At 48.8% G+C, this 288,358-nt stretch overlaps 1 protein-coding gene, 1 long non-coding RNA gene and 1 pseudogene across 3 annotated transcripts; all 3 read right to left on the reverse strand.

Annotated features, from left to right (window-relative positions):
* Nucleotides 1-25,808: 25,808 nt before the first annotated feature.
* On the reverse strand, nt 25,809-199,706 carry LOC146839211 (uncharacterized). The gene is made up of 4 exons (XM_085603233.1): nt 199,424-199,706; nt 179,866-179,937; nt 177,054-179,011; nt 25,809-28,548 (listed from the first exon to the last, which is right to left on the reverse strand). The coding sequence occupies exons 3-4, from the start codon at nt 177,889-177,891 to the stop codon at nt 27,164-27,166; spliced, it is 2,223 nt and encodes a 740-aa protein (XP_085459359.1). The 5' UTR covers nt 177,892-179,011; nt 179,866-179,937; nt 199,424-199,706; the 3' UTR covers nt 25,809-27,163.
* Nucleotides 29,596-56,089, reverse strand: LOC146839212 (uncharacterized). 2 transcript variants are annotated; one of them, XR_014960809.1, is made up of 4 exons: nt 55,920-56,089; nt 43,263-43,303; nt 34,519-34,639; nt 29,596-29,809 (listed from the first exon to the last, which is right to left on the reverse strand). It is a non-coding gene; the product is annotated as an uncharacterized LOC146839212 (long non-coding RNA). The 2 variants fall into 2 exon arrangements; XR_014960808.1 differs by lacking the exon at nt 29,596-29,809 and adding an exon at nt 32,066-33,146.
* Nucleotides 199,707-273,061: 73,355 nt separating the features above from the next.
* Nucleotides 273,062-275,394, reverse strand: LOC146839213 (uncharacterized; annotated as a pseudogene).
* Nucleotides 275,395-288,358: the final 12,964 nt, after the last annotated feature.

Below are 288,358 nucleotides of genomic sequence, written 5' to 3' on the forward strand. Positions count from 1 at the left end.
CCAACGCCTTCCCGCTGGAGGTCTCTCCTCCTGAGTCGGGAACCCCAAACTCTGGGCCTCATTTATGGGGTTTTGGGTCGGGCAGCACCACAAGGAATCTTGCTGCACTGCTCTACGTCAGAACAAAAGGGCAGGAGTGCGCTGTATCTATGTGATACAGCGCATTCCAGTCCTTTTCCCCAGCGCAGGCGCACAATGAGCTGCCTTGCGCCAATACAGGCACCCTTTCGCCATGGTGCAATGCAAGGGGGCCTGCGTTGCGGGGTGATTGATTTTGTGCAGGAAGGGAGACCTTCCTGCACACAGTCAATCACAGGAGGCAATTTCCTTTTTCTATGTGTTATTTGAGGATGTCTTCCCATTCATTCCTATGGGCCTCTAGGCCCATAGGAATGAATGGGGATGTATTCCTTCATTGCGAATCACAATTTGCAATTCACAATTAAGGAATATGTAGGATTCGCAAAATTATTTGCAAATCCTACATACATAGTGTTTTGCGATTCTCAAATATCAATTCGCAAACAATCGCAATTTGGGAATCGCAAAATCAGAGTTTGATACATATGGCCCTTTAACTGCACTTTATGTCAGCATAGTGGGAATAAAGATTGCGGGTTAGTAGATACTGATGATCAACCTCTGACCCACTTGAAACGCACCCCACGGGGCAATGCGTTAAACTCCATTGTTGTAGTAAATGAGTTATGCATGATCAATACCTTGGTTAGCATTCTGGTGGTGCAATATCCCACATTTCGGGGGGCGGGAGAGTAAGTACAATTGGTTTTATGTTTATTTCTGGTAGGTATTCGCATCTCGTTGATAATTTTGCAGTGGAACCAGACCCTGCCAGTGACCATAACCCCCTCACTGCTTCTTTACATATTGTGGCACGGAAGGGCAAGGCCTCTGACTGCCAACTAAAATATAATCACCATCAAGGGATAAGGCTACAATGGAATGCGATAAATCACACGGATTTTGAGGAGACTATTATTAAGGCGAATTTAACCCAAGTGATGACTTGCTTACCCCATACATCCCAGCCAGATGCCATAATACAAAGTTTTGAAAGTATCTGTGATGATGTGGCCAAAAATGTGCTTACACCAGTGAGAAGTTCTAACCCTCCCGAAACAAGATGATTTAACGCCGAGTGTTCTGCGGCACAAAATAAATTGAAGAAACCATTACATACAGTCCGCCGTGATAGGGATATGATTAAAGTAGCTAGGCAGACCTATAAAAGGGTAATTAAGCAAAGATAGGATGAACTGAGAAGACAGGCCTGGGATGATCTTGAAAGAGCAAGTGCTTTGAAGGATTCGAGGAGTTTCTGGGAGGTGATAAATCACCCACTTTTCACCAATGAAATAAGGTGTATGGATACAAACATAAGCGGGGAGTTTGGGAGACTCATTACTCCAACATATTCAATCCAAAGGGCTTTTTACCACATGAATTCAAGGGTGAAATAAGCATCAATTTACAAACCGCACAACAGCTCAGCGTCTCACTCTCTTTAAGCAAAGTTGAGGAGGCATTGGGAAAGAGCATTCCCCTAAAAGCTCCACGGCCAGACGGGGTACCCCTGGATCGATTTAAAAGCAGTCCTCAAATATGGGCCCCCCTGTCATTTAGGGCCATATGTATCAATCCTTTTTCCCGTTTGCAAACGGACAGATTCTCAGAATCGGCCAGTTTGCAAATTGGAAAAAGCCTTTTGGGATGTATTATCCCAAAAGGCCAGCACAAAATCGAGAATTGCAAAATGTGCGATTCTCTATTTTGGGAATGCAATTAAGGAATTCCAAATTGCGATTCCTAAAATGCAATTCTGGAAGCACCAGAAATTTGTTATTTGGCCTTAACGAATTGCAAATTACCACCAACTTCAAGTTGGTGGTAATTTACGATTTAAAAGTGCCATATGTCGAACATGCCGTAGGGCATGTATGTGCACAAAATGTGCTCACATGCATATTTCAGGGGTGCAACAGGGTGTCCTTTTGGCACCCTTGCAACCTTGAAATTGCATTCTCAATTTGCGATTCTCTAATTGGTAATCGCAAATTGAGAATGTCTTCCCATTCATTCCTATGGGTCTCCTAGCCCATAGGAATGAATGGGAAGGTATTCCTTAATTGCGAATCTCAATTTGTGATTCGCAAATAAGGAATATGCAGGATTCTCAAAACTTTTAGCAAATCCTACATACATTGCATTTTGTGATTTGTTAATTGCGATTTGCTAAAAATTGCAATTTGAGAATCGCAAAACTCTTTTTCGATACATATGGCCAAAAATGTTTTTAAAGGAGCAATAGTGGGCCGTATTCCATCATCATGGAAAAGAGCAGTGGTGGCTTCAATTTTTAAAAAGGGCAATAGAAATGATCCTACACGCTACAGGCCGATTTCTTTAATAGATGCCACATGCAAGCTGATGGGGAGGGTAATCCTTGCACGCCTGGAGTCATGGGCTAATATTTCTTGCCTCATAGTGAATACCCAATATGGCTTCAGGAAGGGAATGGGAACGACCGAGCAGTGCCTCAACTTGTCTGTGACCATGGGCATGCACATGGAGGCCAGGGGGGCCCCAATCCACTTGGCCTTCATGGATTTGTTCAGCGCCTTCGACACGATCTGCCGGGGGAAGTTGTGGTCACTAATGGATACTATAGGTTTTGAAGAACCACGTGTCACCCTGTTGCATAGATTACATGCATCTACTACTGTAGCTATTTAGTATGGCCCAGAAGGAGAAAAGACTAAGCCCATTGCTTCGACTGAGGGAGTACGTCAGGGTTGTATATTGGCTCCTTTTTTATTTTTAATATACACTAATGGTTTAGAACACTTTCTGTTACAACAACACCTGGATTTTCCAAGAATAGGAGGTAAACAGGTTCCATTATTGCCCTATGCAGATGATACAGTCCCGATGACCCTTACAGCCAATAGTCTCCAAAAATGTTTGAGTGCCTTCACTGAGTATGTGATGGCACTCGGACCTAAAGGTACATTTTAATAAATCTTTCATTATGGTATGTGGCCCAAACACAACTAAAACACGAAAATACATAGTAAAGGACATAGCTATTGACAAAGTGGCAAAGTTTACTTATTTGGGGAATGTTTTTAATAACAAATGAAACTGGGACCAATTGATAACGACCAGGGAACAACAAAATAGAAGAACTATAGAGGGGTTATTTCGTTTTGCTAGTAAACTTGGTCATAAGCCGATAGCGGAACTGACAACATTGTATAAATCTAAATGCCTGTCAGTAGCCACCTATGGGGCAGGAGTAGCCACCTATGGGGCAGGAGTATGGGGAGATCATAAAAGTTCCCAGATTCAAATACTAGAGAATTCATTTTTAAAAAGACTTTTACTCATTCCCAGTTGTTCCTCAACATCATCTTGTCCTTCTGAGGTGGCTTAGGCTCTGGAATAGATTGAATACATTTTGCCCATTTGCTTTTATGGGGAAACATTTGGACCTCAGAGGACTTACTATTTTCAAGAGGTATTTTAAGAGACTGTATGAATCTTGATAATGCAATGTCGGTTCCTTGGTTACGCTATGTTAAAGAAACTTTTTATAAAATAGGTCTAGAAGATTTTCATGATAATCCGGAGACTATTCAATCCAACATGAAAATGGTTATAAAAAATGCATATTGCACTGTTTTAAGCATGTCTAACCAGGCCAGTGAAACATCGGATTGTGTACTTTTAAATCAGCAGCAATTTTATTTGTCTTTTACCATGCAGGTTCATTCGCTTTTTCTAATCACTAGATTCCGTTTAAGAACATTGCACTGTCTTGTGGCTTTCCTGAAACAGGCGGGGTGGTGTGAGCGGCTTCCCCCCTGTCCATGCAATAATGTAGCCCAACAGAGCACAAAGCACTTTATGCTATTTTGCACACTTTATAAAGACCCAAGGGCTGGTTAGACATACCGCATTGAGGAAAGGAAGAGGAAGAGGAAAGGCGTGGTCACAGAGCAGCAGAGCGGCAGAGCGGCAGAGGGGAGCGGAACGGAGCAGAGCGGCAGCGGCACCATTCGGCTTCACTCGCTTCTCCACCATCGCAGCATCACCGCGCCATCGCTACCACTGCCTCCCGTGGTCTAGCATCTTGGCACCGAGAAAAGTAAGGCGGTGGTTGCAGATGGGGAGTGGGAGAGAATGAGAGCGTGAAAATTACTGCTGGCACTGGTGTTGGCGTTCCTGAGTTCCCGAGCTCCTGAGGCAAGCGTGGCCGCCTTAGTTGGCAGCCGCAGCGAGTGTGTGCCCTCGGTAGAGTGCGGATGGGCCCAAATATATCGGGTGCAGCCCGCGACTCTACCTTGTGTGCCCCGCTTGATCGCCATCTACCGGCCGCCCTGTGCCCACTCTCAGATACGACGAGAGCGGTTCTAACGCAGCGGAGCAGGAGCCTGAGGCAGAGTCAAAGCCAGGTGGAAACAGGCCGCTCTGGGGGGGCGAATCAGGTCTCCTCTCACGCCCATCAACACTACTCACTACTCGGGTGCCTAGAAGGAGCTGAACAAGGTGCCTAGAGGGGGGTGAACACCACAGAGAACTGCAGAGAACCGCAGAGAACTTATTTTTTTAAAAATCTATTCAGGAAGACCAGGAAAACCAGCTAAACATCATTCCAATCAATTAATCAAATCAAATCAAGGGATGATCAATACCAAGTAACTAACCACTCGAGTAGGCAAGCAAGTGAGTAATTTCGAACAAACCGCTTCGGGGGGCATAACTACAACTGCAACCTCTTGAGAGCGCTATGAGGTCAGGGAAAGTCAGGAAAGCGACTAACAACGTCCTAGCAAGAAGGCGCAGCAATAGCAAGCCCAAGGCACCAAACGAAACAAATAACTTGTTGGTACAGGAGCTATCTCCATCAGAAAACCTGATCTATGAAGAGGCAGACTCAGATATCCTGAGCAGACCGGCAACTAAGGGTTATCAACCAAAAATGTATACAATCTTCTCATTCTTGAAAGATCCTGACTCGTTCCTAAGCACTTCAATTAGCAATCTCAAGGGACTCCCTTCCCCCATGGAACCCGAGGGGAGTGCTCAAAACACTGCCCCTGGAGGCGAAAAAAGTGATAACACTGAAAATATAACACAAGACATAATGAGACATGCGAGAGGCATAAGGGCTGGACGAGGGCAAGATCAAGGAAGCGGGATCGAGGGCAAGGCTGAGGGCGAACTAAGAACATACTGTAAATAAACTAGGGCAACTTCAACTGAATAAAGAGCTCAACAAATACTAAATGATACAAAAATAAGAAGTTGTGACACTAAATTATAGAAAAATACAACATTATTTATTTATTATTTATGATAGTAAATTTAAGAGAGGTCTAAGCATTAGACATCTATATGAAAAAGTGACTTGAGCAATGTATTTAACTTCAGTCATTCGTCGTGCGTTCGTGCTTATAAATAGATTGTTTGCACTTTTGTTCTTTAGATAAAAGTACAACTCATTGGTAGAAAATGTCCATTAACATATCATTTATCGGGTGGTTTCCAAAGTTATCCCTCAACGCGCGTTTCGGCAGCCCACACTGCCTTCCTCAGGAGTTCCACCTCCAAAATGGTATGTTCTGCAAAGACAATTATATATGACTACCTTATCTTAACAATAAACACCACTAGTGTCACTATACAAATCAATAAATAAGAATATATTTTGTCACAACAATATTACAATTCACATCTATTTCCAATATGTCGGAGCCAAAGAAAGTGTACAGTATTAAAGTACAATACTAAATAAGGTGAATAAGGAACAATTTGCTAGAAAAAATACAAGATAAGATGAATAAGAGACAATTACTACCTAAAAAAGAAGGGATGAAAAGGGGATAGATATAGAAAGATAGATTTAGAGGAAGTAAAGAGATCTAAGACGGGGTGTTCGTAATATTATCACTCTAATTATGCTCTGTTGAGATGTTAATTAGCATAACAGCAGTAAAAATAACCTACCACTGAGCGAGTAATGCTGGATTCTACAGATGGTTATTCTTAGTCAGTATAAGTGCATGTAACTGAGAATTGCAGGTCCTGCAAATGAAAACAATATATATTTGTTCTTTGGTGTACTGCGTGTTGATATTTAATGAAATCTATAGGTCATCTTTGCGTTTATTATCCTAGGGTGAGACATCTTGTTACCTACTAGATTATAGCTTACCTAAAGTGGCTTACCAATTTGATAGTCCGAATGGGTCTAGGACATGAAATAAAATAACCCACGTAGGAATCCAGAACTGTCTTAATCCACTGTTGGATAATACCGAAAATATAACAAAGAAAAGAGACCAACCATGAGAAAGCTCAACCTGGGAATGGCTCACAGTATGTCTACTAGATAGGTATATCTGAGAGTATGTTCTACCTTATAGGAGTGTGACAAGCCTGGACTGAAATGAACCAAGCGTCCTCAATGTAGCATTCTCATGGAATACACTGAAGAGAGAAAAACAGGGGAATAATGTGCACAAACGAGTTAATGTTCCTAAAGGAACAGTCTCATCCCAAGAAAAGAACCAATATGTTTAGAGAGCAGAGCAGTTACCTTAATTATAGTAATGACGATTCTATGGATGAGCCACACTGTAGCCTCTGCGTATATAAAAGGAAAGACAAACTCTCAAACATGTGCAATGACGATCCCACATTGCACCAAACGAATATAATATCATCTTTTAAAAGTCTCGGGATGATTATTGTACGTTAACATCAACATGAGAGCTGCTTATTGAACCATAGAATGAGACGCTTTTATCATAATGAGAGCCCCCAAGTATCTATAATAGTGCATCTAAAGGGATGGCCAAAGCCGACACAGAATTCACAACATAGGATCTCCAGAATATTAATTGTTTATCATAAGGTTTAACACACAGAACAAGTCATGTAGTCAGTATGTAGCCATAAAGGCCCCAGACATGATGATCTATGTAGGCCGGTAAAGGGTATGGCCATCGAGAGATGCGCGCAGTTATAATTACTAAGAAGCTGCACTGATGGCGGCTGCTTCAGGCCAGAGTGCTATTCACAAAAATGGGTACGAGAGGAGCCGATGTCTTCAAGAGACGCCCCACTGCCGGTGAGGAGCCGTTGTCTTTAAGAGACGCCCCACTGCCGGTGAGGAGCCGATGTCTTTAAGAGACGCCCCACTGCCGGTGAGGAGCCGATGTCTTCAAGAGATGCCCCACTGCCGGTGAGGAGCCGATGTCTTTAAGAGATGCCCCACTGCCGGTGAGGAGCCGTTGTCTTTAAGAGACGCCCCACTGCCGGTGAGGAGCCGATGTCTTCAAGAGATGCCCCACTGCCGGTGAGGAGCCGAGGTCTTTAAGAGACGCCCCACTGCCGGTGAGGAGCCGTTGTCTTTAAGAGACGCCCCACTGCCGGTGAGGAGCCGATGTCTTCAAGAGACGCCCCACTGCCGGTGAGGAGCCGATGTCTTTAAGAGACGCCCCACTGCCGGTGAAGAGCCGATGTCTTCAAGAGACGCCCCACTACCGGTGAGGAGCCGATGTCTTCAAGAGACGCCCCACTGCCGGTGAGGAGCCGATGTCTTCAAGAGACGCTCCACTGCCGGTGAGGAGCCGATGTCTTTAAGAGACGCCCCACTGCCGGTGAGAATCCGATGTCTTCAAGAGACGCCCCACTGCCGGTGAGGAGCAAATGTCTTCAAGAGATGGTTGATGTCTTCAAGAGACGCCCCACTGCCAGTGAGGAGCCGATGTCTTCAAGAGACGCCCCACTGCCGGTGAGGAGTCAATGTCTTCAAGAGACGCCCCACTGCCGGTGAGGAGCGATGTCTTCAAGAGATGCCCCACTGCCGGTGAGGAGCAGATGTCTTCAAGAGACGCCCCACTGCCGGTGAGGAGCCGATGTCTTCAAGAGACGCCCCACTGCCGGTGAGGAGCCGATGTCTTCAAGAGACTCCCCACTGCCGGTGAGGAGCCGATGTCTTCAAGAGACGCCCCACTGCCGGTGAGCTCGTAGCAGAGAGCAGGCAGCTCAGAGTCTATTACCGGATGAATAGCGATGGCCTTTAAACCAGAAACTGAAGGATCACATGAATGTCACGGGACTGGGGCCGATACTGACATTAGCAAACGTAGCCTTGGACCTAATCTCTAATCGGAGGCCACCTTTCACTGCCCAAAAAAAGTAGTAGTTACTGAACCACCGTAGCAAACCCCAAACGCCGTAATACCCATGGGATAAATAGCTTAAGGCTTTTATATGTGATGTAACATATATAAAAGAAACCTAACTAATCTCAATAAAAAATGAAAACTGACATCCTATATGGAGACTAACTATGGTAATGAGTTGAAATGTTTGACAGCGCGGCCATCACGAATTATAATGCAAGATAAATCAAGTTTTACCGATTGTTAACCCCATGACTGCTACACCTGTGCATCCAATAGACATGATGGAAAGGAGTACTTATAGGGAGCGATACGAATACTAATATTTCTGATGAAAAGATGAAACAAGGGCTATGTGAGCTCATTGTAAAGGTAGTGGCTTCATGAGTGAAGGAAAACTAATATGATCATAGTGGTTACGTGGGCGTATGCTTTAAAAAATGATTAATTGTTTCTTTCTATAATTAAAGTGATTACAGTGACCCGGGTAAAGCACATCAAGGTAAGGTCATGATCAGGAGGCCATCACTAGACAGGCATTAACCTTGGACGATTACATTTATAGTGTGATGGTTAGATAGAGGCCAAAAAGAGACGCATGACTTATATGAGGCAAGAGCTAACAGATGACGAACAAAGCAACTGGACAAATATGGATGGTCTGAGTTAGTTGTTATAGCGAATAGCCTGGTCCCACGGAATTTCAGAGTTTAGCCCACTAACGTGTGTCAAGAGTAAAAATCCAATAGACCTCTCTGCGTTTAATTTCTGATTCAGAATCGTGTTCATTATTGCGCTCAATTTTCTCCAAAATTCACCAGCGAATCTCATTTTCTTTATGGTGCAAATCCTTGTAATGCTCAACTAGAGGTGCCATAAGTTTATTTGTTTTGATAGCTGACCGGTGTTCAGTTTGTCGCTTAGAAAACTGACGTGCAGTTTCCCCCACATACCCCTTGTTACAGGGACAAAGTAACAAATACACTACACTGTCTGTCTTGTGGGCATACATGGGGCGAGGGAGTACAGCAGCAGGTTCAGCATTCGCATTAAGTATATGCCACTGAGCATTAATGGTTTGCCTGATTTTTTCATTGAATGTGGAGTGTCGAGTGACACAAACCAGTTTCGGTGGTTCCTTTTTGGTAATGTTTTGTAGAAAATGGTCACGATCATAAAAACGGGCTTTCTTATATGCTTCTCCTATAAGTCTTCTGGGATAGCCTCGATTTAAGAACTTTTGTTTCATGACTAATGCTCGTAGATCAAAATCTTTAACATTACTACAATTACGCCGACGGCGTAAGAACTGTCCCATGGGGATACTCCCTCTCTGACACTTTGGATGATAACTTGAAAAGTGAAATAATGTGTTTCTTGCTGTCGGTTTTGTGTAGAGATCTACTTCCAGAGTAGAATCTACATCTTTTAATTCAATATCTAGGAATTCTATTCTGCGGTCACCAACGTTCGCTGTGAAATGTAGATTGGTGTCGCACAGATTAATTATTCAAGGAATTCCTTCAGTTTCTCAGGGTCATCTTTCCAAATGAACAGAATGTTATCGATATAGCGTGACCGCTGATATATCGACTCATAAACGGGGGCAACCTCATTATATATATAGAGATGTTCAAAATACGGCATGTAAATATTGGCTACGGTGGGGCACATGATGCCCCCATTCTGACTCCCTTGATCTGTTTAAATGAATCTCCATTAAATTCAAAGGTATATTCATCAAGGACTATGGTTAAAAGATCAACGGTGAAGGGCACATCACAGTCAAAGGAGTTGGTCAGAATGAACCGCTCTACAGCTGTGAGCGCCTCCAATTGGGGGATGTTGCGATAAAGGGATTCGATATCAGGAGATACCAATGTATCTCTTTGGCAAACTGAGAACACACACACCCAAGGAAAGCTCCATCCAAGCTGAAATGACTGTCACTGGCATCGGCCGCTGCAGGGAAAATTATAACGTTAATAATAGCACCACTAACGATAAGGGCTACCCGCTTTAGCAATCCTGCAAACTTAGCAGCCATCTATTACAGAAAAAGGGGTTAAGCATAACAATCAAGAGCTCACCAACAAAAGAAAATCAGATTCATCCAGAAATTCTGAGCCACAAACCCTAAGACAGCCATCAACCAAGGACCCTCACGCTTTGGATCGAATAGGAGCAAACCTAGGATCCAACATTAGCAAACTAGTGACAGTCATCACCACAGACCAGGCCCCAGTCCAGACGACTCAATTAGACCACGTTCCAGAGGGAGATGGGAGAGAGCCAGGAAAAACGGTGAAAAGAGAGGAGACAGAAGAAACAGAAGCGATAGAAGAGATAGAAGAAAAAGAGATAGAGCATGACCAAACAGACACTTCTAAACAAGACAATACCCCTCAGCTTACAACGGAGGAGTGGGAGAGGCTAGCAGCATCATACTCCCCAGTCATCCCGCAGGAGGACGACAGCAAACGAGAACCCGATATAATCCCAGTCACAGAAGAGCTTCCAAAGGGACCGGAAATACTATGGTCATCCTTGCAAAACACGTTACAGCGATCAATAAAGGCCATGCAGTACCACTCGGACAAAAGGGATATGCAACTATCCATCCTAAACTTTCTACCCATACATGTAGCCAATATCGACAATAAGCTGGCAGACATGAATGGCATGATCAAGAGGGTGCAAGCAGAAAGAAAAATAACGCAGCCGAGCTGTGCATGCTACACAATTGTGGACAAACTCACAACAATCCCATCATTACTGGGGGGTATCCTGTCTGATTAAAAAAAGACAACTGACAACGCAAAGGACGAAGCAAACTCAGGCATTGCGAATGTGACAACATTTCGGCCAGTCAAGAGAACAGCTTGGGAGCTTAAATCTGCTGAGCTCTGCACATAAGTTCACTCCAACAACCAGGAGGTATCGGGCAGCAAAAAAAAGAGACACGGAATTTACCCAATATATCAAATCCCAAGAATGGGCATATGGCCCCAACCCCCAAAGAGGGTGAGCCAAACAGCCCAAACACATTGGAGGAAATTAAAGCTGAAACTTACGCCGCAGTTACAGGGAAAGCCCCAAAGCTGCCTGCAGAAACACAACAAAAGGAATGGTCTGAGCAATCGAACACACAGCCCAGCCATACGCAGGGGCAACAGGGGAAGGTTTCAGAAATCATCATTCATCAAAGTCCGCATGGCCCAAGCATGGGGAAAGAAAGCCCGGAAAAATCCAGGGAACAAAATAAAGGAGGGCGGAAACAAAAAAGGAAGGGGAGAAAAAAGACTAGCAATATAAAAGCATTCTTTGAAGTGGTAAACTCAATCCCAGAAGAAGAAGATGAAGCAGAAATAGATAGGTCAACTGCGGCCAGAACAACATCACCGGCCAAGGAGACTGCACAAACTGCATAAATTCAGAATTTCAACTATACAGTTAAAGGCACAAATTGCAAGCGCCAAACAGAAGCCATTCACCGAAAAAACAAGCCCACCAACTGGACAAAGAGGGCAGACAGTACTGATCCCTCAAAAACCCAAATGCTGGGAACATCGCAAGTTGGCAGCAAGGGAGCCCCCCTGACACAGGACCCAGCGCCAGTAGAAGACATGGAGGTAACAGATGCGCGGGCAGAAGAGCCACTACTCGGAAAGAGAGACGACTGGACACAGGTCAAACCAGTCACAGAAGAACTTAAACAACGGGACCACAGCCAGGAGGGTGCCGAAAGCGGCATAATCTTACTCATCCCAGAGTACAAGTCAAGAGGCAGAGGGGATATCCTCAACCGAGGCAACATTTTACACTTACTATCTACCATCAGCAACCTGACGGATATAAGTACAAATGACCTGGAATCTGTGGAGCTTGCACACTATTACTACCTGTCAGATCAAGAGGTCACTAAAACAACATGGGTCACGCAGGAAACAGCAGAGAGAATCATAAAGATGGAAACGCGCTTCCAAGCATGGGGGATACGCCTAAAAATACAGGAAGAAACGGGGTATCCAGAACCACTATGTCAGGCTCAGAAAGAGAGAGATGATTGCAGCTTCCCAAACAAACAAAAACCAGTGAAAACGGAAAGTGTCCTAAAGGGGGCCCAAAGTTCATCAATCACAAAGATGGACACCAACTCATGGAGCCCAAGGCAAGCTCAAGGATCACCTGGACAAAAGGACCATTAATACAAGGGCCTTGAAGACATGACAAAATAAGCAACGAAATACTGACACAAAACATCAACTAAAAATATGTTCTTGGAACGTAAATGGCCTATGGAACAAAGCCGATGAAACTTCGCTACTACTTTACCTCCAAAAATTCGATATAATTGCCCTTCAAGAGATCTGGTCAGATCAACCATCTCAAATACAGGGCTTTAAAGGCTATCATCGACCAGCAATAAGAAAGGCCAAATATGGCCATTTAAAAGGAGGCCAAACAATATACACTTCAATAAAGCGAATCAATGAAATAAAGAACAAAGACGCTAAACAGTCAGGTAACAATAATATAAAAACAATAGAGCTGGATCTAGGGGGAAAAGAACAAAACCAAAAGCTAATACTGCTAAATGTATACTCACACCCTCGTGAGAAAACAGCTGGGATGAAACTACTGACTGCAGAAGTGACACAAACACTGTCAGGGGAGGTGACACCTAACCGCATTGTAACAGGGGACTTCAGAATGTATTTTGGAGGGCCCCAGACAAGGGACCCACTTCGGGAAGAGCAGTTTCGGGCATGGGCCATACCACAACAGGAGGCAAGCACATGGGGTAAACAAAACATGTTTTGTCCAGCCACAAATAGAGAATGTTATTCACGTGGGGAAATGGGTCCTTTCGGTAATGTACGCTGAAGCAAAAGTGAAAGAGTTTCTGTTATCCATGAAAATGGCAATGAGGAGCCGTGCGTACAAATGGTATGTTGTACATTAGAGACTGTCCTAAGGATGTTTGCATGATTAGTTCTCAAGATGTAGTTTCAATTGAGCGTGCTCAAGTTACAAATGTTGGTTTATTTTCTGATTCGGGTGCAACCACTTCTCATTGGATGTGGCAACATCTCCTCTGCGTCAATCCGAAGCAGGTCAATTGGTTTCTGGTGTTTCCTTGAATGGTGTTGATGTAGAACCATATTTTGCACCTATGAGTGAAGTTACCATCGATGGTAGAACCTTACAAGTCATGGCAGACTGAGGTTCTCCATACACCATCATTTCAGATTTATTTTCAAGGAAAATTGGCATAATAAAGTTTTGGAACCCTCTGACATTAAAGTTTATGGGTTTGGTGGTAAAGAAATCGCTTTAAGCGGTTATTTCGTGTCTGAGAATAAATTCAGAAATAAAGTTATTTTTGGCAAAGTATTTGTTGCTATTGATGGTTTACGAGTCTTAGGTTGGAGACATCAAGGAAAGTTCAACATTGTTCTCCGTCCTAATTCTAAAGTACAAGTTTGTTTTGCTGAGGATTCTGATTTTGTCCAAAGTGTTTTGGAGAAAGATAACAGATGAGAGTGTACTCAGGATAAACATAAAAAAATTTCCGTAAGGAACTAGGTCCGGTTAAAGCTTTTTCACACCACATTCAACTTTTTAAAATGCTGTTACCGTGAAACATAAATTGAGGCAGGTTTCTCTGTCCGTTCATGCGGAGTTAGCTCAAATGCTCAAAAATATGTGTGCTGAAGGTATTATCGAATCGGTGGACTCATCAGAGTGGGTTTCTCCCATTGTTTTAGTTAAAAAAAAAAATGGGGAACTTCGTCTCTGCTCCGATTTGACGTCTGTTAACAAGCAAATTCTAGTTGATTGTCATCCCCGCCTGGAATTCAGGATTTGAAATCCAAATTGGATGGGGCGAATGTCTTTTCCACCATAGACCTTAAATCGGCTTATCATCAGGTCACATTATCTCCCCAATCAAAACATTTAGTCACATTTATCACACCTGACGGAGCATTTAGATATGTCAGGATGCCTTTGGATTAGCTTCTGCCGCTTCGGTATTTCAAAAACTGATGTTCTGACTTTTTGGGAGTATCGATGGGGTTGTCGCTTTCCAAGACGACATTCTCATTTTTTCCACAACCAATGATCAGCATGCTTCTCTACTGAGTAGAGTGTTAACCATTTTGGAGGACAAAGGTATGACTGTGCTTAGGACATACAATTTCCAGCAATGGGTTTGTTCCTAAAGAAGATCTGCTTAATTCTATCCGAGATATGCATATTCCTAAATGTAAAGACCAACTCAAATCCTTTTTTAGGTTTATGTGAGTATTATGGAAGATTTGTGCAAAATGTTGCTGACATTGTTTTACCTTTAAGGTTATTGTTAAAAAGGTGTCATTTGTGAGTGGCTGGAAGTTCATGACACTGCGTTCTGTTCTTTAAAAAAAGCTATAATTGAGGCTAAACCCTTATTTGCCTTTTCACAAGAGGCAACCAATGTGGTCATTGTGGGTGCCAGTTCAACTGGACTTGGTGCAGTGTTTAGTCAAATCAAAGATGGTGTTTTCTTATGTTATAGAACTGATCGTATGGAGATTTCCCAGGCAGTTGCTTTGTATATGCAGACCTGCTACAGACAGCAGCGAACGAAGTGGGTTCAAACCGTAAACCTACTGTTTTGATGGTTTTGCCATTTTCTGTTTGTCTCTGGGGGCTGTGCTTGTCCTTTGATATATCTGCCCTCATGAAATGGAGCGTGGCTCGACTCCGGCATCAAAGGCACTAGGGCACAATGGACGACCTGGTGTCAGGGCTGGACAATACTATCCTTTAAGTTACTTCCATTAAGGTAGCAGAAGGAAGAAAACGCAGAATTTTCCTTGGAATCGGCTTGCCGATTTACCCCATTGAAGACTGTACGCAAGAGGTTTTAGGCTCCGTTAATGTTCCCTCCCAAGATGGCGGCCGCCTGTAGTTCTCCCTTCTTAGTGCTGAGTTCTAGTTGTTAAAGAGTTTCTGGAGTGTTTAGGATATCGCAAATTTCAACCGTCATCCATGAGGAGAAGGCAGCGTTTCTGTGCTGCCCGCTCGCCGTGACAGAAATTTCGTCAGGGGAATAGCGTCTTGTTGCGCTTCCCACCTGACATTTCCTGCAGGTTACAAGGAGCATTCCAGAGCAGCTTTGAATTCTCTTTCCTGGGAGACTTTCTAAGAGAAAAGGTTGGTCTCCAGTCGGCGCTTCATCTTGGCAGTTCATGAGGGCTTACTATTTGAAGGACGAGACGAGTAAGTCCTGCATTCAATTACTCGTTGACACCGTGCTCCTGGCTAAATCTCCCTGTCAGCGCTACGTCATTTTCTGGACTTTTGCAAGGCGCAGTCAGGCTTCGCAGACAGAAGAGAGAGGCTGACAATAAACCTTTGCCATCAAGTACCACACCTGCAGGAATGCTCAGTGGGTTGTGCGCTGCTAGATTTCACATGGACGTCTGTGGAAGTGTGTCCCTCCAGAAAGCTGAGGCCATCACTAGCATTCCCTGTGACTGGGAGAATATTGATTCCATCCCAACCTTCTTCATAAAGATCAACTTCCCTGAATCTTTTACGCTCGTTGCCCGTTCTGCAGCTCTTTGAGACGGGACCTTTTCTCTCACAAGTTTTGCACATGGCCTTCCAGCCTAGACAGTCTTTAAAGTTGGCCATATGGCCAGGGTTGCCACACCTGAAACACTTCCCCTGAAAATTCTTGGTGTTAAAGGGCTTTGAAGTGGTGTCCGATTTGGGTTCAACTAATCTATCCACCATCACCTTGACATCAATGTTCTCCTTTTTAACACCTGAACCTGAACTGTCTTTGCATATAATATCAACACACGCTTTTGAATGCTCGTGACTTTTGGCTATGGTCAGCACTTCTTGAAGCGATGGCGTGTCTTTTTGCCACAGGGGGTCTCTCGTTTTGTCGAGGGCGCATCCCAACATGAACTGATCTCTTAAGCGCTCCTCTAAACTGCAGCAAAATTGCACGTGGAAGCCAATTTGTGCAAGGTAGTTATGTACTGTTCGACCGACTCATCCTGCCTTTACATTCTTCTCCCAAAGTGATATCGTTCAAGCACAGTACTCACTTTGGGGAGGTAGTGCAAGTCCAACTTTTTGATGCAGATCTCATATTCATTAAGAGTCGGGGGTCATACGGGCGTTAAAATCAATGAATATCTCAGCGGCATGGGATTTGTTTCAGGAGGAAATTGTTAAATCCTGGGAAGAAGTGGAGAACTCAGAGTCCCCCGGCAGCCTGCTACAAAGGTTCAAATTTTACAGAGTGCGGAGAGCACTGCGTGATACCTTAGGAGATGACCTACTAGAGCCCCCTGCAGTGCCGGAACTCACTTACATAATAAGGGCCAAGTCGCCCCTTAAAATGGTCACTAACATTTATAAATTGGGTATGTCGCATAGAACCAACCAGTACACTAAATCTAGACTAGCCTGGCAACGTGATTTGCAGTGAACATAGATGATGTCATGTGGACCTACTGTTGCACTAACACCGACGTGTCTCCTTACACGGTAGACACAGGCTGATCCACTTTAAGTATATCAATAGAGTGTGCTACACACCAGAGCGATTACATAGGTATGGGTTGTTAGAGACATCGGCCTGTGACAGATGCAGAGCACAACCTGCAGACTTTATTCATTTGGCGCGGCAGTGTCCGGGGGTGTATACATATTGGCAATCTATTTTTCAGGAGCTGGGGAAAATTGTGGACATGGAATTGGCCCCGGACCCGATATACCAATGTAACGCCCTGAACGTCTCAGGATCGTTTAACAGACACGACAATGAGGACGCAACCACTTGTGAAGGGTTAGTTATTTTAATGAAGGCAAATATAATACAAAGAAGAAACAAAAGTTATAGTCACTGGAATCCTCCAGGCTAAGTACGTTACCAGCCCACAGCACGGATGGTCCTAACCGTCCTCTGCATATACGCCGATCCCGGCGTATGCCAACAGAGGGCAGAAATGAAATGGCCGACAATGCCAATCGGTAGGCTGTGAGGGGCACGAAGAGTGTTGGGGAGAATCGAGGAGTCAGGGAAACACCCAGCCGGGGTCTCTACCTGAAGGGAGCAGCCGCTCAACCTCTTCCTCAGACTGCACCGGGACGCGGAGTCACCTCCTGGTGATGCGTCACCGATACCCCAATCACAAGCAAGAAGACTGAACCGAGAGCAGCCGCTCGATCGATCCTGTGGACTTCCGAGTCTGTAACGCGGCAAACACCTCCTGGTGTGCGTTACAGCTGGCAGTCCCTGTGTCTCTGGTCGGGCTGGGAGTTACGACTCCAACCAGCAAAAGCGCCACTGCGCTTGGACTCAGCCGAGTCAAAAAGCGAAGCTCAAAGGTTGACCGGTAGAGCTTCCGGGTCCTTCACAGGTGACGATGGGGCAAGACACAGCCCAGGGAGTAACGACTCGACCTACCTCCGTTCTTGCCTTACTGGAGCACCACTCCAGAACACTGCTCTTCACGAAGCAGGTACGTCGGTGTAAACACAATATCCGACAGCGTTGTACCTCCCGGTTCCTCCCTTTATAGGGCGTGTTTTCCTTGAGTTATGTAACAGCTCTCCTGTTTACATAAGGGCGTGTTTCCCTTGAGTTATGTAACAGCTCTCCTGTTTACATAAGGGCGTGTTTTCCTTGAGTTATGTAACAGCTCTCCTGTTTACATAAGGGCGTGTTTCCCTTGAGTTATGTAACAGCTCTCCTGTTTACACAACCTCTCAACCGCTAAGCATCCTGGGAGATGTAGTCCGTTTTCGCTGGTTACCGTTTTCCTCCCCTCGCATGACAGGAATTCTTGACAGTACATCCTCCCTCTCAGCGGCTCCCCACGGGTCCAGCGCTGGCAGGAAAACGCCGATGGAACAAGGAGACCAAGCGCGGAGCATGAACCCCTTCAGCCGGTTCCCATGAATGCTCCTCCGGGCCATAGCCTTTCCACGCAACCAGGTACCACAGCTTCCCCCTGCGCCATTTGGACGCCCGTATGCCCGACACTTCATACTCCACCTCCGACTCCACGCATACCGGCCTAGGTGTCCCAGAAGGCTTGGAGGGTGCTGGTTTGAGCAATGATACATGAAAGACAGGGTGTATCCGCAATGACTGGGGCAAGCACACCTTCACGTTCACGGGACCCATACACTTGGTAATTCGATAGGGGCCCATGTACTTGGGATGGAACACACTGTTCTTTCGAAACCTCATGTTTCTAGTGGATATCCAGACGTAGTCTCCAGTGCGGTACAGTGGCCCGGGCCTTCTCCTCCTGTCTGCCGCAGCCTTGTATCTTCTCTTGGCCTCTATTAGGACAGCCCTTGAGCGCATCAACGTGTCTTTTATGTGTGCCACCCTGTCCGCTGTGGCGGGAATCCTGTCCTCTCTGAACGGATGTAGAAATGGCAAGAACCTGGGATGTTGGCCATAGTTGCTATAGAACGGAGATGACTGTGTGGAGCTGTGAGTGGCGTTGTTATAGGCTATCTCTGCAACCCATAGCAAGTCGACCCATTCTTCCCTGCCCTGGTCCACAAAACATCGCAGATACTGTTTGAGCGTTTGGTTCAGGCGCTCGGTTTGGCCGTCCGTTTGAGGGTGGTAGCTGGTGGACAGGGCGGTCTTAACATGCAGCGCAGTGCACCAAGTCTTCCAGAATTGCGCAGTAAACTGCGACCCCCGGTCCGACACGATCACCCCCGGTAATCCATGCAGTCGTACCACATTCTTTAGGAGTAGTGACGCCAATTCCCCGGCCGTAGGGACTCTCTTGCAGGGGATGAAGTGCCCCATTTTCGTCAAGTAAGCCACCACCACCAGTATTGCCGTCATCCCCTGGTCTACCGGTAGGCCCACCACAAAGTCCAGTGATATGCTATCCCATGGTCTATCCGGGGTCGGAAGTGGATGTAAGAGCCCTTGGGTTCGGCCATGGTCGGCCTTCATGGTAGCACACGTAGGACACTCCTGTCCCCACCTCCTGACATCCACTTTCATGGTTGGCCACCAGAAATGCCGTCCCATGCTAGCCACCGTTTTTTCAAAGCCCAAATGACCTGCGCATGGAGAGTCATGGCACCAGATGAATGCTTGTTTCCTTAGCCTAGGCGTGGGTATCAATAGGCACCTGCCCTTCAGGGGTATCCCGTCCTTCAGCTGCCATTCTCTGTGACTGAGGAGCCACCTCCGCCATGCGAATGACCTGATCCCTCTCTTTATTCCCCTCAGGAAAGTATCCGGTTGGATAACCCCCAATACCATCCTCGGGGAAATGATGGAACGCTCGGTCGCAGGCAATGGTTCCTTAACTGCAGATTGACGGGACAGGGCGTCCGCCTTCCGGTTTTCCGTCCCCGGCCGATATGTGATGCGGAAGTTGAACCCCGCAAAGAAGATCATCCACCGCAGCTGCCTGGGAGAAAGGTGTCTTGTGGCCGTCATGAACTGGAGGTTCCGATGGTCCGTGTACACCGATACCACATGTCTTGCCCCCATCAACCAATGCCTCCATTCGGTGAAGGCGTCCTTGATTGCGAGAAGCTCCTTCTCCGCAATATGGTAGTTGCGTTCGGCGTCGTTGAGTTTGCGGGACATGTACGCAACGGGATGAAGCACCCCTGTGTCGTGGTTGCGTTGGGACAAGATAGCCCCCAGCGCCACATCCGATGCGTCCGCTTCCACCACGTAGGGGAGATCCGGATCAGGGTGAGCCAACACCGGCGCCTTACCAAAGGCGCTTTTCAGGGCCTCAAAGGCTTGGTTCGCTTCAGGGGACCAGACAAACTCCTTGGACTTCCTCAGTAGCTGTGTGATTGGGGCCACCAATCCCGAAAATCCATCTATAAACCGCCTGTAAAAGTTGGCGAAGCCAATGAAACTTTGGACGTCCTTCACGCCTTGGGACACCGGCCATTCTTTCACCGCCTTGATCTTTCGTTCTGCCATCTCCTGTCCCTCTGGACTCAGCATCACTCCGAGGAATTCCACGGATGTGACGTGGAAGTCACACTTGCTGAGTTTACAAAACAGCATGTTTTCCCTCAGCTTTTGGAGCACAGCTTTGACGTGGTGTACGTGCTCCTCCACACTGGACGAATAGATGAGGATGTCGTCGATATATACGACCACGTAGATATCCAACTCCTCTCTGAATACCTCATTCAAAAAGTACTGAAAGGCTGCCGGGGCGTTGCACAGACCGAACGGCATGACGAGGTACTCAAAAAGGCCGAACCTGGTCTTAAAGGCGGTCTTCCACTCGTCTCCGTCCCTCATGCGCACCAGATGGTATGCCCCTTTCAAATCCAACTTGGTGTAGATACGAGCTTTCTTGACCTGTTCCAGAAGTACACTGATGAGAGGCAAGGGGTACCGATTTTTTATGGTTATCGCATTCAATGCCCTAAAGTCCACACAGGCTCTCAGCTCCCCATTAGCCTTCGGGATGAAGAAGAGTGGCGAGGCGGCCGGAGACTTGGACGGGCGGATGAATCCTAGCTTGAGGAGTTTATCCAGGTACCCCCGGAGATGCACGTTTTCAGGCTCCGTCAGGGCATACAGCCTGCCGCTGGGAACGCTGGCCCCTGGCACCAGGTCGATCTGGCAGTCAAACTGTCTATGTGGTGGTAGCACTTACGCCTTCACCTCATCAAATACATCCTCAAAACTGTGATAAGCCTGGGGGAGAGCCACATCTTTTTCTGCCGCTGTAGCCACCGTCTGACTCCCGCTCTCATCTGCGTCAAGGGATTCCGTTCTTATTCCACAATGCAGGATGCAATACGGTGACGTCATTTCGATGCGATGTGTTGGCCAATCCACAGAGGGGTTGTGTTTCTGTAGCCACGGCAATCCCAATATGACGCCATATTGGGGCGCTCGGATGATGTTAAAATCGATTTGTTCCAAATGGTTCCTCCCATATCTCATCGGAAGGACCCCCGTGTGCTGCCCGATGGGCCCCGTCACCAATCGCCTTCCGTCTACAGCATAGACGTCTTCGGGTACAGCTTTGGGAAGAAGCACTAGCCCTAGCCTGCATGCCTCGTTGTGGTCCATAAACATGCCAGTGGCCCCTGAATCCACCATGGCCACAACGGGTATCCACTGGTCATGCACTCCGACGTGCACCGTGATAAACAGGTGTCGTTGTCCCTTAGTGACCGAGTTGGAAAGTGAAGGGATGGATGAGTGACTCCGAGATGCCCCTTCTCTGGTCTTGGAGTCCTCTAGTTTTCCGCCGGTATGTCCACCACGGCTGTTACCGACCGGTTGGCCCGATAACGTGACGTCTTCGGTTTGGCAGGGCATTCACGTACGTAGTGGCCTTTTTTGCCACAATATAGGCACAATCCTTGTTTACGGCGTGACTCTTTCTCCGTGGCTGTGAGGCTCGCTCGTATTGCGCCGATGTCCATGGGTTCTCCCTTGGATGCGGTGGAAGTTTCAGGACTTCCCACCGTCACATAGGATGGAAGGGATTTTCCTTTTCTCCCATGATCCCCCTTTCTTTCACTTAGCCTATGTTCCAGCCGTAATACCAGGTTGATAAGGCCCTCACATGTCTTGGGTTGAGGGTCAATATGAGCCACGGCGTCCTTGAGCTCATCGCACAGCCCTTGATGGAAGAGCGCCGTCTGTTTAGCAACAGGCCACTTGGTTTCCGCAACCAGCCTTCGGAACGCGTTGAGATACTGCACCAGGTCGTTGGATCCCTGTCTCAACTCAAGCATTTCACGGTCCGCCGTGTACGAGTCAGCCCTTCTGTCGAATACCTTCAGGAATTCCTCGCGAAAAGCACCCCAATCACATAAGAGGGGGTCGTCCCTGCTCACCAGAGGTACGGCCCATTGTGCCGCGTTTCCAGCCAAATAGGATATAAGGAAAGCCACACGAGCCTGACTCGTGGGGAACGCCTTTGGTTTGCACGATAAATGTAGCGCCACTTGTGTGAGGAATACCTGCACTGTGTTAGGATCCCCACTGTACCTCTCTGGTGTTGCCAAGGGGATGGCTACCGGCATTTCCACTACTACCGCAGGGGTCTGGTTCGTGAGGGAGGTGCTGGGCGTGAGCGGGTCCAATTGGATAGCATCCAGTCTGGCTTTTACATCGGCTGTTTCTTGCCTAGAGGCAGCCACTTCAACTTGCATGGCCGCTAAAGCAGCCAGCACATCATCAAGTGTTGCCATGTCTGTTATCGACCGGGAGACAGTTAGTGTTATTAAGGTCGGATATTTTGTAACGCCCTGAACGTCTCAGGATCGTTTAACAGACACGACAATGAGGACGCAACCACTTGTGAAGGGTTAGTTATTTTAATGAAGGCAAATATAATACAAAGAAGAAACAAAAGTTATAGTCACTGGAATCCTCCAGGCTAAGTACGTTACCAGCCCACAGCACGGATGGTCCTAACCGTCCTCTGCATATACGCCGATCCCGGCGTATGCCAACAGAGGGCAGAAATGAAATGGCCGACAATGCCAATCGGTAGGCTGTGAGGGGCACGAAGAGTGTTGGGGAGAATCGAGGAGTCAGGGAAACACCCAGCCGGGGTCTCTACCTGAAGGGAGCAGCCGCTCAACCTCTTCCTCAGACTGCACCGGGACGCGGAGTCACCTCCTGGTGATGCGTCACCGATACCCCAATCACAAGCAAGAAGACTGAACCGAGAGCAGCCGCTCGATCGATCCTGTGGACTTCCGAGTCTGTAACGCGGCAAACACCTCCTGGTGTGCGTTACAGCTGGCAGTCCCTGTGTCTCTGGTCGGGCTGGGAGTTACGACTCCAACCAGCAAAAGCGCCACTGCGCTTGGACTCAGCCGAGTCAAAAAGCGAAGCTCAATGGTTGACCGGTAGAGCTTCCGGGTCCTTCACAGGTGACGATGGGGCAAGACACGGCCCAGGGAGTAACGACTCGACCTACCTCCGTTCTTGCCTTACTGGAGCACCACTCCGGAACACTGCTCTTCACGAAGCAGGTACGTCGGTGTAAACACAATATCCGACAGCGTTGTACCTCCCGGTTCCTCCCTTTATAGGGCGTGTTTCCCTTGAGTTATGTAACAGCTCTCCTGTTTACATAAGGGCGTGTTTTCCTTGAGTTATGTAACAGCTCTCCTGTTTACATAAGGGCGTGTTTCCCTTGAGTTATGTAACAGCTCTCCTGTTTACATAAGGGCGTGTTTTCCTTGAGTTATGTAACAGCTCTCCTGTTTACATAAGGGCGTGTTTCCCTTGAGTTATGTAACAGCTCTCCTGTTTACACAACCTCTCAACCGCTAAGCATCCTGGGAGATGTAGTCCGTTTTCGCTGGTTACCGTTTTCCTCCCCTCGCATGACAGGAATTCTTGACAACCAAACCGTTGGCCAAGTCGGTGCGCAGGTTAGTGGATATGGGTCTTTTAATAGCGAAGCAGCGGGTTGCAATGTGCTGGTTGAAGGGTCCCTTGCCCACAATAACGCAGTGGTCAGAGAACATGCTGTACTGTAGCACGCAAACGGAAAATTTCAGCGAATTGCTCCCTCCCACGAGTAGACCTAAGAATTTCTGGGGACTCTACACAACGTATTTGCTTTCCAAAACCTCAGACACGGGAACCGCGACACACGCACACCCAGAAGGCGCAGCGCAAGCGGACACTAGTTAATCACCCCTAGGCAATGTTCATCAGAGGGTGACCTATAGAAGGGTAGTGCTGCGACAGATATGGGTAGTTTCTTCTATTTTATCTAACATCAATGGAAGACAGGGAATGTGGAACTAGCGAAAACTACTAGGTTTAACAAACGCCGTTCTTATAATATTTTCTGATACATAAGCAACATTCTAATGCTTTTTTAAGTACAATAGGACAATGCGGGAAGACGTAGGCTACATGGGTTTTGTTATTGTTTATGTAGTTTTTCTTTGAATTCTTTATGCATTTCTGATGGTTATTTTATTCCTTGGTCGCTGATCGCTGCCTGCCCCTTGGGTTGTTGGCTTACTAGCTGTGTAACATATGTAAGGAAAAACGCTGCCGACCCCAGGGTTGTAGGCACAAAGCGGTGTGTAGGAGTACAGTATGCAACAAAATTCTTAACAAAAATAATAATAATAAAAAAAAAAAGAGTGGCAGAGTCACTATCAGAGAGCTCAGGAAGGGGTTCAAAGAATTCTTGTCCTCAGAGCCCAAACAATGCATTAACCATGAGGCTTTCCTCTCTGCGCGTAAGGAAGTGCCACAGACACGAGCATAATGTGTGAAAACCTTCTTCCACTTCAGCCACGAGAGAGGAGGAACTCATGGACATGTCAAAAAGAAGGGAGGGCCAGTGACATTTTGCATGATGTATGTACTATGTTTTGATCTACTTACTAGTTAAGGGTGAACTTCAGTGATCTGCTTACAGTGCGCAATATCCACAAACCTTATAAGCTGTGCGCATCAGCGAAACTGCGTGAAACTTCGGCAATTATAACTTAGCCAAATGTGCACAATCTCAGAAACTTTATTTGCTGTGCGCATCAGCGGAACCATCAGCCCGATTACTGATGGCGCATATTTATACAGGGAGGAGTCACTTTAGTCTGGTGCTCAATTACATGTGTAGACGTGAGTCTGGTGGTGCCTGATAACTGAAAGGCACACATTTGTTTAGATACAATTTCAAATATGTCTGATTTATTATTCCTATTGCAGCGCCTTCTACCTTGAGAAGGCCCATCCTAGACCAGTGTGTGGACAAAACACATGCCGACAAATCGAGGACAAAGGAATTGAGACATGGTCTAGGGACACTAACAACAAATCCTACATCAAACCTCACGTTTAACTGATGGAGAGTAAAGAGCGATATAAAGCGATATACTGAGAAAAAGTAACCTGGAGAATTGCTGCAAATTAAAGTAAATCAAAAAAATAATAAAGACCTACATATACACAGCTGTGTGACCTGGAAGATGATTATTTCTCAATATAGCCCTTGTTTGTGATTACCTTACAGTGCTCACATTATCATCCGCGCTAGAAGAGATGGGAGCTCACAGAAGCTCATTTACATACAAAGGGGGGTGACAGCCTGTTCACAACGCACAGCACAACTTGTTTACGTAAAGTGCAGAACAGAACAGAGTAAAGTCTTGTGTCTCTTTTTTTCATTTTCTTTAATATATCCTGCACCTCGCTTTCTTCTTCTCTTTCTCTCATTTCAATTCATCGTAAATTACTCAAATTCACGATTGCTTTATCAGCACGGCACAAGTCGGGGGTCGACACAGTTTGATGGGGTCCACCCACTATTACCTAGCTCCTTAGCCTGCGACTGGGAATTGTTGCTTGGTTTCTTGCATCTGCAAACACAGGCCTCAGAGTGTTTGTAACTATCCGTCCCACCAGCAGCGTCCCCTTTATTTATTTGTGTGAGCGGCGCAAGAGCGGAACAGAGAACTTGACAAAATGAGCCCTTCTATTGCTTAATACACTGTAAATGTGAAACACTTTGGGGCTTAGGGGCTGGATCTAGAACAACGTCAGGAAACAAACGCAAATTAAAAGCACAGTTTATTTATTCGCTGAAAAGTGTTTAAAAATGTAATTTCCAAGTTCCACATATCTGTTTAAAAATATTTGCACTTTCAGTCATTTCAGAGTTTAGTTACAAACTGATAGTGGGAAAAACACATGATGTATACAAACTGATACCAAAAACTATTTTGTTTCTTGTTTTTTCTTTTTAAAACAGGCCGTCGACCTTTCATGTGAAAATTATTATAAGGGTCTGACATCACTTCTTGTGACATCACTACATATGACATCATTGTGATTCGCATATGATAATGGGCTCCTTCTCTATTTTCCTTACTTGTGCTCTGTTTATTCCATGACATGGGTCTATAGGTATTAAAAATAAATATAGAAATTCACAGGTGTTCAGCCCATTTCTCTGGTGATGTCACACATTGACATGTATTCGGCTGCTTCTTCTATTTTTAGGTGAATACAAATCACCTGCTGTTCCCCCTCCTTCCATTTCTCTCTTTTTCTCCCCCTTTCTTTCTCTCTCTCGCTCTGTTTATCTCTCCCCCTCTCTATCTCCCACACACTCCTGTTAGCTTTAGCTTCATGAATGTCACTGCCACTTCTGGCATTCATACAACAAATCCTTCAGAACATTTGAGGACAAGGGACAATCAAGTGTGGAAGACGAGTTGCTGGGAGTGCGACTGATTGTCCTGGCACATATCAGCTTTTGATGTGGGATTTCGCTATTTCACCACATTCTTCAAACAGAGTCTGCTGCTTACAATGACTCAATTCTGGTAAAAAGTAGAGTTTGGCAAGGCACAAAATGAATTGGGAGAGCCAAGTCGGAGAGGAGCCACAGGTCACACTTTGTTATAAGGCCCGAGGCACGAGCTGATCCATCAACCGATAAGAGTATGTAAAAGATGCAGCAAATGTTGCTTAAAAATAAGGTATATGCTCTTTTATATCTAAAAATAGGTTATTTCTTGAACACCTGTGCTTCGCTTTAGTTCATTACATAGACTGCAGTGGCATTTGTCAATAGTAATACATACATTTTACCAATGAAGTTTCCCATCTCCAGAGCTCTGACAACATGTCCACCCTGGGTGTGTTGGGTTTATAGGTTTTATCACTAATCCGACAAGTTAGCTGAAAGTACTGTTGTTAGTCCCAGTATTTTTCAGTGTTGCTTTTACAGGTAATGTGATCAGATGCAATTGAATGTTTTTCTTTGTATCTCTTCTTCACCAAATAAAAATCAAGAATGTTTATTTTCTTTTAGTCCACATTGTGCTCGTCTCCCACTGTGTATCTGGGTACATCATGTCACTTTGCAATGTGTACGGAAGTGAACAATCACTGGAAACAAACACTTTTATAATCCTGCAAATACTGTTATCTGTTTTTCTTGTTTTCTGCCAGTCCGGTCTTCTATCATCTGATATTTCAATATCCCACATAATTTGAATTTTATATTTTTCCGTAATTCATTCCTCTCACAATAACTGTGTGTTCGCTGATGTCTTTGCAGGTTTTCTAATCGACTAAAGCTCTTCACACATTCAGTGCATATAAATGGCTTTTCCCCCGTGTGTGTTCGCTGATGACTTTGAAGGTGTGATAACTGACTAAAACACTTTGCACATTCACTGCACTTGAATGGTTTTTCCCCTGTGTGTGTTCGCTGGTGTCTTTGTAGCTCCGATAATTGACTAAAGCTCTTCCCACATTCATTGCACTTGAATGTTTTTTCTCCTGTGTGAGTTCGCTGATGATATCTTAATGCTGAAGAGCCGCAAAAACTACTGTCACATTCACTACAATGATAGGGTTTTTCCCCCGTGTGTATTCGCTGATGACTTTGTATGTCTGATAACTGACTAAAGCTCTTCACACATTCACTGCACTTGAATGGCTTTTCCCCTGTGTGTGTTCGCTGATGTCTTTGAAGGCTTGATAACTCACTAAAGCACTTGGCACATTCACTGCACTTGAATGGTTTTTCCCCCGTGTGTGTTCGCTGATGACTTTGAAGGTGTGACAACTGACTAAAGCACTTTGCACATTCACTGCACTTGAATGGTTTATCTCCTGTGTGTGTTCGCTGATGTCTTTGTAGGTTTGATAATCGACTAAAGCTCTTCCCACATTCATTGCACTTGAATGGTTTTTCTCCTGTGTGAGTTCGCTGATGATACCTTAATGCTGAAGAGCCGTAAAAACTACTGTCACATTCACAACAATGATAAGGTTTTTCCCCCGTGTGTGTTCGCTGATGACCTTTTAGGTCTGCTAACCGACTAAAGCTCTTCACACATTCACTGCAGTTGAATGGCTTTTCCCCTGGGTGTGTTTGATTATGTCTTTGAAGGCTTGATAACTGACTAAAGCAATTTGCACATTCAGTGCACTTGAATGGTTTTTCCCCTGTGTGTGTTTGATTATGTTTTTGAAGGTGTGATAACTGACTAAAGCACTTTGCACATTCACTGCACTTGAATGGCTTTTCCCCTGTGTGTATTCGCTGATGTGTTTGGAGGTTTGTTAAGTGACTAAAGCGCATAACACATTCATTGCACTTGAATGTTTTTTCTCCTGTGTGTGTTCGCTGATGTGTTTGGAGGTTTGATAACTGACTAAAGCTCTTCCCACATTCACTGCACTTGAATGGCTTTTCCCCTGTGTGTGTTCGCTCGTGTCTTTGTAGTTCTGATAACCTACTGAAGCTCTTGACACATTCACTGCACTTGAATGGTTTTTGTCCTGTGTACGTGTGCTGAGGAAGCTTGAGTAGTGATGTCAAACTAAAGCTCTTGCTGCATGTGTATGATTCTTCTTTCTTGGTTAGTGTCTGTGGTTCGGGTATATATTTGTCTACATCCCATGACTGTATTTCTTGATGGGCCAACATGGCTGATAAAGCACTTGTGTTTTTCTCACACACTTTATATGTGTGGAGTATTTTGCGTGTTTCATTTCTGTTTTGACAATAAAATGCAATAGCCACCAAATATTTGCCACACTCCTAATACGTAGAAGGTGTCTTTGTAGGCGATTGTGCCTTTAGATTGGATTATGGTTATGCACGCTTGCGGGTAAAGATGTATCTTCCTTCTGGCCGGTGCAAATTGGGACAGTCTGTTGTATTGTAGATAGAAGAACTTCTCTTTCCTTTACCGGTCAGTTGTCTGGCTCCGCTCTGTTGTGCTTTTCTCTGGTTATTGTGGTTTCGCCAGAAAGAGTTTACAATTCACCTACAGCACGGAATGATGGCTTTTCGTCATTTTAGAAAACAGAGCACTGCGGTAATGACATCATACCGATCCCATGATCAAAGCTGGTGTTGGACACTTGTTTATACAGGAGGCGGTTTGTTATTGTTGTTGCCTTAATTTTCCTAAGGTCATTTCTTCGTCTTGTGGCGTGGAGGTGCACAGCTCAGCCTTTTACAAACACTGAACTGCCCTCGATGCTTCATCTGGGATCTATCAGTTTGTGTGCAGGTTCCTCTGTCGCCGACTGCGCTGATGTTTTCCTGAATACTGTAGCTCATTATTTCTGCTATTATTGAAGATTTACAGCATTCGCTTCATTATTGATGGTCATTTCATACATTCAAGGCTTGTTTTCTGTTGGATGTAAAGATATTTAAAATTACAAAAATTGAAACATAATGGAATGAGAATTCACAATGTTTAACTGGTTGTAAAATGCAAAAAGAACTATTGATGGACACAATGCAGAACAATGTCATACATTCACCCCAGTACAGAGATCTGGGCCTAAATCCATCATTTTTTTGCTCACCATGCCATTCCAGTTTGGACCCAGCCATATGCAAATCAGTCTTGACCCTGTGCCCAATGGGAACAGTCCCGCCCGAACTGCCAGACCAGGTCCTCCCTGGACTGAAAACAAGCCTCCTAGGACCGGTTTCGGGGTGTCACCCCTCTTCAGCCAGAATAGCTTGATTCCAGTGGCACAGTGAGCCCAGGACTCACGTCTGAGCATACCTGGCGCACTTAGGGCAAGAAAGCAAAAGACAGACAATTGATGGACGGAAAGCAGAACAAATCAAAACATTCACCCCCAGTCAAGAGATCTGGGTTAAAACCATCATTCTTTTGCTCACCATGCCACCCCAGTTTAGACTTGGCCATATGCAATCAGTCTTGACCCTGTGCTTCTTGGGGACAGTCCAAGATATATGTACAAATGATATGGAGGGATAGATCATATTTAATATTGCACAAGAGTTTATTAATTACCTTGGCAAAAAACCTATTTCTTCTGGCAAATTTAGATAATTATTTAATGCAGGCACAAATATCCATCGGTGAGCATCCAAACGGATGGTGCACAACAATACACACATTCATTACACAAATACAAAACAATTTTTTCTTTTACAATACAAAACATATATACATACTCATGTGTGAAATAACTCAATCCAAAATCCTTTCCCCTAAAGGTATATTTCATAAAAATGTGCACTTCTCATTGCCTAGTGCTACATCAGAAGGTAGTCCTATAGGCAAAACGAAGATATTAGTACTCCATCTTAATTTGTAATGCCAACACAACTCATGTATTTATTCCACAACAAGGTGGACTCCTCCTTTGTCAATGTGTCGACGCGTTCGCGTTTCAGCCTCCACTTTCTTTATGGCTTACTCAGGACGGGGATATAATCTACAACAATAATAAAACTACAATGAACTCCTAAAACCTATATTTTTATTTTTATGCGCTGTGTTCTGTCCCTTATTTGCCCAGACAGTGTTGCGAAAGGAGGAGAATCCGCACGGATGTGTAAATGTGCTGGAGGCTCTAGTTATAGCCTCCAAGCTATTTATGCAAAAGTAACTAAACAGAAAAATGAAAATTAAACATCACTACTACTGGTCATGGCGCGCTCTCACTAATGACATGGTGCAAGGCGCTAAAACACCCAGCTAGTGAATGTAGAGAAGACGCAGGGTACTGAACACCTCATGCACACCAACACCACTGCAGTGATATAAAGGCCAAAGATACCCAAGATTATCAAGTCCAAGCCAAGGTCAAGGCTGGAATACCTGTGGGGTCATCTAAATCAACCTGGTCTCACATTTTACATAGCCGGGCGACTTATACTCCGGCCCCACTCATCGATATCGGGCTCCTACGGGGGGTAGGAGGGAAAGAGCTTAAAAACAACCCGTGTCTATCGTGTAGAAAACTACAGCAGATCTACTAGAACTAGGAACCGAACCTCAACACTTGCGTCTTCTCGGGAGCCCTGGGGTTCTTCGACTCCTTCAAGTACTCTCCGGTTGCTATAACAACGAGAAGAAACAGAAAACCTGTCATCTAAATCTCAAATAATTCTATAAGTGTGTAAACCCTACTCAGTATCTCCTACTAAGGGAATCAAGTGATCAGGACTTACGCTTCTTCCTGGTCCTCTTCACCGACACCGTGCTCCGTCACCGTACGTCATTACAATGAACTGGCGTTACTGGTTCCTAACGGGCCTTCACTAAATACGTCCAGCCTGAACTGCCGTGTATCAGTCCAAACAACCCCTTATGGTGAATAGGTTAAAGACAACCTTTATTGAAAGCTATCCTAGTAGTACCTATGGAGAGCAGCCTTCAGGCTAGGTCTTGAAGGAATGTAAAGCAGCTTGTTTTACCAGTCTATAATCTCTTGAATGACCAAATGAAAGGACAACCACACCAGGTATATATTTAAAATATATTTATTTAAGATAAAACACACCCCTCTAGTCTCTTTATGAGACTGGAGTTCGAAGTACTTAGTTTACAAGTTAGCAATCATCAGTAATAGCACAAATACACGTTTGGGCCCTAGGGGCGTACCAAACCATATACCAAAAAAGTGGTATAAGAACCACGACTGGAATAGACACTAGACGGTTCCACGTCACCCACGATAGCCACGGGCCTCAGCTTTGCTGTGGACTCAGGGTAGCCTCAGGGAAGTCTGGAAATCCACCTCTGGTGATGCGAAGACTTCGGTGTCCGGAGGAAGATTCAGAGTTGCAGACCGGACAGTTGCTTCTTTGGTGCCTGCAAAGCAGGGGAGTCACTCCTTGACCCCAAGGGAGATTTCTTCAGTCTTCTAGTTGAAGTAGAACGTCGAAGGTCCAGGATATATGTTGCAGAGTTTCGTCCAGGGTAATCTAAAGTCACAAGGACTGGGTTCCCATACTTATACAAAGTTTGAGGGTTGGACATACTCTAGGGACCCACCTATCGGAGGGTTTGGAAAGAGGGGTGGTTACACCCATTTCTTTTGTCCAGTTTCACACCAGAGCAGGGGCAGGTAGCCCCTGCAACCGGTTTGAACTGGACTATGCACAGGGACACCAAGTGTGCCCCCAGTGCAGGACTTCAAAGCACCAGAGAGTGCTCCCGCCCAGCCCCAATACACATCTGCCTGTCTGGGGAGGTGGTTACACCTCCCTGGGACAGGAAACCTATTGTTTGGCCTCTCCTGCCGGAGTTTCGGTCAGCAGCAGGAGGCCAGACCCGTGTCTGTGGCAGTGGCATCCATTGTGTGATGCCAGGGCTGTAGAAAGTCTTTACCGGGTAGACCAGTGTGAACATGTCTCTCCCTCTAGAAGGGTGGAATGCTACCCCCACTGCCAGAACTGGCAGGGGGGAAGTATTCCAGAGTGTTTGAAACTAAACACGACATGTTTTCGTGCAACCAGTCCAAAGTTAGCATTTACCGCGAGGTTATAATGCACTTAAGAGTATATGGTCAGGCTGCACCACAAACAGCATCGGAGGAGGTATCCGAACGCTGTAGAGGGGCTCTGCTCATGCAGGGGCACCCTCTCACACAAAAACCAAGCACTCGGCCTTCAGGATTGTTAAGTACCCATGTGAAGTAGATCCTAATCTCCTACAGCAGTGCCTTGATACAGATAGAGAGGGTAAAATCCAGGTTCTGCTTTAGGGCAGGAACATATTGTTCTGGTCCCCCACCTGGTGGCCACAGGAGTTGGGGTGCTCCCTACCCCGATTACCAGAATCAAAAATCTTGGTGTATACTTTGACAACAAGCTCTTTTGATGGACACGTACATTTCGTCACTTCCTCCTGTTTTTTCGTACTCCAAATCCCCAGGAAAATCTTTACCTTTATCCCATCTGACTCACAGAAATCTCTGATCTCTGCATTTATTCTTGCTAAAATAGATTATTATAGTGGATTTATTCACCAACATTCAGAAGAGATTCTAAAATAAAGTTCAGGTCGTCTAAAATGCAGCCACTCTGCTGGTTATGGCAATACCCAAACGCCAATCAGTTTCTCAAGTTCTTCCTTTACTTCACTGGCTTCCTATAAAAAAAAAGGATTGAGTTTAAATCTTCATGCATTGCATTCAAGGCACTGCATAACTCCAGTCCAGAATACCTTTGTCAACGATTCCAGTGGTACGTCACTAAAAGATCAATGCCCATATTTTATACATCCAATCTCATTATACTAAAGTTCAAAGGTCCATGGGGAGGCAGAAGCTTTGTAGCCTGCACAGCTAAGCTGTGGAATTCTAGACCACCTGATCTCAAGAAAAACGTCAGACCTGCTCTTTTTCATAAATCATTAAAAACCTGCCTTTCCAACCAGAAGCACTTCTTGACTGAATCTTCCAGTTCATTCTATCTTTTGGCTTGTTTTCCTTCTTCTTCATCTGAGTATCCAGCACCTAGACACCTTTGGGTAGTAGAGCGCTCTACAAATCTAAACTTCATTTCATCTTCCTTCCAGGCAGGACTTCTGTCAGCTGTGCCTTGTGCAGATCTTCCTTCCAGACAGGACGTTTGTCAGCTGCACCTTGTGCAGATCTTCCTTCCAGACAAGGGTTTCTTTCCTCAATGATCAGTTCAAAGGTCGGGAGAGGTAGAACTGGTCTAGGTCATCTTCTTTATTGCAGCTAAACTGGTCAAGCCAAGAACTGGAGCTCTGAGATGAAGGAGAGTCTGGATTTTTTGAGCTCCGTAGAACATTAAGACAGTTCTACCACATCCAGCACACACTACAAGACTCCCAGTATCTGAACATCCCCTGACAAATGCCAACTAGAGAATAAACATCCTGCCTGCACCAGCAGAGTGCAGAAAGCTTTTAAAGAACCTCGAGGTACATGGACTTTCTTTATCTGCCGTAACTGAAGATGTTAATCCTTGGTCACATCAATCCCCTTTGGACAAGGTCCTCCATTTTGCTATCAGAATGTAACTCATCCTGCGCAGACACAAACCCTCAAGTCCGTATTGCATGAAGCTGGGTGGTTCTCACCCAAAAGAGAGCCCTCCACAAATTGCTGACATTTTCCTACACCCCCTGGACAGCCGTGGCAACACACAGACCAACTACACCCCCTCAGGGATCACCAGTCCACCTGCCAGCATCAAGACTCAGATCTATCAACCTTCTATGTTACCGTCTTTGGAACGGCCCGTCTCTGAGATTCATGGAAGCTCCACACTCAGTGAGCTGAGAGTTGCCTTGTAAAACCATCTCATGAGGGTGGAAGAAAAGAACAATAAGTGATACGCACTGCACAGACGTGTAAACAAATCAACCAATATCATTCAATGTACCATTGTCCTACTGCTGTTGTTTCGACATGGATGTTTTGCCGTCTATCACAGCAGCTTCTTCGTTTAAAATCTTACTCAGCAGTTTGTTTTCCATCATACCTACTTACCTATGCACTGTTTCTGACCCTACGACATCTCTGGCAGACATGCTGTGCGGTCTGTGGCTACATAAATAGGAAGTAGATTGCTACTGCAGGGAGAGTGCAGTGTCCTTGCAGTCAGATGCACCTGATTGGGATAAAAGGTACCATGTTTGTTAGAAAAGCTGGAACTATTAGAACAATAATATACCAAAAGCAGCGCATACAATGCAATAACACAGACTGGGTACTAGAAAAACATGACGCAAAAAATGCAATAACACAGGGCAGGTGTTGGGAGAATCTGAAGAAACAATGCAATAACACAGGCCAGGCGTTGGTACAATCTGACGCAAACAATGCAATAACACAGACCGGGTACTAGAAAAACATGAAGCAAAAAATGCAATAACACAGGCCAGGCATTGGAAGAATCTGAGGCAAACAATGCAATAACACAGGCCGGGCACTAGAAGAATCTGATGTAAACAATGCAATAACACAGACCAGGCACAAGGAGAATATGATGCAAACAATGCAACAACACAAGCCAGACACTAGAAGGATCTAATGCAAACAATGCAATAACACAGGCCAGGCACTAGGTGAATCTGATGCAAACAATGCAATAACACAGGCCAGGCACTAGGTGAATCTGATGCAAACAATGCAATAACACAGGCCAGGTGCTAGGTGAATCTGATGCAAACAATGCAATAACACAGGCCGGGACCTAGGAGAAACTGACACAAACAATGCAATAACACAGACCAGGCACAAGGAGAATCTGAGGCAAACAATGCAATAACACAGGCCAGGCACCGGAAGAATCTGAGGCAAACAATGCAATAACACAGGCCAGGCACAAGGAGAATCTGAGGCAAACAATGCAATAACACAGGCCAGGTACTAGGTGAATCTGATGCAAACAATGCAATAACACAGGTCGGGCACTAGAAGAATCTTATGCAAGCAATGCAATGCAACAATGCAATACACTGGGGAGAGGAGTTGGCCTAATGGCTAGCGCGGTCGATCTAAAATCTGGGGAACCAGGTTCGAGTCTCGGCAAGGACGCGCAACATACTGTGATCCTGGGCAAATCACTTAATCTCCCCATGCCTAACAAAAATTAATGTGTCCTCATGTAACGCAACTGGTGCTTGTGTAAAGCGCTCTGATACCCGATACCTTCGGGTCAAGTTTGCGCTATACAAAACTCTGTTAAAAAACAAAAATGCAAAAACATAGGCCAGACACTCGGAGAAACTGACACAAACAATGCAATAAAACGGGCCAGGCCCTCAGATAATCTGATGCAAACAATGCAATAACACAGGCCAGGCACTAGGAGAATCTGATGCAAACAATGCAATAACACGGGCCAGGCACCAGGAGAATCTGATGCAAACAATGCAATAACACAGTCCAGGCACAAGGAGAATCTTATGCAAACAATGCAACAACACGGGCCAGGCACTAGGAGAATCTGATGCAAACAATGCAACAACACGGGCCAGGCACTAGGAGAATCTTATGCAAACAATGCAGTAACACAGGCCAAGCACTAGTATTGATGCAAACAATGCAATAACACGGGCCAGGCACTAGGATTGATGCAAACAATGCAATTACACAGGCCAGGCACTAGGATTGATGCAAACAATGCAATAACACAGGCCAGGCACTAGGATTGATGCAAACAATGCAATTACACAGGCCAGGCACTAGGATTGTTGCAAACAATGCAATAACACGGGCCAGGCACCAATGGGATTGCACGCAGTGGAGTTACTAACAGAAAGTGTTCGGTGTCCACCAGTAGGAAAAGTTCTATTCTGTCTGTACGTTCTCTTGACAGGTGAGCATGTAATAGCTGGCGGGATCCAGGGTACTGTGTGGACAAGAGGGTGGAAGGGCAAAGACTAGTTTCATATGGACTGAAGCATGGGCAAAATGAGCAATATTTCTAGGAAGTATTACCATATAGTAAATCATGCAGAGTCAGTTTGGGTTTTTTGAGCCAGGTATGGGATATCACGTACCAAGTGGTGTCAGAGAGATTATAATCTTCCCTACAAGGGTCATCTGCTTTACAAAGAATTTCAGTACGAGGAGTGACTCTATAAAGCAGCGGCGGGGCATGCAGTGAGAGGAGAGGATGCAGATTGTCACTAACGTTATGGAACAGCACACAACTTTAGAGGCTACGTAGATACAAGGGAGACACCTGAAATGGGCTCTGCACCTCACATGAATCCAGTACACGAAAGCGCCTTTACACACAGACCAAACATCCTTGGTGAGTCCGAGGGGAGAAGGAGGGGCTCAGAGCACAAACATAGAAGGAAGAGCTCGTAGGTGTTCAGGGACACGTTACTGGAAACTGAATACTCTAGTTAGTAGTGTCATGGACTGGTTGTGGGGGCGGTAGTCCCCTACAACAAGCAGCTTTTGCTCCACGGCTAAAAGAAAAGGTCTCAACCTTCTTACATGAAAATATTGGTGGGAAGGCACTTATAAATATGCTTAATACATCTAGCAAATGATGTTAAAAAAAACAACTTTAGAGGCTACTGTTACATTTGCATCATCTCACTGTGTTATCATCCTCTCCCTTTAATGTTCATGCATTTTATAATGCACATTCCAATTCCTTTTAAAACCTTTGTTGGCTGCTAGGCACTCAGGTCAGTTGCCGACCGGCTGCACTTTGTTGCTGTGCTGCATCCTGCTGAATAAACGACATTAAACCTTCATTTATTACAATTTGGCGAAGAGCTGAGAGGAACGCCCACCAACATATCTAGCAGCACAGGAGTGAGTGTTCCTGAACCCCGGAGTACCGTTTGGATCCCTTCACCAATTTCATATGCAATTTAAGTCTGCTGTAAACTACACAAAACCTTCGCCGAAAACCAGAAGTTCAAAGGATCAACCCTTGTGGATCTGTGATTTTTCCACATTTTTATCCGTTTCGGTGGATTGGAGCTAAGAGTACTCAAACTTTAAACGTGTCAAACCAGCTAAAACTGCAGAAAACCTCAGCTGAGAACCAGTGGTCAAAGTGATTAAACTCCTTGGAATTGTGAGCTTTCCACCGTTTCTTTACTTTCCTTGTTTTGGAGCCAGGACCGCTCAAACACTAACGCGCCTACAGTGGACATATTTAAAGATACAACACTCACCAGTTCTCTTTTGCAAAGCAGGTGAGCGCGACCAGTCACACAGAGAAGTCTGACGCAGATTCCAGACTTCTCCTTCACGCTCCCTGGATAAAGTATCTAAGGAGGCATGTCATCACGCTACGCATGACGTAACGTGCTGCGTGGCGGCCATTTTGCTCCTCTCCCTGTTTCCATAGCAACTCGGTCACAGAAAGTTTTCCCGACGCGTCTGTTGCTGGAACAAACTCTGAATTCAAGTAAGTTTTTGTTTATAGACGCGCACTTGCTCAGCGCTGATGGCAATGACTGGAACAATTTAGTTTTAGAGTTTTAGGGTTATCTACTGTTTCGAGACATTGCGCAACGGTATACATCCTTACTTTTCAGCACACTTTGCACTTGACTGACATTCCTTTGCCATAATTGTTCCATTTCGCTCTACTTCTTCATTTTTGAGTATATAATCATTTCTATGGGTTAGCCATCCTGTGTGCACCCTTTCCTCACACCAACACCATGCAATTTGATCCCCCTGACAAATTCTTACAAAACAAAGGGGATCCCCCATCCCTTGGAGACGTTGGAAAGAAGGTTTTCTTAATTATATGACAGCCATTGATGGGGAGCGCATGGGTGCGGAAAGAAAAAAAAGCATTTTATGACATTGCTTGGGTTCCGAGGGTCAAGTTGTTTTTAGAGCTTTAGAGAAATGGATGCTCACTGTTAAGAACACTAGTAACAACAAACTGGAATCAAGTGAACAGCAATCACCCTGCACAAAGTCCTTGTTTGTGCGGCAGAAGAAAATGGACGATGAAATTCAACCAGGGAAACCAGTAAACCCAGAGAGGGAATAAGCATTCAGGGTCTGAAAATACCAGAGAAAAGTGGGTCGCAAACATGTTGGTTTTGTTGTAACTCAAGTTGCTTTACTGCCCGACACAAAGAGCCGATGTTTCAAGATAAGTATCACTGATAGTGACTCCCCCGTAGGCGAGGGCACATTGCCCGGTTTCTACAAGTCTTCCACGATGAAACTATTGCCCTGTGCAGTGGCCCTGTGAGTTGCCTGTCTGATAAGAGGGAAGAGGAGAGAGCCTGGTCTGGCAGAAGTCTGTCTACCCTTTGAGGAGAACCAGCAGAAGAGCCCGTTGTGAGGAACGGCCCAGAAGGAACAGAGGAATGTGGCAGTGCCGAGAAGTCCTGTGAAGTGTCCAGGGTCCCCCAGTCTCCTGACTGAGTACGTCTGTGTAGAGGGTGTGTCTCACTTGCCTGTGTCAACTGCTAAATAAAAAAGCTGATTCGGAGACCGCAGAGGGGAAGATGCCGACAAACACTGCTGACTCTACCGTCATAGATAACACCAGCACCTCAGACCCAAGAAGGAGATCCTCCCACCGCGACTACTCGACCTTCCGCCATTACTACTAGGGCAGACATCTCAACGTGTCTTCATGCAGACACTGTCACACCAGCGAGCTGCCCATGGAGAGGCAATCAAAGGGACAGCGATGGGTTGTCCCTTTGCCTCAGAGCTGGCCGTGTTATTCATGGCCAAAATTGAGGAGAAGTTGATCTATGATAATAATCCATTTGCGCATCGTATCCGAAATTGGTTTCGGTTTATTGATGACATTTTTTGCATTTGGGATGGACAAGATGATATCTTAAATTTATTTATTGAATGGTTGAATGCCAGATGAGTAGATATACAATTCTGTGTGTCCCGTAGCCAGTCATCTATCACATTTTTGGATGTAGCCGTCTTTGGACACAATGGATGATTATGAACTACATTGTTTACCAAATCAACAGTTAGGAACAATGCCCTGCATTATACTAGTCATCACCCACGCAGTTTACGTGACAATTTGCCTTAGGGCCAATTTCTCCAGATAAGACGGAATTGCTCAGGTAAAAGTGAATATTTCATGAATACAGAAATTCTTGTGCACAAATTAAAGGAACGCGGCTACCCAAACAAATTGCTGAAAAATACGATGAAATGTGCATGGTGGACTCCGAGAGAGACCCTTCTGGAAAAAAGAACAGCAAATGACAAGTTAGAACGCAGGGTATGCGTCTCCACATTTTGTTCAAAGACTAACCACTTCAAAAAAAATATCAGACAAAACTGGCATTTGATTAACCCCTTGGGAGCTTTGGACGGACCCCGGTCTTCCGACGTCACAGTGGGCGTGTGCGGAGGACGGCCGGGGGCCGTCCTAACCTCACCCACTCATTAATTCGCCCACAGAGCGGGGGAATGTGCGCAGCGAGCGCAAGAGGTTAAAAAAATGGACAAATCATTTGAGCAGCCATTGTTTGCATTGAAAAAAGAACGTACTATTGGAAGACAGCTAGTTCGTACTGTGGTACCTTCAGGGCCCACAAGAAGCAATCTACGCACGCTTTGGAATTTATCTCCATTGGAGAGACATTTCAAATGTGGCACATGTGTCTGTTGCCCCCAAACAATAGAAGGAACATTGTTTCAGCACAACAACATTGAATGGCTACATAAGAATTTCTCAAACTGTAAAACAAAAACTTCCGTATATGTGAATCAATGTCCTCGTGAAAAACTCTACCAACCAGGAGATTCGGCAAAGGATCATCCAACATAAATCACGCATAAGGCGTAAAGTTCTGTCTGCTTCATTAGTCAACCATCGGAGAGATGATCACCATACAGAAGCGGATTTACTCTTGACAGTTGTGACAACCATTAAAATCGACCCCCGGGCAGGTGACATTGATCAAAAACTGAACCAGAAAGAGGCCTATCTTATATTACATTTTGACATTGTGTCGAATGGACTCAATTAAATGTCAGAATTAAATAATTTGCCTATGCTATAATTATCCTATCTAATTCATGTTCTCCAACTTCTTCATGATGTGTCTTCCCTGCACATGATATTCCATCATTTTCTAAACTGTGCCTCCTGTGTTTGGAGCTGAAACTTTGAGATTCTCTCAGTAAATGCACTTGGGGATTGAGAGACCACATATCCCAGAATTCATTGGTGCACCACAAAGGATGAGGCTGGCTGTATAGATAGGCGGAGTCCATATTCAGACTTTCGGCCGCTCACATCCTTCGAGCAGCGAGTGCACCACAACGAAATGCTGTGCAGAGCTACGAAGAACACAATTAAAGTAAGTGTTGTTCTGTTCCACAAGGAGAACTATTGCGAGTGCGGCAGCCCTAATACTCATTCTACCTGCCTATGTGTTTAGTTTCAATAGTGTGGTACACAACTGAAAGTATTTGAGCCTTTTTTCAAAAAAATCATTTGTCTGTGTCAGAGAAGTCTTACTTGAAGTTTCCAAGAAGACTCACAGGAGCAGAATGGCGAACTTTTCCCAATGCCTCCTCGAGCTTCCCTCCACACACCAAATGAAACTCTAGTTGCGTGAAAGAACTCCCGGGGGGGAAAGGGGATGGGACAGAGAAGAGACAGCTGGGCCTTAATCTGGTGTCTTCTACAGCTACCTCTTCTGGTGTTCTCTGGCGCTGTTTTCACACTGTTAAATATATAACAAGTCTAATTTAGTCAACTACTCTATTAATTCAAAATAATCACAAACATTCACACTCTCTTCCTAGAGACCCCTACCTACCCTTCAGGAGACCAAGCGATTGCCTCTCTTCTGTAAGAATATTGTTGCCTTGTGTTGTCTATTTAGTTGAATATTTAAGTGATAGTGTATCCTGCAAATTAACATAAACAATTATACTGTGTGAAAGATTGCCTTATTATTTATTTTAGGAACTTCTTTAAATTACTAGTATTAACTTTTTTTTGTCTTTGTTTATCTCTTTTAAGAGGGTAAAGAATAGTACAGGCTTCAAAAGGTACAGGTAAGTATTTGACTCTATGTTCTTTGTATTCGAACACTAAATCTGGATACAAACTACTAAGTATCATAGAACTGTCATGTCTTTAATTTTTAATGTCTAATTTCTTCTATTCTTTCCTTAAGGTACTTGCGTGACTGGATTAAGCAGGAGACTCGAAGTGACGAGCTAACGGTGATCGGTAAGTTGACTTGTAACAGTTTTCTTCAAGACTTCCCTTCAGGACACCGACGCGTAGATTAACTCTGAACTACCGACGGAATAAACGGGTCTTGTACACCTTGCTACTCTCAAAACTACCGCGAACGTAGATAAGAATCTTCCGATTCCCTCAACGGACTTGGTGAAGTGCACAGCACTCAGAGCCAGCGCGAGCCTCAGCTGTGCTCTCGAGTCACGCGCAAATCACCGGAAAGCTGCAGCGCTGACCTAGCACTGCACAGCTATCTTGAGATGCTGCCTTCTAACCAGGGTAGACCAACTACCGTATATTTGGATACAGGGAGAGATTGTAGCCCCCACATATAGGTTCTCTTGAGGGTTTGATTTCCTGACAGTCTGTCGCTGGTTGGGTCTTCTTAGTAGTTGGTTTATATCTTTCCACACTGTCAGGACTCACGGTAGGTTTCCTCCATACTTAACTCTGGCCACCATTTCCCCCTCACAAAACCATCAAAAAGCATTTGATCCCTATAGTTGGAGAGCAAGTTGACATCGTAGAAATTCCAACATGGCTGCCAACATTCCAACACTGCTGCAGTATTTCGCAGTGTAGAAGTCAATTCATTTAGGTTAATCACACTCTGGTGAAGCACTCTCCAAGATTCCACTGTGCACTTCACCAAAGAACCTCAAGGAAGAGCAACGAATTTACATGGGCGTTGTGGAAGTCAGTCAGGGTAGTTTGCGTGCACACCGGGTTTAGATTCGACGGTGGGTAATATTCCTAGAGTCAAGGTCAGTGAACTGTTTGATTCTTATCACGTAAAAAAGAAATATTTTGTGGAAAGCTAATACCATAGTTTCAAAATATAACCGAAAGGTTAGAGGTGAATTAAAAGTATTAAAAAATGCTTCTTCAATTCCCTTCTAAACCGTCGGTGTATTCTCAGAGGCTTTCGTTAGGCAATTCTGTCAGAACTAATTAGTTTCTCCTGAACACGGGCGTGACCTTTCAACACGCCCCGTTAATCAGTGGGAAATACAAGTATCTCTTTTCAGCTGTGTTCAGTCAGCTGAAGTAAATATCTATAACACAGGGCATCTCTTTAAACAAGCCCTGTTTCCTCTCGACTAAATAAAAAAAATACTTCTTAAACCAAAATCTTTCAGCCAGAGTCAGAGTTATTCGAGTGTGACGATTAGTGCACCATAAATCAAGGCTCCTATCAATGACATGAAGAGCTAACAGAAACTAACACAAGAACGAAATCCCTTAAACAAATAACTTTCTACCAGAGTCTGAGATGCTCGTGTGTAATAATTATCGCTCCATAAATCAAGACGTTTTTCAAGCACACGAAGATCTTAAGGGAAAATTAGATAAAAACCAGATAACTGCAATTTATACTACAAAGCTAAAAGCCTTTATTAAGTCTGTGGTGCAAGAAAGAAAGGCAGAGACAAGAATTCCCAGAACCCCATTTAATACAGCCAGTTCAGTTCAACACACTGTAAGTACATTAATAGAAATTAAAGTCACACCATTACAGAATCAAATAAATAAAACTTAGACTTACCTGTATCATTTCAAGTGAAGTAGGATAAGCGCAGGTCGTCTCTGAAAAAGAAGAAAGAAGATCACTGAACTGCACTTCTCTTCATAAATTTAGAAGAAAGCAAAAGAGAAATAAGAAGAGAAGAAGGCTCCCAATCATATCCTGGTAAGGCAAGCAACCTTAAATGTTAAAGAACGTAAGTCATTATTAGATAAATGGAAGAGTAAAGTTACATTACACATGTGTTTTAGCACTACAAGAACACTAAGAAGAAGAATAGAAGATTGGCAGAACACGCAGAGTGTTGGGAGCTGTCTCTTCTCTGTCCCATTCCCCTTTCCCCCCTTGATACTAACCTGCAATGGTTTATTAAAATAATAAGCAGGGAGGTTCTGAGAGGGGCATTGGAAACAACGTCGTTCTGCTCCCGTGCCATTAGAACCATAGTTGCTAGCCTTGACACACACTTTCTCCATTTTAGGCGGGAGCGCGCGAATTGGTTAAAATAAGTGGCAAAACCCGATGCCCTTCCCGACTTGGGTTTCAATGCTTTTTAAGTTGCTTATGTCACGGTATGCACACCGCTCTGTCTACCTGAAGCTTGCACGGACATGTTATAGTCCTTGTTTAATTCATCCATTTGTTTGTAGATTGTTCTACTGGTGATCGCGTGACAGAAGTGGGTTGTTTGACCCTATTGCCTGTGAGTATATACTCGTAGAGGTCTGGTTTTGACAGTGGCTGTTATAGTTAGCACTTGTGTAGGTGGTGTTAGAGGCATCTCAGTGATAAATAATCTATCTTTTTCATTTCAGGATTCATGTCAACGTCAGCATAGTGGTGCTAATAAACTCAAATCAAATGAAGTAAAGGTGTTTTATGATGATAAGCTAAGAGAACCCAAATTCTATTTAAGCTGTTTGATATTGATGTATGAATTTTGTGTAATTTTCTGTGTTTTCTTATAGAGTGAATATCAGTTCTTTGTCCTGAGAAGAACCCTTGAAAAGATGATGTAGTGGATTCAAATGCGTTGACCATCATTTTGAGCACCTACTTTGTTTTCAAAATAATGTTTTTCATCTGAGGGAGTAATCAATCAAACAATCAATCAATCAAACATTTGCAGAGCGCACTACATACCCGTGAGGAGCTGGGAGGGGGGGGGGCGCTACTGATCAAACAGTCAGGTCTTGAGTAGCCTCCTGAAGGTCAGCAGGTCTTGGGTCTGTCGTAGGCTCAGTGGGAGGGTGTTCCGGGTCTTGGCGGTGGGGTGGGAGAAGGACCCGCCGGTGGCTGTTCTTCAGATGCGCTGGACGGTGGCGAGTGTGAGGTCGGCGGAGCGGAGCTGGCGGTTGGGGATGTAGAAGGAAAGTCGTCTGTTGAGGTAGGCTGGGCCGGTCTTGTGGAGTGCCTTGTGTGCGTGGATGAGGAGCTTGAAGGATATCCTCTTGTTGACGGGCAGTCAGTGCAGGTTTCTCAGGTGGGGGGTGATGTGGCCGTGGCATGGTACGTCGAGGATCAGTCGTGCCGAGGCGTTTTGGATGCGTTGCAGTCATTTGATGAGCTTGGTCGGGGCGCCCGCGAAGAGGGCGTTTCCGTAGTCGAGTCTGCTGCTGACGAGGGCCTGGGTGACTGTTATTCTTGTATCTGTCGGGATCCACCTGTAGATCTTGCGGAGCATGCAGAGGGTGTTGAAGCAGGAGGAAGGTACAGGGTTGCCTTGCTTGGTCATGGAGAGCGTTGAGTCGAGGATGATTCCCAGGTTGTGTGCGTGGTCGGTGGGTGTCGGGGCTCCCCCAGTGCCGTCGGCCACCAGGAGTCGTCCAAGGCTGAAGGGTTGGAGCCGAGGATGAGGACCTCCGTTTTGTCCCCACCTCCTCTGCACCCCTGGACAGGCCTCACCTCTTTTCATCCCCCTCTAGACAGGCCTCAACTCCTCTGCACCCCTGGACAGGCCTCACCTCCTCTGCACCCCTGGACAGGCCTCACCTCCTCTGCAACCCTGAACAGGCCTCACTGCACCCCTCTAGAAAGGCCTCACCTTCTCTGCACCCCTGGACTGCCCTCACCTCCTCTGCACCCTCTGGACAGGCCTCACCTCCTCTGCACCACTCTGGACAGGCCTCACCTCCTCTGCACCCCTGGACAGACCTCGCCTCCTCTACACCCCTGGACAGGCCTCACCTCCTCTCCACCTTCTAGACAGGCCTCACCCCCTCTGCACCCCCTGGACAGGACAGCCCTCACCTACCATGCACCCCCTGGACAGGCCTCATCTCCTCTGCACCCCTGGACAGGCCTCACCTCCTCTGCACCCCTGGACAGGCCTCAACTCCTGTGCACCTCTGGACAAGCCTCACCTCCTCTGCCCCCCTGGACAGACCTCTCACTTCCTATGCACCCCTCTGGACAGGCCTCACCACCTCTGCACCCCTGGTCAGGCCTCACCTCCTCTGCACCCTCTGGGCAGGTCTCACCTCCTCTGCACCCCCTGGACAGGACAGGCCTCACCTCCCATGCACCCCTGAACACGCCTCGCCTCCTCTGCACCCCCTGGACAGGCCTCACCTCCTCTGCACCCCATGGCAGGCCTCAGCTCCTCTGCTCCCGGAACAGGCCTCACCACCTATGCACCCCTAGACAGGCCTCACCTCTTCTACACCCCCCTGGACAGGCCTCACCTCCTCTGCACCCCTGGACAGGCCTCACCTCTTCTGCATCCCCCTCTGGACAGGCCTCACCTCCTCTGCACCCCTGGACAGGCCTCAACTCCTCTGCACCCCTGGACAGGCCTCACCTCCTCTGCACCTCTGTACAAGCCTCACCTCCTCTGCAACCCTGGACAGGCCTCACCTCCTCTGCACCCCTCTGGACAGGCCTCACCTCCTCTGAACCCCTGGACAGGCCTCACCTCCTCTGAACCCTCTGGACAGGCCTCACCTCCTCTGCACCCCTCTGGACAGGCCTCACCTCCTCTGCACCCCTGGACAAGCCTCGCCTCCTCTACACCCCTGGACAGGCCTCATCTCCTCTGCACCTTCTGGGCAGGCCTCAACTCCTCTGCACCCCCTGGACAGGACAGGCCTCACCTCCCATGCACACCTGAACAGGCCTCACCTCCTCTGCACCCCTTGGACAGGCCTCACCTCCTCTGCACCCCTGAACAGGCCTCTCCTCCTCTGCACCCCTGGACAGGCCTCTCCTCCTCTGCACCCCTGGACAGGCCTCTCCTCCTCTGTACCCCTGGACAGGCCTCTCGGTGCTTCTCACAGGAGCTCTCGGTGAAGGATTCTCATTAAGGACAGAGGAGCCCAGAGTTCATTCCACACCATACAGCGCCTCTGACCCCGCCCTGAGCCTCAGGGCGCTATGCACAGGCCTCGAAGAGAGACATTGCTCCCCTGGACAGGCCTCACCTCCTCTGCGACCCCTGGATAGGACACGCCTCACCTCCTCTGCACCCCTGGACAGGCCTCACCTCCTCTGCACCCACTGTACAGGCCTCACATCTGCATCCCCTGAACAGGCCTCACCTGTGCACCCCCATGAACAGGCCTCACCTCCTCTGTACCCCTGGACAGCTCCATCTCCTCTGCACCCTCCTGGGCAGGCCTCATCTCCTCTGCACCACTGGACAGGCCTCGCCTCATCTGCACCACTGGACAGGCCTCACCTCCTCTGCACCCCCTGGAGAGGCCTCACTTCCTCTCCACCCTCTGGACAGGCTTCAGCTCCTCTGCTCCCAGGACATACCTCACCTCCTATGCGTCCCTGGACAGGCCTCACCTCTTCTACACCCCCTGGACAGGCCTCACCTCCTCTGCACCCCTGGATAGGCCTCAGCTCTTCTGCATCCCCCTCTAGACAGGCCTCACCTCCTCTACACCCCTGAACGGGCCTCACCTCCTATGCACCTCTGGACAAGCCTCACCTCCTCTGCAACCCTGGACAGGCCTCACCTCCTCTGCACCCCTCTGGACACGCCTCAAATCCTCTGTACCCCTGGACAGGCCTCACTTCCTCTGAACCCTTTGGACAGGCCTCACCTCCTCTGCACCCCTCTGGACAGGCCTCACCTCCTCTGCACCCCTGGACAGGCCTCGCCTCCTCCACACCCCTGGACAGGCCTCACCTCCTCTGCACCCTCTGGACAGGCCTCACCTCCTCTGCACCCCCTGGACAAGACAGGCCTCACCTCCCATGCCCCCCCTGGACAGTCCTCATCTCCTCTGCACCCCTGGACAGGCCTCACCTCCTCTGCACCCCCTAGACAGGCCTCACCTCCTCTGCACCCCCTGGGCAGGCCTCACCTCCTCTGCATCCCCCTCTGGACAGGCCTCACCTCCTCTGCACCCCTGGACAGGCCTCAACTCCTCTGCACCCCTGGACAGGCCTCACCTCCTCTGCACCTCTGTACAAGCCTCACCTCCTCTGCAACCCTGGACAGGCCTCACCTCCTCTGCACCCCTCTGGACAGGCCTCACCTCCTCTGAACCCCTGGACAGGCCTCACCTCCTCTGAACCCTCTGGACAGGCCTCACATCCTCTGCACCAATCTGGACAGGCCTCACCTCCTCTGCACCCCTGGACAGGCCTCGCCTCCTCTACACCCCTGGACAGACCTCATCTCCTCTGCACCCTCTGGACAGGCCTCAACTCCTCTGCACCCCCTGGACAGGACAGGCCTCACCTCCCATGCACACCTGAACAGGCCTCACCTCCTCTGCACCCCCTGGACAGGCCTCACCTCCTCTGCACCCCTGGACAGGCCTCTCCTTCTCTGCACCCCTGGATAGGCCTCTCCTCCTCTGTACCCCTGGACAGGCCTCTCGGTGCTTCTCACAGGAGCTCTCGGTGAAGGATTCTCATTAAGGACAGAGGAGCCCAGAGTTCATTCCACACCATACAGCGCCTCTGACCCCGCCCTGAGCCTCAGGGCGCTATGCACAGGCCCCGAAGAGAGACATTGCTCCCTTGGACAGGCCTCACCTCCTCTGCACCCCCTGGATAGGACACGCCTCACCTCCTCTGCACCCCTGGACAGGCCTCACCTCCTCTGTACCCACTGTACAGGCCTCACATCTGCATCACCTGAACAGGCCTCACCTCTGCACCCCCATGAACAGGCCTCACCTCCTCTGTACCCCTGGACAGCTCCACCTCCTCTGCACCCTCCTGGGCAGGCCTCATCTCCTCTGCACCACTGGACAGGCCTCGCCTCCTCTGCACCACTGGACAGGCCTCACCCCCTCTGCACCCCCTGGAGAGGCCTCACTTCCTCTCCACCCTCTGGACAGGCTTCAGCTCCTCTGCTCCCAGGACATGCCTCACCTCCTATGCGTCCCTGGACAGGTCTCACCTCTTCTACACCCCCTGGACAGGCCTCACCTCCTCTGCACCCCTGAACAGGCCTCACCTCCTATGCACCTCTGGACAAGCCTCACCTCCTCTGCAACCCTGGACAGGCCTCACCTCCTCTGCACCTCTCTGGACAGACCTCAAATCCTCTGTACCCCTGGACAGACCTCAGGCCTCACCTCCTCTGCACCCCTCTGGACAGGCCTCACCTCCTCTGCACCCCTGGACAGGCCTCGCCTCCTCCACACCCCTTGACAGGCCTCACCTCCTCTGCACCCTCTGGACAGGCCTCATCTCCTCTGCACCCCTGGACAGGCCTCACCTCCTCTGCACCACTGGACAGACCCACCTCCTCTGCACCCCCTGGACAGGCTTCACCTCCTTTGCAACCCCCCCCCCCCCGAAAAGAACATGCTTCACCTCCTTTGCACCCCTGAACAGGCCTCAAATGTGCACCCCCTAGACAGGCCTCACTTCCTCTGCACCCCCTGGGCAGGCCTCACCTCCTCTGCATCCCCCTCTGGACAGGCCTCACCTCCTCTGCACCCCTGGACAGGCCTCAACTCCTCTGCACCCCTGGACAGGCCTCACCTCCTCTGCACCTCTGTACAAGCCTCACCTCCTCTGCAACCCTGGACAGGCCTCACCTCCTCTGCACCCCTCTGGACAGGCCTCACCTCCTCTGAACCCCTGGACAGGCCTCACCTCCTCTGAACCCTCTGGACAGGCCTCACATCCTCTGCACCAATCTGGACAGGCCTCACCTCCTGTGCATCCCCCTAGACAGGCCTCACCTCCTCTGCACCCCCTGGGCAGGCCTCACCTCCTGTGCATCCCCCTGGACAGGCCTCACCTCCTCTGCATTCCCCTGGACAGGCTTACCTCCACTGTACCCCCTGAACAGGCCTCACCTCCTCTTCTCCCCCAGGACAGGCCTCATCTCCTCTTCTGATTACGGGAACGCCTTATATTTAGGCGCTCCTGCAGCGGTGACCAAAAGGCTCCAAGTCACCCAAAACTGTGCCGCCCGGCTATTGTTTAATATTCCCCGTTGGCAATCAGCCAAGAAAGCCCTTAAGGAGCTTCACTGGCTTCCAATGACTGCCAGAGCTCAGTTTAAGGCTATGTGCATTGTGCACAAATCTTTTCATCGAGCAGGCCCTGCCATCTTGTTCCCCTTTGTAGTGCCTTACGTCCCTCCCAGAGCCCTCCGCTCCGGCTCACTGCACTTAGTAACTTCAACAAAGGTTATCAAAGCTCGTTGGGGCGGTCGCTCCTTCTCACACTCTGCTGCCAAACTATGGAATTCCCTTCCTTTGAGTATTAGACAGATCAACAATAGGCTGGCATTCAGGAAAGTTCTAAAAACTCATTTGTTTGCAAAAGCGTGTTAATGTACCTTGGAGCTCATCATAGTAATCTGCAGAAGCGCGACGAGGCCTCCGGGTAGTTACGCGCCATATAAATATAAATTTTCATTTCATTTCACCGCCTGGACAGGCCTCACCTTCTCTGACCCTCTGGACAGGCCACACCTCCTCTACCCCCTGGACAGACCTCATCTTCTCTGCACCCCCTAGACAGGCCTCACCTCGTCTGCACCCCACTCTTCCTGGGCAAGCATCACATCGTCTGCACCCCCTCTGGACATGCCTCACCTCCTCTGCACCTCCCTGGACAGGCCCTATCTCCTCTGCACCCCCTGGACAGGACTCACCTCCTTTGCACCCCCTGAACAGGCCTCACCTCTGAACCCCCTGGTCAGACCTCTCCTACTTTGCACCCCGCCCGAAAAGGACAGGCCTCACTTCCTACGCACCCCCAGAACAAACCTCACCTCTGCACTCCCTGGACTGGCCTCACCTCCTCTGCACCCCTGGACAGGTCCACCTCCTCTGCACCCCATGGCAGGCCTCAGCTCCTCTGCTCCCGGAACAGGCCTCACCACCTATGCACCCCTAGACAGGCCTCACCTCTTCTACACCCCCCTGGACAGGCCTCACCTCCTCTGCACCCCTGGACAGGCCTCACCTCTTCTGCATCCCCCTCTGGACAGGCCTCACCTCCTCTGCACCCCTGGACAGGCCTCAACTCCTCTGCACCCCTGGACAGGCCTCACCTCCTCTGCACCTCTGTACAAGCCTCACCTCCTCTGCAACCCTGGACAGGCCTCACCTTCTCTGCACCCCTCTGGACAGGCCTCACCTCCTCTGAACCCCTGGACAGGCCTCACCTCCTCTGAACCCTCTGGACAGGCCTCACCTCCTCTGCACCCCTCTGGACAGGCCTCACCTCCTCTGCACCCCTGGACAAGCCTCGCCTCCTCTACACCCCTGGACAGGCCTCATCTCCTCTGCACCTTCTGGGCAGGCCTCAACTCCTCTGCACCCCCTGGACAGGACAGGCCTCACGTCCCATGCACACCTGAACAGGCCTCACCTCCTCTGCACCCCTTGGACAGGCCTCACCTCCTCTGCACCCCTGAACAGGCCTCTCCTCCTCTGCACCCCTGGACAGGCCTCTCCTCCTCTGCACCCCTGGACAGGCCTCTCCTCCTCTGTACCCCTGGACAGGCCTCTCGGTGCTTCTCACAGGAGCTCTTGGTGAAGGATTCTCATTAAGGACAGAGGAGCCCAGAGTTCATTCCACACCATACAGCGCCTCTGACCCCGCCCTGAGCCTCAGGGCGCTATGCACAGGCCTCGAAGAGAGACATTGCTCCCCTGGACAGGCCTCACCTCCTCTGCACCCCCTGGATAGGACACGCCTCACCTCCTCTGCGCCCCTGGACAGGCCTCACCTCCTCTGTACCCACTGTACAGGCCTCACATCTGCATCCCCTGAACAGGCCTCACCTCTGCACCCCCAGGAACAGGCCTCACCTCCTCTGTACCCCTGGACAGCTCCATCTCCTCTGCACCCTCCTGGGCAGGCCTCATCTCCTCTGCACCACTGGACAGGCCTCGCCTCATCTGCACCACTGGACAGGCCTCACCTCCTCTGCACCCCCTGGAGAGGCCTCACTTCCTCTGCAACCCTGGACAGGCCTCACCTCCTCTGCACCCCTCTGGACAGGCCTCACCTCCTCTGAACCCCTGGACAGGCCTCACCTCCTCTGAACCCTCTGGACAGGCCTCACCTCCTCTGCACCCCTCTGGACAGGCCTCACCTCCTCTGCACCCCTGGACAAGCCTCGCCTCCTCCACACCCCTGGACAGGCCTCATCTCCTCTGCACCTTCTGGGCAGGCCTCAACTCCTCTGCACCCCCTGGACAGGACAGGCCTCACGTCCCATGCACACCTGAACAGGCCTCACCTCCTCTGCACCCCTTGGACAGGCCTCACCTCCTCTGCACCCCTGAACAGGCCTCTCCTCCTCTGCACCCCTGGACAGGCCTCTCCTCCTCTGCACCCCTGGACAGGCCTCTCCTCCTCTGTACCCCTGGACAGGCCTCTCGGTGCTTCTCACAGGAGCTCTTGGTGAAGGATTCTCATTAAGGACAGAGGAGCCCAGAGTTCATTCCACACCATACAGCGCCTCTGACCCCGCCCTGAGCCTCAGGGCGCTATGCACAGGCCTCGAAGAGAGACATTGCTCCCCTGGACAGGCCTCACCTCCTCTGCACCCCCTGGATAGGACACGCCTCACCTCCTCTGCGCCCCTGGACAGGCCTCACCTCCTCTGTACCCACTGTACAGGCCTCACATCTGCATCCCCTGAACAGGCCTCACCTCTGCACCCCCATGAACAGGCCTCACCTCCTCTGTACCCCTGGACAGCTCCATCTCCTCTGCACCCTCCTGGGCAGGCCTCATCTCCTCTGCACCACTGGACAGGCCTCGCCTCATCTGCACTACTGGACAGGCCTCACCTCCTCTGCACCCCCTGGAGAGGCCTCACCTCCTCTGCACCCCTGAACAGGCCTCACCTCCTATGCACCTCTGGACAAGCCTCACCTCCTCTGCAACCCTGGACAGGCCTCACCTCCTCTGCACCTCTCTGGACAGGCCTCAAATCCCCTGTACCCCTGGACAGGCCTCGCCTCCTCCACACCCCTGGACAGGCCTCACCTCCTCTGCACCCTCTGGACAGGCCTCACCTCCTCTGCACCCCCTGGACAGGACAGGCCTCACCTCCCATGCCCCCCCTGGACAGTCCTCATCTCCTCTGCACCCCTGGACAGGCCTCACCTCCTCTGCACCACTGGACAGGCCCACCTCCTCTGCACCCCCTGGACAGGCTTCACCTCCTTTGCAGCCCCCCCCCCCCGAAAAGAACATGCTTCACCTCCTTTGCACCCCTGAACAGGCCTCAAATGTGCACCCCCTAGACAGGCCTCACCTCCTCTGCACCCCCTGGGCAGGCCTCACCTCCTCTGCATCCCCCTCTGGACAGGCCTCACCTCCTCTGCACCCCTGGACAGGCCTCAACTCCTCTGCACCCCTGGACAGGCCTCACCTCCTCTGCACCTCTGTACAAGCCTCACCTCCTCTGCAACCCTGGACAGGCCTCACCTCCTCTGCACCCCTCTGGACAGGCCTCACCTCCTCTGAACCCCTGGACAGGCCTCACCTCCTCTGAACCCTCTGGACAGGCCTCACATCCTCTGCACCAATCTGGACAGGCCTCACCTCCTCTGCACCCCTGGACAGGCCTCGCCTCCTCTACACCCCTGGACAGACCTCATCTCCTCTGCACCCTCTGAACAGGCCTCAACTCCTCTGCACCCCCTGGACAGGACAGGCCTCACCTCCCATGCACACCTGAACAGGCCTCACCTCCTGGACAGGCCTCACCTCCTCTGCACCCCTGGACAGGCCTCTCCTCCTCTGCACCCCTGGACAGGCCTCTCCTCCTCTGTACCCCTGGACAGGCCTCTCGGTGCTTCTCACAGGAGCTCTGGGTGAAGGATTCTCATTAAGGACAGAGGAGCCCAGAGTTCATTCCACACCATACAGCGCCTCTGACCCCGCCCTGAGCCTCAGGGCGCTATGCACAGGCCTCGAAGAGAGACATTGCTCCCCTGGACAGGCCTCACCTCCTCTGCACCCCCTGGATAGGACACGCCTCACCTCCTCTGCACCCCTGGACAGGCCTCACCTCCTCTGTACCCACTGTACAGGCCTCACCTCTGCATCCCCTGAACAGGCCTCACCTCTGCACCCCCATGAACAGGCCTCACCTCCTCTGTACCCCTGGACAGCTCCACCTCCTCTGCACCCTCCTGGGCAGGCCTCATCTCCTCTGCACCACTGGACAGGCCTCGCCTCCTCTGCACCACTGGACAGGCCTCACCCCCTCTGCACCCCCTGGAGAGGCCTCACTTCCTTTCCACCCTCTGGACAGGCTTCAGCTCCTCTGCTCCCAGGACATGCCTCACCTCCTATGCGTCCCTGGACAGGTCTAACCTCTTCTCCACCCCCTGGACAGGCCTCACCTCCTCTGCACCCCTGGATAGGCCTCACCTCCTATGCACCTCTGGACAAGCCTCACCTCCTCTGCAACCCTGGACAGGCCTCACCTCCTCTGCACCTCTCTGGACAGGCCTCAAATCCTCTGTACCCCTGGACAGACCTCAGGCCTCACCTCCTCTGCACCCCTCTGGAGAGGCCTAACCTCCTCTGCACCCCTGGACAGGCCTCGCCTCCTCCACACCCCTTGACAGGCCTCACCTCCTCTGCACCCTCTGGACAGGCCTCATCTCCTCTGCACCCCTGGACAGGCCTCACCTCCTCTGCACCACTGGACAGACCCACCTCCTCTGCACCCCCTGGACAGGCTTCACCTCCTTTGCAACCCCCCCCCCCCGAAAATAACATGCTTCACCTCCTTTGCACCCCTGAACAGGCCTCAAATGTGCACCCCCTAGACAGGCCTCACCTCCTCTGCACCCCCTGGTCAGGCCTCACCTCCTGTGCATCCCCCTAGACAGGCCTCACCTCCTCTGCATTCCCCGGACAGGCTTACCTCCACTGTACCCCCTAGACAGTCCTCAACTCCTCTTCTGATTATGGGAACGCCTTATATTTAGGCGCTCCTGCAGCGGTGACCAAAAGGCTCCAAGTCACCCAAAACTGTGCCGCCCGGCTATTGTTTAATATTCCTCGTTGGCAATCAGCTAAGAAAGCCCTTAAGGAGCTTCACTGGCTTCCAATGACTGCCAGAGCTCAGTTTAAGGCTATGTGCATTGTGCACAAATCTTTTCATCGAGCAGGCCCTGCCATCTTGTTCCCCTTTGTAGTGCCTTACGTCCCTCCCAGAGCCCTCCGCTCCGGCTCACTGCACTTAGTAACTTCAACAAAGGTTATCAAAGCTCGTTGGGGCGGTCGCTCCTTCTCACACTCTGCTGCCAAACTATGGAATTCCCTTCCTTTGAGTATTAGACAGATCATCAATAGGCTGGCATTCAGGAAAGTTCTAAAAACTCATTTGTTTGCAAAAGCGTGTTAATGTACCTTGGAGCTCATCATAGTAATCTGCAGAAGCGCGACGAGGCCTCCGGGTAGTTACGCGCCATATAAATATAATTTTTCATTTCATTTCACCGCCTGGACAGGCCTCACCTTCTCTGACCCTCTGGACAGGCCACACCTCCTCTACCCCCTGGACAGACCTCATCTTCTCTGCACCCCCTAGACAGGCCTCACCTCGTCTGTACCCCACTCTTCCTGGGCAAGCATCACATCGTCTGCACCCCCTCTGGACATGCCTCACCTCCTCTGCACCTCCCTGGACAGGCCCTATCTCCTCTGCACCCCCTGGACAGGACTCACCTCCTCTGCACCCCCTTGGACAGGCCTCACCTCCTTTGCACCCCCTGAACAGGCCTCACCTCTGAACCCCCTGGTCAGACCTCTCCTACTTTGCACCCCGCCCGAAAAGGACAGGCCTCACTTCCTACGCACCCCCAGAACAAACCTCACCTCTGCACTCCCTGGACTGGCCTCACCTCCTCTGCACCCCTGGACAGGTCCACCTTCTCTGCACCCCTCTAGACAGACCTTATCTCCTCTGCCCCCAGGACAGGCCTCACCTCCTATGCACCCCTGGACAGGCCTCACCTCTTATACACCCCCCTGGACAGGCTTCACCTCCTCTTCACCCCTGGACAGGCCTCACCTCTTCTGCGTCCCCCTCTGGACAGGCCTCACCTCCTCTGCACCCCTGGACAGGCCTCAACTTCTCTGCACCTCTGGACAAGCCTCACTTCCTCTGCACACCTGGACAGGCCTCTCCTCCTCTGCACCCACTGTACAGGCCTCACCGCTGCACCCCCTGAAAAGGCCTCACGTCTGCACCCCCTGGACAGGCCTCACCTCCTCGGCACCCCTGGACAGCTCCATCTCCTCTGCACCCCTGGACAGGCCTCAACTCCTCTGCACCACTGGACAGGCCTCACCTCCTCTGCACCTCTGGACAGGCCTCAACTCCTGAGCCCAGAGTTCATTCCACCCCATACAGCGCCTCTGACTCCGCCCTGAGCCTCGGGGCGCTATGCACAGGCCCCGAAGAGAGACACTGCTCCCCTGGACCTGCCCAGAGGCGCCGGGGGGCAGGACTGTGGCTCCCGGTGTAACTTAAATGAACCAGTTAAAGTACACTGTCGTCCGTCCCTCCTTACCCAGAACCTCACTATAGACTGTGGCTCGGACCGAGGCGCTTTAATACCACACACCAGACACGAGGCGCTACACACGAGGCACGTGTTCATCCCTCAGAATAACGGAAAAGAGCGAAATGTCCTGATCCATTTCGCATCTTTCAGCCCCGGTACCTGGTTCCGGTGATGCTGCTGCCCCCCGCCCCCCCCCCCTCAATTATCCGTCGCCAAAAAGTGACCTTTAACCCGGAAGTGTCCTCTCTGGGAGGGGGCAGATCTCATGGGGTATTTAACTTGTGGTGATGATCGTGTCTTGTGCCGCTGACACTGCACCCCACTGTACCCCACTACTGATGTCTGTCCCTCTAGGGGTGTTATACTGTGTGTATCTCTTCTTGTGCACAACTTGTGATAATAAATGTTTCATACGAGGCGCCTCGACTCCCCCCGGCCTCGTTCACGCTTTATAAACATCCTAAAATAAATACAGAATAAACCCCTCCCTGGGGGGACTGCTGCTGCCTGTCCCTGGGGACCCCTGTAGTAGGTTATGAGGGGCCCCCCTGCTTCTACTTGTGGGGGGGGGGGGGCTGCTTCCCCTTGTGGGAGGGGCCTCTCTGCTTCTCCTTGTTGGAGGGGCCCCTGCTTCTACTTGGGGGGGGGGGGGTGCTTCCCCTTGTGGGAGGGGCCTCTCTGCTTCTCCTTGTTGGAGGGGCCCCTGCTTCTGCTTGTGGGGTTGGGGGGAGAAGTTAGATGAATGGATGGAAAGAGAGGAAGAGGAAGGGGGAGGCTGGGACATCTTAAGGATTTTGGGGGCCCTGGACCAAACATTTTGGGGCCCCTGCTCAGACCAGTACTTAATTCCTGATCCAATCAGACTGCTCCAGACTCTAAAGTGTGTCCAATGACTCAGCAGCAGCTCACTGACGTCACTGCGCACAATCCCTGCCACCCACCTGTAATACAAATATATGAAAACAAACTGTGTTTAAAAACTAATCAAGGTCATCAGGGCAGGGCTGTGTGGAGAACAGAGCCAGGTCTATCAGGGGCCCCTGAAATGCTGGGGCCCGGGGCCAGAGCCCACTTTGCCAAGGCCTTAAAACGACTCTGAGAGGAGCGGGAAGGGAGAAACAGATGGAGGAGGTGGAGAGAAAGCGATCAGAGAGGGAGGAAAGAAGTGGAGATGTATTGATGGTTGGATGCATAGATGGGTGGGTGGGTGGATGTGTGGGTGGATGGATGTGTGGGTGTATGGATGTGTGGGTGGGTGGATGGAAGGATGGATGCATAGATGGGTGGGTGGATGTGTGGGTGGGTGGATGGTGGATGGGTTGGTGGATGCATGGATAGGTGGGTGATGTATGGATGGATGGATAGACGCATGGATAGGTGGGTGTATGGATTGGTGGGTGGATGGATGAATGGGTGGGTGGATGGATGGGTAGATGGATAGGTGGGTGGGTGGATGTGTGGGAGGGTGGATGGATGGATGGATGGATGGGTGGGTAGATGAATGGATAGATGGGTGGATTGATGGGTGGGTGGATGGATAGGTGGGTGGATGGAAGTGTGGGTCAGTGGATGGATGGGTGGATGGATGGATGTGTGGGTGGATGGATGGGTAGATGGATGGTTAGATGGATGTGTGGATAGATTGATGAGTAGATGGATGGGTGGATCGATGGGTAGATAGATGGATGGGTGAATGGATAGATGGATGGGTGGATGTAAAGATGGATGGGTGGGTGGGTGGATAGATAGATAGATAGATAGATCGATAGATAGATAGGTAGATAGATAGATAGATAGATAGATAGATAGATAGATAGATAGATAGATAGATAGATGGATGGATAGATAGATAGATAGATAGATAGATAGATAGATAGATAGATAGATAGATAGATAGATAGATAGATAGATAGATAGATAGATAGATAGATAGATAGATAGATAGATAGATAGATAGATAGATAGATAGATAGATAGATAGATAGATAGATAGATAGATAGATAGATGGGTGAATGGGTGAATGGATGGATGGAAAGAGAGAGAGAGGGATTGCACAAGAAGCTAAAGAGAGCATTTTTACCAAGGTCGCTGCTGGTTCCCAGTCCCGCCTGGGTAGCAAGGATCACGCGGAGGCAGGAGCCGCTGGCACCACAGAGTCCTATATCACTACCACTGGAGTGGGGGTGTCACTTCTTCTTGTCCTAAAAATCTCCCTCCTTTCTGTTCACCCCAAATCAGCAGAAGTAATGTCCAGGGGCCCGGGGAGGGTCAACTCTCTGTTACTGCAGGGTCCTGCTGCCCTGCGCTGTACACTACTACATCTGGTGCTTAATTTGTAAAAGAATGATAGCCGGGCCCAAAGTTGTGCTCAGAAGCCCACAGCCGGCGCTTTTGAATGACGGTTGCTGAAAACAAAGGCTGTGCCGTCTTGATTCCACCTCGTGGCTCATTAATCCACCACCAGCCACTCCCAGCTCCTTTATCTCACTCTTGATTCCACCTCGTGGCTCTTTAATCCACCACCAGACACTCCCGGCTCCTTTATCTCACTCTTGATTCCACCTCATGGCTCTTTAATCCACCCCCAGACACTCCCAGCTTCTTCAATCAATCAATCAATCATGCATTTGTAAAGCACACTACTCACCCGTGAGGGTCTCAAGGCGCTGGTGGAGTGGGGGTTGCTGCTACTGCTCGAACAGCCAGGTCTTGAGAAGTCTCCTGAAGGTCAGCAGGTCCTGGGTCTGCCGCAGGTGGGTGGGGAGGGTGTTCCATGTCTTGGTGGCAAGGTAGGAGAATGATCTGCCACCGGCGGTCGCTCTTCGGATGCGGGGGACAGTGACGAGGGAGAGGTCAGCGGAGCAATGATGGCGGTTCGGGCTGTAGAAGGTGAGTCGTTCGTTGAAGTATGCTGGTCCGGTGTTGTGGAGTGCTTTGTGAGCGTGGGTGAGGAGCTTGAAGGTGATCCACTTGTTGACGGAGAGCCAGTGCAGGTCTCTCAGGTGGGATGTGATGTGGCTGTGGCGGGGGATGTCGAGGATGAGGCGTGTATGCGTTGTAGTAGTTTCTGGAGTTTGGCGTGGTTCCTGCGTAGAGGGCGTTGCTGTAGTCGTGCCTGCTGGTGACGAGGGCCTGGGTGACTGTCCTTCTGGTTCCGATGGGGATCCATCTGTAGATCTTGCAGAGCATGCAGAGGGTATTGAAGCAGGAGGAGGATACAGCGCTGACTTGCTGGGTCATTGACAGCGATGAGTCCAGGATGGACCCCAGATTGCGTGCGTCGTCGATGGGAGTCAGTGCAGCTCCCAGTGTGGCCAGCCGGATCTCTGACATATTATCGAAAGACACATTATCGAACTACACAAATATCGCAACAAAAATATCGACATCAAAATTATCGACATTGTATACTTAATTAAAAAACTACACTAATATCGACACTACAATATCGTAATACAATTATATCGATCACACAAAAATCGCACACATCAATATCGCAATACTAAATATCGACATTGACTCGATATTTATGTCCCTCGATATTAAAAAGTCGATATATAGACTGCTCACCTGGCCAGCCATCAGGAGTCGTCCCAGGCAGAGGGGGTGCAGCCAAGGATGAGGACCTCCGTCTTGTCCAAGTTCACTTTCAGGTGACTGTTCTTCATCCATCCGGCAACGGCCTTCCTTCCTTCGTGGAGGTTGGTTTTGGTGGTGGTCGGGGCCTTGGTGAGGGAGAGGATCAGCTGGGTGTCGTCGGCATATGAGATGATGTTAAGGTCATGTGATCGCTCTATGTGGGCAAGCGGTGCCATGTAGACGTTGAAGAGTGTCGGGCTGAGGGATGATACTTGGGGTACGCCGCAGATGATCTTGGTGGCTTTAGATTGGAAAGGAGGGAGACAGACACTCTGGGTTCTGCGGTGAAGGAGGATGTCCTGTCCAGGGCTTTGTCGCGGATCCCTGCGTTGTGGAGGTGTGTGCATAGGGTGTGGTGGCAGACGGTGTCGAAGGCGGCTGAAAGGTCCAGGAGGATTAGGGAAGCAGTTTCTCCGTTGTCCAGCAGGGTCCGGATGTCATCGGTGGCGGCGATGAGGGCAGTTTGGGTGCGGTGGTTGCTGCGGAATCCGGATTGGGATGGGTCCAGGATGTTGTTCTCCTCGAGGAAGACGGTCAGTTGCCTGTTGACAATCTTCTCGATTACTTTTGCCAGGAACGGGAGTAGGGAGATGGGCTGGAAGTTCTTGAGGTCCTTAGGGTCCACCTTAGGATTCTTGAGTAGGGCGTTGATCTCGGCGTGCTTCCAGCTCTTCAGGAAGGTGGTGGTCTCGAAGGAGTTGTTGATGATCTTGCGGAGATGGGGTGTGATGGTGGAGCTTGATTTTTGAAGATGTGGTGCAGGCAGGGGTCTGATGGTGAGCCGGAGTGGATGGTGTTCATGATTTTGATGGTGTTGATGGAGCTTAGATTTCTCCTATAAAATGTATGCATTATTATATGACAAAAGGTTGCAGACATGAGTTCTAAAATGGCACGCAGATTGTGGCGCAAGCAAGATGAAAACATAGGCCTGATCAGAATGCTTCAGTTTGGAGGTGCTTTCATGTGAAAACATGCTCAATTAGTTGAACAGCCATGTTTATATGTGATTAATCCATATGTAATCTCACTATAGAATGGACATTAATTTAGAAAATGTATTTGTACTTTTAAAATGGCATCATGTATTTTTGCAAGAGTAGAAATGTGCTGAATTGTGTTTCACAGTGTAGAAAACCACGTGATTTCAGTTTGCTTTAGTGGACTCAGCTTTCTGCAGTTTTTGCCCTTGAACATTAGAATGGAATGTGCTCCTCTTCCCGCCCTCTGGTTTCCGCTCGACCTTCACTATGTTGCATATTTTTGTAGCCTGTTTAAACGTGGAGAGAAGAGCACACTTTTTTTTCATAAATCACAAGACTGAAATTTGAACAGGAACAAGCCTGATTAATGACGTATCCAGTCAGCCCATGGGGAGATGATGTGTCTTGAAGTTCTGACTGGACCAGCTATGAGGACTGAGCACGTGAACTATTGCTTGAAATGTGGCTTACAAGTGGGAGGAGTGCCTCTTTTTTCATTTTTTCTGAGGGCCAGGCCCAGTTTCTGTGCTGGACACAGAGACAGGGAGGGGCTGCATCTGTGGGGGCTATGGTGCAGCTTGAGACAGAGACACGGACTAGCACAGCGAGGCAGAGGCAGAGGCAGAGAGAGAAAGAGCTGAAAGATCAGAACAGATTTAGATTTTAGCTGCTAAACTGCATTTATTTCTCTTTTCGGGAGATTTTTGCCATTATTAATTATTGATTACCCTTGTAAGACCTACTCTTTTTCTTAGAAACTCTTTAAGAGTTTTGACTGACAATTTGCGCCACATTTCTCTTCCTATATGTGATGCTTATATGCAGACTGTAATATGTTCTGTATTAATGCTATTTTTCCTATTTTTCAATTCTGTAACATGATTGATATTTGACTAATGAATAAAGAGTCAGAGAACCTTAACTTTTGACTTAAAATAAAACCCTTTAAAATAACTCATCAACCTCATTATTGCCTCTAATATTGTTTGCATTTAATTTTCATATTTATGTAAAGTCTCCTGTATGGTGAAACACGGTCATCAAAAGGTCCATCATTTTCACCCTTTACAGCGGTAAACCATAGGTAATGAGGTTTAGAATAGGGAAATTACCAGGTAATTACCACTAGATCAGTGTCATCGTCATTGACGTGGGTCCAGGAGAGCAAGGGGTTGGTGTGGCTGAGGGGCGGTGAGTCTGAGGTGTCGGTGGCTGTCGGGAGCCTGATTGTTGGAGCTGTCGTGGATGTCTGCGATCTTGCGGTGGAAGAAGGTGCCAAGGGAGTCGCAGAGGTCTTGCGATGGCAGGATGTTGTTGGAATTGGGGCCAAGGTTGGAGAGTTCCTTCATGATGTTGAACAGCTCTTTGCTGTTGTGTGCGTTGTTGTCAATGCGTTCCTTGAAGGAAGTCCTATTGGTGGTTTGGATGAGTTGGTGGTGTCTGCGGATGACGCTCTTGTGGGCTACATTGCTGTACGGTGTCTGTTCTTGATGCCACTTCTTCTCGAGCCTTCGGCAGGTCTGCTTGGATGCCTGGAGGTTGGCGGTAAACCAGATGGCTTTTCTGTCGGTGCATCTGTTTGAGGGTTTCTTGATCGGGGCGAGAGTGTTGGCACAGTCGTCGATCCATTGCCTGAGGTTGCGTGCGGCAGTGTCGGTGTCGGCGGTGTCAGTTGGTGGGTTTCGGGCGAGGGTGGTGATTAGGTGCTCTTCGGTGACTTTGCTCCAGCTGCGGTGGGGGGTCTGTTGTGTGTGGTGGTGCATGGTGGGTTTCTCAAAGGTGAAGTGGATGCAGCGGTGGTCGGTCCAGTGGAGTTTGGTGGTGTGGCTGAAGGTGACGTGGTTGCTGGTGGAGAAGATGAGGTCGAGCGTGTGTCCGGCGGAGTTGTGACAAGTTGTTTTAGTCCGAGGTTGGCAAGGTTGTCAAGCAGGGTGGTAGAGTTGCTGTCGTTGTCGTTCTCAAGGTGGAAGTTCAGGTTTCCAAGGAGGATGTAGTCCGTGGATGCAATGGCGTGCTTGCTGACGAAGTCGGCGATGGAGTCACTGCACTGTGGCCAGGGTCCAGTGGTCTGTAGACGAGGGTTCCTCTGAGGGTGGTGTTGTGGAGCTGGTCAATGTGGAGCTGGAAGTGCAGGTGTTCGGCGGCGCTGAGAGTGTCATCGGTGCTGGTCGAGATTCTGAGGGTATTCCTGTGAACAATGGTGATTCCTCCTCCTGCTCCGTTGGTACGGTCCCTGCGGGTGATCTTGTAGCCGTCCGGGATGGCTATGACGATGTCGGGTCCCGAGGAGGGGTTCATCCAGGTATCCATCAGGAAGGCGACGTCCGTGGAAGATGAGTCGAGTAGGTCCCAGAGTTTGATGGCGTGCTTGCGGGCGGAGCAGGTGTTGAGTAGTATGCATCTGAGGTGGTTGCGTCCTACCCCGGTGGGCGAGGTGGCAGCTTGGAGGCTGGTGAAGCTGCAGCTCCGGCAGGAGAAGGGTCCTTGGGTGCGCTTCGGGGTGGCCAGGTAGCATGTGTATGATCGGCCGGCATTGAATGCGTGGAGGGTGCTGGCATCGTAGTGGCAACGGGCATCTTAGCATTCGCGGGGACCAGGGGTCTGGTGCTGGGCGCAGTACATGTAGTGACGGGCGCAGACGGGCTTGCATTTGGCGCGTCTGCAGCCACCATAAGAAGGGGAGGTGGTAGGGAGGAGCAGCTGGGAGGCGGGAGCGGGAGCGGGATGAATGGGTGAGCGGGGGGGTAGGGGAGAGGAACGGGCGGAAGCACAGAATACAAAGAAAAGGAATACAACAGTGGGCACAAAATAATACAACAGCAGAATAGAAAAAAGTAATACAACAGCAGACAAATAAAAGGCAAAAAGGAACAGAGCGAGCACACAGATACTTACGGCTCATCACTGGGCCACCAGGGATGAGGGGCAGGGGGGAGCCTGCGGGTAGAGGAGGGCCTCGAACTCGCAGCAGCAGCGAGATCAGGGAGCAGGGACACAGGCACAGACCGGTGGAGCTGTGCAGTGTGGGGAGCGACTTGCCTGGATCAGGGTCAAGCGTCGCTCCTTTATCTCACTCTTGATTCATTGCTCTTTAATCCAGCACCAGCCACTCCCGGCTCCTTTAACACACTCTTGATTCCACCTCATGGCTCTTTAAGCCACCCCCAGACACTCCAGGCTCCTTTATCTCACTCTTGATTCCACCTCGTGGCTCATTAATCTACCACCAGCCACTCCCGGTTCCTTTATCTCACTCTTGGTTCCACCTCATGGCTCTTTAAACCTCCCCCAGTCACACCTCATGGCTCTTTAACCCACACCCAGCCACTCTCGGCTCCTTTATATCACTCTTGATACCACCTCATGGCTCTTTAATCCACACCCAGACACTCCCGGCAACATTATCTCACTCTTGATTCCACCTCGTGGCTCTTTAATCCACCCCCAGATACTCCTGGCTCTTTTATCTCACTCTTGATTCCACCTCATGGCTCTTTAATCCACCCCCAGACACTCCCAGCTTCTTCAATCAATCAATCAATCAATCATGCATTTGTAAAGCACACTACTCACCCGTGAGGGTCTCACCCCCAGACACTGTCGGCTCCTTTAACTCACTCCTGTAGGTCCCTGCTTTCTACCTTTGTCACTTTTTTCATATTTCTCTTCCTCTTTATACCCCCTTGTGTGTTTTTTACTCCCTTGTTATGGGTCAAAGTCTGATGAGGAAAAATAAGTGCCGCCCCCCAAAAGGAGAGTGCTCATGGGCCCCACCTGCGACCACCAGCTCAAATTAAGCTTTAATCAACATCTTACCCATTGGTTGATAAATGAAAAAATTTAGGGCTATCGGGCGGGATGAGGAAAGAAGAAAATCAGACAGGAAAGAGAAGAATCAAAGGAAGGAAAACACAAAAAACAGATTGCTGAGGAAGAGAATACGCGCGAGTCACTCCATGACCACATATCGTCCACCCGTCACTGTGGACTTCTGATACAGCGAATGTCTGCGTCTTAGCTGTTGCTTCTTGCTCAAACACTATGGTGATCTCATGATCCTACGGGTGGGGGTGTAATCTGGTCTGGATCATGGTGGTCTCATGATCCTACGGGAGAGGTAATCCGGTCTGGCTCATGGTGGTCTCATGATCCTGCAGGTGGTCTGGCTCACGGTGATCTCATGATCCTACGGGTGGTCTGGCTCACGGTGTTCTCATGATCTTACGGGTGGAGGGGTAATCTGGTCTCGCTCATGGTGGTCTCATGTTCCTACGGGAGGGAGGTAATCTGGTCTGGCTCATGGTGGTCTGATGATCCACGGGTGGTCTGGCTCATGGTGGTCTCATGATCCTACTGGTGGTCTGGCTCTTTCTTCCAAACATCTTGTTTCGATGTAGATGTGGCCAAAGAATGTGATCTCTTTTTTTTCTAGTTCACGCTTGACTGGATTCAGTCAATCCAACGCCTTCCCGCTGGAGGTCTCTCCTCCTCAGTCAGGAAGCCCAAACTCTGGGCCTCATGTATGAGGTTTTGGGTCGGGCAGCACCACAAGGAATCTTGCTGCACTGCTCTACGTCAGAACAAAAGGGCAGGAATGCGCTGTATCTATGTGATACAGCGCATTCCAGTCCTTTTCCCCAGCCAGGTGCACAATGGGCTGCCGTGCGCCAATACAGGCACCCTCTCGCCATGGTGCAATGCAAGGGGGCCTGCGTTGCGGGGTGATTGATTTTGTTCAGGAAGAGAGACCTTCCTGCACACAGTCAATCACAAGAGGCGATTTCCTATTTCTATGTGTGCTGCAGAATGCAGCACTAATAGAAAAAGGAAAACACGAGGAGAAATAAGCAAAGTTCTCCTCGTTGTGCCTCCCTAACGCCACCCCTGGGGTGGCGTTATATTCTGACGTATTCCCAAGTTTACAATCTCCCGTAAATCTGAGAATGCGTCAGGTTTCATGAGTGTTGTGTGGGAACACCCACAGTAACACCCATGAAACGCCCGTTTCATGCAGTGCTCTGCGTGAAAGGAGCTCATATTTATAAGGCCATGAAAAGCCATGTAAAGTGGCTTTACGTGGCCTTATAAATAAGCAGTGGCACATTGCGCCACTGGAACATCAAAAAAGTGAAGTTCTGGCGGCGCAAAAGTGCCAGTCTCTGGGTTCTACTTGCACCAGCATGGGACCTGGCTAGGTGCCAGCCATCTGTTCTGCTCTCAGCCTGAGTTGGCTTCATCTTGCCAACCACGAGCGGCGTCTCCTCTTGGATTCTGGTGCAGAACATGTTAGCCCTGTGGGACCCCCATCAGGTTGACCGATTTGCAACTTGTGAAAACGCCCATTGTCCACAATTGTGAGCCCTCCAGTTTACACTATGGGAAATGCTGGGCGACACATTTCGGTTGAGGTAGAGTTTTCCGCTTCACTACACCTTTCTTGCCATATCCTTAATTCCTCCAGTTCTCAGGAATATTCCACATGAGTGATCTGAAGCCATTCTTACCACCCATGACTGGCTAGAAGGGTGTGGTACGTGGACCATCTGCTCCTCTCCTTGTGCCGCCCGCTCCATCTGCCTCTCAGGAGGGAGCTTCTTTCACAATTAGAAAGTCTGGAGATCGAGAGGGGCAGGAAATGCACCTTGGTCTGCGGAGCCTCCACCTTCATGCCTGGAGATTGGGAGGGGCGGGACCCGCACCTCCCCCTGCAGAGCCTCCACCTTCAAGTCTATAGATCGAGAGGGATGAAACCGGCACTCGCCCTGCAGAGCCTCCACCTTCATGTCTGGCGATTGAGAGGGACGGGACCCGCGCCTCACTCTGCAGAGCCTCCACCTGGATGTCTATAGATCTAGAGGGACGGGCCCGCTCTCGCCCTGCACAGCCTCCACCTTCAAGTCTATAGATCGAGAGGGATGAAACCCGCACTCGCCCTTCAGAGCCTCCACCTTCCTGTCTGGAGATTGAGAGAAGCAGGACCCACACCTCACCCTGCAGAGCCTCCACCTTCATAACTAGAGATAGTGGGGGCGAGACCCGCGCCTCACCCTGCAGAGCCTCCACATTAATTTCTAGAGATTGAGAGGGGCATCGGAGCTCCTTCTAGCTGCCAATGGAGGTGGTCGATGTCATTTTATCAGCTTTTTGCCCCTCCACCTAGTCAGTCTCTTCTGGAAGATAAAACTCATACATGGTCTGGCATGTTGATCATACCGTGGACTCTTCGACGGCACTCCTTTCAGAAGGTTTCCATTGTGCTCTGTCGCTGGTCCTGCAGAGTTGTGCAGTAGACGAAGGATACATAGCTGCCCTGTCCAGCATGCCTCATGCAATCTCCAATCACAGTCAGATGTTTGAAGGGACTGGCACATATCTTTGCACCTATTCCCTTTCTTATGCGTCAATGGACTTGTTTTCACATTTCTGAGCCCTTCCACAATTACCAGCTATGGTTACTGATATTGTACACTGTTTTTTGTTGCTATTATTTTGATGATATACAACAAACAACAATGCTTCGCTGTAGACTTATTATGAACTAAGACAGTTTACAGACCATAGAATGAAATGGAGTGTCTATAGCGCCTGGAAGTCACTCGAGGAGTCGAGTCATACGTCTTCACTTTGTCTCGATGCACCCTCACTTCTTTATTCACATGCGCACCTGTTCACTTCTTGAGCACTTTATATCATGATTATAGCGGATTTAATTTGCTAAATTCTGTGAATAGATTGAATCAAGTGTGATTGTTCGATCGTTGCTTTTCAACTGTATTTTCCAAATTGTCGAAGTCAAATCAGCAAATGCTAAAACTGTACATTTCTGGTTAATGGACGACCCGGAGAACCTTATGGACTGGACACGCATCGAGAGGTATGGTCGCACATTTCTACTTGCGCCTGCACTTTATTAAATGCTCGCTGAGGTGTTGGCCATCTATTGGCCCATATCTGAGGGTTTAATTTCCATCGGGCTGGCAGCAAAACTGTAATTATTTGGTCAATCCTCGTTTATTTAACACACTAGGTAACGTCTGCGCCGCAGGCTTGTGTCTTCTTTTATTTCTCTTGTGTATAAGACAGCTTCAGGCTTCCTAGCAGGTTTACTTGCTCTGAGTAGGCAACAAGCAGAGGAGACGCCGGTATCTGCACCTAGGTACGTGCTTGTTAGCTGGTACGCTTTGAAAGATCTAATGATCGCTCCATCTAATTGATTGGTTTTAATAGTGATGTACGTCATCCGTTTGCACTTGCACTTTACGTCAGATCATGGATTATGCGCAAAGTGCAGTATTTATATGAACTGTGCTTAAGTTGTTTTAAGCGAACAAAAATTGTGATTGTTTTATTATGTGCTGTAAATATCAATTTTTTAGGCGTTATGGCATAAACCGCTGACAATAACCCTTTGCCATCAAGTACCACACCTGCAGGAATGCTCAGTGGGTTGTGCGCTGCTAGATTTCACATGGACGTCTGTGGAAGTGTTTCCCCCAGAAAGCAGAGTAGATCATACGGTGGGGGTCAAGAAAGGTTTATTTAAGTATCACAGCTACAGAGACCCCATCCATCATCAAGCTAAGACCGACTGACAAATGTCTCTATTCCAGCCCACCGCCTAGCAAGCACCCCCACATTCCAGAATATCATGACACAGGACGTCACACCTTCTCCCCCTTACACATTCTAAATTTGAAGAAAATAAAAGGAAACTTAACTATGAACATGTTAGAGAATGCAGTTCCGATCTTTGAAGAACTCAACAGAGCGATTTTATAGGGGAGGAGAAAACTGGGGTGCATGGCAAAATGGGAAAGCGCTCACTTTAAGAAACACAATCGTGCAAACATCGGGGAATAGATTTCAAGCGTAGAGCCCAGAGCCCCTTTCTAGTGCAACAGGCTCTTCCACCTCAGAGCCCGAATCCGGCCCACCAGCTGCGGTGCTAGTATCAAAACTAGCACTAGCCTGGCACTTCGCCACTCGACTTAGATTCCAAATTCTATGATCACTGGACTTTATTGTATTTTTGAAAACCTTGATAACCTTAAACGGAAGACTGAATTTGGATCTGCCTCCGCCTTTCCTGAGAGACTTAATCTTGACCCAGCCTCCCACGTCGACCACCGTTCTCTTCACAGCCCTCCTTTTATCATACAAGATTTTTCTTTTTTTCATCACCTCTTTCTCTCTTTCCAGTCCTCAATACTGCCCTCTGTTACACCTGGTCGCCTTGGCGTGTGTCTCCCTTCCATTTTTCGCTGTTTTCTCTTCTGTTTTTGATATGTTTTTCTGGTTAGATGCTTCGGGCACTGTGCCACTGCTATTCGGTGCCACAGTGCAAGTGCTCCCTATGTTAAATTGGTGTAATGGATTCGCGACTCCATGATTGGCTTATTTGATTCACTTATCAGACCCTAGTACACTGCATTGCGTGTGCCCAGGGCCTGTAAGTCAAATGCTGCTGGTGGGCTTGCATCACTGATTGTGCCACCCGTAGAAGCAGCTTGTAAAGTGTGTCTCAGGCCTGCCATTGAAGAGCCTGTGTGCAGTCTAGTACTGCTATGTCGACTTGGTAAGTGCACCACAGACCAGTCCCTAAACCTTCCATTTTCTACATGTTAGCCACCCCAAGGTAAACCCTAGGGCAGGGTGCATTGTATGTGAAAGGTAGGACATGCCCTGATGTGTGTAGCATGTCCTGGTAGTGAATTACAGCCAATTTAGTTTTTCACTATTGGAAGGCTATCTGTCCCCATAGGCCAGAAGGGGCAGTTTGGTTATAACAATTTATAATCCTAACTATCCCAGAGAACATGGTAGAAAAACAAATTTAATATGCCTGAACTCAGAATGATAAGATACATCTTTTAGTGAAGTTGGTTTTAACATTGTGTTTGAAACTACCACTTTTAGAAAGTAGGTATTTTCTTGCCTAACCATCCAAGCCTGCCTCTGCTAGGTTATGTAATCCATGTCTGGTTTGTGAGTGACAGGGGCTGAGGGGGCTCCAGGAGACAGGGTCTGTCAGCACAAGACTGAATAGACCTATCTGCGCTGGGAGTGGTAGGAGGAGTTGCACCTGGGCCTGAATAGGGCTGTGCCTGCTTTCCACAATGCTGGCTCCACCTTCTGTGGTGTGTCTGAAGACCCTGGCCCACACTGACAAAGAAAGACGTTTTGTACTGGCAGGATGCACCCAGAACTGGTTTGGACTACTAGGTACAGACACTCTCTGCCTTCAGAGACAAAGGATTTGTATGTATAAAAAGGGGAACCCAGAACTTTATATCTTCTTCTTCTCAATCTTTATTTCGACCAATAGTCATAAAAGTACAAACAATTTCACACATTCCCGGCTCCTTTATCTCACTCTTGATTCCACCTCATGGCTCTTTAATCCACCCCAGACACTCTCGGCTCCTTTATCTCACTCTTGATTCCACCTCTTGGCTCTTTAATCCAACCCCAGACACTCTCAGCTCCTTTATCTCAATCTTTATTCCACCTCATGGCTCTTTAATCCACCACCAGAGACTCCTGGCTCCTTTATTTCACTCTTGATTCCACCTTGTGGCTCCTTAATCCACCCTCAGCCACTCCCGGCCCCTTTATTCCACTCTTGATTCCACCTCATGGCTCTTTAATCCACCCCCAGCCACTCCCGGTCCCTTTATCCCACTCTTGATTCCACCTTCTGGCTCTTTAATCCACCCCAGACACTCTTGGCTCCTTTATCTCACTCTTGATTCCACTTTGTGGATATTTAATCCACCCACAGACACTCCTGGCTCCTTTATCTCACTCTTGATTCCACCTCGTGGTTTTTTAATCCAGCACCAGACACTCCTGGCTCCATTATCTCACTCTTGATTCCACCTCATGGCTCTTTAATCCACCCACAGACACTCTCGGCTCCTTTATTTTACTCTTGATTCCACCTCGTGGCTCTTTAATCCACCCCCACACACTCTCGGCTTCTTTATCTCACTCTTGATTCCACCTCGTGGCTCTTTAATCCAGCAACAGACACTCTTGGCTCCTTTATGTCACTCTTGATTCCACCTCGTAGCTCTTTAATCCACCCCACACACTCCCAGCTCCTTAATCTCACTCTTGATTCCAATTTGTGACTCCTTAATCCACTCCCAGACACTCCTGCCTTCTTTGTTTTACTCTTGATTCCGCCTAGTGGCTCTTTAATCCACCACCAGACAGTCTTGGCTCCTTTATCTCACTCTTGATTCCACCTCATGGCTCTTTAATCCACCCCAGACACTCTTGGCTCCTTTATCTCACTCTTGATTCCACCTCATGAGTCTTTAATCCACCCCCAGACACTCCTAGCTTCTTTATATCACTCTTGATTGCACCTCATGGCTCTTTAATCCACCCGTGACACTCCTGGCTCCTTTATCTCACTCTTGATTCCACCTCATGACCCTTTAATCCACCCCCAGACAATCCCAGCTCCTTTATCTCACTCTTGATTCCACCTCATAGCTCTTTTATCCACCCAAGACACTCTCAGCTCCTTTATCTCAATCTTTATTCCACCTCATGGCTCTTTAATCCACCACCAGAGACTCCTGGCTCCTTTATTTCACTCTTGATTCCACCTTGTGGCTCCTTAATCCACCCTCAGCCACTCCCGGCCCCTTTATTCCACTCTTGATTCCACCTCATGGCTCTTTAATCCACCCCCAGCCACTCCCGGTCCCTTTATCCCACTCTTGATTCCACCTTGTGGCTCTTTAATCCACCCCAGACACTCTTGGCTCCTTTATCTCACTCTTGATTCCACTTTGTGGATATTTAATCCACCCACAGACACTCCTGGCTCCTTTATCTCACTCTTGATTCCACATAATTGCTCTTTAATCTACCCACAGACACTCTCGACTCCTTTATCTCACTCTTGATTCCACCTCGTGGTTTTTTAATCCAGCACCAGACACTCCTGGCTCCTTTATATCACTCTTGGTTCAATCTCATGACTCTTTAATCCCCCCCGTCACACCTCATGGCTCTTTAATCCACCCCCAGCCACTCTCGGCTACTTTATCTCACTCTTGATTCCACCTCATGGCTCTTTAATCCACCCCTAGACACTCCAAGCATCTTTATCTCACTCTTGATTCCACCTTGTGGCTCTTTAAACCACCACCAGCCACTCCCAGCTCCTTTATCTCACTCTTGATTCCACCTCGTGGCTCTTTAATCCACCCCCAGCCACTACTGGCTCCTTTATCTCACTCTTGATTCCACCTCGTGGCTCTTTAATCCACCCCCTGCCACTCCTGGCCCATTTATCCCACTCTTGATTCCACCTCGTGGCTCTTTAATCCACCCCAGATACTCTTGGCTCCTTTATCTCACTCTTGATTCCACCTCGTGGCTATTTAATCCACCCACAGACACTCCTGGCTCCTCTATCTCACTCTTGATTCCACCTCATGGCTCTTTAATCCACCCACAGACACTCTCGGCTCCTTTATTTTACTCTTGATTCCACCTCGTGGCTCTTTAATCCACCCCACACACTCTCGGCTTCTTTATCTCATTCTTGATTCCACCTCGTGGCTCTTTAATCCAGCAACAGACACTCTTGGCTCCTTTATGTCACTCTTGATTCCACCTCGTAGCTCTTTAATCCACCCCACACACTCCCAGCTCCTTAATCTCACTCTTGATTCCAACTTGTGGCTCCTTAATCCACTCCCAGACACTCCTGCCTTCTTTGTTTTACTCTTGATTCCGCCTCGTGGCTCTTTAATCCACCACCAGACAGTCTTGGCTCCTTTATCTCACTCTTGATTCCACCTCATGGCTCTTTAATCCACCCCAGACACTCTTGGCTCCTTTATCTCACTCTTGATTCCACCTCATGAGTCTTTAATCCACCCCCAGACACTCCTAGCTTCTTTATATCACTCTTGATTGCACCTCATGGCTCTTTAATCCACCCGTGACACTCCTGGCTCCTTTATCTCACTCTTGATTCCACCTCATGACCCTTTAATCCACCCCCAGACAATCCCAGCTCCTTTATCTCACTCTTGATTCCACCTCATAGCTCTTTTATCCACCCAAGACACTCTCAGCTCCTTTATCTCAATCTTTATTCCACCTCATGGCTCTTTAATCCACCACCAGAGACTCCTGGCTCCTTTATTTCACTCTTGATTCCACCTTGTGGCTCCTTAATCCACCCTCAGCCACTCCCAGCCCCTTTATTCCACTCTTGATTCCACCTCATGGCTCTTTAATCCACCCCCAGCCACTCCCGGTCCCTTTATCCCACTCTTGATTCCACCTTTTGGCTCTTTAATCCACCCCAGACACTCTTGGCTCCTTTATCTCACTCTTGATTCCACTTTGTGGATATTTAATCCACCCACAGACACTCCTGGCTCCTTTATCTCACTCTTGATTCCACATAATTGCTCTTTAATCTACCCACAGACACTCTCGGCTCCTTTATCTCACTCTTGATTCCACCTCGTGGTTTTTTAATCCAGCACCAGACACTCCTGGCTTCTTTATCTCACTCTTGATTCCACCTCGTTGCTCTTTAGTCCACCACCAGCCACTCCTGGCTCCTTTATATCACTCTTGTTTCCATCTCATGGCTCTTTAATCCCCCCCCCAGTCACACCTCATGGCTCTTTAATCCCTCCCCAGTCACACCTCATGGCTCTTTAATCCACCCTCAGCCACTCTCGGCTCCTTTATCTCACTCTTGATTCCACCTCATGGCTCTTTAATCCACCCCTAGACACTCCCGGCTCCTTTATCTCACTCTTGATTCCACCTTGTGGCTCTTTAAACCACCACCAGCCACTCCCGGCTACTTTATCTCACTCTTGATTCCACCTTGTGGCTCTTCAATCCAACCCCAGCCACTACCGGCGCTTTTATCTCACCCTTGATTCCATCTCGTGGCTCTTTATTCCACCCCCAGACACTCTCGGCTCCTTTATCTCACTCTTGATTCCACATTGTGGCTCTTTAATCCACCCCAGACACTCTCGGCTTCAGTCTCTCACTCTTGATTCCACCTCATGGCTCTTTAATACAGCACCAGACACTCTCGGCTCCTTTATGTCACTCTTGATTCCACCTCGTAGCTCTTTAATCCACCCCAGACACTCCCAGCTCCTTTATCCCACTCTTGATTCCACATTGTGGCTCCTTAATCCACCCCCAGCCACTCGCGGCCCCTTTATCCCACTCTTGATTCCACCTTGTGCCTCTTTAATCCACCCCAGGCACTCCTGGCTCCTTTATCTCACTCTTGATTCCACCTCATGGCTCTTTAATCCACCCACAGACACTCTCGGCTCCTTTATCTCACTCTTGATTCCACCTCGTGGGTCTTTAATCCACCCCAGACACTCTCGGGTCCTTTATCTCACTCTGGAATCCACATTGTGGCTCTTTAATCCAGCACCAGACACTCCCTGCTCCTTTATGTCACTCTTGATTCTACCTCGTAGCTCTTTATTCCACCCCAGACACTCTCAGCTCCTTTATCTCACTCTTGATTCCACCTCGTGGCTCTTTAATCCAGCACCAGACACTCCCGGCTTCTTTATCTCACTCTTGATTCCACCTCGTGGCTCTTTAATCCACCCCAGCCACTCCTGGCTCCTTTATCTCACTCTTGATTCCACCTCATGGCTCTTTAATCCACCCCAGGCACTCCCAGCTCCTTTATCTCACTCTTGATTCCACCTCATGGCTCTTTAATCCACCCCCAGACACTCTCAGCTCCTTTATCTCAATCGTTAATCCACCCCCAGACACTATTGGGTCCTTTATCTCACTCTGGAATCCACATTGTGGCTCTTTAATCCAGCACCAGACACTCCCTGCTCCTTTATGTCACTCTCGATTCTACCTCATAGCTCTTTATTCCACCCCAGACACTCTCAGCTCCTTTATCTCACTCTTGATTCCACCTCGTGGCTCTTTAATCCAGCACCAGACACTCCCGGCTTCTTTATCTCACTCTTGATTCCACCTCATGGCTCTTTAATCCACCCCAGGCACTCCCAGCTCCTTTATCTCACTCTTGATTCCACCTCATGGCTCTTTAATCCACCCCCAGACATTCTCAGCTCCTTTATCTCACTCTTGATTCCACCTCATGGCTCTTTAATCCACCCCCAGACACTCTCAGCTCCTTTATCTCAATCGTTATTCCACCTCATGGCTCTTTAATCCACCACCAGACACTCCCGGTTTCTTTATCTCACTCTTGATTCCATCTCATGGCTCTTTAATCCACCCCCAGACACTCCCGGCTCCTTTATCCCACTCTTGATTCCACCTCATGGCTCTTTAATCCACCACCAGACCCTCCCGGCTCCTTTATCTCACTCTTGATTCCATCTCATTGCTCTCTAATCCACCCCAGCCACTCATGGCTCCTTTATCTCACTCTTGATTCCACCTCATGGCTCTTTAATCCACCCCAGGCACTCCCAGCTCCTTTATCTCACTCTTGATTCCACTTCAAGGCTCTTTAATCCACCCCCAGACATTCTCAGCTCCTTTATCTCACTCTTGATTCCACCTCATGACTCTTTAATCCACCACCAGACACTCCCGGCTCCTTTATCTCACTCTTGATTCCATCTCATGGCTCTTTAATCCACCCCCAGACACTCCCGGCTCCTATATCCGACTCTTGATTCCACCTCATGGCTCTTTAATCCACCACCAGACACTCCCGGCTCCTTTATCTCACTCTTGATTCCATCTCATTGCTCTTTAATCCACCCCCAGACACTCTCTGCTCCTTTATCTCACTCTTGATTTCACCTCGTGGCTCCTTAATCCACCCCCAGACACTCATGGTTTCTTTGTCTTACTCTTGATTCCACATTGTGGCACTTAAATCCACCCCAGACACTCTTGGCCCCTTTATCTCACTCTTGATTCCACCTCGTGGCTCTTTAATCCAGCACCAGACACTCCCGGCTCCTTTATGTCACACTTAATTTCACCTCGTAGCTCTTTAATTCACCCCAGACACTCTCAGCTGCTTTATCTCACTCTTAATTCCACCTCCTGGCTCTTTAATCCAGCACCAGACACTCCTGGCTTCTTTATCTCACTCTTGATTCCACCTCGTGGCTCTTTAATCCACCCCAGCCACTCTGGGCTCCTTTATCTCACTCTTGATTTCACCTCATGGCTCTTTAATCCACCCCAGACACTCCCGGCCTCTTTATCTCACTCTTGATTCCACCTCATGACTCTTTAATCCACCACCAGACATCCCAGCTCCTTTATCTCACTCTTGATTCCACCTCATGGCTCTTTAATCCACCCCCAGAAACTCTCAGCTCCTTTATCTCAATCTTTATTCCACCTCATGGCTCTTTAATCCACCCCCAGCCACTCCCGGCTCCTTTATCCCACTCTTGATTCCACCTCGTGGCTCTTTAATCCACCCCAGACACTCCCGGCCCCTTTATCTCACTCTTGATTCCACCTCATGACCCTTTAATCCACCCCCAGACAATCCCAGCTCCTTTATCTCACTCTTGATTCCACCTCATAGCTCTTTTATCCACCCAAGACACTCTCAGCTCCTTTATCTCAATCTTTATTCCACCTCATGGCTCTTTAATCCACCACCAGAGACTCCTGGCTCCTTTATTTCACTCTTGATTCCACCTTGTGGCTCCTTAATCCACCCTCAGCCACTCCCAGCCCCTTTATTCCACTCTTGATTCCACCTCATGGCTCTTTAATCCACCCCCAGCCACTCCCGGTCCCTTTATCCCACTCTTGATTCCACCTTTTGGCTCTTTAATCCACCCCAGACACTCTTGGCTCCTTTATCTCACTCTTGATTCCACTTTGTGGATATTTAATCCACCCACAGACACTCCTGGCTCCTTTATCTCACTCTTGATTCCACATAATTGCTCTTTAATCTACCCACAGACACTCTCGGCTCCTTTATCTCACTCTTGATTCCACCTCGTGGTTTTTTAATCCAGCACCAGACACTCCTGGCTTCTTTATCTCACTCTTGATTCCACCTCGTTGCTCTTTAGTCCACCACCAGCCACTCCTGGCTCCTTTATATCACTCTTGTTTCCATCTCATGGCTCTTTAATCCCCCCCCCAGTCACACCTCATGGCTCTTTAATCCCTCCCCAGTCACACCTCATGGCTCTTTAATCCACCCTCAGCCACTCTCGGCTCCTTTATCTCACTCTTGATTCCCCCTCATGGCTCTTTAATCCACCCCTAGACACTCCCGGCTCCTTTATCTCACTCTTGATTCCACCTTGTGGCTCTTTAAACCACCACCAGCCACTCCCGGCTACTTTATCTCACTCTTGATTCCACCTTGTGGCTCTTCAATCCAACCCCAGCCACTACCGGCGCTTTTATCTCACCCTTGATTCCATCTCGTGGCTCTTTATTCCACCCCCTGCCACTCCTGGCCCCTTAATCCCACTCTTGATTCCACCTTGTGGCTCTTTAATGCACCCCTGACACTCTCAGCTCCTTTATCTCACTCTTGATTCCACCTCATGGCTCTTTAATCCACCCACAGACACTCCTGGCTCCTCTATCTCACTCTTGATTCCACCTTATGGCTCTTTAATCCACCCACATACACTCTTGGCTCCTTTACCTTACTCTTGATTCCACCTCGTGGCTCTTTAATCCACCCCCAGACACTCTCGGCTCCTTTCTCTCACTCTTGATTCCACATTGTGGCTCTTTAATCCACCCCAGACACTCTCGGCTTCAGTCTCTCACTCTTGATTCCACCTCATGGCTCTTTAATACAGCACCAGACACTCTCGGCTCCTTTATGTCACTCTTGATTCCACCTGGTAGCTCTTTAATCCACCCCAGACACTCCCAGCTCCTTTATCCCACTCTTGATTCCACATTGTGGCTCCTTAATCCACCCCCAGCCACTCGCGGCCCCTTTATCCCACTCTTGATTCCACCTTGTGCCTCTTTAATCCACCCCAGGCACTCCTGGCTCCTTTATCTCACTCTTGATTCCACCTCGTGGGTCTTTAATCCACCCCAGACACTCTCGGGTCCTTTATCTCACTCTGGAATCCACATTGTGGCTCTTTAATCCAGCACCAGACACTCCCTGCTCCTTTATGTCACTCTTGATTCTACCTCGTAGCTCTTTATTCCACCCCAGACACTCTCAGCTCCTTTATCTCACTCTTGATTCCACCTCGTGGCTCTTTAATCCAGCACCAGACACTCCCGGCTTCTTTATCTCACTCTTGATTCCACCTCGTGGCTCTTTAATCCACCCCAGCCACTCCTGGCTCCTTTATCTCACTCTTGATTCCACCTCATGGCTCTTTAATCCACCCCAGGCACTCCCAGCTCCTTTATCTCACTCTTGATTCCACCTCATGGCTCTTTAATCCACCCCCAGACACTCTCAGCTCCTTTATCTCAATCGTTAATCCACCCCCAGACACTATTGGGTCCTTTATCTCACTCTGGAATCCACATTGTGGCTCTTTAATCCAGCACCAGACACTCCCTGCTCCTTTATGTCACTCTCGATTCTACCTCATAGCTCTTTATTCCACCCCAGACACTCTCAGCTCCTTTATCTCACTCTTGATTCCACCTCGTGGCTCTTTAATCCAGCACCAGACACTCCCGGCTTCTTTATCTCACTCTTGATTCCACCTCATGGCTCTTTAATCCACCCCAGGCACTCCCAGCTCCTTTATCTCACTCTTGATTCCACCTCATGGCTCTTTAATCCACCCCCAGACATTCTCAGCTCCTTTATCTCACTCTTGATTCCACCTCATGGCTCTTTAATCCACCCCCAGACACTCTCAGCTCCTTTATCTCAATCGTTATTCCACCTCATGGCTCTTTAATCCACCACCAGACACTCCCGGTTTCTTTATCTCACTCTTGATTCCATCTCATGGCTCTTTAATCCACCCCCAGACACTCCCGGCTCCTTTATCCCACTCTTGATTCCACCTCATGGCTCTTTAATCCACCACCAGACCCTCCCGGCTCCTTTATCTCACTCTTGATTCCATCTCATTGCTCTCTAATCCACCCCAGCCACTCATGGCTCCTTTATCTCACTCTTGATTCCACCTCATGGCTCTTTAATCCACCCCAGGCACTCCCAGCTCCTTTATCTCACTCTTGATTCCACTTCAAGGCTCTTTAATCCACCCCCAGACATTCTCAGCTCCTTTATCTCACTCTTGATTCCACCTCATGACTCTTTAATCCACCACCAGACACTCCCGGCTCCTTTATCTCACTCTTGATTCCATCTCATGGCTCTTTAATCCACCCCCAGACACTCCCGGCTCCTATATCCGACTCTTGATTCCACCTCATGGCTCTTTAATCCACCACCAGACACTCCCGGCTCCTTTATCTCACTCTTGATTCCATCTCATTGCTCTTTAATCCACCCCCAGACACTCTCTGCTCCTTTATCTCACTCTTGATTCCACCTCGTGGCTCCTTAATCCACCCCCAGACACTCATGGTTTCTTTGTCTTACTCTTGATTCCACATTGTGGCACTTAAATCCACCCCAGACACTCTTGGCCCCTTTATCTCACTCTTGATTCCACCTCGTGGCTCTTTAATCCAGCACCAGACACTCCCGGCTCCTTTATGTCACACTTAATTTCACCTCGTAGCTCTTTAATTCACCCCAGACACTCTCAGCTGCTTTATCTCACTCTTAATTCCACCTCCTGGCTCTTTAATCCAGCACCAGACACTCCTGGCTTCTTTATCTCACTCTTGATTCCACCTCGTGGCTCTTTAATCCACCCCAGCCACTCTGGGCTCCTTTATCTCACTCTTGATTTCACCTCATGGCTCTTTAATCCACCCCAGACACTCCCGGCCTCTTTATCTCACTCTTGATTCCACCTCATGACTCTTTAATCCACCACCAGACATCCCAGCTCCTTTATCTCACTCTTGATTCCACCTCATGGCTCTTTAATCCACCCCCAGAAACTCTCAGCTCCTTTATCTCAATCTTTATTCCACCTCATGGCTCTTTAATCCACCCCCAGCCACTCCCGGCTCCTTTATCCCACTCTTGATTCCACCTCGTGGCTCTTTAATCCACCCCAGACACTCCCGGCCCCTTTATCTCACTCTTGATTCCACCTCATGACTCTTTAATCCACCCCCAGACATCCCAGCTCCTTTATCTCACTCTTGAATCCACCTCATGGCTCTTTAATCCACCCCCAGAAACTCTCAGCTCCTTTATCTCAATCTTTATTCCACCTCATGGCTCTTTAATCCACCCCCAGACACTCCCGGCTCCTTTATCCCACTCTTGATTCCACCTCGTGGCTCCTCAATCCAGCCCCAGACACTCCTGACTTCTTTGTCTTACTCTTGATTCCACCTCGTGGCTCTTTAATACACCATCAGACACTCATGACTCCTTTATCTCACTCTTGATTATACCTCATGGCTCTTTAATCCACACCCAGACACTCCTGGCTCCTTTATCTCACTCTTGATTCCAACTCGTGGCTCCTTAATCCACCCCCAGACACTCCTGGCTTCTTTGTTTTACTCTTGATTCCAACTCGTGGCTCTTTAATCCACCACCAGGTACTCTTGGCTCCTTTATCTCACTCTTGATTTCACCTCATGGCTCTTTAATCCACCCCCAGACACTCCTATCTCCTTTATCACACTCTTGATTGCACCTCATGGCTCTTTAATCCACCCCCAGACAGTCCTAGCTCCTTTATCACACTCTTGATTGCACCGCATGGCTCTTTAATCCACCCCCAGATACTCCCAGATCCTTTATCTCACTCTTGATTCCACCTCATGGCTCTTTAATCCACCCCCAGACAATCCAGGCTTCTTTATCTCACTCTTGATTCCAACTCGTGGCTCCTTTAATCCACCCCCAGCCACTCCTGGCTCCTTTATCTCACTCTTGATTACACCTCACGTGTCTTTAATCCACGCCAGACACTCCTGGCTCCTTTATCTCACTCTTGTTTCCACCTCATGACTCTTTAATCCACCCCCAGACACTCCCAGCTCCTTTATCTCACTCTTGATTCCACCTCATGGCTCTTTAATCCACCCCAGACACTCTTGGCTCCTTTATCTCACTCTTGATTCCACCTCATGAGTCTTTAATCCACCCCCAGACACTCCTAGCTCCTTTATCACACTCTTGATTGCACCTCATGGCTCTTTAATCCACCCCCAGACAGTCCTAGCTCCTTTATCACACTCTTGATTGCACCGCATGGCTCTTTAATCCACCCCCAGATGCTCCCAGATCCTTTATCTCACTCTTGATTCCACCTCATGGCTCTTTAATCCACCCCCAGACAATCCAGGCTTCTTTATCTCACTCTTGATTCCAACTCGTGGCACTTTAATCCACCCCCAGCCACTCCTGGCTGGTATACAACCTTTACAACGCAACTTTTACAACGCACTACACTTACAACGCATTTTTTACAACGCAACATCCACTACAACGCATTCCATTACATCGCAGGACACTACAACGCATTTTTAAAAACTACCTTTACAACGCATTCCATTACAACGCATACTACCTTTACAACGCATACCATTACAATGTATATTATTACATTAAAACCCCTACACTATCCAACACTTACCCTACTGTTGCACCCCCTGGAGTTAGAATAGTAATTTTTACCCCTATACTATCCAACACTTACCCTACTGTTGCACCCCCTGGAGTTAGAATAGTAATTTTTACCCCTATACTATCCAACACTTACCCTACTGTTGCACCCCCTGGAGTTAGAATAGTAATTTTTACCCCTATACTACCCAACACTTACCCTACTGTTGCACCCCCTGGAGTTAGAATAGTAATTTTTACCCCTACACTATCCAACACTTACCCTACTGTTGCACCCCCTGGAGTTAGAATAGTAATTTTTACCCCTATACTATCCAACACTTGCCCTACTGTTGCACCCCCTGGAGTTACAATAGTAATTTTTACCCCTATACTATCCAACACTTACCCTACTGTTGCACCCCCTGGAGTGAGAATAGTAATTTTTACCCCTATACTATCCAACACTTACCCTACTGTTGCACCCCCTGGAGTAGGAATAGTAATTTTTACCCCTATAGTATCCAATACTTACCTTAAATGCAATGTAATATTATGCGTTGTAATGGTATGCGTTGTAAAGGTAGTATGCGTTGTAATGGAATGCGTTGTAAAGGTAGTTTTTAAAAATGCGTTGTAGTGTCCTGCGATGTAATGGAATGCGTTGTAGTGGATGTTGCGTTGTAAAAAATGCGTTGTAAGTGCATGCGTTGTAAAAGTGTGCGTTGTAACGACGTACATCCCTCCTGGCTCCTTTATCTCACTCTTGATTCCACCTCACGGCTCTTTAATCCACGCTGGACACTCCTGGCTCCTTTATCTCACTCTTGTTTCCACCCCATGACTCTTTAATCCACCCCCAGACACTCCCAGCTCCTTTATCTCACTCTTGATTCCACCTCATGGCTCTTTAACCCACCCCAGACACTCTTGGCTCCTTTATCTCACTCTTGAATCCACCTCATGGCTCTTTAATCCACCCCCAGAAACTCTCAGCTCCTTTATCTCAATCTTTATTCCACCTCATGGCTCTTTAATCCACCCCCAGACACTCCCGGCTCCTTTATCCCACTCTTGATTCCACCTCGTGGCTCCTCAATCCAGCCCCAGACACTCCTGACTTCTTTGTCTTACTCTTGATTCCACCTTGTGGCTCTTTAATACACCATCAGACACTCATGACTCCTTTATCTCACTCTTGATTATACCTCATGGCTCTTTAATCCACACCCAGACACTCCTGGCTCCTTTATCTCACTCTTGATTCCAATTCGTGGCTCCTTAATCCACCCCCAGACACTCCTGGCTTCTTTGTTTTACTCTTGATTCCAACTCGTGGCTCTTTAATCCACCACCAGACACTCTTGGCTCCTTTATCTCACTCTTGATTTCACCTCATGGCTCTTTAATCCACCCCCAGACACTCCTATCTCCTTTATCACACTCTTGATTGCACCTCATGGCTCTTTAATCCACCCCCAGACAGTCCTAGCTCCTTTATCACACTCTTGATTGCACCGCATGGCTCTTTAATCCACCCCCAGATACTCCCAGATCCTTTATCTCACTCTTGATTCCACCTCATGGCTCTTTAATCCACCCCCAGACAATCCAGGCTTCTTTATCTCACTCTTGATTCCAACTCGTGGCTCCTTTAATCCACCCCCAGCCACTCCTGGCTCCTTTATCTCACTCTTGATTACACCTCACGTGTCTTTAATCCACGCCAGACACTCCTGGCTCCTTTATCTCACTCTTGTTTCCACCTCATGACTCTTTAATCCACCCCCAGACACTCCCAGCTCCTTTATCTCACTCTTGATTCCACCTCATGGCTCTTTAATCCACCCCAGACACTCTTGGCTCCTTTATCTCACTCTTGATTCCACCTCATGAGTCTTTAATCCACCCCCAGACACTCCTTGCTCTTTTATCACACTCTTGATTGCACCTCATGGCTCTTTAATCCACCCCCAGACAGTCCTAGCTCCTTTATCACACTCTTGATTGCACCGCATGGCTCTTTAATCCACCCCCAGATGCTCCCAGATCCTTTATCTCACTCTTGATTCCACCTCATGGCTCTTTAATCCACCCCCAGACAATCCAGGCTTCTTTATCTCACTCTTGATTCCAACTCGTGGCACTTTAATCCACCCCCAGCCACTCCTGGCTGGTATACAACCTTTACAACGCAACTTTTACAACGCACTACACTTACAACGCATTTTTTACAACGCAACATCCACTACAACGCATTCCATTACATCGCAGGACACTACAACGCATTTTTAAAAACTACCTTTACAACGCATTCCATTACAACGCATACTACCTTTACAACGCATACCATTACAACGTATATTATTACATTAAAACCCCTACACTATCCAACACTTACCCTACTGTTGCACCCCCTGGAGTTAGAATAGTAATTTTTACCCCTATACTATCCAACACTTACCCTACTGTTGCACCCCCTGGAGTTAGAATAGTAATTTTTACCCCTATACTATCCAACACTTACCCTACTGTTGCACCCCCTGGAGTTAGAATAGTAATTTTTACCCCTATACTATCCAACACTTACCCTACTGTTGCACCCCCTGGAGTTAGAATAGTAATTTTTACCCCTACACTATCCAACACTTACCCTACTGTTGCACCCCCTGGAGTTAGAATAGTAATTTTTACCCCTATACTATCCAACACTTGCCCTACTGTTGCACCCCCTGGAGTTACAATAGTAATTTTTACCCCTATACTATCCAACACTTACCCTACTGTTGCACCCCTTGGAGTGAGAATAGTAATTTTTACCCCTATAGTATCCAACACTTACCCTACTGTTGCACCCCCTGGAGTAGGAATAGTAATTTTTACCCCTATAGTATCCAATACTTACCTTAAATGCAATGTAATATTATGCGTTGTAATGGTATGCGTTGTAAAGGTAGTATGCGTTGTAATGGAATGCGTTGTAAAGGTAGTTTTTAAAAATGCGTTGTAGTGTCCTGCGATGTAATGGAATGCGTTGTAGTGGATGTTGCGTTGTAAAAAATGCGTTGTAAGTGCATGCGTTGTAAAAGTGTGCGTTGTAACGACGTACATCCCTCCTGGCTCCTTTATCTCACTCTTGATTCCACCTCACGGCTCTTTAATCCACGCTAGACACTCCTGGCTCCTTTATCTCACTCTTGTTTCCACCTCATGACTCTTTAATCCACCCCCAGACACTCCCAGCTCCTTTATCTCACTCTTGATTCCACCTCATGGCTCTTTAACCCACCCCAGACACTCTTGGCTCCTTTATCTCACTCTTGATTCCACCTCATGAGTCTTTAATCCACCCCCAGACACTCCTGGCTGTAGGAGAGTAGGATCTGCACTTATGTTGCCCCCACTTTTTTTCTGATGTATACACTGGTTTCTGGCTATAGTCTGGCGGGGTCCCTGCTAATCAGGGCCCCAGTCTCACTGATCTCTCTAAACAACTTGGTGTGCATATTAGATGCACTAGTGATTGGATACTGTGGTACCTTATGAGCCCCTAGTATATGGTACCTTAGGTACCTAGGGCATTCGTACTTCACAGGCCTACCAGGGGCTGCAGCATGTCTTATGCCACCCCTGGGAAGTATTCACAATCTGACACCACAGGCCTGATACTGCAGCCTGTGTGAGGTAGTGTTAGCACTCCTCACTGAGGTATAGGTTCCTATATCTCACCATACACACACATATAAACCTATCAGCCACCCCTATAGTAGGCCCTATCAATCCTGAGGGCAGGGTGCTTGGTTTACTATGTGAGGGGGTGCTTCTGCATGAGCAGGACCCCTCTGCAGCTGGCAGAGTCTATTCTCTGCTGCTGTTTGTGGATGCGGTTAAACCATATACTCTTAAGTGCATTATAACCTCGCTGTAAATGCTAACTTTGGGATGACTGCATCAAAACATGCCGTGTTTGGTGTCAAGCAACTTGGAATCATACCCCCACACCAGTAACTGGTGTGGGAGTATGATCCCACCCTTCTAGAGGGGACGACATGTACCCACTGTACTAAACAGTAGAAATCTAAAAGAGCCCTGGCATCACAAAATGGATGCCACCAGTAGAGACACTGGGCTGCCCTCCTGCTGCTGACCGAAACTCGCGGTGGAGGAAGCCTAACAAAAGGTATCCTGTCACAGGGAGGTGTTACCACCTCCCAGACAGGATTTAGTGTATTGGAGCTGGGTGGGTGCACTCCTAGAGTGCTTTGAAGTCCTGCACTGGGGGAGCAGTAGGCTCCTCTGTGCATATGCCAGCTCAAACCGGTTCAGGGGCTACCTGCCCCTGCTCTGGCGCGAAACTGGACAAAGGGAAGTGGGTGTAACCACCCACTACCCTGACCCTCCTAGAGGAGTGGTCATAGAGCTAGTCCCTCCCATATCTTTACTATAAGATTCCAAACATTGCCAATGCAATTCAGATAACCCTCGACGACGCTCTACAAAGAAGAATCCTGGCCCTTCGATGTTCCACTACCTTTGGAAGACAGAAGTATCTCCCTTGGAGTCAAGGAGTGACTCCCCTGTTTGGCAGGCACTAGTAACTTGAATCAACGGTTGCAAACTTTCCCGCTCCAGCCAGAGTTCGAAGTCCCTGCTGCCCCAGAAGTAGATTTCCTGACTTCTCGACCGCCCCTGTGAGTCCCCAGCGAAGCTGTGGCAAGTGGACCCCACGAGTGACGAGGAACAGCAATACCCGGGGACCATGCACTATTGTCGAGTGCAAACCCTAAACGACCATCTACGAAGTTGTGCATTGGACCATTTGTGGCCCACTTCTTCAGCAGGTTGTATACCAAAAATCAGCTGCCTACCTCACCCCAAGTGGCCGTGGGCTCCTGTGAGGTTTTTCCTGTGAAGGCGTCTTCGCGGTTGCTTGCCCGTTGGCTAGTGACCCCCACGAAGACTTTCTAATCGACTTCAAGGGCTCTCCTGGTTGCTCCCGGCCTGCCCTCACTCACCCTTGCTGGGTGAGTCCATCAGACCTTGCTGGTCTACATCATTGTCCATCTTCTGTCTACACGAGACTTGCAGTTGCCAAGGCTTGTTGGCGCCAATCCGGTTGCCGACACCTCCATCAGCTGCAGACGTTATGGGACACTCCGAACCCAGCTGCTGGTCATCGTCGATGTCTCCTGGACCTCGTGAGTGAAGAGACAATACTCCATCAGCGACCTGAAATGACACGACATCGGTGGTCATCCATCTTGCGGGCCACCGGTCACTGGCAAGTGACCTTGAACACTGTCCCCTCAATTTTCAGGTCCTCCTCATCTTCAATCCAGCTTCGGATTTCAGCGAGCGCCTCTCCAGTCGTCACAAGCAGCAAGTCTTCAGTGATCTCCATTGAAAACAGCATCTCGACCCGACACCAAAAGACACCTATGCACCCGGCTTTCCTGGGTGAGGTAATTCGTGCACTCCAGTGCCCAAGTGTATGTTGGCCCTCGAAATACTTACCTTGTAAGTGGCTTGCTTGTTGACTTCTTTGAAGTGCCCTAAAACTTTAAAATACAAACCGCGACTTGCTCCATTGAAACAAATAGGAAACCCGCGGCTGTGTTTAGACACTGCACGCGTCTCCCGTGGGCTAGTTACTTACCTGCTAACACTGCAGTAGTAAAGCCCCAGCGATTCCCAAGGCCCTAGGCTTTGTCATTTTGCAAGTCGTTGTTGTTAACCCATTCTTTTAGTACATGGTCTGGTACGCCCCTAGGGCTCCAGCCATATTTGTGCTTAATTTATTGAGAACTGTTGACATTTGAATGTGTACTTGTCTTCTAATCTCATAAAGAGATTAGTAGAGTGTGTCTAGAAATAAATACATATATATTTCATATATATAGCTGTGTGGTGTCCTTTCATTTAGTAATTCAAGAGATTATAAGGTAAAACAAGCTGCTTTACATTCCTCAGAGACTTAGCCTGAAGGCTGCTCTCCACAGCTACCACTAGGATAGCTTTCTTTAAAAGGTTGTCTTAAACCTATCTACCATAAGATTCTAATTGGACTGGTGCAAGGTGGCCACTATAACTAGTGACCAGCATATGCCAAGCCATCTTCTCACATTGGTGGGCAGCGTGTGGGATTCCAGCTTGCCATTGTTTTACCAGAAAATCTCTATTTGAATTACTAACTGAAAACCACTTAAGGTACTCAAGGTACATATAAAGTCAAGCTAGTATCAATAAGTTCTACTGAACTCAGAGCTGTTTGTGAAGGGCTAAGCACACCCTTGCTACAGCTCAAGCTAGGTTCAGTAGGCCTCAACTAGTGTAGGTAGAACAACACTGCACAACACTAGTATGTCCTACCAGGGTGGAGCCAGTGGGTCCATCCCATCTCAGTACAAAGACATAGCCTACACTGAACTGCAGGCATTATGCTTTGAAAGGAAGCTGAGGGTAGGCAGGAGTCCCTCATCACAACACCTGATAGATCTGTTAGTAGCAGATGATCTCAAACTAGCTCTAGGAGCTAGTGGGTCTGCATCAGGGGGTGGGTCAATCATAGTCTCTGGGTCTGATGATGAAAATCAGGATGACCAGGAGTCTGTGGTTGAAGGGGCAGACCCAGAAGGGTCTGAAAAGAACAGAGGAATTCTCCTTAAGAGAGCTGAAAGAGTGGAAGATAGGCCAAGGTCCCTCTCAAGGGACTCTGACTATTCATATCACTCTGGAAGAGAATCTGTTCAGCAGAGGAACTCTAACTATCCCAGAGAGACCTCCTCTGACAGAAGGTTCAAGATGCTCCAGTATGAGGAAGCTAGGCTTGCCCTCAGGACCAAGCAATTGGCCTTAGATAGAGAAGCCTTTGAGCTCCAGAGAGCTTCTAGAAAAGAGGGGTTAGAGACCCCAGGTGGCAGCAACAGTGTCCCTAGAGGCAGAGATTACATTCCAGACCATAGGAACCTGTCCAAGGTTGTTCCTCCCTACCAGAGTGGGGATGATATCCACAAATGGATAACTGCTATGGAGAGGGCCTGTAGAGTTCAGCAGGTTCCCCAGAAACAGTGGGCAGCAATCTTGTGGCTCTCCTTTTCAGATAAAGGTAGAGACAAGCTCCTCACTGTTAGAGAAGAGGATGCTAATGATTATGGAGCCCTGAAGAGTGCTTTGATAGATGGGTTTGGCTTAACCACTGAACAGTACAGGTTGAAGTTCAGAGACACCCAGAAAGTACAGACTCAGTATTGGACTGACTGTCACGGCTGCAAGCCTGACCGCTGCCACCTTCAGGCCCTCGGGTACGAAGCCGCCCTTTGGGACCGGGCAGCAGTAACGTTCCGCGAGATGCGTATCAAATGGGGGTCCACTGATGGTGCAAATCAACTACAGCTCCCAGCGGCCTTTGGTTACGGCGACACGCGCGCACAGGAAGTGACGCGGCGCGAGGTCCGTAATGCTTTGAAAACCGAAGCTGAGGAAGAGAAGCTCGCAGATTATCCTGGAGCTTAACTCGGCGCGTGAAGAATCCATTGTGGTGTTTCCCCGGTGCGGTAAGGGTGTCAGTGACACCGCCAAGAGTCCTTTTGTTCAAACACGCTATTGAATTCTTCAACCTGATAAACTTGCGAACCAACTGCCAATTTGTGAGACTTTAAGGGAACTAATTACCCTGCTTAGTATTGTGCGTGGGACGCACGGAAACAAGTGTCTTTACAGGTGGTATGAGAGCAATACCACGCTGTGGATATAATTTCACGACCATGTTCTACCATGCCATATGCTAACAATCAACGCTAACTGTTATACAGATGCCATATCTATGTACAGGTGATAAATGTGTGTGTGTTTGTTTCGTCTTATAGCTGGGTGTTTATAGAGTGGCTGCTAGGCTGCAGCATAAGACCTTCTTTCCCACTGACGCCTACAAGCACACCCTTTATGGTTGGTACATGTGTTACGTCCACAATGGGGGGGGGATATTTGCAAATGCAGAGTGAGCTGGGGGTTTATGTATTGTTTATTTATCAACAGTCCTGCCACATGAGTTGCGTGTACCGAATTGCGGCAACCCTGCGTTAACAGCAACCAGCTGGCCTTGAAAAGGTAGACCAGTTGTTTAAGGTAGAAAGATTGGTGGGGCTAGTGGTTAATGTGTATGGCATAGTGTTAACAAACCGTGTGCTTCTTTTGCAGATCTCCCTCCCCGCTGTTCCCTTCCTTTCCTCCCCCCGATTGACCCCCTTAAGCTTCCGTGCCTTTACGGCAACTCGGAATTAAGGTTGTCAATAGGGGGGCCCCTGTTGCGCAACAAACTGATCCTGAGAGGCCTCCGCGGGACCTGACACTGACTTTATTGATTGTGCAACCAAGGCTCTGGAGGGTTGGCTGGTTGGTAGTAGAGTAACTGATTTTAAGGGAATGTATAATCTTATAATGAGAGAACAGATCCTTAATAATTGCCAAAACCAGTTGTTGCATCAGTACCTGGTGGACTCTGATCTGACCTCTCCCCAAGAATTGGGAAAGAAGGCAGACAAATGGGTCAGAACCAGGATGAGGTAGAAAACCCAGAACCAAGGTGGTGATACTAAGAAGCAAGATCCTAAAGGCTCAGATAAAGGTGGGGATAAGTCAAAAGACCAGAAGTCTTCACAAAGGCCCCAAAAATCTGCATCTGGTGGGGAGTCACAATCTGCAAAGGGAAAAGGCCAAAAGAAGCGCTGGTGCAAATTCTGTAAACAGAAAGGGCACTGGACTTCTGACTGTAACAAGTCCAAAGACCAAACCACCACCACTCCAGCCCCTAAGGCAGCTGTTCCCCCTAGTGCAGTCATTGGTGGAGGTAGTACTCATAATAAGGGTGTAGTAGGGTTGACCCTGGGTTCTGGTGTGGACTCTGGTCTAGTCAGTACCAACACAGGCAATGCTAGTTTGTGAGGGAGACCTTGATATGTCCTTCCTAGTGAGCCCCAGTAACCTGGGCAAATACAAACAGCAGCCTATCATAAATGGCAGACAGGCTTTGGCATTCAGGGACACAGGTGCTAGTGTCACCATAGTGACAGAGGACCTAGTGGACCCTGCACAGATCATCCTGGGTGAAATGTACCAGGTAACCAATGCAAGCAATGTCAGGACCAACCATAGCCTGGCAGTTGTGAATTTCTCCTGGGGAGGGGTAACTGGCCTCAAAAAGGTAGTAGTCAGTGCAGACCTCCCTGTCGAATGTTTGTTGGGCAATGATCTGGAGACTTCAGCCTGGTCTGAAGTAGAATTATGGACTCATGCTGAGATGTTGGGCATACCTGCAGAGGTATTTGCTGTGACCAGGTCACAAGCCAGAATGCATAAAGCTGAACCAGCTCTGGATCCTGAAACTATGGACCAGGTGCTACCCAAGAGGAAGAGCAGTAGGGTTAAGGCTTCCCCTCTGTCTCAGATTTCAGATTCCCCTCCTGAGGGAGGAGAAGCCGAACCTGAAGAAGGAACTGCCCCAGACGAACTTGAACCTAGTCAGGTTGAGTTCTTGGGGGCAGGGGGACCTTCCAGGGAAGATCTGAGCAAAGAGCAACAGTGCTGCCCCACTCTTGAACCCCTCAGACAGCAGGCTGCTGCTGAGGCTGCAGGGAATGCTAGTGGGTCCCATAAAGTTTAGTGGGATAAGGGGCTCCTATATTCTGAGGCTAGAGATCCTACCCCTGGAGCCACCAGGAGGTTGGTAATACCTCAGAAGTTTAGGGGGTTCCTCTTGACCCTAGCGCATGACATCCCTTTGGCAGGACACTTAGGCCAAAACAAGACCTGGGACAGGCTTGTACCACATTTTTATGGGCCACACATGTCTGAGGACACCAAGGAGTTTTGTCACTCCTGTGTCACTTGCCAAACCAGTTGGAAGTCAGGTGGCACAACAAAGGCCCCCTTGATACCACTACCTGTGGTGGGGGTTCCCTTTGAAAGGGTAGGGATTGACATTGTTGGTCCCCTTGACCCACCAACTGCATCTGGGCACAGATTTATACTGGTGGTAGTGGATCATGCCACCAGGTATCCAGAAGCAATACCACTAAGGACTACCACAGCTCCTGTGGTAGCAAGAGCCCACATTGGAGTCTTCTCCAGGGTGGGTTTTCCAAAGGAGGTCATCTCTGACAGAGGTTCTAACTTTATGTCAGGAAATCTAACTGCAATGTGGAAGGAGTGTGGTGTAAACTACAAATTCACTACTCCCTATCACCCACAATGCAATGGGTTATTTGAGAGATTCAACAAAACCCTAAAGGGAATGATTACAGGCCTCCCAGAAAAGCTTAGGCGAAAATGGGACCTTTTACTTCCCTGCGTTCTGTTCGCATACAGGGAGGTTCCTCAGAAGGGGGTTGGCTACAGCCCATTTGAACTTCTGTTTGGGCACCCTGTTAGAGGACCCTTATGTCTAGTGAAGAAAGAATGGGAGTTACCTCTCAGACCTCCCTAACAGGATGTAATGGACTATGTACTTGGTCTCCCCTCCAGGATGGCAGAATATATGAAGAAGGCCACTGTAGGAAGGTGGAATCTGACTATATGGTTGCCCCCACTTTTTTCTGGTATTTGCATGGTTTTTGACTAGTCTGGCTGGGATCCTGCTATCCAGGACCCCAGCCTATCTTCTTACTCCCTTAAATGATTGGTGGGCATACTAGATGCACTAGTGATTGGATACTGTGGTACCCTATGAGCCCCTAGTATATGGTACCTTAGGTACCTAGGGCATTGGTACTTCACAGGCCTACCAGGGGCTGCAGCATGTCTTATGCCACCCCTGGGAAGCATTCACAATCTGACACCACAGGCCTGCTACTGCAGCCTGTGTGAGGTAGTGTTAGCACTCCTCACTGAGGTATAGGTTCCTATATCTCACCATACACACACATATAAACCTATCAGCCACCCCTATAGTAGGCCCTATCAATCCTGAGGGCAGGGTGCTTGGTTTACTATGTGAAGAGGTGCTTCTGCATGAGCAGGACCCCTCTGCAGCTGGCAGAGTCTATTCTCTGCTGCTGTTTGTGGATGCGGTTAAACCATATACTCTTAAGTGCATTATAACCTCGCTGTAAATGCTAACTTTGGGATGACTGCATCAAAACATGTTGTGTTTGGTGTCAAACAACTTGGAATCATACCCCCACACCAGTAACTGGTGTGGGAGTATGATCCCACCCTTCTAGAGGGGACGACATGTACCCTCTGTACTAAACGGTAGAAATCTAAAAGAGCCCTGGCATCACAAAATGGATGCCACCAGCACAGACACTGGGCTTCCCTCCTGCTGCTGACCGAAACTCGCAGTGGAGGAAGCCCAACAAAAGGTATCCTGTCACAGGGAGGTGTTACCACCTCCCAGACAGGATTTAGTGTATTGGAGCTGGGTGGGTGCACTCCTAGAGTGCTTTGAAGTCCTGCACTGGGGGAGCAGTAGGCTCCTCTGTGCATATGCCAGCTCAAACCGGTTCAGGGGCTACCTGCCCCTGCTCTGGCGTAAAACTGGACAAAGGGAAGTGGGTGTAACCACCCACTACCCTGACCCTCCTAGAAGAGTGGTCATAGAGTTAGTCCCTCCCATATCTTTACTATAAGATACCAAGCATTGCCAATGCAATTCAGATAACCTTGGACGACGCTCTACAAAGAAGAATCCTGGCCCTTCGATGTTCCACTACCTTTGGAAGACAGAAGAATCTCCCTTGGAGTCAAGGAGTGACTCCCCTGCTTGGCAGGCACCAGTAACTTTTATCAACGGTTGCAATCTTTCCCGCTCCAGCCGGAGTTCGAAGTCCCTGCTGCCCCGGAAGTAGATTTCCTGACTTCTCGACGGCCCCTGTCAGTCCCCAGCGAAGCTGTGGCAAGTGGACCCCACGAGTGATGAGGAACAGCAATACCCGAAGACCTTGCACTATTGTCAAGTGCAAACCCTAAACGACCATCTACGAAGTTGTGCATTGGACCATTTGTGGCCCAAGTCCTCAGCAGGATTTGTACCAAAAATCAGCTGCCTACCTCACCCTGAGTGGCCGTGGGCTCCTGTGAGGTTTTTCCTGTGAAGGCGTCTTCACGGTTGCTTGCCCGTTGGCTAGTGACCCCCACGAAGACTTTCTAATCAACTTCAAGGGCTCTCCTGGTCTCCAGGCCTGCCCTCACTTACCCTCGCTGGGTGAGTCCATCAGACCTTGCTGGTCTACATCATCGTCCATCTTCAGTCTACACAAGACTTGCTGTTGCCAAGGCCTGTTGGCGCCAATCCGGTTGCTGACACCTCCATCAGCTGCAGACGTTGTGGGACAATCAGAATCCAGCTGCTGGTCATCGTCGATCTCTCCTGGACCTCGTGAGCAAAGAGACAAAACTCAATCAGCGACCTGAAACGACACGACATCGGTGGTCATCCATCTTGCGGGCCACTGGTCACTGGCAAGTGACCTTGAACACTGTCCCCTCAATTTTCAGGTCCTCCTCATCTTCAATCCAGCTTCGGATTCCAGCGGGCACCTCTCCAGTCGTCACAAGCAGCAAGTCTTCAGTGATCTCCATTGAAAACAGCATCTCGAGCCGACACCAAAAGACACCTATGCACCCGGCTTCCCTGGGTGAGGTAACTCGTGCACTCCGGTGCCCAAGTGTGTGTTGGCCCTTGAAATACTTACCTTGTAAGTGGCTTGCTTGTTGACTTCTTTGAAGTGCCCTAAAACTTTAAATAACAAACCGCGACTTGCTCCATTGAAACCAATAGGAACCCCGCGGCTGTGTTTAGACACTGCACGCGTCTCCCGTGGGCTAGTTACTTACCTGCTAACACTGCAGTAGTATAGCCCCAGCGATTCCCAAGGCCCTAGGCTTTGTCATTTTGCAAGTCGTTTTTGCCAACCCATTTTTTTAGTATATGGTCTGGTACGCCCCTAGGGCTCCAGCCAACTGTTGACATTTGAATGTGTACTTGTCTTCTAATCTCATAAAGAGATTAGTAGATTGTGGCTAGAAATAAATACATATATATTTGATATATATACCTGTGTGGTGTCCTTTCATTGGTAATTCAAGAGATTATAAAGTAAAACAAGCTGCTTTACATTCCTCAGAGACTTAGCCTGGAGGCTGCTCTCCACAGCTACCACTAGGATAGCTTTCTTTAAAAGGTTGTCTTAAACCTATCTACCATAAGAGTCGAATTGGACAGGTGCAATGTGGCCACTATAACTAGTGACCAGCATATGCCAGGCCAACTTCTCACACTGGCTTCTTTGTCTTACTCTTGATTCTAACTCGTGGCTCTTTAATCCACCACCAGACACTCTTGGCTCCTTTATCTCACTCTTGATTCCACCTCATGACTCTTTAATCCACCCCAGACACTCTTGGCTCCTTTATCTCACTCTTGATTCCACCTCATGAGTCTTTAATCCACCCCCAGACACTCCTAGCTCCTTTATCTCACTCTTGATTCCACCTCAAGGCTCTTTAATCCACCCCCAGAAACTCTCAGCTCCTTTATCTCACTCTTGATTATACCTCATGGCTCTTTAATCTACCCCCAGACACTCACGGCTTCTTTATCTCGCTCTTGATTCCAACTCGTGGCTCTTTAATCCACCCCCAGCCACTCCTGGCTCCTTTATCTCACTCTTGATTCCACCTCATGGCTCTTTAATCCACCCTAGACACTCCTGGCTCCTTTACCTCACTCTTGATTCCACCACATGACTCTTTAATCCACCCCCAGACACTCCCGGCTTCTTTATCTCACTCTTGATTCCAACTCGTGGCTCTTTAATCCACCCCCAGACACTCCCTGCTCCTTTATCTCACTCTTGATTCCACATTGTGGCTCTTTAATCCACCCCAGACACTCTCGGCTTCAGTCTCTCACTCTTGATTCCACCTCGTGGCTCTTTAATCCAGCACCAGACACTCTTGGCTCCTTTATCCCACTCTTGATTCCACCTTGTGGCTCCTTAATCCACCCTCAGCCACTCCCGACCCCTTTATCCCACTCTTGATTCCACCTTGTGCCTCTTTAATCCACCCCCAGGCACTCCTGGCCACTTTATCCCACTCTTGATTCCACCTTGTGGCTCTTTAATCCACCCCCAGACACTCTCCGCTCCTTTATCTCACTCTTGATTCCACTTTGTGGCTATTTAATCCACCCACAGACATTCGTGGCTCCTTTATCTCACTCTTGATTCCACATAATGGCTCTTTAATCCACCCACAGACACTCTCGGCTCCTTTATTTCACTCTTGATTCCACCTCGTGGCTTTTTATTCCAGCACCAGACACTCCCGGCTTCTCTATCCTACTCTTGATTCCACCTCATGGCTCTTTAATCCACCACCAGCCACTCCTGGCTCCTTTATATCACTCTTGGTTCCATTACATGGCTCTTTAACCCCCCCACCCCCATTCACACCTCATGGCTCCTTAATCCCCCCCCCCCAGTCACACCACATGGCTCTTTAATCCACCCCGAGCCACTCTCTGCTCCTTTATCTCACTCTTGATTCCACCTTATGGCCCTTTAATCGACCCCAAGACACTCCCGGCTCCTTTATCTCATTCTTGATTCCACCTTGTGGCTCTTTAAACCACCACCACCCACTCCCAGCTCCTTTATCTGACTCTTGATTTGACCTTGTGGCTCTTTAATCCACCCCAGCCACTACCGGCTCCTTTATCTCACTCTTGATTCCACCTTGTGTCTCTTTAATCCACCCCTGCCACTCCTGGCCCCTTTATCCAACTCTTGATTCCAACTCGTGGCTCTTTAAGCCACCCCAGACACTCTCAGCTCCTTTATCTCATTTTTGATTCCACCTCGTGGCTATTTAATCCACCCACAGACACTCCTGGCTCCTTTATCTCACTCTTGATTCCACCTCATGGCTCTTTAATCCAACCCTAGACACTCCCGGCTCCTTTATCTCACTCTTGATTCCACCTTGTGGCTCTTTAAACCACCACCAGCCACTCCCGGCTCCTTTATCTCACTCTTGATTCCACCTCGCGGCTCTTTAATCCACCCCCAGCCACTACCAGCTCCTCTATCTCACTCTCGATTCCACCTAGGGGCTCCTTAATCTACCCCCAGACACTCATGGCTCCTTTATCTCACTCTTGATTATACCTCATGGCTCTTTAATCCACCCCCAGACACTCCTGGCTCCTTTATCTCACTCTTGATTCCACCTCGTGGCTCCTTAATCTACCCCCAGACACTCCTGGCTTCTTTGTTTTACTCTTGATTCCAACTCGTGGCTCTTTAATTCACCACCAGACACTCTTGGCTCCTTTATCTCACTCTTGATTCCACCTCATGGCTCTTTAATCCACCCCAGACACTCTTGGCTCCTTTATCTCACTCTTGATTCCACCTCATGAGTCTTTAATCCACCCCCAGACACTCCCAGCTCCTTTATCACACTCTTGATTGCACCTCATGGCTCTTTAATCCACCCCCAGATACTCCCAGATCCTTTATCTCACTCTTGATTCCACCTCATGGCTCTTTAATCCACCCCAGACACTCCCGGCTTCTTTATCTCACTCTTGATTCCAACTCGTGGCTCTTTAATCCACCCCCAGCCACTCCTGGCTCCTTTATCTTACTCTTGATTCCACCTCACGGCTCTTTAATCCACTCCAGACACTCCTGGCTCCTTTATCTCACTCTTGATTCCACCTCATGACTCTTTAATCCACCCCTAGACACTCCCAGCTCCTTTATCTCACTCGTGATTCCACATTGTGGCTCTTTAATCCACCCCAGACACTCTCGGCTTCAGTCTCTCACTCTTGATTCCACCTCGTGGCTCTTTAATCCAGCACCAGACACTCTTGGCTCCTTTATGTCACTCTTGATTCCTCCTCGTAGCTCTTTAATCCACCCCAGACACTCCCAGCTCCTTTATCCCTAACTTGATTCCATCCTTGTGGCTCCTTAATCCACCCTCAGCCACACCCGGCCCCTTTATCCCACTCTTGATTCCACCTTGTGCCTCTTTAATCCACCCCCAGGCACTCCCGGCCCCTTTATTCCACTCTTGATTCCACCTTGTGGCTCTTTAATCCACCCCCAGACACTCTCCGCTCCTTTATCTCACTCTTGATTCCACTTTGTGGCTATTTAATCCACCCACAGACATTCTTGGCTCCTTTATCTCACTCTTGATTTCACATAATGGCACTTTAATCCACCCACAGACACTCTTGGCTCCTTTATCTCACTCTTGATTCCACCTCGTGGCTTTTTAAATTCACCCCCAGACACTCTTGGCTCCATTATCTCACTCTTGATTCCACCTCGTGGTTTTTTATTCCAGCACCAGACACTCCCGGCTTCTTTATCTCACTCTTGATTCCACCTCGTGGCTCTTTAATCCACCACCAGCCACTCCTGGCTCCTTTATATCACTCTTGGTTCCATTACATGGCTCTTTAATCCCCCCCATTCACACCTCATGGCTCCTTAATTCTCCCCAGTCACACCTCATGACTCTTTAATCCACCGAGCCACTCTCGGCTCCTTTATCTCACTCTTGATTCCACCTTGTTGCTCTTTAAACCACCACCACCCACTCCCAGCTCCTTTACCTCACTCTTGATTCGGCCTTGTGGCTCTTTAATCCACCCCAGCCACTACCGGCTCCTTTATCTCACTCTTCATTCCACCTTGTGTCTCTTTAATCCACCCCCTGACACTCCTGGCCCCTTTATCCAACTCTTGATTCCACCTCGTGGCTCTTTAAGCCACCCCAGACACTCTCAGCTCCTTTATCTCACTCTTGATTCCACCTCGTGGCTATTTAATCCACCCACAGACACTCCTGGCTCCTTTATCTCACTCTTGATTCCACCTCATGGCTCTTTAATCCACCCACAGACACTCTTGGCTCCTTTATCTCACTCTTGATTCCACCTCGTGGCTCTTTAATCCACCCCCAGACACTCCCGGCTTCTTTATCTCACTCTTGATTCCACCTTGTGGCTCTTTAGTCCACTACTAGCCACTCCTGGCTCCTTTATATCACTCTTGGTTCCATCTCAGGGCTCTTTAATTCCCCCCCCCAGTCACACCTCATGGCACTTTCATCCCTCCCCAGTCACACCTCATGGCTCTTTAATCCACCCCTAGACACTCCCGGTTCCTTTATCTCACTCTTGATTCCACCTTGTGGCTCTTTAAACCACCACCAGCCACTCCCGGCTCCTTTATCTCACTCTTGATTCCACCTCGTGCCTCTTTAATCCAACCCCAACCACTTCCGGCTCCTTTATCTCACTCTTGATTCCACCTCGTGGCTCTTTAATCCACCCCCTGCCACTCCTTACCCCTTTATCCCACTCTTGGTTCCACCTCGTGGCTCTTTAATCCACCCCAGACACTCTCAGCTCCTTTATCTCACTCTTGATTCCACCTCGTGGCTATTTAATCCACCCACAGACACTCCTGGCTCCTCTATCTCACTCTTGATTCCACCTCATGGCTCTTTAATCCACCCACAGACACTCTCGGCTCCTTTATTTTACTCTTGATTCCACCTCGTGGCTCTTTAATCCACCCCCAGACACTCTTGGCTCCTTTATCTCACTCTTGAGTCCACATTGTGGCTCTTTAATCCACGCCAGACACTCTCGGCTTCTTTTTCTCACTCTTGATTCCACCTCGTGCCTCTTTAATCCACCCCAGGCACTCCCGGCCCCTTTATCCCACTCTTGATTCCACCTTGTGCTCTTTAATCCACCCCCAGACTCTCTCGGCTCCTTTATCTCACTCTTGATTCCACCTTGTGTCTATTTAATCCATCCGCAGACATTCTTGGCTCCATTATCTCACTCTTGATTCCACATAATGGCTCTTTAATCCACCCACAAACACTCTCGGCTCCTTTATCTCACTCTTGATTCCACCTCGTGGCTTTTTAATCCACCCCTAGACACTCTCGGCTCCTTTATCTCACTCTTAATTCCACCTCGTGGTTTTTCAATCCAGCACCAGACACTCCCGGCTTCTTTATCTCACTCTTGATTCCACCTCGTGGCTCTTTAATCCCCCTCATTCACACCTCATGGCTCTTTAATCCCCACCCCAGTCACACCTCATGGCTCTTTAATCCACCCCCAGCCACTCTCGGCTCCTTTAACTCACTATTGATTCCACCTTGTGGCTCTTTAATCCACCCTAGCCACTACCGGCTCCTTTATCTTACTCTTGATTCCACCTTGTGTCTCTCTAATCCACCCCCTGCCACTCCTGGGCCCTTTATCCATCTCTTGATTCCACCTCATGGCTCTTTAATCCACCCCAGACACTCTCGGCTCCTTTACTTCACTCTTGATTCCACCTTGTGGCTATTTAATCCACTCACAGACACTCCTGGCTCCTTTATCTCACTCATGATTCCAACTCATGGCTCTTTAATCCACCCCCAGACACTCTTGGCTCCTTTATCTCACTCTTCAATCCACATTGTGGCTCTTTAATCCACCCCAGACACTCTTGGCTCCTTTATCTCACTCTGGAATCCACCTCGTGGCTTTATAATCCAGCACCAGACACTCACTGCTCCTTTATGTCACTCTTGATTCCACCTCGTAGCTCTTAAATCCACCCCAGACACTCTCAGCTCCTTTATCTCACTCTTGATTCCACCTCGTGGCTCTTTAATCCAGCACCAGACACTTCCGGCTTCTTTATCTCACTCTTGATTCCACCTTGTGGCTCTTCAATCCACCCTAGCCACTCCTGGCTCCTTTATCTCACTCTTGATTCCACCTCATGGCTCTTTAATCCACCCCAGGCACTCGCAGCTTCTTTATCTCACTCTTGATTCCACTTCATGGCTCTTTAATCCACCCCCAGACACTCTCAGCCCCTTTATTTTACTCTTGATTCCAGCTCGTGGCCCTTTAATCCGCCCCCAGACACCACCGACTCTTTGATCTCACTCTTGATTCCACCTCGTGGCTCTTTAATCCACCCCCAGACACTCTCGGCTCCTTTATCTTACTCTTGATTCCACCTCGTGGCTCTTTAATCCACCCCAGGCACTCCCAGCTCCTTTATCTCACTCTTGATTCCACTTCATGGCTCTTTAATCCACCCCAGACATTCCCAGCTTCTTTATCTCACTCTTGATTCCACCTCATGGCTCTTTAATCCACCCCAGACACTCTCAGCTGCTTTATCTCAATCTTTATTCCACCTAATGGCTCTTTAATCCACCACCACACACTCCCGGCTCCTTTATCTCACTCTTGATTCCATCTCATGGCTCTTTAATCCACCCCCAGACACTCCTGGCTCCTTTATCTCACTTTTTTTTTCTTTTCTTTTTTTAAACACTCTGTTAATTTAACGTAGAGAAACAGTGGTCATGGTAGACAGATTACAGTTGCATCCTTTCGTCACACATAGCAGTACATAACTTTCGTTTTAACGGGTACATTTACAATACCTGCATCGCAGTTTACACAGTACAATGGTCCTCTGGGGGCTAAATAATTGGTGGTTCACACAATCCCCCCCGGTATACATTCCATTTAGTCCAAATTGCTAACCATTTTTGAGGACAGCCCCGTGCAATATATACAGTTTTCTCGCGAATCATACACCAGTCCATATCTTCCTTCCATTTCTTCAGCGTGGGTGGTGCAGCGGCCCCCCATAACTGCACTATATTGCGCTTGGCAATCATCTGCCCGAGTGTGACCCATAACCTCCCTCTCACATTTAAATCCGTGGGCTCCCAAATGTTCAGAAGGCATCTCTTGGCCTCATAACTTTCAGGGTATTCCGCCAATAGACCTGAACTACTGGGCACTCCCAGAGAATATGTAGGAACTCGCCCTGCATTCCACATCCCCTCCTGCATAGCCCATCCACACTGCTCCTCATGTGAATTAGTTGGGTCCCTGAGATGTAGACTCTATGTAGAATCTTTAACTGTACTAGTTTTAGTTTTGCCGATATAGCCACTTCCTTGGGTGAGGAAAGTGCCTCCTGCCATTCTTCATCGTCTATTTCCAAACCATCCCTTACCCATTTCTCCCTAAGTGCCGTGAGGGGATCAGGAGTGTGGTGGATGAGTTTTTTACACGTGAGGGATATACATTTGTCTGGTATATGCCCGTCTAGCAGCCTGTCCTCGAGCGGTGATGTCTTAGGTAGCTCCGTGCCTGGCGGGATGTAGGCCTGCAAAGCATGCTGAATCTGCGCATAGCGAAATTGCTCTGATGCTGCCATGTCATATGTCTGTTGAAGCGCAGAAAACAATCACTCCATCCCGCCCCCACAGGTCCCTAATATGCGAAATACCAATGAGGTCCCATTTGTCAAACCCTTTGGTTCGCCCCAGAGTCCCCAGCCGTTCCGTATCCCAGAGGGGGGTGGCCAATGTGAGTTTACCGGCCCATCCCAGCGCTTTGTTGGCCACGTGCCATATCTGGACTGCGTGGTTCGTGGGGCCTGTGAGTCTGTACCTAGTAGGTCGGGAATAAAGTGATCTCGTGAAATCACCGCCAGGCAGCAACCATCTGTCCATTCCGTATGCAGGGTCATCCCCACTTCCGTACTGACATTGGTTAATCGCAGCCAGTTGCGCTGCCCAATAGTACTTCCTGATGTCCGGTAGGGCTATACCCCCATCATACCACCCCAACGTGAGCTTTCCTAGCGCTATACAAGGTCTTCCATCCCACAATAAGTCTCTCTGCTGGGACTCGACCTCCTTAAAGAAGGCTTGCGGTACAATGTCTGGGTGATTTTGGAGGGCATATAAGAATCTAGGCAATGCCATCATTTTGAACAGCGCCGCTCTCCCAAGCAGGGACAAGGGCAACTTCTTCCAGACATCGACATCCCTTCGGAGCCTCTGCAATGGAGGCGCCAGGTTTCGTTCATATCGCTTCCTGACATCGGTGGTTATAAATATACCTAGATAGCGAAAACCGTCATCTGCTACCTGGATCGTGCAGTCTCTTGGAAGAGAGGGAGCGGTGCCATGGAGCATGTAGATCGTTGACTTACTCCAGTTAATCCAAAAACCTGAGTTTCGTCCGAAACTGGCAAAAATATCTAGTACCACTCGTAAGGAACGCGCCGGGGAGGAGAGATAAAGCAGGATGTCGTCTGCGTACAGCGAGATCCTGTCCTCCCAGCCCTCAGTCCAACGGAGTCCGCGGAGGGCTACTTCGCTGTGTATCCAGGCCGCGAGCGGTTCAAGGGAAAGAGCAAATAACAATGGCGACAGAGGACAGCCCTGTCTGGTTCCTCTACCTAGTGTGAACGCCTCAGACATCTTATTGTTGACCGACACTTGTGCTAGCGGTTCGGCGTATAAGAGGCGCACCCATCCTATAAACCTGGGCCCAAAACCCAGCTTTTTGAGAACTGCAAAGAGGTATGCCCATTCCAGGGTGTCGAACGCCATGGTCGTGTCCAGCGAGACCACCATGGCGTCCTCCTGGATTCCGGGGCAACGCCCCAGAACTCCATGAAGGCGCCTCAGGTTGAGGGCCGTGTTGCGATGGGGCATGAAGCCCGATTTGTCAGGGTGCACGAGTTTAGTTATGATAGGCCGGAGTCTGTTGGCCAATACTTTGGCCAGTATTTTGGGTTCCGCATTAAGAAGCGATATTGGCCTATACGATGTACATTCAGCCCTCGGTTTCCCTAGCTTGGGAATTGCCACAATCGTGGCTATGCGCTGATCCCTCGGTAATGTACCTCTCTTCTTACTATCGTAGTACATGGCCTTCAGGTATGGCACTATCTTATCTGGCTTTAGCTTGTATAGTTCAATAGGGAGGCCATTGGGCCCTAGCGCCTTGCCCACCTTAAGATCACCTATTGCTGTGATTAGTTCCTCTGACGTGAGTTCTTCCTCCATCTGCTCTCGATCTCGGTCAGTGAGGGTAGGTAGCTTGATATCTGCTAAGAATGCGGTCGAGTCGTCCTCCGTGAGGTCAGAGTGTTTCTGGTACACCTTCTCAAAGTGTAAAGCGAGTTCCCGCACTATGTCATGAGGCTCGGTGAGGACTATCCCCGAAGCACTTCTGAGTTCAGGTACCACTTTTTGCTCCCTTTCTTTCTTATCCAGCCAAGCTATAAATTTGCCCGCTTTATCACCCTGGTCGTATATACGTCCATCCCTGTCACGCGCAAGGGTTTTAGCCACATCCGTAGCAATGGCTTTATATTCTGCTGCTCTGAGTTGCAATTGATGGGAGATATCATCGTCGGGGTCCTGCCCAAATCTCTCCTCCAGCCGCGCACTTTCACGCTCAACATGGGTCAGCTGCTTTTCTTTATCCTTACGTCTACCTGCCACAACTGAGATAGCCTGCCCCCTAAGAACTGTTATGAATGCCTCCCACAGAGTGGACGGTGAGTCCACCGTGCCATCATTGTCAACAAAGTATTGGTCAATTACTTTCACAAGTAGTGCTCTGGTCCCTGGACCTTTTAGGTACCAGGGATTTATGGGCGCTAAGCCCCCTACTCTCTTGTCCCCTATCGTCAGATGAACCCATATTGGCGAGTGGTTAGAGATACCTCTAGGAAGGTGTCTAATTTCCGTCGTGGTCATGTCCGGTTGCACCGGGGAGAGGACGTAGTCGATTCTATATAGGGTACGGTGCGCTCCAGACAGGAAGGTATATCGTCTACCAGTGGGATATCGTTTCCTCCAGAGGTCGAAAAGGCCAAAGGCGTCAAGGAATTGGGGAAGCCACCTTTATCTCACTCTTGATTCCACCTCGTGGCTCCTTAATCCAACCCCAGACACTCATGGCTTCTTTGTCTTACTCTTGCTTCCAACTTGTGGCTCTTTAATCCACCACCAGACACTCTTGACTCCTTTATCTCACTCTTGATTCCACCTCATGGCTCTTTAATCCACCCCAGACACTCTTGGCTCCTTTATCTCACTCTTGATTCCACCTCATGAGTCTTTAATCCACCCTCAGACACTCCTAGATACTTTATCTCACTCTTGATTGCACCTCATGGCTCTTTAATCCACCCCCAGACACTCCCGGCTTCTTTATCTCACTCTTGATTCCACCTCGTGGCTCTTTAATCCACCCCCAGCCACTCCTGGCTCCTTTATCTCACTCTTGATTCCACCTCCACCTCATGGCTCTTTAATCCACCACTAGACACTCCCGGCTCCTTTATCTAACTCTTGATTCCACCTTGTGGCTCTTTAAACCACCACCAGCCACTCCCGGCTCCTGTATCTCACTCTTGATTCCACCTCGTGTCTCTTTAATCCTCCCCCTGCCACTCCTGGCACCTTTATCCCACTCTTGATTCCACCTCGTGGCTATTTAATCCACCCACAGACACTCCCAGCTCCTTTATCTCACTCTTGATTCCACTGTGGTACTGTAAATTTCGGAACCATGTTGGAGGCATGGTCCCACCATGTTGATTTTGGTATCAGTGAACCGCAAATGACTAATGCGGTATGTATGGGTGTTTTTGTCACGTTTCACCGATGAATTCACCGTGTATGCGATACTACATATCGAACCCTCGGGTTCCATTTTAGAACGGTAGCCATTTTGTGGTTGCCCTCACATAGGCTACGCACTAAGGCTATGCCTAGGCCTAAAGGACACGTACACCTTCTGTGACTTCTTTGTGACCTGTGCAAACTGACTCCACTGCCCGAGGTCAGTCCCGTCCGGCCGGTTCCTTTTACAGCGGCCAAATGGGATTAGCATCAGGGCTTGACACACCATAAAGTCGTTCTTCCCACACGAACCCTGACTAATCTCTTTCACACCTGACTCTGTTTCCTACTTTATGGCTTGCTTTACCAGGAGGTGCCCGTTTTATTGGGGTCCGCTGATATCTGTTGAGGGTTCTGAGCCTCGCTGGGTAAATAATTGTGGGCTGACCGAGCTGAAATGTGGGATTGTCATCATGACTTTGCTGTTTCTTTGAAGCGAAAATATGTGAATGACCACTTGTAAAATGGGGGCGGTGTTGCCCAGAGCGTAATATTCTGTATATAAGAAAAGACTGGTTTTTGGTTGGGAGCAGTCTCCTGAGAACATACATCGTGTTGTACTTCTCGGATACCTGTGATTGGTCTGAAGCCAATAAATACGATCTTTGACTTCACCTAGAAGACTCTGTGTTTCTGTGGTCTGAGACAGGAAGAACTCGAAGTCTTCGGGTGTGTTCCCTGGCACCGCTGGGTTGGTTCTGAAAAACCCAGTACTTCAGTTGGCGCCCAACGTCGGGCGATTTCAGCGGTACCGGTCCAAGCCAGAGGTTCGTGAGGAGCTTCGTGTGAAAATTCTGGAGGAAGGCCGCCACTTCATCGACCCCTGCATGTCGACGTGGTCCGAAAGTTTTTACTGCGAGGTTCTCCGCATCCCGACGGCTACAAAGGACTGCTGCCCTGACTATCGCTCTGTTTTGGACCCTTGATGATTTGGTAGAGCGAAACGATTAAACGAGTCTTCTGGTGACGTCATCGATACCTCAGTTAAGTATAAGTGGAGCGTCTCCCAGTTCTTAGTTTGGTTCTTGGTTTGGTATCCCTTCGGGATCGCTTTGATTTGGAACTTGCAAGTGCCAAAGCCGAAGGACTCGTGTATTCACGAGACTATCGTATTCGATAATCCTTTGAAGTTTGAAACTAGACTAGTGAGCGACGATGCCTGGTTCTAGCATATTTGGAAATTTGTTTTGTTTGGGTTGTAATAGGTACTCCCGATTAGAGGATTCGTGTCCGGTTCCTCCAATTGGAACTCCAACGTATGAGCTTTATGTGAAACATGGCGTGGGCCCCATTGCGTATAATGAAGTATGGATCCGATACACCAGGAAGGATGGTGTTTTAAAATGGCCCCAAAATGTTAGTTTCGACACAGAAATCTTAGCTAACTTGGAAGTTAAATATTTAAAAAGAAAGCCCGGCCGGCGATGTTTGATTCTTTCCGCCTATGGCGAAAGGAAGCCAAACAGAAAGAAATCAAATTAGCAAAGAAAAATAAAAGAGAGAAAGGTATGTCGATAATGCAAGCAGCCTTGCAGTTTAAAGATAATGAAGAAGAACAAATGAATGAGCAGTTGCGCAGGCAACGTGAATTAGTGATTGATAAATGTTACCCAGTTTTGCCGCCTCTTCAGCAAGATGCGTCAAAAGAAAAGGAGAAAGATCCCCTAATGTCACATTTGCTGAGTTCGCCACCCCCGTATGTGCAGAGTGCTACCGCACCTCCGCAACCCTTAAATGTACAGCCTCCAGGCAATTTGCCGCAAGCTTTCCCGCAGCCGCCAGCTCCTCCTCAGCCGGCTCCTATGCCTACGGCGCAGCCCCCTCAAGGGCCGCCGGCTTTGCTGCCTATCTCTTCTGCGCTTCCTGCGACTTTACCTAGTACATCAGCTGCCTCCCTCAGCGCTCTTCCTGATACGACCCCTGTACCTGTATCTGCACCCGTTTTTCTTCCCTCTGTCTTTCCCCCTGTTCTTGCCTCAACTTCTCCTTCTACACAACAACGAATAGCTAGTGCGGTCACTAGTTTTATGTCGCCTCTCTTCGGGTCATCTAGTACGACCCCTGGTTCCCAACGTAAGCAGTTGCATAGCCAGCTGCCTGATTCTGGAGAGAAAGAAGTCTTAGACCACATGGCACGTAGATGGATTGTTTTTCTTTCAAGATATGATGTGGAGTCTGTTGTAAATGTTTTTCATCAATGGGAAGCATCAAAACAGAGATACGTTTTTGAGAAAATGTGTGAATTCCTCTGTGAGGAATTGGAAGATCATGGTCTAGATTCAAGCCCGCAGGAATTGTGTCATGTGCGGTTTGAATTTGGAAAAGGCACGATTGTGGGCGCTGATGTTGATAGAGCAGTCACGACATTGTTGTCCTTCAGGAATGGGGATTGTCATCAGTCGTTGTTCGAACAGGAGTTCCCTGTAGGGAAAAAGGTAAAAGCGCGCCAATATCCGATGCGTGAGGTTCCCACAGTTTTGAGACCTGGTGATTTAAATGCTAACCCACCTGTTCAGCCATATTTTCAGCGTGTTTGGGTACACGTTCCTTGGAAGCGATCAGAGGTTTTAGCCCTTAAGCAGACATTGCCTGACCCCCGTAAAAATCCTGCAGGATATTATAAGGAGTTATCACAGACTGCAGAATCGTGTCATGAACCTAGCTGACATAGATATGTTGTTCGCGAATGTTGTTCCGCAGCCTTTGTGGGGATTGATTCGTAATGCAGATCATGTTGCAGAACTAGGTGGCACATGGGCTAATATCATTGCTACAGACACCGCACAAGTTGGTGGTGCAAAACCTGAGCCCTTAGTAGCAGAACTCCCTGGTAGAATTATTACCTACATGAAGACTTTAATGCCGGCGATGCGTGTGAATTGGGATAAATTATTGGCATGCAAACAAAAGAAAGACGAAACAGTGTCTGATTTCTTCACCAGGTTTGAAGAAACATTTATCGACCACAGTGGTCAAGACATGAGTACGGAAGTTGGTCAACGGTTATTTGTTGATAAATTTGTGCATAATTTGCTTCCCGAGTTGTGTAAGAAATTTAAAGATTCAGAGAGTTCTTGGGCTGTTTCCTCATCAGCACAAATACTGGCTACTGCACAGTATTACGAAAATAGAGATAAAGATGAGAAGGATAGAGCAGACAAGAAAAGAAAAGAATTAAAGACGAAGGTTCTTTTACAGCAGGCTTACCCGCCACGTGGAGATCAGAATAACTATAAGCAAGGTCAGAGTAACTATCAACAACCCCAACAGTTTCAGAGTAACTCGCAAAGGTTCGGGTATTCCCAACCGCGTGTACCCGTGGGTCCCAATCAGTGTTGGTATTGCAAACAAGTAGGTCACTTTAAGTATAGTTGTCCTATATTGTTGCAGCGCACGAATAATGCTTATGGCGCGAGAGGTAGAGGTGGTCAGCAAACTCCTAGAGGTAGAGGGCGTGGGAATGTTCCCCAGAACGCGCGTCCTCTTCTGCCTCAAAATACGATGAACAGTTTTGATCAGCCAGCCAATGTAACTGGTGGTACAGCTCAGTACTATAATAACGACTATTATGCAGAAGATGGAAATGCGGAAGGTAATGATTACTAGGACAGCCGTAGACAAAGAGAGGGAGTTGTTTCAGTGCCAGTGGATCAGAGTGGACCGTATGTTAAGGTGACTACAGCGGGTGTGTCAGAGCCTTTTCTGTTGGATACTGGTGCAGCAAAGAGTTCAATTATGCACTCAAAACTCCTGGCGCCCCTTTGTCTGGCAAAATGAATGTTTCAGTAGGTTTTTCTGGCGCCCCGGTTAGGAACCCGATCTCTAGCCCTATGCCCCTTTCTGTTGGACCTTGTGAGCTGAAAGCACCCCTTATCCTAACGACAGGATGTGGTGAAAACCTGTTAGGATTGGATTTGTTAAAGAGATTACATGCAACATTATATTGTTCCCCCTCCGGAGTACAACTTACACTGGGTAGGGAAGTTATTTCTCCCATGTATTTGTCGAAGAATAAACTGCCAGCTGAATTGTCGTCTCTTCCGGATGTCCTTTGGGCTACTGGTCCTAACGATGTGGGTCTCTTGGAAATACCGCCATATGTGGTCACTTTGAAAGCCAATGTTAAATTGCCACGCATTCCCCAGTACAAGGTCTCTAATGAAGGTGAAAAAGCATTGTTAGCAATCATTTATGATTTGATTGAAAAGGATGTAATCGAAGAGACAAGAGGCAACATTTGCAATAGTCCTGTTTTGCCTGTTTTAAAACGTACTGACCCCTCTCAGCCACCTGTTTACAGATTTGTGATCGATCTTAGAGAGGTCAATAAGATAGTTGTGCCACAGTTTCCAGTTGTCCCTGATATAACTGCCTTGTTAACTATGATCCCAGCTTCCGCTGCTTGGTTCTCAGTGATTGATTTAAAGAATGCTTTCTTTAGCATTCCGATTGCAGATGAAAGCAGGGATATTTTTGGTTTTAGTTTAGGAGTTTGCAGCTTCCGCTTTAAACGCGCACCACAGGGCTACTGTGAAAGTCCATCAATATACAGTCAGGCTTTAAAAGCGCAGCTTGATGCAATTGTCTTACCTAGTGGTGCTATCCTTATTCAGTATGTTGACGATTTACTAATCTCCGCGGATACTGAGGAGATTTGTAGAGAAGCTACACTGTCATTGTTGCGTCATTTGTCTGCCTTTCATCACAAAGTGTCTCTCTCAAAACTGCAATATTGTCGACAAGAAGTGACCTATTTAGGTCATCTCTTATCGAAGGAGGGAAGGAAACTGACCCCAGAAAGAATTCAGGCCATTGCACAATTGAGCGTGCCAAGAACACAGAGAGAAGTACGTGCTTTCTTGGGTATTACTTCATACTTTAGGCAGTGGATCCCGAGTTTTTCTTTGCTGGCAAAACCTTTGATAGCGTTAACATGCAAAGATACACCGAATCCCGTCCCGTGGTCTGAAGAGTGCCAGAAACGTTTTTCGGAATTACGTAAGGCACTATGTTCGGCTCCTGTGTTGGGTACCCCCGACTACAGTAAACCTTTTACATTGTATGTTCACGAGAAAGAAGGTTCCGCGTTGTCAGTGCTGACACAGTCTTTTGGAGACAGGCAGCGTCCGTGCGCGTATTTTTCGTCGACTTTGGATCCAGTAGCTAAGGCATTACCAAGTTGCTTGAGAGCCACAGCGGCAGCAGCTGTGTCTATTCGACATTCTGCTGGGTTAGTAATGAATAACACGTTGATTGTAATGGTTCCACATGCAGTGGACACATTGTTAAACAGGACCAAGACACAGCACTTAACTAATGCTCGATTGTCAGGATACGAGTTGACACTGCTAGCGAGTCATGTGCACATAAAGAGGTGCAATACGTTGAATCCAGCTACATTATTACCGATTACAACAGACACAGATGAGATTGAACAGCATGATTGTCTGTTCAGAACAGAAGAAGAAACAAAAGGGAGAGTGGATCTTAAAGATATTCCCCTGGTTGAGTGTGATGGTACCTTATGGGTGGATGGCTCGTGCTTCAAGCTTCCGAATGGTGATACGACTGCTGCATATGCTGTCACGACTTTGCACACGATTGTTGAAACTGCACGAATACCACATAATTCGGCTCAAGCAGCAGAATTAATTGCACTTACAAGAGCATGCGTGTTGTCGAAAGGAATGAAAGTGAACATATATACTGACAGCCAGTATGCTTTCGGCATGGCCCACAGTTTTGGGCGCTTGTGGAAAGAACGTGGGTTCCTGACTTCGCATGGAACTAAGATTCAGAATGGTCAGTTGGTGAATGATCTCCTTGAGTCATTGACCTTACCGTTACAAGTCGCGATTGTAAAATGCAGTGCACACAAGAAGGTTATTGATGATGTTGGTCGTGGTAATGCATTTGCTGATGAAATCGTGAAAGAAACAGCAAAAGATGTGACGAATTTAATGTATGTTGCAGGCCCTGCAAGATGGGTTGGTGATGTTGGAATGTGTGAAGACACGATAGAGAGTGTAAAGTCCCTTCAAGCTGAAGCCACAGAGAAAGAATTGAGCATGTGGAAAGAAAGTAAGGGTAAATTGCATGAAAATGGTTGTTGGATTGATTTGTCAGAGCACCGGCGATGGTTGTTACCTGATGCATATGTGCTTCCAGTGGTTACGATGGCACATGGAATGGCACATATCAGTGTGAAAGGGATTTGTAGGTTGTTGGCTCCAGTATGGCAGAATGCTGGAATTCCCAAGTGTGCAGAGAATGTGGTCAAAAATTGCATGGTATGTTTGAAATACAATCCTGGTAGGGGAACCCCAACTCCAGCTGGTCATTTTGGGCCTCCAACGTATCCGTTCGAGGTTTTGCAGCTAGATTTCATCCACATGGAAAGATGCAACAATTTGAAATATGTACTTGTTGTTGTTTGCGCTTTTTCAAGGTGGATAGAAGCATATCCCCTAAAAGACAATACTGCCTTACTCACAGCTAAAGCCCTTGTCAAAGAATTCTTCCCTAGGTTTGGAATGCAGAGAATGGTCTGGAGTGATAATGGGAGTGAATTTGTGGGACGAGTGATGAAGAATGTATGCGAGGGACTAGGTGTTAAGCAGAAGTTCCACGCTGCAAATCACCCCCAATCAGCTGGACTAGTAGAGTGCTATAATGGCACATTGAAGCTCAAATTAGCCAAGATCCAAGCGAGTTCTGGTCTTAAATGGCCTGACGCTCTGCCCTTAGCACTCCTATCAACAAGAATGACTGTGCATTCACGAGTGGGACTTCGTCCGTATGAGATTGTGTTTGGCCGTCCGGCCAATATATGGGGTGTGCCAAGGCCGACAAAATTCAGTGAGATCGCACATCCAGTACTACCTGATTATCTGTATGAATTGACGGCTAAATTGCGTGTCTTACACCAACAGGTCCACGATACTCTGCCTCAGGCCTCTGAAGCTCCAGGACATCCTATCAATCCTGGATCGTGGGTGCTGATAAAAAATTTCAAAAGGAAAAAAATGATGAGCCCCGTTGGACCAGCCCCCATCTCGTCCTTCTCTCGACAAGATCAGCTGTTCGAGTGAAAGGGAAAAAGAACTGGATTCACGGCATACATTGTAAGAGAGTTCCTTTGCCTCTGCCGTATGACCGGTGGGTCCAGGAGGGTATCGCTGATTCTCAGACTGACACCGTGCCCCGTTTCGTGCCATTTAGTGATGCACGTGTAAAAGGAGCAATTTCAGAACAAGAGAACGACGACATTCTGCAAGAAGCCTTGCCGCCATCAAATCGATTGGACACCACAGAGCCTGAACTCTTGTTTCAAGACCAGACAGTACCTACAAGAAGCCGCTACAATTTAAGGCCGAGAACTATGGACAAATAAAAATTCCTTTTTGATATTTTTCTTAGAAGTGCAGCTCTCTCTTCCGTCTGAGAAACGTTCTTATTTTTGCTTTTTCGAATCACCATCCGGGTTCAGCTGTAGGGTCGCGGTGCCAAGACTTTGGGGTACAAGCCGGAGACGTTAGGTCAACGGTTTTGGTTGGTCTAGGGCGTTCCCTGGGCTGACAAGTGTACTCCTTAGCAGAAGACACTCATCCGCCGCGAACAGCACGATTAGAGGATGGAGTTTTTCGAGATGGAGAGACCAGTTGAGGAAATACATTTTAAGAGCAGACTATGTAAAATAATGAATAGCAAACGTTTTGTAATATTATGCCTGTTTGTACTATTTAGTATGGTGATGTTCTCTGTAGGTTATGTATCATTGTCTTACCAAGTGTCATTTGCACCCACTATACAGCCCATACCTCCTCCTACTGTTTCCTCACACTCTTTCCACACCCTGCCTGAACACGAACAAGCTAGACGTTCTGAGTTCGTAAACAATTCGTTTATTCAACTTCTGCACCAGCACCAACTAGTTATGAATACGACAAATTGCTGGGTGTGTGGTTTGATGCCACATACCATTAATAAGGGTATCCCATATCTAGTGCTGCCGTTTAGCTATAATGGGTCATCATCGGCATTCCAGACTATGTTTCTTTTTGCGCTTGAAACCTACTCCCCGTGACCACCGCGTTCCACTAGACCTAGCACGAACAATAAGGCCTTGATGAAAGGAGTTGCTGATATGAGCAGAGATATCGATGCATATTCATCTATTCCCAAGGATGAGTTGCGAGCTTATGTAGGTTGAAACGCGACGGGGTATAGCATTAGTCTGGGCGAGAAACAGCGTAAAAGCTCATCCCCAATTTGGGTCGTACCCCACATAGGTCGGTTCTGTTTACAAGGCAATGGTCAGAATCCAAGAGCTCAACTAGGGAAGAGTGACTGTACTGAAACGTACACTTTTCCATCACAGTTTTCCCCTGCGTTTTTGGCTGCCAAGGGTACATACTTTGTTTGTAATGACCGAGCATATACATGGTTGCCCCCTGACTTCTCGGGCACATGTTATGTTGCAAATTTGCTACCGCCGACATTCACTGCTGCCTCTGATTATCACAAGACCAGAGTTGTGAGAGGCGTTGCTAGTCAGGAGGATACTGCCGGTCAGGAAGCGGGAGACTTCTTGGGTTTCCTGCCGTTTTGGGGACCAATGGTCAATAGTAGGAACCTGAGACAACTGACTCATGTAGTTGAATCCACTGTTAATGTAACGGCCGGTGCCCTTGGTAATTTGACAGCTGAGCTCCAAGCGGATCGCCTCATGACGTTGCAGAACCGTATGGTTCTAGATGTGATACTTGCAGACCGTGGTGGGGTATGTAAGGTCATCCAATCAAGTTGCTGTATTTTCATACCAAATAACGCTCCGACAGTCTATCAAGCCATCTCCAAACTGCATAAGATTTCCGAATCCATTCACGTGGATAAAGGAGATTGGTCGATGATGGGGTGGTTCTGGGGACTGATATCAGCTTGGGGATGGAAGATTCTAATAGCCACTGGGATGATCTTAGCCATTCTTTTCCTGTTCTGTCTATGTGTACAGTGTGCTCCTGTAATGTGTAGCCTCTGTGTTACATCATGTGTAAGGAAACCTGTATCAAGGGACGAGCTGAGCAATAGGATGATGCTACAGCAACATCTCCATGGCCTTATGAATATAGACCTGGACTCAGATTAGTATGAGTATAGTTATTGCCTATGTAAGGGCAAAAGGAGGGTCTGTGGTACTGTAAATTTCGGAACCATGTTGGAGGCATGGTCCCACCATGTCGATTTTGGTATCAGTGAACCGCAAATGACTAATGCGGTATGTATGGGTGTTTTTGTCACGTTTCACCGATGAATTCACCGTGTATGCCTCGGTTCCATTTTAGAACGGTAGCCATTTTGTGGTTGCCCTCACATAGGCTACGCACTAAGGCCATGCCTAGGCCTAAAGGACACGTACACCTTCTGTGACTTCTTTGTGACCTGTGCAAACTGACTCCACTGCCCGAGGTCAGTCCTGTCCGGCCGGTTCCTTTTACAGCGGCCAAATGGGATTAGCATCAGGGCTTGACACACCATAAAGTCGTTCTTCCCACACGAACCCTGACTAATCTCTTTCACACCTGACTCTGTTTCCTACTTTATGGCTTGCTTTACGAGGAGGAGGTGCCCGTTTTATTGGGGTCTGCTGATATCTGATGAGGGTTCTGAGCCTCGCTGGGTAAATAATTGTGGGCTGACTGAGCTGAAATGTGGGATTGTCATCCTGACTTTGCTGTTTCTTTGAAGCGAAAATATGTGAATGACCACTTGTAAAATGGGGGCGGTGTTGCCCAGAGTGTAATATTCTGTATATAAGAAAAGACTGGTTTTTGGTTGGGAGCAGTCTCCTGGGAACATACATCGTGTTGTACTTCTCGGATACCTGTGATTGGTCTGCAGCCAATAAATACGATCTTTGACTTCACCTAGAAGACTCTGTGTTTCTGTGGTCTGAGACAGGAAGAACTCGAAGTCTTCGGGTGTGTTCCCTGGTACCGCTGGGTTGGTTCTGAAAAACACAGTACTTCACCACCTCATGGCTCTTTAATCCACCCCCAGAAACTCTCAGCTCCTTTATCTCAATCTTTATTCCACCTCATGGCTCTTTAATACACCATCAGACACTCATGGCTCTTTTATCTCACTCTTGATTATACCTCGTGGCTCCTTAATCCACCACCAGACACTCTTGGCTCCTTTATCTCACTCTTGATTTCACCTCATGGCTCTTTAATCCACCCCAGACACTCTTGGCTCCTTTATCTCACTCTTGATTACACCTCATGAGTCTTTAATCCATGCCCAGACACTCCTAGCTCCTTTATCACACTCTTGATTGCACCTCATGGCTCTTTAATCCACCCCCAGATACTCCCAGATCCTTTATCTCACTCTTGATTCCACCTCATGGCTCTTTAATCCACCCCCAGACACTCCAGGCTTGTTTATCTCACTCTTGATTCCAACTCGTGGCTCTTTAATCCACCCCCAGCCACTCCTGGCTCCTTTATCTCACTCTTGATTCCACCTCACGGCTCTTTAATCCACCCCAGACACTCCTGGCTCCTTTATCTCACTCTTGTTTCCACCTCATGACTCTTTAATCCACCCCCAGACACTCCCAGCTCCTTTATCTCACTCTTGATTCCACCTCATGGATCTTTAATCCACCCAGGACACTCTTGGCTCCTTTATCTCACTCTTGATTCCACCTCATGAGTCTTTAATCCACCCCCAGACACTCCTAGCTCCTTTATCTCACTCTTGATTGCACCTCATGGCTCTTTAATCCACCCCCAGACACTCCTGGCTTCTCTGTCTTACTCTTGATTCCAACTTGTGGCTCTTTAATCCACCATGAGACACTCTTGGCTCCTTTATCTCACTCTTGATTGCACCTCATGGCTCTTTAATCCACCCCAGACACTCTTGGCTCCTTTATCTCACTCTTGATTCCACCTCATGAGTCTTTAATCCACCCCTAGACACTCCCAGCTCCTTTATCACACTCTTGATTGCACCTCAGGGCTCTTTAATCCACCCCAGACACTCCCAGCTCCTTTATCTCACTCTTGATTCCACATTGTGGCTCTGTAATCCACCCCAGACACTCTCAGCTTCAGTCTCTCACTCTTGATTCCACCTCGTGGCTCTTTAATTTAGCACCAGACACTCCCAGCTCCTTTATGTCACTCTTGATTCCACCTCGTAGCTCTTTAATCCACCCCAGACACTCCCAGCTCCTTTATCCCACTCTTGATTCCACCTTGTGGCTCCTTAATCCACCCCAGCCACTCCCGGCCCCTTTATCCCACTCTTGATTCCACCTTGTGCCTCTTTAATCCACCCCCAGGCACTCCCGGCCCCTTTATCTCACTCTAGATTCCACCTCGTGGCTCTTTAATCCAACCCCAGCCACTTCTGGCTCCTTTATCTCACTCTTGATTCCACCTCGTGGCTCTTTAATCCACCCCCTGCCACTCCTGGCCCCTTTATCCCACTCTTGGTTCCACCTCGTGGCTCTTTAATCCACCCCGGACACTCTCGGCTCCTTTATCTCACTCTTGATTCCATCTTGTGGCTATTTAATCCACCCACAGACACTCCTTGCTCCTCTATCTCATTCTTGATTCCACCTCATGGCTCTTTAATCCACCCACATACACTCTCGGCTCCTTTATCTTACTCTTGATTCCACCTCGTGGCTCTTTAATCCACCCCAGGCACTCCCAGCTCCTTTATCTCACTCTTGATTCCACTTCATGGCTCTTTAATCCACCCCCAGACATTCCCAGCTTCTTTATCTCACTCTTGATTCCACCTCATGGCTCTTTAATCCACCCCAGACACTCTCAGCTGCTTTATCTCAATCTTTATTCCACCTAATGGCTCTTTAATCCACCACCAGACACTCCCGGCTCCTTTATCTCATTCTTGATTCCATCTCATGGCTCTTTAATCCACCCCCAGACACTCCTGGCTCCTTTATCTCACACTTGATTCCACCTCGTGGCTCCTTAATCCAACCCCAGACACTCATGGCTTCTTTGTCTTACTCTTGCTTCCAACTTGTGGCTCTTTAATCCACCACCAGACACTCTTGACTCCTTTATCTCACTCTTGAATGCACCTCATGGCTCTTTAATCCACCCCCAAACACTCCCGGCTTCTTTATCTCACTCTTGATTCCACCTCGTGGCTCTTTAATCCATCCCCAGCCACTCCTGGCTCCTTTATCTCACTCTTGATTCCACCTCATGGCTCTTTAATCCACCACTAGACACTCCCGGCTCCTTTATCTAACTCTTGATTCCACCTTGTGGCTCTTTAAACCACTACCAGCCACTCCCGGCTCCTGTATCTCACTCTTGATTCTACCTCGTGGCTCTTTAATCCACCCCTAGCCACTACCGGCTCCTTTATCTCACTCTCGATTCCACCTCGTGTCTCTTTAATCCTCCCCCTGCCACTCCTGGCACCTTTATCTCACTCTTGATTCCACCTCGTGGCTATTTAATCCACCCACAGACACTCCCAGCTCCTTTATCTCACTCTTGATTCCACCTCATGGCTCTTTAATCCACCCCCAGAAACTCTCAGCTCCTTTATCTCAATCTTTATTCCACCTAATGGCTCTTTAATCCACCACCAGACACTCCCAGCTCCTTTATCCCACTCTTGATTCCATCTCATGGCTCTTTAATCCACCCCCAGACACTCCCGGCTCCTTTATCCCACTATTGATTCCACCTCGTGGCTCCTCAATCCACCCCCAGACACTCCTTACTTCTTTGTCTTACTCTTGATTCCACCTCGTGGCTCTTTAATACACCATCAGACACTCATGGCTCCTTTATCTCACTCTTGATTATACCTCATGGCTCTTTAATCCACCCCAGACACTCCTGGCTCCTTTATCTCACTCTTGATTCCACCTCTTCGCTCCTTAATCCACCCCCAGACACTCCTGGCTTCTTTGTTTTACTCTTGATTCCAACTCGTGGCTCGTTAATCCACCACCAGACACTCTTGGCTCCTTTATCTCACTCTTGATTTCACCTCACACCTCATGGCTCTGTAATCCACCCCAGATACTCTTGGCTCCTTTATCTCACTCTTGATTACACCTCATGAGTCTTTAATCCACGCCCAGACACTCCTAGCTCCTTTATAACACTCTTGATTGCACCTCATGGCTCTTTAATCCACCCCAGATACTCCCAGATCCTTTATCTCACTCTTGATTCCACCTCATGGCTCTTTAATCCACCCCCAGACACTCCAGGCTTCTTTATCTCACTCTTGATTCCAACTCGTGGCTCTTTAATCCACCCTCAGCCACTCCTGGCTCCTTTATCTCACTCTTGATTCCACCTCACGGCTCTTTAATCCACCCCAGACACTCCTGGCTCCTTTATCTCACTCTTGTTTCCACCTCATGACTCTTTAATCCACCCCCAGACACTCCTAGCTCCTTTATCTCACTCTTGATTGCACCTCATGGCTCTTTAATCCACCCCCAGACACTCCCGGCCTCTTTATCTCACTCTTGATTCCACCTCGTGGCTCTTTAATCCACCCCCAGCCACTCCTTGCTCCTTTATCTCACTCTTGATTCCACCTCATGGCTCTTTAATCTACCCCTAGTCACTCCCAGCTCCTTTATCTCACTCTTGATTACACCTTGTGGCTCTTTAAACCACCACCAGCCACTCCCGGCTCCTTTATCTTACTCTTTATTCCACCTCGTGGCTCTTTAATCCACCCCCAGCCACTACCATCTCCTTTATCTCACTCTTGATTCCACCTTGTGTCTCTTTAATCCACCCCCTGCCACTCCTGGCCCCTTTATCCCACTCTTGATTCCACCTTGTGGCTATTTAATCCACCCACAGACACTCCTGGCTCCTTTATCTCACTCTTAATTCCACCTCATGGCTCTTTAATCCACCCACAGACACTCTCGGCTCCTTTATCTCACTCTTGATTCCACCTCGTGGCTCTTTAATCCAGCCCCCCAAACACTCTTGGCTCCTTTATCTCACTCTTGATTCCACATTGTGGCTCTTTAATCCACCACAGACACTCTCAGCTCCTTTATATCACTCTTGATTCCAGTTTGTGGCTCTTTAATCCAGCACCAGACACTCCCGGCTTCTTTATCTCACTCTTGATTCCACCTCGTGGCTCTTTAATCCACCCCAGCCACTCCTGGCTCCTTTATCCCACTCTTGATTCCACCTTGTGGCTCCTCAATCCACCCACAGACACTCCTGACTTCTTTGTTTTACTCTTTATTCCACCTCGTGGCTCTTTAATACACCACCAGACACTCATGGCTCCTTTATCTCACTCTTGGTTATACCTCATGGCTCTTTAATCCAACCCCACACACTCCTGGCTCCTTTATCTCACTCTTGATTCCACCTCGTTGCTCCTTAATCCACCTCCAGACACTCCTGGCTTCTTTGTCTTACTCTTGATTCCAACTCGTGGCTCTTTAATCCACCATGAGACACTCTTGGCTCCTTTATCTCACTCTTGATTCCACCTCATGGCTCTTTAATCCACCCCAGACACTCTTGGCTCCTTTATCTCACTCTTGATTCCGCCTCATGCGTCTTTAATCCACCCCTAGACACTCCCAGCTCCTTTATCACACTCTTGATTGCACCTCATGGCTCTTTAATCCACCCCAGACACTCCCAGCTCCTTTATCTCACTCTTGATTCCACATTGTGGCTCTGTAATCCACCCCAGACACTCTCTGCTTCAGTCTCTCACTTTTGATTCCACCTCGTGGCTCTTTAATTCAGCACCAGACACTCTTGGCTCCTTTATGTCACTCTTGATTCCACCTCGTAGCTCTTTAATCAACCCCAGACACTCCCAGCTCCTTTATCCCACTCTTGATTCCACCTTGTGGCTCCTTAATCCGCCCCCAGCCACTCCCGGACCCTTTATCCCACTCTTGATTCCACCTTGTGCCTCTTTAATCCACCCCCAGGCACTCCCGGCCCCTTTATCTCACTCTTGATTCCACCTCGTGGCTCTTTAATCCAACCCCAGCCACTTCCGGCTCCTTTATCTCACTCTTGATTCCACCTCATGGCTCTTTAATCCACCCCCTGCCACTCCTGGCCCCTTTATCCCACTCTTGGTTCCACCTCGTGGCTCTTTAATCCACCCCAGACACTCTCGGCTCCTTTATCTCACTCTTGATTCCACCTTGTGGCTATTTAATCCACCCACAGACACTCCTGGCTCCTCTATCTCACTCTTGATTCCACCTCATGGCTCTTTAATCCACCCACAGACACTCTCGGCTCCTTTATCTTACTCTTGATTCCACCTCATGGCTCTTTAATCCACCCCCAGACACTCCTGTCTCCTTTATCTCACTCCTGATTCCACCTCGTGGCTCCTATATCTACCCCCAGACACTCCTGGCTTCTTTGTTTTACTCTTGATTCCAACTCGTGGCTCTTTAATCCACCACCAGACATTCTCGGCTCCTTTATGTCACTCTTGATTCCACCTCGTAGCTCTTGAATCCACCCCAGACACTCCCAGCTCCTTTATTCCACTCTTGATTCCACCTTGTGGCTCTTTAATCCACCCCCAGACACTCTCGACTCCTTTATCTCACTCTTGATTCCACTTTGTGGCTATTTAATCCACCCGCAGACATTCTTGGCTCCATTATCTCACTCTTGATTCCACATAATGGCTCTTTAATCCACCCACAAACACTCTCGGCTACTTTATCTCACTCTTGATTCCACCTCGTGGCTTTTTAATCCACCCCCAGATACTCTCAGCTCCTTTATCTCACTGCTAATTCCACCTCGTGGTTTTTTAATCCAGCACCAGACACTCCCGGCTTCTTTATCTCACTCTTGATTCCACCTTTTGGCTCTTTAATCCACCACCAGCCACTCCTGGCTCCTTTACATCACTCTTGGTTCCATCTCATGGCTCTTTAATCCCCCCTCATTCACACCTCATGGCTCTTTAATCTCCCTCCAGTCACACCTCATGGCTCTTTAATCCACCCCAGCCACTCTCGGCTCCTTTATCTCACTCTTGATTCCACCTTATGGCTCTTTAATCCTCCCCTAGACACTCCTGGCTCCTTTATATCACTCTTGATTCCACCTTGTGGCTCTTTAAATCACCACCAGCCACTCCCAACTCCTTTATCTCACTCTTGATTCCACCTCGTGGCTCTTTAATCCACCCCCAGCCACTACCAGCTCCTTTATCTTACTCTTGATTCCACCTCGTGTCTCTTTAATCCACCCCCTGCCACTCCTGGCCCCTTTATCCAACTCTTGATTCCACCTCATGGCTCTTTAATCCACCCCAGACACTCTTGGCTCCTTTACCTCACTCTTGATTCCACCTCGTGGCTATTTAATCCACCCACATACACTCCTGGCTCCTTTATCTCACTCTTGATTCCACCTCGTGGCTCTTTAATCCACCCCAGACACTCTCGGCTCCTTTATCTCACTCTTCAATCCACATTGTGGCTCTTTAATCCACCCCAGACCCTCTCGGCTCCTTTATCTCACTCTGGAATCCATCTTGTGGCTCTATAATCCAGCACCAGACACTCCCTGCTCCTTTATGTCACTCTTGATTCCACCTCGTACCTCCTAAATCCACCCCAGACACTCTCAGCTCCTTTATCTCACTCTTGATTCCACCTCATGGCTCTTTAATCCAGCACCAGACACTCCCGGCTCCTTTATCTCACTCTTGATTCCACCTCGTGGCTCTTTAATTCATCCCAGCCACTCCCGGCTCCTTTATCTCACTCTTAATTCCACCTCATGGGTCTTTAATCCACCCCAGACACTCCCGGCTCCTTTATCTCACTCTTGATTCCTCCTCATGACTCTTTAATACACCCCCAGACACTCTCAGCTCCTTTATCTCACTCCTGTAGGTCCCTGCTTTCTCCCTTTGTCAATTTTTTCATCTTTCCTTTCCTCTTTCTTCCCCCTTGTGTGTTTTTTACTCCCATGTTATGGGTCAAAGTCTGATCAGGAAAAATAAGTGCCGGCCCCCAAAAGGAGAGTGATGATGGGCCGCACCTGTGACCACCGGCTCAAATTAAGCTTTAATCAACATCTTACCACTTGGTTGATAAATGAAAGAATTTAGGGCCATCAGGTGGGGTGGGGGAAAGAAGAACAAGCATTGGCATAGCCAATAGGTCTCGCCTTTGGAACCTTATAAGTGTTTGGCCATGCAACAGTTGCATAACTAAATACTTATAAGGTCCCAAAAGCGAGACCTATTGGCTATGCCAGTGCTTGTTTCTACAGATAGTTTACTGCTGCCTGACAGACTTCCAAGGAGCCGTTTATCAGAGCGTGTTGGAGACGGAGGACGTGAGTTTGGTGCTTCGAGCCCGGGAGCAGTGCAGCTGTGGACGGAAACGGAAGATCTGTTGCTACAAAGTAAGAATTTATGTGCACTGTGACCTTTTATGCCAGCTTGCACTGTGGGGGTGCTGTGCGCTGTTGCAATTCTTTAGGCCCTCTTATCTATCAATGAAAAGATGCATTTAAAACAGAGGGAGTGGCGGGAAAAGTAGTTTTTTCACCTAAACACATTGCGCATTCCAAGGGATAAATTGCTTAAGGAAGAGGTTTGTGTGGCTGCAAAGTTTCTCCCTCGGGGGCTGCCTTCAAGGCGTTCTATTGTGTTTTGTCCAGTGGCTTAATTTGTGGTTGTGTTTTTTTCCAACGCCGGCCTTATTCTTTTAATAATAATTAACTGAAGTAAGCAGATATCTGGACCTGAGGCACGTCCGCCAATAAACTTTCTTGCTACTGGTAGAGCTAAATTGCAGAACAAAACAAGCATTGAAAGCGAGCGTCATCGCGATCGCTCTGAAAGCGAAAGTGATCGCGATGATGCACGAGTTTTCAAAGTGCTGCTGTAGGCTAGCGGTTCGCGCGTGCACGGTTGCGTGAACGCAAGCGCTAGGCCAGCCAGCAGCACTTTCAAAACTCACATTACAAAATGTCTCTCGGAGCCGGCGCATTCGCTGGGCTCAGCGAGACCTAAAAACAGACAGGAAGGAGAAGAATCAAAGGAAAGAAAACACAAAAAGAGAATGCAGAGGAAGAGAATACGCGCAAGTCACTCCTTGACCACATCTCCTCTACCTATCACTGTGGACTTCTGATCCAGCGAATGTCTGCGTCTTAGCTGTTGCTTCTTGCTCAAACGTTATGGTGGTCTCATGATCCTACGAGTGGGGTAATCGGGTATGGCTCATGGCGGTCTCATGGTCCTACGGGTGGTCTGGCTCTTTCTTCCGAACATCTTGTGTCGGTGTAGATGTGGCCAAAGAATGTGATCTCTTCTTTTTCTTGTTCACGCTTGACTGGATTCAGTCAATCCAACGCCTTCCCGCTGGCGGTCTCTCCTCCTCAGTCGGGAAGCCCAAACTCTGGGCCTCATTTATGAGGTTTTGGGTCGGGCAGCACCACAAGGAATCTTGCTGCACTGCTCTACATCAGAACAAAAGTGCAGGAACGCAATGTATCTATGTGATACAGCGCATTCCTGTCCTTTACCCAGCGCAGGCGCACAATGGGCTGCCATGCGCCAATACAGACACCCTTTCTCCATGGTGCAATGCAAGGGGGCCTGCGTTGCGGGGCTGATTGATTTTGTGCAAGAAGGGAGACCTTCCTGCACAAAGTCAATCACAGGAGGCGATTTCCTATTTCTATGTGTGCTGCAGAATGCAACACTAATAGAAAAAGGAAAGCACGAGGAGAAATAAAAATAAATCTCTTTGTTGTGCTTCCCTAACGCCACCCCTGGGGTGGCGTTAGATTCTGACGTATTCCTAGGTTTACAATCTCCCGTAAATCTGAGAATGCGTCAGGTTTCATGAGTGTTGCGGGGGAACACCCGCAGTAACACCCATGAAACGCCCGTTTCATGCAGTGCTCTGCGTGAAAGGGGCACATATTGATAAGGCCATGAAAAGCCACGTAAAGTGGCTTTACGTGGCCTTATAAATATGCAGTGGCACATTGCGCCACTGGAACATCAAAAAAGTTACGTTTCGGCGGCACAAAAGTGCCAGTCTCTGGGTTCTACTTACACCAGCATGGGACCTAGCTAGGTGCCAAACATCTGGCCAGCTAAAACTGTACATTTCTGGTTAATGGACCACTCGTGGAGAGCGGCGGCATCCACACAGTCATCGAGTTGGTATTTTTCAGAAATCAGTCTACAGCGAAGCGTTGTTGCTTGTTATCTGCTGTTGCCCCAGGTTCCTGGTCTAGCAGTTTGGGCATACCTTCCATCTCTTTATAGCATCACCTCGTTGAGGCGCATCAGTGAGTTACAGGCACCGAGCGTGCGGCCGCCCTTCACATGCGTCTTCCTGGAGGACTTCATCGCCTCTCCTTCCCAAGGTGGTGACCTCTTTCCATCTGAGGCGATCTGTCACCCTTCCCCCCTTCTACCCCAAAGGAGGCGAGATCTCATCAGTAAGAGCCCCAAAAGGAAGACTATTTTTTTATTGACCCTAGGTGTGGACTGTAGAGGCTGCAAGAAGGGCACCTCTGCCCAGAAGAGGACCTCATCTCATTGCATCATCTTGTGCATCACCAAGGAACTGACTGAGGGAATCTGCGCTCAGTCCCCCAGAGCAGAGTCCTCTGCTCAGCACTTGTCTGGGGTGTTCCTGTGGCTGAGATTTACTCTGCGGTGACATGGGCTTCCCTCCTCCACACCTTCGCGAGGCGTTACTGCATGGATTCAGAGGAGAGGAGGGATGGCCAGTTCAGATGTTCAGTATATCATTCTCTGTCCTTGCGATTCACCATACATAGGGCAGACCACACAAAAGGTGAAGACAAGGATACTCCAGCACATGAGCAGAGTCAGGTGCAAGGTACAAGGAGCGCCCCTCGTGGAGCACTTCACCACCCGCAATCACCCACCAGAGAGCATCAGATGGAGGGTAGTTGAGAAAATCTGCCCTCATCCCAGAGGGAGGTCACTTTCTGCGGCCCTAAATTTGAAAGTGTGTAAATGGATTCACTCTTTGAATTCAGTGGCTTCAGGCCTTAACGAGCATGAGGAGACTGCAAGAGAGATGGGACCATTGTAGCTCGCGGTACGCGGCCAACGCAAAAGGTACATTAATCACAGTCCTCAATAACTTCACTGCAGCAGGGAGAGCACGTAACATACATGGTGCGTAACCTTTTGTTAACCGCACACAGGCATCATGTTCACTTTCTACAAGAGGGTTTATAATTCGCCGCTGACAAACATCATGTGAGTGAATGCCAGACTTACTGTGTGTACCATAGATAGCCGTGCGATTAATGTTGCTAGAACTTCTTTTTGAGTCATTGATATAATCCTGTTGTCCGTACCATGCCAGGTCTTGTGACTAACAATTATTGTAACACACGTAGGAACATACAGGCTTGTATGTCGCATATGTATGAACTTCACGTGTATGCACTATTCCTCATGCTGAGCAATGTGAAAGAATCATACATGCTTGTGTGTTTTCATTATATAAACTGGTTATGTAGAATCAGCTGTAACTTTTACAACAACCTATGTGCGTTTTTCTGTAATACAACTTCGTGGTCGCACGCTGAACTAACGTTAGAATTATCCACACGCTTTGCAGCAACTATGGTTGCAATGTGCTTAAGTTGGTTACACCAAGGCGCTCTCGATGAAATTTGCCGTGTTCAGAGCCCAGGGAATAATGAAGCGCGCAGATTCCCTCTATCTCCCCTAATTGATTTGGTGGACTCGCCCCATCTCCTAGCAACTGGGGTTCCCGTTGAGTAATGTAGCATGCACGTTAAACACCACGTCTGTGCGCGCTCTCCATATATAAGAGTCATCCATCAACATGAAGACTCACTGACAAACCGCAGCGGCAAAACAGGACGGATGCCTGTCTGCCTCTCGCATTAAAACGTACTTCTCAAGATTTTCCTTGCCTGGGCCAACCCTGATTTTACCGCCAGGCTGCATTGGAAGTCTACATACCCAGTACTCTGTCTGGTTTACCGTGGGCTGTCATTTCCCTGCCCCCATTCAGTCCTGATGAAGACCCAAGGTGACTACCCAATGGAGCACATTGTGGTTTGAAACGTCGACGACCATGCAAGGCCCAGAGTGACCAAGGCTCTGCTTATCAAAAGAAACATTGTTAGCCAACTGAGTCATTGGTTTTATATAATTATCTGGCCTCCCCCCACTTGTACATAAACTTTTACCACTTTGTATATATTTCACACTTGTTGAGCACCAAGCACATATGTCACATGATCGCCATTTATGTGTAAATATTTCACCTTATATTGACAGCCTTGATCTACTACGTATGTAAATGTATTTGAATGAGTTCATTCGGATAAAATAACACAGTAGACAGAATTTTGAGTTACGTGTTTATTGGTTACAAAGTTTTTTCCTTTGTTCAGGCGGTTGAGATAGTGATATCATTAAGTGAAATCAGGACACACTTGTGACACCCTGTGCACTGATAAGTAACTGACTTTAACCCGACAGAACCATTCTTTGTTTATTTATGTATACCCAGGTTCTGAGGGTCACAGGGTCACTCCATTTTTGTTAAACCACAAGCACTCACAGGCACACACACATGAATACACAGATGTATACAAACAGGCACTGGAAGACACACACAGTCACTCAGAGGCACTCAAAAGCACAAACGGGCACACACACAGGTATTCATAGGAACACAGAGTCCCATAAAGGCACTCATAGGCACACACAATCCCTCATAGGCACACACAGCCACTCATAGGCATACACAGCCACTCATAGGCATACAGAGGTACGCATAGGCACGCACAGGCACTCCTGGGCATGCACAGGAACTCTTGGGCACATACAAGCACTCACAGGAACACAGAGACACTCAGGCACTTATGGGCACACACAGGCAGTCCTGCGTCTGCACAGGTATACACAGACAGGCACTCCTGGGCACGCACAGGCACTTATGGGCACACACAGACGCACAGATGCACACAGGCACTCACAGGCACACACATATGAATACACAGGCATACGCAGACACAAACAGACACTGATAGACACACACAGGCACTCATAGGAACATACAGCCACTCATATGCATACACAGGCACTCATGGGCACACACAGGCACTCATAGGCACAAACAAGCACTCATAGGCACAAACAAGCACTCATAGGCACAAACAAGCACTCACAGGCACACTCAGACACTCATAGGCACAAATAAGCACTCATAGGCACAAACAAGCACTCACAGGCACACTCAGATACTCATAGGCACAAATAAGCACTCATAGGCACAAACAAGCACTCATAGGCACATATAAGCACTCATAGGCACAAACAAGCACTCATAGGCACAAACAAGCACTCATTGCCACAAACAAGCACTTACGGGCACACACATATGAATACACAGTCTTACACAGATGCAAACAGGCACTGGTAGACACACACAGGCCCTCATGGGCACATACAGACACTCATAGGCACAAACAATCACTCATTGGCACAAACAAGCACTCATAGGCACAAACAAGCACTCATAGGCACAAACAAGCACTCCTAGGCACTGCTGTTCAAAGGCACGAGGGCAGAACAGACACGTCAATAAAAAGCCGGGAAACATATTCTTGGTAAAAAGAAATATGAAATGAAACCAGAAGAGTGTTGTATAATAGAATATAAAGAGCCGAAGATTAACAGCTTCCACATTGCACCATTCCTGAGTTACCTATAAGTATGCGGTGACAGTGTATTATGTGGATAAAGGAACTGAAATGCAAGAGAGTGCCTTTGGGAGTCAGTGGGAGGGGGCAGAGTGAGGAGGAGACGAGCTAAGAGGTGGGGGGACCCAGAAAAGCAGATGTTTCCATCATGACACACACACTGCAGCAAGAGGAAGATGAGCGCAGATGAAGAGCCGTAACCACCTAACAACGGAGCCAGATAATGAAATAAATATCACAGAAAACATTTCAGAAGTGAGACGTCACTCAGGCTCTCGGTGCACGCGTTAGATACATTGACAAGGGTGTGGGATGTGCCCTTTACGATTGTAATAAAGGAAGGATGCAGAGAACCTGCGGTGGCTGCCATGATCCAAGGAGGAGAGGCAGAGGACAAGGGAAAGAAGCGCCTGGATACCCTCACGGGTGACAAGAAGCGCTCTACGAATCTACAAATCTACCGATTGATTGAAAGAAGCTGCCGGGCCCAGCATCAGCCACCAGAGGACAAGGGAACGAAGCACCTGGAAACCCTCACGGGTGACAAGAAGCGCTCTATGAATCTACAAATCTAACGATTGATTGAAAGAAGCCTCCGGGTCCAGCATCAGCCACCAGTACTACAAAGGAACGAAGTGCGTGGATACCCTCACGGGTGACAAGAAGCGCTCTATGAAACTACAAATCTAACAATTGATTGAAAGAAGCTGCCAGGACCAGCATCAGCCACCAGAGGACAAGGCAACGAAGCGCCTAGATACCCTCACGGGTGACAAGAAGCGCTCTATGAATCTACAAATCTAACGATTGATTGAAAGAAGCTGCCAGGACCAGCATCAGCCACCAGAGGACACAGGAACAAAGCGCCTGGAGACCCTAACGGGTGACAAGAAGTGCTCTATGAATCTACAAATCTACAGATTGATTGAAAGAAGCTGCCGGGACCAGCATCAGCCTCCAGATGACAAGGGAACAAAGCGCCTGGATACCCTCACGGGTGACAAGAAGCGCTCTATGAATCTATAAATCTACCGATCGATGGATTGATTGAAAGAAGTCGCCAGGACCAGCATCAGCCACCAGAGGACAAGGGAACGAAGTGCCTGGATTAAGCCTGGGCGTAGTTTGCATAGCAGCACTACACGTAGCTACGCAAAGTACACTTTTATCTACGTTCAGCTATTTTGATCTATGCGTAGCTGATAACACAGCATCTTGCACACTGCAAGTTACAATAAATTTAGAATTTCTGTCTTTATATGCTATAACGCATATAGTCATTTCACAAAAGTGAATATAATACATTAGCAAGCAGTGAGAGAGGTGATGATTTTGGGATCCTCCCTAACCTAGGGAGAGAACCAAGCAGATGCCTTGAAAACAAAAAGCACATCTTCTTGAACGATTCGGCGGTGGTCCCATCCTCTGAGGACCACCCCAAGCACAGTTATTGGCAAAAATACAATCCCAACCAAAGGCCCTGCAAAGCATTATGGGACAAGATTAGCAGTGGGCAGTGAATATTATAGTATCCAATATCAAAATAATTCTACACAGAGCTGCAGTTCATCTAGTCGTTACTAGATGTCCCTCACGAGTCAAATGCAAAAGCATTGAAATTATTGTTACATCAAGCTGCAGTTCTACTCGTAGTGGAGGACCCATGAGGCACAGGGTCAAGACTGATTTGCATATGGCCAGGTCTAAACTGGGGTGGCATGGTGAGCAAAAGAACAATGGATTTAACCCAGATCTTTTGACTGGGGGTGAATGTTTGATTTGTTCCACATTCCATAAATCATTTGTGTGTCCTTTGCCTCCTCACGTACAGGCATAAAGGGCACCTTACGGATAAAGGGCACCTTGGTTGTGCACAGTGTGTCTAGTTTTACAACAGTCTTACAACACAATGGGACACTGCAAGGTGGTTGAAGAAAGAGAGCAAAGGCCGACCCTCTGTTGTTGGAGACTGGATCTGGCTCCCATGGCACCCAGAAGGACAAGTCCTGCCCACAGTGAATATTAGGAATCTACAAATGTTCACAAGCGAAAGGTTGTGAGAATCTGCATTTTCTATCCTGGAAATTTGGCGGGTATTAGAACACCAGCAGCACAAGGGAACCAGAGGAATTATTACTCAAGGATAAAATGCGACTTGAGAGACACAGTACATATGCACATAGTGACAATTCTCCAATGCACGAATATCTGCACCAGTAAAGGCATGCCTATGTACAGGTGCAGGAAAGCAAAAGACACAATTGATGGACGGAATACAGAAGAAATCAAAACATTCACCCCCAGTCAAGAGATCTGGGTTAAATCCATCATCCTTTTGCTAACCATGCCACCCCAGTTTAGACCTGGCCATATGCAAATCAGTCTTGACCCTGTGCCTCATGGGAACAGTCCAGCCTGAACTGCCAAGCCATGTCTTCCCTGAACCGGAAACAAGCGTCATGGGACCGGTTTCGGGTTCATAACCCTCATCAGCCAGGCTAGCTTGAATCCAGTGGCTTGATAATCTAGTAGTTGCATTGCCCTTGCGCACCATTACATGGCAAGGATGACACAACTATTTGATAAATCTGGCCGGGTGTGGATTTTCACAGCTTCTTTGTCCCACAGGTGCTTACATGTCTGCTATGTAGATGTTGGCGCAACGAGAAAAGGAACCGCAGGTGATGTCGTATGACATTCCCATTGGTACGTCTGGAGAACTATAGTAACTCTGCACCTGTACATAGGCATGCTTTTATGAGTGCAGATATTTGTGTATTGCACAGTTGGCACAGTGTACAAAGCTAGTGTTTCTCTCAAGACACATTTCATCCTTGAGTAATAATTCCTCTGGTTCCCTTGTGCTGTGGGTGTTCTAACCCCCCAAACTTCCAGGATAGAATGCGCAGATTCTCACAACCTTTCACTTTTGAACATTTGTAGATTCTTAGGGCCATATTATCAAGAACGGCGATAACATTATCGCCACTTTAGCGGCAGGAAACTGCAGCTAAAGCGGCGATAAGGGGCTGGAAAATATGCCCTAGAGAATTCCAATAGAAGCCCAGGTTTGATGTCCTTCACACCAATGTTATCGCCGTTCTTGATAATATGGCCCCTAATATTTATTGGGGGCAAGGCTGGTCCTTCCGGGTGCCACGGGTGACAAGAAGCGCTCTATAAATCTACAAATCTAATGATTGATTAAAAGAAGCCGTCGGGACCTGCATCGGCCAATAGAGAACAAGGGAACGAAGCGCCTGAATACCACCACAGGTGAAAAGAAGCGCTCTACAAATATACAAATCTACGGATTGATTGAAAGAAGCTGCGGGTACCAGCATAAGTCACCAGATCCCCAGAGGACAAGGGAACGAAGCGCCTGGATACCCCCACGGGTGACAAGAAGCGCTCTATAAATCTACTGATTGATTGACTGAAAGAAGCTGTTGCGACCAAACGTCCGCATGTGATTTCACATGACATTTCCAGTGGTACGTCTGGAGACCAGCGCCCAGCGCAGCTTTCCAGGAGTACCAGAGTGAAACTTTACAAGCACTACATTGTAACTCTGCACCTGTACATTAGAGAATCGTCACTGTGTGCAAAGGTGCTGTGTCTCTCAAGACACAATTCATCCTTGAGTAATAATTCTTCTGGTTCCCTTGTGCTGTGGGTGTTCTAACCCCTCCCAACTTCCAGGATAGAATGCGCAGATTCTCACAACCTTTCCATTTCCATTTCAAATTCTTTATTTCGACATTTGTCATAAAAGAAACATACAACTTAACATTTTAACAAATATTCGAATTTGATACAGATGTAATAAAATCGGTTATTATTAGAAGAAAAAATGTCAGTACCCATAAGACAACCAGAAATGAAAGTCACTGCTTTGCGCTTCGATATAAACTGCACTTTCAGTGGCCTACTCTTGACAATTGCAAAACTAATGGGGAAATATAGTTCAAGGCATTTTATCAAATGTCCTTCTTTTCCTCCACATAGCTATCAAAAAGGATGACATAGCAAAAACTATTACAGGATTTAAATCAGTTTTAAGAAATCGAAAAGATTGCATACATTGCGTAAACCCCAGGTTTTTGCAGAGGGGAACAATCCAATACCTTCTAGACTTTAAGTAGGCAGGGCAAAAAAACAGTATGTGCAATTCATTTTCAAGATCAAAATCACACGCTGGACAATTTTTTGGTAAACACGGGGACCATTTACACGTAAAAGCTCTAATAGGTAAAGTGCCATATCTCCACTGTAGATACAGTTTTCTTGCTACAAGTGGACAAATATCATTTAAGGCATACTCAAAGCAATAAAAATCTTTGATCATTGTAAAAGAGCGTGACAAAATACCAGCATGGCAATTCTGAATAGAAGCAGTTAGTCTAGATTCATAATACAGGTTGACCAAATGTTTACGTGAAATACTAGAACATGCTTTCGCTGGCTCTGACCACAACAGCGGGAGGCCAATTCTCCCCAATTCCTCTTTCACATACCTTAGCCATGGGTGATTCCCCGCTTTAGGAAGGCCTATAAATTCCAAGAGTTCTTCCCTATAATCCTGGAGTTCGGGGGTAGTCCAAATCCTCCGCCAGAATGTTAGGGGTTTAAGACCCAATTCCTCATTTATGGGTCTAAGGCCCATATCTAGTCTTATTGGAAGTAGCGGAGTGCTAGGGGGAAGGGCCAGAAGCTGCCTTAAAAATTTATTTTCTGTAAGCACAATCTCTGGCCGGCAGTTAAAGCCCCAGAGTTCACCTCCATAGATTACACCACCCCTTGCCTGAAGTTTGTATATTTCAAGAGAGGGGCCAATTGGTTTGACACAAAAATTATTAAAAAGTTTTAAAATGCCCCCCGATAATTGAGCTAACTTGAGTTGTGATCTGATTTGGTGGGGGACCCAAGACATAGTTTCATTTAAAGTAAGACCCAAGTACTCGAAGGTCTGAACCCTTTCTAAACTAACGGTCCCTATAGTTGGATTTGGGCGTGTTTTTGGTGGTGGGTTAAAAATCATGTATTTTGTTTTAAGCGTATTTATTTCTAACCCGCGGTCGAGGCTAAATGTCTCAAAACCGTCCATCAATCGTTGAATGCCCATCGGTGACTTCGAGAGTAGTAGGGTATCATCTGCGAACATAATCGCAGGAACCCGTGATCCGCCGAGCTTGGGGGCATCACTATTTGGAACCTCATTCAAGTGTGTGAATACTCCGTTAACATAGAGGCAAAAGAGGGTTGGTGCCAGGACACATCCCTGTCTGACTCCCCTATCAACGGGAAATCTGGATGATAAAACACCTTCTTTCCCGCACCTAACCTGTGCAAAATTCCCGCTATGGAGTCGAATTATCATATTCAGAAGGGAGACAGGTATGCCTAATTGTGATAGGACCAGCCAGAGTTTGGCCCGAGGAACCAGGTCCAAGGCCGCACGTAGATCCACAAAAACAGAGTACAGTGACCCACCCTCAACTTGTACAGTTTTCCAAAATAATAAGGTCAATCGAAAAATCTGGTCCGTAGTGGAAACATTCTTTCTGAACCCTGCCTGATAGGGACTTAGAATGGAACACTCTTCCATCCAGTCCCTAAGGCGATCCAAAATCAGTCCAGCAAAGATTTTTTGGGGGACATCGATAAGGCTGATAGGCCTGTAGTTGACTGGGAGGAGAGGTGAACCCTTCTTGAAGATAGGGACTATCTCAGCTCCCAGCCAAGTATTAGGTACCGCCATACCCCGCTGGATTGCAATAAATAAAGCCGTTAAGTACGGGGCCCAGACTTTAGGTTCGTGTTTAAATCGGTCACCTGGGAGTTTATCCAGACCAGGTGCCTTACCTGATGGAAGTTTGATTAAAGCAGCACGAACCTCTTATTCCAGAAACTCAATCTCAGGTACATCAGCAGTGGTATTGGACATTAGACCCACCTGTTCCCTATCGAGATTAGAGTGATCCCCCCCATAAAAGGTAGAGAAGTGTTCTTCCCACACATTTGCAGCGATATTGGGCAACATTTTCTAAACGTTTTTCTCTTATTAGTACCTTATTATTATTTAGCTTCACAGCCTTGAGAAGTTCTGTTTTAAGTTTCCTACATGTAATGTTATACCATGTGGGTCTGTTACCTCTCTCCTTCTCACTTTGGGCGCTATAGGATTAAAAACTTCAGCCAGAATTAAATTAAGTTCAAAATTTAGATCCCCAAATTTTTGATAGATTTCAGGGGTGGGATGCTGCAACGATAAAGCAGCTACTGCTTCCAGTACCGGGATTACCTGCGCATAAAGATCTGCCACTAACGCTAAATTTGTAACCAGTTTCTCCCACCTAACCCTGCGCCTATTACTGGTTAGAAGGAGCCTGGCATCTAGGGCTTCAATTAATTTGCATGAACCTTCGGGGTTTCCCGGGGGCAGTAGTTCCAGGATCAGCGGATTGTGATCGCTATCAACCCTGGATTCCACCTTGAAATCAACGACCTTATCCCATGTGGAGGTTCCAACAAATATATAATCCAATCGTGACTCATGCCCGATTTTGTTGAAAGTACATTTGGAGGGAATATCAGATTTTACACGACCATTACAGGCCCTAATTGAATGATTTAATGTTAGGGCCATAATCTGCACAGCCAGTGGCGCCCAAGTCCTAGGTGAAGGGCCCACTACTGGTGGAACTTTCCAGTATTCATCCTCCTCCAAGATTGCGCTATCAAACAAACCCATAAGCGGTTCAAAATGGCAATTGAAATCACCCCCTACCAGGAGGGTGATACCTTGGGGAATCGTATTTAATAATGCCGAAAGCTCTTCAATGGTTCCAGACTCAGCTGTAATATTAACAGGTCTTGAATAAACATTGACCAGGGCAAGCCTGGAATCATTCGGCCATTCTAATATCACGCATTGGAGATCCGCTGACAACGTGTTCACTACCCTTGCTCTGCATCCCATATGGGAGCGCACCCAAATAATTAAGCCCCCTGAGGGTCTACCTTTTCCACCCCCACCTAGCCGGGAGTGAGAATGAGGCAAAACCACTCCGATGATAATCCTCCCTTGCCCATGTTTCCTGAAAGAGGCATATATCATTCTTATCTATAAACTCCCCCCACTCTGGACATGCTATTTTGTTGGCTATCCCTGCTAAGTTCCACGACAAAATTGACATATGACCAGCGGTAGGTGTGGGTTCTGTAGTTATTACACCACAACCCTCGCTGGTCGTTGTAGTTGTGAGCAGGGAGAATTCCAGCAGGGCCCCACACCGAGCGTTCGGGAGGCCAGTACCCAAAGGGAGAACTGATTGGGCATTATCAGCTCCATCTGCTCCCCCCGTCCCGCCCCTATTCTTACACGTAGCTGAGCAACCTTGCAGGGTAGAGTTGTTTATAATGATAGTGTTACTCACCCTCGGATAGCTCCTCAATATGGGGCTACAGTGTAGTCAGTCCACCTCATCGAGGCAGCTGAAGCGGTTGAAATCGAAATATTGAGATGTGGAGTTAGGGAAATGCAGAATATTCCTATTCCTAGGGTTACTTCTGGACCAACCCTCTTCTAAACCCGTATCAGGTTAGCTAACAGGGGGTGGATAGAAATAAGCCAGAGGAAGGGTCTGAATTGAGGTCTCCTCCATGGAGGACAGCATCTTCAAGATGTGGGCAACTGTCCCTGGGTCCCTGAAGTTTACCAAAATACAGTCTCCGCTAATGTTTTTCTTAGTTGGACCCAGCCATGAGACCCTTCTGACCATCAGGATTTCACTAAAGATGTGTGGAGGGAGGGGTCTATGCTTGTTTAACCAACTCGCTACTTTATTTTTAAGTGAAGCGAATGATTCAGCTCCTGTGTTAGTGAGTTGAGGAACTCCTGTTAGGACCACTACCAGGGGAGCAGCTTCCGGGGGTAAATTTACTGTCAGTTTCTTCCTCAGTCCATTGCCCTCCGGATTGTCTTGCTCAATATGTACAAGAGACTTTTCCACCATTGGGCCAGGGCAACAATGAAGGGAGGGGTTGGTATTCCTTTGTAAAATATCCTGAGCTGGAGGTGGAGGGTTTACCACAGCTGGGAGCGTTGTTAAAATGGGCGGATTAACTGGATAAGAACCCCTTGGATATACCACCCTCTTCCCTTCAATGGTTTCTGCCAAAGACTCAATGGCTCTTTCAATATTTGACAGCCTAAGATCAATTTGGTCAAGTCTGGTAATTAAAGGGTCCAGCAAAGATTTCAAAATACTGCCCAGGTCTGAGGTCTTGCCTTCTTACCATCCCCTATCTGCTTCCCTCTCTTTCTTTTTGGAACAGCCCCCTCCCTATTACCTGTTAACTGGAGGAAATTAGCCTCAGACCCGCTAACTCGAGTAATGGGCACATTAGGATGTGGTGACGAACTATGATCGGTATTAGCCAGCATGGGATCTGATATAGATCCAGAGCAGCACCCATAATTGGGCGGGGTAGTCACTACCAAAGAGACACTGTTGGAAATAGGGTTGGGTAGTGGCAAACCCCTATCAGGTGTTCTAGCTTTAGCTATATTGCCCAGCGACGATCTTTTTGCATTCTCTATGCCCTGGGAAAGGCGGCGTTCAAGGATAGTGATCTCATTAGATAACAGTGAGTTTACTCTGATCAGAAAACTGTCCAAAGTACCTGTCATCGATGAAGTGGAGGTAAGTGCTTTGCTTCTTGTCTCTCTGCCCGCCATAATCCTATGTCTTCAGCAGTAGGTTCGCGGTTGAATAACAGAGTCAATAACACATAGGTCAATTTAACAAATAACCAAGAGGGGTGGCCCGGTCCGGTCTCACACGGTCTATAACGGGCTAAAACGGGCCCGCGCGCGTCCCGCGTTGCGTTGGTGTGGTAGTGTTATATCCGTCCAAACAGGGGGCGGAGCGTGAGGGAAGAGGCTGCAGCTGTGGTGGAGTGGGCTGCTGGTCCTCGCAGTCCTTCACAGTGTCAGAGCCCCAAGTACAACCAAAAGGCTTCCGCGAGCGGCGCCCGCGGAGCGGCGCCCGCGAAGCGGGGGCCGCGAGCCGTTTTCAAGTGTCCAAACGGGGGGCGGAGCATGAGGGAAGAGGCTGCAGCTGTGGTGGAGTGGGCTGCTGGTCCTCGCAGTCCTTCACAGTGTCAGAGCCCCAAGTACAACCAAAAGGCTTCCGCGAGCGGCACCTTCCAGGATAGAATGCGCAGCTTCTCATAACCTTTCACTTGTGAACATTTGTAGACTCATATTATTCACTGGGGCGAGGGCTGGTACTTCCGGGTGCCATGGGAGCCAGATCCATTCTTCCACAGCAGAGGGCTGGCCTTTGTTGTTCTCTTTCTTGCACCATCTTGTAGCGTCCCATCGTATAGTAAGATAACCCAAACTGTGCACCCCCAAGGTGGCAATATGCATATTGTGCGAGTTTATGCCTGTATGGGGTGAGGTCAGACTAGACACATTGTATGCCTCAATGGTGGCAATACCCATATTGTGTTTGTTACTCCTGTATGCCTCGATGGTGGCAAAATCCTTATTGTGCCCTTTACTCCTGTACGGGGTGAGGATCAGACTAGACACATTGTACGCCTGAGTGGTGGCAGTATCCTTTTTGTGCCCTGAGTTGGGCAGTGTTTAATAGTGTTTATTGTGGCCTTTTCTTCTTTACGGGAAGAGGATCAAACTGTGAGTCCACTGAAGAAGGTGATATCCCTATTGTGCCCTTATCTGTGCGGTGAGAACCAGACTAGATACATCGTTCATCCCACCGCCCGAGGTGACAATATCCTTATTGTGCCTTGAACACAAAGAGCATATCATCCTGAACGATTTGGTGGTGGTCCCATCCACCTAGGACCACCCCAAGCACAGTTATGGGCAGAAATACAATGGCAACCAAAGGCCCAGCAAAGCATTATGGGGCGAGATTCTCGAGTGCAGTGAATATTATAGTATTAGCTCTGGAGAGCCTGCCCCTTAAGGAATGTTTTGATATTGGATACTATAATATTCACTGCACTCTAGAATATCGTTCCTAACAATTCTCGCCCTCACAGATGAACCCACAGCCGCAAAGAGCAACTTCCACAACGGGGTGAAGGCAGTCGCCACCTGGATGAAGGACAGCTGCCTCAAGCTTAACTCAGACAAGACAGAAGTCCTAATCCTGGGCCCCTCTCCATCCACCTGGGATGAATCCTAGTGGCCCAAAGCTCTCGGAAACCCCCCACACCCACGGACCACGCACAAAACCTCAGCATCATCCTGGACTCCTCGCTTTCAATGAACCACTAAAGCTACGCTGTTTCTTCCTCCTGCTTCCACACGCTCCACCTCCTTCGTAAGATCTTTATGTGGATCCCCACCGAGTCCAGGAAAACGGTCACCCGTGCGCTTATCAGCAGCAGACTCGACTACGCCAACGCATTCTACGCCAGCATCACCCAGAAACTCCTCCGCCAGACTCATCCTGAACATCCCATGCTGCAACCACATTACCGGCCACCTGAGAGACCTTCACTGGCTACCTGTCAATAAAAGAATCACCTTCAAGCCTCTCACGCATGCCTACAAAGCCCTCCACCAGACCTGCGTACCTCAACCACCACTGCTCCTTCTCCGCTCCCACTAGACATCGAAGCTCTGCCCAACTGGCCCTGGCCACCATCCCACGAATCCGCAAGACCACGGCTGGAGGAAGACCCTTCTCCCCCTACCTTCCTGCGAAGACCCGGAGCTCTCTGCCTCTGCACCTCAGGCAATCACTATCGCTGCCTCAATTCAGGAATGATCTCAAGACCTGGAGCTCTCTGCCTCTGCACCTCAGGCAATCACCATCGACGCCTCAATTCAGGAAGGACCTCAAGACCTGGAGCTCTCTGCCTCTGCACCTCAGGCAATCACCATCGCTGCCTCAATTCAGGAAGGACCACAAGACCTGGAGCTCTCTGCCTCTGCACCTCAGGCAATCACCATCGACGCCTCAATTCAGGAAGGACCTCAAGACCTGGAGCTCTCTGCCTCTGCACCTCAGGCAATCACCATCGCTGCCTCAATTCAGGAAGGACCTCAAGACCTGGAGCTCTCTGCCTCAGCACCTCAGGCAATCACCATCGCTGCCTCAATTCAGGAAGGACCTCAAGACCTGGAGCTCTCTGCCTCTGCACCTCAGGCTATCACCATCGCTGCCTCAATTCAGGAAGGACCTCAAGACCTGGAGCTCTCTGCCTCTGCACCTCAGGCAATCACCGTTGCTGCCTCAATTCAGGAAGGAGCTCAAGACCTGGCACACCCTGCCTCTGCACCTCAGGCAATCACCGTCGCTGCCTCAATTCAGGAAGGAGCTCAAGACCTGGAGCTCTCTGCCTCTGCACCTCAGGCAATCACCATCGCTGCCTCAATTCAGGAAGGACCTCAAGACCTGGAGCTCTCTGCCTCTGCACCTCAGGCAATCACCGTTGCTGCCTCAATTCAGGAAGGAGCTCAAGACCTGGCACACCCTGCCTCTGCACCTCAGGCAATCACCGTCGCTGCCTCAATTCAGGAAGGACCTCAAGGCCTGAACTCCCTGCCTCTGCACCTCAGGCAATCACCATTGCTTCCTCAATTCAGGAAGGACCTCAAGACCTGGAGCTCTCTGCCTCTGCACCTCAGGCAATCACCATTGCTGCCTCAATTCAGGAAGGACCTCAAGACCTGGAGCTCTCTGCCTCTGCACCTCAGGCAATCACCATCGCTGCCTCAATTCAGGAAGGACCATAAGACCTGGAGCTCTCTGCCTCTGCACCTCAGGCAATCACCATCGCTGCCTCAATTCAGGAAGGACCTCAAGACCTGGAGCTCTCTGCCTCTGCACCTCAGGCTATCACCATCGCTGCCTCAATTCAGGAAAGACCTCAAGGCCTGGAGCTCCCTGCCTCTGCACCTCAGGCAATCACCATCGCTGCCTCAATTCAGGAAGGACCTCAAGACCTGGAGCTCTCTGCCTCTGCACCTCAGGCAATCACCGTCGCTGCCTCAATTCAGGAATGACCTCAAGACCTGGAGCTCTCTGCCTCTGCACCTCAGGCAATCACCATTGCTGCCGCAATTCAGGAAGGACCTCAAGACCTGGAGCTCTCTGCCTCTGCACCTCAGGCAGTCACCATCGCTGCCGCAATTCAGGAATGACCTAAAGACCTGGCTCTGCCACTGAACTGCAGACCACCCCCCCCACCTCCACACTCAGCACCTTGAGACCCTGACTTGTGAGTAGTCATGCTTTATAAGATTACTGATTGATTGATTGATTGATTGATATCATACTTGGGCACAGCTGTGATAGAGAATAGCTAAACACCAAGAGAAGGTACGCTGTTCGATCCATCTTAAGAAAGGAATATGCTACTTACCAGTATGCATCTGTTCTTGGCATGTAGAGCTGCAGAGTCACACACTTAGGATAGTAGATCGCCATCTGGTGTTGGGCTCGGATGCTTGCAGGTTGTTGTTGTCTTCGGAAGAAGTCTTTGGTCACGAGATAGGTGACTCCTCCCTTGGACGACAGTGCGCATGGGCATCAACTCCATCGTTAGATTGTTTTTCGCCATGATGGGAAATGATGGAGTTTGTAGAAAAGAGAGAAATGTCCATGTGTGATGTCTAAGTAAGACAATGCTAGAACAGATACAGGTCCTGGGGAGGTGGGTGGGCGTGTGTGACTCTGCAGCTCTACATGCCAAGAACAGATGCATACTGGTAAGTAGCATATTCCGTTCGGGGCATATGAGCTGCAGATCACACACTTAGGATAGACTATATAGCAGTATCTCCCCTAGCGGTGGTCACCTCTATCGGTTGCAGCAGTTTGAAATAAAGTTTTAAGGACAGCCTGACCCACAGAAGCTTGTTGCTTTGCTTGTACATCAACACAATAGTGTTTGGTAAAGGTGTGTGTTGTAGACCATGTGGCTGCCTTACAAATATCTTCTAAGGGAATGTTTCCAAAGAATGCCATGGAAGCCCCTAGTTTGCGTGTGGAATGCACTCTAGGGCGAACGGTTAGTGTGCGTTTAGCCTTGAAGTAGCATATTTGGATACATTTAACTATCCACCTAGCTATCTCAGATTTGGAAATGGGGTTGTCTTTACGTGGTGGAGAGAAAGCAACAAACAATTGTTTTGTTTTGCGGAATGATTTGGTTCTGTCAATGTAGTAAAGAAGGGCTCTTTTAACGTCTAAAGTATGAAGAGCTCTTTCAGCTACCGAGTCTGGATTTGGGAAGAATACTGGTAACTCTATTGATTGGTTAAGATGGAACGGAGATATGACTTTTGGAAGGAATTTCGGATTTGTTCTAAGAACCACTTTGTTACGGTGTAGTTGTAGGAATGGTTCTTGTATGGTTAAAGCCTGGATCTCACTTACCCTTCTGAGGGATGTGATTGCGATAAGGAAAGCCACTTTCCATGTGAGGAATTGTAGTTCATATTTATGCAGAGGCTCAAATGGGGGTCCCATGAGCCTTGTAAGAACAATGTTTAGATTCCACACTGGAGAGGGTGGCAATCTGGGAGGAATAATTCTTTTTAGTCCTTCCATGAAAGCTTTGATCGCTCGTACTCTAAAGTGTGACAAGTGTTGTCTATTTTGTAAGTAGGCTGCTAATGCCGCTAGGTGGAGACGTATGGATGAGTATGCCAAATTACATCTTTGCAAGTGCAGTAGGTAGCAAATGATGTCCTGGATGGATGCCTCCAGTGGGTTTATATGATTGTTAGTGCAGTAAATGGCAAATCTTTTCCATTTTGCAGCATAGCAGGCTCTAGTGGTAGGTCTTCTGGCCTCTCTTATAATATTCATGCAGTCTGGTGGTAGGTTGAGGTAACCGAACTCTAGGACTTCAGGAGCCAGATCGCCAGGTTCAGTTGACCTGGATCTGGGTGTCCGATTTCTCCATGGTTCTGGGTTAATAAGGACGGGGAGAGATGCAGTTTTTGGAGTGGAACTATCGAAAGTTCCAGTAGTGTTGGAAACCAGGGTTGGCGTGCCCATGTAGGAGCTACTAAGATCAGTTTGAGAGACTGTTGCCTGAGCTTGCGTACCACTAATGGAATGAGTGGGAGAGGCGGAAAAGCGTACGCAAATCTGCCTGACCAGTTCATCCATATCGCATTGCCCTTCGACTCCGGGTGGGGAAATCTGGTGGCGAAGGTTGGGCATTTTGCGTTTTCGTGTGTGGCGAACAGATCTATGTCTGGTTGGCCCCATTGTTTGAAAAAGGGTATGAAGACTTGGGGATGTAGTTCTCATTTGTGGATCTGTTGAGTCTGTTGACTTAACAGATCAGCAATCTGATTGTGAACCCCTGGAAGGTGTTCTGCAAGTAGGTATATTTTCTGGGGAATGGCCCATCGCCAAACGTTCTGTGCGAGCTGTGACAGCTGGAGAGAATGTGTGCCTCCTTGTTTCTTTATGTAATACATGGCTGTCATGTTGTCTGTCCGGATGAGGACAGTTTTGTTCTGGAGATGTGGTTGGAATGATTTTAGTGCTAGGAACACTGTTAGCAGTTCCAGGTAATTGATAAGGAGCATTTTCTTTTGAGTGGTCCATTTGCCCTGAGTGGTGTGGCCGAGGAGATGGGCTCCCCATCCTGTGAGCGATGCGTCCGTTGGCAGCACTATCTGTGGAAGAGGCTCTAGGAACGGCCGCCCTTTGGAGAGGTTTGTTATGTTCCACCATTTGAGAGAGCAATGTGTGCGGCTGTCCACCAACACCAGATCCGTAAGTTGTCCGTGAGCCTGGTAGGTTTGTTATGTTCCACCATTTGAGAGAGCAATGTGTGCAGCTGTCCACCAACACCAGATCCATAAGTTGTCCTTGAGCCTGGTTCCACTGACGTGCTAGACATTCTTGCAGGGGGCGCATTTGAAGTCTGGCATAAGGCACAATGAAGATGCATGATGCCATCATGCCTATGAGTTGCATAAACACTCTTGCTGGAAGAGAGTGTTGGATTTGGAATTTTGCGATAAGAGCTTGTATATTGGCTATCCTGGCTGGATTGGGATATGCTAGGGTGTTTATGGTGGCTCCCAAATACTGATGTATGTGAGAGGGTTGGAGATGAGATTTGGGATAGTTTATTGTGAATCCCAAGTTGTGTAAGATTTGGATGGTTTGGTGAGTGTGTAGAACACACTCGTTGAATGACTTGGCTTTTATTAGCCAGTCGCCTAGATACAGGAAGACGTGAATTTGTTGCCGTCTGAGATGTGCTGCTACTACTGCTAAGCATTTTGTGAATACTCTGGGTGCGGTTGTTACCCCGAATGGAAGGACTGTAAACTGGTAGTGTTGTCCGTCCACCACAAACCTTAAATACTTCCTGTGGGCAGGATGTATGGGAATGTGGAAGTAGGCGTCCTTGAGATCTAATGTGGTAAGGATATCGCCTTGTTGCAGTAGTGGGAGCACTTGTTGAAGAGTGATCATATGGAAATGATCTGAGTTGATATACAGATTTAGGGGTCTGAGGTCGAGTATTGGTCTTAGAGTCCTGTCCTTTTTGGGGATTAGGAAGTAGAGTGAGTATACCCCTGTACCCTGATGTTCTAAGGGAACTGGTTCTATTGCGTTCTTTTGAAGCAATGAGAGAACCTCTTGTTTGAGGAGCGTAAGATGGTCTGGTGACATGGAACACTGTTTGGGTGGTATATGTGGGGGGGGGGGGGTAGTTGTGAGTTCCAGGCAGTAACCATACTGGATAATTTGTCTTACCCACTTGTCTGTTAAGATGGAGTTCCAGACAGGTAGGAACTGTTTTAGTCTTCCCCCGACCGGAGTGGAATGGTTTGGGGGGAGTGGAGGAAAGTCACTGTTTTGTGGCAGGGGAGGTGCGAGTGTTGTTATTGCCTCAACCTCGTCCCTTGTTGTTGTTTCCTCTGTATCTGCCTCTAAAATATCCTCTACTGGGGGATGTGTGTGTGGCGGTTTTGAATTAAGAGGTGTCCGCTCCCATATTTTTGGAGGCTCCTCTATAGAAGGAGCACCGAAAGGAGCCACGTGGTTGGGGATACTGTAATGCACCCATGGACTTAGCCGTCTCTGTGTCCTTCTTCATTTTTTCCAGGGCAGCGTCTATTGCTGGCCCAAAGAGCTGTTCCTGATTGAATGGTTGAATGGTTGACTAAGTATGGTAGTTTGTACCTCTGGCTTAAAGCCTGAAATGCGGAGCCAAGCATGTCGTCGAAGGAGCACACTTGTGTTAATCGTTCAAGAGGCGGTGTCTGCGGCGTCAAGCGCACATTTAATTGCTGCATTTGAAATAAGCTGTCCCTCCTGAATAAGATCATTTGCCTGGGTCTCATATTGGTCTGGCAGATGTTGTAAGAGAGTCTCTAATTGATCGTAGTGTGCCCTGTCATATCGTGCTAGTAGGGCTTGGGTGTTGGCAATACGCCAGTGCTACTCTTTTGCCAGCTGCTTCCAATAGTTTGGATTCTTTGTCGGGGGGTGGTGTGTCTCCTGTGGTTTGGGAGTTGGCGAGTTTCCGAGCATTGGAAACGACCAAAGAATCCAAAGGGAGTAGCCCTTTGATGTAATTAGGATCTTGAGGGGCAGGCCTATATTTCTTTTCGATCCGTGGGTTGAGAACCCCGACACGAACGGGGTCTTTAAAGACTTCAGGCGTGTTTTATGACTCCTTTAATCATGGGAAGAATTGTGGTACTTTAGAATTTGGGACCGCGTGGGAGGCAGGGCCCTACCCCTGTCTATCCCGGTATTAGCGAACCGCGAATGGTCAATACGGTATGTACAAGTGATTTGTATAACGTTTTAGCGATAAATGCACTATGTATACGATATTATACATTGACTTTGTGGGTTCCATCTTAGATCGGTGGCCATCTTATGGTTGCCCTCACATAGGCTACACATTACGAGCAAATACGGGCCTTTAGAACACATGTGCCTTCCTTTGACTTCTCTGTGACCTGGGCAGCTTGGCTCCGCTGCCCCAGGTCAGTCCGGTCCCACGAGCTCCCCGTCCTACGCCACCTGTGATTAGCATCAGGGTTTGACGCACCATAAAACCCTTTCATCACACACAAGCCCCCGGCTAATGTCTTTCACACCTGACTCTCTCTGCTTTATGGCTTGTTTCCCAAACAGGAGATGCCCGTGTTTATTGGGGTCTGTGGATATCTGATGTGGGATCTGAGCCTCGCTGGGTAAATAATTGTGGGCTGGCTTAACTGGAATGTGGGATGGACATCATGACTCTGCCTTTTCGTTTGTAATGGATACATGTAAATGGCCATATCGTAAAACCTAGGAATGTGTGCCTGAAGCATGATATTTTGTATTTAAGGAGAAGCTCGTTTCTGTAACTTAGAGCAGTCTCCTGAGAACATACATTGTGTTGTACTTCTCGGATACCTGTAATTGGTCTGCAGCCAATAAACTGATCCTTGACTTCACCTAGAAGACTCTGTTTCTGTAGGTCTGAAACAGGAAGAACCCGAAGTCTTAGGGTGTGTTCCCCTGCACCGCTGGGCTTTAAAAACCCAGTACTTCAGTTGGCGCCCAACGTGGGGCGATTTCAGCGGTACCGGTCCAAGCCAGAGGTTCGTGAGGAGCGTCGTGTGGAAATTCCGGAGGAAGGCCGCCACTTCATCGACCCCTGCATGTCGACGTGGTCCGAAAGTCTTTTCTGCGAGGTTCTCCGCGTCCCGACGGCTACGAAGGACTGCTGCCCTGATTAATCGCCCTGTTTTGGACCCTTGACGAATTTGGTAGAGCGAAACAATCGAGAGAGTCTTCTGGTGACGCCATCGATCATCGATATTCAGTTAAGTATAAGTGGAGCGTCTCCCAGTTTGTTTGGTATCCTTCGGGATCGCTTTGATTTGGAACTTGCAAGTGCCAAAGCCAGATAATCCTTTGAAGTTTGAAACTAGACTAGTGAGCGAAGATGCCTGGTTCTAGTATACTTGGAAACTTGTTTTGTTTGGGTTGTTGAAGGGATTCCCAGTTAGAGGATTCTTGTCCGGTTCCTCCAATTGGAACTCCAACTTATGAGATTTATGTAAAACATGGTGTGGGCCCCATTGCATATAATGAAGTATGGATCCGTTACACCAGAAAGGACGGTGTTTTAAAATGGCCCCAAAATGGTAGTTTCGATACAGATATTTTAGATAATTTGGAAGTTAAGTTGTTTAAAAAGAAAGCCCGGCCGGCGATGTTTGATTCTTTCCGCCTATGGCGAATCGAATCCAAACAGAAGGAAATTAAGCTAGCGAAAAGAAATAAGAGAGAAAGAGGTATGTCAATGATGCAAGCAGCTGTGCAATTTAAAGATAATGAGGAGGAACAAATGAATGAACAGTTGCACAGGCAGCGTAAATTAGGAATCGATAAATGTTATCCAGTTTTACCACACATTCAGCAAAGCACGTTGGAAGAGAAGGAGAAAGATCTCCTAATGTCACATTTGCTAAGTTCGCCGCCTTCATACGCACAGAGCGCTACAGCACCTCCGCAGCCTTTACATATACAGCCCCCAAATATTTTGCCACAAGTTTTGCCGCAGCTGCCAGCTCCTCCTCCGCCAGCGCTCGCTATTGTGGCGCAGCCCCCTCAAGGGCCGCCGACTGTACCGCCAGCTCCCCCTTTGCCTTCTGCAACTTTGCATACTGCGTCAATCGCATCTCCCAGTGCCATTCCTGGCACCAGCCTTGTACCTGTATCTGCACCCGTTTTTCTTCCCTCTGTTTTTCCCCCTGCTCCTGCCTCAACCTCGCCTTCCACGCGGCAACGAATAGCTAATGTAGTTACTAGTATAATGTCGCCTCTCTTTGGGTCATCTAGTACGACCCCTGGTTTACAACGCAAGCAGTTGCGTAGTCAGCTGCCTGACCCTGGAGAGAAAGAGGTATTAGATCATATGGCGCATAGGTGGATGATTTTTTCTTCACTCTATGATGTAGAGTCGGTTGTTAACGTTTTTCACCAATGGGATGCCCCGAAACAGAGGTATGTGTTTGAAAAAATGTGTGAATTCCTCTGTGAGGAATTGGAGGATCATGGTCCAAACTCAATCCCGCAGGAGTTGTGCCGCTTAAGATTTGAATTTGGAAAGGGCACGATTGTAGGTTCTAATGTGGAGGGAGCAATTGCAAAATTGTTGTCTTTTAGGATCAACGATCCTTCCCAGTCACTGTTTAGGCAGGACCCGGCTAGTAGAGGAGCACGACAATACCCTATGAGGGAAGTTGCTCCGGTATGGAAGGAAGCCGTCGCAGCGGACGCCGCTCGACAGATTGCTGCTGCTCCAGCTCATTTTCAGCGTGTTTGGGTGCATGTTCCTTGGAGACGATCTGAAGTCTTAGCGCTTAAACAGACGTTACCCGACCCCCGCAAAAACCCTGCAGGATATTACAAAGAGTTATCACAAACCACCGGATCCTGTATCATGAATCTAGCTGACATAGATTTGTTGTTCGGGAGTGTTGTTCCGCAGCCTTTGTGGGGATTAATTCGTAATACAGATCATGCTGGAGAACTAGGTGACACATGGGCTAATATTATTATTGCGAATGATGGACAAGGCGGTGGTGCCAAACCTGAACCTTTGGTAGCAGAACTCCCTGTTAGAATCATTGCGTACATGAAAACTTTAATGCCCGCGATGCGCGTAAATTGGGATAAACTGTCTGCGTGTAAGCAGAAGAAAGATGAAACAGTGTCCGATTTCTTTACAAGGTTTGAAGAAACCTTCATCGACCACAGTGGTCAAGACATGAGTACTGAAGGTGGCCAACGATTATTTGTCGATAAATTTGTGCATAATTTGCTTCCCGAGTTGTGTAAAAAATTAAAAGATTCAGAGAGTTCTTGGGCTGTTTCCTCATCAGCACAGATACTGGCTACTGCACAGTATTACGAAAATAGGGATAAGGACGAAAAAGATAGAGCAGACAAGAAAACGAAAGAATTGAAAACGAAGGTTCTCTTACAGCAGGCTTACCCGCCACGAGGTGGCCACAGTAATTATCAGCAGCCACCACAGTTTCAGAGAAACGCGCCTAGATACGAGTATTCTCAACCGCGCGTTCCTGTAGGCCCTAATCAATGTTCATATTGCAAGGAAGAAGGTCATTTTAAATACAGTTGCCCCATTTTGTTAATGCGTAATAATGGTGTTTATAACTCCAGAGGTAGAGGTGGTCAGCAAGCCCCTAGAGGTAGGGGACGTGGGAATGTTCCCCAGAACGTGCGTCCTCTTCCATCTCAAAATACGATTAATAGCTTTGATCAACAAGGCAATGCAACTGGTAGGACAGCTCAGTACTATAACAATGATTATTATGCAGAGGATGAGAATGCAGAAAGTAATGGTTACTAGGACAGCCGTAGACAAAGGGAGGGAGTTGTTTCAGTGCCAGTGGATCAGAGTGGACCGTATGTTAAGGTGACTACAGCGGATGTGTCAGAACATTTTCTGTTGGATACTGGCGCCGCTAAGAGTTCAATTATGCATTCGAAACTCCCTGGCGCACCTTTGTCTGGCGAAATGAATGTCTCAGTAGGTTTTTCTGGCGCCCCGGTTAGAAACCCGATCTCTAGTCCCATGCTCCTTTCTGTTGGACCTTGTGAGCTAAAAGCACCCCTAATCTTAACGACAGGTTGTGGTGAAAACCTGTTAGGCTTGGATTTGTTGAAGAGATTACATGCCACATTATATTGTTCCCCTTCGGGAGTACAACTTACACTGGGTAAAGAAGTGATTTCTCCAATGTATTTGTCACGGGATAAACTGCCAGCTGAATTGTCATCTCTTCCAGATACTCTTTGGGCTTCTGGTCTCAATGATGTGGGCCTTTTGGAAATACCGCCATACGTGGTAACTTTAAAAGCCAATGTTAAATTGCCACGCATTCCCCAGTACAAGATCTCTAATGAAGGTGAGAAAGCGTTGCTAGCGATTGTCCATGATTTGATTGAAAAGGATGTAATTGAAGAGACAAGAGGCAACGTTTGCAATAGCCCTGTTTTGCCTGTTTTAAAACGCACTGACCCTTCACAGCCACCTGTTTACAGATTTGTGATCGATCTTAGAGAGGTAAACAAGATAGTTGTGCCACAGTTTCCAGTTGTCCCTGATATAACTGCCCTGTTAACTATGATTCCAGCTTCCGCTGCTTGGTTCTCAGTGATTGATCTAAAGAATGCTTTCTTTAGCATCCCGATCGCACAGGAAAGTAGGGATATTTTTGGTTTTAGCCTAGGAGGTCGCAGCTTCCGTTTTAAACGCGCTCCCCAAGGCTACTGTGAAAGCCCATCAATATACAGTCAAGCTTTAAAAACGCAGCTTGATGCAATCGTTTTGCCTAGTGGTGCAACCCTTATCCAGTATGTTGACGATTTATTAAACGCCGCAGATACTGAAGAGATCTGTAAAGGAGCCACAGTGTCATTGTTGCGTCATTTGTCTGCCTTCCATCACCAAAGTGTCTCTTTCAAAACTACAATATTGTCGAAAAGAAGTGACCTACTTAGGTCATCTCTTTTCGAAGGAGGGAAGGAAACTGACCCCAGAAAGAGTTCAAGCCATTACCAAATTGAGCGTGCCAAGAACACAGAGAGAAGTGCGTGCCTTTTTGGGCATTACTTCATACTGTAGGCACTGGATACCAAATTTTTCTCTGCTGGCAAAACCTTTGTTGGCATTAACCTGTAAAAACACACCGAACCCTGTCCCATGGTCTGAAGAGTGTCAGAAAAGTTTTTTGGAACTGCGTAATGCATTATGTTCAGCTCCTGTGTTGGGTACCCCCGACTACAGTAAGCCTTTTACATTATATGTTCATGAAAAGGAAGGTTGCGCATTATCAGTGTTAACACAGCCTTTTGGAGACAGACCGCGCCCATGCGCGTATTTTTCATCGACTCTGGACCCGGTAGCTAAAGCCTTGCTGAGTTGTTTAAGAGCCACAGTGGCAGCAGCTGCCTCTATTCGACAGTCTGCTGGTCTAGTAATGAACAATACATTGATTGTGATGGTTCCACATGCAGTGGACACGTTGTTGAACAGAACCAAGACACAGCACTTAACTAGTGCTCGATTGTCAGGTTATGAGTTGACACTATTAGCGAGTCATGTGCACATAAAAAGATGCATCACATTGAATCCAGCTACTCTATTACCAATTGCAGCAGACGCAGATATGATTGAACAGCATGATTGCCTGTTTAGAACAGAAGAAGAAACAAAAGGGAGAGTGGATCTTAAAGATACTGCTTTGGATGAATGTGATGGTACCTTATGGGTGGATGGTTCATGCTTCAAGCTTCCGAATGGTGATTCGACTGCCGCATATGCTGACACGACTTTGCGCACGGTTGTTGAAACTGCACGCATACCTCATAACTCAGCTCAAGCAGCAGAATTAATTGCACTCACACGAGCATGCGTGTTGTCGAAAGGAATGAAAGTGAATATATATACAGACAGACAGTATGCGTTTGGTGTGGCCCATAGTTTTGGGCGCTTGTGGAAAGAACGCGGATTCCTGACTTCGCATGGAGCTAAAATCCAGCATGGGCAGTTGGTGAATGATCTCCTTGAGTCACTGACCTTGCCGTTACAAGTTGCGATTGTGAAATGCAGTGCGCACAAGAAAGTTACAGATGATGTTGGTCGTGGTAATGCATTTGCTGATGAAACCGCGAAAGAAACAGCGAAGAATGTGAATAATCGAATGTATGTTGCAGGCCCTGCAAGATGGGTTAATGATGTTGGAATGTGTGAAAACACGATAGAGAGCGTGAAGTCCCTTCAAGCTGAAGCCACAGAGAAAGAATTGAGCAAATGGAGAGAAAGTACGGGTAAATTGGATGAGAATGGTTGTTGGGTTGATTTGTCAGAACACCGGCGATGGTTGTTACCTGATGCATATGTGCTTCCAGTGGTTACTATGGCACATGGAATGGCACATATCAGCCTGAAAGGAATCTGTAAGTTGTTGGCTCCAGTATGGCAGAACACTGGAATTCCCAAGTGTGCAGAGAATGTGGTCAAGAATTGTATGATATGTTTGAAACACAACCCTGGTAGGGGAACCCCGACTCCAGCTGGCCATTTTGCGCCTCCATCATATCCCTTTGAGGTTTTGCAGCTAGATTTCATCCATATGGAAAGGTGCAACAATTTAAAATATGTACTTGTTGTTGTTTGCGCCTTCTCGAAGTGGATTGAAGCATACCCCTTAAAAGACAATACTGCTTTATCCACAGCCAAAGCCCTTGTGAAAGAATTTTTCCCTAGGTTTGGAATGCCAAGAATGGTGTGGAGTGATAATGGGAGTGAATTTGTGGGTCGAGTGATGAAAGAAGTATGTGAAGGATTAGGTATAAAGCAAAAGTTCCACGCTGCAAATCACCCCCAATCAGCTGGATTAGTGGAGTGCTACAATGGCACTCTGAAGCTTAAACTGGCCAAAATCCAGGCGAGCTCCGGTCTTAAATGGTCTGATGCTCTGCCTTTAGCACTCCTCTCCACCAGAATGACTGTGCATTCACGAGTGGGACTTAGTCCATATGAAGTGGTTTTTGGCCGCCCGGCCAATGTATGGGGTGTGCCAAGACCTACAAAATTCAGCGAAATCGAACACCCAATACTGCTTGACTATCTGTACGAATTGACGGCTAAATTGCGTGTTTTACACCAACAGGTGCATGATACTCTCCCCCAGGCCTCTGAAGCTCCAGGACACCCTATCGATCCTGGCACGTGGGTCCTCGTGAAGAACTTCCAGCGAAAGAGCAACGATGAGCCCCGTTGAATCGGCCCCCACCTCGTACTTCTATCAACAAGATCAGCGGTTCGAGTGAAGGGGAAAAAGAACTGGATTCACGCCACCCACTGCAAGCGGATCCCTTTGCCTCTGCCATATGACCGGTGGGTCCAGGAGGGTATCGCTGACACTGAAACTGACACTGTACCTCGTTTTGTGCCGTTTAGTGATGCACGCGTAAGAGACACAACCTCAGACCAGGAGAGTAACAATATTTTGCAAGAAACTGTGCCGCCGTCAATTCGACTAGACACCACAGAGCCTGAACTCTTGTTTCAAGATCAAACAGTACCTGGACGAGCGCGATACAATCTGAGGCCTAGAAACAAGGACAAATAAAATTATTTTCCTTTTTATATTTTTGACAATACAGCTCTCTCCCATCTGAGAAACTTTCTTATTTTTTATTTTTTTTTTCTTTTTGATTTTTCGAACCACCATCCGGGTTCAGCCGCAGGGTCGCGGTGTCAAGACTTTGGGGTACAGGCCGAAGACGTTAGGTCAAGGGTTCTGGTTGGTCTAGGGCATTCCCTGGACTGACAGGCGTACTCCTTAGCAGAAGATACTCACCCGCCGCGAGCGGCACGATTAGAGGATGGAGTTTTTCAAGATGGAGAGACCCGTTGAGGAAATGAACTCTAAAACGAAAATATGTAAAATAATGAAAAGCAAGCGTTTTGTATTATTGTGTTTGTTTATACTATGTAGTACGATGATGTTCACTGTAGGTTATGTATTCTTCTCTTCTCAAGTACCATTTGCACCCACTGTACAGCCTATACCTTCTCCTATCTCCTTGCACTCTTTTCACCCTCTGCCTGAACACGAACAAGCTAGACGTTCCGAGTTTGTAAACAACTCATTCATTCAACTCCTGCACCAGCACCAACTAGTCATGAATACAACCAATTGTTGGGTGTGCGGTTTAATGCCACATACCGTTAATAAGGGTATCCCTTATCTAGTGTTGCCCTTTAGCTATAACGGGTCTTCATGGGCATTCCAGACCATGTTTCTTTTTGCATTAGATGCCTACTCCCTGCGACAACTGCGTTCCATCAGACCTAGTACCAACAATAAGGCCTTAATGAAAGGAGTTGCTGACATGAGCAGAGATATCGACGCATACTCATCAATTCCCAAGGATGAATTGCGAGCTTTTGTAGGTTGGAACGCGACAGGGTATAGCATCAGTCTGGGCGAGAAACAGCGTAAGATTTCATCCCCAATTTGGGTCGTACCCCACATAGGTCGGTTCTGTTTACAAGGTAATGGTCAGAATCCAAGAGCTCAACTGGGGAAAAGTGACTGTACTGAAACGTACACTTTCATATTTCGTCTGCAACGACCGAGCATATACATGGTTGCCCCCTGATTTCTCGGGCACATGTTATATTGCCAACCTGCTACCGCCGACATTTACTGCTGCCTCTGATTATCACAAAACCAGAGTTGTGAGAGGCGTGGTTAGTAAGGAGGATACTGCCGGTCAGGAAGCGGGAGACTTCTTTATGGGTTTCCTGCCGTTTTGGGGACCTATGGTCAATAGTAGGAACCTGAGACAACTGACTCGTGTGGTTGAATCCACTGTTAATGTAACGGCTGGTGCCCTTGGTAATTTGACAGCTGAGCTCCAAGCGGATCGCCTCATGACTTTGCAGAACCGTATGGTTCTAGACGTCATACTTGCAGACCGCGGTGGGGTATGTAAGATCATCCAATCTAGTTGTTGCATTTTCATACCAGATAACGCTCCAACAGTTTATCAAGCCATCTCCAAACTGCATAAGATATCTGAATCCATACACGTGGATAAAGGAGATTGGTCACTGGTGGGGTGGTTCTGGGAACTGATATCTGCCTGGGGTTGGAAGATTCTGATGGTCATTGGAATGATCTTAGCCATCCTTTTCCTGTTCTGTCTGTGCATACAGTGTGCTCCTGCGATATGTGGCCTCTGCGCTACATTATGTGTAAGGAAACCTGTATCGAGGGACGAGCTAAGTAATAGGATGATGCTACAGCAACATCTCCATGACTTCGTGAATATTGACTTAGACTCGGATTGATATGGGCATAGTTATTGCCTATGTAAGGGCAAAAGGAGGGTCTGTGGTACTTTAGAATTTGGGACCGCGTGGGAGGCAGGGCCCTACCCCTGTCTATCCCGGTATTAGCGAACCGCGAATGGTCAATACGGTATGTACAAGTGCTTTGTATAACGTTTTAGCGATAAATGCACTATGTATACGATATTATACATTGACTTTGTGGGTTCCATCTTAGAGCGGTGGCCATCTTATGGTTGCCCTCACATAGGCTACACATTACGAGCAAATACGGGCCTTTAGAACACATGTGCCTTCCTTTGACTTCTCTGTGACCTGGGCAGCTTGGCTCCGCTGCCCCAGGTCAGTCCGGTCCCACGAGCTCCCCGTCCTACGCCACCTGTGATTAGCATCAGGGTTTGACGCACCATAAAACCCTTTCATCACACACAAGCCCCCGGCTAATGTCTTTCAGACCTGACTCTCTCTGCTTTATGGCTTGTTTCCCAAACAGGAGATGCCCGTGTTTATTGGGGTCTGTGGATATCTGATGTGGGATCTGAGCCTCGCTGGGTAAATAATTGTGGGCTGGCTTAACTGGAATGTGGGATGGACATCATGACTCTGCCTTTTCGTTTGTAATGGATACATGTAAATGGCCATATCGTAAAACCTAGGAATGTGTGCCTGAAGCATGATATTTTGTATGTAAGGAGAAGCTCGTTTCTGTAACTTAGAGCAGTCTCCTGAGAACATACATTGTGTTGTACTTCTCGGATACCTGTAATTGGTCTGCAGCCAATAAACTGATCCTTGACTTCACCTAGAAGACTCTGTGTTTCTGTAGGTCTGAAACAGGAAGAACCCGAAGTCTTAGGGTGTGTTCCCCTGCACCGCTGGGCTTTAAAAACCCAGTACTTCAGAATTTGTACCGACTTTTGAGATTGTTCGAAGTTGTCTAATAGGAAGTCTTCCTCTGGTGCGTCTGAGTGCATTGTGATGCCGTGGTATAGTGCTGCCCTATTTAATAATTGGCCAAACCCCAGGTGACCGTCAGGAGGCAATGGTTTTGAGGGATATGGCTGAGGGTCAGGCATGTCTGGTAAAGGGAATGCCCAATCATCCAGTGGTGAGTTGTCTGGATCCGTGAACGGATCATTAGGATCACCCCCACCCCCTAGGTCTTAATCATCATCATCCTGTGGTGGTGGTGTGTGTGATGGAGAGGGTATAGGTAATGGTGTAGGCAGAGGGGGTGGGATAGGAGGCAGTATAGGAGAGGAAGGAGGGATAGGGGATGTTGAAGAGTCCTTCCTGTTTACAGGAACTGGGGCAGGTGGTGTGTCCAGTTCCCGTTTTCTACATGGCACCGCGGTGACATGTCCAGTTTTGGGGTTGATATAAATCTTTTTCTGCCTTGGGTCGATTGGATCTGGATGGAAAAGTTCTTGTTCTTCAGGAACAGTCTTTGGTACCGATTTTTCCGGTTCCGATCGAGGTTTTGGCTGATCGGTAGTATGTTTGGCTTTAGGAGGCGTATGAGAGTCCTTAGCTGGTGGTTTCGGTACCGATGATGGTTTCGGTGCCGATGTAGGTTTCGGAGCCGAAGGTGTATCTGTAGGCTTGGGAACCTTCGGTGCCGGTGCGTCGGTTGGCCTTGGAGTTTTCGAGGCCGAGGGCTTCGGAGCCGATTTCGGTGCCGAGTGGTCTTTTGTCTTCGGTGCCAAGGGTGCCGGTTGGACAATGACATGCCGTTTGCTTGGTCCCGAGCTACCGGAAGGCTTATGTTTCTTCGGAGCCGAGCCCGGAGGCGGGGCTTCTAAAGGGTGTTTTCGGTCGCGACAGGGGCCAGCAGGCGAAGTCTTGACCAATGCCTTTGGTTTCGGTGAGGTTGGGGCAGGGGCAGTAGTACTCACACGTTGCCCAGGAGTGATGGGGTCGTCTGAGTCGTCTGCTTCGGAAATTATTTGTAGATCTTCGGAATCTTCTTCCGGGACATCGGGCCTTCATCAAAGATGTCCACTGGTTCCGGAGCTGGTCTCTGTGCCATGATGTGTCGTCGAGCCCTTCGATCTCGAATGGTCTTTTTGGATCGAAAAGATGCGCAGGCTGGGCAGCTGGCCTCGTCGTGTTCCGGTGATAGGCACAGGTTGCAGACTTTGTGGTGGTCACTGTGCGGAAATTTTGCTCCACACTGGGGGCATTTTTTGAACGGCGTCCTTCCATGAGCCGTAGGCCTCACGGCGTGGATAGGCCCAGCGGCCCGTGTTGACGTCCGGAATCGAGCCGATGAAATCGATGTCGCGAAAGAAGGTGCTTCGATGTTTTGTGTGAAGTTTTTGCGCTTCGAAAAGTTTGGAATTGATATTTCCAACCGGAGCGGAAAAGTTGCATCCGAACCCAATGGCGGAAAAAAACAATCTAACGATGAAGTTGATGCCCATGCGCACTGTCGTCCAAGGGAGGAGTCACCTATCTCGTGACCAAAGACTTCTTCCGAAGACAACTACAACCTGCAAGCATCCGAACCTAACACCAGATGGCGATCTACTACCCTAAGTGTGTGATCTGCAGCTCATATGCCTCGAACTTCGATTTACAGGGTTTCTATGTACTGCTTGTGCTACGTTTTAGCCTAGAGCTTGGAAATAGATATAGGGTGGTAGGATGCTAGAACTTGCTAACCACATTAGAAATGTTCATATTATTTTCCCTGACCATGTCATGCACTACTACATTTATTTCCACATTCTGTGTGGCTACCGTTCATATTTTATGCACTACACTTGGGTTTTATAAGTACATATTTTAAAGCATATCCCATGCTTTGTAATGCAATTATGAGTGTGTTATTCACTCATGAAAGAGGGTTTGGAGTTTCACTTTGTCCCTGAATCACTTAGTGGGAATGATATTGGCGAGAAAACACTTCCTGCACACCACTGCACAGTGGGCGGTGTATGGACACAGTTCAATGTGGTTTCCAAATCGTATTGGTGCACTGAACTGAGTCCGTGGACCATGGGGTTTGAAATTCAACCCTTGCGGGTCATGGGAGGGTGGGGGAAAGACTGTGACACTTTCATCCTTGGAAGTTTGAACTTTTTAAGCATCACTCGACTACGCTTTCCCACTCACGCTAAAGGGCACATTGGGGCTTACCTAGTCTGACCAGTGAGATACTCATTGTGATTGCGTGTTTTTACTCTGCTGTGTTTTAAGTGATTTTGATTTTAATTATACTTTCTTTGCTTGCTGCTATTTTCGCCAATCCCAAACTCATACCCGCACTATAAAAATATTACTGCTCATTTTGCACATCATCTCATTTCCTACCTCATTGGCGTGGTGATCCCGGCGAGGGTTGGAGGGCTTTTCCGATCCTCGGGACGCCATCTTGCCGCTTGGCGCTGGTTAGCGCTCTAGCCTTTCGGGACCAGGGCGCATTTAAAGCGTGCCGAACGGAAGCGCAGCGCCTGAGGGGCTTACCTAGTCTGACCAGTGAGATACTCATTGTGATGCGTGTTTTTACTCTGCTGTGTTTTAAGTGATTTTGATTTTAATTATACTTTCTTTGCTTGCTGCTATTTTTGCCGATCCCATACTCATACCCGCACTATAAAAATATTACTGCTCATTTTGCACATCATCTCATTTCCTACCTCATTGGCGTGGTGATCCCGGCGAGGGTTGGAGGGCTTTTCCGATCCTCGGGACGCCATCTTGCCGCTCGGTGCTGGTTAGCGCTCTAGCCTTTCGGCACCAGGGCGCATTTAATGCGCGCCGAACGGCCGCGCAGCGGACGCATGCAGCGGGCGCACCGCTGGCGCACCGAAGGCGCGCCTAAGGCAAGCCCGTCTGCGCCCGTCCGCGCCCCGATAGCGACCAGCGCCAGAGAGGCTACTTTGTGGGCTCTAGATTCTTTTGAACCCACTCCACTGGTCTCCTACTCTGGTGCTGCTCTTAGGGGCTTGGATGTGGCGGCTTGTCGCCACCCTCATTCCTTAGATGTGGCAGAGAGGCCTTTAGGAGTATGTAGTCTCTGCGGCTTCCAGTTAGGGGTGGGTTGTTTCTTGCTCTCTAACATAATCCCCAGTCCCAATGAGCGGGCTAAATCTGTGCAGCTATCGGCAGCACTAATCAAAGTCCGCTCACTAAAGAAACATCATGCGGACGTTTATGGGCTGTTGGAGGATGGCTCCTTAGACATGCTGTTCCTTACTGAGACCTGGCTTGATCCTTCCTCCGCTCCCATAGTTGCTTTGACTACCCCAGTGGGCTATGGGATCCTGAGAGTTGATCGCCAGGGGTCAAGGGGAGGTGGTGTCGCAGTTATATATAAAGATCGATGGGATCTTCATCTGGGTGACTCAGAGGACTGGGCCGGCTGCGAGGTACTTGACTTTAGTGCCCGTTTGTCAGCCCATTTTACACTTGGGGTTTCCTTGATTTATCGGCCGCCGGGACCGTCTGGCCCCTTTCTTCAGGCTTGGGGAGATGCTCTCACATCTAGGGCGGTTAGGTTCTCCCACTATCTGGTGTTGGGCGATCTGAACTTTCACATGGATATGCCTGAGGATAGGGAGGGGACTGACTTGTTGGACAATCTTCACACGGCTCAACTTATCCAGCACGTCGGCCTTCCCACTCATCTGGCTGGTCATATATTGGACCCTATTTGTTCCAATTTCCCTATTTTGGCAAAAGATCCTCTCCCAGTGACGTGGTCTGATCACTTTATATCCTACTTCTCTTGGACCGTCTCTAGGGCCGATGCTCGGGTGCTGTGCTCTTCGAAGCCTGCTCTGGGGAAAGTGGATCCTCTGGAACGTGCTCAGGCTCTGGACATAGCCCGTGCTGTCTGGGGGTCTGGTGGAGTGCATGTCAGGGTTTACGGGCTGGGTGTCCAGAGCAGTGAACTCAATCACCTCTCGTCGACCCATCAGACCAGCTAGAGTCACCCCTTCCAAACCCTGGTTTACTCCTGCTCTTAAAGCACTTAAACATGAGTGCAAAATTTTGGAGCGGGTGTGGCGGAGGAGAAATTACTGCCCTGTGACGAAAATCAGACTTAGAGCGATGCAAAGAACTTATTATGCGGCCATTTCTGTGGCTAAAGGTCATTTCTATGCGGCCCGTATTGATGCGGCTAGGAATAATTCTAAAGAAATCTTTGCCATAGTCCAGAGCTTCACCTCCCCGCTGGCCCAAACAAGTGTGACTCCTTCTTCGTTTGATTGGTGCAATACCCTGTCTGGGTTTTTTAGAGATAAAATCATGGCCATTCAGGCCTCTTTCTCTCCTGACATTGGTGCTCTGGCAGGGACACGGACTGACCGGGCAGTTCCCTCTAATTTGCTGTCTGCCTTTATCCCTGTCCACTCTCTGGAAACTCTTAAAATCCTTAGAGGGCTTAAATCGGGGTCTCCGGCAGATGCCTGCCCGGCCAGACTTCTGGCAGATGTAGCGGAGAGCATTTATCTTGAAGTCAATCTGATTATTAATCTCTCCTTACAGTCCAAGGCGGTACCTCAGGTCTGGAAGCAGGCGAAGATTCTTCCATTGCTTAAAAAACCATCCTTGGACCCGCTTAATCCAGGCAATTATCGTCCCATCTCTCTCCTGCCAGCCATTGCCAAAGTCTGTGCGAAGGTGGTGCACAAACAATTGTCTGATTTTGTGGAGACGGAGGCTCTTCTTCACCCAGCGCAATCAGGGTTTCGGGCGGGCCACTGCACTGAGACGGTCTTGGTTGAGGTTGTGGAGGCTATTCGGACGTGCCTGGATGCTGGGGGCAGGGCTGCTCTGATTCTGCTGGACCTCTCGGCAGCCTTTGATACGGTCCCGCACGATCTTCTGTTGACCCGTCTCGCTGAGATTGGCGTGTCTGGGGCTGTATGGGGCTGGCTCAGGTCCTTTTTGAGGAAAGGGTTGAGCAGATCTGGCTCCCTGCTTTCTATTCCTCCCCCCACCTGGTCACCACGGGTGTCCCGCAGGGTTCTTCCCTAAGCCCTTTGCTTTTTAACATTTATGTCACGCCTCTGATCCATCTGGCAGAAGCTCTCGGTGCTAAGGTTTTGGCCTATGCTGATGACACCCAGCTGCTCTTTACTTGGGATAAGGCCTCCAGTTCGGTCCTTGTGGCCCAACAGTGCCTTCGTTCCATCTTCTCTTGGCTGGCAGGTGCTCAGCTCAAGTGTAATGAGCAGAAATCAGAGATCCTGCTCTTTGGCACTTTTCCGACTGATTTTCGTCAACAGCTGTGGCCACAGGAGCTTCCTCTTCCCTTTTCTGAGGGACAGCCCGCCAAGAATCTGGGTGTCTGGTTTGAGGAGAATCTTTCATTTTCCACCCATATCAAGAAAACTGCTGGCTGCTGCTTTGGTCTTATTAAAACCCTTAGGAATTTTTTTCCTCTTCTCCCGCAGGCAGCCAGAGTAACAGTTACTTGTGCTTTGATTCTATCTCGGCTAGACTACGCCAATTCCCTGTATGTTGGGTCTCCTGGTTATTTGATTAAGAAATTGCAGGTGGTCCAGAACACGGCGGCTAGACTGCTACTGGGTATTTCTTCTAGGAAGAGTGTCACTTCTCACCTGCACTCTCTTCATTGGCTACCCGTTGCGGCCAGAATCAAATTTAATTCTTTGGTCTTGGCCCATCGTGCTCTTCACGGTCAGGGCCCTCTCTATCTTCAGAGACGCTTCTCTTTCTATGTCCCCGCGCGGGTCTTGCGCTCGGCATCTTTAGGCCTGGCCTCGGTCCCGCGATATAAACACCAGAGGATTGAGGGCTGCTCTCTGGTGGTTAGAGCCAGCAGGGCCTGGAATGCCCTTCCCCTTGATCTCCGTCTTACTCAGGAGCTCGCAGCCTTTAAAAGGAAGCTCAAAACATTCCTCTTTGCTTGATTGTCTCTGTTTGCCCCTCAGGTTCGCACCGGGACACTCTTGAGTAGCCGAGCGTGCTACAAGTGGAATTAACATAACATAACATAACATCTGTCCAGCCAATGAGTCATAAGTTAGAAAATCCCCTCTTCTGTGCATTAAAAGGATATTTCAAGTCACCTCTGCGTTCCATGACCTTAACACGGAGCTCTGATTTGGCCAAGATGGCGACTGAGCAGGACGTGGATTGAAGAAGCTTCTTGAGGCGACTGGCCCATCCAACATCATCCTGACAGCTCCCTACACACATCAGAGGCACCGACGAACATCAGGGACCACACTGATGCTGCGGAGGTGCAGCCAGAGTGTGCCCACTATTGTGAGACTCTCCAGTGTGCCATGCCCCACCAAGAGAGCCGCGGCCTGCATGCATCTGGAGCCGTGGTCTCCCATGGATTGCTCTGGCCATCTGAGGGCGGGGCCAGGCGGCAGCGGTAGAGGGGGAGATATCGCAGAGATGGGCCTGGAAGGCACTGGTCAGGCACCCCCAGCAGGAGATGCCCATTAAGAGACGATCATGGGTAAGAGGCACTGTGCTTTATCTCAGGATCCAGGCCTGTGATACATTCCGAGATGGTCACCCCCAGCCACCACAACAGGGTGCACCACCCTCCCTTGGCCCTAAGGGGCTACTACGCGAAACAGAGGACCCTGATCATTGGAACAGGCACGGAAGGCTGGGCATGATGCCCCACCATAGCATAGCTGGTGAACACAAATTGTAACTCTCTTTCTCAGTGCAGACTAACACCTTGGGATGCGCTGAGAACACCTTAAGTGAGCCTGATGCCCTGAGCCGGCGGGACCGAGGAGGATAAGGAGCATTCAGAGCTACGTGAAGGGTCCCACATGTGCTGACCCCCCCCCCCCGTAATAGAAGCCAGGGAAACAATCAGCACCCCAGCACATAGACAGCGCCCTAGCTGGGCACAACAGCATTGGACTACTTCATTGCACTGGTGAGGAAGAAAGGGGGAAGAGTGGGGCACCAGAGGGGAGATTCCTTACACCTACCTGGCAGCAGTGATGGCTGGGGATTACGTGTCCTATTGATTAGAGGGGTGAAGAGCGGGGCACCAGAGGGGAGACTCCTTACACCTACCTGGCAGCAGTGACTGATGGGGCGACTGTGTCCAATTGATTAGAGGGGTGAAGAGCGGGGGGAGATTCCTTACACCTACCTGGCAGCAGTGACTGCTCGGGCGGCTGTGTCCTATTGATTAGAGGGGTGAAGAGCGGGGGGAGATTCCTTACACCTACCTGGCAGCAGTGCCTGCTGGGGCGGCTGTGTCCTATTGATTAGAGGGGTGAAGAGCGGGGCACCAGAGGGGAGATTCCTTACACCTACCTGGCAGCAGTGATTGCTGGGGCAGATGTGTCCTATTGATTAGAGTGGTGAAGAGTGGGGCACCAGAGGGGAGATTCCTTACACCAACCTGGCAGCAGTGATTGCTGGGGATTACGTGTCCTATTGATTAGAGGGGGGAAGAGCGGGTGCCAGAGGGGAGATTTCTTATACCTACCTGGCACCAGTGATTGCTGGGGCGGCTGTGTCCTATTGATTAGAGGGGTGAAGAGCGGGGCACCAGAGGGGAGACTCCTTACACCTACCTGGCAGCAGTGACTGCTGGGGCGGCTGTGTCCTATTGATTAGAGGGGTGAAGAGCGGGGCACCAGAGGGGAGATTCCTTATGCCTACCTGGCAGCAGTGATTGGTGGGATGGCTGTGCCCTATTAACTAGAGGGGGGAAGAGCGGGTCCCAGAGGGGAGATTCCTTACACCTATCCTGCAACAGTGATTGTTGGGGTGGATGTGTCCTATTGATTAGAGGGGTGAAGAGCTGGCACCAGAGGGGAGATTCCTTATGCCTACCTGGCAGCAGTGACTGCTGGGGCGGACACGTCCTATTGAATAGAGGGTTGCGCACTAAGCCCTCACAGCACTTCAGATGCGGACCCCTTTCGACTCACTCCGGCACACAGACGGTCAAGAAACAGCAGCACAAGGGGGACACGGACAGTGGGGGAAGGAACCTCGCCATCCTCTCATCCAACAAGAGGCACTACAGACCACTGCCCCACAGAGTTCACAAGCCCAGGGAGAGCACAGTGACAAACATCTGCGAGCAATCAAAAATGTGAAGGCCACACTCAGACCTAAACTGGACGCGCTGGGAATAGAGGTGGGGCTGCCTCGGGCTGACCAGGTCAACCTTACAGTCAGGCTGGAGACGCATGAGTGTGCCTTGGTAGGAATGCACCCCACACTGACCAAGATGTAGTCACACTCCAAGGCCCTGCAGGTGAAGGTCGCAAAGCTGTGAGACAGGGTGGAAGATGCGGAGAGTCACGCAGAAACAACATAAGATTGGTGGGACTCCCAGAGGGGGCCGAGCGGCCTAACATGGAGCTCTTCTTAGAACAATGAAAGACACAGTAATTGGCAGTAAGAGCTCGACCTTCCACTCAAAAGAAAGGGTGCATAGGGTCAAAGGTAGAGCCTATTCCCCGGACTCCCTGCTACGGCCAGTAGTGGCACTACTCTTCAACTACCGGGATCGCAACCACATTCTACAAGTGGCGAGTACCAATTGCTCCAGGAAAATTGATAATAGCTCTGGGAATATATATCCGGACTATACGGCTGAAGTGGAATGCTTCTGGGGATCCGTCACTCACGCAAGCAGCAGCCGATTCAACTGGGGTTAAAATACTCGCTACTTTTCCCAGACAAACTGCAAGTAGTAGATGCAGAAGCCGCACTAATCTTCAAAACACCGTGGATGCCTGGGAATGGCTGAAGACGAAAGGGGTGCCCCAGGTCCCAAGCTGTATCATCCCACGGCAAGACTGGCACAAGCCCTGTTAGAAGAGAGGGCTGAATAGGTCTTCCGAAAGCAAGCCTACAAATGGGCAAGCAGCACGCAAACAAGCCAGGGTCATAGTGGAACTGGAATCTTACAGCAGCCCCACCCCATCACCCACACTTCAGGGGGGGAGCCTTGCTGCACGGGGAGTTTGCCCTCGCCTTGGAGAACATTCCAGCAGAACTGTGAACAGGCCCTGCTCTTGCCCTGATGACAGAGGACAAGGTGATATGACCCCAGAAACACCACTAGGACCCTGCGTTTCCAGCCTTAGACTGAACATAGTGAAGGAAAGCAAAGATGCCCTTGATGGGCAGAAGGGAGGGGGAGAAATGGGGTTACATGATGGCTTGAACTTCAATAGAACTCACACCCTACAAAGCCAGTGTCGGTGTTGTCAAGGCTGCCGTCCACAGGAGATGAGAGGAGCTTGTGCTGGGTACATGTTGAGCTGCAGCGATTCCAAGGGCGTCCTCTGCTGTTGGCTCAGCCGATCTGTGGGGTGTCTGCGAGGGAGAGGGAAGCTTATCGAAGCTGTCTGGTCAGTTGGTGTAAGGTCAGGCGTTTGTTGATGTATGCTGGTCCTTAGTTGTGCAATGCCATGTAGGCATGACTCCTCATCTTGAACTGGCATCTCTTCTGAATCGGGAGCCAGTGTAGTTACTTGAGATGGGGTGTGACGTGGGTCCTTCTGGGAGGGTGCGTATGAGTCTTGCCGGTGAGTTCTGTATTGTCTGGAGTCTCAACCGGAGGCATGCAATGATTCTTACGCAGATTGTGTTTCCAGAGTCCAGTCTGCTGGTGATGAGGGCTTCCATGATGGTCCTTCGGGTGTTTGCCGGGAGCCACCTGAAGCTCTTGTGGAGCATGCGAAGGGTTTGGCAGCAGGTGGATGAGACTGCATTGACTTGTTTCTTCATGGATAGCTTGCTATCCAGAATGATGCGGAGGCATGGCATGGTATGTTGATGCGGGGGGTATGCCGTGCTCATCATGGGTCATTCCATGGTGAGGTGCTGTTCCCAAAAATGAGGACTTCCATCTTGTCTGTGTTGAGTTTGCGACAGGTGTACTTCATCCGAGCCCTTGATACAAGCCCTGGCAATGCCGAGTATATGGGGTGCGGACTTTAATTCTGCCCATGATACCTCCCTAGATAGATCCTTCCCCCCACCACAACACGCAAATGCAATCAAAATGACCCATGCATTGTGGACTGGCTTATGCTTAACCAGATGTGAAACATCTGGTGACAGATGAATCCTCGTACACGAGAATACTCGTTGTTCTCACCAGTACACTAACTGCACACCAGAATCGGCTTGCTCCTATGCTTTCCCTCTGTGGCATCCTTGGTCTTGTGACCTGAATGTCTAGGCCACACACTTTCGGACACAGCCACCTCAAAATGAGGATTCAGTGGAGCAGACGACATGCACCAGTACGTGCTAGGAGGCTGTATGCCCCGGCCCTCCAGGACAGTCTTCTGTGATTCTGAAGGTACACATATCGCCATCTTTGAGGAGAACGAAGGGACTGCCTCTACGACAGTGATAGAGCGGGATACCTTTAAGGGTGTCACATGAGGCCTGTGCATCAAGATGTAGCAGTGTAAAACATGCCTTGCGAGCCAAGAACCTCTCCCTTGAACAAGCGATACAAACAACGAAAATATATCTGGGGTCGCTGCATGAAACTAGAACACAATAAACCCTCTCCAAAAGGAGTAAAGAGAGGCGGTGGTCAGACTAGGAACACTACACTATCAAATTCTAGCATGGCTCCTAAGGCGTTGACCCCAAAGACCCCCAGAAATGCCAGCAGATCCCCAGTGGGAGATCTAGTGAATGTGCAAGCAGATATAAACCAGGCTTTCCTGTAGTACCAGACGTCTGTATACCAGGCGGTGTTGGGAGTGGAAGCGCCCCAATTAGATGAGTATTTGAATAGACTGACAATCCCCAGACTTAACCCCCTTCAGGGACATACACCAGATGAAACCCTGACCACTGAGGAAATTGGCTTCTAGATCGCGTGCAACAAAACCCCTGGGATAGATGGGTTCATGTTGGACTTTTACTTCACCTACAGAGCAACCCTCTCTACAAAACTACTCCAAATGTACCAGCAGGCCCGGCAGGAGGGCACATTGCCGGGATCCCTATGGGAGGCTTTGATATTGGGCCTGCCTAAGGCCAACAGGGATCCCCTGGAGCAACGCTCCTACTGGCCACTGTATACCGACCACAAGATTCGCAGGAAGGTCTTTGCAAACAGGTTACTCCCCTGCCTCTCTACATTGGCACCAAGACCAGAATGGTTTCGTACCTGGGAGAAAAACGTGTCTAAACCTAAGACTCCTCTTGCGGCTGATGGAAGAGAATCTTCATGAATTGCCTCTATACATAGCACTCTCACTAGACATAGAGAAGGCCTTTGACACCCTGGAGTAGTTTTACTTAACGAAAGTGCTTATGCACATAGAACTAGGCCCAGAAATACTGCACCGGATAAATCTCCTCTACACCAACCCGCTGGCCCGCATCCAAAGAGGCAGAGATCTCAGTTTCTTTTGAAGCATGCGGAAAAAGATGCCTGCTGTCGATTACTTTCAACCTAGCGATGGATCTGTTCGCTGGCCTGTTTCGTTCGCAGGACCCAGTAGTCGGTATACCGAGTGGGCCAAATTGGGAGGTCATTTCACTGTATGCCGATGACACATTTGTGTACCTCAGGAATGTGCAGGCGTATCTACCGCAGGTGATGGGCGGTTCTAGACGATTTTGGTAGGGCTTCTGGACTGAAGCTAAATTGGACCAAATCCAGCTTATATCCCATGCGCAAACTCACAACTTAGAACAGGAAGTGCTGCCCCAATTGGCACTGGGGTGGCACCCTGACATCTTCAGGTATTTAGGGGTGAACTTACCACACCAACGAAGAACTTATATAGGGCAACTTAGGTGATGTCCAATGTTTGCCGATCCCTGTTGTTTTGGGGTTGTTGCAAAAATGCTGTTAACACATTTATACTGCTTCTCGACCCCTCCAGTTTACCGGCACCGGCCGCTTTTTCAGGAAATTTGACTTTTTTTTCTTATGGACTTAATCTGGCGAGCGGGCCATAAGAGAGTCGCACTTCGCAAACTTTACTCTACCTTGGAACGGGATGGGGGACGTACATTTAAAAAACTAACAAAGAACTACAAACTACTGTGTGACTTGGAAGCCGATTATTTCTCAATACAGCCCTTGTTTGTGATCTCGTTACAGTTCTCACATTATCATCCGCACTAGAAGAGATGGGAGCCTTGGGAGTCTGGTCACAGATACTCATTTACATACAAAGGGGGGTGAAAGCCTGCTCACAAAGCACAACACAACTTGTTTATGTAAAAGTGTGTACATTGCACAGGGAGTGTGATTCAGGTAACAGTGTGAGTGTTGTATGACAGGAGCGGGCAGTCTTAGTTGCTGAGACTTGAATGCCTGAAGGGTGCATCTTTAGCTCTTTCAACTGTTTGAGAGGGTGGCAGTCTCAAATTCTGGGGGCACAGATACCAACAGCTTCCCTCATAATCTTTGCTTTTTGCATCTACAGCTGGTGCAGATGCCACCTAAGAGAGTAACCTTTCCAGCTAGGCAATGTGCTTTCTGGAGTCAGCCTGCTTTGATTTTCCCAAACTTTGGTCAGCAAAGGTAAATGTGTCTTCAACTAAAGTATCCTTAGCTCGCTTTTGGTAGCGTGGCTTGAGCAGTATAGCCTAAGGCACGCTCGAAGGTAAAGCAAAACAGTGGAAGTCACACATTTCAATACAGTTTATTAAAAATAGACAAGGAACTTTAAGATTCAAAGCAAGGTTAGATAAAAAAGAATATTTAATAATTATTCAGAAGCAAAATCTAAAGGAGGGCTGAGATTTAAGGATTATTTATTAGCAAAAACACCTGTCAAAACCAAACAAAAAGGTAAATGAATTAAAAAGAAAGCTGATCCACTGAATCAATCACGAAGTCACATGCAAATTTTAGCCGACTTCGCTCGCCATGCTCGAGGGCACAAAGGTACGTTGAGTGTCTGGTGATGATCAACACTTGAATTTGATGCAAGGTTTTGGGCTGAATCAGTCTCAGAAGGTGACGAGCTGCACAGAAGTGGCTTGAAGTGCAGAATTCCCACAGAGTAGAGTTGGGTCAACAAGTTGAACCTGAATCTACGGCCATCAAAATGCGTGAAACTTCAGGCAGTTACAACAGCTGCGAAGTCTTCGGAGCTTCCAAGTTATGGAGATGGTTCAACGTTGATGATACGAGCCAAAGCATGTAACTTGGTGTGAGACAAGCAGCGTACTGGAGCTCACGCTGGAGGTTCAAACATGAAACTTGTAACTATCAAGGCGTATCACAGCAGGTTCAAAGGTTGTTCAGCGATTCGAACCATATCTCACTTATCCAAGTGGAAAGGTAGAATACCAATAAAGGCAGATCAAGGTGCAGGAATCTCAGGGTTTGGGGTCCCGTTGCTTACACTGTAGCCGTACAGCGAGGGTAAAAACTGTTCATCGTATAAAAATGTACACAAAGGATAAGACCTCAGAACCAGTTAACAGCAAAGTACATTTCTGCGCTAACGTTGTGGTAAAACCAACAAAATCAGGTAAAAGGAAGAAGAGAAGGGAAATTACAAAAGCAAATCATGATAACATGGTTAACAACACGGAGAAAATACCAGATCCTAGTACGGTAATGATATATCGCTTCTATAGGAGGCCATTAGGAGGCAGAGTGATGTAGTAAATCCAGGAAAATGACTTCAAGATATTCGTTGCCGCTCCTCAGCCAAACAAACACATCGGACGAGTGCTCTGGTGTTTGCGCAGGATCATCCCATTCACTCTAATAACAGCCCAAGTGCCCGCGTCTACCTTAGCGTTACCACAAAAAGGAAACACTCAGGTCGAGTTGGACGCTTCGAGGGCTATTCACAAACGTACCTTACACCTGTGAGCAATCTATACATGCAAGGATGCTCTTAGAGTAACTTTGCTACGTTTAGCTATTCACCATTACGATATAGTTACTCAAAAGTGTGGTCTTGCACGTCTGCACACCCTTAAATAGATCTGGAGCAAAATATACAAATGTAACTTAATGAAGCAAAAATTGACCAATAGAAAGTGCAGCGCCACACAGAGACGACCACTGGCAATGCCTTTTAAAACTGCATTTAAATTCAAAAGAATGTTACAAAATTACCTATATTTGAAAAATAATTATTTCATGCTAAAATATGTTAACCTTTTAATAAATAATTTTTTTAAACTATTAAATAAATAATTTCAATTAATTCTATCCATAACATTTTGTAAGGCAGTTCTGAACAGAGTTGTGATTTTTAGTAATTGTGAGAACATAATAAAAACAAACAATGATTTTAGGTGGGATTTTTCATACAGACCTTTGAAAAAACTTGTTTAAAATGAATTAAATTTCTAGTTAATAGTGTTGTATCACTTTTATTTGTTATAAAATAAATGTACATTCATATTTAACATAAAAATATTTTATTTATTTCAAGTTTGATAAACTTGTAAAATGTTCCCTACATTTTTTTACACAGGGAGAGCTTCACCCAAATTGAATATATAAATTTTTTTATTTTTTGTAAAGCCTAAATTAAAAGTTAAGTAACATTTTTATTATGTATTCATAATTATTAATTGTGATGTAAAGAATTAATTGTAACAAATGTAATAATACCTTGCTAAAAATGAATGGTATATCAGTGTTTAAATTAAAAAACATATTTTTATGAAAATAATAAACAGTTTTCTTTTGAGATATTTTTTGCCATTGAATTTTTTTTTTAGCTAGTTGCAATTCCATTGCCTGGCCCTGTGTGATGTTGGACTTACTCCGGCTCTGAGCAGGAGTACATTTACGACTGTTTTAGGTACATTATGGCTGTAAAGACTTTATAAGTGTGGTTCGTAAATAGAAATAGGCATACTCCTTAGTGGGTGAGTGCCTGTCCTTCCCAAACCCCTCCCCTATACTCCTCCTTACTCCTGCCTTAGCCCTTCCCCTTTATTCATAAGCATTTCACATTTTACACCCACTCCCTCTCTGCCACTCCCACATTTACTACTAAAAAGTATACTAACATGTGCGGAAACTCTGCAGTCGGGGCAGGCAACTCCACAAGGAAAAAGATAGGAGAGGAGGAACGACCGCACGTAGTTTGTGAATCGCATTTTGTTGTACTTTAGTCGTCCCATTGTAGTTTATCAATAGGCCTGATCATCTGTGAGACTCTCTTGGGTGTATCTGATGTGATTGTAAAGCTGGTGAAACAGTCCTCAGCAGATGGGAAGCAGGTTCCATTTGTCACAAAAAAGGACATGGAAAGAGGTCACTCAAGTGGATCTTTGTAATACGAGGCCGTGTCCCCTCAGAACAGAAGTCATTAGGACTATTTAGGGTGGGACGAAGGATGGATAGCTTATAGTTGGCCCTGTCTGTTGTTGCACAAAGACTAGAGAATGATGTGGCAGGATGTTGCTGAGATTAACTGCCAGTCCTTCCGTCACTTTTAGTTTTCCTCAATGATCAGCCCTACGTGGCACGGCATAGATGTTGGTCCCATAGAGACCTACGACAAAGGGACTCCTACTGCAGCCCCCTGGTGAGGCTCATTAGGGCTGGAAACACTTTGAAGTTACCTGGATTCTAGATCCTAGGGGAGTGGCCTCAAAGTTCAGGATCGAATGGACTTTGTGGGTCAGAGCCACTGCTTATAAACACTCAGGGAGCAAAACACGCTGAAGGGAATGAGGCCACAAATAGTTACAAAAGGATGAGGTTAATTCAAGCATTTCCATCCCTCACTGTGTGCTTTTCTCCGTAGACAGTTTGTAGGACAATCAATGGAGCGGTGTCTTTGTGGCTGCTTCATGTAAATGTTTTGCGATGCTGAAAGCTCCTCCCGAGGGTTGAGAGTGAGCACCTTTTATTCTCCCACATTATCTCTCTCATGTGGAGAGGCTACATTTACAACTTAAGTTTTTGTCACATTGAGAGCACGGGTCATTTTCTTTCACATTGTGGGTTCTCTCTTGTTAAATGAAACTGAATCTCCAGCAGAACCTTCAAGGTGTAGTGATGAAGGTCCGTACAGGAGGTTGTAATTCTGGATGTTTTATTCAAGTAGTTAACAAGTAGTAAAGTTCAGAACATCAAGAAGTGAATGTTGTAGATCAGAGCCCCACCAGGAGCAGCCTGTCACTTCACCTCTCTGTGTCCCAACCTTCCGAGGCACATCATGACACCAACATTCTAATGGGCCTACGGCACAAACGCTGGCAGAGCCGGAGGAGTAAAATACACAACATTACCAAATGCAGGATACTACATATCCCTTTTTCTTCCAAGAGAAGAACAAATGTAATATATGAAAAATTTAACAAGCGTGAACAAAGGACAGATAGCAAGGAAGGAACAAAGGAGTGACAGAGAGAACGTCGAGGAAAAGTGTGAGCAAGGAAGAGCGAACAGTCAGGTAGAAGAAGACGAAAAAGAAGCAAAGAGCAAGATTAAACAAGTGGGAAAGACCCAAACTCTCCGACAACGAAATAAATACGGAAGCACAGAAATACCGAACAGGGGAGAGTGCAGAGATAGGTGAAAGAAGCAAAGAGTAAATCTACATGAATGGAAATGACGCAACACCTCCAACAAGGAGTTAGAATGGAGAAGGAAGAAGAAATAAAGCGAAGTAACACAACGAGAGAACAGAGAGACATAGACACACAAAGGACTATTCCCGAACACACCCACTGGCCAGGCAGGCAAGCAATGAGGGAAGGACAAGGCATGACGCAAACCGGACACCAGCCTACACAAAGGAGTGGGAATAACGGATCTCCTCCAGAACAGGGAAGAAATAGAATGAAAAAAACAAAGGAGGGAATGCTGGAGACAAAGGACGACAACAAGCAGTGTAAATCCAGAAACCAAGGATGAAAATTAAGTATAACATCACGAGGAAAGCTGGACATAAGAGAAAACAGAGAAGAGGAAAAGAAATACAATAGTGCAAAAAGTCAAAAAGACAAATCAAAACAATTATGAGAGTAACACTGCGTTGTAAAAACAGCAATGTGACTTAATGTAGAAAGACAGTATCAGCCGATGGGACTAAGACCCATGACCGTCCTCTACTCCATATGCAAGAGTGTGAGGAGCACTGTGAATGGGACTGTGACCCATGACCGTCCTCCACTCCTATGCAAGAGTGTGAGGAGCACTGTGAATGGGACTGTGACCCATGACCGTCCTCCACTCCATATGCAAGAGTGCGAGGAGCACTGTGAATGGGACTGTGACCCATGACCGTCCTCTACTCCATATGCAAGAGTGTGAGGAGCACTGTGAATGGGACTGTGACCCATGACCGTCCTCCACTCCTATGCAAGAGTGTGAGGAGCACTGTGAATGGGACTGTGACCCATGACCGTCCTCCACTCCATATGCAAGAGTGCGAGGAGCACTGTGAATGGGACTGTGACCCATGACCGTCCTCCACTCCTATGCAAGAGTGTGGGGAGCACTGTGAATGGGACTGTGACCCATGACCGTCCTCCACTCCATATGCAAGAGTGCGAGGAGCACTGTGAATGGGACTGTGACCCATGACCGTCCTCTACTCCATATGCAAGAGTGTGAGGAGCACTGTGAATGGGACTGTGACCCATGACCGTCCTCCACTCCTATGCAAGAGTGTGAGGAGCACTGTGAATGGGACTGTGACCCATGACCGTCCTCCACTCCATATGCAAGAGTGCGAGGAGCACTGTGAATGGGACTGTGACCCATGACCGTCCTCCACTCCTATGCAAGAGTGTGGGGAGCACTGTGAATGGGACTGTGACCCATGACCGTCCTCCACTCCTATGCAAGAGTGTGAGGAGCACTGTGAATAGGACTGTGACCCATGACCGTCCTCCACTCCTATGCAAGAGTGCGAGGAGCACTGTGAATGAGACTGTGACCCATGACTGTCCTCCTCTCCTATGCAGGAGTGTGGGGAGCACTGTGAATGGGACTGTGACCCATGACCGTCCTCCACTCCTATGCAAGAGTGTGAGGAGCACTGTGAATGGGACTGTGACCCATGACCATCCTCCACTCCTATGCAAGAGTGTGAGGAGCACTGTGAATGGGACTGTGACCCATGACCGTCCTCCACTCCTATGCAAGAGTGTGAGGAGCACTGTGAATGGGACTGTGACCCATGACCGTCCTCCACTCCTATGCAAGAGTGTGGGGAGCACTGTGAATGGGACTGTGACCCATGACCGTCCTCCACTCCTATGCAAGAGTGTGAGGAGCACTGTGAATGGGACTGTAACCCATAATGTGAAAGCCCAAGAAAGGACAACCCCCAGTGTTGAGGTCACATGTAGAATAAGAATGGGACAAAGACCCTTACGACGCACCCTGTGTGAGGGTAGCGATGTGAGTGTAGATGGGACTGTAACCCATGAATCGGTGCCCTGTGTATGGGAACCTGTGTGTAGCCCACGTAGGCAAATGGGGCTAGAACCCATTCACATCCCTAGGGAAAAATATGGTGAACATGTAAATGGAAACATGAACCCTAAGAAGGTAAGTACCCAAAGTCCATACATGCAAGGTGTGGCACATGTAGGCAAGAGTAATGTAAGCAGAAGGGAAAAGTGCCCTTTGCCATCCCTATGAAGGGAAACGTAAGGTATAGGACGTACATGCGTAAAGTGACAAATGAACAACTGAGAAAAAGTGCCCAGAGTCCAAGAGCGTAAAACACAATCCCAATGGTGGGTAAGTATGAAAAAGACAATCCCCACGATAAATGTTTCAAAAGCCAGAAATAAATGCTGCAGAACACTGTAGTGAAAGAACGTTCAATTGTGTTGCGGCGATAAACCATTGCAGTACTCTTTAAAGTTGCTGACGTTGTGCACACATCCGGTGTGAAGGATGGTGAAGAACGGTAATAGCGCGGCCCACATGACATCTTCATGCACCACACGGTGCATAGGAGGCAACTGAAGAGGGAGGAGAAAAATGGTGGCTGCACCAGGAGTATGGCTGAAGATGGGCCGCAATGCGGATGGAAACGTACGTAAAGTTAGGAAGATCTCAACTTCTCACTTCAAAAATAGATGACTGTGGACACTGGCAGGTGGCAAAAAGTGATGAACAGCGTACCATGATATGGAAGGCTACAACACCATGCAAGTCGGCTTTCTGCTGATAGCGCTGCCTGCTTCCCATCCACTTGTCAGGATTGACAAGAGCTGAGGATCTTCCAGAAACAAAATAATGGCGGTGCGTACACGGCGCGATGTCGGGTGACTCATGGCACGCTCGCGCGCCAAACTATATAATTAATTCAGACTTGGCGTGATGTCACAAAAAGCTCTTTGCATCGAGTTTCAGCGCGGTAATACCGTTTGAGGTAAACACGGGTGCTGTCTATCAACCGAAATAACGGGTGTAATGATAAAAGAACTTGGAGTCTGTTGAAGAGTTGAGGAAAAATATTCTAAAATTCACCAAAACCCGAGCATAATACAAAGCAAAACTGATGAGACGATCTGCGCGGTTTCAAAGCTGAGGTAAGAGGCTGGCGCAGTAACTGCCTCATAACGTTTTAAACTGCCAAACAACCGGCTGAACACAAGAGCTGATGAAGAAAACAAACTCACCACAGACACAGGAATGCTTCATACCGCCGTGAAACAGTCATGGCACGAATGGTGCAGCCAGTAAAAAATGTACAAAAAGTCACGTCTACCCGTGCAAACACAAATGGGACCAGAGTAGCCCCCATGACGTCCACAGAGAGCGAGGGGTAGCCTGACAAGAATACAAATTTTACCGCTTGTAATGAAGAAAATGACGTCCAATCACTGCTATTGTGAAGCTTCACCATTCCATAAACCATGAAGTACTGTACTGGCGAGTTGTAGAATGAAACTGACATTTTTTTTTTTGTCGAGAGAAATTAGCGAGCATAGTCATTAGCCTGGAAATATAGTGGGCAGAAACAAAACCCTTAAAAGTTCCATGTTATCCAGTTGTTTGGAAGTGGTACTTGTGGACTTTACAGTGTTGCCAAATTCCATAGGTTTTTGTCAGTCAGTCAAAAACTTTATTCGATATATAAAATATCATAAAAGTAATTAAGATAGATAAAAACAGGAAGGGTTATAACAGTATCTATAACAGCATAATTCATAAGACCCAAGGGGAGAGGTATTCAGCAATCTATACAATGGAAGAAAAAGACAAGTATGGCAACAAAAGGCCAGTTCAAATAATGCTAGGGGCTGAGCTGGATCAGAGAACATTTAGGCTTGACACGGAGGCTGGCACTTCTTAAGTAGCCTCTGTCTAATCCTCCATGCCCCCCCCAAGAACTTAGCAGTCCCGCAGATGACACTAGGGACTGTTGTCTCATAGGTGAGGATGCGCAAGGCCACCCTAGCTGACCTGCAGCCCAGATTTGAGCAGGTGGGTTTCAGCCATCTAGATCGAACCCGACTGTATGCCCGACAAGCAAACAGAAAATGGGCAGTTGATTCCGTAGGGGAGGCACAGCCCGGGCAGCCCTTTGCAGCACCCTGCTTGCTACTCCACCCTGTCTGGAACTCATGTAATGGTAGAGTACCGTATCTAAGCTTGAGATATAATGATCTATCACTTGGAGACTCAATCAAGTCCAAGAAGGCCTCCAGTCTGGGTGTGGGTTTAGTATCTAGAAATTTCTCACTAAGAACGCCATTCTGAGACCTCAGGGTGGCGGCGTTTATCCAGGCCCAGTAGATTTTTTTTACAATGGCTTTGGAAGGGGGGCTCTGGCTCTCCCAAAACTCACACAAGCCCAACGCCACCACCAAATTGTATAGGTTAGTTACCCAGGGAATCTTAAAGCGAGCTCCAAGTAGAAGAATGTCGTTCAGGGCAGATGCATACTGGCCCAAGTCCGGGGACCTTCTTAGTCTGACCCAATATAATAGAGGGCGTAGTCTAGCCACGTCACTTATAGGGTGTCTGTCAAGGTCACTGCGAAGGGGGACTAGGGGAGTAGACTGGGGAAATGAAACAATGTCTCTAAAAAATGTATTTTCTGATTTGGTCAGATCAGTAAGATTATCGAATCCCCATAGTTCCGCCCCATAGAGAGATGCAGGTAGGGCCTTCCCCTGGTAAACCTCTGTTGCTGCAGCAATTAGACGGCTAAAGGACAGCCTCTGGTGTCTTGCTATCGCTCCGGCTGTGCGTTTATGGCACAGGAGCATTTTAGAGAGATGTGGGGCCCATTTCAGCTTATTATTAACCCTCACCCCGAGGTAGTCAAAGGCTGTGACCAGCTCCAAATTAGAGTTATCCACCCTAATGTTGTTTTTAAAATTCTTGGAAGGGGACATGGCCATTAACTTGGTCTCGGAGGTGTTAATTTCAAGGCCCCTAGTGTAGCAGAAGTCGGTGAAGCGGGTCAGGAGTTTTTGAAGGCCCATAGGGCTTTTCGAGATTAGTAGCATATCGTCTGCAAACAGCAGGGAGGGTGTTTTTTCCCCGTTTTTGAATGATGCAGAGACACGCAGTATGTGCAGGAGATACACATACACGGCTCAAATGAACTTTACAGGCAGTAAATTGTTCGGCTAGTAGACACAAGCAGTACTGGGTAAAACAAAGTCCATAATAAGTAATATTGTACAAGCACAACACGCCTGGGCTAGGGCTGTCCGGTGGTGAGGACACTGGTGGGGGTTAAAGGCATAGTGCTTCATGCTTACTTGTTTCTTGTTGTCTTCTTTGGTTTCTTGAGAGAGACTTGTTTCTTCTTTGATGATATCAAAATTGTTCTGTGACAAACACCCATGTATCTTGCTCGCAGTTGTTCCTTTCCTGTGGATACCTCCTCATGTTCTTCTTGTTGTAGTTGCTGCTGTAGTCTCAGTAGATTTCGCCATCTCCTGGTCCACTTGTATGTCAGGTACCTGAGACCTGCTTGTAGCTGTAGGTTCGTCACCAACTCGTCACCATAAAATGTAGTGATGAAGGTCCATACAGGAGGTTGTAATTCAGGATGTTTTATTCAAGTAGTTAACAAGTAGTAAAGTTCAGAACATCAAGTATTTAATGTTGTAGATCAGAGCCCCACCAGGAGCAGCCTGTCGCTTCACCTCTCTGTGTCCCAACTTTCCGAGGCACATCATGACACATTCTATTGGGCCTAATGCACAACCGCTGGCAGAGCAGGAGGAGTAAAATACACAACATTACCAAATGCAGGATACTACACAAGGTTTTTTTCCAGGTAAGTTTTCCCAGATTGAGTGAGACCAGATTTCCGACTGAAACTTTTCCAGCATTCAGAGAACTAATAAGGTTTTTCCCCAGTGTGAGTTCTCTCATGTCTAGTGAGATTTATTTTATGACTGAAGCTTTTCTGGCATTCAGAACACTGATAGGGTTTGAGCCCAGTGTGGGTTCTTTCATGTACAGTAAGACCAGATTTCCAACTGAAGCTTTTCCAGCATTCAGAGCACTGATACGGTTTTTGTCCAGTGTGCGTTTTCTCATGTTGCATGAGATGGTCTTTCTGACGAAAGCATTTCTGGCACTTAGTGCACTGATACGGTTTATGCCCAGTGTGGGTTCTTTCATGCACAGTAAGGTTGGATTTCTGACTGAAGCTTTTCCAGCATTCAGAGCACTGATAAGGTTTTTGCCCAGTGTGAGTTACCTCATGTTGTGAGAGAGTAGATTTCCGACTGAAGCTTTTTCGGCATTCAGAGCACTGATAAGGTTTTTGTCCAGAGTGGGTTCTCTCATGTTCAATTAAACTGAATCTCCGACTGAATCTTTTCTGGCATTCATTGCATTGATGAGGTTTTTGCCCAGTGTGAGTTCTCTCATGTCTAGTGAGAGTCTTTTTCCGTTTGAAGCTCTTTTGGCATTCAGAACACTGATAGGGTTTGAGCCCAGTGTGGGTTGTCTCATGTTGAATTAAACTGAGTCTCTGACAGAATGTTTTTTGGCACTCAGAGCACTGATACGGTTTGAGCCCAAAGTGGGTTCTTTCATGTACAGTAAGGCTGGATTTATGACTGAAGTGTTTCCAGCATTCAGAGCACTGACAAGGTTTTTGCCCAGTGTGGGTTCTCTCGTGTTCAATTAAACTGGAGTTGTTTGTTTCTCCAAGTTGGGTTTGTTCCTGAAGACATGCCATCTTAAGACAGAATCTGATTTCTGATCGTGTTCTTGTTCATGTTACAACTTAGCATTAACTTCTAAACTACACTACTGATGCTCTTCTTAACATATGTATTTAACTAGTGATAGTTTTTACCTGGAGATCATTTTCCTACCTTTAAAGGCACCGATCTAACTTGTCTTATTAACTTTCACCGAGGAGCTCCTTGTATTTATTAAGAGGCCTCTCATGGATTCATTTTCTCCAAGTTATTCCCGGGTGAAATCCCTCAAGTTTAATTAGTCTCGTTCAGTGATTCTAGTTTATCACATTAGATTTCGGAGTTTTAAAAGCAGTGGTGAGGTCTTTGGGGTTTAATGTTTGCATGTTCGGTATGTTTGTTCATACAAGTAATGACAGGTGATTAGGGCATGCCAGGGTGGTTTATGAATTATCAATAGCGTAACACTGGCCCCTTTTAAGCTTTTTGTGCCAGTACATGCTTTTTCCACACATCGGCTAAGGCTAAGGCAGGGGCATAATGCACTTTGGAGGTCTGGGACACCTGGAAACCACTCGGATCAACCCAAGAGATAGAGTTGGTGGGGAACATCTTCCTATATCAGAAATGATAATCCAGCATCTTTGCTGTAACGACATCTGAGAAAGAACATTTACAAAGACTTTCTTTTAAACAATCTTTTCTCTCCTCTCGTCTCCAGGAGATGGAGATAAAAGCTTGCGCTTGTAAACCGGGGATATTAGTCTTTTTGACGGTTCTGTCACATCACATCACGTCCATGGATGCTGATCTGTTGGGGAGGGTTTGGGTCTCCAAAGCATTTCTCAAAAACCATCAAACAGAATTTACAACACTGAGTTTTCTCAAGTGCACGGCGTGGGGATCAATTGTGGCCAATGTTCTCCTCAATCTCAGTTACTAACACTTGGTAAACATTTATGGTCATTTTACTTTAGGGATTTGACAACTTTCACATTCACCAGTTTCTTCCGCTCCAACATCCTCACCATTCCTGGCACATAGAATGTGTTTCTCCTCTAGAGCTTGAGAATGTTTTTACTTTCCTTGAAGAAATCCTTTTCGTTGTATTTCACTAAATTTAAACCTTCTTTCTTCTGTTCATGCTTCTGTCACCTGTAGAAATGGAGTCAAAAATTGTGAATGAACACAAAGAAAAAATATTTGTGACCTTATACTTTGCACAAAGAAAGTATTAACAAAAACAAGATAGGAAATCAGTTTGAGTTGCATTTCTGATAGTGGTAAAACAGTGTGGATCCGGAGCTTGGGATCACTGGAAATCAAGGATGTGAGAGCAAAAGAAGTGAATATTTAAGAAAGAAACACAGATTCTCAGAAGCAGCCAACACTATCAATTTACAATTTCTGTGGCAACGGCTGGCGTCATAGTGAGATATTTGTAATTCTTTTAATGAATTATTAGATGTTATTTACTCCCCTGCCCACCTAGACTGTTAATCTATTCATTTTTTTTCCAGTGATCTAGGAAGGGACATTTTATTGAACAGCACAACAGTAAAGGAAACCAAAAAGGGTCAAGAAAAGAAAAACACAAAACAGAGGAAAGAGAAAAAAGGCTTCCTTCCACTCTCACCACAGGGGTCCAGCAAAGGAAACTCTGCAGCAGATGCTTGTGAACCCATGGAAGTCAGAGAGAAAATACGCCGAAAGAACGGACAGAGGGAGGATAGTATCACGTGGTCTAGAAGAGGAGACAAATGTGCCAATAGTTAAGGAACTGCTGGGGACAACTGACTAAAACGAACTGGACCTGAACTACACCCCCAACATGTTCCAGGAGGAATGTGGCTCCAACAGGTGATTTTCAGAAGTTTGAAACAACAAGAATAGTGCCGAGAGGGAGTCAAATGTTGAAGCTGAAGAGACAAAAAAAACAGAGATCAAGAAAGGGAATAGAGAAAGAAGAAACCGGGGAAAAGGAAACGTGGAGTTATAGGAATCCTTACCCGACAGTTATCTTATTTTTTGTTCCTCCAAGGGTGGCAGCCACGTCGCACTGCCTGGTCATCCCAGAATACCTTGAAAGGAAGTAAAGAAATAGTTGAGCATCAGACGACAATCACACTTCATCCCATCTTCCAAATAACCGTCCTGAACTTCCAAAACAAAAGAATCTCTTGTTCTCTGGAGGCCATTGTCAAGCAACTATGGTTATGAATAAATCTTTTTTTGGTTCAAGAACCCCGATCCCTGGCTGGAAAAGGTCTCTGTGAATATGGAGTGCACCCACAGTCTCAGAGAACAGACCCCAACAACCCAGTCCACGTCTTCATAACGCCCATCTTCCCATTTTCAGCCCATGAAACTTGCAAATCAAAACCATCTGGTTCACAAAAGGCATGTTAAAGTCCTTGTCCATAATTCTGTGCACCGTTCATAAATGAGACAACCAGACTCTTAGATTTCTACAAATCATGCTCTCGGAGCAACTGCAATTCAAGTTCAGGCTGATGCAGAGTTCGAAAGCTGAGCAATGGAAGCAACAAGGCATCAATGTGTTGGCGCTTTTTATATATAAATTATCTGAAGGGATGATGCGGAGGGTCAGTGTCTTGTGAGCTCCAAAACGGCGACTCAAGGACTAGAGTTTGGAATCGAACCTTCAGAAGGCAAAGCTTAGAACATTGTAATGTTGAGATCCATTGAAGATAACGGAGCAGCAGCATGTTCCAATTCGACTGCCTTTGATTCTGCATGCTCGGCACAAAGGCCAGTTGGGCTGGGGGCATTGGCTGTGACATCCCATTCTGTGCCATCTGATTCATGTTCCCATTTACCAGTTTGCTGCAAGCATGGCAAGGAGCGTGTCTTATTCTGCACATTATTAATATTTGAGGTATTTAGATTGCCATGGTTAGTAAAACCGATACCTTGAGAAAATAAATTCTGGATACAACGCTAAAAGACAGGCAAACACGAAACCACACGCACCCTTTCTGTCAGGTCTCCGACTTTGCTATATTGTGTAAATCTGCACTAACTTGTGTCGCTCACATTATTTTTGAACAATTGACTTGCTTATGAAAAACCTTCGTCTTTAAATTTGATCAACTCTTTATACTTTTGCACAACAATCTTGGGTTATTTTGGGGCTCTTCACTCTGTGGCTCCTCAACTGGCCAGTTTACAACCAACTTTAACTCATTCCAGAAATCTCTTGGGACAATAATTTCAAAGACCATATTCAAACCCATCCAAAGCACTTTCAAAACAGTTACAATCTTCTCCCCCTCTGTGCCAGTCTTTTCTGGTTCTTTCTTAGCTTGTGGAAATTCGTTGTGAATGTATGAAGATCAGCTCTCATCCATGGCACATGCACATACGCTGCTCCATGCACTTCTCAAAAATTCTTTTACATCAACTGTTTCCGACTCTGAACCACATTCGTCAGTGTTAGACCTGGCACCATTGGCGTGGGTCTCCCTTCCTCTTCTTTGATGGATTGCCTCCTCTGTTTTTGCTGATGTTGCTGGTTTAGACGCTTTGGGCACCGTGCCACTGCCGTCCAGGGCGCAGTGCAAGTGCTCCCTGTGTAAAGCAATGTTTAATTTGTGATTCCATGATTGGTGTATTTGATTTACTGTCGGACCCTTGTATCGTGGTATCCCTTGCACAAGGTGTGCCATGGGGCTTGTAATTCAAAAGCTACTGGTGGGCTTGCAGCACCGGTTGTGCCACCCGCCAGAGTAGCTCGTAAAGTATGACTCGGGCCTGCCACCGCAGAGCGCCGTATGCAGCCTGTGCCGCTGTGTGACTCGGCGAGTGCCACCACTCGCCGGTCTGTGAACCTTCCCTCTGCGACATGTTAGTCACCCCTACAGAAGGCCTGCGTGCAGGGTGCGTTGTGTCTAGGAGGCAGGTCATGCCCTGAAGTGTGTGGCGTGACCTGGTAGTGAATTACACCCGAGCGCCTTTTTCACTATTGCACGACTGCCTATTCCCCATAGGCCAGACTGTACAGTTTCGATTACAGCATCCTATAATCCTAACTGACTCAGGGAAGCAGGTAGAGAAGCGAGTTTAGTATGCCTGAACTCAGAATGATAAGATGCATCTTTTAGGAAAGTTGATTTTAACATTCTGTGTTTGAAAATACCCCTTTTAGAAAGACAGTATTTTCTTGCCTGACCATCCAGTCTGCTTCTGCTAGCGTGTGTATTGTCTGTCTGGGTTTGCGAGTGACAGGGCTGGGGGGACTCCAGGAGGTAGGGCGCGACGGCACTAGGGTGATTGTCTTGAGAGTGGTGGGGAGGAGTAGGTACCTGGGTCTGAATAGAGCTGGGCCATCTCCCACAACGTCGGCTCCACCCCCTGTGGTGAGTCTGAAGACCCTGGCCCACCCCAACAAAGGAAGAAGACACGCACTGGTGGATTGCACCTGAAACTAGTTCTGGCCAAGCAAAGGACCCTCTGCCATCAGAGGACAAAGGATTTATGGGTATAAATACTGAGGCCCAGACCCCAGACTTGTAGGATCACTTTGGGAACGAACAAGACAACCCTCTGCGGTGGAAGAGCACCCGGAGACCGCAGGAGTTGTACTGCACCTCTGCCAGAGCGCTGTAGTAGGTTGGCCTGTGGTGGTGTCTCTTGTGCCAAGGAGAGGTAGAAAGGACCAAGGGAGAAACTTTCATCATCTTGCCGAATATTCTCCAAGGGCTAGAGTTGAGCTAGCCTCCTGTTCGAAGACACAGGGATACCAACGACTTCACCTCTCCTGTCTGAGCGGTTTCAGCTGCTACAGAGGAACTCTGCAACTCCAGTCAGCTAACGATGCCGCTTTCTGCAACGAGACCGTAAGCGCTGCTCTGACTCGCCCCGTAGACTGCCGCCTGCCGCTGTGCTGCAACCGGCCCCAAGATCATCATCTGGGAGGAGCGATCATCGACAAGAGTGACCAAGCACTCATTGACTCACATACATCAGCAACGACCTGTGGTGCCGGCACTGCCGAAACGTCACCTCCTCTCTGGTAAGAACCAAAGCCGCCCCCTGTCTGCCTCTGCATTCAGGGCCCCGCCGCATCGCTTTCCCCTGAAGCAAGGAACCGACGCTACTACGTGCCACGCAACATCGCAGCTCCCTGACGCCGAGAAGAGCCTTTGTTTGTTTATCTAGAGGTACTGTCCCGTGACTCCAGGCCCGACGCTGCGCTCCTCGCAGGTGGGTTGTACCCCGAGAACTCTGTTGTGCGTTGAAGCGATCACTCCCGTTGGGGTTATCTGTTGCCAGAGACACTTGAAGCTAAAGCCTATTTTTGAGTAACCGTAAAGCATATTCGTAATGTGGATTTTTTGTTGTTAAGGTGTTGTGTTAAATATATAAAGTTTACTTATTCTTGATACATCCCGGTGTGGAGTCCGTTTGTAGTGGTTCATCGGTATTACTGTATGTGGTCACAAATGCTAAACAAGGGGGTGAGCAGGGGTTACCTTCAGCGTGTAACTCCCTTGCCCTGACGTCGACAAAGGGTCTCTATTTGACAAAGGTGCATACCATTGCCAACTGGAGACTCCGGGTTCTAACAGTCAGCATCCCCTATTTCTATATTTTTCCTTTGTGATTTTTTTCCCCTTCGTTGTCCATTTGTTTTTTTATTTCTTCACATTATCAAACAAGCAAGCATTGAGCAAACAAAAGAAACTGATATTTGAAGGCCAAAAATTTCATTAGAAGAAATTATAAATGGTACGATTGGCTCGGAGATGACAATGCTGTATAATGAAGAAGAATTGAAATATTTGAATTTGGAAACGTCAAAATGTGCATGTGACGCTTATGAGAAGCATGAAGATTTATCAAAAGAGCATAATGTAAATTGAGCAATATGAAGTGTGACAATTGTACTATTAAGAACACATCTGAAAGAACTAATAAGTACAATAAGAGATTGAGATGATGTGAAGAAATAAAAAAACAAATGGACAATGAAGGGGAGAAAATCACAAAGGAAAATATAGAAATAGGGGATGCTGACGAATGTGGTTCAGAGTCGGAAACAGTTGATGTAAAAGAATTTTTGAGAAGTGCATGTAGGAGCGTATGTGCATGTGCCATGGATGAGAGCTGATCTTTATATATTCACAACAAATTTCCACAAGCTTAGAAAGAACCAGAAAAGTGTGGCACAGAGGGGGAGAAGATTGTAACTGTTTTGAAGGTGCTTTGGATGGGTTTGAATACGGTCCTTGAAATTATTGTCCCAAGAGATTTCTGGAATGAGTTAAAGTTGGTTGTAAACTGGCCAGGTGAGGGGCCACAGAGTGAAGCGCCCAAAAATAACCCAAGATTGTTGTGCAAAAGTATAAAGAGTTGATCTTTTCATTTAAAGACAAAGGTTTCTCATAAACAAGTCAATTGTTCAAAAATAATGAGAGCGACACAAGTTAGTGCAGATTTACACAATATAGCAAAGTCGGAGACCGGACAAAGAGGGCGCGTGTGGTTTCGTGTCTGCCTTTCTTTTAGCGTTGTATCCAAAATGGTTTTTACTCAAGGTATCGGTTTTACTAACCATGGCAATCTAAATACCTAAAATATTAATAATGTGCAGAATAAGACACGCTCCTTGCCATGCTTGCGGGAAACTGGGAAACGGGAACATGAATCAGATGGCACAGAATGGGATGTCTCAGCCAATGGTCCCAGCCCAACTGGCCTCTGTGCCGAGCATGCAGAATCAAAGGCATTCAAATTGGAACATTCCTTCAGGCCCGATGGCCCAATACAGAATAGAATACCAAATTTTCAACAAATTCAGGATTTCAACAAAATTCTTCAGTGATTAACAATGATTTTCCACAACTTCCACCTACACTAGGAGTTTCTACTGGACTGAATCAGACGCAATGACGGTGCCTGAGACGGGAGAAGGATTGAACGTTTGGTGCAGTCCTAGAGGTCACCCAGAGCGGCCCTTTTGTACAAGAAGTAAAGGGGAATCCGGCATCTCTTTTAATCAATGAATGTGCTACACGTCCCACAGTCAGACTGACAGGAGCTCCCAACCCACCCCTCTTGGGAAAGGAGTCCAAGTTGTAGGTACAACATGTACACACAATGATGTCCATGGGATTATAGGAAATTACATCACATTACAATGGACCCAGTGTGGCTACAGACGGTGATGACATCAGGAGACCTACATGAGAAGACATAGATAAAAGACTTTCGAGGACTGCCTCAATGACACTTCCTTCAGCGGCGAGGCAGGTAAGGTATGATATGCCTTTTCACCTTCCATTACAGAGCCAGGCAAGGACCAGGGAACACAGCCGCTCTCCCTTCAGTGACATGGAAGAGATGGCAGTACAGCTGCGTCAATATCTCTTCCGCTCCCTTGAAAGTCCTGATATGGACCAGGATGCATAGCTTGTTCTTTCACTCTTGCATGGTCTGGGGAGAACCAAGATGCTGAGTCGGGGCATGGGAGGCCCAGATCATGAGCCAGGGCATGTAAAGGACCAGGGCATGAGCCGGGGCCTGGTGAAGACTGGGACATGAGCAGGGGCCTGGTGGGGCCCAGTATGTGGGCCTGGTGGGGAGCAGCGTGTGAGCCAAGGCCAGGGAGGAGCAGAGCAGACCAGAGCGTGAGCTGGGACCTAGGAAGGACCAGACCATAAGCCGGGGCCTGGAAAGGACCAGGGCTTGACCGGGGCCTGGTGAAAAATGGGACATTAGCTGGGGCCTGGTGGGGACCAGTATGTGGGCTGGGGCCTGGTGGGGAGCAGCGTGTGAGCCAGGGGCTGGTGAGGGCCAGCATGTGAGGTGAAGCCTGGTGGGGACCAGGATGTGAACCAGGGCCTGCTGTGGACTAGCATATGAGCTGGGCCTGGGGAGGACCAGAATGTGAGCCAGGGGAATGGGAGGACTAGCATGTGAGTGGGGGCATGGGGAGTACCAGGATGTGAGCCAGGACCAGGATGTGAGCCAGGGCCTGGTGGGGACCAGGATGTGAGCCAGGGCCTGGTGGGGACCACGGTGTGAGCCAGGGCCTGGTGAGGACCAGGATGTGAGCCAGGGTATGGTGTAGACTAGGATGTGAGACAGGACCAGAATATAAGCCAGGGCCTGGTGAGGAGAAGGATGTGAGCCAGAGGCTGGTGACGACCAGGATGTGAGCCGGGGCATGGTGGGGACCAGGATGTGACCCGGGGCATGGTGGTGACCAGGATGTGGGCCGGGGCCTCCTGAAGACCAGCGTATGAGCCCGGTGAGGAGTAGAGTATGACCTGTAGTCTGGTGGGGACCAGGATGTGAGCAAGGACCTGCTGAGCACCAGGATACAGACCCCGCTCTCGCTCACCTGGCGTGAAGAGCCATTATAGGATGAGAGGGTTCTGCTGCATAGGAGTGCCAGAGCAAGGGGGAGGGGTCGTAAACCATGATCTTCAAAAGAAGGAGGGGAGAGGCAGGAGAAGCCAGTTTTATTTACACCCCTACCCTCTGAACCCAGCCAGATGGCAGGCGTAAGGAAGGAATGTGCAGATGCCAGGGGGAGGGAGAATATGGAGATGAGCCATCCTGGAGAGTGGTTTAGCCGGCAGAGACTTCAGCCATGTTGAATTTTGGAGAAATAGTGCTTTCTGGGAGACCATTTTGCCACACTTTGGAGAGAATGGTCATGCACTGGGGTGTTGCCCTGCACCTCATTGGACAAGAGTGCCCTCCAGTGCGACCCCAGAGAACACTGAATACGTATCTGAGAGGGGGAGTGCCTCTCAGCTCTGCTGCTTGAAACTGAGAAAAGAAGAAGGACTGCCAAGCTGGACATATGATTTGCACCATCAGGCCCTGCACTCTGACTGACTGCACCGGCTGCATTATCTGAACTACAGCCCTTTGGCTGTACCTTGTTTCAAGAGGAATAAAGAGTGGTCTCTCTGCAATCTACAGGTTAACAGAGCTCACCTGCTTCAACTTCACCAAGAGTCCCCTGCCTGGAGTGAATCCAGTGACTTTTAAGGGTGTTGCCCAGGTGCATTGTGGGAATTGTGGTCCCAAACTTTTAAGGACCATTTTAGAGATTCCAGACCCTTGGATTGTGTTTTGGACACTTAGGACCATCAAGAGGAACTTCGGGAAGAAGTTCCAGATGTTTGGGAAAGTTTGGTGAACCATTGTGAGAAAGCTCCTTAGGGAGACCAGACTCTCACAGATAGGCAATCCGGCAAACCCTCACTGAATCTGGCCTGCTGGAGGAGGTTGCACGATGTCTGGTGAGAAATGCTCCAGAAAAGTTTCTAAGTGTGAAGGTAAAATCTTGACCGGGGCCTCCCGCTTAGTGTATTCAACCAGGGATCCATCTCGGTCGGCCTCAAACTCAGAGGCGACCAAATGTCCAGAAGTGGCTCTATTGGTTTCTAAGCACTAAAAAGTGTTTAATCTTTAAAAATGTATATCTCTGGTTCCCTACATTGTATTCTTTTTGTTTTGATGTTATTTAAAACATAAACATATTTCCTATTTTTATAAATTGGTGTTGGATTTTTATTGTGGGTTGTGTCTTAATTATTTACTGAATTTGTGTCTTTAAATGCTGTACATACCGGTCCCTGAAGTTAAGCCTGCCTGCTCACAGCCGAGCTACCATGGGGTGAGCATCGGAATACTCTTCTGAGACCTATTCTGAGCCCTATATCGTGTCCCTGGTATTACTGCCAGTGGTAGATGCACATTAACCACTATTAATAATCCACTTTCCAACAACGGGCCTCACCTCCCCTGCCTGCCCTGGAAAGGCCTCCTCCTCTCTGCACTCCCCTCCCCGTTGACCGGCCTCACCTCCTCTGCACCCTCCGGACAGGCCTCACCTCCTCTGCACACCCTGGATGGGTCTCACCTCCCCTGCACCCTAAGGACAAACCTCATGCCTCCTCTGCATTTTCTGGACAGGCCTCACCTCCTCTGCACTTCCCTGAACAAGACAGGACTCACCTCCTCTGCACCCTCCTGGACAAGCCTCACCCCCTCTGAACCCCCCTGGACAGCCCTTACCTCCTCTGGCCACTGGACAGCCCTCACCTCCTCTACGCTCACTGGACAAACCTCGTCTCCTCTGCACCCCTGGACAGGCCTCACCTCCTCTGCACCCATCTACACAGGACCCACCTCCTCTGCACCCCCCGTCAGCACAGGACAGGCTTCACCTCCTCAGTATCAGCTTGGGCAGGGAAGGCCTCACCTACTCTGCACCCCCTCCCATGGACAGGCATCACCTCTCCTGCACCGCTTGGACTGGCCTCACCTCCTCTACACCCTCTTGGACAGGCCTTACCTCCTCTGCACCTCTTGGACAGGCTTCACCCCCTCTGGACAGGTCACACCTCCTCAGCACACTCTGGACAAGCCTTGCCTCCTCCTGACAGGCCTCGTCTCCTCTGCACCCTCCCCCTGGACAGGCCTCACATCCTCTCCATCCCTGGACAGACCCCACCTCCTCTGGTCCCTAGACAGGCTTCACCTCCTCTGCACCCCCTAGACAGGACAGGACTCAACTTCTCTCTACCCACTGGACAAGCCTCGTCTCCCCTACACCCCTGGACAGGCTTCACCTCCTCTTCACCCTCTGGACAAGCCCCATCTCTTTTGAACAACCCCAAGCACAGGACAGGACCCACCTACTCTGCACCCCCCCAGCACAGGACAGGCTTCACCTCCTCTGTTCCAGGTTGGGCAGGGAAGGCCTCACCTACTCTACACCCCCCCTACCCTCCCTATGAACAAGCATCACATCTCCTGCACCTCCTGGACAGGCCCCACCCCAAATGGACTGGTCTCAGTTCCTCTGCACCACCTGGACAGGACAGGTCTCACCTCTGCATCCCCTCTGGACAGGCCCCACTTCTAGTCACGGCCGGCATGGCTCGCAAGTGGGGGGGAGAGTAAAGGGGGGGTCGCTCAGGGGGGGTTCGGGTTTGGAATTAAGAAAAAACAACACGTCTTGAGCCGGGTCCCCCGTCTTCTCTGCTCCTGCTCTCATGCCTCCAACAGGAACAGGAAGCAGGCAGCCAGGCTCCCTCCCTTTGTGATTGGTCTGAGCGCCGTGACACGACGCTCAGCCAGGGTCAGGCATGTCCTCCATGCAGGCTGTAAAATGAGTGGGGCGAGAGGAGCCGCCCCTGCCCACATTGTCTGCATCCACTAAGCACCAGACAGGGCTCACCTCCTCTGCACCCCCCTGGGCAGGCCTCACCTTCTCTGCACCTCTTGGACAGGCCTCACCTCCTCTGCACCCCTGGACAGGCCTCACCTCCTCTGCACCCTCCTGGACAGGCCTCACCTCCTCTGCACCTCTTGGACAGGCCTCACCTCCTCTGCACCCCTGGACAGGCCTCACCTCCTCTGCACCCTCCTGGACAGGTCTCACCTCCTCTGCACCTCTTGGACAGGCCTCACCTCCTCTGCACCCCTGGACAGGCCTCACCTCCTCTGCACCCTCCTGGACAGGCCTCACCTCCTCTGAACCATGCTTGACAGGCCTCAGCTCCTCTGCACCCTCCTGGGCAGGCCTCACCTCCTCTGCACCCCTGGACAGGCCTCACCTCCTCTGCAGCCCTCAGACCACCACAAGCCTCACCTACTCTGCACCTCCAGCATAGGACAGGTCTTACCTCCTCTTCACCTCCCTGGACAGGCCACATATTCTCTGCACCCCCTGGGCAATCCTTGCCTCTGCTCTGCACCCCCAGTGGACAGTCTCACCTCTGCTCCACACCCCCCTAGACAAGCCTGACATATTGTGCACCCCCTATTCTGCTGGACAGGGCTCACCTCCTCTACACCCCTACTGGTCCAGGCCTAACGCCGACTGCATCCCATACGTCATCCTCAAATGCAACAATGGCTACAGGGACAAAGAAACCCTAGATACTTTTTGTATAAATACAGCACATCTTACTGAGTTAAGACAGAGGAGATCAGGACTTCCATGCCGACACACTGCCGCGAGACGCTGAGGTTCCTGTATGCAGACACTCCAGATCGCAGTGGTCTGAACATCCCTTGCGGGGTGTCGAGCTTGAGACCAAAACGGGGGTCCCGCAGTCCTTTCACTTCAGGTAATGGGGTTTGACTTATCCTAGGAGGATTCTTGGCTCAACACCTACACACATGCTAGGTACCCTTAGTTACATCTAGTTAGGATTACATCGAAGGAGTACGCATTTTACTGTCATGTGTTTCATATGCTTGTACGCATTCATGATTTTAGCAGAATGGTAGAAATCTATCATCCTTTTACGTTTCTAGTGCTTCTAGTTATCTCTATCCTGTACTGTCTATTGATTGTCTCAGCACATCTATTTTACACTAGAATAACGACTGTTCAATAAATACTTATTGAAAGCGTCCCAACCGGTTACTCTGTGTATCTATCGGAGAGAAAGTGAGCACGAGTGACTGAGCGGAATGTAGTACATTATTTCCACGGTCCTGAGGGATCAGGGTGGTCATGTTCGATAGTTGCCAGGAATTATTCCCTCCTTGGTAAGAGGAGCTTCTAGTGGCACTGTGAGCTGGCTGCTATACAGGCTGAAATGCCAGATAGAGGCGTCCAGAATCAGTCTGACACCAATCCTATAGTCTATGTTGGCTAAACGCGCAGAACCTATAAAGGGATATAGGAACTACACAACATGGCGCCGCCAACGTTGGTTGGGTACTTATTCAATAATAGAATCTGAGTAGTTCAGTCGTGCTAATCTCAGAGACCCCTACTCACATATTCCAGAGACGTCTGGAGTGGGAGGGCACAAAAATTCCGGCACAGCTGAGTAGTCTAAATACTATTTATAGGCTGCTGGTTAATCAAGTTTCAAGGACACATTGTTCCTAGAATTGTGTACAAACACCTTATCTCAAAGCCTAACAAGGCCCTTCATAAATAAAAATATTAAAAGGAGAGGCAGTGGAACAACAACAGCTGTTCAATGCCACAGATGATGAAAATGATGCAGATGCAATTCAAATGACACCAAACATCAGAAATGCCGTCACCATGAAATTGGGTGCGTATGGTTTCACATCCATGGGTGGACCGGTAACATTCGTGATTGAGGCACACGAAGCCTATAGAACAGAGGTATTCTATTCGTGGGTTACAGTCCCAGCAGCAAATGCAGTAACAAAAACATTTCATTTCTACACAGAAGATGAAGTGCCAAATGACTACAATCCTTACGAATATATTGAAATTCCACTAACTTACCAGGAACACCTATACTGGTTTAAAGGCGCCCTCCCCCATACTAGGAACAGAGTCAGACTGGGTCCGCTCGGAAGAGACGGAGCAACATGGCCAGTATTAGCCGCCTATACACCACACCCTGACATTGAGACAATGCCAGGAGGAGATTTACTTATACTCCACAAAGAACTAATAAGACTATACAGAAACATGACAATTTGTGATGAGAACACTCACACTACAGCCAACACCGGCTACAACAGCAACAGGACCAGTCCAGACTTTTAAAACCAAGATCACACCACAAACATTACATGCAGTAATGGACAAATTGCCCACAAAACGTGAGCAAATGCCTTTCTGGATAGCTCAGAAAATAACACAGCTGGAGGCAGTGTTTCCATACACTACCCCACATGAAAAACACAATCTGCTTGCCAATGGGAGTAGCTCCCCTGATAGAAGTTTGTATATAGCGCCGGAGAGTAGATTCTTGACAGCATTTTCAGCACTAGGTTCCCTGCGTCAATTCTGCAGACTAGCCCAAGGGTACAAAAATAGCCCTGGGTTGTTTAGCGCTGGGGTAACAGAATGACCTCAGGATTTGGATGAAGAAGCATTGTCCTATGTAGATGACATTTATCTGACTGATGATGACCTAAAAGATCACTTGAACAGGGTGAGCACTATAATTCTGGGGTTCGCCTCTGACGGCTACAAATTTAATTTAAAAAAATCAAGAATAGCCCACCTCAGTGTCCTATTTTTGAGATACGAGCTTTCAAGTGAAGGGAAATGCTTGGCAGCAAACATTTTAGAAAAATGTACACTGTTACAACCTCGTAAATCTTTAAAGAATTTGCAATCTATATTGGGATTCTTAAACTTTGGCAGAACTTACATTTTGGATTACGCAGAAAGAGTAAACCCTTTCTACGACCTCATAAGACCTGATTTCTCAGTTAGGCAATGGACACAGGAGCACACAGATACACTTCGTTCCCTACAAGCTGACATGATCACTTCAAAACATTTACAGACACCTGTAAATATCCACAATCTAGTGATCCGTGTGGTAGTGGGTCAATCAGGATACACCTACCTGACATATAATGAAGGTGAGACAGTACCAATAGCATACAAATCGCACTTGCACACAAATGCTGAGATGCGTTTCGCATCTTCAGAGAACATTTTCACGGTCGTACAGACTGCGGTAGTGAGAGAAAGAGCACTGGCTCAGGGGAAACGAATAATTGTTGTGACTCCAGTACCGGCCTTAGAGGCCGCTACAAAGCCAAGCGTTCCAAACGCTAAAGCCTTACATCAAAGATGGATACAATAGGCTAATTCTCTCACTGCATCAGATGTAGAATACAGTTACAAGCCAAGCCTAAAAACACAAGCATTTCTGCAATGCAAAGAAGTATATCCTCTACCAAATGAAATAATGCCTCTGGATCAGTATGAATATATCATCTATACTGACGGCTATCAGCTCAACCGGCCATATGGAGTAAGCAACCAAACAGCATGGCGTGCGCTATCGTAAAGGGTCGCATGCAGGAAGGCAAGTTCCATCCAAGCTGTACAAAAACGCAATCCCTAGGAGACTGCATGGCTCAGCTGGCAGAATTAAAGGCTCTGATACTGGCTCTGGTAAACACGGATCGGGAATTCCCCACACTAATCGTGTGCGATCCCTTTTACTGTGTCCAGTCTTACAATGAATATCTTCATTATTGGGGACAGAATGGGTATAAAGATGCAAAAGGTGGCACAATCAAGCATAAAAGGCTATGGGAACAAGTAGCAAAGTTGGAAAACGACCTACCAAGAACTCACCTGATACACACAGTCATCAACGTGATGGCGATCATGTTGAAGGGAATTCATTGGCTGATTAAGCCGCAAAGCGGGCAGTCCAGACTGCTTCCGTAGCTGCAATCATTCGTTCAAAGACAAGAAAAACGAGACGGACAGATAATGGTGGCTGTTATTGCTTCATGCAAGAACAGCCCAGTACTACCAAAAGGTTTTCTACTCAAGTACTCCTACAAATTAGATGTAAACAATATTCTGTATGCAGATTCCAGGAGTGGGGGATAGAGTAATACCAAACATGGTCTAGGTTCTGCACACACAAGCGTTAATGCAACAGCTTCCTTGTTGAAACAACGCTACTGGTGGCCAGGATTATTGACACAGACAAAGGAATTTGTATTGAGGTGTCTGTCAACAGATGAAGGGCTCCACAGTGAAACGTCCTGCGCAGATACCTTTACTGATATTAGATAGACCATTAGCCTGTGTCTATTTGGACTACTGCGGCCCCCTAAATTCAGATGGGGCTTATAGATATATCATGGTCGCAGTAGATTCATGCTCAAGATTTCTATGGGTATGGCCTCAGTGCTCGGCTGACGCTCGAACTGTTATAAAAGATCTGCAAGTCTTTATCGGGACATAAGCAGTTGGTGCATTACATTCTGATCATGGCCCCACGTTTAGCTCTCTGGCTTACAAGGAAGCTATGGAAGGTTGGGGTGTGGTAGTGCGGTACTCCTCTCTGTACCATCTCAAGGGAAATTCGGTAGTGGAGAGGAAAAATCGGGACTTAAAGCAGCTAGGGTATTAGGTTCGGGTGGTAGTTGGGTCAATCACCTATATGGGGTACAGCGTGCCCTCAACAATCTGCCAAGAAGTCCTCTTGGGGGGTCACTTCTTGCAAGTTCCTATTTGGGACAAGAATGTGGGTACCTGATCTTGATTGAGAAGGCACAGTGGTGGATGAAAAACCGGTTGACATCAATAAACATTTGGCTGTTTTACAGGATCTGAATGAATCCAGGACACAACTAAGCAATGTCCACACTAAGCAGACCGCCACTGAGGAAGTTAAATCAGTAACAGCAAGATCTATCTGGATTCCTAAAGTCGGGGATCTGGGCAGAGAAAAGATACTGGACAAAAAAGAATTTGGGCCATCTTACCGGAAACCCAGACCTGTCCTAGCAGTGCAAGGAACAAGAACTGTACTACTTCCATCTCTTGCCGGAAGGGAGAAGAGATTTGTCTCCATTGATCTGATTAAACCACAATATGTGCCTGATACTGAATAGTAGGCCTCATGGACTCTTGGGTAGCAGACGTCCTCCTCTCACTACTATACAGGAAGTTCAAACAGAAAGACTCATCACCATTGAAGAGTCACCAGCACGGAATGAAGGACTATGCAAAAATCAAACAGAAAATTTTACTCAAAATGAAAGACAACTAGCTATCAGACCAAACACCGATATCTATGTCAACACGCCTCGACAAGAGCAACCTCCAAGTCCAACAAAACCTGCTGAGCTACCAACTATTGATCGAACAGCATCTGGCTATTTCGTGGACTTCGACTCCTTTTTCATTGGATCCAAGTGAACCTGAAACGACGCCAGCCCCAAAATTACGTAATCACTTAGAAAGACATACCTGGTATCACCATGGTTGCAGCTGTGGATAATTACTGGGGTTTTATTCTTTCTTTTCTGGTTGGGCTTAGTTACTGTTTTCTACTTGCTTATTAATGGTACTTATCTTAGACAGAGCTCTGCAGCTTCGAACGTGAACTTGATTTTAAAACCACATGTTTCTTCACGCCGTGAACAAAGAGACTTGTCCAATGTGAACATTACAGCGATTCCTATTCCTGATGGGATAGTTTGGGACAAGGTTGACTATGATATATTCGGACCTACGGAACTTTTAAAAATAGCACAAGTATTTAAAATTTTGTTAAATGATATAATTACCTCCAGTACATTTTCTGATGATTGAGACTCTGAAACTGTTAATAACATGTTGTCTGATTTAGAAAAAATTGCCCCATTTCCGAACACTGAAATGATAGAAGGTACTTCAGACTATGACACTTTGTACTGTTACCAACATTATGGTCATCATTTTTTGCACAAATCTTTATCACCTAGAAATGTTTTCGAGTACCACCAGTGGGAACATTGCCCTACACCACCAAAAAGTAGTTCGCAAACATTTGCACAGACATTTTCATATTTTACAAGGTTTAACACTTCTGACCCAACCTCATATTATTATAAAGTTGCACCCACATCGGCACTGAAAAATATGTTGACAAACACCAAACATATTTACTCTGCTTCCTTTATTGCCCAATTGTCTGAACAGGGTTTCGACCTATGGAAGGACACAATAGACTTAAAATCAGTCTGGGGTTCTAGAGACTGGCAAGTCCAGGGAACAGAAGCGCTATTTAGAGCATGCCTCATTCCACAGCAGATGATGTTTCTGAATGACAAAGTGCAACAGACATCCTGTCTTGGACTAGCCAAGAACAAGGACCTGAACACACCTCGGTTTCCAACACCATCACAGATGGAGGGGGGAAAAATTCAACATCACAAGAAGGGGCAAAAACAGATTACATTTTTCAGTACAATAGATCAGACCCTGATAGGAAAGGATGGTTGGTTTGGCCCATAGACACGAACAGATGTCAAAAAAGATTCTGGTGTACCATCGAAGTTTTCAGTATCCATAGGCCAGACCCCCGCTACGAAAAAAGACAACATCCGGGGGTGGTGACATCATACAGTGTTGGGCAGTTATGAATGATTGATTGAAAACCTCAACACGCACACAGGGGAAACATCACTTATCCCTACTGTCAGATGACGTGGACCTACAAGATTTTTTATCAGGTCCCAGAAAGCCACGCGACAAACGTTTCTTATATGCTGTGCTGTCTATAACGAACTCTGGAAAATCTCCCAACAAGAAGCAGAGGAGAGACTTAGAGAAATAGACAGGATTAACCTAGAAAAGGCATTAGCTGTAGTTGACAATGGTATGACGACATTAACATCCAGGATTTATTCACTGGGCAGCATTGTATCTTCAGCTATAGATGTACTAGAACAAGACTTGACAATGTTACAACACGGGCAATCACAGCTACGTTCTATTATGTTATTGAGCTGGGCGTTGCAATCACTGCGCGCTGGTTATGTGCCCTGGAGTTTTCTCAACATTACGTCTTTATTTTCCGCATATAATCTAATGGAGAAAGAGACGGAAATGGCACAAAGAGGAGCAAAATATACAATGCTGCGCATTGAAAAACTTGACAAACTACCCTTTACTGTGGCAGAATCACCATCCACAGAATAGTTAATCCATGGCCATATTACATTACCAGTCACAACTTTTTGATTCCAGTATTGCCTTGAAATACAACAGGCAGGCAGATATGACAAAATGGGTAGGGAATACATCAAGGAATCATGGGAATTATCGTACAGATTTTGATGCAGGAATGGGGACCGAGAAGTGTTTCTAAGTGGTACAAACTGCAAGAACGCTTTAAGCAGTTCTCTCATGTGCCAGGATATTTTACTACCTGGAGCTTGTAATGGTTCAGTAGCGAACTTGTCCTGCCACCTGAAAGGGTCTCCAGCGGCCTTGATTACTCCGGTATTCAAGCTGCTCTCGAATGGGAGTTACTTGATGCTGAACGATCAAGGTTGCTGTGACATGCTTCCGGGCATTGCCTATCTGGTCACTGTGAACTCCAGGGTTACAGGGCTCGAAAAATCTGAAAAATGGTACTAGTCCTGCAGGACTAGTACCTTGAAAAATCTCCTCGCCCTAACAGTGACCTACTTGACCTCCGTCTCTGAAAGCGGAGCAAAAGTGACAAGATAACAAGATTTAAAGGCATTTTTATTGCTCATTTGCTTTGTGAGCAATAAAAAGGCCTTTAAATCTTGTTATCTTGTCACATTTGCTCCGTTTTCAAAGACGGAGGACAAAAATTAGTATGTTTTCCTACTCGCCAGAAAGGGCGAGTAGGACCTAAAAATAGCTCGACCTCATAAAATTTACCTCGCAAATGCGAGCGGTCGAGTGGATTTGTCGAGTATTGTTTCACCCAATGAATGCAGTCTGGGAGGTGCAGTTATGGCCTTCGTTGAATGTTTCCTTTATACAGTTTGATACTTTGAGCAGAATGAAAGCCATTCTTTTACAGCAAACCGTACCCTTAACCTCCGCCTGGGAGACCTTTGATCTTCAAATCGCAAGAACCTCAGCTGAGACACAGGCACTTATACATACAAACTGCCCCTTTCATTTCACAGAAATGGTGGGTCGTATCTTTAATATGTCTGATACGAGTGGTATTGTACACCTATTTAAGACCATCGGGTCAGGCTTGTTAAGCACCTTTCAGAGAGTCCTCAGAGTTATTCCAAATTTTATACACTACGTATTTGGAAGCATTTTTGTAGGTCTTCCGCTAATCCTGTTATTAATAGCAGGAATCCTGATTGTTATTTTTCTGCAACGCAATGGATGGCCCGATCACCAACGAGATGGCAAAAGCACTCTTGGAGCGTAAATATCGTGAACGCATGGTACAACATCTGGGCACATCTAGCCTACGGGAACTGAGCGCCTCTTGGTTCCTGTCCTTTAGACCAGTTTGGATGGACTGCATCTTACCTGTTCTTCGATGCCTGATTTGCAGAGAAGAATGCGTGTTGGATCTCTGTCTGACAGTTCCACCGGCTACGCCACCGGACATGAATACCATGCTGGAACCCGTGAGGGCCCATGCTCAGCAATGTTCCCAGCGTATTCCTATATTGATGGCTGCATTCCTCAAGAACCCACAGGTGCCCTTTGCAAATGCTGGGTTGAGCATCAGCTCCTCCACCAGCACTTAGGTATCGACTACAGCCCCAGCTTCTTCGGCACCAGCTATTGGCGGTTCTGAATATCATCTGTGCTCTATTGACGTGCTCTGCGAGGTGTTACAGGGATCGTCCTCTCCAACGGCGAGCAACGACAATGTTGCGTCTCCTAGCCAGGACACTTAATCTGAAATTGGCTCATCGTGTGCTGGGAAATAATTCAGCTTTTTCTTTTCTGTTTCGAAACTCAACTAAATTTGGATCATTTTATAAATTGACACTTTCACTGGAAAAGCATGGCCTTCAGACGCTTGTAGTGGCTTGACTTAAATAAATGAACTAACTAGGAATTTGGCTTAAGTGACAATTCCAATACTAACTTTTGGCAATAATTCTTTTTTGTCCTTTTTCACATTAGACAATTTTTAAGTGGTTTTAAAGACAATGTTTTTTTACGACGCTCACTGATAGTTTCATGCGCCGCTACCTAGTAGTAGTTCGCTAGCATTTATTATTGTTGATTGTTCGGAAGAGGAGTGGGTGTTATGTTCCATATAGGTACCCTAATATAGGCCCGGGTAACATCATATACCTTCACCTACATCATTTCCCCTATACTACACAATAACGAGCTTTTAGGATTGAACCTTTACCTAGTTCTAGTCCTGGGAGCAGAAGGAGGGTCTTTCCCTGAACAATAGCCTCCTATAACTTCATCAATGGACTCATACAGTATGAATGAATATTCATGAGGATTCTTGGAAACCAGGCAGAAGCTACACCACCTGCATAATATCCACGTACAAGGTTCATCCCCTACGTCATTCTCAAATCCAACAATGGCTAATACAAGGGACAAAGAAACCCTAGATAGGATTCTCATTAAGGACAGAGGAGCCCAGATGTCATTCCACCCCATACAGCGTCTCTGACTCCGCCCTGAGCCTCGGGCGCTATGCACAGGCCCCGAAGAGAGACACTGCTCCCCTGGACAGGCCTTTCTTCCTCTGCACCCCTGGACAGGCCTCTCCTCCTCTGTACCCCTGGACAGGCCTCACCTCCTCTGTACCCCTGGACAATCATCACCTCCTCTGTACCCCTGGACAGGCCTTACCTCCTCTGCACCCCTCTGGACAGGCCTCTCCTCCTCTTCTCCCTGGACAGGCCTCACTTCCTTTGTACCCCTGTACAGGCCTCATCTCCTCTGCACCCCTATGGACAGGCCTCACCTCCTCTGCCCCCTGGACAGGCCTCACCATATCTGACCCCTGGACAGTCCTCACCTCCCCTGCACCCTTGGACAGGCCTCTCCTCCTCTGCACCCCTGGACAGGCCTCACCTCCTCTGCATCCCTGGACAGGCCTCTCGGTGCTTCTCACAGGAGCTCTCGGTTTTCATTAAGGACAGAGGAGCCCAGAGTTCATTCCACACCATACAGCGCCTCTGACCCCGCCCTGAGCCTCAGGGCGCTATGCACAGGCCCCCGAAGAGAGACACTGCTCACCTGGACAGGCCTCACCTCCTCTGCAACCCTGGAGAGGCCTCACCTCCTCGGCACCCCCAGGCCTCACCTCCCATGCACCCCTGGACAGGCCTCACCTCGTCAGCACCCCTGGACAGGCCTCTCTTCCTCTGAACCCCTGGACAGGCCTCTCCTCTTCTGCACCCCTGGACAGGCCTCTCCTCCTCTGCACCGCTGGACAGGCCTCTCCTCCTCTGCACCCCTGGACAGTCCTCACCTCCTCTGCACCCCTGGACAGGCCTCTGCTCATCTGCCCTTGGACAGGCCTCTCCTCCTCTGCATCCCTGGACAGGCCTCTCGGTGCTTCTCACAGTAGCTCTCGGTTTTCATTAAGGACAGAGGAGCCCAGAGTTCATTCCACCCCATACAGCGCCTCTGACTCCGCCCTGTGCCTCGCGGCGCTATGCACAGGCCCCGAAGAGAGACACTGCTCCCCTGGACCTGCCCAGTGGCGCCGGGGGCAGGAATGTGGCTCGGACCGAGGCGCTTTAATACCACACACCAGACACGAGGCGCTACACACGAGGCACGTGTTCATCCCTCAGAATAAGGAAAATGACGCAAATGTCCTGATCCATCTTATCTTTCAGCCCCGGTACCTGGTTCCGGTGATGCTGCTGCCCCCCTCTCCAAAAAGTGACCTTTAACCCGGAAGTGTCCTCTCTTGGAGGGGTCAGATCTCCTGGGGTATTTCTGACTTGTGGTGATGTTCGTGTCTTGTGCAGCTGACACTGCACCCCACTGTACCCCACTACTGATGTCTGTCCCTCTAGGGGTGTTATACTGTGTGTATCTCTTCTTGTGCACAACTTGAGATAATAAATGTTTAATACGAGGCGCCTCGACTCCCCCCGCCTCGTTCACGCTTTATAAACATCCTAAAAAAAATACAGAATAAACCCCCCCCCCCTCCCCCCGCCCCCCGCCCCGGGGGGACTGCTGATGCCTCCCCCTGGGACCCCTGTAGTAGGTTAGGAGGGGCCCCTCTGCTTCTCCTGTGGGAGGGGCCCCTGTGCTTCTACTTGTGGGGGGGGGGGGGCTGCTTCCCCATGTGGGACGGGCCCTTGTGCTTCACCTTGTGGGAGGGCCCCTCACCGTCTCCTTGTGTGAGGGCCCCTCTGCGTCTCATGTGAGAGGGCCCCCTCTGCTCCTCCTCGTGGGGGGAGGGGGCTTCGCTTCTTCTGTGGGAGGGGCTCCACTGCTTCTTCTGGGAGGGACCCCTCTGCTTCTCCGTGTTGGAGGGGCCCCACTGCTTCTTCTCATGTGCATGGAGTCCTTCTCAGTCATGCCTCAGACATGCTTCTGTCTCTCATACATTCACCTCTTACCTTCTTGTACCAAAGGCCCTCTTCACAACCACCCAACCTCATCCACAACCACACACCAGACAGGGACAGCCACACACCAGACAGGGAGAACCACACACCAGACAGAGAAAGCTACACACCAGACAGGGACAACCACATACAAGACAGGGACAACCACACACCAGACAGGGACAACCACATACAAGACAGGGACAACCACACACCAGACAGGGACAACCACACACCAGACAGGGATAACCACACACCAGACAGGGGAAACCACACACCTGACAGGGGTAATCAAACACCAGACAGGGACAATCAACCATCAGACAGGGATCAGACAGAGACCAGCACCCATCAGAAAGGGGCAACCATACACCCGACAGAGAGAACCAGCCACCAGACAGGGACATCCACATACCAGACAGGGACAACCACACACCAGACAGGGACAATAATACACCAGACAGGGACAACCACATACAAGGCAGGAACAACCAGAAAGGGACAACCAGACAAGGACAACCACACACCAGACATGGACAACCATACACCAGACAGAGACAACCACACACCAGACAGGGACAACCACACACAAGAAAGGGACAAGCATACACCAGACAGGGACAACACCACTCCAGACAGGGACAACCAGACAGGGACATCTACACACCAGACAGGGAAAGACATACACTAGACCGGGACAACCACACACCAGACAGAGTCAACCACATACCAGACAGGGACATCCACTCACTAGACAGGGACAACCACTTACAAAAACAACCACAGACCAGACGAAAGACAACCACAGACCAGACAGGGACAACCACACCCCAGACAGGGTCAACCGCATAACTGACAGTGACAACCACTCACCAGACAGTGACAACCACACACCAGAAATGGACAACCACACACTAGACAGAGAAGACCAACCACCAGACAGGGACAACCACATACCAGACAGGGGCAATCATACACCAGACAGGGACAGCACACCAGACAGGAACAACCACACACCAGACAGGGACAACCAGACAGGAACAATCACACATCAGACAGGGACAACCATACACCAGACAGGGATAACCACACACCAGAAAGGGACATCCACACACCAGACAGGTCAAACAAATACCAGACTGGGACAACCACATACAGGGACAACCACACACCAGACACGGACAACCAAAGACAAGACAGGGACAACCACATCCCAGACAGGGACAACCACACACCAGACAGGGAGAGCCACACACCAGACAGGAGCAACCACTCACCAGACAGGGACAACCAGACATGGACAACCACTTACCAGATAGGGACAACCATACACCAGACAGGGACAACCACACACCAGACAGGGACAACCACACACTAGAAATGGACAACCACATACCAGACAGGGACTGAGACACACCAGAAAGAGACAACTACACACTAGTCAGGGACTGCCACATAGCAGACACGGACAGACACAGACCAGACACGGACAACCACACACCAGAAAGGGACAACAGCACACATGACAAGGACAAACACACACCAGACAGGGACACACCAGACAGTGACAACCACACGCCAGACAGGGACAACTACACATCAGACAGGGACAACTGCATAGCAGTGCAGAGCAGACAAATGTGCATTCAGTAGCAAATGTTATGGTTTGTGTCCAGTCCACACTGCCTCAGAACATCTTTAACATACAGAAGCCTGTGTTTGAATTAATTCGCACGAAGCTTGCAAATACCACAGTTCATTTGTTTCCAGGGACACACAGGCATTCATAGGCACACAGAGGTACAACACCCACAGGCACTCAAAGGCACATACATGCAAACATGCGCACATAGAGGCACACACAGGCCCACACAGGCACTCATAGGCATGCACAGGCACACAGAAACACACACAGGCACTCACATGCATGAACAGGCACACACAGGCACTCATAGGCACACACAGGTATACAAAGCACTCATAGGCACACACAGGCACACACAGTCACACTTATGCACACACAGGCACTGATAGGCACACAGAGGCACTCATAGCCACACAGGCACGCCAGCCACACAGAGGCCCACCGAGTCACTCATAGGCTCACCCAGGCATACCAAGGCACACACTGGCACTAATAGGCACACACACGGGTACACTGATACACAGAGGGACTCAGGCACACAGAGTCATCCAGCCACTCATAGGCACCTAGGCACTCAAAGCCATACCCAGCCATACAAGGACTCACACAGGCACACATAGGCACTCAAAGCCACACATAGGCACCCACAGGCACACAGTTGCACTCATGGGCACACACAGGCACACAGATGAACACAGGCACTCACAGGCACACACACATGAATACACAGGCATTCGCAGACACAAATAGGCACTGGTAGACACACACAGACACACACAGGCACTCACAGGCTCTCAAAAGCACCCACAAGCACAAAAGGGTACACACACAGGCATTCATAGGACTACACAGTCCCACATAGGCACTCATATGCACACACAGGCACTCAAAGTCACACATAGGCACACATAGGCAGTCATAGGCACACACAGGCGCATACAGGAAGACACAGGCACGCCCAGTCACGCCTAAATACAAACACTCATAGGTACACAGAGGCCCACACAGGCACTCTTAGGGACACACAAGCCCTCATAGGCACACACAGTTACATCTAGGCATGCACAGCCACTCACAGGCATTTATAGGACCACACAGTCCCACATAGGCATACATGGGCACGCATTGGCACTCATAGGCACATACAGGCACTCACAGGCACACTGATGCACTCACAGGCACACATATATGAATGCACCACAGGCATACACAGACACAAACAGGCACTGGTAGACACACACAGGCACACACAGTCACTCACATGCACTCAAAAGCATCCAAAAGCACAAATGGGCACACACAGGCATTCATGGGCACATACAGACACTCATAGGCATACACAGGCACTCATGGGCATACACAGGCACTCCTGGGCACACACAGGCACTCATGGGCACACACAGGCATTCATTGACACATACAGACGCTCATAGGCCTAAACAAGCACTCATAGGCACAAACAAGCACTTGTAGGCACAAACAAGCACTCATAGGCACAAACAAGCACCCATAGGCACAAACAAGCACTCGTAGGCACAAACAAGCACTCATGGGCACAAACAAGCACTCATAGGCACAAACAAGCACTCATAGGCACAAACAAGCACTCATAGGCACAAACAAGCACTCCTAGGCACTGCTGTTCAAAGCCACGAGGGCAGAACAGACACGTCAATAAAAAGCAGAGAAACACATTCTTGGTAAAAAGAAATATGAAATGAAACCAGAACAGTGTTGTATAATAGAATATAAAGAGCAGAAGATTAACGGCTTCCACATTGCACCATTCCTGAGCTACCTATAATTATGCGGTGACAGTGTATGAGGTGGATAAATGAACCGAAATGCAAGAGAGTGCCTTTGGGAGTCAGTGGGAGGGGGCAGAGTGAGGAGGAGACGAGCTAAGAGGTGGGGGGGACCCACAAAAGCAGATGTTTCCATCATGACACACACACTGCAGCAAGAGGAAGATGAGCGAAGATGAACAGCCGTAACCACCCAACAACGGAGCCAGTTAATGAAATAAATATCACAGAAAACATTTCAGAAGTGAGACGTCACTCAGGCTCTCAGGGCACGCGTTAGATGCATTGACAAGGGCGTGAGATGTGCCCTTTACGATTGTAATAAAGGAAGGATGCAGAGAACCTGCGGTGGCTGCCATGATCCAAGGAGGAGGAGAGGCAGAGGACAAGGGAAAGAAGCGCCTGGATACCCTCACGGGTGACAAGAAGCGCTCTACGAATCTACTGATTTATTGAAAGAAGCTGCCGGGACCAGCATCGGCCACCAGAGGACAAGGAAAGAAGCGCCTGGATACCCTCACGGGTGACAAGAAGCGCTCTATGAATCTACAAATCTACCGATTGATTGAAAGAAGCTGCCGGGACCAGCATCGGCCGCCAGAGAACAAGGAAAGAAGCGCCTGGATACCCTCACGGGTGACAAGAAGCGCTCTCTAAATCTACAAATCTAACGATTGATTAAAAGAAGCCTCCGGGTCCAGCATCAGCCACCAGAGGGCAAGGGAACGAAGCACCTGGAAACCCTCACTGGTGACAAGAAGCGCTCTATGAATCTACAAATCTAAGAATTGATTAAAAGAAGCTGCCGGGCCCAGCATCGGCCACCAGAGGACAAGGGAACGAAGTGCCTGGATACCCTCACGGGTGACAAGAAGCGCTCTATAAATCTACAAATCTACTGATTGATTAAAAGAAGCTGCCGGGACCAGCATCGGCCACCAGAGAACAAGGAAAGAAGCGGCTGGATACCCTCACGGGTGACAAGAAGCGCTCTATAAATCTACAAATCTAACGATTGATTAAAAGAAGCCTCCGGGTCCAGCATCAGCCACCAGAGGACAAGGGAACGAAGCGCCTGGATAACCTCTTGGGTGACAAGAAGCGCTCTATGAATCTACAAATCTACAGATTGATTGAAAGAAGCTGCCGGGACCAGCATCAGCCACCAGAGGACAAGGGAACGAAGCGCCTGGAGACCCTCACTGGTGACAAGAAGCACTCTATGGGCCCGATTCACAGAACAAACTTAAGACAAAATCCTAAACTTAGTACCATTTTGGTATTCTCAGAATGCACTTACTACTTTTGCGATTCACAGAATAAACTTACTACTTTTGCTATTCACAGAATGGATTTACAACTACTAACTTTACGTCCGCACTCGGGCCGGAAATTCCGGCCCGGAGGCGGAGCTTCCGGCCCAGAGGTGGAGATTTTGGCCAGGGACCGAAGGACCAGGCATGAATGCCAAGCCAGGTGGTACGATCTGCGCAGGGGGGTCAAGAGAAAATTAATGAAGAATATGCCCAGACCAACATCACTGGAGGTGGGCCGCCCCGCAGACCTGTACACTATCATCCCTGGGAGGAGAAGGTGATGGCCAATCTACCGCCGGTGGGAGTACACGGAGTCGAAGGAGTCGCAGAGCCTGGTGAGTACACAAACAACTCACGTAACATGGGGGGAATGCCATCCACACCCCAACTACAACAAATGCACGCACCTTCACCCAAGCACTCACCGCACACAACCACACTCAAAAACCACACCCATGCCACTAACGTCACCATGCACCCTTCACAAATCAATGCAAGGCCATGTCCAAGGCTACAACAACCACAACCACAAGACTGGATGTTCGGGAGGGTGGGCCCCACACAACACATTGTGAAAATGAGACGCAGACAACAATGCCCTCAGCCCATATGGCATAGGTACATACCCATGCACAATGCACAGGGACTGGCAAACTACTGACAAGGTAGCTGACACTGGGCCCTGCTGTATGCAGCACAAGGCCCTCCTGGGACCACTGTGCACTCAAACACCAACTCCACAAGCACAGGTATCTAGCACAGGAACTCACACTCACTGTCATGCCAGCATGCACCATGAGGGGACAGACACATCACCTGGGAGACTCAATGACAACTCACACTACACACAACAGCAGACCCGGTCACACCCCCCCCCCCCCCCCAACACAAGCACACACCCCCGGGGCAGGCAACGGATTTACACACTCCCACAATGGACATGTGACACAACAAGACCAATCCAGAGCCAAATAAGCATCAGAGCCAACAATCTGCAGGTCAAACACTCAGGAGAACCTCCCAATCTGTCCCCCGCAACATACCCATCCCCAAGTGGACATTGAGAGGAATGCTAGGCACATCCAACTACCTGGAGGAACTGTGTCAACTTGAATATGTATGAAACATGGATGTGGCATGAAACACCATTAACATTGTCTCTCTCTCACACACAGGGCAACGTCGATGATCTCCCCCCAACACTGGGGGGGAAGAATCACAGTCCCAGGCTCCGCGTGAAGACGATCCCACCGGCAGCGACGACTCTCACCACTCCGTGGATGACCCCGACCAACCTGGACCCTCTGGTGCCCAAGCCCCTGCAGCACCTGCGTCAGGTACATCTGTGCCAACCACCACCCCCATTCCTGCCACATCCCAGGACACACCCAGGAGCCCTGCTCACACTCAACAACAGAGCCAGTCTGACCAGGAGGGACAAGGTTCTCCGGGCACCCAGGAGGAGGCAGGCAACCCTGCAAATGCCATCCCTCAGGGGTCCCGTAGACCCGATGTGCCCACAACGGCAGGCCAGACTCGTGTGGGCAGGAGTGGTGGGAGTGGAGGCAGGCGGAGGCACAAACCTGACCAGCCAGCTCAGGACCCCGGTATGTCACACATACGCAACATCCTGGACTCATACCGGCGTGACACCAGAGGCATCGACTGGGTCGTGTCCAGACTTTCCGGGATGCAGGGGACCCTCGATGACATTAAGAACCTGCAGGTCGAGCATCATGCCAGTCATCAACAACACCAAGGACGGATGGAGGCAAGACTGGCTGAGCTCCTGGCGGTGCACAGGGACGTGAGCCAATCACTCCGTCAGATCGCCCAAAGCCTGGCAAACCCTCCCTGTACCACCAGGCGTAGACCAGCACCAGACACAGGGAGGGAGGAGGAGGAGGATTCATCTGACGGAGTGTCCCCAGCATCGTCAAGGCCTGCATCTGAGGGTCCCCGGAGGAAGGTGGGTCGTCCACGGAAAAGACCGTGAGAGTCAGCGGACTATCCCCATCTCCCAGGTCACCTGGCCTGGCACCTGGCCCTCTGGAGCAACAGCAGCACCTCATCCAATGACATTCTCTGACACATGGACTTGCTGGTCACTGTCTGACCAATGATGACCAACACTGTGGTCTGGACTCTGATGACTCCAACTGACAAGGATGCCATCTCCCCCTGTGAACTTTGGATTCTATGCACCCGGTAGAGCACCTTAGCACATCTACTAAAAGACTCACCCCACCAAAAATAAAATCTTATTGTTCTGCACATGAGATGTTGCTGTCATTTTGCATTATTCAACGACATATGTGTGTGGAAATGTCAAACTATGCCTGAGTGTTGAACTAACTCCAGCCATCCATACCCTGGGATCAGAGTCTGGTACAGGACACACATGGGTCACAAGGTATCATTCAATGTAGGCATGGAGCACAACACTCACCTGTGATGGCCTCTGGCTGCTGAGGGGGTGCTTGCTTAACTGTGCGTAGAGACCTATTTGGGAGATCATCATCAAGGCGTAGAGGTCATGGCTCATGTGGAGGTTCCCGGGGAGGGAGTCCCAGGTATGTGTGGCCAGGTGGGAGAACAATGTCCTGGATGCTGGAGTACGGTGGATGTGAAGAACGGTGGCCAGGGCAAGGTTGGATGCATGGAGATGGCCCAACGGGATCTAGGATGACAGACGTACAAGGTTGGTTGGGGTCGGGGTTGTGGACTGCCTCCTGAGTGTGGGTGGGGAGTGTGGAGGTCACCCTGCAGCAGACAGTTATCCATAGCAGCTATCCACGGTGGACGGTGAGGTGGCTGGGGCGCAGGGTGTTGAATCTGAGGTGTGCAGATGCCCCCCGGAAGTGGACCAGTTTCCTGGGAGTTTGGATGTACTTGATCCGTAGAGGGCAGGGCAGTACATGATACGGATGTTGTCATGGACCTGGGGGATGGTCTGTCGTAACTTGGAGTGGATCTATCTGTGGATCATGTGCATAATGCAGAGGGCGTTGCAGCATGAGGTCCAGATGCTGGGGACTAGCATGGCATATGTGAGCGAGCCAAACATGATGCACACCATCTTGTGTGTGTGGCCACTGGGTGCTTGTGCAGGGCCCGCAGCAGCAGGCGCCATCTCCCTGCAAAAAGCCCCCTTTTGCACACAAAGACTAGGTTGTCAGAAGGACAACTGCAACAGGCGCGTGTGTAAAGTAAGGAGTGTCCAGGGTCACATGGCACACCCAGTGACAATGCATGCACAATCACCAAAGAGCCATTACACCGGATCAGGAAACTGAAGGGCGACCTGCGCACAGGAGACACACCCTCAGCAGCTGTTGATGGCCCATTGTGTGGTCGACCAAGCTAAAAAACATACACGGCCATGCACTTCATGCCCAATAGGGAGCATAATCCATGAGCAACCGCATGCATGTTGCTAAACGACACATGGACTCCTATGCATAATCTTCCACAACTATGCCAGATATGCCGCATGCAAAGTGGCAAGAGACCTACATTGACAGAGATGAGGCACCTTGGAGTGTGACGAACACCTTTATTACTCAGCCTCACACTAATGGAAATGCATCAATTGGAACAGACTCACAGGTCATTTGGCTGACCATGTGTGACCTACACTGGACACCCCCTTCAACACACAGATGTGGTAAATCCTACTGAGCTGGCACACAAGTGAAGGGGTTGAGCCTAACACCCCTTGCTGCACACGGAGAGTCTACAATTCACCATTGAGCCTCATATGGGGATGCCCCACACCATGTCCACCATTGGCATACCGTATGTTCCTGAGGGACGTCATACACACATTGATGCATTCATCAGAATCCACAATCCATGACAGATGACTGTCAGGAAGGGTGACTATCAATTCATGGGAGCCATGCAACACGTCATGTGGCCCATGGTGAGTCGACATGTATGCATGGTAACACAACATGCACAGGAGCAGTCCCCACATATCACAAACACGTACCACCCACAAAACGCCTTGCTGCACTCCTTACCCAAAATGACTTTTCACCATGTCTGTGCATGTAACTCCGATCCAGCACACGTTGCAATACTCATGAGGAATAGCAGGAGGGCAATGATGACATGAGCAGACGACAGCCGCAGGAACCTGGGGGGGACAGACACACAACAAGTCAGCGAAGAGCTAGTAATCCGCAGACATGTACATGTACTCTACAGGAATGATGTTGTCACCATGCTATGAATGAATTTTGTGTTCCCGAAAACATTTGTGGAATGACATCATCACTTGAAGGACACATCAGAACACACCTCCAAGTCACTTAGCACACAGTCAGCTCGACACATACATTGCAACACATGCCACACAAGGCTCTAAGCGTGCACACTCAGACACAGGGACTCACCATCATGAGAAGAAGTTGCGGCTAAGCTGACTACGGATGTCCTCATCCTCATCCTCACTTGCCCCGTGCCCAAGCCCTTCTTCCTCCACGGGTGGATGATCTTGTTCATCCGGATCCAGGATAAGTGGCACGGCCTTCTCCACTGCCATGTTGTGCAGCATGCAGCACACAAGGAAGATTTTGCAGACCTTCACCGGGGCATATGGGAGTGCGCCGCCGGTCTTGTGGAGGCACCGGAATCTGCTCTTCAGGAGTCCAAACGTCCTCTCAATCACGCGCCTCGTCTACCCATGGGTGTCGTTGTACCGGTGTTCTGCGGCTGTTCTAGGGTTGCGGAGAGGCGTCATCAGCCATGGCATGTTGGGATAGCCAGCGTCCCCTACATGGTAACATCATGGACAGAAGTGGGTCAGGAGAAGCAGTGAGATATTAAGATACCGCTAAATACAGAACTAACAGAGTATACCCACCTACAAGACATGCACGTTCGTTGCGCAGCTGCAGCATCATTTCAGGCACCCTGCTACACCTCATGATGTAGGCATCGTGTGCTGATCCTGGAAAACGGGCACAGACATGGGATATCATCATGTCAGCAAGACATACCACAAGGGCATTGATGGAGTGGTAATGTTTGCGGTTACGGAAGGCTACCTCCTGTGCCTGTGGTGGTACCAAAGCCACATGTGTCCCATCAATGGCCCCAATGACATGGGGCATCCCTCCCAGGGCATAGAACTCACCCTTGACACCTGTCAACTGCTCACGAGTTGGAAAATGTATAAATTCATCCAGGTGTACCAACATGGCCTCTAACACATCATGCAGGACACGGCTGAACATGGTCTGGGACATGCCACCTACATCAGCTATGGTCAATTATTTGAAACGTACCCGTGGCAAAGAAATGTAGGGCTGCCATCACCTTCATCTTGGGTGTCAGTGCAGAAGGATACCTGTGTAGCGGTTGGAGGTGTGGTGCCAGCCTTGTGGTCAAGTTGTCAATCAACGGTTGGGAGAAGCAGTAGCAGCGTATACAGTCACATGCCCTCATGGCAGCCAAGTCTGGCATTGGTCAGGGGAGAGGCGGTGCCCTGCAGAAATTTGGAATGAATAACGAAGATTGAGTACAGCACAACACCACTGTCAATGAACTGAGCTCATGTTCAACAGCTAATACACATATGCTACATACAGAGTCTGTTCTGTGCAATGCATCCAGGACACGTATGCCAGCCAGGTGACACCCCTACCAAGAGTCAGCTACACACGTGGGTGCTCAAGGTCAACATGACATGCCATGAAACTAGCTGTGGGCCAGTGTAAGTGAACAGGCAGACGCATTACAGGAGTGACAGACATCCACATATGTGCAGAAGAAGGATGTTTCATCATACAGACAGGTTGCGGAACACTAGAGGCACAGGTCGTATGTCCTTGAAATAGGCCAGTCCGCACACCTTGCCATGAAGGGGTACATGTCAAGACTGATCACACATACATTGAGACTACGCAGATATGTCCTTGTCTCGCAAGTCCATGTGCGATGCATACATACACCCGTTACGTCTGATTCCACATGTGGCCTGGTGTGCGTAATAGTGTGCCATGCCCATCGGCACGCAGACACATGTTGGATGCAGCAACTGCAGATGCATGTCACGGAACAACTACAGCAAGCTCATGGGAACACATGACACACACATGACATAGTCACATCGTGCAACGCCGGTAGTTACATGTCAGGTATCATTATCCGTGTCCCTGGCATCAGGGGACAGTTGCGGGTGTAGGTGACTGTGCCATGCCAGTGATGCATTGCTCGACTGTCCCCAGAGAGTAGCTCCTCTTTAAAAATTGATATCAAGTAATTTGCTGTTGTGTCATGCTCCCCATTGTTTCCCAGTGGCATGGTGGTTCAACCAACTGTGTGGTGCAGGGCTTACATATGTGCGTAGTATTGTAGATGTTACTCATGTTGCTGTTCATGCTATGCGCTGTGTCCTATGTAGTTTGGACTCATGTGTCATATGTATACAGGTGTCTGATCATTTCCTGTCTCTTCACCTTGCCCACAGCATCGTCGGGGGAAACCGAGGGAGACACTGGCACGGACGTGGGGGAGGGATCCAGCACCGGGGCCACCAGTGCTGGGGAGTCTGGCGCAGGACCTGTCCAGTCCCAACATCGACTATGATGCTGATGGGTCAGAGGCAAAGCTCCCAGAGGGGACGGAGACTGGTCCCAGAGCTGAAAGCAGCACTCCATCTCTCGCAGCACCCTCCATTCCCATCACCGTCCTCCCACTTGCTCGGGTCCCTTGTGTCCGTGCTAGGCGATAACAGGTGCGTGAGCGACGGCAAGGAGGTGTATTTAAAAGGTGAAGGGTGCACTTCCACTCCGGATCATTCTGTGGTGTGTAGGCACAATCAATTGCCACCACCGCGTTAGTTATTAGTAAGCCATCTTGCCAATTTTGCTGCTTTTGCACGCGACACTGTAGTTGCGTGTTATTCATAGAAAAATGCCTACTCGAGTTTGCTTCACATGAGGACTGTCTGTTGTTTGACATCCTTCACAGTAAGCAGCGAGCTTGTACTGTACATTGTGTACACAAACAGTCTGGGTGACTAGACGGTGCATGTTGTTGTGTGCAGGTTGATCGTCCCACTATTTAGCCATTACATGCACGCAGCTGCAGATACCTGATAGACGGGTGCTTGCCATATTGCGGTGCAGCACGTTTTAGTTTCATTGTGATGGGGAACTTTCGCAGGAGAAGAGACTAGATGATCCTGTGATGTGATTCCACTGAGCTGATCTGTACGGTGGGGGGTCCCCCATTCAAGCCTAGGGACCTTCTTTTAGTCGAATGATACTACTATTGGTTTACTGGCGACAGGAAGGTTGCTGTTTCCACTGTCGTATTCTTATGCTTGCTCCTTTCATTGTCTATGATATTGCAACAATGCTGATGCTTCTGAACTTAACCATTTGTCTGCTTATGTTAGCCACAGTACTGCATCTTCGGTCGCGAGGTTCATTGAATGAACTCTTTCAACTTTACCGTGTCTTTGTCAATTCTGTTGTGGACTGATCTGAGAATGATGACGAGCAGATATGTCTGATTTCCACCATTGCTGAGAATATTGTCATTCGCTTGTTCTGGGTTGTCTATACATTGGGACCGCCGAGCTCAACCTCGGCTAACGAATGGGACACTGAGCTAGTCGGATAAGGGGTTCTGGGTTCTGAGGGGAGTTTGTGGTACACCAAACATGTCTCCTTCGTGCCAGGCACCGCACCCCCTGCCCCTGTCTCCCCTGCTGCCGTCAATGCAGAGTCTGTGGACATTCAGCACCAGTTGCAGGTTGGTCAGTCATCGCTGCTGCGTGTCCTCCATGGCCACACCAGACTGCTGACATGGATGGTGGAGGGCATGTCATCAGCGATGTCTGACCAACGGATGTTGCTGAGGTCCATGGACTCGTCACTGACGGCAGCAGTGGGTCTCCTACAGCGCTCCGTCCCCCCCCCTACCCCGGCACCATCCGCACTTCCCACTCCCATGCCTGTCCCATACAAACCCAGACGTCCCAATGCACGCACCCCACCAGACACAGGCAGCACACCACCAGGGAAGGCCAAGCGCACACCTCCTGTCACGCACACACAGGGGGGAGAAGGCACAGCCACTGGGCCGGGGGGCAAACGGCAGCCACGCTGTCACAGTAGGAGTCCGCCGTCCTCACGACCCACTACCTCCAAAACCACTCCCCTTTGCTCTCCTGCCCAACAGTCGGACAGTGAGTCCTTCATGGCCAGTCTGTCCCTCAGCCCCAGTGTGACAACACCCTGCAAGCGTTTGAGGGATTCCCCGGGCAGGGTAGTTGAGTCCCTCCCCCTGTCCACACCCTCCCCCAGTTGCGCTGCGACCCATCCCTCCGACTTCCCCCCCCCCCTCCTTGGGGCCTGTGGTTCCTTCGGGTGCAGGAGAGACACTGGAAGAGCTTGCGGCCGTGTGCAGCGTCATACTGACCTCCTCCTTTGGCGCAGCCCCACCCCCTGTGGTGGATTCGTCCGTCCCTGCACCCACGACACCTACCCGTGCCCCTCCTGTCCCTGCGGTGCCTGGTTCTTCCCCCCCACATGATGCCCCCCCTTCTGTGGATGATATGGTACAGTGAACTGTGCAGGCAAGCTAGGGGAGACGCATCCCAACGTGTCCCCCCCCAGGACTTCGCATCTGGTGTGGCCTATGGGCTTGGTGTATAGTGTACTGTAGCTAATTTCCTTCGAAATGCTGAATGTGGTTTTTTGTTTTTCATTTGCACACTATTGCTTTTCTGGTATTGCTGTTGGTGCTGCTGCTCCCTGAGTTGGGGTGGTGATAATGTGTTGGGTGTCTGGGAAATGTTGTAGTGTGCTGCTCATGGGGTGGACCCTGGTATCTGCATGCCGTCACAGGGTGTCTGCATATATTCGTAGGTCATATGGCTCTTACTGCATGGTGACATTGTCCCAAGGTGTGTTCCTTCCTCTGTGGCACCTGACATCTTCCCTGCAGGGTGTTTCCCAATTGTTGTGCTGAGCTGTGTCAACATTTCCTTGGTGTGTGACACATCCCTTCGACTTTGGCCATGCATGCTCTGCAATGTCTCCACCTGCATCGTTTGTGGCATCCTTGCTGGACACTGTACTTGTGTATGGAGTATATTGACATGACTACATGTGGACATTTTCCCTTTTACGCACTATGCATGTGTGTACTCCCTGCCTCACACACATGTGTTACGTGTTCTGCAGGGTGTTTGGGCACCTGACTGACAATTGTGGGCATTGTATCTGTGTGTACTCCACCCTTTTCCTTCCATGGGAGGCAAGAACTTGTTGGCTGCCCCGGATCCTGTACATTCCTATCAGTCCTGGAATGTGGGTGACAGTGTGTGTTCCCTTAGGCTCTCTTAATTTAGTGGTGTTGGACATGAGGATACAGTCTTGTTGCATGATCTCAGTATGTGTGTTGTGCTGCCTCCGCCAGGGTTGGGTATGCATGTGTAATTTGTCATCACACCCACATGTGGTGTGTCATGCAGTGGGGGAAGGACATCCATCCTCATGGGAGTGGGACACTGCTGTCAGTGATGTGTTGTCATGGCACTATCAACATAGTCGCACATTGAGGATGCCTTCATGCACCCATGGAGTTTAGCTAATCGGAGGGTGATGTACACACCCCCATGTCTCTGTCCACTGCTGGGGGTCCTCTGCGCCCACCCCTCATTTGTCTAGGCACTGCTGGGAGTGATAGGCACCCACCCCTCATATGTCTGGGCACTGCTGGGAGTGATAGGCACACACCCATCATATGTCTGGGCACTGCTGGGAGTGATGGGCACCCACCCCTCATATGTCTGGGCACTGCTGGGAGTGATAGGCACCCACCCCTCATATGTCTGGGCACTGCTGGGAGTGATGGGCACCCACCCCTCATATGTCTGGGCACTGCTGGGAGTGATAGGCACCCACCCCTCATATGTCTGGGCACTGCTGGGAGTGATAGGCACACACCCCTAAGTATCTGTCCACTGTCGTGGTACGAGCCATACCCACGCGCTGATGCCCTGGGTACGGCCCGTACCCCTACGGCACCCCAACTTTGGGGGTGAGGCCCGTACCCATGCCTTTGGGACGTGGGTACAGGCCGTATTGTCATTGTTGGTGTGACGTAGGGGTAGGCGTGGTATGTGCCGTACCCACGCGCTGATGGCCTGGGTACGGCCCGTACCCCTACGGCACCCCAACTTTGGGGGTGAGGCCCGTACACATGCCTTTGGGACGTGGGTACAGGCCGTACCGCCATTGTTGGTGTGACGTAGGGGTAGACGTGGTATGCGCCGTACCCACGCGCTGATGGCCTGGGTATGGCCCGTACCCCTACGGCACCCCAACTTTGGGGGTGAGGCCCGTACCCATGCCTTTGGGACGTGGGTACAGGCCGTACCGCCTTTGTTGGTGTGACGTAGGGGTAGGCGTGGTATGTGCCGTACCCACGCGCTGATGGCCTGGGTAAGGCCCGTACCCCTACAGCACCCCAACTTTGGGGGTGCGGCCCGTACCCATGCCTTTGGGACGTGGGTATGGGCCGTACCGCCATTGTTGGTGTGACGTAGGGGTAGGCGTGGTACGGCCCGTACCCACGCTCTGAGGGGTGTGGGGACGTCCCGTACCACCATTGTGGTGGTGACGGGTTCGCGTCCACGTCGACTTCCGTTGTGGCGGGACCTGGGATTGGTGGACACGCCCCCCGAAGTGACCAGACCATGGAGGTAATTAATGTGCAGGATGTTTTGGTGATTTGTGGGGTGTGGGTTGAGTTTCCTGCCCCTTGCACACACACACACCCCCCCCTTTGCCCCTGGGGGTTGTTCTGACCTTCTGCGGCGTCTGCGTCGGTTTCTGTACACGAGGTGGTAGGCTATGAGGGCTGGGATGACGCGTAGGTTGGGATCCATCGCTGTCCGTCACGTACCGGGGCTCCTTGTTCGCGTCGTCCTCAATTTCCCGGCAGTTTTTGGCTCCCATAAAAAATGCTGCTTGCGGAGTGACGTCGGCACGAATCGTACTTGCTGGTCCGTAGAACGCTGCCTGACTTCGTCTGGACATCGCGTATGCGCCGTCCAGAATCAGATTTGTATGTATTTTTTTGCCGGTCGGTGTTTTTTACGACTCGTACGGAAATGGTAGTTCTGTGCGAATCGTACTTGCGAGTTTGTAAGGTGTTTTTCCCGGGTACGAGTCGGACGGAAAAAACGCTCCGTACGACCATTCGTACCCGGGTTTTACAGGATCGGAATCGACACCAAAATGTATTGCCAACTTTGCGGCCAAGACTGTCATTAGAGAATTACTTAAGAAAAAGTTCAAGTTTGTCTGGGATGATGTCTGTACGGACGAGTTTTCTCAGATCAAGAAAGAATTGGGGTCTTGCAAGATCCTTACACCTTTTGATCCCCATTATCAGTGTACTGTGTCTGTTGATGCCAGTTTATATGGTCTGGGTGGCATGATGTGAAGGACATCTAACCTGAGCTTCAATTGTAATTCCATAGAGCATATTATCAAGCCCAGTATCGCCATTTTAGCGGCAGTTTTCTGCCGCTAAAGCGGCGATAATTTTATCGCCTGGCTTGTTAATATGCCCCTTGGTGATGATGCTGATGAGGAGTGTCTTATTGCTGCTGTGGATGTTTGCTGTTTGAGTTGTTTTTCAGAACTGGAGTGGTTTCATGCAATGGAGTCTGATTCTGTACTCAAGAAAGTTAAAGAGTTCATTGTTTCTGGGTGGCCCAAAGAGAAACATCTAGATGGTCATTTTCACCCTTTTGCAAAAATTGCAGATGAACTTACTTTGGAGGGTGGAGAAATGATCATGCGAGGGTAAAATGTATCCCTCCAGAGTCTTTGAGAAGTCGCATTATTGACTACGGTTATGAGGGCCATCTTGGTCAAACTAATACAAAAAAAAGGTTCTGAGCTGTCTATTGGTGGCCTTCCATGGACCGACAAATTACTGATGTTGTTGAAGGTTGTGTGACATGTTGTTCCAGTGACAAAGTTATAAAAATTGTCTCTCCTCCTGTACAAGAAGTTATGGTTCCCAATGGTTCTTGGTTGAAGCTTGCCATTGATTTTGTGGGGCCATTTAACATTCTACCTAAGAAGTATACATTTGCTTTAGTTGTGGCTGATTATTTTAGTAAATGATGGGAGGTGCAAATTATGACTGATCCCAATTCACAAGAAGGAATTCAAGTTTCTTCAGAGTCTCACTGCAAGAGAGGTTTTTCCAGCCAGTCTGGTATTGCTCATAAGCGTGTGGCACTCTATCATCCACAGGCTAATGGTTTTATTGAGCGTACCAACCGTATTCTAGTTGAATGTGTTCAATGGGCTGTCTCTTCTAGGACTGATATTAAAGAAGCTGATCAAAGTATGCTCTGGGCACATCATACTACTCCCAGCTCCATCACAGGTTCCAGTCCTTTCAAACTTCTCAGAGGTAGACAAGCTTCCTTTCACATGTGCCCTGCTTGGATGAAGAAATGGGGTTCCCTATCCAAGTGTGGAGAATCTCATGATAAGGGTGGATCACTTGATCAGTGTGTTCTTCCAAATTGAAAGAATTTTGAATCTAATGTTTCTGTGGGAGATTGGGTGACAGTTAAATCCCCTTTAAATGTCCCTAAAGGCTTTTCAAAGTTTGGTCCTCCTGTTAAGGTTGATGCCGTTTCACGCTTTGCCGTTCGGGTCAATGGGAAGAATTGGTGGAACATATCTAGGATCTACAAGATTCCTAAGAGGGTTGTCTTGCAACAAGACCTTGAGCCAGGAGATGTAGCACATATGGTAACAATGCCGTTCAAGCAAACTCAGAAAGTGAGATCTGATTTGGCTGAGTTGTCTGTGAAATATGTCCCGCCATGTAGAAGTGGTAGGATTAGTCTTCCGCCTAATCGCATGGATTTGTAACTATATGCTCTGTCCAAGTATTTTAGTTCATATTGTTGCTATCATATTATCGTTGTCTACTTTTATTTTTCCTTTTTATCACATTATTTATTTATTTCACGTTTTTGTTCTTTTTGTCTCCATATTTGTCTGTTGCTTTTCTCTTTTTGCAATTAGCTATGTTGTTATTGGGAAGAGAGGAGATGTTGTAGTAATCTCTTCTATCTTTAGTGGCATCTGTGATGTCACTGTCATGACAATAGAATGTATATGTTTGAATGCCAGGAGCCTGTTAGTTCCTGGAAGCTGTGGAGGCAAACGGTCATTAAACACAAAGTCTCCTTACCTACTTGTCTCAGCGTAATTACTTCAAGAGCCTTGATCTTCCTGGGTTTGTCCCCCTCCATTTGGAGCGTTATTTTGTATAAACGATGCGGGCACTTACCCTTGCATCAGGCTTTTCCACCGTGATATGCTCATTCAGCGTTACTATCACCAGAAAATCCATCAGTTGCTGCAAGCTGTTGCGACTTCTGCTGAGCTTTTCAGCATCGTCACTTCCCACTCCTCGTTCAGAAGCAGAGTCCTCAGTAGTTTGGGCATGTCTTATTTTAATTCCTGCTACCTTCTTCTTTTTGAATTGAAGTTTTTGAGTCTTTTTCTCTCCGAACCTCTATTGGATGACTCCAGAAAGGAAAGAGAGGAATGTGTATCAGTATCCTGATACCTGTCAGGTTTTTTAATGTTATCACAGTTTCTCAGATTGTATTTTTTGTCAGTGGATTCCTGCTGAGGAGACCCACCCTTTGATTGTGTGTTATTTTGTTTATTCTTTTGTTTATTGTCCCATTTCTTCCTGGAAGAATTGGGTGCTTGCTTAGAGTTATCCTTTTCAGGATTACCCTTAACTTGTGTTTTCCAAGATCTGGATCTCAAATTATCTTTGTCTAGCGTAGCATAGGTTTCCTCGATAAGCCTAGGTAATTCCCACTCCTGCTGTGCATTCCCTCAGGCATTGGTGTATAGCTTATGCTGCTGCTTCCCCTTTTATGTTACTTAACATAATGGTCGATACTAATTGCCCATCACTTTCATCCCTAAGTCCAGGGCAGGTCCTGCCCCGTACTAATTCTGGATCTGTTTCGGTACATCAGATAGAACTGCTATTGAAGGGGTACCATGAGTTCTGATGTAGACTGCAGCGAAGACTGCACCCCAAGTGGCAAAATCTTCACCAGAGGAGGCCATCCTCTTGACTAGCAAATTGTTAATATTCTGTGTTTATCCTGTGGTCACATATGGGGACAAAACGCTTCAAGCTGGCTTGTTTTCTATGCAATCCAGATAGAATTTGTTCCTGACTGTTGGGAACTTTTCCCATTACGGCATTCAGTGTTTGAGGGCTGATACCCATAGAAACCATTTGAGGTTGTGAAGCTTGACCCATCCAGGCAGAGTTAACTGTCAGTGTTCTCATGATGTAGTGTGTAAGATTTCTGTAAATCTTTACTAAATCTTCGTATAGTGTTGTTAGTTCTGCTGTATCTAAATTAACAAGATTAGGATGTGGTGTTAGCAGCTATGACCAGCCAAGTCACTCCCTCTTTACTGAGCGGACCGGGAATCACATTTTCTATGGCATGGGGGAGGGCGCCTTTAAACCAATTTATATGTTCTTGGTACGTTAACAGAATTTCTATGTTCACATATGGATAATATTCCTTGGTGTCTCATTTTCAGTTTAAGTGTGAATCAATGTAGAGCGAGCATCCGCTGGTGGAAATTCAACCCAAGACTCGAATACCCCTGTTCTGAATGCTTCATGTGCCTCGACCACGAAGGTAATGTAACCACCCCTTACCGGGAGGCCGTAATTTAATAATTTCAGAGTAATTGCATGTCTGCAATTTTCTGTAATATTTAAATCAACTACATCCTTTCCACCGGCTCCTCCATTTACGGACATTGTGTGAAGAGAGTAGAATTTTATGGAGATGAATTTATGGAGAAAGTCTTTGCACAATATGGGAACATTTTATCCTACAAGCTTGAATAAACTACAGCTGATAAATAGGCTATACCTACTCAGCTGAGGCTGATTTTCCTTCCCACCACGTACGTCTCCGGTTTGGAGGTGAGTAGTATTCACTGAGAAAAGCACAACTGAACTACTCAGAGAGACTGTTAAATAAGAGCCCAACCAACATTGATGGTGCCATGTCGTGTAGTTCCCACCAATCCGTAGTAGCTGCGCGTTTGTTTGGGCAACATGAATTTTGGGCGAGGTGCCTAGACTGATTCCGGGCACACCCGCAGGATATGTTGGCCTAGACACCTGCTAGCTTACAGTGCCACTATAAGCCCCCCAAACCTTACCAGGGAGTTAATTGTTTCCGGCAACCACTGAACATAACAACCCTGACCCCTCAGGGATTGTGGAAACAGATCAGAACCTCTCGCTCAGTTACTCGTGCTTACTCGTGCTCAGAGAAATATACAGAATACACATGGGGGCGTTTTCAATATATTGATTGAACCAACGTTATTCTTGTAAAGCATACATGTGCTGCGATAATCAGTAGACAGAAGCAGATGGAAGTGAATACAAGCACCAAAATAGTAAATAGTAGGTGCAGCTCTACCATGGTGCTAGAACAGTGTATATATGCAGGCATATAAACAAGGCAGCAATCAGGCGCAATCCTCGTATGCAAAACCCTACTCTAACTGTACCTAGAGTCTATGTAGGTGTAGAGCCAAGAATCTTCCCAAGGAACGATCCAACCCCATTACCTGGCAGTAGAGAATGAAGGAGCCTGTCTTGGTCATGAACTGGACACCCCTCAAAAGATGTCAGACCGCTCGTGAAGTCTCAGCATGCAGGGACCCTCGGTGTCAGATGAAGTGCCTCCCCTGCTAATCCATCGGGATGCTCATTATTTATAATAGAAATCAGCCTTGCCATGTACGTTGTAAATTAGCGATGTTATGCATATGTAGATAGCCCTGTCGCCCCGTGAATGAAGATAGAACGACATTTGTACATAGTGTGTAAAGAGGCCTTGTACATGATGTACGAGGTATCAGGATAATGTTGTGCAAAGCTAGATGTGTAAAAAAAATAGTTTCGGAGAAACTAATCCAACATTGCTGTGTATGCAAATATTTGCAAAAGTTTATGACAGAATGTTATTGTGAAAAAGACCACAATGTAAGAAATGAGCAGCTTCGCTACAAGGGTCTAACCCAGGAACGTAACATAAGGTGTTATTCTATTTATTGCTCCCTTTACTCCTGTATCGGGTGAGGATCACACTATATACGACTTGCACTCCCTAATAAGGTGGCAATACCCTGCTGTGTCATCTACACTACTATGAGGTGAGGGTCAGACTAGACACAACTTGTTTGCCTCTTAAGGTGGCAATACTCTTGTTGTGCTACTTACTCCTATACGGGTTGAGGCTCAGACTGGACACACCATGCCCCCCAATACTGGACGAGCTTCACAATGGAGCTATCACGCCAGAAGTCACCCCAGTTTGCAGTGACAAACAGTCGGAGACAGGCTCCGGAAGTAGTGCCGAGAAGTGGCCTTCAGCCTTGCCCTGTTTATCATACCCAGGAAAGGCTGTGATAGAGAATAGCCAAACACAGAGCGAAGGTGATTACAAGCATCAAAATAGTAAATAGTAGGTGCAGCTCTACCATGGTGCTAAAACAGTGTATGTATGCAGGCATATAAACAAGGCAGCAACCAGGCGCAATCCTCGTATGCAAAACCCTACCAAGTCCAAGACTCACCCGCAACCACCGCACCCAATGGCTCCAGCCCCCAGCAAAGTTTGACCACCCAGACCACCCTCACCTCTGACGACACCCTCAGGATCATGAAGAGCATCCACTCCAGAGCCCCCTCGGATCCCTGCCCTCACCACATCTTCAACAGAGACTGCACCTCCATCGCACACGAACTCTGCCGCACCATCAACTGCTCCATCAAGTCCGCCACCTTCCCTGAAGACTAGAAACATGCAGAGATCAACCCCCCTGCTGAAGAAAACCTCTGCCGACCCAACGGACTTCAAGAACTGCATACCCAACTCTCTGCTCTCCTTCCCAGCCAAAGTCATCGAGAAAGCCATCAACGTCCAACTCTCAGAGTTTATCAAAATTAGCAACATCCTAGAACTCACCCAATCGGGCTTCAGAAGCAACCACAGCACCGATACCACTCTCCTCACCGCTACAAATGACATCCACACCCTCTTTGACCAAGGTGAGACTGCTGCCCTCATCCTCCTAAACCTCTTGGCCGCCTTTGACATCGTCTACCACCACATCCTCTGCGCTAGATTCCACGATGCCAGCATCTGCAACAAAGCCCTAGAATGGACACCGCTCCTTCATCACTGGCTGAACGCAGAGAGTCAGACTTCCGCCGTTCAACTCAGAACCAACAGAGATCAGCTACGGAGTGCCTCGGGGATCCTCCCTGAGCCCCACCCTCTTCAATATCTACATTGCTCTTCTTGCAGCAATCGTTAGAAGCCACAGACTCACTATTGTCTCCAACGCCAATGACATCCAGCCAATTCTCTCCCTCACAGTCGAACCCACAACCGCCATGAGCAACTTCCACAACGGGGTGAAGGCAGTCGCCACCTGGATGAAGGACAGCTGCCTCAAGCTTAACTCAGACAAGAAAGAAGTCCTCATCCTGGGCTCCTCTCCATCCACCTTGGTGGCCCGCAGCTCTCGGAAACCCCCCACACCCACGGACCACGCCCAAAACCTCAGCATCAACCTGGACTCCTCGCTTTCAATGAACCACCAAATCGACGCTGTTTCATCCTCCTGCTTCCACACGCTCCGCCTCCTTCGTAAGATCTTTATGTGGATGTGGGGAAGAACTGAACGTATCTCATCCCTGGCCCCTGCATCGCAACCACAAACACTCACCCGCCGGCGCTAGGACCCGGAGTGCGGAGAGACACCAGGCGTCACCCAGAAGCTTAACCTACTCCTTCCGTGTTCCGCCCCTACAGGAACCACTCACGCAAGACCTCACGAGAGAAGGTAGGAGGAACCCCGGAAGCAGTTGTGGGGACAAGGAGAAAACGGAACAATCCCAGGAAGGCCGGCGCGAAGAAGCCGGAAGAAGAGAGAAGCCAGCGAACGACGAGACAACGAGAGAGGAAGACACGGTGTCCGGGGACGACGCGGAACCGGGAGAAGACCGGGACAAAGAAGAAGACGACGACGAGCGGTGGTACGAAGATTGGTGGTCACCACAGGAGGAGGCTGGAGAGCGGCCGCAACTCAGGAGAGTTGCGGCGGAGCCGGTGAGTGACCGGGAAGGGGAGGAGAGGGGTGGACAGAGCAAAGGGAGGTTGGGGGGCAGGAATAGGGAGTAAAAACAACCCCGAGGGCATGTTTGGAGATCCTGAGAGCACTTCCCCCCCCCTGCACCCACTCCCTGTGCAATGACCTGCAAGTAGCAGGACTGCCTGAAACAGAAACGACTATCACCAGTAGACACCCTAAATGATTATCGCTTGTTCCCCATCCTCACGAGCAACACTTCCCAAGCACAAAGACCTGTAGGTCCAGCACCTGGGTACGGTGAAGGGACTATCCTAAACAAACGAGCACATATACTGACGCTTCCTCTTTCTTTTTGTTTGCTCATGAGCCTCCGTGGGGAGACCGCACCCAGAGAAGAATACCATCCGAGAGAGGGCACTACGGACACCGACACCTCCCTGAAGAACGAAGCGAACCCCGAGGACGCCAAGAAAACCCCAACCCCTTTGAACCCATTAAGTGAGGCCTTAAATAAATTCGCCGACGGACATCCTATATACTGCCTCCTCGTCTGTTTATTCGACCCGCACTCCCACAGTGGATCCCCACTGAGTCCAGGAAAATGGTCACCCATGCGCTCGTCAGCAGCAGACTCGACTACGCCAAAGCTTTCTACGCCAGCATCACCCAGAAACTCCCAACAAAACTGCAGACCTCCCAGGACTCCTCCGCCAGACTCATCCTGAACATCCCATGCTGCAAGCACATCACCGGCCACCTGAGAGACCTTCACTGGCTACCTGTCAATAAAAGAATCACCTTCAAGCTTCTCACGCATGCCTACAAAGCCCTCCACCAGACCTGCGTACCTCAACCACCACTGCTCCTTCTACGCTCCCACTAGACATTTACTCTCTGCCCAAGTGGCCCTGGCAACCATCCCACAAATCCGCAAGTCCACGGCTGGAGGAAGATCCTTGTCCTACCTCGCGGCGAAGACCTAGAGCTCTCTGCCTCTGCACCTCTGGCAATCACCATCGCTGCCGCAATTCAGGAATGACCTCAGGACCTGGCTCTTCGACTGAACCGCAGGTCCACCCCCGACCCCTACACTCATCACTTTGGGACCCTCACGGGTGAGTAGTTGCACTTTATAAGATTACTGATTGATTGATTGATTGATTAATTGATTGATATCATACCTGGGCAAAGCTGTGATATAGAATAGCTAAACACCGAAGGAAGGTATGCTGTGCGATCCATCTTAAGAAACTCGATTTACAGGGTTTTCTATGTACTGCTTGTGCTACGTTTTAGCATAGAGCTTGGAAATAGATCTAGGGTGGAAGGATGAAAGAACATTCCAACCATATTAGAAATGTTCATGTTATTTTCCCTGACCATGTCATGCACTACTACATTTATTTTCACATTCTGTGTGGTTACGGTTCATATTGTATACACTACACTTGGGTTTTATAAGTACATATTTTAAAGCATATCCCATTCTTCTTAATGCAATTTTGAGTGTGTTATTCACTTATGAAAGAGGTTTTGGAGTTTCACTTTGTCCCGGAATCACCGAGTGGGAATGATAACGAACAGAAAACACTCCCTGCACGGTACTGCTCAGTGGCCAGTGTATGTTCACAGTTCAATGTGGTTTCCAATTCATATTGGTGCACTGAACTGAGTCCGGCCATCAGGGCATTTGAAATTCAACCCTTGCGCGTCATGGGAGGGTGGGGGCAAGGCTGTGACACTTTCATCCTTGGAAGTTTCTGCCCATCCTGGCCTAAGGGAACAGATAGCCTTGCAGTGAAAAACGAAATGGAGTGTAATTCACTATCAGGACACGCTACATAGACCAAGGCATGTCCTACCTTTCACATACAATGCGCCCTAGGGGTGACTTACATGAGGCCAAGGGAACGCAGCACGGCAGTTCTGGACTGGACAAAGACTCTGCAATGGCAGGCCTGGGACACACTTTACAAGCTGCTCCTGTGGGTTGCGCAATCAGCGCTGCAGGCCCACCAGCAGTATCCGGTCTACCAGCCCTGGGCACGCACGGTGCACTATACTAGGGGCTAACAGGTTAACCAAATGAGCCAATTACGGGAATACCAATTCACACAGTCAATTTACAATACGGAGCATTCACGCGGTGGCACTGAATGGCAGTTGCACAGCGCCCAGATCATCTAATACCAGCAAAAACAGAGGAGACAAAAGCGAAAAATGGAAGGGAGACCCACGGCAATGGTGCCAGGTCTAACAAGGGCTCTATATTGTGTACACATGTGTATGTATGTTGTTACCAGTCGCATCCATGTTCGATTGCCTATCATCTAACATGGCACAAGATGGGCAATAGTATCAGCAATCCAGATGAGAAGGGTGTAACTTTGGACACAAGGGTGGAGGGATGGAGTCAGGACCGCCTTTTAGAAGGTTCACACTCACTGTGCTCATGTTGTACGTATTCCCGCATGGAGGCAGCATCATCACTACCTGCCGTGAGCAGCAATCACCCTGCACAAAGCCCTTGTTTGTGCTGCAGAAGAAAATGGACGATGAAATGCAACCAGGGAAACCAGTAAACCCAGACAGGGAATAAGCATTCAGGGTCTGAAAATAACACAGAAAAGTGGGTCGCAAACATATTGGCTTTGTTGTAACTCAAGTTGCTTTACTTCCCGACACGAAGAGCCGCTGTTCCAAGATAAGTATCACTGATAGTGACTCCTCCGTAGGCGAGGGAACATTGCCTGGTTTCAGCAAGTCTTCCGGGATGAAGCTATTGCCCCGGGCAGTGACCCTGTGAGCTGCCTGTCTGATGATGAGAGGGAAGAGGAGAGAGCCTTGTCCGGAAGAAGTCTATCTTCCCTTTGGGGAGGACCTTTGGTATAGCTTTGTTCGCCCTAAGTTGGCAGGGTATGCCCAGACATGGGTCCCTTGCTCACTTTGCCACTGGATTCAAGATAGCCTGGCTGATGAGGGTTATGAACCCGAAAACGGTCCCAAGATGCTTGTTTCCAGTCCAGATCAAGACATGGCTTGGCAGTTTGGGCTGGACTGTCCCCATGAGGCACAGGGTCAGACTGATTTGCATATGGCCATGTCTGAAGTGGGTGGTGGAGTGAGCTAAGGAATGATGATGGATTAAACCCAGATCAGTTAACTGGGGGTGAGTGTTTGATTTGCTCAAACGCTCCGTCCATCATCCCCTTTGGTATCGCTTTGAGGAGGACCAGCAGCAGAGCCCGTTGTGAGGAACAGCCCAGAAGGAACAGAGGAAATGTGGCAGACTGCCGAGAAGTCCTGTTAAGCGCACAGGGTCCCCCATTCTCCCTGACTGAGCAAGTCTGTGTAGAGGTTGTGTCTCACTTGCCAGTGTCAACTGCTAAATTAAAAAAGCTGATTCGGAGACCGCAGAGGGGAAGATGCAGACAACCACTGCTGACTCTACCGTTGTTGCACTTCTGCGATAACACCAGCACCTCAGACCCAAGAAGGAAATCCTTCCACCGCGACTACTCGACCTTCCGCCATGACTACTGGGGCAGACATCTCAACGTGTCTTCATGGAGACACTGGAGAGGTAATCAAAGGGACAGCGATGGGTTGTCCCTTTGCCCCAGAGCTGGCCATGTTATTCATGGCCAAATTTGAGGAGAAGTTTATCTGAAAACAATCCATTTGCACATCATATCCGAAAATGGTTTCGGTTTATTGATCAATCAATCAATCAATCAATCAATCAATCAAACAACATTTGTAGAGTGCACAACATACCCACTAGAGTCTCAAGGCTCTGGGGGGGGGGCGCTACTGATCGAACAGACCCATACAGGTCTTGAGTAGCCTCCTGAAGGTCAGCAGGTCTTGGGTCTGTCGTAGGGTCAGTAGGAGGGCGTTCCAGGTCTTGGCAGCGAGGTGGGAGAAGGACCTCCCGCCGGTGGTTGTTCTTCAGATGCACGGGATGGTGGATAGTGCGAGGTCGGCGGAGCGGAGCTGGCAGTTGGGGGTGTAGAAGGAAAGTCGTTTGTTGAGGTAGGCTGGGTCGGTCTTGTGGAGTGCCTTGTGTGCGTGGGTAAGGAGGTTGAAGGTGATCCTCTTGTTGATGGGCAGACAGTACAGGTTTCTCAGGTGGGGGTGATGTGGCCGTGGCGTGGTATGTCGAGGATCAGTCGTGCCGAGGCGTTTTGGATGCGTTGCAGTCGTTTGATGAGCTTGGTCAGGGCTCCCGCGTAGAGGGCGTTTCCATAGTCGAGTCTGCTGCTGACAAGGGCCTCGGTGACTGTTCTTCTTGTATCTGTCGGGATTCACCTGTAGATCTTGCGGAGCATGCGGAGGGTGTTGAAGCAGGAGGAGGAGATGGCGTTGACTTGCTTGGTCATGGAGAGCGTTGAGTCGAGGCTGATTCCCAGGTTGCGTGCGTGGTCGGTGGGTGTCAGGGCTGTCCCCAGTGCCGTCGGCCACCAGGAGTCATCCCAGGCTGATGGGTTGGAGCCGTGGATGAGGACCTCCGTTTTGTCCGAATTCAGCTTCAGTCATCTGGTCTTCATCCAGTCGGGGACGGCCTTCATTCCTTCGTGGAGGTTGGCTTTGGCGGTGATGGGGTCCTTGGTGAGGGAGAGGATCGATCAGTTGGGTGTCGTCGGTGTAGGAGATTTTGTTGAGGTCGTGCTCTCAGGCGACGTGTGCGAGCGGGCCATGTAAATGTTGAACAGTGTCGGGCTGAGGGAGGATCCCTGGGGTACGCCGCAGATGATCTCTGAGGCTTTGGAATGGAACGGTGGGAGGTGGACGCTCTGGGTTCTGTCAGAGAGGAAGGAGGGGGTCCATTCCAGGGCTTTGTCTCGGATCCCTACGGCGTGGAGGCGTGCGCGTAGTGTGCGGTGGCAGACGTTGTCGAAGGCGCCGGAGAGGTCCAGGAGGGTGAGGGCTGCGGTCTCACTGTTGTCCAGCAGTATCCTGATGTCGTCGGTGGCAGCGATGAGGGCAGTCTCGGTGCTGTGGTTGCTGCAGAACCCTGACTGGGAAGGGTCCAGGATTCTGTTTTCTTCGAGGTATTGGGTTAGCTGTCTGTTGACGTTCTTCTCGATGACCTTGCCTGGGAACGGGAGCAGAGAGATGGGCCGGAAGTTCTTGAGGTCTCTAGGGTCTGCCTTGGGTTTTTTGAGTAGGGCGTTGATCTCGGTGTGCTTCCAACTCTCTGGGAAGGAGGCGGGCTCGAGGGAGAGATTGATGACGTTGCGCAGGTGGGGTGCGATGGAGCTGCCGGCTTTGTTGAAGATGTGGTGAGGGAATGGGTCTGACAGGGAGCCGAAGTGGATTGTGCTCATGGTCTTGATGACATTGTTTGCATTTGGGATGGACAAGATGATATCTTAAATTTGTTTATTGAATGGTTGAATACCAGATCAGTAGATATACAATTCTGTGTGTCCCGTAGCCAGTCATCTATCTTACATTTTAGGATGAAGCGGTCTTTAGCCATAATGGCCGATTATGAACTACATTGTTTACCAAATCAACAGTTAGGAACAATGCCCTGCATTATACTAGTCATCATCCACGCAGTTTACGAGACAATTTGCCTTAGGGCCAATTTCTCCAGATACGATGGAATTGCTCAGGTAAAAGTGATTATTTCACAAATGCAGAAATTCTTGTGCACGAATAAAAGGAACGCGGATACCCAAACAAATTGCCGAGAAATACAATGAAACGTGCTTGGTGGACTCTAAGAGAAACCCTTCTGGAAAAAAGAACAGCAAATGACAAGTTAGAACGCATGGTATGCATCTCCACATTTTGTTCAAAGACAAACCAGTTCAAAAATATTATCAGACAAAACTGGCATTTGATTAAAAAAATAGACAAATCATTTGATCAGCCATTGTTTGCATTGAAAAAAGAACATACTTTTGGAAGCCAGCTAGTTCATGCTGTGATACCTTCAGGGCCCACAAGGAGCAATCTGCGCACGCTTTGGAATTTATCTCCATTGGAGGGACATTTCAAATGTGGCACGTGTGTCTGTTGCCCCCAAACAATAAAAGGAACATTGTTTCAGCACAACGATGTTAAATGGCTACATAAGAATTTCTCAAACTGTAAAACAAAACATTTTGTATATGTGATTCAAATGTCCTTGTGAAAAACTGTACATTGGTGAGACCAACCAGGAGATTCGGCAAAGGATCATCCAACATAAATCACGCATAAGGCGTAAAGTTCTGTCTGCTTCATTAGTCAACTATTGGGTAGATAATTATGATACAGCAGCGGATTTACGCTGGACAGTTTTGACAACCATTAATATCGACCCCCAGGGAGGTGACATTGATCAAAAACTGAACCCCAAAGAGGCCTATCTTAAATTACACTTTGACACTGTGTCGAATGGACTCAGAATTAAATAATTTGTCTGTGCTATAATTATCCTGTCTAATTCATGTTTTCCAACTTCTTCATGATGTGTCATCCCTGCACATGATATTCCGTCATTTTCTAATCTGTGCCTCCTGTGTTTGGAGCTGAAACTTTGAGATTCTCTCAGTAAATGCACTTGGGGATTGAGAGACCACATGTCCCAGAATTCGTTGGTGCACCATAAAGGATGAGGCTGGCAGTATAGATAGGCGGAGTCCATATTCAGACTTCTGGCTGCTGACTTCCTTCGAGCAGCGAGTGCACTGCAACGAGAAGCTGTGCAGGGCTACGAAGAACACAATTAAAGTAAGTGTTTTTCTGCTCCACGAGGAGAACTATTGTGAGTGTGGCAGCCCCAGTACTCATTCTACCTGCCTATGCGTTTAGTTTCAATAGCGTAGTATTTGAGCCTTTTAAAAAAAAATCTTTTTTCTGTCGCTGGTTGGGTCTTCTTAGTGGTTGGTTTATATCGTTCCAGACTGTCAGGAATCATGGTAGGTTTCCTCCATACTTAACTCTGGCCACCATTTCCCCCTCACAAAACCATCAAAAAGCATTCGATCCCTGGAGTTGGAGAGCAAGTTGGCATTGTAGAAATTCCAACATGGCAGCCAACATTCCAACACTGCTGCAGTATTTCGCTGTGTAGCAGTCTAGTCATTTAGGTTAATCACACTCTGGTGAAGCACTCTACAAGATTCTACTGTGCACTTCACCAAAGAACCTCAAGGAAGAGCAACAAATTTACATGGGCGTCGTGGAAGTCAGTCAGGGTAGTTTGCGTGCACACCGGGTTTAGATTGGAAGGTCTTTGTTAATCGGTGTTTACTCCAGTTCTGGACTTTTGAAAAATAAGAACTGGCATTGTTTATTGTGTTTTTTGTAATGTTATTCTTGTTTTACATGATTTGCCAATTGTGTTTGTGGTTTCCTTTTTGTATCCACTGTAGTGATTTGATTTTTTGTTGGTGGGTGCGTAAAGTAATATTACTGTGTTTGATCCAATTTTTGTATGTGTTTCTTTGTGTACAACATTTAAGAGGATGACTTTTTTATATCAAACATATTGGAATTAAATGGTGACCGTCTTTATTGGTTAAAAAGGCCACATATGAATTTAATTGTAAAGGAGTAGTCAGTTTTGGCATAGTTGTTGTTGGTTAAGCGGAGAGGAAAAGGCAGCATTGCCGGTGTGCACGACAGCTCGCCGTGTGCCCCATTCACTGGCAAATCAGTGCTTGGCAATGTCGAGTACACACCACATCTGGTAATTCATATGCATGAGGGAATCTAACAGAGTGGGACAATTTATCGAACATTGCTATCCTCACATAGCAAACTAATAGTCGTTTGATACGTACTGCTATCTGGATCACAGGATCCTCGGAAGCGAGCTTGCACCCGAGCTTTAACCATGGTTACTTTAATGTTTCCATTAGTTACAGACCCCTGTAGTGCCTGTAGTGTATCCCTGTAGAGATGCTTACTCTGAGTGAGCAATATTTACCTCTATTGTGATGAAAAAAAGTATAATTTTATAAAAAGACGCACATTGGGCTGCACATTACACTATAAAAAACTTTCTTGAAAACATTAACATCAGACGTGCCTTTATGTCTACTCTCTACTTGGTGGCATTCTTCACACCCTTCTCAAGCTGCATTCAGCACATGCCCAAGAGCACTCTTAGATATTAACAAGATGCCTCCAGATTTGGAATACATTCGAACGAGAAGTCAACAATATTGGAAATAGAACAGGCATCGATAGCGAATCTGCCCAGTAGGGTCCTTAAAGAACAGAGGAAGAGGTTTTAGGCAGAGGTTTCAGTTTTGTGCCCACCACAGGAATCGATAGATTTCAAGCGAAGAAAGATCTTAAGGCACTCTTAAGAAAAATTAGACTTAGTCGGTCTTTTGAAGGGCGGCCTAAACAGGACCTCAGAACTGATTCAGGGGTGAGACCCAAATCTACATTCACTCTCAATATTGCTCAATTAGGAAAAAATGTGGGAGTTTTCAAAACTGTGGTAAGCATAGAGGTGAACAGGATCTTAGATGAGAGGTGTTTTCAGGCTAATAATCTGCCTAAAAATCAGAAAGAGACGATGGAATCCCTAGCTATAGACCAGAGTATCACAATAAAACCAGCCAATAAGTAGCAGATATGCGGCCGGTATTTGTTTGTAAGCTTTGTAAACCTCTACACCAGACCTTCAGATCCCGGTGCCTTTCCTCCTCCTAGGGCGTCTATAGCTGCAACGATCTGTTACCCAGAGATCGATGGCTTATGACGCGATGTTAGAGCCAATTTATATAGCGCTGCACAGCTAGATCGCGAGAAGTGTCCTGGCGCTAGCATGAGCACATACGTATCAAAATCACACATCCCCTGAACACGAACAGAAAGGTTTTGAGTTGTTCCTGAAAGACCTCATGTTTTCTTGTCGCACAGGGCAGGTGGGAGGGCATTCCATTCCAGGCACCTGCAGTCACCACAGGCAGAGAGCAGCCATCTATTCTGATTTTCCTGAACTTAAGAGACGTTACGCAGCAAACCACGGTGGGACCTCACCCCTCGGCCAGCTGATACCAGGCAAAGAGCGAGGACAAATAAGAACAAACCCCCTGATTGTAGAGCATTTATGACATAAAGCGGCTTTATATTGACATCTTTTCAGGACAGGTAGCTGGTGCAATCTGACCTTCAGAAGACTTCTCAAGACCTGGCTCTTCGAACAGAAGCAGTTTCCGCCCCCCCTAGAGCCTTGCAAAAACCAAAGGAGCCTTGACACCCTCACGGGTATGTAGCACGCTTTACAAATGCTGTGATTGATTGATTGATTGATAGACCAGTATGTTGAAGATCAACGTTGTTTTCTTTAAGCCCAGAACCAGCCCAGCTGCTGTGTTTGTAGCGGCTGCAACCTATGTAGGTGATATTTAGATATGCATGCGTATAAAGAGATGCAGAAATCCCTTCTCGATAGGATCAGGGCTAGAGCAAGGTCCCTCCTAGATGAAGCAGGGATGAACAGAAGTATTTGTCTGATAACTTTCAGCAGTCAGAAGCCTGTAGAGCCGGTGATTTTAATGAATCATTTTAAGGACAGATGAGAGTCCACCCAAACTCCCAGGTTGCTGACCTGATGGAATGGGGTGGACAGATCTCCCAACGACACCGGCCTCCACCCTTGTGCCGTGAGGCTCCGGTCCCAAGTTCCACTATTTCCCTTTTTTTCACTGTTCAGTGCCAGGGATTTGAGCTCATCCAATCAGCGACTTCCTGGTGGCAGCTCCTGAAATTACTGCCCATCTTATGTGTATTTGATTCTAAGCTAAAGATTTGTGTATAATCGAGTGGAGGTGATATCGAATGACTCGATCAGGCTGGCCAAGTGGGCTATGTAAAGATTGAAAAGATTGTGGCTCAAAACAAGTCCCTGGGGGCTCCTGTGGTGATCGTCTGAGGGGCTGAAGTTAGCTGATGCCACCCCTTGGGTCAGATCTTTCAAAAAGGATAAGAACCAAGCAGGCACTTTCCCCTAAGACCCACCCTCTGCAATCTCTGTAGTAAAGTGGAGTGGGAGATGGTGTCAAAGGCTGCTGACAGAACTAATCAACTCAGAGCCCCACCTCCCCACCCCCATACAAAATGTCTCTGATATCCTACGTGGCTTTAGCTAGCACGGTCTCTGCAGAGAGCTCTGTTGGAGCCCTGGATGGACTTTGTGCAGAAGGTGGTGGGACTCAAGGTATTTGGGGCCATATGTAGGTAGCTAAATACCGGTCGGTAACGGCCGAAATTCGGTAAATATGCCGTTACCGACCGGTATTTAGTCAAGTGAGATGTAGGAGGCCAAAAACCAGTTTTCGGTAAATATGAAGCGGTAAATACCGATTCATATTTACCGAATACATATTTACCGATTCGGTAAATATGAAGTGGTAATTATGAAGTGGTAAATATGAAGTGGTAAATATGAAGTGGTAAAACTGAAAAAGACATGTAGGTAAATTCGGTAATTAAGAAATCCATGAAATTCGGTAATTAAGAGTCGGTAATTAACACAGATTGAAAGCAGGTGGTAAGCATCAACAGTGCATATAAGCAATCCCAAAATGCAACAGCGTGGACAACATGGCCGCTCTGTATGTCATTGCAAGGCGCCTACGTCTACAGGCAGCAGGTCTGAGGATTTGGAGACGGGAGGAACGCATCTACAGACAGCGCATCACACTCTTCCAACAGACTGACGCAGAGATACATGAAAGGTACAGGCTACACCCACAAACCATCATGGACCTGATCAGGGACCTGCACCCACTCCTGGACCAGCCAACAAGAAGGGCGCATGCCATACCACCACATGTGCAGGTGCTCTGCAGCCTACATCTACTCGCATCTGGCAGTTACCAGGGGGTGATAGCTGCGGTGGGCGGTGTATCCCAGAGTTGCCTGTCCCGTTTCTTCAGGAAGTTCCTGGATGCCATGATGCAGAGAATGCACCACTACATCAGCTTCCCAAACACACAGGCTGAACTGCAGAAAACTAAAACTGACTTTTATCACATGGCACAGTTCCCCCATGTCATTGGCTGTATTGATGGCACACACATCCCAATCTGCCCACCAGCTGCCACTGAGCACATCTACAGGAACAGAAAGTCCACCCACTCCATCAATGTGCAGGTAATCTGCGATGCAGGGAACATCATCACTGATATTGTTGCGAAGTTTCCTGGGAGCACCCACGACTCCTACATCTTCCAGAACAGTGGGATCTACACACGACTGCTTTCCGGAGAATTTGGAGAGGGATACCTGCTAGGTAAGTAACAGTGACGCCCCATGACACTTGCAAATCATAGTGTATTGAGGCATGTGACTGATGGTTCCCTTTTACTCACCTAGGCGACAGTGCATATGCCGTGCGTTCATTCATCCTCACTCCCTACCTACACCCAACAACCCAGAGTGAGAGACGATATAACGCGGCACACAAATCTACACGCAACGTGGTGGAGCGCACGTTTGGACTATTGAAAAGCAGGTTCCGCTGCCTCCACAAGAGCGGAGGCGCACGCCAGTACACACCCATCATCTGTTGCAAGATCATTGCCACTTGTGCAATGCTGCACAACCTTGCCACGAAGAGAGGTACAGAGGTGGAACTAACAGATTTTGAGGACAATGAGGATGATTCAGGTCAGCCAGAGGCCAACGCTGCTGGAGTGCCAACAGCAACAGATGGGAGAGAGAGACGGGCAGAGATCACATGCAACTATTTCTGAGTAAGTAAGGGGACACAGCCAGTTGTTGTATGTCATGACGTAGTTTTAATGCGGCACTACGCCACAACACCAAAAATATGCCATTCTGGCAACATTGTGTAAGTACAAGTAGTCAGTCCAGGGTTACGTCACCCAATAGTCTTTGGCCATGCGGTGCTGCATCAATGCTTGCGGCCATGCGCTACAGTGTGGGATGGCACGGATTGAGCCTCCTCACTAGAGCCAGCCCCAAGCCGCCTGCTGCTCCTGCGGGTATCCGGGACCGGGGGTGTTATGCTGCTCCTGCTGCTGGTGTCAATGCTTTCAGCAGCATCCCCTGCACCAGTTGTGGCCGCCTGACTAGTCAATAGCACCTCAAGTGCACTTGTGACCTGCACCATCCCCCGAGACACGTCGCTGCTGCAGTGTGTCAGTCCCTCCTGCATAGACACAGAGCGCCGGCAGAGTAGTGACGTGGCAGTTGCCAGCCGGTTGAGTGACCTGGTGTGACTGTCTCTCCTCTGCCGTTCCCGGCGCCGTGCAGCTCTGTCAGCATCATATTTGCTGCACAACAGCTTGATGGACTGGGAGATGTCCTTAATGCCCGCTGCCATGTCACCCATCCCCACCGCCATTGCGCTGATGTTCCTGTCCATGTTGGCAAAAGTGGTTTTCAGGCCCCGCATATGTCGCTGCACTGACACAACTGCCTTTGTTTGCAGGCGCTGTTGCTTCAGCATGTTGCCCTCGAGCCCCGAGAAGACCCCATGGCTGTCGACGTCTGCTGGTGGACTCTGCACCCGCGACCTGCGGCGCCGTCTTGCACCCGTGTGTTCTCCCTGTGAGGTGGAGGGCACAGTGGCATGGCTCCCATCCTGGGGCATTGTGTTTGGCTCCGGGCCCCTGCTGTCGTCAGATGTGGTGTCTAACGCTCGCAACCTGGCAGCAGCACGCCTCCTCGACCTCACGAATGCAGGCGGTGATGTGGCCGGTGACTCAAACATGAGTGGCGATGCTGGCTGTGGTTGAGGCGATGCTGGCTGTGGTTGAGGTGATGCTGGCTGTGGTAGTGGTGATGCGGCCTGTGGTGGTGGTGATGCGGCCTGTGGTGGTGGTGATGGTGGCTGTGGCAATGCTCCCTGGGCGGAACTTGTGCTGGCCAGAGCTGACCTGTCTTGCCGGTGTGCCCTCTCTCCTGTAGCATGTGCAGTCCTGTGCGATGTTACATCTGTGGACAGAAATGCAACATCAGCTCAGTGTACCTGAAGCCCTGCATTGCTAGCATCACAATAAATTCATGTAACACTCTCACATTGTCCCCTGCATCCTTTTGGCTAATGTGTGTACCATGCATTGTTGTTCTGTGCTATTCAGTTCATGGTTGGGGTTTCCCTGACTACATCTCCCATAATGCATTGCCTGTCTGCACTAACACATGGACTGGAGTGGGATACTCATTTCACTATGGGGGATGTGGGATAGGGGTGGGGGAGCTACATTGCTATGCATTCGTCTTACCTTGTTGGGTGGCGGCTCTGGCAGAGCTGTCGGCATCCCCAAGGCCCACGACGCTCTCGTGCTCTATTGTGGCCTCCACCAGCTCCTCCAGTTCGGTGAGGGCAGGTGCCCTGTTAATTCCACCCCCTGTCCGGCTGGCCTCCTTCTGTATTTCCCCCATCTTCCTCTTAGTGACGATCCTCAGGTCGTACCAGCGCTTTTTCAGGACCTCAATGTCCCTGGGGGTCACTCCAACCGCATTGACCTGCGCCTGAATTCCCAGCCATATATTGCGCTTTTCAGACTCTGGCACTTGCAGGGACTGCCTCCCAAACAGCTTCTGGTGCTGCTTCACCACCTCCTCCACTAGCACCTGGAGTTCCCTGGGGCTGAATTTCTGCCTCCTCCTCCTTTCCCCTCCATCTCTCTGTGTCCTCTGGCTGGACATAGTGGTTTTGAGCTGCACAATCAGGCACTGGCTCCCTGCCTCTCCTCTGCACTCTCAGCCTCTCCAGAGTCTGTTGATTGTGTGCACCTGCCTGGGTGTGGCCACTTCCTGGTTGGGTGGGGTGTGGTTGCACAGGATTGGCTGTTTCAACCAGTCATGTGTTTTCGTTTTTCCGATTCGGTAAATACCGATTCGGTATTTACCGATTCGGTAAATACCACCTCGATATTTACCGATTCGGTAAATTCCGATTCTTTAATACCGAATGTTACCGATTCGGTAATTATTACCGAATTATTACCTACATATAACTTACCGATTCATAAATACCGATTCGGTAAAGTTCGGTATTTAAGAATCGGTAAATTATATTTACCTACATGAGGCCCTTGGTGAGCTGCTTGTTCACCGTGGCCTCAGTTACTTTGGTGAACATTAGGAGCAGAGATAGAGGCCAATCCCTAGAGTTAGAACTGCCGTGACTATTGGAGCAGACATATGGAAGTAATGTTGGCTAAAACTCTCTGATTGGCTGCATGCTGAGGTGTGACGGAGGGCAAGTACAATAAGGTTGGGCTGGGATGTGTCCCAGAGTAACTACCAGAGCCTGAGATGAACTCAAACATTCCACCCATCATTTTCTGTATTCATAAATACACCAGGTGTGGCCAGATCTGGGTCGTGGACTTGCTGCAACGCTGGAATCAAGCCGCACCCTACAGTCAGGGCCCAGACGTGGGTCCCGTGCTCGCAGCAACGCTGCAATCAAGCCGCACCCTACATTCTAGGCCCTGATAAGCTGAAACCGGTCTTGGGTTGCTTGTGTTCCGGTTCAGAAAGGATCTGGATTGGCTCTTCAGGCTGCACTGCTTCTATTGGAAAGAGTCTAACGCTGATTTGCATATGTCTGCTTCCTGTTTGAGGTGGCATTGTGGGGCCAAAAAACAATTGATCTCCCTCTCCTGCTTGGCCTGGTGAGGACCTGGACGTGAGTCGGAGTCTAGTGAGGACGAGGATGTGATCAGGGCCTGGTATGGACCAGGACGTGAGCCGGGGCCTTGTGAGGACCCAGACGTGAGCCGGGGCCTTGTGTGGACCCAGACGTGAGTCAGGGCCTTGTGAGGACCTGGATGTGGGTCAGGGCCTTGTGAGGACCAGGACGTGAGTCAGGGCCTTGTGAGGACCTGGATGTGAGTCAGGGCCTTGTGAGGACCAGGATGTGAGCCGGGGCCTTGTGAGGACCAGGACATGAGCCAGGGCCTTGTGAGGACGAGGACGTGAGCTGGGGCCTGGTGAGGACCAGGATGTGAGTCAGGGCCTTGTGAGGACCAGGACGTGAGCCGGGGCCTTCTGAGGATCAGGATGTGAACCATGGCCTGGTGAGGACCAGGACGTGAGCTGGGGCCTGGTGGACCAGGATGTGAGCAAGGGCCTTGTGAAGACCAGCATGTGAGCCGGAGCTTGGTGAGGCCCAGGATGTGAACAGTGGCCTGGTGAGGACCTGTTATGTTCCATATAGGTACCCTAATATAGGCCCGGGTAATTTCATATACCTTCACCTACATTATTTCTCCTACGCTACACAATAACGAGCCTTTAGGATTGAACTTTTACCTAGTTCTAGTCCTGGGTGCAGTAGGAGGGTTTTCCCTGAACAATGACCTCCTATAACTTCATCAATGGACTCATACAGTATGAATGAATATTTATGAGGGTTCTTGGAAACCAGGTAGAAGCTACACCACCTGCATAATATCTACGTACAAGGTTCATCCCCTACGTCATTCTCAAATACAACAATGGCTAATAAAAGGGACAAGGGACAAGGGACAAAGAAACCCTAGATACTTTGTGTATAAATACAGCACATCTTACTGAGTTAAGAGAGAGGAGATCAGGAATTCCATGCGACACACTGCCGCGAGACGCGGAGGTTCCTGCACGCAGACACTCCAGCTCGCAGTGGTCTGAACATCCCTTGCGGGGTGTCCAATTCGAGACCAGAACGGGACTCCCACAGTCTCTCAATTCAGGTAATGGGGTTTGACTTCAGGTAATGGGGTTTCACACCTACACACCTGGTGTGTAGGTGATAAGCCAAGAATCCTAGGAGGATTCTTGGCTTAACACCTACACACATGCTAGGTGCACTTAGGTACATCTAGTTAGGATTACATCGAAGGAGTATGGCTTTTACTGTCATGTATTTTATGTGCTTGTAGCAGAATGGTAGAAATCTATCATCCTTTTACGTTTCTAGTGCTTCTAGTTATCTCTATCCTGTACTGTCTATTGATTGTCTCAGTACATCTATTTTACACTACGAGTGTTCAATAAATACTTATTGAAAATGTCCCAACCGGTTATTCTGTGTATCTATCGGAGAGGAAGTGAGCACGAGTGACTGAGCGGAAAGTGGTACATTATTTCCACGGTCCTGAGGGATCGGGGTGGTCATGTTCGATAGTTGCCAGTAACTGTTCCCTCCTTGGTAAGAGGAGCTTCTAGTGGCACTGTGAGCTGGCTGGTACACAGGCCGAAATACCAGATAGAGGCGTCCAGAATCAGTCTGACACCAATCCTATAGTCTATGTTGGCTAAACGCGCAGAACCTATAAAGGGATATAGGAACTACACAACATGGCGCCGCCAACGTTGGTTGGGTACTTATTCAATAATAGAATCTGAGTAGTTCAGTCGTGCTAATCTCAGAGACCCCTACTCACATATTCCAGAGACGTCTGGAGTGGGAGGGCACAAAAATTCCGGCACAGCTGAGTAGTCTAAATACTATTGATTGGCTGCTGGTTAATCAAGCTTCAAGGACACATTGTTCCTAGAATTGTGTATAAACACCTTATCTCAAAGCCTAACAAGGCCCTTCTTAAATAAAAATATTAAACGGAGAGGCAGTGGAACAACAACTGCAGTTCAATGCCACAGATGATGAAAATGATGCAGATGCAATTCAAATGACACCAAACATCAGAAATGCCGTCACCATAACATTGGGTGCGTATGGTTTCACATCCATGGGTGGACCGGTAACATTCGTGATTGAGGCACACGAATCCTATAGAACAGAGGTATTCTATTCATGGGTTACAGTCCCAGCAGCAAATGCAGTAACAAAAACATTTCATTTCTACACAGAAGATGAAGTGCCAAATGACTACAATCCTTACGAATATATTGAAATTCCACTAACTTACCAGGAACGCCTATACTGGTTTAAAGGCGCCCTCCCCCATACTAGGAACAGAGTCAGACTGGGTCCGCTCGGAAGAGACGGAGCAACATGGACAGTATTAGCCGCCTATACACCACACCTTGACATTGAGACAATGCCAGGAGGAGATTTACTTATACTCCACAAAGAACTAATAAGACTATACAGAAACATGACAATTTGTGATGAGAACACTCACACTACAGCCAACACCGGCTACAACAACAACAGGACCAGTCCAGACTTCTACAACCAAGATCACACCACAAACATGACATGCAGTAATGGACAAATTCCCACAAAACGTGAGCAAATCCCTTCTGAATAGCTCAGAAAATAACACGGCTGGAGGCAGTGTTTCCACAAACTACCCCGCATGAAAAACACAGAATGTTAACAATCTGCTTGCCAATGGGAGTAGCTCCCCTGATAGAAGATTGTACCTCTTGGGGTACAGTTTTCGCTGCCATATATTCCAGAACTTATGGTAATCCCTCCTCAGCTGTAATACCAGATGTAGTGAGACAGATACAGAACGAGTGCGGAGCAGAACCTGCTCTGAATTTGGGGATGAAATTACTGGGTAATTATGCCCAGGCATCAGCTATATTAGCAAATATTAAAGGAGAGGCAGCATCAGTGGCAATATGCCAGAGACTAGGAGAATTGTCTCCTTTACAACGAGAGACAGAACTACCTAAAATAATTGAAACTGCTTAAGCAGAATTAGGTAGGGATAGCCTGGGAGCTAGACCAGTGAAACCACAATTGGTGGGTAGTCCTGAAAAGGATACCCCTAAGCAAGCACCTGCTTCTTCAAAGAAGTAGTGGGAAAATAAAAAACAAGATAAAGATAAGGACATTAGATCTCAGTCCAGAGGTAGGTCTCCTCAACAGAAGCCCTCCGAAAGGAGGTATAACCTTAGGAATAGGGAAAATATTAGGAAACCTGACAGGTATCAGGACACTGATACACGTTCCTCTTGTTCCTTTCGGGGTTCATCGAAAAACTCAGAGAAGGAAGGTCAGAACACAGACAAGAGAAGCGTACAAAGTCCAGAGACACGCAACGTGCTGCGGACTACGCACCTAAACAAGAAGACAAGCAAAAGTCAAAAGCTCAGTTCAAAAAGAAGAAGGTAGCAGGTCTCAAGATCAGACATGCCCAGAATTCTGAGGACTCATTTAATGAACAGGGAATGGGCTCTGACGATGCTAGACAGCGCAGCAGAAGTAACAATAGCTCGCCAGAACCTAAAGGAATTTCTGGTGACAGCAGAGTTGAGTGAATATATATCACGGTGGAACCACCTGATACTCGGGTGAGTGTCCACATAGGTTACATGAGATAACACTCTGGATGGAGGGGGGCAAAGAAAGAAAGATAAAAGGTCGGCTATGACATATTATTAGCTGAAAAAGATTGACCGCCTGCATTTGGTATGGATTGCCCAAAAGGGGGAACAGTAATTATGCCGGCTTTCTCTGACCTTGTTCCAATACACTTCAAATGAACCCATGCACGGGAGTGGGCGGTAGCCCTAGCCCCTGCATTATACCAAAATCATGTTAGATGGGATGAGGACTCAACCCACCACGTGATACCATTAGAATCTACTCCATCTCCACAGAGACAATATCCAATTAAGCAAGAAGCTAAAACACAGGTCAGGGAGATCTTATACCAAGTTGAATACCAGGGAGAGATTGAAACTTGCACCTCATCGATGAATAACCCTTTGTTTCCTGTAATGAAACCCGACAATTCATATTGTCTGGTCTTGGACTACAGACACTTAAACTCTTGAACAAAAACACTTGCAGTACAAAATGCACACAGTGCCGCATTAATGAACAACATTGTGCGGATAAAATACAAACATTTGAAGTACAAAATGCACACAGTGCCGCATTAATGAACAACATTGTGCGGAAAAAATACAAACATTTGCAGTACAAAATGCACACAGTGCCGCATTAATGAACAACATTGTGCGGAAAAAATACAAACATTTGCAGTACAAAATGCACACAGTGCCGCATTAATGAACAACATTGTGCGGATAAAATACAAAACAACATTGGACATCTCAAATGGATTTTTCTGCCAAAATATAGCGCCGGAGAGTAGATTCTTGACAGCATTTTCAGCACTAGGTTCCCTGCGTCAATTCTGCAGACTAGCCCAAGGGTACAAAAATAGTCCTGGGTTGTTTAGCGCTAGGGTAACAGTATTACTCCAGGATTTGTATGAAGAAGCATTGTCCTATGTAGATGACATTTATCTGACGGATGATGACCTAAAAGATCACTTGAACAGGGTGAGCACTATAATTCTGGGGTTCGCCTCTGACGGCTACAAATTCAATTTAAGAAAATCAAGAATAGCCCACCTCAGTTCCTATTTTTGGGATTCGAGCTTTCAAGTGAAGGGAAATGCTTTCAGCAAACCTTTTAGAACAAGCATTTGCAATGCAATAGGTCTCGCATTCACACGATTTTGAGCTATTGGCATTGTAAATGACAATGCCTTGTATTTATGTTTTGGGTTTTAAAACATAAATACAAGGCATTATTATTTCCAATACTAATAGCTTAAAATCTTCCGGTTTGATAACTGCATTGAGGCCGGTGGACACCTGTACTTAGCGCTGGGACACCTCTAATGCGGGAAGCTATGCGCTTTAGAAATCGCATAATAATTATTGTTATAGATTATTTCTCAGCTCCTAGGGGTGTCATCCCACTGGCTTGGTTAACGGGTTGGGGGAGGCCCTCTGTAGTAGGCGGCACACCGTAACCAGGCCTACATCCCCCTCCAGACATCCCTTAAATTAAAATCTTTAGTTACCTGGAAACCTATAGAGCAACCAAGAAGTGGGCAAGGGGGAGGGGCTGCTGGCTGCCTTAGAAAATTAAATAAAAACCTTTGTGAGCGTGGGTTAGGGTAGAGGGGTCAGCAGGAAGGGGGCTCACAAGCAGTGAATGTGTGCAGCCCACCCTGGGCAGGGTCAGCCTAGGACAGACAATAGGCCCCGGCACAAAATAAATGTGGCCCCCATCAGTGGGTCAGACAGCTAGAAAAGTGGCCCATGTTTGCAAACTGGGGTAGTTTTGAACTTCTAAAGACATGCTGTATAATTGTTTTGCAAAGTACAGAAGATTGCATAGATTTAATCTTGTTGCAGCCAATGTTTGTTTTAAAATCAGGGAACATCAACAGTGTAAACCGGCCCGAACATCATAAAACAGGTCTAGAAAAAGCCAAAATACTGGCTCACCCGCTGACTTGGCAGACCAGCCCACCGGGCACTGCCTGTCTGCCATACAGGCCAGTCAGACCCTTCTCCTGGGCAGCCAGACCAGCAGGCACTGAGCCAGGAAGAACCCCACATATAGCCACTGGCCTTAGCACACCCCCAACCTCTACACCACCCCTGAACCTGGAGCGGCGAGAAACTTCAATGGTGCCTCTGGCGGGGGGACCCGGCTTGGCAAACTGCACTGTCTGAGCCAGTAGTGAACGCGCTTGGGCCCCACCGTGTGTACGCCGATGGGGGGCGCTACATCGATATTATGACTCAATGCACTCCCTACACACATTATACAGTAACCAAGGGGTCTGGAAAAAAGGAAAGTGAAGGGAAAACATAACTAGTATCAATTTTAGTTTTCACTTACTCGTTATTAAGATGTCCAAGGCGCTCAAGGTGTTGTATGCTTGAATTTCACAAGGAAGAACTCTGTGCTGTCACAAATCTGGAAACTATTGGCCCATCTCACTCACGGAGGACCCTCACCGAGGCCGGAAGTGCCTGGCAGCACAGTGAGTGGAGCGGGTAGTGCCTGGTAGCGCCGCGAGCGGTGCTTGAAGTGCCTGGTAGCACCGTCTAAGTGCAGGTAGTGATTGGCAGTGCCGTGAGTGGAGTAGGTAGTGCCTGGCAGCGCCGTGAGTTGTACTGGTAGTGCCTGGTAGCTCTGTGAGTGGTGTTTGTAGTGCCTGGCAGTGCTGTGAGTGATGCAGGGAGTGCCTGGTAGCTCCGTGAGTTGTGCAGATAGTGCCTGGTAGCTCCACGAGTGGTGCAGGTAGTGCCTAGCAGTGCCGTGAGTGGAGGAGGTAGTGCCTGGCAGTGCCTTGAGTGGTGCAGGTAGTGCCTGGGAGTGCCGTGAGTGGTGAGGTAGCACCTTGCAGCACCGCGAGTGGAGCAGATAGTGCATGGCAGTGTCGTGAGTGGTGCCTAGCAGTGCCGCGAGTGGAGCAGGTAGTGCCTAGCAGTGCCGTGAGTGATGCCTCAACATAGCTGGGTGCTGTCTTCCGGTACGCAAGAAGGGCGCTTCCCTCCCCCGGACTGCTACTCACACACAGTCACCTCCTACTTGGTGTTCACAGGCGGGCCTCGAGGTGCTTTGCATCTTTAATCTCATTACTCATGGTTTCTGAAGAGACCTTGAGCCCTCAGAGAACTGAAGCAAAGTTTGGCAACTTCCTAAGTAACCCCATCCCCCATCCGGCTGCACCCCCTACTCAATAATTAGAAACAGATGGCCCCCTAAAGATAAGAAATTGCTTCGCGACAGCCATGAAGCAGATGACGTAGTCCGGATGGGCCGGACGAAAAGGAGAAAGGGCGGTAATGAAAAAGCATCCTTTTCAATGGGAAGCCAGCGCTGACGCAACCCAATAAAAAAGATGGGTGGGGCTTAAAGTCCCCTTCTGAAATCTCCTCATACACAATATGTCTCGCAGAGCGAGCAACGCATGCGCGCTGCAACGCAGGTGAGACCTGAAAAGGGAGCCATAATATAAAAGCGGGTGTTAATAATTAAAGCGGGAGGCGTGCTGTGCCTGTGTTGATATTAAAGTGGGTGCTATGATATGAAAGCGGGGGCGTGTGTTGCGCCCATGTTGATATTAAAGTGGGCGCTATGATCTGAAAGCGGGGGCGTGTTGCGCCCGTGTTGATATTAAAGTGAGCGTTATGATATGAAAGCGGGTGTTAATAATGAAAGCGGGCGCAGTGGGCTGTGAGAGGAAGAATATTGAGCTGTGCATCTGCCATTGCTGAAGTTAAAAAGCGGCGTGCGCAGCCCGATGCTTTCAACACAGGGGGGAGAAAGGGGATAGGATTGCCTACTTTTTAATGAAGTATGCAGACCTAGCCAGGATGCAGGTTTGGGGCAGTGTTTATGGTGACGCCTGCCGTGCTAAGGAGCTGCGGCGCCAGTATTGCTTTGAGGCAGCCTCGGCTGCCCTGGAGGAGAGCGGCGTCCTAGTGTGTATTTTGAGGACTCCTCCTCAAGCTGTGGCGAGGGACCGGTCCCACCTCCCCTGCTTATGCCGAACAAGAATACAGAGTGGGGTGGGGAGGGCTCTTAATGCAAAATTGGAGGGGGGGAGAAAAAGAGCTTGAAGGAGCACGCTGGGGTGTGCAAAACAAAAGAAAGTTGGCACTGCGTCATGCTCAGGTGATACACCACGCAAAATATGCGAGTCAGCAGAGAGTTGAAAAGTGACCCAATTGCAGGAAAGCATGATGTGCATCCAATAGGAGAAAGCCGTTTAAGAAAACAGTGCTCACAGACTGTAAATAAAACATACCAAGTAACACAGTAAAAGGGCCAGTCCTCGTGGGAGGTTACGGAAGGAGAAAAGTCAATACTAAGGAGGGACTACTAAGCCTACTGACAAGTCGAAAGCAACTATTTGGAAAGGACAGTAACAGGAGCCAATTTAAAAGAATGGGAGGAAAACTGGCTGAGCTTCAAGTCCAAATCTGAATACAGCATGTCTTGAAGAGACAGCACAAGCGCTGCGTAGGCAAGACCTAAAAAACTGCGAGACCAGAAGTGGGACCTGCATTCAAAATTGTGAGTGTGGTGAACTTTTTTTTTAACCTTTTATTTATGTTTTTAATCATAGAACATATCCATACAGCTTGAGATCCGCATGACAGTTACAGCAAGGCAAAATGTAAGTCTATGTGCATGTTTCTTATTTGCAGGACTAACAACATGTCAAACACGTACTACTCATGGCAGCCAGCTATACAAATCCATAAACAATACTTGGATAAACTAAAGGCTGCTGATAGGGCGTAGAAGTCTAACAGTCATCAATAGCAGAGCTGATCAGTATCGCCACAACCCCACACATCCACAATAGGGAAGTAGCACCCAGGCTGCGGGGTATTGTCAGGGCTCCAAAGAAATCCACACACTCCACAGCTCATTTATGAGCCATCTATAACATATAAATCCACTCCCCCCCCCCCCAACTCAAGGAGGTAGGTCTGAAGCGGACCCCATATGTCCTTTGGTCTAGAGGCTAGCGGCTGTGTTTCTGCATAGACCGAAAGTTGTTCCTGACAGTATAACATATCCATCAACCACTCTTTAAACTTTGGGGCTTGTCCTCTACCCCAGCGGCAAGCCACTTTGCGCTTGGCCAGCAGCAGAGCCACTGCACTAAATTGTCTGTACTTATTGGGTATCTGTGCAGTGTAGCCCAGCAGTGCGAACAGTGGGTCCCTCGCAAGTGTCCCATCTGTCATTTTGTCAAGAGCATCATAAACCTGCATCCAAAAATCCCACACCGCCGGGCATTCCTACGCCAAGTGCAGAAATCCCGCCCCAGTCCGGCCACACCTATCACACCTATCATTGTCAGACAATTTCAATCGATATTTTTTGGCAAGTGTGTAATACAACCGCTGCAAGAACCTATAATGTATCACTTTCAAACGACAGCTAGCAGAAATGTGCCGAGTCTGCTTACAGCAATACAACCATTGGTCGTCCGTCACTTCCCGCCCCAACTCCTCACCCCAAGCAGCACGCACCAGGCCTCCGACACCCTTTTGTTGTGTCCGTATGCACCGATATATACCCGATACCAAAGTCTACCCTCCAAAGATGTAAGCATGAAGTGCAACGGGACAAAATTCTTCGGCTCTCGAGGGAAGTCAGGGAGGACCGCCTTCATCCCTTGCCGCAACCGCACATATAAAAACACATCTAAGGGCGTGGGCTGCACCGTCTGGAATATGTGCTCGAGAGATCGAAAAGCACCTTCATGGAACAAGTCACCCCATGTAGCAATGTGCAGTCGCTGGCACATATTTTGAAACCCTTTTTCCTGCAACAGCGATATATCTGGGTGATACACCAACGGGAGACGCGAGGAGTACAGCAATGAAGGTGACTGAAGCAGACCTACTATACGTCTCCATGCGCCCACCGTGCTGGTAACCGTTGTGGGGGGCGTCCCGCGCGTACTTGCAGGTTCATGAATCAAGCCACTAAGTGGAATAGGATGTGCCAGCCAATCCTCAGCAGCCACCTGTGGCATATAAGCTGTAGGCCTGATCCAGTGGTATGCATAGTGGGCTTGCGCACTTACATAATACACCTCAAAGTCTGGTATGTCAAAACCGCCTTGGTCGTACGGCTTCGTAAGCACAGACCATTGAAGGCGTGACTTCTTGCCTCCCCAGAGTAAACGAATCAACTCAGTACACAGGGTTTTAAAGAAAAACGGCCCAGGATGGTAGGGAATGTTTAGGAACAAGTAGAGGAATTGGGGAAGGACTATCATCTTGATAAGGGAAGCCCTTCCAGCGAATGACAAGGGCAGCGATATCCAACGGGTGACATTACTGGCCAATCGCGTGATGGCCGTTCCATAGTTTAACCTTAGGGTGTCTTCCTTATCACGGGTCACCTGTATGCCGAGATATCGAAGGTCAGAGTCACACCACTCTATCGGGAAGTCCAGCTGGAACTGAGGAACCGCAGGTGTAAGAGGAAAGATCTGCGATTTCCCCCAATTAATATGGACACCGGATAGTCTGCCAAAGACCAGAAATTCCCTTAATAATGGATTTATATTGTGTTGGGGATCCCTGACATATAATGTAACATCATCAGCATACAGTGAGATAAGAAGCAGACGCTGATAACAGCGAAAAGCCTTATCCTGATGTATCTGACGTATCTGACACGCTAGCGGCTCAATCGCAATAGCAAACAGTAAGGGAGATTACAGGCACCCCTGCCGAGTGCCCCTCGATAAAGAAAAAGCGGGGGATATGTGCCCATTAATCAACACATTTGCAGTGGGTAGACGATAGAGCATTTGTATCCAAGATAGAACTAATTTGGGGAAACCCATCCGCCGTAACACACCGAACAAATAGTCCCACTCCACAGAATCGAATGCCTTGGTGGCATCTAAAAAGACAGCGGCAAGTGGAAATTCCGGTGCCACAGTCTGAATCAGGGAAAAAAGCGTACGTAGGTTGTGAGTAGTGGACCGACCAGGGACAAAGCTGGACTGATCAGGAAGGACAATCCTATCCATTAGCAGGGACAAGTGATTGGCCAAAACCTTGGCCAAAATTTTGGTATCGCAATTTATGAGTGATAAGGGTCTATAGGAATCACAGGAGCCGCAGGACTTGCCCGGCTTCAAGAGCGACGTTATCAATACTTCCCTCATCGAAGGCGGGAGGATCCCAACCTCCAGCGACTCCTCGAAGACCTCTTTAAGGACCGGCGCCATAATGTCTATATAATTCTTGTAGAATTCAGCAGGAAGACCATCCAATCCAGATGCCTTCCCATTTTGCAAGGACATGATCGCATCCCTGATCTCATCAATCCCGAACGGTGCGCTCAGAAATTCCCTGTGCACATCGCTAAGCCAACATAGCGCAACTTCCCCCATAAATCCATCCAAGTCCACCGGATCCTGACGCTGCGAGGTATATAAGGTAGCATAGTGTGATGTGAATGTTTCCAGGATTCCAATAGCATCCCGTCAAGGCGTATCCTCAGGACGCTCTATTGCTAACACATGCGTATTAAATCTCGGACACCATGTGACCTCGGCCAAGGCCCTACCAGGGCGCTCCCCCTCTCCATATCTGCGAGCCACCCAGTAACGGCCTATGAACTTAACCTCCCCAGCAGCCGCTTCTTCATACTCCAATTCCCTGAATTCTTTGTGTATATGCCCTGCCTCCCCACGCACCATTCGGTCCTCCAGCCCCTTCAGTTCTCTCTCGAGTTTCTTAAGTGTACGTTATATATCCCATAAGACTCCGAAACTTTTAGAGATGCAGTACACCCGGATAGTGGCCTTAAATGCCTCCCAGATAACCTCCACGCTATCTACTGACCCTTTGTTACGTAGAAAGAAATCCCGTATTTCTTCCCCAAGCTCAGAGTTAAAAACTGGGTCCAATAGGGCATTCGGCTGCATCCGCCAAGTCGGCCTGGGCCTGTCGTAACCGGGAAGGACAAGCGCAAGACGTACAGGGTAATGATCTGAGTATGTTCTAGCTAGGTGTGTGACATCACTAATGCTAGAGCCCAATCCCCTCGATAGCAAACAATAATCAAGCCTAGCCCATGTACCAGTGCATGAGGTAAAATGATTCCCTTCCAACACTTAAGAATGAGTGTGTCGCCACCCATCTATTAATCCACCCTCCTCCATAATACCCTTCAGCACCTCCCAAGACCTGGTATAATGATATGCAGCCGGATTGGACCTGTCCTGCGCCGGATTTAAGGCAACATTAAAGTCACCCCTCAGATGATATGAGTAGATCCCACAGCCTCAATTTTCCCCCACAAAGTAGTAAAGAACTCAGGCATATCTACATTGGAGCCATAGCAATTCGCAATCATCACCGAATCTCTACCCAATCTCCCCCATACAAATACATATCTCCCCTGTGGGTCCTCCACTGCACCAGCCAGCACAAAGGGTGTCCGCTTGTTAACTAGTATGGCTGTGCCACGTGCATAAGAGGAGTAAGAAGAGAAGACCCTGAAACTCGCCCATTTGCAAGCAAAGGTATTAGAGGAGCGCGGATTTATGTGCGTTTCCTGCAGCATTGCCACCTGTATTCGCTGCCTCTCTAAATACGCCAGTATCTGTCTGCATTTTCTAGGATCCTTTAGTCCCCGAACATTCCAGGATAGGATCCTCAACACCGACTTATCCTCCTGCTCTGCCATAGCACCCTGTTCCACAATGTCGAGAAGCCTGCGGCACTAAGTAAGACCACATCGAACTGCTACAAACATCACTTGACCCTCTAACGTAGTAAATGCCAGTGTTAACCGAGCTGTAAATTGCCCCTTCCTCCATCCCCCCACCCACTGAAGCATCCCAACCATGCCAGTATCAATCAACCCACCCTCCATCCATCCACCCAAAAAACAGTCAAACATACTTAGCATAACAGACCCAGCCCGATAGGGAACTGAGCTAGAAAAAAACAAACAACCTACAGAAAAATAACAAAAACACAGGGGTACACCCATTAGGGGGATAATGCTGCTGGGTGGCCCACGAGTACCTCTCACCCAACTAGGAGACCCGCAAAAAACATGCAAGTCCCCACGTAGGCTACAAGGGTGTCCGACTATCCACTATGTCCATGTCCTGTCCAACTGCATTGTCACCATCATACATTCCAATTCTCCGCAGGGGCAACGGACCCCACATCACCCTTCTCTCCAACATGGCAGGGTTGCAAGCGCCGTGTCCCCCAAAAGCGTCCCACCATCAATGCCAAAGGAAGTCACTCCACATCCTCCATCGACGCTGCTGAAGGGCCGCCATCCTCAGACGGTACACTCCTTCGCTTTTTTAAGGTCTTGAGGAAAGTTTCCACCTGCTGTGGAATCGTGTAAATCTTTTGGGTGCCCTGGTGCGTGACCTGGAGGCACGCAGGATACAAGAGTGCATAATCAATCTGAGCTTGTCTCAGTTTCTGTTTTACTGCGGTGAATTTACGCCGCTCCTCCTGTACATGCGTAGTGAAATCAGGGAAAATAGTAAAGGACACCCCGTCATAATTCAGTTGCTTTTTCTCCCTGGCCACACGCAAAATTACATCTCTGTCTCTGTAATTTAGCAGGCGCGCGATGATGGGCCTGGGTGGGCTCCCAGGGGGAGGTCGTGGGCCAGGGGTCCGATGAGCTCGCTCCACAATGAAGTGAGGTGACAGGGATTCAGCAGCAACCACCGCACCGAGCAACTGTTTGACGTATGTCTCCATCATGCCCGTGTTCGTACTTTCCGGTATGCCCAATAAGCGAACGTTATTGCGCCTACTGCACGCTTCTATGTCCTCATTCTTTACGGCGATAAGCTTAATGAGCTTGTCCATCTGACTCAAGGAGCTTTGCATTTGGGCCGTGGTGTCTTCGGTCTGTGAAATTCTTTGCTCCGCATCCTTCAGACACGTTTCGTGGCCATCAATCTTGCGAGCAATGGCATCCATACGACTAGATAGCGTGTCCATCTTCTCCGCCATAGTTGCGAACCCCTGTCGCACCTCCGATAGGATCGATTTCACATCATTTGTGGACCCATCGTGCTTATCATGTGGCATCTCCTCTGCTCCACTCTCCACCCCTGCTCCATGTGAACGAGCGCTCTTTTTTGCGTCGAAGGAGAGGTTCTGCTGGCGTGCGTCGGACTTCCCCATTCCGTAGCAAGCAGCCGGTGACAGGCACAGCAGCAGGGCCGCGTCAGCTAGCAAGAAGTCCCAGGGAGCGCGCCTCCAGGCCCCGGCAAGCCAGCAAGCCCCCGCAACGCCTCTAGAGCAGAGTCCCCACAATCGGCGGCAACTCTTCAATATGAATCGCTCCGCTCATCCGCTCTCAAGTGTATCCTAGAACACTGGCAATGCCAGCTCCGGCTTACACACTATTTCACCATCCCTGCCACCAGGAGTTCCTAGCTGTCAGGGGAAGGGGGCACTGCACCATGCGAATATAGCACTCCAAACCGCTCAGTACAGGCTACCCACGGTGCAGCACTCACCAAGTAGCTGATGCTCCAGTCACCAAAGGTTGCCCCCTGCCAGCGCCCGGCTCACTCCCGCCAGCCATAGCCAGTTATGCCCACCTTCACCACTGTGACAGAACTCCAGGTTGGCCAGGGAGGCTCAGCAGCAGAGCAACGAAAGTCCCACCAGACGAAGAGTTGAGGCCCCAGCAGTCCCCAAGCCAGTGCCTCACCACCGATTCTCCATTCACCGGAACATAGGCCGGGCCTGCACAGCACACGCTGCCAGTAGCTGCACCCTGTATGTACCTTGTGTAGCGCCAGCACCAAAATCCAGGAAAAGATCACCTCTCCACAATGCCACCACCAGTCGCCACTCGTCGCCCGGGGTAGTCTCACGCGATCGGGCAGTTTAATAGCTTATTGCCCCTCACAGGACTTCAATGAAAGCAGAGCACCCGATGCCCTCATGCAAACAGCCCTCAGAGACTTCACTGAAAGCAGGGTTTTTCCAAATAGAACTTGCACGGTGAAGCCCATATCTATGGCCACTGACATAGATCTGCAAATTCAAGGACTAGACACGCAAATGGGCGACAACATCAACTATTGAAAAGAAAAAGACAAAAATAATGGACTTTATCTCCCGATCAAAAGTGGTTACAGGTAAACTGACCCTCTCTAAAAGGAGGAGAGATTGGTGGCACACTAATCCCTGCTGATACAAAGCATCTTTATGCATTTAACCCTGTTTCCTCCTCCCCACAAACCATTCTTAGGTGCACACTAGCAACGGACAGGAACATTCTGCAGCTTCTGCCCCAGCTACAATAAACCAAAACAGGTATTGACAATGACATAAATCCAGCTAGACTGTTGCAACATAAATGCAGGCAGGATGTGCATTTAGGCACCAAGCCAGACATCCCCCAAACAAGTCAGGTGATTATTCTGTGCAGGTAGAACCTGAAGAAGGTGAGGTAGCCACAGGAAATAAGACGAATGCAAGCATGCCACCCCAGAGGAGAGCAGCCATCTCTTCACCATCCCATCCTTGTCAGCCTCCTGCTGCGGACAACGACCATTGATGAAGGATGAAACGCCTATACTTCACTGAGGGGGGAAAGATTTAGGGGCTCATTTCGATAGTGCTGCACCGGCTCTCCGCTGACACAGCACCTCCAAAGCAGCGCAAGGACTGCCCACCTTGGTACGAGTTGAGCTTGTGGAAGGATGACGTTCCTTGGAAAACAGGCACTGAATGGGAGTGGTAAAAAAAGTTCCAGCATGGCATGGATGTTATTGTGCTAGAACTTTGGGGGAATACAAACAGTGGGGCATATGATGATCCCCCCGAATGTATCCCCATGGGGGGGTGGGCATGGAGGCCCTGTAGGGCTCACTTTCTTTCTGCACCGCCAGCCTTTTGATGGTGGGCTCCCGCCATGAAAATCTGGCGGTGCAGGAACTGGTAATATGCTCAGCGGGACTGGTGCAGTGCCACTGACCATGTTACATTGTGGCGCAGCTCTGGCACTTCCCTGGCACAGCCAGTGATCTGCCGCTGGTATGGCGGTGAGAGTCGTAATACGGCAGATGACGGACTGCCACTTCTGCGCCACCGCGCTGCGCCACCGCGTCACCGTGCTGCGCCACTGCGCGTGCGCAGCAGTAATGAGGCCCTTCGTCACTACTCATTATCCCCTGTGACGAAAAGAAAAGCTAAATCTCCATCCATGATATACTCCCACTATTCAGGCACCCTTGCAACACCGGAAAGGAGAGCCCCCACGAGACATTGAAGAAACACATAGAGGGCCAGCAGCAACACACAGCGCTGAACTTTCACCCATACCACCATCTTGGACCAAAAGTACTTTTGTACTCCATGTGCTCGTTACTCAGAGGGAACTGCTTTTTCCAGGTTGGATCAGAAAGGAAGAACAACCCAAAATAGCAACCCCGGTCCTACTAACCGTTCCAGGGGGGTCTTGTCTCCAGTGACACAGAAGATGGCAGGCAGATCAGCACCAGGAGCATTAACAAGGATGCACGGTCTGTGACTCACCCTTCCATTTCTTGGCAATAATCGTAAATGGTTATGATGGGGCGAGATTTAACGAAATACAAAATTCTACAGGTGACAACTTCAGCAATAATCTTGGGAAGCACAGGGGAGCATCCAGTGGGACGCCCATGGGCTAGGACTCCTTACTCAATGATCAGGCCCAAAACAAACACCCCCCTGCCCCACACACACACACACACACAACTGAAATACCAACACAGACTGCCGGACTGAACAAAGCAGACATTTAAAATCACATGTTGAAAACTCCAATATTTAATTAAAACAAAAAAGGCCTTGCACATTCAGGGCCTGATGTAGGTGGCCAAATAGCGATCGCTAACGCTGAAATACGCAGGAAAATCAGCATTTGCAATCGCAATTAGGCTGCGAGCAATGTAGGTGAGTTTAAACCTACTAGAAAAATAAGGAATCGCCAAATTGCGATTCCTTATTTTTCTCTTGCATTTAGGGAATCGCAAATTGCGATTTAGGTAGCACAAAGGAAAGTGCACTTTAGCCTTAAGGAATCGCTAATTACCATCAACTTCAAGTTGGTGGTAATTAGCGATTTCCTTTAAAAAAGCACTTTTTTGCTTTATTTTTAAAGTGCCATGTGGCACACGTTCATGCTTTTAGGGCATGTATGTGCACCACATGTGCACACATGCACATTTCAGGGGTGCAACAGGGTGTCCTTTTGACACCCTGGCACCCTTGAAATAGTGCCAGCTATTTGCGATTCACCAATAGCGAATCGTAAATGGAGAATATCTTCCCATTCATTCTTATGGGCCTCCTAGCCCATAGGAATGAATGGGCAGGTATTCCTTATTAGCGAATATCAATTTGCGATTCGTTATTAAGGAATATTAAGGATTCGCTAATATTTTAGCGATTCCTACCTACATTAAATTTTGCGAGTCCTTAATAGCGAATCGGTAAAATTCGCTATTAAGGATTTGTAGGAGAGTAGGATCTGCACTTATGTTGCCCCCACTTTTTTTCTGATGTTCACACTGGTTTCTGGCTATAGTCTGGCTGGGTCCCTGCTAATCAGGGCCCCAGTCTCTCTGTTCTCTCTAAACAACTTGGAGTACATACTAGGTGCACTAGTGATTGGATACTGTGGTACCTCATGAGCCCCTAGTATATGGTACCCTAGGTACCAAGGGCATAGGTACTTCAAAGGCCTACCAGGGGCTGAAGCATGTATTATGCCACCCCTGGGAAGCAGACTAAATCTGACACCACAGGCCTGCTACTGCAGCCTGTGTGAGGTAGTGTTAGCACTCCTTACTGAGGTATAGGTTCCCTATATCTCACCTTAAACACACATATAAGCCAACTGCAACTTGTGCACCTGTGTCCTGCCTGACATCTGAAGAAGATGTCTCCAAAGAAAGGTGCCAGGTCCTCCAGTACCAAGAAAGTTACCAGTGAGAAGACAAAGGAACTGAAAAAGGAAGTGGCATTAACCACGACTGGTGTGCCGACCAGTGTGTTTTTTGGGACCAAAAAAAGTACGCCTGCAGCAGCGTTGTCCGGGGGCCAAGCTGGGAGAAGCACCTCCGCACCTCCGCACCAGCAGGCCAACCCCACCAACCTAGGCCCAAGCCCATGAGTGTCGCAGAGGTAGCCAGTCTATTAACAAGCAGCGATGTTGAAATGTCAGAATCACAAAGTAGTACACAATCAACGCAGGCAGAAACTGTGTGCAGCAGCAGGCGCAGCCACAAGAACAGCAGCAGCCGCAAGAACAGTAGCAGCCACAAGAACAGTCGCAGCCGCAAGAACAGCAGCAGCCGCAAGAACAGCCACAGCCGCAAGAACAGCAGCAGCCGCAAGAACAGTCGCAAGAACAGCAGCAGCCGCAAGAACAGCCGCAAGAACAGCAGCAGCCGCAAGAACAGCCGCAAGAACAGCAGCAGCTGCAAGAACAGCAGCCGCCACAAGAACAGCCACAACAACAGCCCACAATAGTAGTTGTTCCACCTGAAGTAGGCATATACAATCAACAAGGGTGGTATAAAGGAATTAATATACACATTATTTTTAGATAGAGCACATTTAATTACTCTGTCTCTAGTAATCAATCTAGATAGATTCTATCAGAACATTTTTACAATCTACACAGATAATGGCATCTAATCAAGAAGGAAACAGCAATATATATATATACATAAATTGTACATACACTAGGGACTAACATACAAAAAAGAAAAACAGCTCGTACATATACACTAACCCCTAAACAATCACAAATAATTTCCACTAGTGTCCTCCTAATAGTTCTAGACGGACCACTAGGAGATAGTCCAAAGAGTACACTGAAAATCTTTCAGTTAGTGTAGACCATCTCAGCGTACTGTCGTGCAATGTCAGATCATTACTTTATTTCTGCGACTCCTCCTTCTGAAAAAGTCTACTCAATCGCGTTTCGGCCTTACTCTTTCCTCGGCCTCCTCAGGACAGGGTTAATACATGACTGTACACACAGCCTAGAACGGTGGCCCTCCTGCTGCGCACTCAATTAAATCAGCCGAGTCCACAATGCCCCAGTGATATGAGGAAGTACCTTCCTCGCCTGGAAAACGGTCCTTCCTTATAGGCACACGTATGAGTCAAGGAGATTCTCTTTCTTCCCACTCAGCCTAATAAACGACTTTAGATAATTTCAAAATAGTTTCTAGAGTCCTGCAACAATGCTCGGTGCTCCACGGAACACCAGCCGACGTGTATATATATGTATTGTTGTTTGCTTCTTGATTAGATGCCATTATCTGTGTAGATTGTAAAAATGTTCTGATAGAATCTATCTAGATTGATTACTAGAGACAGAGTAATTAAATGTGCTCTATCTAAAAATAATGTGTATATTAATTCCTTTATACCACCCTTGTTGATTGTATATGACTACGTTCCATACCCAGGTATATAAAGGGTCAATTGGGTATAACCCTGTTGTTTGCTTGACCTCCTGAAAAAGACAGAGGAGGAGGTGTCATCATCATCACCCGTTGTACTGCCAGACAGAAGTCCTGCTGCGCACCACATCACGTCCACATGTGACCACAGACATCTCTGCAACTTGTGCACCTGCGTCCTGCCTGACATCTGAAGAAGATGGCCCCAATGAAAGGTACCAGGTCCTCCAGTACGAAGAAAGTTGCCGGTGAGAAGACAAAGGAACAGAAAAAGGAAGTGGCACTAACCACGACTGGTGTGCCGACCAATGTGTTTTTTGGGACCAAAAAAAGTACGCCTGCAGCAGTGTTGTCCGGGGGCCAAGCTGGGAGCAGCACCTCCGCACCAGCGGGCCAAACCCACCAACCTAGGCCCAAGCCCATGAGTGTCGCAGAGGTAGCCAGTCTACTAACAAGCAGCGATGTTGAAATGTCAGTATCACAAAGTAGTACACAATCAACACAGGCAGAAACTGTGTGCAGCAGCAGGCGCAGCCACAAGAACAGCAGCACCCGCAAGAACAGTAGCAGCCACAAGAACAGCCGCAGCCGCAAGAACAGCAGCAGCCGCAAGAACAGCCGCAAGAACAGCAGCAGCCGCAAGAACAGCCACAAGAACAGCCGCAAGAACAGCAGCAGCCGCAAGAACAGCCGCAAGAACAGCAGCAGCCGCAAGAACAGCAGCCACCACAAGAACAGCAGCAGCCACAAGAACAGCCACAACAACAGCCCACAATAGTAGTTGTTCCTCCGAAAGTAGGGGCATTTCAGGAAATCCAGCTTCCTGCAGACAAAGTGGAGCAAACCATTGTTTCAGAAGATCCATTGTCTTCCAGACCCCCAGCAAGGAAAAGGAGGGTTAGTCCATCTTCTTCTTCAAGCCCCGCTTCTGATGATCGAGATGCCACTTGGAAGCCACCAGCTCAGTCTGAGAGTGATGCACGCCACAAGACAAGGATAGTGAAAAGGAAGGTTTCAGAAAGCCTTAGAGTTATGGAGGTAGATGTACAAGAGGGGATGATGATGATGACGAGCCAGTAATCATGAACATCACTCCCGGCCCAAAGGAGATGGAGAACAACATGATTACCCTATCCAAAATGGCTGCGAGGGATGTAGAACGGATACCACCAACACAGGTAACACCACCACGACCTCCAGCTTCTATATTTGCATTTTCAAAGGCCCAACCGCCACCTCAGTAGGTAGGTAGTAGTAAAAGTGTAGCTGCACAGAGTGACATTCCAAGCACACCCTCCAGTTAATCTGGTATTGAAAGTGGCACATCCAGCAGCGCCAGAAAGTTCTCCTCCCCAGTTTGGGACTTCTTTTCGCTTAGCAGTAAGGAGGAGAAAATTGCTATATGCTCAATTTGTCGACATGCTCTTAGGCAGGGTAAGCTTGGTACAAACTATGGTACCGGAGGCCAAACAAGTCATCTCAAAATACACCACTGTTGGAAGGCGAACCCCGAGGAGTCGGTGAGACCACCAAGGGGGGGCCCTCGCACTGCACGAAGTAGCCGAGCGCTGCCGAGAAGTCTCCTGAGAGATCCTTCTCCTATCACGTACTAGCACAGTAACACCACCACACCGGACTCAAGGAGGTTGTCTCAAGACAAGCAATTCTTTATCATCAATAAAAGGTTACGAGTTCAATATTTACACGAAGGGATCGAGGGATCCACCAAAAGTCTCAATGTCTCTTTGGAAGGGTAGGGGTAGCGGGACAGTCTTTGGTAGGAATGTGGTACGAGGGTACCTGGGGCCCAGTTCTTATCCTCAAGCTGGAGGACCTCCGGTCTCGGAGGGGTCGAGCCGCGACGGCGTCAGCAGGGCTCCGGCGTACAGTTCGTGGAGAGCCGCGATTCAATCAGCAGGGCTCTCAAGATGGTTTCTGCTCAGCTCGAGCCGCGACGTCGTCAGCAGGGCTCCGAGGGAGGTTTCAGCGAGGTTGGGCCGCGACGGCGTCAGCAGGGCTCCGATGTTCCAGGTGGTTCAGGAAAGGTTCACAAGAGGGAGCCGCGACGCAGTCAGCAGGGCTCGTGATGGTTCCGACAAGAGTTCTTCTCCGTAGGGTCAGCCGCGATTCGATCAGCAGGGCTCTGGACTCCGGGATACAACTGCCGAGCTGTGGTGGGGTCGCCCCAGATATAGGTCTGGAGCCCTTTGATGTCCGGACCCTTGCGCCTGAGGGGGCGGAGTGGCCGGGTGGAGGTGGCCAGACGCCCAGCAGGAGAGGCGCCAGGCCCAAGGGAGTTGCAGGGCGATCACACCTCGAGAGGGGAGGACAGTTGGGGGTCCCATCGATACTGTCCTCCGCCGGGGGTGATGAATGGTTCCTGCGGCACCCCCTGGCCAGTTCGTGGTGCCTCGATGTCGGGGCTTCGCTGGGGTCGAGGCCGGGTTGAGCGGGGTTCACGCCGGCTGGTGTACGGGGTGACGTAGATGCCAACAAGATGGCGGAGCCATGAGGAGCATGCGACCACGTGCAGCTCCGGGTGAAGGGCCTTGGTGCAGTTCAGACGGGTGGCCCGTGACGGCCGGGGCGGGGAACGGGCACAATCCAGGGGTTTAAGGACCACGCCACGAGGCCGGGTCCAACAGGCGTCCCCCCCAGCCGAAGGCATGGAGAGTCACCCATCTCCTTGGGGATTCTCCTCGTCAAGGCGGAAGAAGCGGGACAGGCCGTCGGCGTTGGCGTGGTCATTGCCGGGCCGGTGTTCGACGTCAAAGTCCATCCCTTGTAGCGAGATGGACCATCGCAGCAGTTTGGGGTTCTCGCCCCGCATTCGCATTAACCATTGCAAGGGCCGGTGGTCGGTCTGGACCCGGAAGTGGGCGCCAAAGAGGTAGGGCCGGAGCTTCTTGAGGGCCCACACCACAGCGAAGGCCTCGCGCTCAATAGTGCTCCAGCGTTGCTCCCGGGGCAGTAGTCGCCGACTGATGAAGGCCACTGGTCGGTCGAGCCCCTTTTCGTCAGTTTGGGAGAGAACGGCCCCGATCCCATACTCGGAGGCGTCCGTCTGTACCACGAACTCCTTCTGGTAGTCCGGGGCCTGCAGCACCGGAGCAGTACACATGGCCGTTTTGAGGGTGTCGAAGGCTGTTTGGCAGCGGGGTGTCCAGTGTACCTTCTTGGGCTGCTTTTTGGACGTTAACTCTGTGAGGGGGCCGACAATGCTCCCATAGTCCCGGATAAACCGCCGGTAGTATCCGGTGAGGCCCAGGAAGGCCCGGACAGCGGTCTGGGTAGTGGGGGGTTCCCAGGTCTGGATGGCCTCTATCTTTGCTTGGAGGGGGGCCACCTGCCCGCTCCCCACTTGATGGCCCAGGTAGGTCACGGATCCGTGGCCGATTTGGCATTTGCTGGCCTTGATTGTGAGCCCGGCCCGCTGGAGGGCGGCCAGGACGGCCTTTAGGTGGAGGAGGTGCTCGGCCCAGTGGTTGCTGTACACGGCAATGTCATCTAAGTAGGCCGCGCTGAAGGCCTCAAGCCCGGCCAAAACTTTGTTCACCAGTCGCTGGAAGGTGGCCGGGGCGTTCTTCATTCCGAAGGGCATCACCCGAAAGTGGTAATGCCCATCCGGAGTCGAAAAGGCGGATCTTTCTTGGGCGCCGGGGGTGAGCTGGATTTGCCAGTACCCGGCGGTGAGGTCCAGCGTGCTCAGGTAGCGAGCGGCCCCTAGGCGGTCGATGAGTTCGTCGGCCCGGGGTATCGGGTGTGCGTCCGTCTTGGTTACTACATTCAGGGCTCGGTAGTCCACGCAGAATCGCAACTCCGGGGGGTGGCCGGGAGCTGCGGCCTTGGGCACCAGGACGACAGGGCTGGCCCACGGGCTGTCGGAAGGCTCGATGACCCCCAGGGCCAGCATCTTCGCTACTTCGGCCTGGATGCAGGCCCGCACTCGGTCAGGCACCCGGTAGGCTCTGTGTCGTATGGGGGGGTTCTCCCCGGTGTCGACGTCGTGGACGCACCAGTGGGTCACCCCCGGGGTGAGAGAGAAGAGGGCTGCGTAGTCCCGCAGTAATCGCTGGCAGTCGTTGCGCTGTTCCGGGGTCAGGGACGAGGCGAGTTGGACCCCTTCGATCGACCCATCGTGAATGTTGGCTTGCAAGAGGTCGGGCAGGGGCTCGGAGTCGTCCTCGCCCCCCTCGTCGGTCGCCAGCAGCAGGCTCAGTTCGGTCCGGGCGAAGTGGGGTTTTAGCCTGTTAGCATGTAGGACCCGGAGGGGGTTCCGGGGGGACTCCAGATCGACCAAGTAGGTGACGGGACTTTTCTTCTCCACCACCTTGAAGGGCCCGGTCCACTTGTCCTGGAGGGCGCCGGGTTTGACCGGGGCCATGACCCATACTTTCTGACCTGGCTCGAATTCTACGGTAGAAGTGTTGCGATCGTACCACCGCTTCATGTCCTCCTGGCTGGCCTCGAGGTTGGCTTCGGCAAGGGCTCGGAACTTGCGGGTCTGGTTTCGGAGGGTCAGGAGGTATCGGTAGACGTCAGGAGGGCCGCCTCGGGGCTTCATCTCCCAGCCCTCCTTGACCAGACTGAGCGGTCCGCGGACCGGGTGTCCATACAATAGTTCAAACGGGCTGAACCCCAGGGATTTCTGCGGGACCTCCCGATAGGCGAACAGGAGGCAGGGCAGCAGGACATCCCATTTCCGCCGGAGTGGTTCTTCTAGGCCCTGGATCATCCCTTTCAATGTTCGGTTGAATCGCTCAACCAGTCCGTTCCCCTGAGGGTGATATGGGGTCGTGAACTTGTATGTGACCCCGCACTGTTGCCACAGGGACCGCATGTGCCTGGAGATAAAGTTCGTACCGCGGTCGCTCACCACTTCGCTGGGGAATCCCACTCGGGAGAAGATCCCCATCAAGGCCCGGCCTACCACAGGGGCCGTTATGGTTCTGAGCGGGACCGCCTCCGGGTACCTGGTGGCGTGGTCCACGAGGACCAGGATGAAGCGGTGGCCCAGGGCGGTTTGAGGGTCCAGGGGTCCCACAATGTCGATTCCGACCCGTTCAAACGGGGTGCTGACGGCGGGAAAGGGCTGGAGGGGGGCCTTGACCCGACCCCCCGTCTTTCCGCTGGCTTGGCAGGTCTGGCAGGACCGGCAGTGGTTGTCCACATCTCTCCGCATCCGGGGCCAGTAGAAGTGGGTCACCAGACGACTGTACGTTTTGTCTTGCCCCAAGTGTCCGGCGAGGGGCACATCATGGGCCAGGTTGAGAAGAAACTCCCGGAAGCGGAGGGGGACCACCAACACGCGGCTGGCCCCGAGTTCTGCTACTTTCTGTTCACTGTACAACAGGCCCTCGGCCCAGTAGATCCAGTGGGTGCCGGTCTGGTCACCGTTGGCTTGCGCGGTCGCCTGCTGCCGGACCCCTTCGAGAGAGGGACAGGACTGTTGATCTTGCTGGAACTGCTCTCGGGTGGGGCCCCCTTCGTGTTGCCATTGCGTCAGCTCTGGTAGGGCGCTCGGAGAAGTCATCTCTTCGGGGGAGGATTCGCTGGACCCAGGGTCGGTGTCCGCCTCCTCCTCGCTGCTGGCGGGAGGGGGTGTGAGCCCCTCGGGTCGGCCGGTCCCGGAGGTCGAGGATGAGCGGGGGGCCTGGGCGGTCATGGACCGGGTGATGGCGCAGGCCCAATCAGCCAGTCCCAACATTCGGAGGTGCTCTCGTCGTTCTACTTGAGCCCAGGGGGAACTCTCCAAGTCGTTCCCCAGGAGGCAGTCGACCGGGGCGTCGTCGCGCACTGTCACCTTCAGCAGGCCCGTCACCCCTCCCCACTCGAAGGGGACCAGGGCCATCTGGCATAGGCTTTCGCTGTTGTCGGCCGTCCGGACAGGGCACAGCACATTCGGGAGAATCTGTTCAGGGGTCACCAGGTGGCAGCGGACAGCGGTGATACTGGCGCCGGTGTCGCGAAGGGCTTCGGCCCGTTGTCCGTTGACCGTGACCTGCTGCCGGTACTTCTGGGTGTTGGTTGGGATGGGGGTGCAGGGTACCATCTCCCGGCTACCCAGGCAGACCAGGGACATGGCTGCCGGCTCCCACTCAGTGTTTTCTCGGTCGAGGGCCTCTTCTTCCTCTTCTCCTCCCCCCAAGGCGGCGGCTGTCAGCTGCCGGGGCGGGGGCCCGCCGGCCCCGTTTCTTCGGTTCAGAGGGCAGGCCGGGTCGCTGGCAAAGTGTCCGGTTTGTTGGCAGCCATAGCAGGTCACTGGTGGCCGTGGTCCGGGTCGGGCCGGGCCCACCCTTCGTGCTAGGCTCGGGGAGAGATGTGGCTGCGGTGGCCCTCGAGGGGGGCTCCTGGGGGCCCCAGCGGGAGGGTCTCGGTTCCTGTTCGGCCCTCCCCCCCCACCGCGCTGGCGTGGGGGTCCGCTGGGGTTCCTCTGGTACTCCCCCATTGAGCTCCGGGGGACCCGGGAGTTGACCCATCGATCGGCCTCGACGGCCAGTTTCCGCGGGTCGGTCATTTTGCTGTCGAGGAGGTGCTGTCTCAGCTCCACGAAGCAATTGTTGGAAAGATGTTCCCACACGATGAGGTCGACCAGCTGCCCGTAGGTGGTTACTTTGCTGCCTTTGATCCACCCTTCTAGGGCCCGACTAAAAAAGTCCACATATTCCACCCATGTGGTACCCGGGATTTTCTTGCAGTCTCGGAACCGCTGGCGGTACATCTCCGCTGTTAGCCCGTAGCGGGTGAGCAGGGCCTCCTTCATGTGATCGTAGGAGGTCATCACCTCCTCCGGTAGCTGGAGCAGCGTGTCCCGCCCTTCACTCAGGAATCGCCCCCACAGGCCTGCGCCCCAGTCTTTTCGGGGCACTCGATGGGAGGTCATGGCCACCTCATAGGCCTTGAACCATTGTTGGATATCGTCATTTTTGTAATACTCCTTGACGACCTCCTTCGGGATATGTACTTTGGCCTCTGCAGGCGGTAGAGTGTCTCTCGTACTGGGGGTGTTGGTCCCTCCGTTCTTGGCCTTGATCTCGAGCTCCTTGAGGCTGCGCTCGTGCTCCAGGGTGAGCTTCTTTTCCTCCAACTCCCGGTGTCGTCTCTTCTCTTCTATCTCTTCTTGAAGGCGTAGCTGCTCGAGGGCCAGTTTCTTTTCTGCCAGCTGGAGTTCGCCGTCCAGTCGCAGTCGGGCGAGCTCTAGCTCGTGGCTCCGGACCTTTTCCCGCTCTCGTATTTCTTCTTCGGAGAGGCCGGTTTCTAGGCTCTTTCGTCCTTCGGTTGCCGGGGTCAGTGCGGTTGCTGTGGTCTCCGTCAGGGGCAAGGGCCCTTCTTCCTGGGAGGGGCCTGCCCTGGCCTCCAGCCATGTCCTCAGAGCTTTCTGCATCTCTTCCTTGGTACCGAGGCTGGTGGTTGCAATGCCTTTGTCTCTGCAGAACTGTTTTAATTCCTTGTGCGTATATTCTTCCAGCCGTTCGGGCTGGAACTCCATTGTCGCGTTGTTTTCCTGGCTGCTCATGATGCTATTCGTTTGGATGGGTAGCTAGTGGGTACTGGCTGGTACGTACTGCGTTCGGCTCGGATCCCGTCGCTGGCCACCAAAATGTTGGAAGGCGAACCCCGAGGAGTCGGTGAGACCACCAAGGGGGGGCCCTCGCACTGCACGAAGTAGCCGAGCGCTGCCGAGAAGTCTCCTGAGAGATCCTTCTCCTATCACGTACTAGCACAGTAACACCACCACACCGGACTCAAGGAGGTTGTCTCAAGACAAGCAATTCTTTATCATCAATAAAAGGTTACGAGTTCAATATTTACACGAAGGGATCGAGGGATCCACCAAAAGTCTCAATGTCTCTTTGGAAGGGTAGGGGTAGCGGGACAGTCTTTGGTAGGAATGTGGTACGAGGGTACCTGGGGCCCAGTTCTTATCCTCAAGCTGGAGGACCTCCGGTCTCGGAGGGGTCGAGCCGCGACGGCGTCAGCAGGGCTCCGGCGTACAGTTCGTGGAGAGCCGCGATTCAATCAGCAGGGCTCTCAAGATGGTTTCTGCTCAGCTCGAGCCGCGACGTCGTCAGCAGGGCTCCGAGGGAGGTTTCAGCGAGGTTGGGCCGCGACGGCGTCAGCAGGGCTCCGATGTTCCAGGTGGTTCAGGAAAGGTTCACAAGAGGGAGCCGCGACACAGTCAGCAGGGCTCGTGATGGTTCCGACAAGAGTTCTTCTCCGTAGGGTCAGCCGCGATTCGATCAGCAGGGCTCTGGACTCCGGGATACAACTGCCGAGCTGTGGTGGGGTCGCCCCAGATATAGGTCTGGAGCCCTTTGATGTCCGGACCCTTGCGCCCGAGGGGGCGGAGTGGCCGGGTGGAGGTGGCCAGACGCCCAGCAGGAGAGGCGCCAGGCCCAAGGGAGTTGCAGGGCGATCACACCTCGAGAGGGGAGGACAGTTGGGGGTCCCATCGATACTGTCCTCCGCCGGGGGTGATGAATGGTTCCTGCGGCACCCCCTGGCCAGTTCGTGGTGCCTCGATGTCGGGGCTTCGCTGGGGTCGAGGCCGGGTTGAGCGGGGTTCACGCCGGCTGGTGTACGGGGTGACGTAGATGCCAACAAGATGGCGGAGCCATGAGGAGCATGCGACCACGTGCAGCTCCGGGTGAAGGGCCTTGGTGCAGTTCAGACGGGTGGCCCGTGACGGCCGGGGCGGGGAACGGGCACAATCCAGGGGTTTAAGGACCACGCCACGAGGCCGGGTCCAACAACCACAATATCGTGTGGGAGGCTCACCTACTTCGCTTAGAACCAAGTAAAACTTAACCCATTGTGTTGGGCAAGAAGAATCAGGGGACGATATTATCGCGGTGGAAGGTGGACAAGAGGGAGACATTTCTAGCCCTGTCCCCAGCAGTGTAGTGGTACCGCCTACATCCTCAGCAACATCTCAGTGGCACCACAGTAAGAGCCATACTCAGAGTCAGACTAAGACACCAAGGCGACAGAGTACTGCAATGAAATAAAGTGCGTCGTTGAGCCTGACTGGGTTGAAGAAAACAACTGCACCACAAAGGAAAATAATCCAGCCTACCATTGAGAGCATGCTTAGGTTGGAGGGGCAGTACCAACGCAACCACCCAATGGCACGGTTGTACAATGCGAAGCTGGCTAAAATGTTAGCGCTGGACCTTCTTCCTTATTCATTTTTGGAAGGGGTGAGTTTCCTTGAATTTGTGTCAGCCATCTGCCCTAAATGGAAGGTTCCCAGCCGGTCCTATTTCGCCAGAGTTGCTGTTTCAGCACTACATCATGATGTGCTGGAATTGGTTGAACAAGCTTTGCAGCAGAGTGCTGTTCACAATATCCACCTGACAACAGACATGTGTACCAGTTGCCAAGCCACTGATTACATGTGCATCACTGCACACTGGGTCTCTTTTGTGGGGGTTAGAGATAAGCTATCTGAAGTAGGTGCTGTTGACACAGCTGAGATTTTTAATGCTACTCGGAAACATGCAACTGTAGCCATGTTCGCCATGGAGAAATCTCATACTGCTGTAAACATATTGGAAGAGTTTCACAGCAAGGTTTTTGAATGGCTGCGCCCAAGAGGGCTTAAGATTGGTTTTGTTTCCACAGATAATGGCAGTAATGTACTTAAGGACAAGGTGCTTGGTTGCTATTTCAGGGTCCTGTGTTTGGCGCACTGCATTAACATTATAGTTCAAGACTTTCTGAAAAAAGAAGCCATAGTCAGCAACTTACTGACCACCTGCCGAAGAATATGCACTCATTTCAGCCATTCTTTTAAAGCTCGGAAGCAGCTGAGGATCATTCAACGTGACTATAGAATGACAGTCAAAGCACTCATCCAGGAGGTTGCAACACATTGGAACTCAACTTATTACATGCTTGACCGTCTGTTTGAGCAGTACAGGCCAAACAATGAATATGTCATTCGCAGAGGGGATGCTACTGTGAAAGGCATGACCCTTCAGATGGACCAATGGTGCCTAGTTAAATGCCTGACTGAGTTGCTTCTTCCTTTCAAGGTCTTCACACGTGAAATCAGCAAGGAGGACTGTACTATGGGCCAAGCTATCCCATTGTTGCAAATGCTAGAGCAACAGCTGAAGGAGGTGTCTGAAGCGTACAAAGGTGTAGAGGAAAAAAAGAAGCATATGAGTTGGTGGAGAGCTTAGCCTGTCACTTAGCTGACAATACAAGGGTGCAAAATAAGATTTTGTCACAAAAACATTACATTTGTGCCACAATTCTGGATCCACAGTCAAAATTGGCACTGAAAAGTAAGACATTAATTCCTTTTTCAGAAATGGATGTTGCCCGGTACAAAACATAGATAGCTGAGTCAGCCAGTAAGTTGGAAAATGAACGGCTCCTAATTAAAAGCCCGCTAGATAAACCCACAACAAGTACTGCAGCAGGGCATCTGGCATCAAGTTCAACTTCGGAGCCTGAGGGCAGTGCGTTTGGCTCAGAACACTCACCAACACTATCGACAACAGCAAGAACTGGATCATTAGGCTCAGTAAAATCGTTGAATGATTGGTATTTACAGCATGTACTTGGTAGGTCCAGTGCTGATGCAAACACAAAAGAGCCCGAAAAAAGTGTAGCATTCCTGAACATTGAGCGGATGGTCCAGGCCTATCTGGATGACCCAACAGAGGTGTACATTGATCAAAACCTATTGGTATGGGAAAAGGGGCCAATGGCCACTGCTCAGCAGGCTGGCGATAAACTATCTGGCTTGCCCTGTAGCAAGTGTCTCTTCTGAACGTGTTTTCAGTGCTGCTGGTTCTATTGTAACAGTGAGATCTTGCGCAAAAACATGGAGAGGTTAACCATGATCAAAATGAATCAGCACTTCATGCCACTGAATTACACAATACATGAATCAAGGGAGGAAGATAAGGACAGCGGCTCAGGTGACGGAAGTAGTGTGTTAGATGATGATTACCTACTTCTGGTTGAACCCCCAAAGTCTGAGGACGAGCTGTACTTCCCTGACAATTAGGCTTGCACTTCTTACTGTCTTCCTCCCTTATTTTCTTTTATTTGTGTGTCTGTCTTACTGGTTAGAAACTTCGAATCACAACAAATCCATCACCACCGTCTTCTAGCCATATACGAGTTTCAGCTGTCTGCATTTCACAGTCCACTCCTCTGAATCCTGCTCCTCCATCCTCCTGAATCTTCCTAAATCCATTGCCCTCAAGCCAGATGATGATTGGATGATGAAAAATAGAAGAAAAAAGAAAATCTTTCCTCGTCGAGTCCCTCCAAAAGAAGTGGAACATGATGATGACTACTATAGCTATCCTCCTTTCTGAGCCGAGAGAGACTGCCCATTAACTGAAAATGGGAAGGAACAGGTAATGAATTATTCCATGCATTGGACACTGACTGAGTGATTTTGTTGTTGTTTGTTGTTGTTTGTTGTGCATGAAGTTAATTCATCGTGCACTATATGTAATCTACACACTAAAAGTAACTCAAGGCAATTTTTCCCTTCTTGTATTTTTAATAACAAATTTGTACTTCTGCTGCAGGCCGATACATTGAATTTTGAATATAGAAAGGGGACTCAATCTGTACACTGCACACTGAGTAGGACAACACCATGATGATGATGGCGAGAGAGACGGCCCCTTTCACTTAAGATAAGAAGGAACCGGTCATGAATGGCATGCATTGGACACCGACTCTGAGTGATTGGAGTTTGTGTTGTTGTTTGTTGTGCATGAAGTGAAGTCAAAGTGTACTAGTATTTAATCTACACACTAACAGTGACTCAAGTCAATATTTCCACTCTTGTTGTTTAATAACAAAATTGTACTTCTACTGCAGGCCGATCCATTGCATTTCTGAATCTGGAATCTGGACTCACTCGGGACACTGCAGACTGAGTTGAACAACACCATCATGATGATGACCACAGTGACATAGTATCTTCGCAGTCACTCAGTAGGATCAGAGATGATTGATGGAATAAGCCAGGTTGTTTCATGAGTGGCATAAAAGGTAAACAAGTCAAAAACAACCACAGCAGACCTAAATGTCTGTGTAGCGGTGGAGTCGAGTGTAGTGTGGTATGACTGCGGTGCATTGATTTAGTCACTTAAATTGTAAAATGCTATGTTGCTGGATATGTGCTTTGTCCAACTCTTTCAAAAAATGTACGCTAAATGCAAGATGTGCAAAGGGTGCCGTCACCGTGGGCCTGCTCTGTCCTGTTGGTGTTGTAGGTTAATGCTGGAAACAGACGAGAGTAGACATGATGCATCCATGCCACCTCTGAAAGTGTTCTTGTTGCACTACAACATAACTTGTGCATTTTTTTTGACTTGGTTTCTCAATATTTCTTTTGTTTTTCCATCTACAATTACAGGCCAGGCCTTACCCTGTGCACACTTCCCTTACCAATGAATCTACATCTGCCAGGCAGGCAGTGGCGTCACCCAAGATTGATGGACAAAGCAGGACCAAGAGGAATGCCGAGATGCAACTCCCCATTTTGACCAGGATGACACAGTAACAGTATCAACTTTTATCATCTTTTAAATAATTTGATTCATTTTTTTGTCTTCAATCATTACTACAGTGTGTTGTTCTTATTATCATTATGTTTGCTCTCTGTTTATAATTCATCCCTACAGATATTTTTACATTTCTTTGCTATCTTTTAAAGTAAGCCCGGTACAACAGAACACAAACTGTATGTAATCCCTGTCTCCTTATCATCATCATGCATACATTTCCTTTTTCTCCCTTAACAGATTGATATGGATATGGTAGTCTACAAAGATTGTGTTTTGTTGTTTGTCCATGCGTACTGTTTTTCTTTGTCAAACCTTTCCCAAACCCCCCTTCCCAACCATTCAACAAACCCTAACCCTCTTCCCCCGGGCTGTGTGACTTATTGAGGTGTGACTAAATTAAATGTACACAAATAATTTATCACACGCTTGCTGGGGTGGATGTGGCAAAAGCAACAGCAATTCAATTTCAAGGCAGGGCGAGGATCTTCTTCTGCTTGCCCACCCATGAGCAGTATATTTCTGAGGTAATTTTTTTACCAAAGGAACCTAATACAACAGCATTAATTGCCGGCATTGATTGGATTTGTTGTCATCCTCCTACACAGCACTTACGGTTACGCTTATGTCCAGTGTACTGTAGGCCTAGTCGAGTGACTCGACACAAATAGAGTTGGTAACTCTGTGTACTAGGTTATCCCCACCACCAGTATGTTTTGTTGTATTTTTGCATATTATTGTTTGGCAGTAAATTCTGTACTGTACTTCATTCTACTGTGGATGCTGAAATAGAAATAGGAAATAATACCACAAGTACAGTTCTCTGTAAGCACAGAAGATAGCTGAATTTATTGGAGACCAAACAATACAAAATACCTGCGGCACGGAGACAGACAGCATAGAATGTCCGACAATGTGACATTGGTGATAGTTTATATAGGCCAAAATATTTCCACTCTTGTTGTTTAATAACAAAATTGTACTTCTACTGCAGGCCGATCCATTGCATTTTTGAATATGGAATCTGGACTCACTTGGTACACTGCAGACTGAGTTGAACAACACCATCATGATGATGACCACAGTGACATAGTATCTTCGCAGTCACTCAGTAGGATCAGAGATGATTGATGGAATAAGCCAGGTTGTTTCATGAGTGGCATAAAAGGTAAACAAGTCAAAAACAACCACAGCAGACCTAAATGTCTGTGTAGCGGTGGAGTCGAGTGTAGTGTGGTATGACTGCGGTGCATTGATTTAGTCACTTAAATTGTAAAATGCTATGTTGCTGGATATGTGCTTTGTCCAACTCTTTCAAAAAATGTACGCTAAATGCAAGATGTGCAAAGGGTGCCGTCACCGTGGGCCTGCTCTGTCCTGTTGTTGTTGTAGGTTAATGCTGGAAACAGACGAGAGTAGACATGATGCATCCATGCCACCTCTGAAAGTGTTCTTGTTGCACTACAACATAACTTGTGCATTTTTTTTTACTTGGTTTCTCAATATTTCTTTTGTTTTTCCATCTACAATTACAGGCCAGGCCTTACCCTGTGCACACTTCCCTTACCAATGAATCTACATCTGCCAGGCAGGCAGTGGCGTCACCCAAGATTGATGGACAAAGCAGGACCAAGAGGAATGCCGAGATGCAACTCCCCATTTTGACCAGGATGACACAGTAACAGTATCAACTTTTATCATCTTTTAAATAATTTGATTCATTTTTTTGTCTTCAATCATTACTACAGTGTGTTGTTCTTATTATCATTATGTTTGCTCTCTGTTTATAATTCATCCCTACAGATCATTTCTTTGCTATCTTTTAAAGTAAGCCCGGTACAACAGAACACAAACTGTATGTAATCCCTGTCTCCTTATCATCATCATGCATACATTTCCTTTTTCTCCCTTAACAGATTGATATGGATATGGTAGTCTACAAAGATTGTGTTTTGTTGTTTGTCCATGCGTACTGTTTTTCTTTGTCAAACCTTTCCCAAACCCCCCTTCCCAACCATTCAACAAACCCTAACCCTCTTCCCCCGGGCTGTGTGACTTATTGAGGTGTGACTAAATTAAATGTACACAAATAATTTATCACACGCTTGCTGGGGTGGATGTGGCAAAAGCAACAGCAATTCAATTTCAAGGCAGGGCGAGGATCTTCTTCTGCTTGCCCACCCATGAGCAGTATATTTCTGAGGTAATTTTTTTACCAAAGGAACCTAATACAACAGCATTAATTGCCGGCATTGATTGGATTTGTTGTCATCCTCCTACACAGCACTTACGGTTACGCTTATGTCCAGTGTACTGTAGGCCTAGTCGAGTGACTCGACACAAATAGAGTTGGTAACTCTGTGTACTATCCCCACCACCAGTATGTTTTGTTGTATTTTTGCATATTATTGTTTGGCAGTAAATTCTGTACTGTACTTCATTCTACTGTGGATGCTGAAATAGAAATAGGAAATAATACCACAAGTACAGTTCTCTGTAAGCACAGAAGATAGCTGAATTTATTGGAGACCAAACAATACAAAATACCTGCGGCACGGAGACAGACAGCATAGAATGTCCGACAATGTGACATTGGTGATAGTTTATATAGGCCCAAACCGCAAAGGATGCAGCGTCATATCATACGTAGCACAACTTAAGCACAATTCATTTGTCCAAATATTATGGCCCTACAGTATGATTTTACCATTTAAGGTCCTAAGTCTACTGTTGCTGACCACGTGTCCAACGTAGGCAGCTTTTGGACTTTCCACTCTACTGTAAGATATCTATTCTGGTCCTTTCCAGATAATTATTGCAACACAATAACAGTGCCCGGTAATATTGCGAAATGTGATATGCTAGTACATTAATTGTGTAAGCGAGCATTTTCTTTTGCCATGTATATGTTTACCAAGCAAGCCTTGCATTACTGAAGCCGTGTCTCTACGGGTAAGGAAAAGTACAAGCCTCTTGTGCTGTGATTCTCATGTCAACGTAACATGGCCTAGAAGCGTTTTCTCCTGTGTGTGTTCGCTGTACTCTTTGAAGGCTTGATAACTCACTAAAGCACTTTGCACATTCAGTGCACTTGAATGGTTTTTCCCCTGTGTGTGTTCGCTGATGACTTTGTAGCTCTGATAATTGACTAAAGCTCTTCCCACATTCACTGCAGTTGAATGGCTTTTCTCCTGTGTGTGTTCGCTGATGTATTTGAAGGCTTGCTAACTCACTGAAGCAATTTGCACATTCAGAGCACTTGAATGGTTTTTCCCCGTATGTGTTCGCTGATGACTTTGTAGCTCTTTTAATCGACTAAAGCTCTTTACACATTTATTGCACTTGAATGGTTTTTCTCCTGTGTGAGTTCCCTGGTGATACCGTAATGCTGAAGAATAACTAAAACTACTGTCACATTCACTACAATGATAGAGTTTTTCCCACGTGTGTATTCGCGGATGAATTTGTAGGACTGATAATGGACTAAATCACTTCCCACATTAATGCAGTTGAATGGCTTTTCCCCTGTGTGAGTTTGCTGATGATACCTTAATGCTGAAGAGTCGCGAAAACTACTGTCACATTCACTACAATGATAGGGTTTGTCCCCCGTGTGTGTACGCTGATGACTTTGTAGGCAGGATAATCAACTAAAGCTCTTCACACATTCACTGCAGTTGAATGGTTTTTCCCCTGTGTGTGTTCGCTGATGTCTATGAAAGCTTGATAAATGACTAAATCTCTTTGCACAGTCACTGCACTTGAATTGTTTTTCCCCTGTGTGTGTTCGCTGATGACTTTGAAGGTGTGATAACTGACTAAAGCTCTTCCCACATTCACTGCAGTTGAATGGCTTTTCCCCTGTGTGTGTTTGATTATGTTTTTGAAGGTATGATAATCGACTAAAGCACTTTGCACATTCACAGCACTTGAATGGTTTTTCTCCTGTGTGTGTTTGCTGATGATACCTTAAAGCTGAAGAGTCACGAAAACTACTGTCACATTCACTACAATGATAGGGTTTTTCCCCTGTGTGTGTTCGCTGATGACTTTGTAGGTAGGATAATCGACTAAAGCTCTTCACACATTCAGTGCATTTAAATGGCTTTTCCCCTGTGTGTGTTCGCTGATGTCTTTGAAGGCTTGATAACTCACTAAAGTGCTTGGCACATTCACTGCACTTGAATGGCTTTTCTCCTGTGTGTGTTCGCTGATGTGTTTGAAGGCTTGATAACTTAATAAAACACTTTGCACATTCAGTGCACTTGAATGGTTTTTCCCCCATGTGTGTTCGCTGATGACTTTGTAGCTCTTTTAATCGACTAAAGCTCTTTACACATTCATTGCACTTGAATGTTTTTTCTCCTGTGTGCGTTCGCTGGTGATACCGTAATGCTGAAGAGTAACTAAAACTACTGTCACATTCACTACAATGATAGAGTTTTTCCCCCGTGTGTGTTCGCTGATGAATTTGTAGGACTGATAATCGACTAAAGCACTTTGCACATTCAGTGCACTTGAATGGTTTTTCCCCCATGTGTGTTTGCTGATTTTTTGGGAGGTTTGATAAGTGACTAAAGCACTTCACGCGTTCATTGCACTTTACCGGCTTTTCTCCTCTGTGAGTTTGCTGATGATACCTTAATGCTGAAGAGTGGCGAAAACTACTGTCACATTCACTACAATGATAGGGTTTTTCCCCCGTGTGTGTTCGCTGATGACTTTGTAGGCATGATAATCGACTAAAGCTCTTCACACATTCACTGCATTTAAATGGCTTTTCCCCTGTGTGTGTTCGCTGATGTGTTTGAAGGCTTGATAAATGACTAAAGCGCTTTGCACATTCACTGCACTTGAATTGTTTTTCCCCCGTGTGTGTTCGCTGATGACTTTGAAGGTGTGATAACTGACTAAAGCACTTTGCACATTCACTGCACTTGAATGGCTTTTCTCCTGTGTGTGTTCGCTGATGTCTTTGAAGGCTTGATAAATGACTAAAGCGCTTTGCACATTCACTGCACTTTAATTGTTTTTCCCCCGTGTGTGTTCGCTGATGACTTTGAAGGTGTGATACCTGACTAAAACACCTTGCACATTCACTGCACTTGAATGGTTTTTCCCCCGTGTGTGTTCGCTGATGACTTTGAAGGTGTGATAACTGACTAAAGCACTTTGCACATTCAGTGCACTTGAATGGTTTTTCCCCCGTGTGTGTTCGCTGATGACTTTGTAGCTCTTTTAATCGACTAAAGCTCTTCACACATTCACTGCACTTGAATGGTTTTTGTCCTGTGTACGTGTGCTGATGAAGCTTGAGTAGAGATGAGTAACTAAAGCTCTTGCTGCATGTGTATGATTCTTCTTTCTTGTTTAGTGTCTGTGGGTCAGGTATATATTTGTCTAAATGCCATGACTGTATTTCCTGATGGGCCTTCATGGCTGATAAAGCACTTGTGTTTTTCTCACACACTTTATATGAGTGAAGTATTTTGCACGTTTGATTTCTGTTTTAACAATAAAATGCAATAGCCACAAAATATTTGCCATGCTCCTAATACGTAGAAGGTGTCTTTGTAGGTGATTGTGCCTTTAGATTGAATTAATGCTATGCACACTTGCGGGTAAAGATGTATTTTCCCTTTGGCCGGTGCAAATTGGGACAGTCTGTTGTATTGTAGATAGAAGAACTCCTCTTTCATTTACCCGTCAGTTGTCTGGCTCCGCTCTGTTGTGCTCTTCTCTGGTTACTGTGGTTTGTCCAGAAAGAGTTTTCAATTCACCTACAGCACGGAATGATGGCTTGTCATCATATTATAAAACAGAGCACTGCGGTAATCACATCATACCGATCCCATGATCAAAGCTGGTGTTAGGCACTTGTTTATACAGGAGGCGGTTTGTTATTGTTGTTGCCTTAATTTTCCTAAGGTCATTTCTTCGTCTTGTGGCGTGGAGGTGCACAGCTCAGACTCTTACAATCACTGAACTGCCCTCGATGCTTCATCCGGGATCTGTCAGTTTGTGTGAAGGTTCCTCTGTCGCCGACTGCGCTGATGTTTTCCTGAATACTGTAGCTCATTATTTCTGCTATTATTGAAGATTTACCGCATTAGCTTCATTATTGATGGTCATTTCATACATTCAAGGCTTGTTTTCTGTTGGATGTAAAGATATTTTAAATTACTAAATTGAAACATAATGGAATGAGAATTCACAATGTTTAACTGGTTGTAAAAGACATTTCGGGGGAGATTGACTAAATCTCCACGCAATGCAGCGAAAACCCCCGCCCCCGCAAGGCTGCGATGCGTTATGCGACAGGGAGGGAGTAGGAGAACACCATATTTTCAAAGATATGGCTCTCTCCTTCCATTTCCCTTGCGCCGGCGCTGATTACAGAGGGCCTGCGCCATGCACACACCTTAGCACCAGAGCGCTAGGGTGTGTGTGTGTGTGTGTGTGAGTCCAGGATTGGGTTTGTACAGGAAGGACACCCTTCCTGTACAAAATACTATGCCAGACACGAGGGAAAGATTTTCCCACTTTGTATGCGTGTTGCACAGTGAAGCAAGCATGTAAAGTCAGAAAAGGAAGGAGAAATGAAAGCATTTCTCCTTCCTTGCGCCTAGTTTAAAAGGGTGCAGTTTTCCCATGCTAAACCCAATCTACTGTATTTGGTAAATTGGGTTTAGCGTGAGAAACCGTGGGTGGTTGCACTGGAATACCCATGTACCCCCCTTGGCAGGTCCCCATGAAGGGAAGCAATGCGACGCAGTGCTATGCGCAGTGTCACATTACTTTTATGTTATTTCCAGCGCTGAACAAGTTGAGCGCTGGAAAGGAAATTAGGAAAAAAAGATTTTGCACTGTTTTGTGCCACTTTTGTGATGCAAACATGGCGCAAAATCTTAGTAAATCTCCCCCTTCTTCTTTATCGCCTTTGAAACTTAGCAAGGAATATTTCATCATACACAGATATTTAACTAAAAGTTCTGTTGATCACGTGACTTCTTATTAATGTCTGAAAAGGAGGTGATTTACCAATGTTCACAGAGTAACTTAGCCAAGTAAGGGTGCTCACGGAGCACCCAAGTGCTAGAGGTGTATCTTAAGATAGACGCTTATGGCCAAGATTTCATTTCAACAACAATAGATTTTAGAAAAAGAGATGGATCATGCTGGGCTGCAAAATTTCCAGTAACTCTTTACAAAGTATACAACAAAAGTAACTCTATTCACACACTTCTTCTCGTTCCTTTCCTATTCACTTAAGATCATCTCAAATACCACCTCCTGTCTTTACCTTGCTGTTCATAAGTCACCTTTGACACTTTCAACAGCTCCCTTGGTTCAAACATTTCTGGTTTCTTCTAACCTGGAAGATTGGAACATTATTGTGGGCTGAGGGGGGTTTCCTATCGCCATAACATCTGTCCATCTCCCTGAAACTAGTGCAGCTTACAGCGCCCGGTTCTGGCCCTGAAAGACAACTTTAAAAAGCAAGTCTTTAGTTCTTCCTAAAGTAGATAAAGTTCTGTAAGATGCAGCTCCTCCCGGGGCTTTTGTGTAAAACTGAACGAGGGGTTCACTATATGGCCCGTCCTTTACATTATAAGCGCAGATAAGGCAACCAAACGTTGATTCATATAATTTAATATTCAACAATATCAGTCATTTAGTACTTATAGAGAATCCATCACAACCAATACTTTACCTGACATATCCCCACAGCAGATGTGTGCATATTACTCTGTTTTCCCTCTTTTCCACCATTACATGGCATCTGGCATGATGTTGTCCTTTTGGGGCCCAGGATGCCACTTTGTGACTGGATGGGCATTTGGCAGAGTGGGAGGAGGTGTCAGTTATCCACAGGTGATGCAGCATTTCTACCTTTCCATATTTCTCATATTCAAGTTTCCCTCATTTACTGTCCTTCGGCCCCCCTACTGCCTTGTGGCTGCGCACTCACTCTGTGGGGTTCATCAGAAGTCAGATAACGGCCTGATAGTCACAAGGCCATGGATCTCACTTCTTCTACAACACTTATTGCAGACATAGGGCCTGGTTAGGAGTTTGTCCAACAGATTATTGCCTGAAAACAAGGGGTGGGTGAAGAATTCAGCTCTGCCGGCGGAGCTCGCGAAGTTTTGTCCACTCCGTTCCAAAAAACTCCACGAAGTGATGTAGAATGGAGTTCTTTTCTCAAGTGGTTCGCCAACGGTAAGGTGGCGAGCGCTTGTGAGAAAATATAACGCGTGAGACCTCCTCCTGGCGAGATTTCTCATTGCGGGAGGTCACGGCCGGTCACGACCACTCGAGTGTAGAAATCTGCCATTCTCGTTGATGAAGCTGCCACCCGATTAGAATGTCAATTAGTGCCGTTCGAGCTGATTTTAAAGTGCGGGTTAAACTCCTGGCACTAAAAATCAGTGAGAGCAGCGCAACTTAACAAACTCTGCCACTAGCGGAAGTCTGCAGAGTGCTGCGGAGTTTCCCTGACACTTCGCGGAGTTCCGCGGAATAAAAGTCTGCGAACTACACCAAGGCATTATCAAAACGTGACAGATATCCTGTCTGCCTTATTATAATTGCCACAGGATGTAATGCATTTGTAATGGGGTGGGCAGGATACCTGTCAGATTTGTGATGGAACAAACAATCCGCGGAAATCTAAATCAGGCCTTTGGTGTACATTGCGTCCAGTGTGGCTAGCTGGGCTTGAAGGATCTTGTGGTTTGTGGGTCTCTCACTGCTTTGAGGTCTCCGCCAGGCAGACTTTCTGTCAGCTGCACCCTGTGCAGATCTTCCTTCCAGGCAGGACCTCCATCAGCTGCGCCTTGTGCAGATCTTCCTTCCAGGCAGGACCTCTGTCAGCTGCGCCTTGTGCAGATCTTCCTTCCAGGCAGGACCTCTGTCAGCTGCACCTTGTGCAGATCTTCCTTCCAGGCAGGACTTCTGTCAGCTTTTCCTTGTGCAGATCTTCATTCCAGGCAGGGTCTTCAGTCAGCTGCGCCTTGTGCGGATCTTCCTTCCAGGCAGGACTTCTGTCAGCTGCGTCTTGTGCAGATCTTCCTTCCAGGAAGGACTTTTGTGAGCTTTTTCTTGTGAAGATCTTCCTTCCAGGCAGGACTTCTGTCAGCTGTGCCTTGTGCTGATCTTCATTCCAGGCAGGGGCTTCTATCAGCTGTGCCTTGTGCAGATCTTCATTCCAGGCAGGGGTTTCTAGCAGCTGTGCCTTGTGCAGATCTTCCTTCCAGGCAGGTCTACTGTCACTTGCACCTTGTGCAGATCTTTCTTCCAGGCAGGACTTTTGTCAGCTGTGCCTTGTGCAGATCTTCCTTCCAGGCAGGACTTCTGTCAGCTGTGCCTTGTGCAGATCTTCCTTCCAGGCAGGGGCTTCGGTCAGCGATGCCTTGTGCAGATCTTCATTCCAGGCAGGGGCTTCTATCAGCTGTGCCTTGTGCAGATCTTCATTCCAGGCAGGGGCTTCTGCCAGCCGCGCCTTGTGCAGATCTTCCTTCCCGGCAGGACCTCTGTCAGCTGTGCCCTATGTAGATCTTCCTTCTAGACAGGACTGCGGCCGGGAAACATCCTGAACAACGACACCGGAACAACGAGTTCCGAAGTCACGAAAGCGGAATGACGACTTGCCCGAACAACGACTCAGCCTTAACCACGCATGTGCGTGTTTAAGGCAGATTCGGTCTAGTGTTCAGGCAGGGCGGAGTTAAGGGGAGTGTCGCAGTCGCAGAGGAACAGGTAAGAGGGATTGATTTTTATGGGGTGGGCGTTTGGGGTTAGTTTTTAGAGGTTTGGTTTCGTTTTTTTGGGGTATGGGTGATTGTGTTTCAATAGAAGGTGTGGGAGGGATTAGTATGAAGGGTGTCGAGTGCGATTTTAGGAGGTGGGGTGATCGTGAATATTTTTAGGGAGGGGGGATTGGTTTTATGTGGGTAGAGTTAGTTTTTAGGGGGTGGGGGTTTGGAAATAGTTTTTATGAGGCTCTATATGTTTATATGGTGTGCGCACATCGGTATCACTTTATGAGTAGTTCTAAATGTGCTTCAGAACGAGTATATTTGGGAAAGTTGTAGAAGTAAGTAAAGCACTAAACATCAATGAAAAGTGATTGATAATAGGGTGTGGGGTGAATCCATTTTTAAGGGGGAGGTGGGTTTGGGAGGATCGGGGTAATAGAAGAAAGGCATTTTTTTAACACGCATTCATTTAACAGGAAAAATCGTGGTAAAGGAATGATTTGTAAAAAAAGAATCGTGGTTTAGAGGAGGTCGTGGTTGCGACCTCGTTGTTAGGAAAGTCGTGGTTGGGGAACTCGTTGTTCCAACATACAACCCTTCTATCAGCTGTGCCTTGTGCAGCTCTTCCTTCCAGGCAGGACTTCTGTCAGCTGATCCTTGTGCAGATCTTCCTCCCAGGCTGGGGCTTCTGTCAGCTGCACCTTGTGTAGATCTGCTTTCCAGACAAGGGCTTCTTTCCTCAATGATCTGGTCAAAGGTCGGGAGAGGTATGTTGGAGGGAGGACCACCGGGGAGTCGGGGAGACCCGTCCGGGGCACCTGCCTACCGCAAAGTTACAGCCGAGCGCCGCCGAGAAGCCTCCTGGGAGAGGTCCTTCTCCTGTAATCGTACTAGGCCCAGTAACACCACTACACAAGACTCCGTATCAGTTGCTTATCTTGGTACTTTATCAATGGTAGCACATTCAATATATTTACAGGGGGATCGAGTGATCCAGAAGAGTCTCAATGTCTTTGTGGGGGTAGGGTAGCGGGACAGTCTTAGTACCAGCCTGGTACGGGAAGGTTCCGCGCCAGACCTTGCGGGCTGGTCTCAACGCAGCTCGGACGTGGGGAGCCGCGACGGTGTCTGCAGGGCTCGGATGGTAGTTCCGCTTGGATCGAGCCGCGACACAGTCAACAGGGCTCCGGTGATAGGTCCGCTTCGGTCGAGCCGCGACGAGGTCAGCTGGGCTCTGATGGTAAGTTCCACAAGGTCGGGCCGCGACAGCGTCAGCAGGGCCCCAAAGGTTCGTGAAGGTCTTTTAAGCACGAGGGAGCCGCGACGTCGTCAGCAGGGCTCAGAGTGTGGTTTCAGGACGAGTCTTCCCCGTAGGGTCAGCCGCGATCCGATCAGCAGGGCTCTTGACTCCGGGATACAACTGTCGTCTTGTTGCCGGGTCGCCCCAGATATAGGTCTGGAGCCCTTTGATGTCCGGACCCTTGCGCCCGGGGGGGCGGAGAGGCCGGGTAGGGAGCGGCCAGACGCCCAGCAGGAGAGGCGCCAGGCCCCAGAGAGCTGTGGGGCGATCGCACCTAGGTGTGGAAGGACGGTTGGGGGTCCCATCGATACTGCCCTCCGTCGGGAGTGGGAAGGGTTCACGTGGTATCCCCCGGGCCAGGGGTTGGCGCCTCGATGTCGGGCCTCGCTGGGACCGAGGCCGGGTGGAGCGGGGTCACGTAGGTGGTTACGTAGAGTCACGTACAATCCAAGATGGAGGAGCCCCGAGGTGCATGGGACCTCGTGCGGCTTGGCAAGGGTGAACAGGACCACGCCACGAGGCCGGCTCCAACATGCGTCTCCCCCAGCTGAAGGCAGGGAGAGTCACCCATCTCCTTGGGGGTTCTCCTCGCCGAGGCGGAAGAATCTGGACAGGCCGTCAGCATTGGCGTGGTCGTTGCCGGGCCGGTGCTCCACGGTGAAGTCCATCCCTTGCAGCGAGATGGACCATCGCAACAACTTGGGGTTCTCGCCCCGCATTTGCATTAGCCAACGCAAGGGCCGGTGGTCAGTTTGGACTCTGAAGTGGGTGCCGAAAAGGTAGGGCCGGAGCTTCTTGAGAGCCCATACCACAGCGAAGGCTTCCCGCTCGATGGTGCTCCACCTCTGTTCTCGTGGCAGCAGTCGGCGGCTGATAAAGGCCACAGGTCGGTCGAGGCCCTCGGCGTCCATCTGGGAGAGGACCGCCCCGACCCCGTACTCCGAGGCATCGGTCTGAACCACAAATTCCTTGCTGTAGTCAGGGGCCTGTAGCACAGGGGCAGCACACATGGCCGCCTTGAGGGCTTCAAAAGCGGTCTGACAGCGGGGCGTCCAGTGCACCGCCTTGGGCTGTTTCTTGGAAGTGAGCTCCGTGAGGGGCCCCACAATGCTGCCATAATCCTTAATAAATCGCCGGTAGTAGCCTGTGAGGCCCAAGAAGGCCCGGACAGCGGTTTGGGTTGCGGGGGGCTCCCACGCCTGGATGGCATCGACCTTTAACTGGAGGGGCGCCACCTGGCCACTCCCCACCTGGTGGCCCAGATAGGTCACAGATCCTTGACCGATCTGGCATTTGCTGGCCTTAATTGTGAGCCCGGCCCTTTGAAGAGCGGCCAGGACTTCTCCGAGGTGTCCTAGGTGCGCGGCCCAGTGGTTGCTGAAGACGGCAATGTCGTCGAGGTAGGCCACGCTGAAAGCTTCTAGCCCGGCCAGGACCTTGTTCACCAGCCTCTGGAAGGTCGCTGGGGCGTTCTTCATACCAAAGGGCATCACCCGAAAGTGGTAGTGCCCATCGGGGGTGGAAAAGGCGGATCGTTCCTGGGCGCCGGGAGTGAGCTTGATCTGCCAGTACCCAGCGGTGAGATCAAAGGTGCTTAGGTAGGGGGCGGCCCCTAAGCGATCGATCAGCTCGTCTGCCCGTGGCAGGGGGTGGGCATCGGTCTTGGTGACTGCGTTCAGGCCCCGGTAGTCTACACAAAATCTGAGTTCCGGGGGGGTGCCGGGGGCGGCGGCCTTCGGCACCAAGACCACCGGGCTGGCCCACGGGCTGTCTGACGGCTCGATGACTCCGAGGGCGAGCATCTTGGAGACCTCGGTCTGTATGCAGGCTCGTACTCGGTCGGGTACTCTGTAGGCGCGGTGCCGCACAGGGGGGCTGTCCCCGGTGTCCACGTCGTGGACGCACCAGGGGGTCACCCCGGGCGTGAGAGAGAAGAGGGCAGCGAAGGGTTGCAGCAGCTTCCGGCAGTCATGGCGCTGTTCTGGGGTCAGGGTGGCGGAGAGGTGGACGCCCTCCAAGGAGCCGTCTTGGCCCGAGGACCCCAGGAGGTCTGGTAGGGGCTCGGAGTCGCTTTCGCCCCCATCGTCGGTAGCCAGCAGCAGGCTTAGTTCAGTTCGGGCAAAGTGGGGCTTGAGCCGGTTAACGTGTAGGACCCGGAGGGGGTTCCTCGGGGACTCCAAGTCGACCAGGTAGGTAACGGGGCTCTTCCTCTCAACCACCTTGAAGGGCCCGGTTCACTTGTCTTGCAGGGCGCAGGGGTCCACGGGTGACATGACCCAGACTTGCTGGCCCGGCTCGAACTCGATGGTCGAGGCATTTTCGTCATACCAGCGTTTCATGTCTTCTTGGCTGGCTTCGAGGTTGGCTTCTGCCAGGGCCCGGAACTTCCGAGTCTGGTTCCGCAGGGTCAGGAGGTACCGGTAGACGTCGGGGGGGGGCATCTTGGACGTTCGCCTCCCAGCCCTCCTTGACCAGGCTGAGGGGCCCTCGGACGGGGTGCCCATACAACAGTTCGAAGGGGCTGAAGCCCAGGGATTTTTGTGGTACCTCTCGATAGGCGAACAGGAGGCAGGGCAGCAGGACGTCCCATCTCCTCCTCAGGGGTTCTTCCAGGCCCTTGATCATCCCCTTTAGGGTTCTGTTGAACCGCTCGACCAGTCCGTTCCCCTGGGGGTGGTAAGGGGTGGTGAATTTGTAGGTGACCCCACATTGTTGCCTGAGTGATCTCATGTACTTCAAAATAAAGTTTGTACCCCTGTCGCTCACCACTTCTCGGGGGAACCCCACCCTGGAGAAGATGCCCATCAGGGCCCGTCCCACCACTGGAGCTGTCACAGTGCAGAGTGGGATGGCCTCGGGGTATCGGGTGGCGTGGTCGACCAGTACCAGGATGAAGCGGTGTCCCAGGGCGGTTCGGGGGTCGAGGGGCCCAACGATGTCGATCCCTACTCGTTCGAACGGGGTGTGGACGGCTGGAAATGGTTGGAGGGGGGCCTTAACTCGACCCCCAGTCTTTCCGCTAGCCTGGCAGGTCTGGCAGGACCGGCAGTGATGGTCCACGTCTCTCCGCATTCGGGGCCAATAGAAATGGGTCACTATGCGGCTGTAAGTTTTGTCTCGCCCGAGGTGTCCGGCGAGGGGCACGTCATGCGCCAGGTTCAGGAGGAACTCCCGGAACCGGAGGGGAACCACCAACACCCGGCCGGCTCCCAGTTCGGCGACTTTCTGCTCGCTATACAATGAGTCATAGTCCCAATAGATCCAGTGGGTTCCCGTGGGGTCCCCTGAGGCCTGGGCAGCCGCTTGCTGTCGGGCCCCCTCGAGGGACGGGCAGGCCTTCTGCTCTTGCTGGAATTGTTCGCGGGTGGGGCCCCCGTCGTGGCGCCACTGGGCCAGCTCGGGGATCTCGCTGAGGGAGGCGGCCTCGTCGGGAGAAAGTTCGGAGGGGCCGGCCTCATCGTCAGGTTCCTCCGTGCCGGAGGAGGGTGGTAGTTCTGGGCCCGTAGGCTTGTCGGGGGCCGCGGCAGCGGCTGGTTGGGCGGTCATGGACCGGGTGGTGGCGCAGGCCCACTCGGGCAGACCTAGCATCCCCAGATGCTCTCGGCGCTCCACCTGGGCCCAGGGGGAGTTCTCTAGGTCATTCCCCAGGAGGCAGTCTACTGGGGCGTCGTCGCGGACAGTTACTTTGAGGGTGCCTGACACTCCTCCCCACTCGAAGGGGATCCTGGCCATCCGGCACATGCTTTCGGTGTTGTCCGCGGTCCGGACAGTGCATTGGACATGCGGCAGGATTTGTTCGGGGGTCACCAGGTGGCAGCGGACAGCGGTCACACTGGCCCCAGTGTCCCGGAGGGCTTCGGCCCGTTGTCCATTGATAGTGACCCACTGCTGGTACTTCTGGGTGTTGCTTGGGATGGCAGCTCGGGGCACCATTTCTCGGGAGCCCAGGCATACGAGTGACATGGCAGCGGGTTCCCACTCGGGGGACCCGTCCTCGCGGTTCTCCTCCTCTTCCTCTCCTTCCCCCAGGGCTGCGGCGGCTATTTGTCGGGGAGGGGGCCCAGCGGTCCCACTCCATCGGTTCACGGGGCAGGCCGGGTCGCTCGCATAGTGGCCGGTCTGTTGGCAGCCGAAGCAGGTCACTGTTGGTCGGGGTCCAGGCCTGGCGATGGGGGTCCCCCTTCGGACCAGGGTCGGGGACGTGTGGTTGGCGGCTTGGCCTCCTGGCGGGCTTCTGGGCGGCCCGGTCGGGAATTCTCGACTGCGGTGAGACCCCCCTTCTCCGCCCCGCTGGCGAGGAGGTCCCGTGGTACTCCGTTGGTAGTCCCCCACGGGGTTCCGGGTGACCCGGGTGTTGACCCATCGGTCGGCTTCGGCGGCGAGCTTCTGGGGCTCGGTCAGCTTACTGTCCAGGAGGTGTTGCCTTAGTTCCACAAAGCAGTTGTTGGCGAGGAGCTCCCAGACAATGAGGTCGAACAGTTCGTTGTACGAGGTGACCTTGCTCCCTTTTATCCACCCTTCAAAGGCCCGGCTGAAGAAGTCCACGTATTCGACCCATGTGGTACCGGGGAGCTTCTTACAGTCCCGGAAGCGCTGCCGGTACATCTCGGCTGATAGTCCGTAGCGTGTGAGTAGGGCTTCTTTCATGTGGTCGTATGATGTCATCACCGCGTCGGGAAGTTGCAGCAGGGTATCCCGGCCCTCGCTGAGGAACCTCCCCCATAGGCCGGCACCCCAATCCTTCCGGGGTACCCGATGGGAGGTCATGGCTACCTCGTAGGCTCGGAACCACTGCTGGATGTCGTCGTTTTTGTAGTATTCCTTGACGACATCCTTGGGGATATGAACCTTTGGCTCGGTTAGTGGGAGAGCGTCCCGTGCCCCGGGGGTGCTGGTCTCCCCCGTTTTGGATTTCAGTTCGAGTTCCTTGAGGCCCCTCTCGTGCTCGAGGGTTAGCCGTTTCTCTTCTAGTTCTCGCTGCCGTTTCTTTTCTTCGATTTCCTCCTGCAGCCGTAGTTGCTCCAATGCTAGTTTCTTCTCCGCCAGCAGGAGTTCACCGTCCAGCCGGAGTCGTGCGAGGTCCATTTCGTGTGTCCGGGCCCTCTCCCGTTCTTGCATCTCCTCGTGGGACAGGCCGGCTTCCGGGATGCTTCGTCCCCCATCGGTCGGGGTTATGGTCGGTGGCAGGTTTCCGCCATGGGCCGAGGTTCCTTCGGCTCGGGGTGGAGTGGTCTCGGATTCTGCCCAGGCTTTCAGGACTTTCTGCATTTCTTCCTTGGTGCCCAATCCTGTGGTTGGGATCCCTTTGTCCTTGCAGAATTGTTTCAGTTCTTTGTGGGTGTATTCTTCCAGCTTTTCCAGCTGGAAGGTTGCGGCGACGGTTGCTTCTTGGCCGTTCATGGTTAGGTAGTGGTTGCGTTACTTGCCTGTACGATTGCGTCTGGCTCGGATCCCGTCGCTGGCCACCAAATGTTGGAGGGAGGACCACCGGGGAGTTGGGGAGACCCGTCCGGGGCACCTGCCTACCGCAAAGTTACAGCCGAGCGCCGCCGAGAAGCCTCCTGGGAGAGGTCCTTCTCCTGTAATCGTACTAGGCCCAGTAACACCACTACACAAGACTCCGTATCAGTTACTTATCTTGGTACTTTATCAATGGTAGCACATTCAATATATTTACAGGGGGATCGAGTGATCCAGAAGAGTCTCAATGTCTTTGTGGGGGTAGGGTAGCGGGACAGTCTTAGTACCAGCCTGGTACGGGAAGGTTCCGCGCCAGACCTTGCGGGCTGGTCTCAACGCAGCTCGGACGTGGGGAGCCGCGACGGTGTCTGCAGGGCTCGGATGGTAGTTCCGCTTGGATCGAGCCGCGACACAGTCAGCAGGGCTCCGGTGATAGGTCCGCTTCGGTCGAGCCGCGACGAGGTCAGCTGGGCTCTGATGGTAAGTTCCACAAGGTCGGGCCGCGACAGCGTCAGCAGGGCCCCAAAGGTTCGTGAAGGTCTTTTAAGCACGAGGGAGCCGCAACGTCGTCAGCAGGGCTCAGAGTGTGGTTTCAGGACGAGTCTTCCCCGTAGGGTCAGCCGCGATCCGATCAGCAGGGCTCTTGACTCCGGGATACAACTGTCGTCTTGTTGCCGGGTCGCCCCAGATATAGGTCTGGAGCCCTTTGATGTCCGGACCCTTGCGCCCGGGGGGGCGGAGAGGCCGGGTAGGGAGCGGCCAGACGCCCAGCAGGAGAGGCGCCAGGCCCCAGAGAGCTGTGGGGCGATCGCACCTAGGTGTGGAAGGACGGTTGGGGGTCCCATCGATACTGCCCTCCGCCGGGAGTGGGAAGGGTTCACGTGGTATCCCCCGGGCCAGGGGTTGGCGCCTCGATGTCGGGCCTCGCTGGGACCGAGGCCGGGTGGAGCGGGGTCACGTAGGTGGTTACGTAGAGTCACGTACAATCCAAGATGGAGGAGCCCCGAGGTGCATGGGACCTCGTGCTTCTTGGCAAGGAGGAACAGGACCACGCCACGAGGCCGGCTCCAACATGGTAGAACTGGTCTAGGTCATCTTCTTTATTGCAGTTCTACTGGTCAAGCCACAGACCTCGTGCTCTGAGATGAAGGAGAGTCTGGATTTTCTGAGCTCCGTAGAACATCAAGACAGTTCTACCGCATCCAGCACATACTACAAGACTCCTAACGTCAACGCTACAAGTGCTGCTCCAAGGTTTAATTCAACCACTGTATCTGAACATCCCCTGGCAAATGCCAACTAGAGAATAAACATCCTGCCTGCACCAGCAGAGTGTAGAAAGCTTTTTAAGAACCTCGAGGTACATAGACTTTCTCTATCTGTCGTAACTGAAGATGTTAATCCTTGGTAACATCCATCCCCTTTGGACAAGGTCCTCCAATTTGCTATCAGAATGTAACTCATCCTGCGCAGACACAAACCCTCAAGTCCGCATTGCATGAAGCTGGGTAGTTCTCACCCAAAAGAGGGCCCTCCACAAATTGCTGACATTTTCTTACAGCCCCTGGACAGACGTGACAACACACAGACCAACTACACCCCCTCAGGGATCACCTGTCCACCTGCCAGGATCAAGACTCAGATCTTTCAACCTTCTCTGTTACCATCTTTGGAACGGCCCGTTCCATACTCAGTGAGCTGAGAGTTGCCTTGTAAAACCATCTCAGGAGAGTGGAAGAAAAGAACAATAAGTGACACGCACTGCACAGAAGTGTAAATAAATCTACCATTATCATTCCATGTACCATTGTCCTACTGCTGATGTTTCAACATGGATGTTTTGCCGTCTATCACAGCAGCTTCTTCGTTTAAAATCTTACTCAACAGTTTGTTTTCCATCATACCTACTTACCTATGTACTGTTTCTGAGCTTACGACATCTCTTGCAGAC

This window comes from Triturus cristatus, chromosome 4_2 (genome assembly GCF_964204655.1).
Source record: "Triturus cristatus chromosome 4_2, aTriCri1.1, whole genome shotgun sequence".
NCBI lineage: Eukaryota > Metazoa > Chordata > Amphibia > Caudata > Salamandridae > Triturus > Triturus cristatus.

Coding starts and splice junctions, on each gene's coding strand:
- LOC146839211 (XM_085603233.1), bottom strand. CDS start 177,891: ATGGCATGTCTTCAGGAACAAACCCAACTTGGAGAAACAAACAACTCC. Junction 28,549..177,053: donor TGAGAGAACTCACACTGGGG/AAAAACCTTATT, acceptor CGTACACAGGAC/AAAAACCATTCAAGTGCAGT.